The sequence below is a fragment of the Saimiri boliviensis genome, chromosome 14 (assembly GCF_048565385.1).
Source record: "Saimiri boliviensis isolate mSaiBol1 chromosome 14, mSaiBol1.pri, whole genome shotgun sequence".
Taxonomy (NCBI): domain Eukaryota; kingdom Metazoa; phylum Chordata; class Mammalia; order Primates; family Cebidae; genus Saimiri; species Saimiri boliviensis.
The window spans coordinates 34089154-34302842 of record NC_133462.1 but is presented as its reverse complement, the minus strand read 5'-3'; the positions used below and the strand labels follow the sequence as shown (position 1 = coordinate 34302842).

The 213689-nt window shown below is 53.9% G+C and overlaps 8 protein-coding genes across 26 annotated transcripts; 5 read left to right on the top strand and 3 right to left on the bottom strand.

The window, feature by feature from the left end:
* Window positions 1–3504: 3504 nt before the first annotated feature.
* On the top strand, window positions 3505–8743 carry CALR (calreticulin). Its single transcript, XM_010329462.3, has 9 exons — window positions 3505–3675; window positions 4028–4129; window positions 4314–4517; window positions 5292–5386; window positions 5481–5690; window positions 5776–5889; window positions 5986–6129; window positions 7776–7868; window positions 7952–8743. Exons 1-9 carry the CDS (start codon window positions 3585–3587, stop codon window positions 8150–8152), a joined length of 1254 nt encoding a protein of 417 aa, XP_010327764.1. The 5' UTR covers window positions 3505–3584; the 3' UTR covers window positions 8153–8743.
* A 1248-nt stretch (window positions 8744–9991) lies between these two features.
* On the top strand, window positions 9992–18105 carry RAD23A (RAD23 homolog A, nucleotide excision repair protein). Of its 2 annotated transcripts, none has more exons than XM_003941723.4 (9): window positions 9992–10211; window positions 12040–12201; window positions 12369–12550; window positions 12689–12744; window positions 12878–13005; window positions 13274–13352; window positions 13468–13601; window positions 17137–17301; window positions 17383–18105. In XM_003941723.4, the coding sequence occupies exons 1-9, from the start codon at window positions 10140–10142 to the stop codon at window positions 17494–17496; spliced, it is 1092 nt and encodes a 363-aa protein (XP_003941772.1). In that variant the 5' UTR covers window positions 9992–10139; the 3' UTR covers window positions 17497–18105. The 2 variants fall into 2 exon arrangements, with proteins under 2 accessions (XP_003941772.1, XP_010327763.1); XM_010329461.3 differs by having other exon boundaries at window positions 9994–10211; window positions 13471–13601.
* A 522-nt stretch (window positions 18106–18627) lies between these two features.
* Window positions 18628–21836, bottom strand: GADD45GIP1 (GADD45G interacting protein 1). The gene is made up of 2 exons (XM_003941728.4): window positions 21453–21836; window positions 18628–18997 (listed from the first exon to the last, which is right to left on the bottom strand). Exons 1-2 carry the CDS (start codon window positions 21794–21796, stop codon window positions 18679–18681), a joined length of 663 nt encoding a protein of 220 aa, XP_003941777.1. The 5' UTR covers window positions 21797–21836; the 3' UTR covers window positions 18628–18678.
* Window positions 21837–25005: 3169 nt separating this feature from the next.
* DAND5 (DAN domain BMP antagonist family member 5) lies at window positions 25006–40237 on the top strand. The gene is made up of 2 exons (XM_003941730.4): window positions 25006–35143; window positions 38682–40237. Exons 1-2 carry the CDS (start codon window positions 34808–34810, stop codon window positions 38925–38927), a joined length of 582 nt encoding a protein of 193 aa, XP_003941779.2. The 5' UTR covers window positions 25006–34807; the 3' UTR covers window positions 38928–40237.
* Window positions 40238–61571: 21334 nt separating this feature from the next.
* NFIX (nuclear factor I X) lies at window positions 61572–166802 on the top strand. 12 transcript variants are annotated; one of them, XM_039465840.2, is made up of 11 exons: window positions 61572–61956; window positions 91582–92113; window positions 139723–139785; window positions 140172–140246; window positions 140657–140777; window positions 141960–142096; window positions 145036–145158; window positions 149182–149357; window positions 155588–155735; window positions 157871–157962; window positions 162632–166802. In XM_039465840.2, the coding sequence occupies exons 1-11, from the start codon at window positions 61930–61932 to the stop codon at window positions 162644–162646; spliced, it is 1509 nt and encodes a 502-aa protein (XP_039321774.1). In that variant the 5' UTR covers window positions 61572–61929; the 3' UTR covers window positions 162647–166802. The 12 variants fall into 12 exon arrangements, with proteins under 12 accessions (XP_039321774.1, XP_039321777.1, XP_039321779.1 ...); XM_010329459.3 differs by lacking the exon at window positions 61572–61956 and adding an exon at window positions 89805–90586; XM_074384554.1 differs by lacking the exon at window positions 61572–61956 and adding an exon at window positions 90803–91280.
* Window positions 166803–167045: 243 nt separating this feature from the next.
* On the bottom strand, window positions 167046–171574 carry LYL1 (LYL1 basic helix-loop-helix family member). Of its 3 annotated transcripts, none has more exons than XM_010329457.2 (5): window positions 170776–170865; window positions 170521–170675; window positions 168797–169155; window positions 168616–168707; window positions 167046–167745 (listed from the first exon to the last, which is right to left on the bottom strand). In XM_010329457.2, exons 2-5 carry the CDS (start codon window positions 170521–170523, stop codon window positions 167330–167332), a joined length of 870 nt encoding a protein of 289 aa, XP_010327759.1. In that variant the 5' UTR covers window positions 170524–170675; window positions 170776–170865; the 3' UTR covers window positions 167046–167329. The 3 variants fall into 3 exon arrangements, with proteins under 3 accessions (XP_010327759.1, XP_010327760.1, XP_003941767.1); XM_010329458.2 differs by having other exon boundaries at window positions 170521–170672; window positions 170776–170862; XM_003941718.4 differs by lacking the exon at window positions 170521–170675 and having other exon boundaries at window positions 170776–171574.
* A 2214-nt stretch (window positions 171575–173788) lies between these two features.
* Window positions 173789–185733, bottom strand: TRMT1 (tRNA methyltransferase 1). 3 transcript variants are annotated; one of them, XM_010329455.2, is made up of 17 exons: window positions 185623–185733; window positions 185113–185397; window positions 184964–185019; window positions 184607–184749; window positions 184261–184448; window positions 182043–182158; window positions 181850–181962; window positions 179090–179238; window positions 178538–178624; window positions 178381–178450; window positions 178163–178297; window positions 177995–178080; window positions 177019–177127; window positions 176851–176927; window positions 174363–174482; window positions 174144–174273; window positions 173789–173957 (listed from the first exon to the last, which is right to left on the bottom strand). In XM_010329455.2, exons 2-17 carry the CDS (start codon window positions 185256–185258, stop codon window positions 173817–173819), a joined length of 1866 nt encoding a protein of 621 aa, XP_010327757.1. In that variant the 5' UTR covers window positions 185259–185397; window positions 185623–185733; the 3' UTR covers window positions 173789–173816. The 3 variants fall into 3 exon arrangements, with proteins under 3 accessions (XP_010327757.1, XP_010327758.1, XP_074240653.1); XM_010329456.2 differs by having other exon boundaries at window positions 185113–185316; window positions 185623–185730; XM_074384552.1 differs by lacking the exons at window positions 184964–185019; window positions 185113–185397; window positions 185623–185733 and having other exon boundaries at window positions 184261–184384; window positions 184607–184697.
* A 60-nt stretch (window positions 185734–185793) lies between these two features.
* On the top strand, window positions 185794–212969 carry NACC1 (nucleus accumbens associated 1). Of its 3 annotated transcripts, XM_003941714.4 has the most exons (7): window positions 185794–185905; window positions 186944–187081; window positions 207020–207973; window positions 208051–208224; window positions 209065–209170; window positions 209270–209367; window positions 209939–212969. In XM_003941714.4, the coding sequence occupies exons 3-7, from the start codon at window positions 207028–207030 to the stop codon at window positions 210196–210198; spliced, it is 1584 nt and encodes a 527-aa protein (XP_003941763.1). In that variant the 5' UTR covers window positions 185794–185905; window positions 186944–187081; window positions 207020–207027; the 3' UTR covers window positions 210199–212969. The 3 variants fall into 3 exon arrangements, with proteins under 3 accessions (XP_003941763.1, XP_039321478.1, XP_074240654.1); XM_039465544.2 differs by lacking the exons at window positions 185794–185905; window positions 186944–187081 and adding an exon at window positions 187191–187404; XM_074384553.1 differs by lacking the exons at window positions 185794–185905; window positions 186944–187081 and adding an exon at window positions 187543–187674.
* The last annotated feature ends 720 nt before the right edge of the window (window positions 212970–213689 follow it).

Sequence of the window (213689 nt, the reverse complement as noted above, 5' to 3'; positions counted from 1 at the left end):
CATCTCAGTTCAGACCAACCACATTTCAAATGGTCAGGAGTCACATGTAGGCAGTAGTGACTATGTTAGCACAGGTAGATTAAAATCCTAGATCTGCTGGCTGGGTGCAGTGGCTTGTGCCTGGGTAATTTTTTTATCTTTAGGAGTATGGGGTTTCACCATGTTGGCCAGGCTGGTCTCGAACTCCTGACCTCATCATCTACCCACCTCGGCCTCCCAAAGTACCGGGATTACAGGAATGAGCCACTGCACCAGGCCTTGCCCAGCATATATATATGTGTGTGTGTGTATGTGTGTGTGTGTGTTAGTGTGTGTTAAGAACAAGGTTTCACCACGTTACCCGGGCTGGTCTTGAACTGCTGGGCTTGAACAATCTGCCTGCCTCCGCTAGGATTACAGGTGTGAACCTAGCATCCAAGGTGCTAGGATTATAGGTGTGAACTACCATGCTCAGCTTATTTATTTATTTATTTATTTATTTTTGAGACGGAGTTTCGCTCTTGTTACCCAGGCTGGAGTGCAATGGCGCAATCTCGGCTCACCGCAACCTCCGCCTCCTGGGTTCAGGCAATTCTGCCTCAGCCTCCTGAGTCGCTGGGATTACTGGCACGCACCACCATGCCCAGCTAATTTTTTGTATTTTTAGTAGAGATGGGGTTTCACCGTGTTGACCAGGATGGTCTCGATCTCCTGACCTCGTGATCCATCCACCTCAGCCTCCCAAAGTGCTGGGCTCAGCTTATTTTTACTTTTGAGACCGTCTTGCTCTGTCACCCAGGCTAGAGTGTGTAGTGGTAGGAACACATCTCACTGCAGCCTCAACCTCCTGGGCTCAGGTGATCCTGATCCTCCTGCCTCAGACTCTAAGTAGCTGTGACCACAGGCTGGTGCCACCACGCCTGGGTCTTTACAAAATTTTTTTTGTAAAGACAGCATCCTGCTATGTTGCCCAGGCTGGTCTTGAACTCTTGGCCTCAAGCAATCCTCCCATCTTGACCTACCAAAGTGCTGGGATTACATGTGTGAGCCACTGTGCTCAGCCTGGTTTTATTTAATTTCCACAGGAGTCCTTCCTTCCTCTTTTCTGTTATGCAGCAAGCAGTTTTTAAGCCTGTTCTGTGCCAGGTGCTGCAGGTGACACTGGAGTATGCAAAGTGAACAAAACAGGCAGTGTCTAACCTCAGGTAGGAAGCGTGAAGCCCACAGGTGCCTGATGCAGGAAGAGAAGAAAGGCTCATCAGGAGGCCTGGGATGATCCCTGGCATCCTCATGAAGGGGGTCAGACTAGGCAATACTGAATGCTACCTAGAGGAAGGGGTAGAATTCCAACTTCCCCAGTTCATTCTCCCCCTGCTTTTTTTTTTTTTTTTTTTTTTTTTGAGACGGAGTTTCACTCGTTGTTACCCAGGCTGGAGTGCAATGGCGCGATCTCTGCTCACCGCAACCTCCGCCTCCTGGGTTCAGGCAATTCTCCTGCCTCAGCCACCTGAGTAGCTGGGATTACAGGCACGTGCCACCACGCCCAGCTAATGTTTTGTATTTTTAGTAGAGACGGGGTTTCACCATGTTGACCAGGATGGTCTCGATCTCTCGACCTCGTGATCCACCCGCCTTGGCCTCCCAAAGTGCTGGGATTACAAGCTTGAGCCACCGCGCCCGGCCTTTTTTCCTTCTTTTGAAACGAAGCCTCACTCTATCACTTGGACTGGTGGGCTGGAGTGGAGTGGCGCAATCTTGGCTCACTGCAACCTTTGCCTCCCAGTTTCAAGCGATTCTCCTGCCTCAGCCTCCTGAATACAGGCAGTACAGGCACTCACCACCACACCCAGCACGCCTGGCCACCATTTCTTTTTCTTTCTTTCTTTTTTTTTTTTTTTTGAGACGGAGTTTTGCTCTTGTTGTCCAGGCTGGAGTGCAATGATGCAATCCGGCTCACTGCAACCTCCGCCTCCTGGGTTCAAGTGATTTCTGCCTCAGCCTCCTGAGTAGCTGGGATTACGGGCGTGCGCCACCACGCCCAGCTAATTTTTGTATTTTTAGTAGAGATGGGGTTTTTCCATGTTGATCAGGCTGGTCTCAAACTCCTCACCTCAGGTGATCTGCCTTCCTCGGCCTCCCCAAGTGCTGGCTTTATGGGCTTTGAGCCACCGTGCCCGGCCACCATTTCTTTTTCTTTTTTTAACCAAAAACACTTGCCAGGTTATTCCCCCCACCCTCCAACTTCGTTTTCCCTTTTTAAAAATTTTTTCCTTCCTCCCTTTTCTGAGTCACTACCTTTAGCTAGGAAGCACCCTCTCCCTACTCTCTTTTCTGGATCCCCTTCATTCCTTCCTTCCACAGTCCACTCCCGGGTTCCCAGGTCCAAGGCTTATTTGCCTAGACTTTGGAAAACCCCCAGCTCTCCTTCCTCCTTTCTGCAGCGTGGGGGCAGGGTGCTGGTGCCAGTCACGTGTCTCTAGCTTCAGAAGAAGACTCTAGACTCGTCGAGGTCGAGGTCGAGGTCGAGGTGGGGGGGGGGTCCTGTCCATCTCCCTTGCACCTTATCGTCCCTACCGTCTGTCTTTTTTCCCTCCCCAAACGGAACCCCCGGCCCTCTCGCCTACAGCCGTTTAATTGCAAAAGCCAGGCCGTTTGTGGGAGACCACAAGACAGCGACCCCCTTCATTTACCGGTTGAGAAGAGAGTAAAGGGGCTGCTGCAACCTGGGTAATAACCCTGTCCCCACCCCAGGAGTCACATCCTTAAGCCTTCCTTCCCTTTTGTCCCAGGACAGCGTTAAAAACGTTAAAAGCCTTTCGGCTGGGTAGCATCTGGCCAGGGTCGTCCCCTCTGGCTGCTCAGGGGCGTCTGTTACTTCAGAGAGGTTAAGTGACTTGCCCCAGTTCACACAGCAGCAGTCCGATAGGCTGCCAGGGCACTAGGGGCAGAAGGAGGAGAGAGCTGGCATTTTTCCCATTGGCCCGCGTGGCTGCAGCACTGGGGTGCAGCGAAGCCCCAGGGTCCCAACCCCTGAGCTCTGTCCCATCTCGGGCGGGAATGGGGGAGCGGCGGTAGGGTGCTGGTTCCCAAATGCAAGATAAGAATGGCTAGAAAAGCCTTGCCCAGGAAGAGAAGCTGGGACAGGGTTCCGGTCCCGCGTGGAGACACCTGCGCTCGCGCCGGTGCTTTAAACGCCCAGATGAGGAAAGACGCACGCAGGCGAGGGCGGGGTTGGGTTTAGGTCTGGTCACATGACCTGGCCTGAGGGGCTCGCGGCCCCCACCTCAGCAGTGGGCGTCCCCCACAACGCGTGGTCGTGTCTCATTGGTCAGCTGTGAGGCCAATAGAAATCGGCCATCTGGGAACCCAGCGTTCCGAGGCGCAGCCGAACTTAGTGAACCGATAAAGGTCCAATGGGAAAAGACAACCGTGAGCACAGTCCAATGATAAAGTGTCAGGGGCGGGCCCAATGGCTGGGTCAGGCTGGTTTGAGAGGCGGATGGGTATAAAAATTCAAGGCGGGCGGCGGCGGCAGTTCGTACTGCAGAGCCGCTGCCCCGGAGTCGTTTTAAAGGGCCAGCGCGCCGCCGCCCCCTCGGCCCGCCATGCTGCTATCCGTGCCGCTACTGCTCGGCCTCCTCGGCCTGGCTGCCGCCGAGCCCGCGGTCTACTTCAAGGAGCAGTTTCTGGACGGAGGTAACGCCTGATTTCGCCTCGAGGCCGACACGGCCGGCCCCCATCCCGGATCTGCGTTGTTGCCCGTAATTATTGCTTTGGGGGCCAGCATGGTGGTCCCCGGGGCCTAGAGCCGAGGGCGATCCCTCTTGTGCGTCCCTGGGGAGCGCGGAGGGCGCAGCGGCCACCCGCAGCGGGAGTTAGGGTTCGCCTGAGGATCTCTTAAGGCACCTGAGGTGTCAAACTAGAGCTTGGGGTGGGGAGAGTCGGGGAATCTCCTTACCTGTCCCCAGCAGCTTGTGGCTCTCGGCAGATGTTTGGTGGGGGGGATCAGCACAGCCGCGCTGACCGACCCCTCTAACCTCCCACTTAGATGGGTGGACTTCCCGCTGGATCGAATCCAAACACAAGTCCGATTTTGGCAAATTCGCCCTCAGTTCCGGCAAGTTCTACGGTGACCAGGAGAAAGATAAAGGTAAGAGTGGGTGCTCAGATCCGGGAGGACTTCCTGGCAGAAGTCATTGTCTGCACACAGCCGGGACAGTCTCCTAGGAGAGCAGGTGGAGGAAAGGGGAGTCGTTTGTATTCTCTAGGACCCAGAGATCTTGGGTTCTCGGGGGTCAGGGCCCAACGGTGACCTCACTGTTATCCCGTTTCAGGTTTGCAGACAAGCCAGGATGCACGCTTTTATGCTCTGTCGGCCAGTTTTGAGCCCTTCAGCAACAAAGGGCAGACACTAGTGGTGCAGTTCACGGTGAAACATGAGCAGAACATCGACTGTGGGGGCGGCTATGTGAAGCTGTTTCCTAATAGTTTGGACCAGACGGACATGCACGGAGACTCAGAATATAACATTATGTTTGGTGAGGGGCTGCTTCTTGGTGCTGACCTCTGTCCCATTAGTTGGAGGGAGACTCAGACCCCACTGAGTTCCTTACATCTCAGAAAAGTGATTTTTGAGAGGATGGAAAGCATGTAATCATGATTTTCTTTGGGAGGGGAGCTAAAAGAATAGGTCACGGCAGCCGGGCGCGGTGGCTCAAGCCTGTAGTCCCAGAACTTTGGGAGGCTGAGGCGGGTGGATCACGAGGTCAAGAGATCGAGACCATCCTGGTCAACATGGTGAAACCCCGTCTCTAATGAAAATACAAAAACATTAGCTGGGCATGGTGGCACGTGCCTGTAATCCCAGCTACTCAGGAGGCTGAGGCAGGAGAATTGCCTGAACCCAGGAGGCGGAGGTTGCGGTGAGCGGAGATCGCGCCATTGCACTCCAGCCTGGGTAAGGAGCGAAACTCCGTCTCAAAAAAAAAAAAAAAAAAAAAAAGAATAGGTCACAGGGTCACAGCAACAATTTATTGCCTTATCACAGATCTAGGCTGTTAATTTAATTTGTATGATCGTATATAATTCCCAATCTTAACAAATGAGGGTGTTGAGTTCTAGAATGCTGATTTTCTTTTTTCTTTAAACTTAAGGCTCCAGCACAGTTCATTCAAGACAGCATCGAGGTCTGAGTCCCTCTTTTCAGCCTTGACAGACCAAGTTTAAGAACCAGGGTTTCCTTTTGTAGAGGGGAGAGGGCCTGGAAATGGTGGGTAGTCTCTGACTCTTAACTGGCTCTGCTTCCCACCTAGGTCCTGACATCTGTGGCCCTGGCACCAAGAAGGTTCATGTCATCTTCAACTACAAGGGCAAGAACGTGCTGATCAACAAGGACATCCGTTGCAAGGTGTGCCTGGGGGTGGTGGTGGCAAATGGCTGTCATGGGAGGTTCAGAGGTCGGCCTGACTAGGGGGGCCCCAATCACCTCCTTCCTTCTTCAGGATGATGAGTTTACACACCTGTACACACTGATTGTGCGACCGGACAATACCTACGAGGTGAAGATCGACAACAGCCAGGTGGAGTCGGGGTCCTTGGAGGATGATTGGGACTTCCTGCCACCCAAGAAGATAAAGGATCCTGCTGCTTCAAAACCGGACGACTGGGATGAGCGGGCCAAGATCGATGATCCCACAGACTCCAAGCCTGAGGTTGGTGTTTAGGGAGGGGGTCTGCTTTCCACACTGGAGGGTGTGTAGGACAGCTGGGCCAACTCTGGCCTCTTCTACCCTCCAGGACTGGGACAAGCCTGAGCATATTCCTGACCCTGATGCTAAGAAGCCTGAGGACTGGGATGAAGAGATGGATGGAGAGTGGGAACCCCCAGTGATTCAGAACCCTGAGTACAAGGTGAGTTTGGGGTTCTGAGCAGGGCTGGAGCTCACAGTGGGGAGTCCATCAACCTCACTCACCCTCTGGTTCTTTTCTCCCTTATGCCTTCTGCAGGGCGAGTGGAAGCCCCGACAGATCGACAACCCAGATTACAAGGGTACTTGGATCCACCCAGAAATTGACAATCCCGAGTATTCCCCTGATCCCAATATCTATGCCTATGATAACTTTGGTGTGCTGGGCCTGGACCTCTGGCAGGTGAGACTTGGAGGGAAAAGGAGGATCTTTGGGGTACCTCAAGTGCTTACCATCACCCAGGAGGAAAGGGACAGGGTAGGATCACACCCCAGGAAGGTCTGACTCAAAAATGGTACTTCTCTAAACAGTACTTCCTGGTGTGTCCTTATGGAGTCCTCACAGCAGACCCTTTGAGGTTGTACTTCTTGTGCACCAGGTACTTCCCCAAGTACTTTTATGCAAATCAACTTCTTTAAATACCCCTAGAAAGCTAGAAAGTGGTCAGGGAACACAAAGTTAGCTGGGGCTAGGCATAGTGGCTCACCCTTATAATCACAGTACTTTAGGAGGCTGAGGCAGGAGGATTGCTTCAGGCTAGGAGTTTGACAGCTCAACCTTGCTTGGCAACATAGTGAGACCTCATCTCTACACAAACTTTAAAATTAGCCAGATGTGGTGCATACCTGTAGTCCTGGCTACCTAGGAAGAAAGGATCACTTGAGCCTGGGGCATTGAGGCTCCAGTGAGCCATGACTGTGTCACTGCACTCCAGCCTGGGTGATGGAGTGAGACCTTGTTTCAAAAAAAAGCTGGCACTGAATTTTTTTGGTCACTGAAATACCTTCTATGCCCAGGACAGTACCTGGCATGTAGTAGGTACCTGAACAGGAGAGAGAGAAACAGAAACTGGTGCAGAGAAGTGAAGTCAGTGACCCAAGGTCATGAGGGCAGGAAACTGCAAAGCCGGGGTTTGAACCGGGTATTCCGGCATCCAGCACCCGAGTCTCTCCATCTTTTTTTTTTTTTTTTTAAATGTTGGGCTTATAGGCGTGAGCCACAGCACCTGGCCCTAACATTTTTTTCATACAAGATTTTCTTTATTTTTATTTATTTTTTATTTATTTATTTTTAAAATTTTTTTTTTTTGAGACGGAGTTTCGCTCTTGTTACCCAGGCTGGAGTGCAATGGCGCCATCTCGGCTCACCGCAACCTCCACCTCCTGGGTTCAGGCAATTCTCCTGCCTCAGCCTCCTGAGTAGCTGGGATTACAGGCACGTGCCACCATGCCCAGCTAATTTTTTGTATTTTTAGTAGAGACGGGGTTTCGCCATGTTGACCAGGATGGTCTCGATCTCTTGACCTCGTGATCCACCCACCTCGGCCTCCCAAAGTGCTGGGATTACAGGCTTGAGCCACCGCGCCTGGCCCATCTTTTTTTTTTGAGTCTTGCTCTGTCACTCAGGCTGGCACACAGTGGTGTGATCATGGCTCACTCTGCCTCCCAGGTTCAAGCAATTCTCATGCCTCAACCTCTTGAGTGGCTGGAATTACAGGCATGCACCACAATGCCGGGCTTATATATATATATATATTTTTTTTTTTTTAAGTAGAGACAGGGTTTAACCATGTTGCCCAGGTTGGTCTTGAATGCCTGGTATCAAGTGATTTGCCTGCTTCAGCCTTCCAAAGTGCTGGGATTACAGGCATGAGCCGCTGTGTCTGGCCGTCTCTCTCTCTTTTTAACTGCAGTGTCAGTAGTGTTCCTGGTCTTCTCTGCAGATGCAGGAAGCAGGATATAGTGGTTATAGAACCACAGGTGGAAACCCTGTCCAAAGCAAGGGTTGTCGGGTGTCACCTCTGACGATCCTTCCCATTCATCCCCCAGGTCAAGTCTGGCACCATCTTTGACAACTTCCTCATCACCAACGATGAGGCATATGCCGAGGAGTTTGGCAATGAGACGTGGGGTGTAACAAAGGTGAGGCCTGTTCCCAGTCCCGATGGTGGGGGTCAGGCAGGGCTGTCAGGGGCTAGGCCCTGAGGTATGTGCTCTGCTTGCAGGCAGCAGAGAAGCAAATGAAGGATAAACAGGACGAGGAGCAGAGGCTCAAGGAGGAGGAAGAAGACAAAAAGCGCAAAGAGGAGGAGGAGGCAGAGGACAAGGAGGACGATGACGACAAAGATGAGGATGAAGATGAGGAGGAGGACAAGGAAGAAGATGAGGAGGAAGATGTCCCCGGCCAGGCCAAGGACGAGCTGTAGAGGCTTGTCTCCAGGGCTGGACTGAGGCCTGAGCGCTCCTGCCGCAGAGCCGGCTGCGCCAAATAATGTCTCTATGAGACTCAAGAACTTTCATTTTTTTCCAGGCTGGTTCGGATTTGGGGTAGATTTTGGTTTTGTTCCCCTCTCCCACTCCTCCCCCTGTGCCTTTTTTTTTCTTTTTCTTTTCTTTTTTTTTTTTTAACTGGTGTTTTATCTTTGATTCTCCTTCAGCCCTCACCCACGGTTTTCATTTTTCTTGATCAACATCTTTTCTTGCTTCTGTCCCCTTCTCTCACAGTATCTCTTAGCTCCCCTCCAACCTGGGTGGGGGGCAGTGATGTGGAGAAGCCGCAGGCCTAAGATTCCATCTGCTCTCCTTCCTGGAGCCCAGAGGGGGGCAGAAGAAGGGGGTGGCATCTCCAGCCCCCCAGCACTGAGGAAGAATGGGGCTCTTCTCATTTTACCCCTCCCTTTTTCCCCTGCCCCCAGGACTGGGCCACTTCTAGGTGGGGCAGTGGGTCCCAGATCGGCTCACACTGAGAATGTAAGAACTACAAACAAAATTTCTATTAAATTAAGTTTTGTGTCTCCCTCCTGTGTCTCCTTCTGGGGAAAGACTTCAGGAAAGCCAGCAGTGGTCTTTTTGGAAGGGAGGGTGTTCTCCAGTATATCTCCTTTTTCAGCTGTTGCTAGGGAGGTTGCTGAGTGTTCCACAGATTCCAGGGTCCCTTATTTATCCCATAACCCTCAAAACTAACGAGGGAATGGCTCTTGCTGCTGTAAATACATATCAACTCAATGAATTCATGAACCTAACTGGTAAGTTTTAGTTCTGTTTATTCTTAAGACAGTCTTGCTCTGTTGCCCAGGCTGGAGTGCAGTGGCACAATCTGGTTCACACTGCCCCTTAAAGTGGCCTCCTTCGTGCTTCAATTCCTTTTGGGGTCCTGTGGCTCAGCCCAACTCCTCTGGGAAGCCTCCATGATTGGTACATTCAAGGGATTTATGGAAATAATTCTGTATTTAATATAGGAAGGCTTTGAAAGTTAGCATCTTTAAATACTTTTTGGGGTCAGATTAAAAGTACTGGCAGGAGACCCAGAACTAAAATTGGAGGTTCATTTCAAAAATCCAAATGCCTCAAGAATGAGGGTACAAAATGGCCCCTTGCCCCCACTTCCAACTTAAGGTTTTTTTTTTTTTCCTCTTGGTGGCCTGTCAGGTATTTCTAGTTTTCAGTAACTTACACTTTGCTCTACAGGGCTCCTGCCAGGATGGCCATACCAGAATAAAACTTTTGGTGGCCGGGCACAGTGGCTCAAGGCCTGTAATCCTAGCACTTCGAGAGGCCCAGGCAGGTAGATCAGGAGGTTGAGACCAGCCTGGCCAACATGGTGAAACCCCATCTCTACTAAAAATACAAAAGTATCTCTTCGTGGTTGGGGGTCCCTGTAATTTCACTGGGAGGCAGAGGGCAGTGAGCCAAGATCTCAATACTGCACTCCAGCTTGGGTGACAGAGACAGACTCAAACACCTTATTTTGAAGAGGCAGAAAATATTTTTATAGAAGAAATACGTATGTCTGTAACAAGTGCAAGGACATGAAAATTTGTGTTAAATATCAAGAAAACTCATTTGAGAGTCTAAGTGGGGACGCCAGTCATTTGTAGCCCCATGACGTCACTGCTAATGGGCATGCCGTCACTCATGAGACCACGTGTGCTGGCAGAGCGTGAAGCCCCCTTCCCTTGCACAACGCGGAGTTTAGTCTGCGCATGCCCCGCCCGAGGACGCACTTGTGCGCATGCCCACAAAGGCCAAGGGCGAGGGGAGGCGAGCGCAGGTCACGTACGCTGGTGGTCAGCGCACGCATTGCCTGCCCCGGAAGTGGTCGGCACGCGGCGCGGCTGGGCGCTAAGATGGCGGCGGCGTGAGTTGCATGTTGTGTGAGGATCACGGGGCCGCCGCGTTTGCTCGGGCCCCGCCATGGCCGTCACCATCACGCTCAAAACGCTGCAGCAGCAGACCTTCAAGATCCGCATGGAGCCTGACGAGACGGTGCGGGCCGGGCCGGAGCCCGAGGGCGGGAGCGACGGGTGCTGCGGGTGGGGTGGTGGCAGGGAGGCTGGGATCCCAACGGGAGGGGCTGGGAGGACGGCGCGGGCTGGGCCCTGCCCAGACCCCCAACCTGCCGGACTTTCATGGACCTCCCCACGGTGGTCTTTGGCCCAGCTCCCAGCGGATCGCGCGGCGCTCCTGGGCCGGTCTCCGGACAAGGCCCCACCCCCGGGGCGCTGGCCAGGGCCCGGCTCCAATGTCAGCGTTCTCGCGGGGCGCAGGAGCTATTGGCTCGGATTCGTGGGCAGGCCAGGCTCTCCAGTACCGGGGCTCCACGTTCCCAGCTTTGCAGGCGTCTCTTTGGGACAGTGGTGGTCGAATCTAGGAGTAATGACCAGGAGATAACCGAGTAGTAACGACAACTACGATGTTAATGATAATAAACGGGTCTCAGTCTTTATATTTTGGTGGTTCGTGTTTGTTGACCGTTTACTTTTTATAAGTCACCGATCGTTTTATTGTTATTTTACTGCTCTGCAAAACGGGCTTGTCATTGGACCTCTGACCATTTTACAGATGTAGAAACCTAGGGCTTAAGGAACTTTGCCACAGTCACACACAGGTAATGGTAGAGCTGGGATTCAAATTAGGTTCTGCCTTGTGTGAGCGTCCACGATATAAACGTTATGATGCCCTTTTAGCCGAAAGTAGAATTAGGATCTAATTAAAGCATAGTGAATGTCTGTTGGGTACTTGGCACTTTTTGCACCGTGAGGGAGGCATTGAAGTCCACTTTTTGTAGAAAAGAAAACTCACATTTTTTGATCACCTCACCTTTTTGGCTTTGGACAAGTTAACCTCTCTGTGCCTCCGTTTTCTCAAATATAAAATGAGCCGGTCGCCTGCTGGCTTCTGCCTGTAATTACAGCACTTAGGGAGGCAGAGACAAGAGGATCCCTTGAGCCTAGGAATTTGAGATCATCCTGGCAACACAGCGAGACCCTGTTGTCCACAAAAAGAAGAAACAAAAATGAATAAATAAAATGAGGTCAATGATACATATTTGATAGTTGGGAAGCTTAAAAGGTATGATGCATAAACAATTACGGTAGCACTATTGGCCAAGCACGGTGGCTCATGCCTCTGTAATCCTAATGATTGGGAGGCAGAGGCAGGAGGATTGCTCGAGGCCAGGAGTTTGAGACCAGCCAGCCTAACAGGGATACTCTATTTACAAAAAAGAAAAAAATTTAAATTAGCTTGGAGTGGTGGTGTGCACCTTTATTCCCAGCTACCCCCGAGGCTGGGTGAGAGTACCACTTGAACCCAGGAGTTTGAGGCTGCAGTCAGCTATGATTGTGCCACTGCAATTCAGTGTGGGCAGCAGTGAGATCCCGTCTCTTAAAATTAAAAAAAAAAAAAAAGGACTATTAATTAGTAGTCACTGTTATTGTTCAAGGTAGAGTGTGTGGCGGGGGGCTGTCCCCTTTATTCTGTTTTGTTCTCATACTTTATACCACCTGAAATTACATTTTTTTTCACATTACTGTTCTCTCCTTAAGAGCAGGGACTTGTGTTTTTTGTTGTTGAGCTGTGGTCTCCATGTCTAAAACAGCACTTGGCACCTAATAGTTGTTTAATATTAATAAATACTGTAATGAATGGCATGATGATTGAATGAATTCAAGTCTAGCATGCTTTAGATGCTGAGAAAGCTTTATAAATCTTGCTTGCCTCTGCCGTCAGGGCTTGCAGCCTCTCCGTCCTAAACTAGAAGGGAAGAGAGAATCTTGGGTTCTCCAGTGACTGTCTGTACCCCTCCCTCTAGGTGAAGGTACTAAAGGAGAAGATAGAAGCTGAGAAAGGTCGTGATGCTTTCCCTGTGGCTGGACAGAAACTTATTTATGCCGGCAAGATCTTGAGCGATGATGTCCCCATCAGGGACTATCGCATTGATGAGAAGAATTTTGTAGTCGTCATGGTGACCAAGGTGGGTGACGTGTGCTGGCTGGAAGGGTGGGTGGATGAGCTGGGGAGCTGGCAAAGAGCCTGTGTGCCCAGGAGAGATTAGCTATGAACAGGGTGGGGCCACAGCAGAGCGGGTTGTTAGGTCTGATAGGGTTGCTGATGCCAGCTCCCTTTTTCTTGCTGTTGCAGACCAAAGCTGTCCAGGGTACCTCAGCACCCCCAGAGGCCTCACCCACAGCTGCCCCAGAGTCCTCTACATCCTTCCCGCCCGCCCCTACCTCAGGCATGTCCCATCCCCCACCTGCTGCCGGAGAGGACAAGAGCCCGTCGGAGGAATCCGCCCCCACAACGTCCCCAGAGTCCGTGTCGGGGTAAGGCGTGGGCAGCAGCCCCAGCTTGGGCCCTGTCCTTCCAGCACATTCCAGCACCCACATATGTTGTCCCACACAACTGGAGGGAGGGCAGGCCGCCAGAAGGCAGGATCCGATTTCTCTTTCTTGAATTTGCAGCTCTGTTCCCTCTTCAGGTAGCAGCGGGCGAGAGGAAGACGCAGCCTCCACGCTAGGTGGGTGGGTGGTCCCCAGGGCAGAAGCGACTGGGTGTCCCAGCCATCAGCTGGGCCTTGTCTGGGTGCGGGAGGGCCTGGGAGCTGCCCTTTCCTCTTCCTGGTAACCCAGGCTTTGCTGCTCCCTCCACAGTGACGGGCTCTGAGTATGAGACGATGCTCACGGAGATCATGTCCATGGGCTATGAGCGGGAGCAGGTCGTGGCCGCCCTGAGAGCAAGCTACAACAACCCCCACCGAGCCGTGGAGTATCTGCTCACGGTGAGGTGGGGCAGCCGCCTCCCGGGGAGGCCTTGAGGGAGGTCCAAGGGCTTCACTGCTCTCATGGGCAGTTGGGGAGGCAAAATCTGCCCAGAAAATCCTTTGGGTAGTAATTCCAGCCACTAAAGGTATCCCACAAGAGGCTGGATGTGAGTGATGGGTGGGCTTCCAGAGGGCAGGGCCGAGGCCTCATCTGTGTCCTGCCAGGGCATGGAGGAGGGTGGCAACAGGAGGTCTGTGCATTAGAACTAAATAGGACCCCTGACAGGGAATTCCTGGGAGCCCCGAACCAGAACACGGTTCTGTCCAGGAGAGCCAGGTATCGGAGCAGCCAGCTACGGAAGCAGGTGGGTGTGCACGTGCGGCATCTGTCCTCCAGTTACCTGATTCACACCACACTCCACCCCGCAGTGCTCCTGGGAGCCCAGCTCAGTGTCTGACTGCACCCCTTCCTACTACCAGCAGGAGAGAACCCCCTGGAGTTTCTGCGGGACCAGCCCCAGTTCCAGAACATGCGGCAGGTGATTCAGCAGAACCCTGCACTGCTGCCCGCTCTGCTCCAACAGCTGGGCCAGGAGAACCCTCAGCTTTTGCAGGTGTGATCCCAGGGGCAGAGGGGGGCAGAGGGGGGCAGAGGGGGCAGAGGGAGCCAGGGCAGCCACCATTTCCCTTCCCTGCGGGCACCAGAGTCCATAACATATAGGAGTCAATCTAATCCTGGAAAGCAGGACTAAGCACATTCTTCCCCAACACTCCCATGCTTCCTGTGACCTGTCGACCCCCACGGTTTCTCAGTCTTCCCAACTACCTTGTGAGGTGTGGGTGCTGTCAACATCACCTCCTGCAGAAGAAGACACTACAAGCTTAGAGCAGCCTGTCATTCCCAGGGCCACACAGCTGGTAGAGTATGTGTCTGCTTGCTGCCTCAGGGTCCTGGGCTGGGACTCTGGCTCTGGCTCCACATACAGATGGCACTACGTAAATGTCTGTAAGGTGACATGACATCACCCAGGACAGCTGTGTCCCAGTTGGCTCTGGGACCGCTGTGCTCAGTGAGGCTCCACCTTGGCCTTTAAATGTTCACAGGAAGAGTAGAGGGGTGGGCATCTGGGTGCAAGCAGGTTCCTCTGGGTCCTCTGTGAAGTGCCCACCTGTCTTGACTTGACCCTGCTGTCTGCCCCTTCTTTCATTTCTTAGTCCCTTGCCAGCTTCTCCTACCCAGTCCTGATCTTCATCTGTACTTAGTCCTCCCTCATAGTGTCCTGGGGCCTTCAGTCTATATGGGGGCCCCCAAATCTTTTATATATATGTGTGTATATATATATATATGTATATATATATATATATATATATATATATATGTGTGTGTGTGTGTGTGTGTGTGTGTGTGTTTTATAAAGATGGGGTTTCACCATGTTGGTCAGGCTGGTCTTGAACTCCCGACCTCAGGTGATCCGCCTGCCTTGGCCTCCAAAGTGTTTGGATTACAGGTGTGAGCCACCGCGCCCAGCCCAAGGACCCCCACATCTGTGTAACCAGCCCAAGCCTCTCTGAATGCCATGTTCCATGGCTGGCTTAATCTGTCCATCAAAGTGCTTTTTAAAATTTATTTATTTTTTTGAGATGGAGTCTTGCTCTGTTGCAGTGGCATGATCTTGGCTCATGGCATCCTCTGCCACCCCATTCAAGTGATTCCCCTGCCTCAGCCTCCTGAGCAGCTGGGACTACAGGTGTGCGCTACCACACCTGGCTAATTTTTTTGTATTTTAGTAGAGACGAGGTTTCACCATGTTGGCCAGGATGGTCTTTATCTCCTGACCTCATGATCTGCCCGCCTCAGCCTCCCGAGTAGCTGGGACCACAGGCATGCGCCACCATGCCCAGCTAATTTTTTTGTATTTTTTTAGTAGAGACGGGGGTTTTACCATGTTGGCCAGGATGATCTTGATCTCTTGACCTCGTGATCCGCCCACCTCCGCCTCCCAAAGTGCTGGGATTACAGGCGTGAGCCACAGCACCCGGCCTTAGACTAGACTTCTAAGACTTTGAACATTCCCCAGCTCTCCCCCATCTCTGCAAGGACCAGCCTGGGGTTGCTTCAGCCTCAGGCCTTGGGGGCCAGCTGGGGTCCCTCTCCTGTCCTGTCTCTTCCCATCCAGCCCCTCCCTGCACTCCAGCTCCCTGGCAGCCTTCTCCAGGGCCTCTGCCACTGCACAGTACCACAGTCCATTGACTTTAAAACACTTTCTTTAATGTGAAAATGGTCAGATGTAGACAAGAGCAGAGAGAGTTGTATCAGAGCTTCCAGATACCCAGGCTGGGCACAGCAGCCCACACCTGTAATCCCAGCAGTTTGGGAGACCAAATTGAGCAGTGGGCAGATCAGTTGAGGTCAGGAGTTTGAGACCAGCCTGGCCAACATGGCGAAACCCCGTCTCTACTAAAACTACAAAAAGTAGCTGAGCATGGTGGCGGGCCACTGTAGTCCCAGCTGTTTGGGAGGCTGAGGCACGAGAATTGCTTGAACCCAGAAGACAGAAATTGCAGTGAACCGAGATTGCTCCATTGCACTCCAGCCTGGGTGAAAGAGTGAGACTGTCTTAAAAAGAACAGAAATGAAAACGAACAAATGAACTTCCACATACCCAAACCCAACACCCAGATGAGTTCACATTTTTTGGTTTGGTTTTGGTTTGATTTGGGGGAATAGAGACAGGTTTTATATTGCCCAGGCTGGTCTTGAACTCCTGGGCCCAAGCAGTCCCTCCTGCCTTTCCTCCCAAGTTGTTGGGGTTACAGGCATGAGCCACCACACCTGGCCAAGTTCACCTTTCTAAAAGATTCAGACCACGTCTTTTCCTGAATAACTGTCACGACCGTGGCTTTCCACTGCTCTAGAAAATGGGTCTGACTTGGGCCTTCCTCTCTGGTCTTATTATCTGCCTCCTCCCTCTTCCCTTCCCTGTTCACTCTGTTCTTGCTTCTGAGATTTCTTGCTTCTGAGATTTCCCAGATGCGTCCACCCTGGGTCTTTGCACTTGCTGTCTGCTTTACCTGGAGGAAACCCTCTGCATCCCCCATGCTGCAGACCTCTCCTCCAGCCCTCATCCGCAGTTCCTTTCTAGCCAGACACTTGCAGTTGTCTGGTTTCATTTATTGGCTCATTTATTTATTTGTTGATTTATTTATTTATATTTTTGAGAGTCTGTCACCCAGGCTGGAGTGTGGTGGTACAGTCTCAGTACCCTGCAACCTCCGCCTCCCGGTTCAAGGGATTCTCCTACCTTAGCCTTCTGAGTAGCTGGGATTACAGGCACTTGCCATCACACCCAGCTAATTTTTTTTTTTTTTTTTTTTTTTTTTTGTCTTTTTGTTTTTTTCCTTTTTGTGGAGAACGGGGTCTCGCTATGTTGCCCAGGCAGGTCTCGAACTCCTGGGCTCAAGCTATCCTCCCGCCTCTGCCTCCCTAAGAGCTGGGATTACAGGCGTGAGCCACAGCGCCCGGCAACACCCAGCTAATTTTTGTATTTTTAGTAGAGATGGGGATTTTGCCATGTTGGCCAGGCTGGTCTTGAACTCCTGGCCTCAAGTGATCCGCCTGCCTGGGCCTCCCAAAGTGCTTGGATTACAGGCATGAGCCATTGTGCCCAGCCTGTTTCTTTCTTTCTTTCTTTATTCAAGATGGTCTTGCTTTGTTGTCCATGCTGGAGTACAGTGGCTTACTGCAACCTCCGCCTTTTGCGTTGTCTCATGCCTGAGCCTTCTGAGTAGCTGGGATTACAGGCGCCTGCCACCACACCTGGCTGCTGCTTCTCTTTTTAGTAGAGATGGGGGTTCACCATGTTGGCCAGGCTGGTCTCGAACTCCTGATCTCAAGTGATCCACCTGCCTTTGCCTCCCAAAGTGCTAGGATTATAGGCATGAGTCACCATGCCTGGCCCATTTCTTGGCTCACTTAAAGCCCATCATCAGCTCCACCAGAGCAGGGCTTGTGTTGTCTGCTATGTTTGGCCAGAATAGGCTCCTCTGGAGATTTGCCTGACTGAATGAAAAAGCAAGGGCTGTGAAGTCCTGGGGAGAGGAGGGAACAAGGGCTGTGAATTACCCTCTCTTCCCCACCCTCTCCTGCAGCAAATTAGCCGGCACCAGGAGCAGTTCATCCAGATGCTGAACGAACCCCCTGGGGAACTGGCGGACATCTCAGATGTGGAGGCGGAGGTGGGTGCCATAGGAGAGGAGGCCCCGCAGATGAATTACATCCAGGTGACGCCACAGGAGAAAGAAGCTATAGAGAGGGTAAGAGGTCTGGATGTGGGGGAATTGCAGGTGGGCAGAACCCCTACCCTCTACTGCTCACACTTACCCATCTTCCCACAGTTGAAGGCCCTGGGGTTCCCAGAGAGCCTGGTTATCCAGGCCTATTTCGCGTGTGAAAAAAACGAGAACTTGGCTGCCAACTTCCTCTTGAGTCAGAACTTTGATGACGAGTGATGCCAGGAGGCCAGGCCACCAAAACCCCCACCCTACCCCTACTCCATGAAAGTTTTATAAAAGAAAAAATATATATATATATTCATGTTTATTTAAGAAGTGGGAAAAAGAATCAAAAACCTTAAAAAAAATGAGCAAAAAGCCCAGCTTCCTGTCCTCCTAAAGTGGCCCCTGTTCCCATCTTGCTCTGAGAAGACCCAGGCCAGACAGCTGTCCCCCTATCCTCCTCCCCAGCCCAGCCTGCTCAGAGAAGCTGGCAGGACTGGGAGGCGACAGATGGGCCCCTCTTGGCCTCTGTCCCAGCTCCCTGCAGCCAGATGGAAAGGCGGCTGCTTGCTTCTCCATCTTCCGAAGAATCCCTGAGGACCCCCCATCCCATCCTCTTCTAGGATGAGGGGAAGCTGGAGCCCCAAAATTTGATCCTCCATTGGAGCAGCCCAAATCTTTCCATCTGGGGTGAGCCCTGAAAGGTTCAAGGCCCCCTCCCCAGTCTGGCCTTGGCCTCCGGCCTAGAGAAGGGCTAACAGCTCAATGTTAAGGCTACCCCCACCCCAGAACAGAACCGTGTCTCTAATAAAGGTTTTGAAGTGAATAAAGTTTAAAAAACCAGCCCTATGGTCCGTGCCTGCTGGGGCTCCCCACGCCCACCTGTCTGAGTCTGGGGGCTGTCTGGGCACAGGCAGGCGTGGTGATGGGTGCCGGGAAGGGGGAGAGGAGTCTGTGAGTCCTTGCAGATTGGGGCTCCCAGTGTCTTCTCCCCCAGTGTGTCATTTCCAGGCAGTGGACCCCAGCCCAGCCTTACAGGGACTGCTTCTCCCTGGTCCCCACCATCATCACCACAGTCTGTTTTGGCTGTACTTCCCCCCCTCCCCCCGACCCCATAATTGGCTAATTACTGGAGATGAATGTTGGTAAACAGAAGCCTTCTCCTCTTCTGCCATCTGCTTCTCTATTATTTGCCCATTGCATCCCCCCCCACCCCTTTTCTCGTCCTGAAGCCTCAGTCAGCAGGGCCTGCAATCCCTGTCCCCCTTTTGAGTAGAGCCAAGTGGGGGATTCCCCAGCCCAGCCCTAGGTGTTTCAGGAGGAACCAGGGGACCCAGAGAGGCACACATTGAGAGGACACAGATCTCTTCAGGGGGACTGCCAGGGAGCAGGCTTTTATTGGGAAAGGACAAAGGCTCAGGAGCTGGGTGCCCCAGAGGTGGCTGGGTCCTGGGCTGCCGTCTCAGCCATTGCAGCAGCTCGCGCCTCCTTCTTCTGTCTTTGTTTTTCCTCCTTGAGACGCTTGCGCTCCTTCTTCTCTAGGTCCTGGAGCAGCTCCTGGAAGCGGGCGCTCCTTGGGTCCACTTGGTAGCCCAGGCGCTCCTGGGCCTCAGCCTGCAGTCGGGCCCTCCTCTCCTTGTCAGCCTCTGCCTTCTCCCTGCGCTCCCGCTGCTGCTGTCGCCATTTCTCAATCATCCTTGGCATCTTGGCCATGCACTCTGCAATGTGCTGCTCCCTGCAAGGGAGGGAGAGTGGGCCGTGACACTGGCACTCAGCCAGGGCAGAGCTCACCCACCCATATCCCACCCATAGACCTTTGCACACTAGCCTCCTCAACTCCCCCTATAGGTTAACTGTCAGGAGAAACCCTTGACAAGTGAAGAAACAGGAAGAGATGAAGAGAGAGTTACTTGTGCATGAATTTGATCACAAGGGTGTGTCAAGCCCCAGTAAGCCCCACGTGCCAAAGCCAAATCAACATTTCACTGAGCGCCTACTGAGCCACCAAGTGCCACTCCCATGGACAATTTCACACGTTTATTCCAGACATTGCTGAGTACCTACTGTAGGCCAGGCCCAATTCTAGGCACAGGAGTGAAAGCAAGAAAGACATTTCCCACCAATACTTGTGTTTGTAGCTACCAGTCACAGCCCCATTTTTTTTCTTTAACTTTTTGTACAGATTTATTTCATCACCCAGATATTAAACCTAGTACCCAGTAGTTATCTTTCCTGATCCTTTCCCTCCACCCTCCAAAAGGCCCCAATGTGTGGTGTTCCCCTCTGTGTGTCCATGTGTTCTCATCATTTAGCTCCCACTTAGAAGTGAGAATATGTTGTATTTGGTTTTCTGTTCCTGTGTTAGTTTGCTAAGGATGATAACCTCCAGTTCCATTCTCGTCCCTTCAAAGGACATGATCTTGTTGTTAGTCAGCCTCATTTACGGATTAGAAAAGTGAAGAATTGAGCCGCCCTATAAGAGGGTCATCAGGCTGAGGAAGGGCAGAAACAGGAGTCCCTGCTCCAACATTCCCTGCCTGGGTGATCAGACACATGACTTCACTTTGCCAAGCCTCAGTTTCCTCATCTCTAAAATTAGGGCAATCCCTTCTTCCTCTTAATGCTATTGGGAAAACCAGAAAGGTAAATACCAGGAACACACTTGACCTACCCCCTCTGCCATCCAGGATGTGGCATTATCTGTAACAGATAACCCTGGTTCAGCCACGCGCAGTGGCTCATGCCCGTAATCTCAGCACTTTGGGAGGCCGAGGCAGGTGGATCACCTGAGGTCAGGAGTTTGAGACCAGGCTGGCCAATATGGCGAAACCCTGTCTGTACTAAAAATACAAAAAATTGGCCGGGTGCGGTGGCTCAAGCCTGTAATCCCAGCACTTTGGGAGGCTGAGGCGGGTGGATCACGAGGTCAAGAGATCGAGACCATCCTGGTCAACATGGTGAAACCCCGTCTCTACTAAAAATACTAAAAATTAGCTGGGCATGGTGGCGTGTGCCTGTAATCCCAGCTACTCAAGAGGCTGAGGCAGGAGTATTGCTTGAACCTGGGAGGCAGAGGTTGTAGTGAGCCGAGATCTCACCATGGCACTCCAGCCTGGGGAACTAGAGCTTAACTCCACCTCAAAAAAAAAAAAAAAAAAAAAAATGCCTGTGGTCCTTCAGACTTGCCTCCATACCCAACCTTTGCCCTTGGTTCCAGGACCCCCATCACCTTCCTGCCCTCACTTTTCCCCAGCCACACTTGCCACTTGGTTCTTCTTTAAGGCATATCCTATCTCAGGACATTTGCCTCAGCTGTTCCTTAGGAACTCTTTACCCAAGAAATCTCCCCATGGCTAAATCTGGTTATTCAGGTCTTTGCTTAAACATCGTCATCTCAGAGAGTACTGAACCAAAGCTGCCCTCAGGCAGGCACTCTTCACTCTTTTATCTTCCTAATAGGCAGTCCACTGTGGCCATCTGATACTATCTTGCCTGTTTCCTGCTGGGACAGGATTTTGTTTTGTTTTGAGATGTAGTTTTCCTCTCTTCCCCAGGCTGGAGTGCAGTGGCCCAATCTCAGCTCACTGCAACCTCTGCCTCCAGGGTTCAAGCTATCCTGCCTTAGCCTCCCTAGTAGCTGGGATCACAGGCGTGTGCGACCACGCCCGGCTAATTTTTGTATGTAGTAGAGACAGGGTTTCGTCATGTTAGTCAAGTTGGTCTCGAACTCCTGGCCTCAGGAGCCCTTTGGGGCCTGCCTCGGCCTCCCAAGATGCTAGGATTACAGGCGTGAGCCACCGCGTCCAGCCTGGGACGGGTTCTTGCACACGGTGTGCGCTCAGTAAATTCTTGCTGATGATGGCCGGTCGCAGTGGCTCACGCCTATAATCCCAGCTACTCGGGAGGCTGTGGCAGGAGAATCGCTTCAACCCTGGAGGCGGAGGTCGCGCCACTGCACTCCAGCCTGGGCAACAGAGTAGGACTCTTTAAAAACAAAAAAACAAAAAAACGACTTGCTGATGAATGACTAAATGGACTGTTACTGAGTTTGTTTTGCGGCCAGGTGAGCGTATACATAAATCTACAACATGTAGATGCCGTGAGGTGCCCCCTATGGGGTAGGCACGGTTTGGGCCCAGTTCGCCCACGGGACACACAGGGGAGCCCCGCGTTTTCCTGCACGCACGCACCTCTCCTGACGCTTCTGCTCTTCGGCCAGCTGCTTCACCCGCAGCGACTCCTGCATGGTCGCCAAACTTGGGTACCATTCGCGCTCGTTGGCCTCCAGCTCCCGCAGCTGCTCGGTCGACGGCCATAGCGAACCCGGGTCCACCCCGGAGGCAGCGCCGTAACGCGCGAACTGCTTAGCTGCGTAGCGCGGACTCAGCTGCCATCGCGGGGTCAGGAGGTCCTCGGGGTCTGGCCACCGGGGTCCTGGCCTGCGGCGCGGGGGCGGGGGCGCCCGGTAGCCACGGGAACCCAAGGTTGCCGCCAGGCCCAGCAGGCTATGTGCCTGTCGCACGGACGCCGCCATCTTGGCCGTGCGGGGTCCTCGCACGCCGGCCGGGCTGTTCAAAGCGCTGCCTGAGCGCGAGGCCCGGTGGGGGCCGGGGCAGGGCGAGGGACGGCCCTGCTGCCTCAGTTCAGAGGCGGGGGAGTGAGGCGAAGGAGTTACTGTAGATTTTATACATTTCGAAGAATAGCTTTAAGTTTTAGTTAAACAGTTACTTATTAAAGTCATTTTTAATTTTCAGTTTTTTTCCTCTGCACGCTGACACTTCAAAAAAATGTGTTTTTAAGCGTTCAGTGTTCTTTGGGTAAAAAATTATGTATATATATATAGATATAGATATAGATATAGATATATATATATATATATATTTTTTTTTTTTGAGACGGAGTTTCGCTCTTGTTACCCAGGCTGGAGTGCAATGGCACGATCTCGGCTCACCGCAACCTCCGCCTCCTGGGTTCAGGCAATTCTCCTGCCTCAGCCTCCTGAGTAGCTGGGACTACAGGCGTGCGCCACCATGCCCAGCTAATTTTTGTATTTTTAGTAGAAAGGGGGTTTCACCATGTTGACCAGAATGGTCTCAATCTCTTGACCTCGTGATCCACCCGCCTCGGCCTCCCAAAGTGCTGGGATTACAGGCTTGAGCCACCGCGCCCGGCCCCAAAAATAATATTTTTAATTTTACTTCTATGCATTTAAACTAGCATTTATTACTTTTTAAAATTTAAATGCGGCCGGGCGCGGTGGTTCACTGCTGTAATCCCAGCACTCTGGGAGGCCGAGGCGGGCATCACCTGAGGTTAGAGTTTGAGACCAGCCTGGCCAAAATGGTGGAACCCCGTCTCTATTAAAAATACAAAAAGCCGGACGTGGTAGCGCACGCCTGTAATCCTAGCTACCGGGGAGTCTGATGCAGGAGAATCGCTTGAAACTGGGAGGTGCGGTTGCCCCACTGCTCTCCAGCCTGGGAGAAAAAAAATAAAATTCTGTCATAATGCTGTGACATGGATGAACCTTGGGGACATTAGGCTAAGTGAAATAAGGCAGTCACAAAAGGGTAAAAATTGTATTCAGTTATATGAGGGAACTAGAGTAGTCAAATTCATAGAGACAGAAAGTAGATTAGGTGTTACCAGGGGCTGAGGGTGGAGGAGTGGGAGATATTGCTGAGTATGTTTCATATTGTAAAATATACACAATAAAGAAAAAGAATTTGTGTTTTGTTTTCGTTTTGAGTCAAAGTCTCGCTCTGTCTCCCAGGCTAGAGCACAGTTGCGTGATCTCTGCTCACTGCAACCTCTGCCTCCTGGGTTCAAGGGATTTTCGAGCTTCTGCCTTCTGAGTAGCTGGGACCACAAGCTCTAGCCACCATGCCTAGCTAATTTTTGCATTTTAGTAGAGATGGGGTTTTACCATGTTGGCCAGACTGGTATCAAACGCCTGACCTTAAGTGATCCGCCCTCCTCGGCCTCCACAGTGCTGGGATTACAGGTGTGAGCCACCATCTGGCCAATTTTTTTTTTTTTTTTAGATGGGGTCACACCATGTTGGTCAGGCTGGTCTTGAACTCCCTATCTCAGGTGATCCGCCCGCCTTGGCCTCCAAAGTGCTAGAATTACAGGCATGACCCACCATGCCCGGCCTTTTGTTTTTAATCACACACATGCACACCTTCTCTGCCCCCGCAAAAAAGAATTGTATTTTTCTCAAGACATGAATGTTCATAGGAACATCATGTATATATGTCATTCCCAAGCTGGAACTAGCTCACACTCAATGTCCGTCCCAAGTAGAATGGTCACCTAAATTATGCTGTTTCAGCCAATGGGCTACTACACAGGAATGAAAGCAGATATTACATCTGCCCACAGCAAGATGGATGATTTTTATAAGCATAATGTGCAACAAAGGAAGCAGGATTTATATGGTTGCTTTTTTTTTTTTTTTTTTTTTGAGACGGAGTTTCCCTCTTGTTACCCAGGCTGGAGTGCAATGGCGCGATCTCGGCTCACCGCAACCTCTGCCTCCTGGGTTCAAGCAATTCTCCTGCCTCAGCCTCCCGGGTAGCTGGGACTACAGGCGTGCGCCACCATGCCCAGCTAATTTTTTTTTTTTTTTTTGTATTTTTAGTAGAGACGGGGTTTCACCATGTTGACCAGAATGGTCTCGATCTCTTGACCTCGTGATCCACCCGCCTCGGCCTCCCAAAGCGCTAGGATTACAGGCGTGAGCCACCGCGCCCGGCCTATATGGTTGCTTTTTAACTTAAATTTAATTTTTTCTTTGACACAGGGTCTTGCTTTGTTGACCAGGCTAGAGTGCACGGGCTTGATCATAGCTCACTGCAGTCTTGAGTTCCTGGGCTCAAGTGATCCTCCCCCCTCAGTCTTTCAAGTAGGTAGATACAGGAATGAACCACTACTTCCACCTAAATTTTAAATTTTTTTGTAGAGACAGGGTTTCTCTATGTTATCCAGGCTGATCTTGAACTGCTGGGCTCCCCCTCCCCCTCCTCTACCCCCTTCTCTTCCCCTTCCCCTTCTCCTTCCCTTTCCTACTCTCCCCTTCTCTCCCCACCCTGCTTCCCTCCCTTCCCTCTTGACAAGATCCCACTCTGTCATCCAGGCTGGAATACACTGGCATGATCAGTGCAGCCTCAACCTCCTGGCCTCAAGTGAGCCTCCCACCTCAGCCTCCTGAGTAGCTGGAACTGCAGGCACTCACCATCAAGCCTGGCTGATTTTTGTATTCTTTGTAGAGATAGAGTCTCAATATGTTGCCCAGGGTGGTCTTGAATTTCAGGGCTCAAGTTATCCTCCTGCCTTGGCCTCCCAAAGTGTTGAGATTACAGTTATGAGCCACAGTGCCTGACCTGAGAATATTTTCATCGTGGAAACCTGTAAGTCTGTACCCATGAAACACTCACTCCCCAGTTTCCCTTCCGCCTGCCCAGTCCTTAGCAGCCACTATTCTACTTTCTGTTTCTATGAATTTGGACTACTCTAGGTACCTCATATAAGTGGAATTATACATACTTGTCCTTTTGTAACTGGTTTATTTTTTATTTTGAGACAGGGTCTTGCTCTGTTCCCCAGGCTGAAGTGCAGTGGCATGATCATAACTCGCTGCAGAATCGACCTCCTGGACTCAAGTGATCCTCCCACTTCAGCCTCTCAAGTAGCTGAAACTGCAGGAACTCACCTGGCAATTTTTTTTTTTTTTTTTTTTTTTTTTTTTTTTTTTTTTTTTTTTAGACAGTCTTGCTTTATTGCCCAGGCTAGAGTACAGTGGTGGGATCTCGGCTTACTGCAACCTCCGCCTCCCAGGCTCAAGCAATTCTCCTTCCTCAGCCTCCCAAGTAGCTGGGACTACAGGCAGGAGCCACCTCTGCCTGGTCTAATTTTTATTTTTTTTTTAATTTTCAGTAGAGACAGGATCTCACTATGTTACCCAGGCTGGTCTCTAACTCCTGAGCTCAAGCAATCCTCCAGCCTCTGTCTCCTAAAGCGTTGGGATTATAGGTGTAAGCCACTGCACCTGGGACTGACTTAATTTAGTTACTATAATATCCTAAAACTTTTTCTTTTTCCTTTTTGAGACTGAGTCTCATTCTGTTGCCCAGGCTGGAGTGCAGTGGCTCGATCTTGGCTCACTGCAACCTCCTCCTCCCGGGTTCAAGCAATTCTTGTGCCTCAGCCTCCCCAGTAGCTGGGATTACAGGCACCTTCCACCACACCTGGCTAATTTTTGTATTTTTAGTAGAGACAGAGTTTCACCATGTTGGCCAGGCTGGTTTCAAACTCCTGACTTCAAGTGATCTGCCTGCCTTGGTCTCAGAAAGTGCTGGGATTATAGGTGTGAGCCACCACGTCCAGCATATCCTAAAGTTTCAACTATGTTGCAGCACGCGTCAGAATTTCTTTCCTAGCCTGGGCATCATTGTGAAACCCTGTCCCTACAACAAATATAAAATTTAGTCAGGCGTAGTGGTGCATGCCTGTAGTCCCACCTACTTTGGAGGCTGAGGCAGGAGGATCTTTTGAACCTGGGAGGTGGAGGCTCCAGTGAGCTGTGGGCATGTCACTGCACTCCAACCTTGGTGACAGAGCGAGACTATCTCAAATTTTTTTCTTTCCTTTTTAAGGCTGAATGCTATTCCATTGTATGGATGGACCACATTTTTTTTTCTTCCAACAGCAGATGTCATGCTGAAAGGATGAATAACATGGATCACATTTTGTTTATTCATTCATCGATACACATGGACATTTGGGCAGCCTCCAGTTTTTGCCTGTTGTGAGTAATGATCTTATGAACATGGATATACAGCATTTTTCTTGTATTTAGACAGTCTCACTCTGTTGCCAGGCTGGAGTGCAGTGGCTCCATCTTGGCTCACTGCAGCCTCCACCTCCCAGTTTCAAGCAGTTCTTCTGCCTAAGCCTCCCAAATAGCTGGGACTACAGGTGTGTGCAACCACACCCAGCTAATTTTTTTTTTTTTGAGATGGAGTTTCGCTCTTGTTACCTAGGCTGGAGTGCAATGGTGCCATCTCGGCTCACCACAACCTCCGCCTCCTGGGTTCAGGCAATTCTCCTGCCTCAGCCTCCTGAGTAGCTGGGATTACAGGCATGTGCCACCATACCCAGCTAATGTTTTTTTTTTTTTTTTTGAGATGGAGTTTCGCTCTTGTTACTCAGGCTGGAGTGCAATGGCGCGATCTCGGCTCACCGCAACCTCCGCCTCCCGGGTTCAGGCAATTCTCCTGCCTCAGCCTCCCGAGTAGCTGGGATTACAGGCACATGCCACCATGCCCAGCTGATTTTTTGTATTTTTAGTAGAGACGGGGTTTCACCATGTCGACCAGGATGGTCTCGATCTCTCGACCTCGTGATCCACCCGCCTCGGCCTCCCAAAGTGCTGGGATTACAGGCTTGAGCCACCGCGCCCGGCTAATGTTTTGTATTTTTAGTAGAGACGGGTTTTCACCATATTGGTCAGGATGGTCAGGATGGTCTCAATCTCTTGACCTCATGATCCACCCACCTCAGCCTCCCAAAGTGCTAGGATTGCAGGTATGAGCCCCTGCGCCCGGCCTTTTTTTTTTTTTGAGATGGAGTTTCACTCTTGTTGCCCAGGCTGAAGTGCAATGGCATGATCTCAGCTCACCGCAACCTCTGCCTCCCAGGTTGAAGTGATTCTCCTGCCTCAGCCTCCCAAGTAGCTGGGATTACAGGCATGGGCCACCATGCCTGGCTAATTTTTTGTATTTTTAGTAGAGATGGGGTTTCTCCATGTTGGTCAGGCTGATCTCCAACTCCTGACCTCAGTCGATCCACCCATCTTGGCCTCCTAAAGTACTGGGATTATAGGTATGAGCTACCTTGCCTGGCATTTTTTTTTTTTTTTTTTAGATGGAGTCTCACTCTGTTGCCCAGGCTAGAGTGCATTGGCATGATCTTGGCTCACTGCAACCTCTGCCTCCCGGGTTCAAGTGATTCTCCTGCCTCAGCCTCCACCACAGGCGTGTGCCACCATGCCAGCTAATTTTTTTGTATTTTTATTAGAGACAGGGTTTCACCATGTTAGCCAGGATGGTCTCAATCTCCTGACCTTATGATCTGCCTGTCTCAGCCTCCCCAAATGCTGATATTAACAGATGTGAGCCACCATGCCCGGCCTTATTCTTTTTTCTTTTTTTGAGACAGAATCTCACTGTGTCGCCTAGGCTGGAGTGCAGTGGCATGAGATCTTGGTTTACAGCAACCTCTGCTGGGTTCAAACGATTCTCCTGCCTCAGCTTCCCAAGTAGCTGGGATTCTGACTAGGCATGGTGGCTCATGCCTATAATCCCAGCACTTTGGGAGGCCAAGGTGGGTGGATCACCTGAGGTCAGGAGTTCGAGACCAGCCTGGCCAACATGGTGAAAACCCGTCTCTACTGAAAATACAAAATTAGCCTGGTGCTATGGTGGGTGCCTGTAATCCCAGCTACTGGGGAGGCACGAGAATCGCTTGAACCTGGGAGATGGAGGTTGCAGTGAGCTGAGATTGTGCCATTTCACTCAAGTCTGGGTGGATAGAGTGAGACTCTGTCTCAAAAAAATAAAAAGGAAAAAGGAGCTGGGATTATAGGCGCCCACCACAATGCCCAGCTAATTTTTTTCTGTTTTTAGTAGAGATAGGATTTCACCTTGTTGGCCAGGCTGATCTCAAACTCCTGGCCTCAAGTGATCTCCCTGCCTCCACCTCCCAAAGTACTGAGGTTTTAATTTTTTAATATAATTATTATTATTATTATTATTTTTTGAGACGGAATTTCGCTCTTGTTACCCAGGCTGGAGTGCAATGGCGCGATCTCGGCTCACCACAACCTCCGCCTCCTGGGTTCAGGTATTTCTCCTGTCTCAGCCTCCTGAGTAGCTGGGATTACAGGCACGTGCCACCATGCCCAGCTAATTTTTTCTATTTTTAGGAGAGGCGGGGTTTCACCATGTTGACCTGGATGGTCTCGATCTCTTGACCTCGTGATCCACTCCTCGGCCTCCCAAAGTGCTGGGATTACAGGCTTGAGCCACCGCGCCTGGCCTTTAATGTAATTTTATTTTTTGAGGTGGAGACTCACTCTGTTGCCCAGGTTGGAGTGCAGTGGCGTGATCTCAGCTCCCTGCAACCTCTGCCTCCCAGGTTCAAGCGATTCTCCTGCCTCAGACTCGATAGTAGCTGGGACTACAGGCATGCCTCACCATGCCTGGCTAATTTTTTGTGTTTTTAGTAGAGACAGGTTTTCACCGTGTTAGTCGGGATGATCTTAATCTTCTGACCTTGTGATCTGCCTGCCTCAGCCTCCCAAAGTGCTGGAATTACAGGCGTAAGTGCCCAGCCCAAGGCTTTTATTCTTAATGAAACAAAGTAGTATAGAATACAGTTACCAGATTGTATCTAGTAATGACTGTCACAGTGTAGTAAGCATAAGTATTGTTTTACAAAACTTTCATTTCCAGCACATATACATGTATGTATGTTCTGGTGTTCTAGCTACAGTTGCTATGAACCACCTTTACCCATTTTATTAAGCCCATGGATTCTGTGAATCCGGATTTTTGGTAGGGCCCAGTGGGGACAGCTATCTTCCTGCAGCCAGGAAGAATTGAAGGTTGAGGCAACATGATACCTGGCAGCCAGAAATATCAGGAAACATGATTCATTCATGTCTAAGGATTGATGCTGGCTCAGGCCTCAGCAGGACTGTCAGCTGGTGTATCTACACAGAGGTCTCTCTGCATGGGCCAGTTTAGGCTTCCTCACAAAATGGCGGCTGAGTCTCAAGAAAACAAGACTCAAGTGCAGCATAGCAATTTTTTTTTTTTTTTTAAGATGGAATCTCGTTCTGTTGCTCAGGCTGGAGTGCAGTGGCATGATCTCAGCTCACTACAACCTCCACCTTCCAGGTTCAAAAGATCCTCCTGCCTCACCCTCTCAAGTAGCTGAAATTGCACCCGGCTAATTTTTTTGTATTTTTAATAGAGACCAGTTTTCACCATGATAGCCATGCTGGTCTCCAGCTCCTGACCACCTCAGGTTATCTGCCTGCTTTGGCCTCCTGAAGTGCTGGAATTACAGGCTTAAGACACTGTGCCCGGCCTGATTAAAGGAAATTATTTTTCTTTCTTTTTTTTTTTTTTCTTTTGAGACGGAGTTTCGCTCTGTCGCCAGGCTGGAGTGCAGTGGTACAATCTCAGCTCACTGCAACCTCCACCTCCTGGTTCAAGCGATTCTCCTGCCTCAGTAGCTGGGACTATAGGCATGTGCCACCACGCCCAGCTAATTTTTGTATTTTTACTAGAGACAGGATTTCACCATGTTGGCCAGGCTTGTCTTGATCTCTTGACGTCATGATCCGCCTGCCTTGGCCTCCGAAAGTTCTGTGATTACAGGCGTGAGCCACTGTGCCCGGCCACAATTTTTAAAGTCTAGAGTGAGGCTCCCTCATACTATCTGCACATTTCCATGCCCCTCCTCAGCAGGAAAACCTGGCTGCTTTTTGCAACATGCAAATACAAGTAAACAATAGCTGTAAATTTTCTCTCTTTCCCCAAAAGGTTGGAATGATAGCCTATTCATTTTCTTTTAACTTAATTTTTGGGGGAATTTTTTTTTTTTTTTTTTGAGATGGAGTTTCGCTCTTGCCACCCAGGCTGGAGTGCAATGGTGTGATCTTGGCTTGCCACAACCTCCTTCTCCTGGGTTCAAGCGACTCTCCTGCCTCAGCCTCCTGAGTAGCTGGGATTACAGGCATGTGCCGCCACACCCAGCTACTTTTTTGTTTTTTCAGTAGAGATGGGTTTTCACCATGTTGGCCATGCTGGTCTTGAACTCCTGGCCTCAGGTGATCCGCCCACCTCAGCCTCCCAAAGTACTGGGATTACAGAAGTGAGCCACTGCACCCGGCTGGGGATATCTCTCCATGCTAAAATTTAAAGAGCTTCTGCAGTCTTGTGTAGCACCATAGTATTAGGGAATGTGCCTGGTACGTTTGGAGAAACAAAATGAGCAAGTGTGGCAGGAGGGAAAAAAGGAGGGGTTGTGGGGACACGAGAGTGGGGAGGTGATGAGGGCACATCCTGCTGGGCCTCGTGGCCTCCTCCTGAGGTTTTTTTCTGAGGCAGATGGGAGCCATGGAGGATTCTGATCAGAGGGACGAGACTTAACTCAGGTGCTCACAGGCACCCTTTGGCCGCTGTGGGAGGAATAGACTGTGGGGGATGGGTGGCCAGGGCAGGAGCTGGGAGACCTGGAAGGAAGTGACTGCACTGATCCAGATAGGGGGACAAGGAGTCGGTGAGAAGCATGCGGATTCTGGGTAGATTCTGGAGCTGACCGGAGTTTCTGTCATATAAGATTGGGAGCGGGGATTGGTGTTAGAGATCGGTCAAGGGTGCTCCAAAGTTCGTAGCCTTAGCACCTGGCAGGACAGAACTGTCGTTATCTGGGTCTAGAGGACAGCAGAAGGGCAGGTTGGGGTACAGTCAGGAGCTGGCTGTAGAGGGCTGGGTTGGGAAGCACGCCCGCTACTCCAGGCTGGGTGTCTGGGAGGCAGGTGTCCTGGGCACGACCGCCACGCAGTACCGGAAGCCGCCGCCAGAGGGCGAGCACGCCGCATCGCACTCGCAGCTCCGTGGAGGGCAGGGCGCGGGAAGGTCCGGCCTCACATCTTCCCACGGCCCCGGTGGCTTTCAAGCTCCTCACTTGGGTGCGAGATAGAAGTGCCAGGACCCAGCCAGGACCCCCCCCCCCCGCCAGGCACCTCCGGGGCCCCAAAGCCTGGGATGCGACTCTCACCCTCTTTATCTGCTTCTAACATTCCCAACCTCCATCCCCCACCACCAGGCTGTTCCCACCGCCTCCAGAGCCATCTCAGGTGTCTGTAAAAATGTCACCTACTCAGGGGGGACTTCCCTGATCACCCCGGAGACAGAAGCCCCCGCCCTGACCCTTCTAAGGAACATCCCATATTAATAGCTGCTTAATTAAGACTGAAATAATCTTTATTATTAATTATTATTATTAGTTTTGAGAGGATCTCACTCTGTCACCCAGGCTGGAGTGCAGTGGCATGATCTGGCTCACTGCAACCTCCGCCTCCCAGGTTCAAGCAATTCTCCTGCCTCAACATCCCGAGGTAGCTGGGATTACAGCGCGCCACCACACCCAGCAATTTTTCTTTTTCAGTTTTTGAGATGGAGTTTTGCTCTTGTTGCCCAGGCTGGAGTGCAGTGACGCGATCTTGGCACACTGCAACCTCCGACTCCTGGGTTCAAGCGATTCTTCTGCCTCAGCCTCCAGAGTAGCTGGGATTACAGGCATGCGCCACCATGCCCAGCTAATTTTGTATTTTTAGTAGAGATGGGGTTTCTCCATGTTGGTCAGGCTGGTCTTGAACTCCTGACCTCAGGTGATCTGCTCACCTCAGCTTCCCAAAGTGCTGGAATTACAGACATGAGTCACTGGGCCCAACCTCGCCCGCTAATTTTTGTACTTTTTTAGTAGAGACAGGGTTTCACCATGTTGTCCAGGCTGGTCTTGAACTCCTGACTTCAAGTTATCTGCCCACCTCAAACTCCCAAAGTGCTGGCATTACAGGCATGAGCCATTGAGTTATTATTATCTTTTATTGTCTGTTTTCTGCACAGTGTAAAATCCATGGTAGTGAGGACCCATTTTCTGTCTTGTTCTTCTGTATCCTCAGGGCTCAGAATTAAGTCTGGCCTATACTGAGTGTTAAAGAAAATCAAACAGCTGGGCATGGTGGTGTGTGTCTTTCATCCCAGCACTTTGGGAGGCTGAGGCAGAAGGATCACTTGAGGCCAGCAGTTTGAGACAAACCTGGTAACATAGTAAGACCCCATCTCTACAAAAAATTTAAAAATCAGCCAGGCATGGTGTCATGCACCTGTAGTGTCAGCTATTCAGTGTCGTTGAGGCAGGAGGATTCCTTGATCCTGGGAGGTCGAGGCTGCAGTGAGCTGTGATTGTGCCATTGCACTCCAGCCTGGGTGATAAAACAAGACCCCATCTCAACAATAACAACAAAAACCAAACAAATAAACAAAAAAGGCTGGGCGTGGTGGCTTATGCCTATAATCCCAGCACTTTGGGAGGCCAAGATTGGCGGATTGTCTGAACTCAGGAGTTCAAGACCACCCTGGGCAACATGGGGAAACCCCATCTCTACTAAAATACAAAAAAAAAAAAAAAAATTAGCCAGGCATGGTGGGTGGCAGAGGCCTGTAGTCCCAACTACTCGGGAGGCTGAGGCAGGAGAATCACTTGAACCCAGAAGGGGAGGTTGCAGTGAGCTGAGATCATGCACTCTAGCCTGGGTGAGAGACGGAGACTGTCTCCAAACACACATACACACAAAAGAAGAAGAAAAAGTGGGCTGGGCTCAGTGGCTTACGCCTGTAATCCCAGCACTTGGGGAGGCTGAGGCTTGTGAATCACGAGGTCAGGAGATCAAGACCATCCTGGCCAACATGGTAAGACCCCGTCTCTACTAAAATACAAAAAATTAGCCGGGCGTGATGGTGCGTGCTGTAGTTCCAGCTACTCAGGTGGCTGAGGTAGGGGAATCGCTTGAACCCAGGTGGCAGAGGTTGCGGTGAGCCAAGGTCATGCCACTGCACTCCAGCTTGGAGACAGGGCAACACTCTGTCAGAAAGGAAAGAAGGAAGGAAGAAAGGAAGGAAGGAAAAGAAAGGAAAAAAGGAAAACAAAAGTCAGACAAGATAGCCTCCAGTGCCTATAATCCCAGCATTTTGAGACCAGCCTGGGCAACATAGTGAAACTGTGTGCCAAATAAAAGAGAAAAAATATATAAAAAGAACTGGCTGGGCATGGTGGCTCACGCCTGTAATCCTAGCACTTGGTAGGCTGAAGTGGGTGGATCGCTTGAGGTCAGGAGTTTGAGACCAGCCTGGCCAATATAGTGAAACCTGTCTCTATTACAAATACAAAAATTAGCCGGGTGTGCTTGTTCACATCTGTAACCCCAGCTACTCAGGAGGCTGAGGAGGTGGAGGTTGCAGTGAGCCAAGATCACGCCACTGCACTCCAGCCTGGGTAACAGAGCAAGACTCCATCCACCCCACCCCCACCCCGCCAAAAAAAAAAAGAACAAAAAAACCTAGCAGCAATAATGTTAATCATAGCTGATTCATGGTGTTACTGTGTAGGAATCTCTGTTTTAAGCTCCTTACATAAATTACTTCCTTAGGTCCTCAGAACAAGCCAATGAGGTAGGAGCTGTTTTATCCTCATGTTACAGACAAAGGAGGTAAGGCTCAGAATGGTTAAGGGACTTGCTCAGGTTTGCATGGCCAGGAAATCGGAATGCTTGGGTTGAACCCAAGAAACCTGGCTGCAAGGTAAGCTGGTTTTTTTTGTTTTGTTTTGTTTTTGTTTTTTTAATGGAGTCTTGCTTTGTCGCCGAGGCTGGAGTGCAATAGTGTGATCTTGGCTCACCGAAACCTCCACCTCCCAAATTCAAGCGATTCTCCTGCCTCAGCCTCCCGAGTAGCTGGGATTACAGGCACATACCACCACAACCAGTTAATTTTTGCATTTTTGTAGAGATGGGGTTCCACCATGTTGGCCAGGCTGGTCTTAAACTCCTGACCTCAGATGATCTACTTGTCTCGGCCTTCCAGAGTTCTAGGATTACAGATGTGAGCCATTGCACCCAACCATAGTTTTTATTGTTATTATTTTTGAGACAGTATCTCTTGTTGCCCAGGCTGGAGTGCTGTGGCACCATCTTGGCTCACTGTAACTTCTGCCTCCCAGGTTCAAGCGATTCTCCTGCCTCAGCCTCCTGAGTAGCTGGGATTACAGGTGCCCGCCACCATATCTAATTTTTTGTATTTTTAGTAGAGATGGGGTTTCACCTTGTTGGCCAGGCTGGTCTCAAACTCCTGACCTCAGGTGATCCATCCGTCTTGGCCTCCCAAAGTGCTGGGATCACAGGTGTGAGCCACCGCACCCAGCCCAATTTTTGCATTTTTAAAGTAGACATAACCCTGCTGGTTTTGAATTCCTGACATCACGTGATCTACGAGTCTCGACCTCCCAAAGTGCTGGGATCACAGGTGTGAGTCGCCGAGCCAGGCCCAAAGTGTGCTTTTGCTAATTGGATGAACGGGATCCCAGGACTGGAAAAGCAGCTGCCCACGGGCTTCAGGCATTGTGTGTCTCAGCCCCTGGCCCCAGACCTGTCTTTCCTGGTCCCCACAGCTTGCACGCTGCAGGCCCAGCCCCCATGTCTCCCAGCAGGTTGGGAGGAGGTGTGGGAACCCAGCAGGTCTGAGTTTACTCACCTCCCCTGCTGTGGGTCTACAGAAATGCCTCCCAGGCTATCCAGGAGGGGTCAAGAGATTAAAAACGGGTCCAGAGGGCTCAGATGCCACTCACCAGACAGCAGGGTTGACTGCTAGAGACCCTGAGCCCAGTCCTGAACGAACAGACGGACAGACGCATGGACAAGCAGATGCTTCTTGGCAGGTTGTCCACTCTTCTGTGCCTGCTTAGTGGGGCCTTGTCCACAGGCTCAGCGAGGCCTGGACCCCAGGCTCCCCAGCCTCAGTCCTGGGCTGCAGCCAATCAGACTTGGGCTCTGGGCCCAGGGGCCCAACCCCCACTGGTGCCAGCCCCAGCCCTTGGGAGCTGGAAGGCCTTCTTGAGCCTGCAGAAAGCCAGGCAGCTGGATATGGGTAGGCTGCAGCGTGGGCAGGATAAGGCGGCTGCTGTGACTCTGCCGCTGAACCCTCAGGAAGTGACCCAGGGGATGTGTAAGGCCGTGCCCTTTGTTCAGGTGAGTGGGTGGGTGTGGGGAGGAGACGGCTGGGTCTCAGCATTGGCAGAAGGCACAGGCTGTGGCCCCAGACAGATTTGGGTTCAAGTCCTGTATCCACCTGAATGTCTCTGTGCCTCAGTTTCCCCCCTTGTAAAATAGGACCTTAGTGCCTCCCCCGAGACAGATGCAGTTGCCTCTATCCTAGTCTCCTTGATTCCACTATCATGGCCCTCTTCACCCCCAAGTGTATTTTTCCATTCGGCAGCCAGAGAACGCCTGTGAGCACCAGAGTCAGATCTGGTTCCTCCTCCCGCTAGAACCCTGCATGGCTCCCGCTTTACTCAGAACAGAAGCCCAAGTCCTCCCCGCAGCCCACAAGTTTCTCTACTTTCTGATCCTTTTACCTCCCTGGTTTCACCTCCTCCCTGTCTCCCCCTCACTTACTTTGCTTCTACCACACCAGCCTCCTTTTCCTCAGACACCAACTTTCTTTTCTTTTTTTTTGACACGGAGTCTCGCTCTGTAGCCCACCCTGGAGTGCAGTGGCGCATTCTCGGCTCACTACTACCTCTGCTTCTTGGTCCCAGTTCAATCAATTCTCCTGCCTCAGCCTCCGAAGTAGCTAGGATTATAGGCACGCGCCACCACACTCAGCTAATTTTTTTGTATTTTTTAGTAGAGACGGTGTTTCACCATGTTGGCTAGGCTGGTCTTGAACTCTTGGCTTCATGATCTGCTCCCCTCGGCCCCCCAAAGTGCTGGGATTACAGGCGTGAGCCACTGCACCCGGCCTGTTGTTTTTTGAGACAGAGTCTCGCTCTGTTGCCAGGCTGGAGCGCAGTGGCACCATCTCAGTTTACTGCAATCTCGCCTCCTGGGTTCAAGCAATGCTGCCTCAGCCTCCCTAGTAGTTGGGATTACAGGCATGTGCCACAACACCTGGCTAATTTTTATATATTTTTTAGTAGAGATGGGGTTTCTCCATGTTGGTCAGGCTGGTTTTGAACTCCTGACTCTAGGTGATCCACCCATATTGGCGTCCCAAAGTTCTGGGATTACAGGTGTGAGCCACTGCACCTGTCTAATTTTTGTATTTTTAGTAGAGATGGGGTTTCACTGTGTTGGCCAGGATAGTCTTGATCTCTTGATCTTGTGATCCACCTACCTTGGCCTCCCAAAGTGCTGGGATTACAGGCGTGAGCCACCGCGCCCGGCCCTTTCTTTCTGGTTTTTGTTTTTGTTTTTGTTTTTGTTTTTGTTTTTTTCAGACAGAGGAGTCTCCCCATGTTGCCCAGGCTGTCTTGAGCTTCTGGGCTCAGTCATCCCACTTCAGCCTTCTGAGTTCCTGGGATTACAGTTGTGAGCCCTCCTCCCCTGCTTCATATACCAACTTTCTTTCTTTCTTTTTTTTTGCAACAGCCTCACTCTGTCACCCAGACTGGAGTGCAGCAATGCAATCTTGGCTTACTGCAACCTCTGCCTCCCGGGCTCAAGTGATTCTCGTGCCTCAGCCTCCTGAGTAGCTGGGATTACAGATGTGCACTGCCAGGCTCAGCTAATTTTTGTATTTTTAGTAGAAACGGAGTTTTGCCATGTTGGCCAGATTGGTCTCGAGCTCCTGGCCTCATGTGACCTACCTGCCTCAGCCTCCCAAACTGCTGGGATTACAGGCATGAGCCACTGTGCCCAGCCACTAGTGTTTGTTGAATGAATGAATGAATGAATGAATGAATGCATAGTAGTGTAGTACCTGCTAGCCAGGCCAGGTGGCTCAAACGCCTGTAATCTCAGCACTTTGGGAGGACCAGGCGGGCGGATCATGAGGTCAAGAGATCGAGACCATCCTGACCAACAGAGTAAAACCCCATCTCTACTAAAAAATACAAAAATTGGCTGGGTGTGGTGGTGTGTGCCTGTAGTCCCAGCCACTTGGGAGGCTGAGGCAGGAGAATCACTTGAGCCCGGGAGGCGGAGGTTGCAGTGAGCCGAGATCACATCACTGCACTCCAGTCTGGTGACAGAGTGAGACTCCATCTCAAAAAAAAAAAAAGTAGTACCTGCCTCATAGGACTCTTGGGCAGCCTGAATGAGATGGATTGGAGGAGGACTGTCACAGCTGCATTCAGTCAGTGCTCCATAAGGGCCTTGGGAATTCACGCAGTGTGCTAGCAAAGACCCAATCTTTCAAGTCAGGAGTATCTGCATTCACATTCTCTAATTGCTGATTTCTGGGTGACCCATGGTGAGTAGCTTCCCTTCTTCGAGCCTTAATTCTCACCTCTGCAAAATCAGTTAATAATAAGGCAAAACATGGTGGCACATACCTGTAGTCCCAGCTACTCAGGAGACTGAGACCAGAGGCTGGAGGCTGCAGTGAGCTATGATCACACCACTGCATTGCAGCCTGGTTGACAGAGTGAGACCCCATCTCTTCTCTCTCTCGCTCTCTCTCTCTCTCTCTCTCTCTCTCTCTCTCTCTCTCTCTTTTTTGAGATGGAGTCTCACTCTGTCACCCAGGCTGGAGTGCAGTGGAGCAATCTTGGCTCACTGCAACCTCTGCCTCCCAGGTTCAAGCCATTCTCCTGCCTCAGCCTCCTGAGTAGCTGGGATTACAGGCACGCACCATCACACTCCAGCTAACTTTTGCATTTTTGGTAGAGATGGGGTTTCACCATGTTGGCCAGGCTGGTCGAACTCCTGACCTCAGGTGATCCACCTGCCTTGGCCTCCCAAAGTACTGAGATTACAGGCACGAGCTGGGATCATAGCTCACTGCATACTTGAACTCAGGATGAAGCAATCTTCTTGCCTCAGCCTTCTGAGTAGCTTGGTCTACTGATGCACATTAGCCTAGCTAATTTTTTAAAAAAATTTCTTTGTAGAGATGGGATCTTACTATATTGCCCAGGCTGGTCTCCAAGTCACCACGTCCAGCCCTTGGCTTTCAACCCCTCTATTTCCTGGGTAATCAGTTCCCTAAATGAATCCCCTTCATTGATAGGCCTAGAGTGATTTCGTCTTTTCCTCGTTTAATAACTTATTTGCTTTTTTTTTGAGACAGAGTCTTGCTCTGTCACCCAGGCTGGAGTGCAGTCATGATCTTGGCTCACTGCAACCTCTGCCTCCCAGGCTCAAGCAATTCTCCTGCCTCAGCCTCCCGAGTAACTGGGACTACAGGTGTGCGCTCCCATGCCTGGCTGTTTGTGTTTTCAGTAGAGACGGGGTTTCGCCATATTGGCCAGGCTGGTCTCAAACTCCTGGCCTGAAGTGATCCACCCACCTCAGCCTCCCAAAATGCTGGGATTACAGATGTCAGCCACTGTGCCTGGCCATCCTTGTTAAATTACAATGAATTTACAGGTGAGGAAACGAGAGGTCAGAGATGCTAATTTGCCCCCATGTCACAGCCAAGAAATGGCAGAGTCAGGATTTGAAGCCAGGCAGCCTGGCTGCAGCATCCATGCCTCTCAAGGTGACGTGGAAGTGGAGAGGTGATTATCCTCACCACTGGCCCCAGACTCCACCACCCTGACTGTCTCCATGCCTCTGGCCCCAGGTGCTCTCCCGGCCCGGCTGCTCAGCCACACGCCTCCAAAATCACCTCTGCTTTGGTCACTGCTCCTCTCTCTACGTCCCTGGCTCGGACCCCACTCCACTAGTCCTGTGTAACAGCTGCATGCCTGCTCGCAAGCGCTGGGCACCCGTGGTCCTGTGGTGTCACGCTGGCAGCCCAGCCTCCCGTCGATGGGTGAAGATATCCACCGAGCTGATCGAGGAGTGTCATTGCGGCCCGAAGGCTTAAACTGAGCATCGTGGACAGGTGCACGGGGACATGCACCTTGGAGAGATGAGGGGAGATGGACCAAGAAAGACGCAGACCTGGATGATGAACTCTGGTTCAAGAGACCGGGGATGCAGGGTTTGACAGACAGGTCCCCAGAGTCCTCACCCTGCTCCTGGAGACACTAGACACAGTGCCAGTCCTGGAGTTGCATCACTGATAGTGATAGCACACACTGATGGACCACTCACTGCTTACCAGGACCCGTGTTAGGCATTTGACAGGTACTAACTCATGAAATCCTTACAGCAGCTCAATGGGATAGCTGCTAACATCACCCCATTTTACAGATGAGAAAACCAAGGCCTGGAGTGGCAAAGCCACTCACCCAGAGTCACACCACAGTAAGCGGCACAGCCAGGATTCAGATCCTTTTTTTTTTTTTTTTTTGGGGACAAAGTCTCTCTCTGTTACCCAGGCTGGAGTGCAGGGGCACGATCTCAGCTCACTGCAACCTCCACTTCCCAGGGTAAAGCGAGTCTCCTGCCTGAGCCTCCTGAGTAGCTGGGACTACAGGCACCTACCACCACACCTGGCTAATTTTGTATTTTTAATAGAGATGGGGTTTCACCATGTTGGCTAGACTGGTCTTGAACTCCTGACCTCAGGTGATCTGCCCACCTCGGCCTCCCGAAGTGCTGGAATCAATCCACTGTTAATCACTAGGCCAAACTATCTCCTATAGAATGAGGTCAAAGACACTCTCAGCTGCAGGGAGGGCAGATGGCCCCACCCAGACTGAGAGATACAGCGATGACCTCGTCCTAGGGACACTGAAAAAAAAAAACAAAAACAAAAGTGGTTGAGCAGACAGCTGCTAGGGGAAATCCTGGGGTCCCTGAGACAGAGGCAGGACCCTCGTGTTCCCAGCTGCCTCTTGCCTTGATAGTGGCCGCTGTGCCCCTCCCAGACCCCCCTCCTGAGTCTCCACACAGCCTCATGGCTGGCGTGGCATTCCGCAGAAACCATAAATGTTGGCTGAGTCCGGCTGTCTATACGTGCATCTTTTTTTCCCTCCCACTGGGGTTCCCTGGGAGTGGGTGGCCCCATGACGGGGTGTGGGCATCTGAGCGCTCCCTCTCCAGCTGGGGCGCAGGGTCTTCAGCCGGTGAGGGCAGCCTGGCTTTGGGCGGCTGGAACCAGGGCCCTGGCAGATGGGCCTGTCTGGCACAGACGCAGGGACATGTGGCGTTGTGAGTGTTGCCTCCAAATGCCCCCCGGAGCGTGCGGCAGGAGCTGGCCGGGCCCTTCTCAGCCCTCTTCCTGCCTCAGGAAGGAAGGCCTCAGGTGAGGGGAGCAGGAGGGGACCTGAGGAAACAGATGGGCCAGTGGGGCGTGGGAGCCAGAGACCCCTGACCTTGCAGGCCTCACAGAGAGATGGGAACGGGCCAGGCAGGCAGCTCCCAAGGCCCCTTGTTCAAAGGGCCCTGGAGGGGAGGGTCATGAAGGGTTCTGCCCGCTCCCTGTTCCCTCCAGAGTTCTGTGCCAAACCCCAGGCAGTGTCCGAGTGGGCAGCTCAGCCCTGGCACCATAGGCAACTCGCCCTCTGGTAGGCATGAGGCGTCTGCCTTCCCTCCCTCCTCTGTACCCACCTCCTGCCAGCCAGGGGAGCCAGCTGGGAACCTTGGTGCCAGGGGGGCCCCCAGAGTCCCTGCCCCCTCCCGGGCAGTGCCAGCCGGCCCCCACCCCGCCCCCCAGGCCCAGTAATGGGTGGGTAATGAGTGCTGGGAGAGCGGGGGAGGGGTGGGGGATGCAGGTGCCACAGGCGCTGGCACGGGGGCCGCTAATCAGGTTTGCCAACGCCATCTGTCACCGCACGAGCATCTGGGGCTCAAGGTGACCCTGTCACCCTCAGTTACAATTATGAGTTTGGCATCTGTATTAAAGCCCGCCAGCCGGCCAGGCGGGGGAGGGCTGAGGTGGGCATGGGGGTGCGAGGCGAGCCCCATCCCTGGGGTCCCATTCCCAGGGGCTGCGTGACTGCCAAGGAGTGGAGCTTCTTGGGGGTGGGGGGGAGAGAGAGAGAGAGAGAGAGATTGTGTGTGTGTGTGTGTGTGTGTGTGTGCACGCGCATGGGTGCACACCCATCCCAGTCTCCACAATTCTTCACGTGTGTCTGGGTGCAGGGCTGGAAAGCATGGGTTTGTGTGTGTCTCTGTGTGGTGGTTGTGTGTCTAGGACTTTGGTGGGATGGCTGGGGGCAGAGCACTGAGATTATGTGGATGCACAGATGTACGTGTGTCTGCATGCTGGGACAAGAGCATACAGAGGGAGGTGTGTCTTTGGGTTATGGTTTGTCTTTTTATTTTTCTTTTATTATTGTTGTTGTTTTTTGGACAGAGTCTTGCTGTGTCTCCCAGGCTGGAAAGGCTGGAGTGCAGTGGTGTGATCTCGACTCACTGCCACCTCCACCTCCTGGGTTCAAGTGAGTTTCCTGCCTCAGCCTCCTGAGTAGCTGGGATTTCAGGTGCTCACCACCACGCCTAGCTAATTTTTTTTGTATTTTTAGTAGAGACGGGGTTTCAGCGTGTTGGTCAGGCTGGTCTCGAACTCCTGACCTCATGATCCACCTGCCTTGGCTTCCCGAAGTGCTGGGATTACAGGCATGAGCCACTGTGCCTGGCTTCTTTTATCATTACTATTAATTATTATTTGAGACAGGGTCTCCCTCTGTCACCCAGGCCTGACTGCAGTGGAGTAATCATGGCCCGATCCCTGCAGCCTTGAACTCCTGGGCTCAAGCGATCCTCCCTCCTCAGCCTCCTGAGTAGCTGGGGCTACAGGCTCATGCCACCACGCCCAGTTAATTTTGTTAATTTTTTTGTAAAGACAGGGTCTCACTATGTTGCCCAGGATGGTCTCGAACTCCTGGGCTCATGCCATCCTCCTGGCTTGGCCTCCCAGAGTGCTGGATTACAGGCGTGAGCCACCACACCCAGCCTGATGGTGTGTGTGTGTGTGTGTGTGTGTGTGTGTGTGTAAATGCACAGGAGTAGGCTGGGAGGGGGTTTCAGCTGGGAGAGACTGTGTGCTGTACTGCTGAGCTCCTCACCTATCCGTTTGTTTCTGTCTTCACCAAATTCTGCTACCTGGCTGTGATTTCGAGGCTCTGAGGATGGCATAGTATCTGGATTTTGGCTGGGTGAGGAGTCTCATGTCTGTAATCCCAGCACTTTGAGAGGCCAAGGCAGGTGGATTGACTGAGCTCACAAGTTCGTGACCAGCCTGACCAAAATGGCAAAGCCCTGTCTCCACAGAAATATATAAAAAATCAGGTCAGGTGCCGTGGCTCACGCCTGTAATCCCAGCATCTTGGGAGACCGAGGCGGGTAGATCTCCAGGTCAGGAGTTCGAGACCAGCCTTACCAACATAGTGAAACCCCTTCTCAATTAAAAGTACCAAAAATTAGCCGGGTATGTGGTGGGTGCCTTTAATCGCAGCTACTGGGGAGGATGGGGCAGAATTGCTTGAACCTGGGAGGTGGCAGTTGCAGTGAGCTGAGATTGCAACATTGCACTCCAGCCTGGGCAACAGTGGGAGACTGTCTCAAAAAAAAAAAAAAAAAAAAGATTAGCTGAGCATGGTGGTGTGTACCTGTAATCCCAGCTACTGGGGAGGCTGAGGTGGGAGAATGAATGGCTTGAGCCTGTGAGCCATGGTCATGCCACTGCATTCCAGCCTGGGTGATAGAGCCAGACCTTGTCTCAAAAAAGAAAAAAAAAAAAAGAAAAAAAAAGAAAGAAAAAGAAAAGAAAAAACCAAAAAAGGCTGGGTTCAGTGGCTCACACCTGTAATCCCAGCACTTTGGGAGGCCAAGGCAGACAGATCACGAGGTCAGGAGTTAGCGATCATCCTGGCTAACACAGTGAAACCCCATCTCCATTGAAAATACAAAAAGTCAGCTGGGCGTGATGGCATGCATCTGTATTCCCAGCTACTCAGGAGGCCGAGACAGGAGAATTGAATGAACCTGGGAGGCGGAGGTTGCTGTGAGCCAGGATCGCACCACTGCACTCCAGCCTGGGCAACTGAGCAAGACTCCATCTTGAAAAAAAACAACAAAAACCCACAAACCCTCGATTTCGTAAGATGGCCTTTGGATTCTAAATTCTTAAAAGCTGGATTCTGGGTGTGGGGTGGATTCTAGAGTCTGGTTTTGAATAATAAGATCTAGATTTTTATGGTTTCAGTGGCACCATCGTAGTTCACTGCAGCCTCAGAGACGTGCCACTACGCCTAGCTAACTTTTAAGTTTTTTGTAGAGACAGAGTCTTGCTATGTTGCCCAGAGTGTCCCAAACTCCAGGCCTTAAGTGATTCTCACACCTTTGCCTTCCAAAATGCTGAGATTGTAAGTGTGAGTCCCCGTGTCTGGCTGAGTTCACGGATCTGGACTGTAGATTTTAGTATGATTAGAATCTTTTTTAGTTGTTTTCTTTTTTTGAGATGGAGTTTCACTCTTGTTGCCAAGGCTGAAGTGTGGTGGTACGATCCCGGCTCACGGCAACCTCTGCCTCCCAGGTTCATTCAATTCTCCTCTCTCGGCCTCCTGAGTAGCTGGGACTACAGGTGCATGTCATCACGCCCAGATGACTTTTTGTATTTTCAGTGGAGATGGGATTTCACTGTGTTAGCCAGGATGATCTCAAACTCCTGACCTCGTGATCTGCCTGCTTCAGCCTCCCAAAGTGCTGGGATTACAGGTGTGAGCCACTGCGCCCGACCCAGAATGATTGGACTCTAGAGGCTGATCCTGGGTCCTGAGATCTGGATTACAGGCTCTGAGTTCTGCATCTGGGTTTCTGCCTCTGGACTTCAGTCCGTGGGCCTGTGTGCTCTGTGTGCTCTGTGTCCTCTCTGTCCTCTCTGTCCACAGCGTCAAAGTCAGCAACTGGCTGCCTGTCATCAGTGGATGGGCGCAGAGACCATTTATGGCCACCAGAGGGCACCCTTGATCTACAGTTGGTCCAAGCTGCCTGACTGGAGGAGGAGTCTGGGAGAACACTGGCCCAGCTGATCTAAGCCCTTTCAGGCGGACCAGAGGCTTGAATTCACTTCCCCTTCCATCCAATCTCCGCTGGGACCTCAAATCTGTCAGCCCCCACTGACTCAAACGTGGAGAACTGGACTGAGCACCCCCACAGCATTCTGAACGGGACCATGGGACAAGGTACCTCCCCAGTTAGTAGGTCAGATGCAGGGTTGAAGGCACGCGTGTCCATTGAGGGTGACAATGAGTGTCTGAAAACGTGTCCAGGTGTGAAGGGGAGGGTCACTATGCATCGGGAGTGTCCACATATGACAGCATTGGTAAGAAATGTGAACCTGGGAGGCACGCTGACTCAGGCCTATTGTCCTGGTACGTAAGAAAGTGAGGCCAGGAGTTCAAGACCAGCCTGGGTAACATAGGAAACCCTCATTTATGTAACAAAGAAAGAAAAAAAGACATGTGAAACTGTGTGATGGATGGTGTGTGGCCACAACTATATTCACGTGTCTGACAAGGTCCTCTCTCATGAGACAATGTACCTACATGGTCGTATCTATAATTGGGAGATGTCACTAGAAGTCCCCATATGAGTCCGTGTCATATCCATATGTCTGCACCTGTAATTGTGTCACTAGGCATCTATAGGTATCCATTGGTATGACTGGGACCATCTGGGGGAGGTGTCACTGGATGAGGGTGTCCTGGAGTGTCAGAAGCAGTGTCCCGGCTTGGCGTGGTGGCTCACACCTGTAATCCCAGCAATTTGGGAGGCCAAGGCAGGCAGGTCACCTGAGGTCCAGAGTTTGAGACCAGCCTGACCAACATGGAGAAACCCCGTCTCTACTAAAAATAAAAAATTAGCTGGGTGTCGTGGTGCATGCCTGTAATCCCAGCTACTCGGAGGCTGAGGCAGGAGAATTACTTGAACCTGGGAGACGAGAGGTTACGGTGAGCCGGGATCATACCACTGCACTCTAGCCTGGGCAACAAGAGCGAAACTCCATCTCAAAACAAAGCAAAACAAAATAAAACAAAAATTAGCCGTATGTTGTGGCATGTGCCTATAATCCCAGCTACTCAGGAGGCTGAGTCAGGAGACTTGCTTGAACCCGGGAGGCAGAGGTTGCAGTGAGCTGAGATTGTGCCATTGCACTCCAGCCTGGGTAACAGAGCGAGACTCTTGTCAAAAAAAGGAAAAAGAAGCAATGTTCTAGCACTTTGGGAGGCTGAGGTGGGAGGATAGTTTGAGCCTAGGAGATAGAGACCAGCTTCGGCAACATAGCAAAACCCTGTCTACAAAAAATTTTTTAAGTTAGCTGGACATAGTGGCATGCACCTGTAGTCCCAGCTACTCAGGAGGCTGAGGTGGGAGGACCACTTGAGCCCAGGAGTTCAAGGCTGCAGTGAGCTATGATTGTGCCACTGTACTCCAGGCTGGGTGCCAGAGCAAGACCTTATTCCGAAATTAAATAAATAAATAAATAAATAGGCTGGACACGGTGGCTCACGCCTGTAATCCCAACACTCTGGGAGGCTGAGGCAGGTGGATCATCTGAGGTCAGGAGTTGGAGACCAGCCTGACTAACATGGCAAAACCCAGTCTCTATCAAAAATGCAAAAATTAGCTGGATGTGGTGGCACTCATCGGCAATCCCAGCTATTCTGGAGGCTGAGGCAGGAGAATCGCTTGAACCTGAGAAGCGGAGGTTGCAGTGAGCCGAGATCGCCTCATTGCACTGCAGCCTGGGCAGCAAAAGCAAAACTCCATCTCAAAAAAAAATTTTTTTTTTTTTTGGTAGAGATAAGATCTCACCACATTGTCCAGGCTGGTCTCAAACTCCTAACCTCAAGCATTCCACATACCTTGACCTTTCAGAGTGCTGGGATTACAGGTGTGAGCCACTGCACCCGGCCACTATGTCTTTCTATGGCCAGGTGTCCTCCTGCCTCTCAGCACCTCTGACTTTGTGTGGGGGTCCCTGTCCCCTGACATTTTTTTTTTTTTTTTGAAACAGTGTCTCACTCTGTCACCTACTGGAGTGCAGTGGCACAATCTCGGCTCACTGCAACCTCTGTCTCCCAGGCTCAAGCGATTCTCCTGCCTCAGCCTCCTAAGTGGCTGGGATTACAGGCGCCCACCACCACACTCGGCTAATTTTTATATTTTTAGTAGAGAAGAGGTTTCGCCCTGTTGGCCAGGCTGGTCTTGAATTCCTAACCTCAAATGATCCACTTGCCTTGGCCTCCCAAAGTGCTGGGATCACAGGTGTGAGCCACTGCACCGGACCCCATCCCCTGACTTTTCCCATTGCCAGGCACAGCACACCAGGCAAGGAGGTGCCACGGGTATTGGCTGACTGGTCCTGTCCCATCATCTCCCGCCCCAGCGCTCTCTCTCCCATCTTGCTCCCAGACTTTGCCTCTCCGTGGCCTTCTCCCTCCACCCGTCCTTCCTTGTCGGTGTGTTTCTCTCCAGCTCTCAGGCCTCTCCTATCTGTGTTTCTCCCATGTCTTTTCCCATCTGTCTCTGTCTCTCTCTCGTCTGTCTCTTTGCCCTTTTGTGTCTCATTTCTCCCACGTCGTCTCCTCTTGTCCGTATCTTCCCAGCCCTAAATCTTGTCCTGTTCATGTCTCTTTCCATCTCTCTCCTTTTCTCCTCATTTTCTTTTTTTTCTTTCTTTTCTTTTCTTTTCTTTTTTCTTTTTCTTTTTTTTTTTTGACACAGTCTCACACTGTCACCCAGGCTGCAGTGCAGTGGTGTGATCTCAGCTCACTGCAGCCTCTGCCTCCTGGTTTCAAGCGATTCTCCTGCCCCAGCCTCCTGAGTAATTTCCCCACCACACCCAGCTAAGTTCTGTATTTTTAGTAGAGACAGGGTTTCTGCCTGTTGGCCAGGCTGGTCTCAATCTCCTGACCTCAGTCTGCCCCCCTCGGCCTCCCAAAGTGATGGGGTTACAGGCGTGAGCCCCCACGCTTGGCCTCCCTGCTCCCTCTATCTCAGTCTCTTCCTGTCTCTTATCTCTCCTTATCTGCCTCTCCCTGGCCAGTCTCCCTGTCTCTCTCTCCCTCCATCTCTTCTCTCATCCTGTCTTTCCCATCGTTTTACCCATCTCTCTGTCTCTCCAGCTCCCACTGTGTCTCTGTCTTTCCTACCTCTCCTGTCTTTTTCTCTCTCCATCTCTCCGTCTCTCCCCATCTCTGTCTCTCCCTGGCCAGTCCCCAAGTCTCTCCATCCCCCATCTCCCCATCTCCCTGTCTCTCAATCCCCGTCTCTCCATCTCCCTGTCCCCCCATCCACCTGTCTCCCCATCCCCCTGTCTCTCCATCCCCGTCTCTCCATCTCCCTGTCTCTCCATCTCCCTGTCTCCCTGTCTCTCCATCCCATCTCTCCATCTCCCTGTCTCTCCATCCCCCTGTCTCCCCATCTCCCTGACTCTCCATCTTCCTGTCTCCCCATCTCCCTGTCTCTCTATCCCCCTGTCTCTCCATCCCTGTCTCTCCATCTCCTTGTCTCTCCATCTCCCTGTCTCTCCATCTCCCTGTCTCTCCATCTCCCTGTCTCCCTGTTTCTCCATCCCCCCGTCTCTCCATCCCCCTTTCTCCCCATCCCCCTGTCTCTCCATCCCCGTCTCCCTATCCCCCTGTCTCTCTGTCCCCCTGTCTCCCCATCTCCCTGTCTCCCCATCTCCCTGTCTCTCCATTCCCCTGTCTCCCCATCTCCCTGTCTCTCCATCCCCCTGTCTCTCTATCCCCCTGTCTCCCCATCTCCCTGTCTCTCCATCCCCCTGTCTCCCCATCTCCCTGTCTCTCCATCCCCCTGTCTCCCCATCTCCCTGTCTCTCCATCCCCCATCTCTCCATTCCCCCATCTCCCCATCTCCCTGTCTCTCCATCTCCCTGTCTCTCCATCCCCCTGTCTCCCCATCCCCCTGTCTCTCCATCCCCCTGTCTCTCCATCCCCGTCTCTCCATCTCCCTGTCTCTCCATCCCCCTGTCTCTCTATCCCCCTGTCTCCCCATCTCCCTGTCTCTCCATCCCCCTGTCTCTCTATCCCCCTGTCTCCCCATCTCCCTGTCTCTCCATCCCCCTGTCTCCCCATCTCCCTGTCTCCCCATCTCCCTGTCTCTCCATCCCCCCGTCTCCCCATCTCCCCGTCTCCCCATCTCCCTGTCTCTCCATCCCCCCGTCTCCCCATCTCCCCGTCTCCCCATCTCCCTGTCTCTCCATCCCCCCGTCTCCCCATCTCCCCGTCTCCCCATCTCCCTGTCTCTCCATCCCCCTGTCTCTCTATCCCCCTGTCTCCCCATCTCCCTGTCTCCCCATCTCCCTGTCTCTCCATTCCCCTGTCTCCCCATCTCCTTGACTCTCCATCCCCCGTCTCTCCATCCCCCTGTCTCCCCATCTCCCTGTCTCTCCATCCCCCCCGTCTCCCCATCTCCCTGTCTCCCCATCTCCCTGTCTCTCCATTCCCCCGTCTCCCCATCTCCCCGTCTCCCCATCTCCCTGTCTCCCCATCTCCCTGTCTCTCCATTCCCCCGTCTCCCCATCTCCCCCGTCTCCCCATCTCCCTGTCTCCCCATCTCCCTGTCTCTCCATTCCCCTGTCTCCCCATCTCCTTGACTCTCCATCCCCCGTCTCTCCATCCCCCTGTCTCCCCATCTCCCTGTCTCTCCATCCCCCCGTCTCCCCATCTCCCTGTCTCCCCATCTCCCTGTCTCTCCATTCCCCCGTCTCCCCATCTCCCCGTCTCCCCATCTCCCTGTCTCCCCATCTCCCTGTCTCTCCATTCCCCCGTCTCCCCATCTCCCTGTCTCCCCATCTCCCTGTCTCCCCATCTCCCTGTCTCTCCATTCCCCCGTCTCCCCATCTCCCTGTCTCCCCATCTCCCTGTCTCTCCATCCCCCTGTCTCCCCATCTCCCTGTCTCTCCATTCCCCCGTCTCCCCATCTCCCCGTCTCCCCATCTCCCTGTCTCCCCATCTCCCTGTCTCTCCATTCCCCCGTCTCCCCATCTCCCTGTCTCCCCATCTCCCTGTCTCCCCATCTCCCTGTCTCTCCATTCCCCCGTCTCCCCATCTCCCTGTCTCCCCATCTCCCTGTCTCTCCATCCCCCGTCTCCCCATCTCCCTGTCTCCCCATCTCCCTGTCTCTCCATCCCCCGTCTCTCCATCCCCCTGTCTCCCCATCTCCCTGTCTCCCCATTCCTTCTCTCTCCCCATCTCTCTCATCCGTTTCTTTTCCCATCTCCCTGTCTCTCTGCCCAGCTTTCTCCTGCTCTCTCACTGTCTCTTCATCTCTTCCTATCCCTGTCTCTCCCCACCAGGTCTCCGTATCTCTTCCCATCTCTCTGGTTCTCCCATCTCTGGTCTTTCTTTCCTTCTCTTTTTTCTCTCCCCGTCTCCATCTCTCTCATTTCTGGTCTCTCCCTGTCTCCTGTCTTCTCTCCCCATTTCCCTGTCTCCCTATCCCGGTCTCCCCGTCTCTGTCGGGCCGGGTGGGTCCGGGATGGCCCGGCCCGGCCGCCGCGGCGAACAATGCCCCTTTCACGCGGGCCGCCGGCGCCATGGCAACGCGCCCGCCCCGCCCTCCCTGCGCGCGGGCCGCGCGTGCCAAGAGGATGCCATGGTTACGTCAGGCGCGTGCACGATCCGCGCGCCGCCGCCCCGCGCGCTCTTGCAAGGAGGGGCCAGGCCGGCAGGGGGCGCCCGGCAGTAGCCTTTCCAGAGTCGGTGGGCGGTCCCTCCCGCTTCAAGTGGCCTTCAGCAGCTTAGTGCCTCAGTTTCCCCATCTGTAAAACGGGGGCGATGGGCAGAGCGAGATCGCAGTGTAAGAGAGAGAGGGAGGGAGGGAGAAAGGGGAAGGAGAAGGAGGTGCTCCTTGGGGATGGTTTTGTGTCTGAGTTCCCATGAGTCAGTGGGATTATCCATATGTGTGTGCAAATTTGTGGGTCCATGTTTGTGTGCTTGTGTGTGTGTTTTATGAGAAGTTGAGAAGTGGTTGGAATTTGAGGGTGACTTGGGGGCCCATGTGTTTTGAAGTGTGTGTGTATTTGAACACCTGTGTGTGATGATGAGTAGCAACTGGTATCGTTTGTGTGTGATAGTGTGACTGTGTATTTGTGGTCCTGTTATTGTGCACCCTATGTTTGCCTGTCTGGGGTGTGTGTGTGTGTGTGTGCGTGTGCGTGTAGTGGGTGTCTGTGGTTTGGGTGTGGTTGTGAGTTCATGTAACTGAGCCCCATGTTTGCATGTATGGGGGAGGGGTAGGTGTCTGTGGTTTGGGTGTGGTTGTGAGTTCATGTGACTGTGTGTGTGCACCACGTTTGCATGTCTGGTGTGTGTCTGTGTGTGTGTGTGTGAGTGTGGTGGGTGTCTGTGGTTTGGATGTGGTGTGTGTGCCTGTGGTTGCATGCCTGGGCTGTGTGTGTATGGGTGTATGTGTGTGATAGATGGATGTGTTGTTGAGTGTGATTGTGAGTTTATGTGAATGTTTTTTGCATACCGGGGGTCTGTATTCACAAACTCTTGTGTGATTCTGTGTGGAACTGGGTGTGGGTTCTGACTTCAGGGACCTGGCCGAGTCTCCCTCCTCCACCTGGGGGCCTCCTGGCACAGAAGGGGGTGACCAGCTGCCTGGGACCTCCGACTCCCCACAGGTTCAGGAGAGCCCCAGCTGATGAATATTCATGAGATGGGGGGGCTGGCACCCACTGCCAACAGCTGCGCGTCCATTAGTTCCCCTCCCTGCTCTGCCTGTACTGACTGCAGAGGGGAGGGGGGTGTCGGCGTGTATCTGTCCCTGTTTCCAAGACTCGGGGGTGGGGGTGTCCTAGGGACAATCGTGGGGGCCCAGTCAGCATGCCTGGCTGCCTGTGTGGACGGCTAAGGGGCTGTCTCAATGTTGTGACAGGCACTGGGAGAGTGACTGTTGTGTGACAGGTTGTCCTTGTAATCGTGGTGAGGCTGTCACCCACGGTTGCATTGTAGTTCCTTGGTCCATGAACTGTGGGTGTTGTGTGGCAGTGTGAGTGAAATGTGTACCTGTCACCTGCAACAGGGAGACCGGGAGGGTGTGCTATTACAGTGACTGTCACCAGTGGTCTCTACCTACTGGCTGCCTGCTCCGTGACACTGTGACAATGAGGGTGTGTTATTGTGCCATTGAATTAACTGGATTGGTTCAAACCTTGATCAAGGGACAGCTGCGGGCTGCGCCCTGGGAATGCAATGGTCAGGACTGCTTTTCCTCCTTGTGTCTGGGTGGGGCAATGACTCTGTGTAGCCACGTGGCTAGCACAGCTGCAGTGGCATGTGGACTGAGTATGTCAGTGTGCCTCTGCTGGCCAGTGCGGTGCTGATGGAGTGTGAGGGTCAGAGTGTCGGGGTGACTGTGAGGATATGTAAGACCGTGCCACTGAAGGTGTCACCCAAATTATCAAGGGAGTGATCATATTTCTTCAAGGGACAGAGTGGCCAAGGGTGTGACGGTGTTGCTGTGCAGGTGACACTGTGACAGTGACTGTGTGGATCTTTGTGTGTTCGAAGGTGTGACAGTGGTTGTATTTGATGACCTGAACCAAAGGGATCTTTGACTGTCCTATCCCCACTTTCACGCTGCACAGGGAGCCAGGTGCTGGAGCGAGGGGCCTCCTGGAATGGGATTGGCAGCTGCCTAGCCAGGGGCTGCACGCCAGCCTGAGACAGGGACACCTGGAGATCCAACGCCAGCTGGGGCACAGAACCTGTCCCTCTGTCTTCCCCTCCATAAGCTGGGTTTGGAGGAGTGGCCTCTAGACACAGCTGGGACCAGGAGGGGGTGGGGTGGGATGTGCTTCTCTGGTCTAGGGGACTCTGGCCTCTGGCTGGGTGGCCCCGAAGGCCCCAGGTTCCCAGCATACGTGGCTTGGCCAGGAACTCAGTGTGGCCGACTCACCCCCTCTGATACCCACGCCCTGGGACAGCTGAGCGTTGCTGGCGGCCGCAGCAGCAGCACACAGAGGCTCCATTCAGGAGTCAGGGCCAGGTTTCCAGGGCGGGTGGGTCTCCGGCTGGCCGGCTGCAAATGAAACGTTTCCCCAACTCCTTCCCTTTCGTCTCCAGATGAGCCTCCAGATGAGCGACGGCCACAGGAGGCCCTGGCCAGGCTGTGCTGCCTGGGCAAGCGTGAGCGTGTCTGTGTTTTCCTCTGTGTGTGCATGATCTAGATATCTTTGTGTGACTTTTTGTTTCTTTCTTTTTTGTTTTTTCATGACAGAATCTCACTCTGTCACCAGGCTGGAGTGCAGTTGCATGATCTCGGCTCACTGTAACCTCCGCCTCCCAGGTTCAAGTGATTCTCCTGCCTCAGCCTCCCAAATAGCTGGGATTGCAGACATGCACCGCCGCGCCCTGCTAATTTTTGTATTTTTAGTACCAAAGAAATGGGGTTTTGCCTGTTGGCCAGGCTGGTCTTGAACTCCTGACCTCAGGTGATTGGCTCCTCTCAGCCTCCCAAAGTGCTGGAATTACAGGTGTGAGCCACCTCACCTGGCCTGTTTCTTTTTTTGAGATAGGATCTCACTCTGTTGCCCAGGCTGGAGTGCTCACTGCACCCTCAACCTCCCAGGCTCATGTGACCCTCCCACCTGATTAGCTGGGACCACAGATGTAGACTCCATGCCTGGCAAATGTATAAATTTTTTGTAGAGGCAGGGTCTTGCTATGTTGCCTAGGCTGGTTTTGAACCCCTGGGCTCAAGTGATCCATATGTCTTGGCCTCCCTAAGTGCTGGGATTGTAGGCCTTTAAGTGACTTTTCTTTCTTTCTTTCTTTCTTTCTTTCTTTGACAGAGTTTTGCTCTTGTTGCCCAGGCTGGAGTGCAATGGTGCCATCTCAGCTCACTGCAACCTCCATCTCCCGGGTTCAAGCGATTCTCCTGCCTCAGCCTCCTGAGTAGCTGGGATTACAGGCATGCACCACTATGCCTGGCTAATTTTGTATTTTTAGTAAAGTTGGGGTCTCTCCATGTTGGTCAGGTTGGTCTTGAACTCCCAACCTCAGGTGATCTGCCTGCCTTGGCCTCCCAAAGTGCTGGGATTACAGGCATGAGCCACCATACCTGGCCTTTGAGTGACTTTTTACGTGCTGTGTCTGTGGATGATTTTGCGAACATCTATGTGTGTGACCCATTGGGTCCTTGCAGTCCTGTGTGAGATTGTTCTGAACCTGTGTGACGTTGTGTGGCCTGTGTGTACCTGTGTAACTGGGCTCAGCATGAAATTCTGGGAGTCTATGTAACTGTTTGTATGTGTCTATGTGTGTCTTTGCAACCTGGTGTATTAGCTGGGTCTCTATGGGGGTCTATGTGATGGTGAGGGTCTTTGTACATGTGACCTGGCTATCACTCTGTAGGTAGCTCTGGGAAGGCCTGTGTGGGATTTTTGGTGTGGGTGTGTGTGTTTGTATGTCTGTGTGATATTCTAGAAGGGTATGTGATGGTATCTGGGTGACCCTGTGTCTGTGTGTCAGTCTGGATTTTATCTGTGGGAACAGAGAAGGGAAGAGGAGAGAAAAGGGGAGGAGGAGACGGGGAAGGAGAAGGGTCTGTATTTCTGTGTGTCTCAGTGTGACTGTGTAGTTTGGGTGCTGTGAGTGTGATAGTCTGGTGTCTGCATCCACGTGTGTGGTGTGGTTGTGGGTGTCCCTCAAGATGTGCCCTAAGAGCAATGACCTGTAACTCCCCAGACTGAGTCTTTAATAGGGGCTCCTAGATCACCCTGGGAGGGGGACAGTGAGCTCAAGGCTAGGACTCCAGGCCTGGGACACAGATCGTGCCTACCCCGCTAGGCACGAGGGCGTCAGGCCCTCTTGGTGGGAGTGGGGAACCAGGTCCCACTGAGGTGCCTAGGGCTGGCTCCCTGCCTATGCTACGTGCCAGATGTTTGCCCACCTCGCCCAAGAGCGCTGCTCCGTTGCCAAGCAGCCCTGGAGCCTTGAATTGCCCAGCCCTACCTTCTGTGCCCCGGAATGTGGCTGCCAGAGCCCAGATGTTTCAACCCTGCCCCCGCCCCTACCCACACTGCCCCCAGCATCCTGGCCGGGTAGTGCCATGGGCCTGGCTCCTGCTCCCCGCCCCTCCTCCTCCCCCCACACACCTGCATGGTAAGAACACACCTGCTGCCAGCCACAGCCAGGTGGGCAGCCTGGCAGGGAGGGATGTGGGGGATTCCAGCTGTGGTATGGCAGCTGTGCCCAGCCCCTGGCAGTGCCCTCCTCCCGTGAGATTTCTTGAAGGCCAGGTGTACCCTAATACTTGGGATCCAGGGACGGGGTGGGTGGAGGGGGGTGGGGGAGAGGAAGGGACAGTGCTGCCTCCCCAGCAGTTCCTCTGTCTTCCCATCTGCAGTTGTGGAGGGGAACAAAGTGAGGCTGTGTGTGTGTGTGTGTGTGTGTGTGTGTGTATGTATGTAGGAGGGTGCTGTCAGTGTAGAGGAGGGGTGCTGAGTGTGGGGAGAACTCTGTGATGTGGATGTGTGAGTGTGAGAATAAGTGTTTTGTCTGTGTGAGTGTGGATGTGGTGTGAGAGTTGTGTTTGAACAGAAAGAAGACAGAGTGTAGGGTGCACATGGGGAGGGTGTTGTGGGAGGGCTGTGTGTGTTAAGTGCTGTTTCTGTGTGTGAATGGAGGGACAAGCTGTGTGTGTGAAGGAAATAGGTGTTGTGGTGTGATATTGAGTGTGATAGTGAGAGTTTGTGACTGTGTGTGTGTGAAGGATGCTTGTGTGTGTGCACCTTTGGAAGGCTGGTGTCCTGTGTGTGTGACTGGAAGGACAAGTTTGTGTGTGTGTGAATGAAGGATGAGTATTGTGTGGGTGTGAATAAAGGGTGTGTGGTGTGTGTAAAAATGGAGAGATGTGTGTTTGGATGAAGGCTGGGTGTTTGTGTGCGTATGAGGCTGCGTGTTGTGTGTGTATGAGGCTGTGTGTTGTGTGTATGAGGCTGCATGTTGTGTGTGTGGATGAAGGCTGGGTGTTGTGTGGATGAGGCTGGGTGTTGTGTGTGGATGAGGCTGGGTGTTGTGTGTGTGTATGAGGCTGGGCGTTGTGTGTGTGTATGAGGCTGGGTGTTGTGTGTGTATGAGGCTGGGTGTTGTGTGTGTGTATGAGTCTGGGTGTTGTGTGTGTGGATGAGGCTGGGTGTTGTGTGTGTGTGTGAGGCTGGGTATTGTGTGTGTGTATGAGGCTGAGTGTTGTGTGTGTGGATGAGGCTGCATGTTGTGTGGATGAAGGCTGGGTGTTGTGTGGATGAGGCTGGGTGTTGTGTATGGATGAGGCTGGGTGTTGTGTGTGTGGAGGCTGGGTGTTGTGTGTGTGTGTGGATGAGGCTGGGTGTTGTGTGTGTGTGTGGATGAGGCTGGGTGTTGTGTGTGTGTGTGGATGAGGCTGGGTGTTGTGTGTGTGGATGAGGCTGGGTGTTGTGTGTGTGTGGATGAGGATGGGCATGGTGTGTGAAGTAGGGCTGGGTTGATGGTTTGGCCAGAGCCTACATCCGGGCCAGGAAGGCCATGAGGGAGCATCAGCCCAGGGTCCTGGGGCTGGTGGTCCTGGCTGGAGCACAGGCTGGCAGGTGGGGTAGGACAGCCGGAGTTGGGGGTTTCTGAGCCTTGTTCGCCTTCACAGCTATTTGGAGAGGGGTGGACAGGGTCCGCCTGGCTCTCAAGATCCCCCAAGCCCCCAGCTCCATGAAGGGTCTCACACCCCCTAAAACCGTCCACTAGTCTACCCCTCCCCAGACCCTTTCCCACAGCTTCCCCCTCCGTCCCCCAACAGACCCACACTGCTCTGCTGTCCCCTTCACCAAGGGCCCCCAGACCCCCCAGACATTGCCTCTGCTCCTTTCCACAGCCATCCAAGCCCCTGCCGCGCCTCCATCCCCATCACTCCTCCAAAGCCCAGGTGTCCCCAACTCCTTCTCCCAGATATCCCAGCCTTTCTAGGGCCCCTCAAAGGCTCCCAGACCCTTTTCCGTTCATCCTCCTGCCTCTTCCAGCTCCCCTCCCCTCCCTACCCCTTGACCCCCATTCTGAGAACCATCTATCTCTTCAGGGCCCCAGCCCCCTCGATCCCCAAATCCCTTTCTCGCCCTTCCCCCAGCCCCTACCGTTCCCGGCCCCCCATGTGGCCCCGCCCCTTCCCCCTCTGTGCCCACTAGCTTGCTTCCAACCCCTTCCCCATCTGTCTGCCCCTCGGAGCCCCCTCCCCTTTCTGGGGCAGTGGTGGGTGTGGAGGCAGCCATAGCAGCAGTCTGAAACTTTAAACGGTGTTAAAAGTTTCTGTTTACGAGAAACCCTTGAATTTTTAAGGACGTATCGATTCCCTCCTCAACAGCCCTCCCTCCGTGGCATGGCGGCCTCAGGCGCGGTGGCATGGTGGCCTCAGGCGAGACTCAGACCCATGGGATCCTGGGGTCCGAGGCCTCTAAGCACGGAATGACAGACACAGACCTACCCAGACACACCCTCAGGCACACAGGGATGCAATCCCTGATATACACACACACACATACACACAGCTGGTCACACACAGACTGACATGGCCCAACACAGACACACATATCAGGACACACAGAGGCCCCTCCCTGACACCAACATACACATGCAACAGTCACACACAATGACGTGGCCTGACAGACACACATATTGGACATGCAGACACACATCTAATCACACACACTGACATGGCCTGATGCACACAGACTCACATCTCTCACACAGGTTTACATAGACCCCCTCACTGATACACACACACACACACACACACACACACTCCTAGTTACACACACTGCTATGGCCTCACACAGACACATTGATACCGCCTGAGACCCACACACCCCTACACATAGTTACATGATTTGACATGGCCTGATACACAGACACACACACACACACACACACATATACACACTGACATGGTCTGATGCAGACACATAAGACACCACCCCTCCCTGACACGTGAACACACACACCTAATCACACGCACTGACATGGCCTGACACAGACTCACATCTGACACGGGTTCACAGAGACCCCTCCTTCCCTGACACACACACTTATGTGGCCTAACACACACACATACACACACCTAGTTACATACACTAACATGGCCTCACATAGACACACACACACATGACCTGACACACACACACTGTGATGATCTGATGCACACAGATGCACATATCTGGACACACAGAGACCTCCTCCCTCATCCACAGACACACACATTGACATGGCCTCCCTTTCGCTCTCTCTCACACACATACACACACACACACGGATGGCTACACATACACACACACAGGCATGGCCACACACACACATACACCTCTGGAATGGCCTGACACACACAGGCTTACATTCTTGACACATAGAGACCCCCCCGACAGCCCCAATCCCTGCCACCCCGAGCACCTGTATACACACCCTGGCACACACACATCCTCGTCACTGTCCTACACCCACATAGCAAAACACACACTTAGTGACACCCATTGGTATTTTCTGGCCTACAGACCCTGATCACAAACATGGCTGTGACCGGGACCCTTGCACACTCACCCACGTGATCACACCCACTCCAGGACACACACACACACACACACACATACAGAGACCCATATACACTGACAATACACTCTGTTGCCCAGGCTGGATTGCAGTGGCATGATCATGGCTCACTGCAACCTTCGCCCCCTGGGCACAAGCCATCCTCCCACCTCAGCCTTTGGAGTAGCTAAGAGCATAGGCATGCACCATCAGGCCTGGCTTTTTTTTTTTTTTTTTTTTGTACTTTTAGTAGAGATGGGATCTCATCATGTTGCCCAGGCTGGTCTCAAACTCCTGACCTCAAGCAATCTGCCCACCTCAGCCTCCCAAAGTGCTGGGATTACAGGCATGAGCCACTGCATCCAGCCTACACTGACACTGTCCAATAACCCTCGGGACTGACACACATGGTCACCCAGGCACCCTGTCATTGACACTTTCCATCAGACCCAGACCCTCATCACCTGACCTCTATACCCGACACCCACTGGGATGTCAGCCCCGAGGGTATGGTGTTTGTTTTCTTTTTCTTTTTTTGAGATGGAATCTCGCTCTGTCGCCCAATCTGGAGTGCAGTGGTTCAATCTCAGCTCACTGCAACCTCCACCTCCTGAGTTCAAGCAATTCTCCTGTCTCAGCCTCTCAAGTAGCCGGGATTACAGGCACCCATTACCATGCCTGGATAATTTTTGTATTTTTGGTAGAGATGGGGTTTCACACGCTGGTCTTGAACTCCCAACCTCAGGTGATTCACCTGCCTCAGCCTCCCAAAGTGCTGGGATTACAGGTGTGAGCCACTGCACCCAGCCAAACTCTTGCATGTATTCTGACCTGCATTTCTTCCATGTCCCTAGAAGACACCAGACCCATCTAGACACCACAGACACACTGCCTATCACACAGCCTAATACAGTATTGTGACCAGGAGCATATAGTTTCTGGGACATTTACATACATATACTTACATGCACATACACACTTTTGTGTCTGCTTGCAAAAGCCCAGTGGGCACAGCCAAGCCTGTGTGCGTGCGCATCCTGCCCAGGCACTGACACCACCTTTAACAGACAATGCATAGCTGAGAATTGCCACAGCTTTTTGGCCCAGGAGAGCAAGAAGGTACTGGTTGCACCTGGCAGCAGGTGGGTGTTTTGTCTCAGCAGGAGCTGCCTGGGGGCTGTCGGCACCACCTCCCCACCCACCCTGGGGGTTACCTGAGGGCTCCTCCTCTCCTTGCTCCAGGGTCCCCAGCAGTACTTCTCCCCACAAGTCCTTCATGTTCCAAAAATTAGGAGTCAGGGGCCTGAAGAGGGGCTGGAACCTCACCCAAGTGTGTGTGTACATGTATGGAGGCCCTCATGCCCAGTTCTGTCCCTGACAGTTGAGCTGTGGGTCTCCTGCTATATTCGCCTCAGTGAGTGATCAGGGCCACATTACAAGTGTGTGTGTGGGGGTATGTGAGGGATGTGGGTGTGTGTGTGAACCCTGTGTGCATGGCGGGATAATTCTAGGGGATCGTCAGCCAACTGGGCATCAGGATAGTTGGTCAGTGTGTCCAAGGCCTGTGGGTACATCTGGGCAACCCAGTGTGGTGTGTGTGTGTGTCTGTGTGTTGTGTTTTTTTGAGATGGAGTCTTGCTCTGTCACCTAGGCTGGAGTGCAGTGGCATGATCTCAGCTCACTGCAACCTCTGCCTCCTGGGTTCAAGTGATTTGCCTGCCTCGGCCTCCTGAGTAGCTGGGATTACAGATGTCCGCCACTATGACTGGCTTTTTTTTTTTTTTTTTTTTTTTTTTTTTTTTTTTTTAGAGATAGAGTCTTGCTCTGTCACCAGGCTGGAGTGCAGTGGTGCAATCTCAGCTCACTGCAACCTCTGCCTCCCGGGTTCAAGTGATTCCCCTGCCTCAGTCTCCTAAGTAGCTGGGACTACAGCATGCACCACCACGCCTGGCTAGTTTTTTGTATTTTTGTAAGAGATGTGGTTTCACCTTGTTAGCCAGGATGGTCTCGATTTCCTGACTTGTGATCCACCCTCCTTGGCCTCCCAAAGTTCTGGGATTACAGGCGTGAGCCACCGTGCCCAGCCTAATTTTTGTATTTTAGTAGAGATGAGGTTTCACTACGTTGGCCAGGCTGGTCTTTAACTCCTGACTTTCTGATCTACCTACTTTGGCCTCCCAAAGTGCTGGAATTACAGGTGTGAGCCACCACGTCTGGACTTTTAAAATTTTATTTATTTATTTATTTATTTATTTATTTATTGAGACGGAGTTTCGCTCTTGTTACCCAGGCTGGAGTGCAATGGCGCGATCTCGGCTCACCGCAACCTCCGCCTCCTGGGTTCAGGCAATTCTCCTGCCTCAGCCTCCTGAGTAGCTGAGATTACAGGCACACGCCACCATGCCCAGCTAATTTTTTGTATTTTTAGTAGAGATGGGGTTTCACTATGTTGACCGGGATGGTCTTGATCTCTTGACCTCATGATCTCTTGACCTCATGATCCACCCGCCTCGGCCTCCCAAAGTGCTGGTATTACAGGCTTGAGCCACCGCGCCAGCCTTTAAATTTTATTTTATTTATTTATTTATTTATTTGAGATGGAGTCTCACACTATCACTGGGGCTGGAGTATAATGGTGTGATCTCGGCTCACTGTAACTTCCGCCTCCCGGGTTCAAGTGGTTCTCCTGCCTCAGCCTCCTGAGTAGTTGGGATTACAGGTGCCTGCTACCACACCTGGCTAATTTTTTGTATTTTTAGTAGAGACAAGGTTTTACTATGTTGGCCAGACTGGTCTTGAACTCCTGACCTTGAGATCCACCGGCTTTGGCCTCCCAAAGTGCTGGGATTACAGACATGAGCTATGGCACCTGGCCTGTGTGTTGTGTTGTGACAGCCAATGTTGCTTTGTATCTGTGACACTTTGTATCACTTTGTATTAGGGTCCTTTGCATTCACTTCCAGGTGTTTGGTGTATATTTATGTGACATTATGTATTTTCCCTTCATTAGAGTCATTCTTACTTATATGGCTTTGTGTTTTTTTTGTTTGTTTTTTGTTTTTGTTTTTTTTTTTTGAGACAGGGTCTTGCTCTGTCACTCAGGCTGGAGTGCAGTGGCATGATCACGGCTCACTGTAGTCTCGACCTCCCCAGGCTCAAGGGATCCTCCCACTTCAGCCTCCTAAGTAGCTGGGACCACCAACATCCAGCACCACACATAGCTAATTTTCGTATTTTTGGTAGTGAGGGGGTTTCATCATGTTGCCCAGGCTGGTCTTGAACTCCTGAGCTCAAGAGATCCAACGGCCTTGGCCTCCCAATCATCAGTGTCATTCGGTAGGTACATCCGGGTGTATTGCCACAACTGCCAATGTGTTCTGGCACGGTGATGTGTGTTGTGTGTGTGTGTGTGCGTGTAGGAATTGTGTGTCTGGAAGGTGTCAGCGTGTGGCTGTGATCCTGCAAGTGTCTGTGTTCTGCAGGAACATGCGTCAGTGTGTATGCATTAGTGTGCCTGTGTCATGCACTGGTGTGTCTTCGTGTATATCAGTGACTACGTGACTCCTGTGTTGGTGTATGTCTACACGTGGTTCCTTGTTGTGTGCCTGGGTACCATGGTGGCACAGTGCATGTCAGTGCGTGGGTCGTGGGTGTTTTCCCAGACTGGGGTATGTGTTAGTGCCTGCGTGTAGGGGTTGTGTGTCCATGCCTTGTGTGCATTGGTGTCCGAGTGTGCTTTGTTGTTCGAATGCGGAACGTGTGGCCAGGCGTTCTGGACGTGACATGTGTGGCGGGGTCCGAGTCCCGCTGCGTGTCAGCGTGTGTCTGCGCTGGAACGCGGGCCAGCACGTGTCGGGGCGGCCGCGTCTGTGTGCGCCCCCGCGCGCGCGTGTGCGTGTGTTCTCGTGTGTGTGCATGTGTGTGCGTGTGTGTGTGCGCCGGCCGCCGCTCCCCCGCCCTGCCCGCCCCTCCCCGCGCCCCTCCTCCCGCCCGCGCCGCCCGCCCGCTCCCTCTCCCCGGAGTGCGCCGCTTCCAAACTTTGTCTAAACTTTCACTTTCACAGCGCGGCGGCTGCGGCGGCGGCGGCGGGCGAGGGTGACCGGCCGAGCGGCGGCGGCATGGAGTAGACGCGCGGCGGCAGCGGCGGCGGCGGACGCGAGAGGCAGCGGCGAGCGCGGCGGCGGCGGCGGCAGCGGCGGCCCCGGAGCCGGCGGGGCCGAGCCTGCGAGCGGCGAGCGCTGAGCGGCGCCGGGCCGAGCGCGGGGCCGCGGGCCGGGCGGCCGCAGCGCGGCGGAGGCCGGAGGAGCCGAGCCGGAGCCCGAGCCCGAGCGCGGCCGCCGCCTGCCGGGCCTCCCCTCGCCGCGGCCGGCCGCCGCGCTCCCGCCCGGGCGCCCAGCTATGTACTCCCCGTACTGCCTCACCCAGGTACCGGCCGCCGCCCCCGCGCGACCGGGGGAGGGGAGCGGGCGCAGGAGGCCGGCCAGCGGCGCGGGCGGGTGGAGGGGGCGCGCGGCGGCCGGGGAGGGGGGGCCGAGAGCCCGCGGGCCGCCGAGGGGTGCAGGCTGTGCCGCGGGGAGCCTGGGCACGCGTGCGGGCGTCACCGTGCGCGTGCGACCCTGGCCACCGGGCGGACTCTTCTTGGGGGCTCCGGGGGTGGCCAGCTGCGTCGTGGCGCTGCCCCTGGAGCGCAGGCGGGAGTGCGTCTGCGTGCATGTGTGTGTGTGTGCGTGTGTGTGTGTGTGTATGTGTGTGTGTGCACTCGACTGGGGTGCGAGGGGCAGCGGGACTCCGGCCGACCTGTGGGCTACTGTAGCGCTCACCCAGCAGCGTGGCTGCTGGCAGTGTTTTCGGGGGTGACAGAGTGGCAAGAAGGTGGTCCCGAGGGCGCAGAGGGGACACTGGGTCCTGCGGCGCTTCCTAGGGCTGGCGCAGCGGTTCCCGAGGGTGGCAGTGACCGGCGTGCGTGGTGGTGGCCCTTGCGTGCGGTTGGGGTGCCTGGGGCGGGCCGAGCGGCCCGGGCGTCTCCCCAAAGTCTTTGTTCAGGCCTCACATGGGAGCGGGGCTAAGAAAATGGCGGGGCTCCCAAATTTCGGAGGGGCAGGGGAGGGGAGAGAGGGGCGGGCGCGCTGCCAGCGGTGGCCGCGCCTCTCCGACCCTGGACGTTGCAGCCTCAGTACCCCCACCCCCAAAGTTTCCTCGGCTCAAACTTTTTGGCCCCAGCGACCCGGGCTGCTACGGAATGGACTCGGCAGGCCTGGGGAATCCGGTGCTGTCGCCTGGAGGCGGGAGGGGCAGGAGGCAGCCGCGGACAAGCCGACGGTGCTACGGCCACACCGTCGGGTCAGCCTCGGGCACAACAGCGCCGACCTTGGCGCGTTGGTAGAGTGCGTCCCGCCTCCAGCGAAGTTCCCCGCGCGGCATACGGCGGCGGCAAAAGCTTCGAGGATGTCTGTCGGGCCACACCACTCTCCTCGGGCTCTAAGAGGGCACAGGAGCTGCCCAGTATCCCACAGTGGTCCTGACAGCAAGGCCTGCAGGGCTAGGCCACAGCTGGTAACAGTGTCCGAAGAGGGGACATCTGGGGGCTGCTTAGCTCTGCGTGCCAGCCAGGCCTGCATGTGGGGGTTCTCTAGTTTAGGTCCTAATTGTCGCCTCTTCCCAGCCTGATCCCTTTCAGCCATGTGCCAAGTGTGTCCACAGCTTACAGTGGCAGTCCACATGGGTATGGTTGGTACTTTGTCTGGGTCTGCAGGGAACATGCATTGGTGTCAGGGGATGAGAGGTTTGTCTCGGTATGTGTCAGCTGTGGCCACACCATGCTCCTGTATGCACAGGTGCAAGTGTATGTGCGTGTGAATCAGTCTAGAGGCTGTGTGTGGCCCTGTGGGCTGGCCATGGGCAGGCCTGCGTGGCATGGCTGAGTGTATGGCCCAGGGAGCGGGTTTTCCTGTAGAAAGTGGGCCCAAGTACACATGGGTGAGGGCGCACGGGCATGCATACATATCCCAGTGTGCATGCAGGTGCCACCAAGCATGCTGAGCACTGTGGGGAACCCCCACATCTGCACCCCCAGTTCCACGGCCACGCCATGTTGGGCGCCCCTCACGACAACTGCCTACCCAGCGGTGTCTGAGCCGTGGCTGTCTTTGGTGCTATGCTTGGCTGGGCTGTGTGGCCGACGTTTGGGGCCTAGCAGGACCGAGACCCCACGCTCGAGCAGCCCCTTGCCCACCAGGCTGCCAGCCTGGCTCCCATGCCAAGCATGCCAGACATCTGAGCCTGCTCCCCTGTGGCTTGGGTGAGACACCCGCCCCTCAGATTTCACAGCACACCAGAAGAGAAAATGCCTGCGGGTACGCCGATGGCACGGCTGGGAAGGGGCCGGGGTGCCCACTAGATCCAGGGCGATGGCCGGTGCCTGGCTCTATGTGACTGTAGGCCCAGGTTACGATAGCTCCAGTGTGCCAGGATGGCTGGAGAGGGGAGTGGGCACAGTGTCACCAGGCTGCCAGCCCTGCACGGTGGGCAGGGAAACCCTTCGGCTCTGGGCGGGTGGCCGCTGCCGGCTGGTCAGCGGAGTCTGGCCTGCCCCTCCCTGACAACCGCATCTCTTGTTTTCACAAATCTTTCTGCTTCCATAGTTTGCCCTGCTGGTCTCTGTTTTTCTGAAAACCTCTTTCGTTTGCTGTCTTTTTCTCGGTCTGTTTTTCTCGGTCTCTGGCATAGTCTGCCCTTTTCCATCTCTCTTTCTCCATCTCTGTCCTTTTGTATATCTCTGACTGTCTGTCTCTGTCTCTGATTCCAGTGTTGGCCCCATCTCTGCTCCCCCCTCCACTGGCGTCTCGGACTCTCTGTCTCTCTGGCCTGCCCCTCTCTCTTTCCCTTTCCCTCTCTCTCTCCCTTTTCTTTTTTTTCAAACCAGAATTGGCTTCGATTTTAAAGTCAATAAATGATTGAGCAGGAACGAGCTTGGAGCAGCGGGGCCCTGGCGGGGAAAGGTACTGTGGGCGAGGGGGAAGGGCGGGGGGGAAAATCTCCTTCTAGAAAAAGCATAGAAATCCAGGGCGGCCGGGCGGGGCGGTCGCTGGAGCTGCTGGAGTCCATCGCAGCCACAGGCCTGAGTCTCAGGTGGAGAGAGGGGTGGGGGCGGTGAATGGATGGACCCCCATCCCAACCCCGACCCCACCAAGAAACAGAGACACAACCAGGCTGTGGACTCATGTATACCACCGTCACCGCCAAGATGGGGACGTAAGCGTCCTGTTCCCACCGATGTCCAGACACGCGACCGTCGACAAACCTACAGGCCTACAGATGCAGGAAACCAGGGACTTGTGTCCACACTGTCACACACACACACATTAGCACACATGCACCCCTTGAAACGGGACATGTGCATTGGCATAGGCTTAGAGACACAGCAGTGCCTCTTAAACACGTGTATGGGCACAGGAGACCGTGGACTTGTGTTCGCAACCACCCCCAGTGCACACATAAACACAAACCCCTCAAGACGACATGGCGACATGGGCACACGGAGACCGCAACACCTCCCAGACTCATGGAGCCCTCGGCACATGCTTGGATACAGGCAGACGCAAATGTGTGTTCATCCTCACACACGCTTGCATGGACCCAAGGACGGACAGGCGGATGGATGGATTCACATCTTCACACAGACACACAATGCAGTTGGCTCACCCAGGTGTGTACACAAATACCTTTCAAACACACACACATGGAAATAGGCACCGATGCGTGCTTCCCCGTCCTTGCCACAGGGATACACACGCAAACATGCCGACATTTGCTGACACACACAAAGACATACATGGGCGCACACAGGGATATACCCGCTGTGAGACACGCAGTGACCTCCGCCCATATTCCTAGCCACACAAGCAGTGAATGTTCCTGTATTTTTGTGTCTGGATAGCTCCCCACACTCTCTTTCCATGGGAGGGGGATGGTTGGGGCCTCCCTGATGCCCCCTTCCCCCAGCTTTTTCCTCTGGGTCACTGTGGCCACCACTTTGTCCCTGTGAAGCTATCGCTCTCTGTCCCTGCTCCAGCCTGGTGCCCTGTTTCCATGGCACTTGGCATTTTCTCTCCGGTCCTGGCCCTGCCGATTCATGCCCACTGCTGGGGTGGGAGGTGTGCCCAGGTGTGGGCCGGGATAGGGTAGTTCATGAGATGAGCGGGGGCTTCCTGTGATGTTTGGATGTTGGGCTGAGCTCGGCGTAGAGGACTCTGCATGGAACGGGGTGCTCCAGTCTCCATAGGGCCTGGAATGTCTTGTGTAGCTTCAAGAGCTTCCAGACGGAGGCTGCGGGAGCAGAGGTCAAGGGCTAGGCTTTGTGGTCAGACAGCAACCGCTTCAAGCTCCAGCTCCGCATCTTCTAATCTTGCAACGTAAAGCACAGGATTTTCCTGGCCTGTAAAATAGGCAAAACCAGTGTCTATCTCTTGGGCTGTGCTTAGGCTCAGCGTGGTGCCTGGCACATAGTATGTGCTCCAGAAATGGGAATTGTTGCCAATTGTTGGTTGTAACCTCCCAGACCCTCCCAGCTGAGAGGGATGTCTCTGAGGGATAGAAGACAGGGTCGAGCACCTTCCAACCATACATATCCAAGTGGGCTGCCTGGAGGAGGAGGAGGCACGAGGAGAGTTTTGAAGGATGGGTGCTTGCTCATGGCCCAGCTCTTTTACCTTTGGATGGGGGCCTATAGGCTAAGCAGAGGGTGGCAGGGCTTCAAGATAGGGAAGAGATGGTGGGAGAGGGTGGAGGGCAGGAGGGGAGAACTGAGGCCTGTTCTGTTCCGTGAGGACCAGATGCCCTCGTTGGGGGACCTGAGTCCTGGTATAAGAGTACGTGTGTGGGCCGGGCGCAGTCACTCACGCCTGTAATCCCAGCACTTTGGGAGGCTGAGGCAGGTAGATCACGAGGTCAGGAGTTCAAGAGCAGCTTGACCAACATGGTGAAACCCCGTCTCTACTAAAAATACAAAAATTAGCTGGGCATGGTGGTGCGAGTCTTTAATCCCAGCTGCACAGAGGCTGAGGCTAGAGAATTGCTTGAACCCTGGAGGTGGAGGTTGCCGTGAGCCAAGATAGCACCACTGCACTCCAGCCTGGGTGACAGAGCGAAACTCTGTCTCAAAAAAAAAAAAGTATGTGTTCATCCAAATGTACATGAGACAAAGAGACCCGGTGCATCTAGATGATGACCTCAGGGACGTCCCCAAAGCTCCAGAACTATTTCTGCATAGGCATCTGGGCGTTATAACCTGGACCCGCCGTGAAGACAGGACAAGTGTGTGGGACCCTATGTGGGCACTTGGCTGGATCAGGGTGCATTGTGGGTGGGAGCAATGCTGGGCGTTTGGCTGTGGCACCGTGGCTGTGGGCAAAATGCCCCCGTGGTCCACCGACCTCCTCATCTAACCCACGGGGAGCCTGGCCTTTTTCCTCTGCCCAGGTATTGTTTCCCCCACCCCTGTGAAGCTGGAATCTGGGGACTTGCTGGACCAAGAGAGAGAGGGGAGGCTGGGCACTTTCTCCAACACAGTGCTGAGGATGGGCCTTTTGTCTCCTCCCTCCCAGCTGGGGTAGGGGAAAGGAGGGAGATGTCTTCATTTTCCTGCCCCCAAATCCCCTATATGTGAGGGCGAGTGGGCCAGGGGGACAGCTGTGTGCAACTATCTGGGTTCTCCCAGATCAGCGTGCCTGCTAATCGGCAATATCAGGCCTCAGAGCCACCATTTTCCCTCGGATGTCTGTGTGTCTGCCCCGGTCCCTCATGTGTCTCCAGATCTCCAAGTGTCCATCATTGGGTGCTACCTGCATGTGACTCCATGGATCATTGCACACCCTGTCTCCTGTGTATTTGGTGGTGGGGGTCGGGGAGCGTGCCACCACGCATGTCGGCATGCCGGATGTCGTTTTTGTGTCATGGTGGCGACGTGCACGTCAACGGGTATCAGTGTGCTGGTCGCCATCTCTGTATCTGCGCTTTGTATCTGGGGTGACAGTGTCCCGGCGACATGCGTCACATCTACAGCAGTGTTTTTCTGGGTGTCTGTGCGTCACAGCAAAGAGTGTATCTGTGTGTCTCACACACGTGTTGGCCTGTCCGTGTCAACCTGTGTCCACATACGTGTCAACGCATGTGTCTCCGGTGTCACCCAGATCACTGTGCCTCCTGGGCTTGTCCCCGTGATGATCACTGTGGGTCTCACCCCACGGGCCCCTCTCCCGGCATTCCCTTGGCCTCTGAGTACCATGTGAGATGCCTGATAGGGCCGGCTGGGCGAGTGGCTGGGAGTGGGCTGGCAGCTCAGTCCCTTCCCATGAGGTCTCGCGGCCGCAGTGGCCTTGCTGGGGGCCCCACCCATGCCCCTGGCCTGGCGTGGACAGAAGCCCGTTGTGCGGTGGCGAGGTGCGGGTGTGTGTTCGGGCCGCCCACAGGCCTCCCTCTGTCTGCCCAGCGCACATTGATCTTGGCTTCTGCCTGTGTCCGTTCTAGCCTGGCCAGCTGGGTGTCCGGCTGTCTCTGTGGGCCTGAGCCCACTGTCCCCGCTGCCCCCACAGCCAGGCGGGTCATAGGTTCCACACCCCTGGGCCACCTGCCATCCCTCCGAGGCTCTGAGGGCGCGGATTTGGAAACTGAGGTCCCCCCTTCTTTCCCCCTTTCTCTCTCTCTCTTTCCTCCCTCTTTCCTCCCCTCCTCCCCTCCTCCCGCTCCCTCTCTCCCTCTCTCTCTCCTCCTGCCAAACGCGTCTTGGCTCCGTCTGAATATCTCTCCTCCTCGATTTTTGGCTCCAGCTCTGGGCGCGTTCACTAAAGGAAGAAGGGCTAGCTCCCCAACCCCCCCTTCCTCACCGCCTCCCCCCTCCTGAGGAGCCCCTCTGAGGGCGGGAGTGGCCCCGTGCAGGGGCCTGGGCCCCCTGAGTGGGCTTGGCCAGGGGGGCACAGGCCTGGCGGGTGAGGGAGCAGGGTGGACAGGGCCTGGCAGCCAGAGGGAGGCAACGGGCAGAGTGACTGAGCTGCCCGGTGGGGCGGGTGGGCAGGGAGGGGTCGGGGGCATGGAGCTGGGGTGTCTGGCTTCTGGTGGGGCTGGCAGGCCTCTGTGAGGCGCAGCTGTGCCCAGAACTCCAAGTTGCGTTTGCCACCACTACCGATGTGGCTGCGCCAGCCAGGGAGGGGAGGCGGGTAGCGGGCACTGCGGCGCTCTGCAGCCAATCGGAAGCCGGGGTTGCACTGGGGAGCTCTCCCCCCACTGGGCCCCACCCTGAGGGGAGCTGGAGGTGGTGGCCAGCAGTGGGCAGGGGGCAGTGCCCACCACCATCACCGAGGACCCTGCCCCCTCAGCTGAAGCTCGGTGCCAACCTTCCTGGCACAGATCGGGCAAAAGCGGGGATCTGTCTGTCCCCACCTGAATCTGTGTGAGCCAGGCTGGAGGAAGGGATGGCATGGAGGTACACCCGACCCCCCTGGGCCTTTTAGTCCACGGCAGGCAGGAGCTAGGGATGGGGGCCAAATTATCCAGGTGGTTCCGTCCAAATATCAGCTTCGGTCAGATCATCTTGGGGAGTGGGGGGGGTTATTCCGGGTCCATTTCAAAGTCATACACTCTCACTGGCACATGCGGGCACAAAGAATCATGCTGCCACACACTGGCATGCTGTACCTCCCTCAATCAGACAGACACAGGCGTCCCCATACAAAGAAGCTTCCCCTCACTGACAGACACCTACAGGCACCTGGCCACACCCGAGCACGTCGATGCGGCATTACACGCGCAGGGACGTGCACGTGGGTGCAGACACACGGGACACGCACAGTCATACAATCATGTGCTGTGAAGCACACAGCACAGACACAGGCTTTGCCACTGTCAAATGCTCACAAATGCTCAGACCCACAGGCACAGCTAGAAACACACAGCACATGCACCCAGTCATCACGTCAGGCACCCGAAAGACACACACGAGAACTAATACACCTGCACACACCACCGAACACACAGGCACATGCACATGCATAACACGCTCTCAGACACACAAACACCCCACACGCTTCCTAACCCAATGTCACCAGGAGTGATTTTGCGAATTGGGAAATGTCTGGAAACGCTGTTTTTTTTTTTTTAGAGACAGACTCTCTCTTGTAACCCAGGCTGGAGCACAGTGGTGCAATCTCGGTTCACTCAGCCCTTGATCTCCCAAACTTAAGTGATCTATCCATCTCAGCCTCCTGAGTAGCAGGGATGACAGGTGCGTGCCACCACGCCTGGCTAATTTTTAATTTTTTTATAGAGACAGAGTCTCATTATGTTGCCCAGGCTGGTCTTGAACTCCCAGGCTCAAGCAATTCTCCCTCTTCACTCTCCCAAGTAGCTGGGACTACAGGTGAGCACCACCATACCCAGCTAATTTTTTTATTCTTAGTAAAGATGAAGTCTGGCTATGTTTCCCAGGCTGATTTTGAACTCCTGGGCTCAGGTGATCCTCTGGCCTCGGCCTCTGAAGGTGCTGGGATTACAGCCATGAGCCACCGTGTCCGGCCTGGAATCATTTTTGGTGTCACCCTTGTGGAGGGTGTGCTGTTGGCATTTACTGAGTGGAGACCCGGGACACTGCTCAGTCCCCTACAATGTATCCCCCCGCAAACCCCACCGATCACAAAGAATGATCCGGCCGCAAATATCAGTAGTGCCAAGGTTGGAAGCCTTACCATGCATCCCAGACACACAATAACACACACAGGCACAGCTTACCCTTTACCCCCATTACACATGCACCCCCATACAGTCACACCCAAACAAGAAGCCAGCTGACACAGTGTCACACATACTCACACACTCTCCATCACCAGGACCCAGGCATTGTCACATACATACTCCTTTCCCCTGCCAAACCCCGGCACAGCTGGCATGGCATGTATACAGTCCGATGTTACCCCAGCACACAGGAGCCCCGAATCCCTGCCGTGGTTTGTAGAAGGCTGGGGCGAGACCAAGCCTGGACAGCCACATGCCCACCCCCACCCAGGATACCCGGAGTCTTCTAGACTCAGTGGCTGAGGGCCCCACCCTCACCTCCTTGCTCCTGGCAGCCACCAAGAGAAGGGATGGGGACAAAGCTAAGCTCTTTTTTTTTTTTTTTTTTTTTTTTTTTTGAGACAGAGTTTCGATCTCGTTGCCCAGGCTGGAGTGCAAGTGCAATGGTGTGATCTCGGCTCACCACAACCTCCACCTCCCAGGTTCAAGCAATTTTCCTGCCTTAGACTCCCGAGTAGCTGGCATTACAGGCATGTACCACCATACCCGGCTAATTTTGTCTTTTTAGTAGAGACGGGGTTTGTCCATGTTGGTCAGGCTGATCTTGAACTCCTGACCTCAGGAGATCTGTCTGCTTCAGCCTCTGGTGCTGAGATTACAGGCATGAGCCACCGTGCCCGGCCTTTTTTTTTTTTTTTTTTTTTTTTTTAGAGGCAGGGTCTCATTCTGTCGTCCAGGCTGGAGTGCAGTGGTGCAATCTTGGCTCACTGCAACCTCCGCCTCCTGGGTTCAAGCAATTCTTGTGCCTCAGCCTCCCGAGTAGCTAGAATTATAGACTTGCACTACCACGCCTGGCTAATTTTTGTATTTTTAGTAGAGATGGGGTTTCTCCTTGTTGGTCAGGCTGGTCTCAAACTCCTGGCCTCAAGTGATCCGCCCTCGTCGGCCTCCCAAAATGCTGGGATTACAAGCATGAGCCACTAAGCCCAGCCAACAAAGCTAAGTTCTGAGACTCCTGTTCTCCGTGGGGCTGTCTCAGTAATCCTTTGGCCTTTGACTCCCCAGTTCTAACCCCAGACAAAGACAGAAGAGACAGTGGTTGGCAGAATGATAGAAAAAAATAAGATAATAGCAAAATAAATGTTTGTCCTAAAAGTCATAGCAACAGCTAATGTGAACTGTGTGCTTGCTGCGTTGCGCCCTTGCTAAGTGCCTTCCCAGCTTGTCTTCTCAGATTCTGCATTCAGCAGGTACTGTTATTAGGAGCGTGGGGCCTGCAGAGCCAGATTCCTGGGTTTGACTCCCGGCTCTGCCAGTCACTAGCTGTGTGACTTCGGGCAAGGTGCTTAACCTCTCTGGGTCTCAATTTCTGTATCTAGGAAGCAGGGTTGTAGTAAGGATCTGAGAAATTGGTTCACAGCACATGCTTTGAAACTGCGCTTCATGTGAAATAAGTGCTCTGATTTTATGATGGAAAACCGAGACTCAGAGTAGAGATATCCAGTGCTGGGGTCAAGTGTGGGGAGCTCCTTCTCCAAGATCGTCACCACCCTAAATCCTGCTGATGGGACAGAATTACAGCTTGTTCTCTGGCCTTTCCCAAATTTCAGAATGGGCCTGCATGCCCTCATACTCCCATTTGAAGTATGCCCCAGTAGTTGGCCCTTGAACCTTCCTTACCACTCTGACCTTCAGATCTTCTTCCAGCCAGGGCTCAGAATAAAGGTGGATGGTGGTCTCACCCCCTTTGCACTCCTGCTGGCCAGGCTTGCCCTCACCCCCGAAGGGCCAAACGTCGTTTCCCACATGTTGCCGGGCACCTAGCCGGAGCCCGCATGCTGGGGGTGCAGCCTGGGGGCCTGTGCATTCCTTCCACAAATATTTACCAAGCACCTCCTGGGTGCCATGCTCTGTTTTAGGTCCCGGGGGTTCGGCAGGGAGCAAAATCTGCAAAGATGCCAGCTCCGGTGGGAGGGCAGACCGTGAACCTAATAAGCAAGGGAGTGTCCAGTCCTTAAGACAGCGCTAGGTGCTGTGGGGAGAACAGAGCCGGCCGGGCCCTCGGGAGTGCTGGGCAGTTGTGGTTTTAGCAGAGATGGGCAGGGAGGCCTATAGTGAGGTGCTGATTTTGAACGTTGCTCTCCTACAGCTCAAGTACCGCCTGCCGGGCCGTTTTCTCTCTCAAAGGGGCAGACTAGAGGTCAGGGGTGGGTGGCTCAGCATGGCATGCCCACCATTTGCCCAGACCATGTTGCCTGTCTTTTCTTCAATGTGAGGTTGTCTATTACCGATATTTGTGGAAACGCTGTTCCGTGCCCACCCAAGATCTGGGGACGAGATGGCCGAGGCCTTTCCTGTACAGAAGCTGGGGCTTGATGGGCACTGGGTATTCGCAACCCTGCTGCGCTGAGCTGGGGGATGGGGCGGGGGCAGCTGGTGGCCCAGAGTGGCACTTCCACCTGGGCCCCTCAATTTAGCTCCCCCGGGGCGGGCCGGGTTTATTTTTACCCCAGCCTGTCACCCTGGCAGTACCAGGCTGCGCCATCTTTGCAGGGTCTTGGGGATCTTCCCTCCTCTTGGGGGTATCTTGCTTTGCCTGTTGAGTCCCTCAACTCCCACCAGGGCCCCAGACTCTCTCCACCTCCAAAGCTCCGGGCTCGAGAGCTCTGGGCTGGGGCCCGGCGGGGTCGGCACTGCAGGCTGGCAACCACCGTGCCCAGCCTGGTGGCATTTGGTTTGGCGCCCTGCCTGCCTGCCACCCCCACCCCATGCCCGGGCAGAGCCGAGCGGCTGCTGCTGCCAGTCTCCATTTCGAAGCTTGAAGTGGGGGTGGGGAAGTGCTGGGCGCCTCCAGGCCCCTGCCTGTCCCGTGCCACCTGGGGATCATCCCCCATGCCTGTTCCCTGGAAGGGCTGGGCTGCCTCTTCCGCTGCCCCTTTGCAGCTAGGAGAGGATGCCCGCCTGGCTTCCATCTTCCCCGCTTGCTCCCTCCCTTCCTCCCTCTCTCGCCTGCTCGCCTGTAATGGCTCACCATTTTTGGCATCTCTTCCCCCTCCCCCTCCCATAGGCGCCAACCTCACTTCCAAATCCGCCGCCATCGCTGGCTCTTGGGCCTTCTCTGCTGCCTGGGGCTGGGACCTGGAAATGGGGATTTGGGGTTGGGGGTTGGGCATGTGGACATCAGGGGGTTTCTGAGCGCTCGTATGCGTGTCTGGGGTTGGGGGGACGCATGTTCTAAGCCAGCTCGCACCATCTACCCCTTCATTTAGCCTCAAGGTTGGCAGAGCAGGACTGCAGCAAGAGTGGGGACCCTCCCATTTCTGATTGCCCCGTACCTGGTGTTGGCATCTGGGCCACCAGGAGGCCAGGGTCGGCATCTCTTCCCAAGCCCAGGCCCTGGCATGGCAAGGGCAAGGCTTCATCTGTGGCGTGCCCCAACCTCTCTCCTTCCCCGATTTCTCCCCAGGGTTCCAAGATTCCTGTTTCCACTCCCCAGAGCTGGGTTGAGGGAACCGAGCCTCACCTTGGGCACTTGTGCCCCCAGATGGGGCAAGGGACTTCGGAGGAACCGGTTTATTGCCCTCCCCCCCACCCCACACCCGCTGCCCGCGCCTCTCTCGGCACTAAACAAAGTTTGCTAAGTAACTTCAAATGTTATTTGAGGACGGCCTGGCCTCAACCCAAGGCGGCCCTGTGGAAACTTGTTTTTCGCTGCCGAGGCTGCAAGTATCAAAGACACACTTTCGGGGGGGGTGGGGTTGGGGTGCTCCAATGCTGCTCCCCCCTCTTTGGCAGGGGCTGGCCCTGAACGGACACACAGACACACACACAGACACACTGAGCAGACACATATAGGCCTTGCCTACTGAGAGACGCACACATCATCCTGTGGTCTGTACACCAGGGACAGCTGCAGGACAGCCCTGGAGCATGACACACATAACACATGCAACAAACACACACGCTGACACGGTAAGGAGGCAGGAGGGGTGACAGGGCACTGCCCCCAGCCCACAGAGTCCTGGGATACTTCCAGCTGGTGGGGTTTGGCCACGCTGGGAAAAACGCATGGCTCCAATTTTTCGGGTCCTATATTCTCATGACTCCGGGGCTTGAGGGGGAGCTTGGATGAGGCCCCCAGCCTCAGTTTCCCCATGCAAAAAGGGATGCTGTGGGCTTGGATGGTGATGAGCATACCAGAGGCTTTTCGGCCAAGCCTGGGTGTTTTCATTCCCCTGGCAGGGTTGCATCCCTAGAGCCGAGTCCCCACAAGTGGGCTCTGAGCACAGGGCCTGGTACACAAGCAGTGCTTCGGTGTCGGGAGGCATTTCTGCCAGTCCTGGCCCCATAAACATGAGATGTTTTCACCCTGATTGGTGGCCCTGACCAGCAGTTCGGGGTTCTTCGGGGTTCTCCTGGGAGGAGCCCACGCCCATGTTACCTGCTCGCTCCGATCTTCCGTCTCTCTGATTTCCTCACTTTGTTCCTTTCTCCCCTAGCTTTTCTTGATCTTTCCCCAAAACCCTCTTCTTTCTTCTCCAGGTCTCTGCTGGCCTTGCCCAGGCCTGGAGCCCAGGGAAAACACGGGAAACAGGCACAGGGTATGCATCCCTCGCTGAAGCCAGCCAGGCCTGCGGCCCTTCACCCTCTGAACCCCCTGACAACCCTCCTGGGACCCCGCCAAGCCTCAGCAAGAAGCTGGAAGCTGGGCACTTGAGTTGACGCAGTAGGCGAAGGAGAGGCTCTGTCACAGGGTCCTCTGAGACCTGTCACCTCCAAGGTTTACAAACAGGTGGAGCCCAACTGAATGCAATGGAAAAGCCCAGTCCCAAGGGGAAACTGGAGTGAGTTCCTCCTGCCGTTCCAGAGAGCCTCCTCACCCTCACTAGCCAGGTCCTTAGCGAGATAGATTTACGGGGGTCCCCCAGTCCCAGTCCCACACACTGCCTCATCCCCACTCACAGTCAACGCCCGCAACACCCCGCCACCCGCAGTCTGTCGCGCAGTGACAGCCTGTCACAAGCACCGCCGCACACCGGCACAATCTGTCGTCCACGCACAGTCTCACACACAACCTGTCACACACACGCACACACACACAGCGGCACAGTCGCACACACAGCCAGCCTCACGCGATCACACCAAGCGTCACAGCTTGTCACAGCCATAGATTCCTCACAATAAAAATAACAGCTACCGACTCCAGAGCAATTATGCCTGGGCAGCGGGTGGGTGGGTGGGTGGGGGGAAGGCGGGCATATGTGACCTCCTGTGACCCTCCCAACACGAGGCAGGTATGAGTAACCTGTTTTACAGATGAGGAAACAGAGGCGGCAAGGTCAAGTGCCAAGGTCATGGGACTAGAAGCTGGGTGGCAGGGATTACCCAGCCAGATTCCCAGGAGTGAGCAAGACTTAAACAGGTTCACTCCAGCTTTTCAACCCCCTTCTGGCCACCTGAGGCTCCACCTTCTGGCCTTCCCAAGGAAATTCCCTTCCTATTCCCCGGTTCTAAGAAGCCCAGAACAAGAAACAGGAGGAAGAGGCCTCCTGGTTCCCTCCTTAAGGGTGTTCAAACTGTCTGTCCTTGGCTGGGAAAACTGGGCCATGCCCTCCCCATCAATGCTACTTGGCTCCAAGTGGGGTACTGGTGGGCAATGAAAAACTGCTGGGCAGTGCGGGGGCTATCAGATGGGCAACCACAAGTACAGTGGCACCAAGCTTGAGTGTGTGAGTGGCCATGTGGCGGCTGGAGGTAGTCTGCAGTGGTGGCAGCCTGCGGTCCTTTGGGGGATTTGGTGGGTAGAATGGGGCGGGAGGTCTTCAAAGGCAGAGAAGAGAAGTCTCAGGACTTCAAACCAACAGCCTGGCCCTGTCCACACAGGTGAAGTGGCCATCTTGGGCCCAGGGGCCTCCAGGAGCCCCCTGGCCCAGGCAGACCCCAGCCTTCACCGCCCGTGGGGCCCTTGGGGGTCCAGGGTGCTTCCTCCTCTGCAACCCGCTTTTCCCGTGCTTTCCTCTTCTTTGTTCCTCCCCGCCACCGCCTGCTCCTGGGGCTTCCCCCATTGGAGTTGCCTGGGCCAAAACCAACAGGGCTCCAACGACATCCCGCCTTGGCCTGCCGGGAGGCTGGCCCTGCCCCATGGCCCGTTCAGGGGCCAGATCCGGGCTCGGCTGGGTCCAGACGGCGACCCCGGCGCACGTGGCCACTCCCAAGGCGCGCCCAAGCTGTCGCACACCCCCCTGCTCTGCGGCTCGGAAGGGGACCTAGGCGCGCACACGCATGCCCCTGTCCGACACCCCAGCCCGGCATTCGGACGTGCGTACGCACATAAGCACGATCCCATACAGTCGCTCTCACCCGAGTCCGCAGCACGCCCTTGCCCGGAGCCCCCATCAAGGTATCAGGCACCGAAAGCTTATGTACGTACCCAGGCCTGACCCAACGACCCTGGCGGGCGCACGTACACCCATAAACACGTCCCTGTCGGGCACCACATGGCGGTCCTGAACACAAACATTCACTCCCCTGCTTTCCCTCAGATGGGGCTTCCGAGCACAGGTACTCGCGCCCCAGCCCCCAAGGGGGTTGCTAAGTGGGTCCGTGAGCCCGCACCAGTACCCACACACGTGGCTCCAGGCCCACGCGGGTACACACTTCCCCAGCCTGCACACGCGTGTTTCACATGAGTCACACACCTGCCAGGCCGCCCAGGGCATCTGGCTTCAAAGCAGCATTCAGGTTGTTGGGGGAGCCAGCGGAGAAGGGAGGCCTAATTCCCACCTCCCCCATCCCTCTCGGAACACCCGCCTCCCCATACGTCCCTGGGGGCACAGGTGAGACATCCCAGAACTGCTGCTGCCCAGTGGCGCCCCTGCATGTGCTATATTTATATTTGAAATTTGTACCTTTATATATACTTTTTATATGTAAGAACCGCTCCCCCCTCTTGGCGCTCCACGTTTGTACTTGGATTTTACCACCCCCACTAGGCTTCGACCCAAACCTGCAAAAACCATTTCGCCAGGCAGGGATGTGGGGGGAGGCGGGAGCAGCCCTCCCTCTCTCCACTGCGGTTGTCCCACGTTCTTAAAGACGGGGGACCCACCTCCCTCAAGGGCCGGACTGCAGTGCTGAATCCCGCAGCCCCAGAAACACAATCGCGGGGGTGGGTGCTGGCGGCGAGACGTTGCTTTTTGGTGTGTGTTTGCTGTTACCGCTTAAATTAATCCTGAGTGACGGCCTGCAGTTCGCCACAAAGAGGCCATTTAATGCTCCCCCCCAACCCCACCTCGGGAGAAATTTCCACTTGCCCCCCTGAGTTCAGCACTGCCCGCACGCTACACGCGCTGCAGGCCTTCGCTCCAGGTCCGCACCCGCGGTGGAAACGAGTTCCCTGCGCGCGCCATGGACTTCAGGAGTGAGCTGGGCATTCAGGGAGAGCCGCTGGTGGGCATGGAGGACTGTCCCGGTTTTGGAGGGGTGGGAGTGGAGGTAGGGGGTTGTGCTGGGACGCTCCAGACCCTCCGCTGCCCAGTCATAGCTCTTCGATGCCCCAGCCCGGCTGGAGACAGATGGTCCTCCAGCGTCTCCTCCGGGTCCCCAGAAGAGAGAAGCTGGGCTGCACCCCATGTTGACACGAACACCCCCTCCCCATTGCCTCTGTGCATTAGGTCACGTGTGTGTACTACCCTAAGCGAGACAGCCCCCCCCCCCGCCAAGTGTGCCCCTCGACAGGTGCCCGCTGCCCACGGGCTTTCATTGTAGCCTCCCAGGAGGTCCTCAAGGCATGTGGCATTTCCTGGACCCGCTGCAGCTGACTCAAGACTGGGGTTGGGGGATCATGGAGGTAGAGGTGGTGGGGAGGCCTCCCCAGGTCCCAGGCAGGAGAAGGGAAGATCGCGTGCCTTCCACGTCGCGGGGAAAATGGGTGCTGACGGTCACCGTCCGTTGCACCGCCCACCGCGGGGTGGAAGAGGACAGCACACGCCTAGACCGCGCAGAAGGCCCAGTCCCGGGGCGCGAAGGGGCCGCGGGCCACGAGCGGGTCGTGCGCAGAGTCCGGCGTGCGCGTGCGCGTGCGCCACGACGAAAAGGCGGGAAGCGGCGCTTCGAGGCCCCGGATGAGAGACGCGCCCTGTGGCGCGTACAAGGGTGGCTCCGACGATGGAGCCGCCTTGGGTGCTGAGTGGAGGGTGCGAACCCCGGACCCCGCGTGCAGGTGAGGGGAAACTGGGAGTGTAGGTCAGGCTTTCAACTGTGTGCACCGCCAGACCCCTCAGTGATCTCCCCCGGCCACCGTAGGCCCTCTAGTGGGTCCCAGTGGCGTCCTCCAGGCCCCTGACTGCGCAGGCGCGGCTCCCAGTTGCCGGGCGCCGCCTGCCCCTCACAGTGACCCCCTACCTAACCCCCAAAAAGTGACCCCGCGCTGGTGGGCATGGAGGACTGTCCGGGTTCACCATTCGCTGCGTCAAAAGGCCGTCGCCAAAAGGAGCTCAGATGTCGGCATTTTTGCCTTAAGGCTGGTTTTGTCCCCCAGGCACGCGGGGGTTGGGGGCTCAGGGCCGCCCGTGCCTCAGTTTCTCTCCTCCTGCGCCCATCCTGACATCCGAGGGAGGATAATGCGCATTCGAGGGCTTTGACTGTGAATGGGATGTTGATGATTGTCGTGATTCTTTGGCGGCTTGGGAGAGTTTGGGGTTTAACTGCCCCCAAATCCGAGGGCAGCCTGGGGCCCTCCATTCGGAGAGGGTCGCTCCTCCGCGTCGCCACCTCTAGAGCCCTGGTCTCCAAGGAGCCTCCCCTTCAATCCCTGAGCCTTCTCTTTTTGGGGAGTCAAGGCGGGGAAATTTACCAGGGGAGATTTGTGTGTGTTTCCAGGGTTGGCTGGGTTTGGGGGCGTTTGGCCTCCAGCGAGCGCGGGGAAGAAATGTGACTAAGTGGCAGAAAACGCGCTTTCTCTTTCCATGTGTTCTCCCTTCAGGCCGCGGGAGTTGCGCAGCCTCTGAAAAAAAAAAAAAAAAAAAAAAAAACAAAACCTTAAAAACCCCAGACCTGCCCTCCAGGTCCCTTTCGATCTGACACCTTCCCTCTCGGGGCTGAGTTCTTGAATTTGGGGCGTTAAGGCCTCCCCACCCATTGCTACCAGCCCTTTTGCAGCACTTCCCTGGCAGGCCAGGGGAGAGGATTAGAAAAGTGGAAAAAGAACGTGTGCACCCAGAGGACCCGACCTAACCTGTTGGAGGAGGAAGCTGGTGTCGGACTGAAGTCCCCCGAGCTACCCCCGGGGCCAGAGCAGCCCCTGGGCATTCGGAGAAAGCCGTCTGTCCCCAGTCCCCTCGGAAGCCGGTCATAAACCCGACTTCTCATCACCCGAATTACTTAAATGCGTTTTGATGGTGTTGGGTCCTTTTCCACGTGCGGATGACTCAGCCCGCTGCAGCTGCGCCGGGGGAGGTGACCCTGGGGCAGCGGCTGACCCTGCTGCGCTCTGCCCCCGGGACCCAGACGCGGGCCATCCCAGCAGCATCCCCCGCCCCAAGCTGCCAGACCACACTTAGCTTTTTTTCCCCCCTCACTCTTCAAGTCTTTTCCCTCTTCTCTAAAAACATTTTTTTTTTTTTAAATTTAAAGGAGTTTTATTACTTTTTTTTTTTTTTTTTTTAAGCATGTGAGACAGAGGCTGAATGGTAGAAACAAGCTGTTAAAAAAAGAAAAATACATGCCGGTGACGCTTCGCGGAGCTGGCGAGCCTCGCCTGCCCCGCAACTGAGCTTGCGGTCGCCCCGATTCTCTGGTAGATCCGGGCGTGGGGCACCTGGGATGTCCGCCACTGAAAAGACGCTATAGAAATGCAAGGAATTATTATGATTTTAATAAAATTGTCTCATTTAGGAGCGAGCTTCTGCGCTGCCTCTGTCGTCGGAGCCCGGGTTTGCCACGGCAAAGTCTGTAATCAGAGAAAAATACAGCTTTGTTGAGGGTTAGAATATATCATTGGCTAATGTGTGTGGTTTTCTTTTTAAATAATGCTAAGGATGGAATAATTAAAGAGTGAGAAATAACTCATCTCTCCTCTCTCCTCTCCATTCGGCATTGTCTTATTTCAGGGCGGAAAGCGCGCTTTTCGGCAGAGCTGGTTAGTTTTTAATGCGGGCTTTTTTTCTCACCCGCCGTTCCCTCCGCTCCGGTCTGATTCGCAAATCCCCGAACTGGCACAAACCGGGAAACTTGCGGCCGGCCGTTCTCCCCGAGTTGGAAACAGCCCTCTCCTCTTCCCTCCCCCGCCTCTGGGCCCTGACCCACTGCCTGGTTTGCGCTAGAGCCGTTTAAAAAAGAAAGAAAGGAAGAAAGGAGCCGGGCTCTGGTACCCCGATGCCAGCCGAGGGCGCGTTTCCCAGGCGGCGGGCTAGTGGAAGAGTCAAACCCGGGTGTGGGGAAGCAGCCTCACTGCCTACTCTGCATCCTCTCCCCTAAAAATGATCAAATATTTCTACAGATCGCCTGCCCAGAGGGCTCAGATCCCTTGTCATATTTTAAATTAAACTGAACAGTTCTTTCTTTCCAGCCCCATATGCAATAGGAAAAGAAAATTCGGTCCTGGAGAGCCCGTCTTGGCAACCCTGTACCCTTGATAGAGGAGAGGGCTGCCCACTTGGGCTGGGCCTGGCATCCAGCCCCAGAGGAGTGCTCTTGCCACTGGCCACAGGGCCTGGATTTGGGAAGGAAGAACAGGGTCCAGGGCCAGTGGCTGGGCATGGCCGGGAGAGATGTGGGAGTTGGGGAAAGGACTTTTTATCAGGGCTGCAGAAGTTCGCTCTGGGCTGGTGGTAGGGGGCTGGTGGTAGGCGAGGTGGCTGCGGTAGCCCTTCCCCCAGGTATGGGGTAGACCACTTAGAAAGGAAAGGGGATCCTGAAGTGCCCGGGGAAGAAACAGCTTCCTGTGAGAAAGGAATGGGAAAAATGGGCAAGAAATGGACATAGGGGCTTGTGCCCACAGACACCAGTGGCTGTGAAGTACCTTTGAGTTGCAAAGGAAGCTTTTTATTTATTTGCTTCAGGTATTTTTCATTAAATGTGTTTCCCTTTTATTTTCCTTGTTATTTGGTCCTTAGACTTTTCAGCGATCCCTTGTATTCATTCGTCTTTTTACATAAGCAGAAACTTTTTTTTCCTCCTTAGAGAGATACTGTGGGAGGTATTTTGCCTTCAGTGCTTTCTCTTTCCTGCTTTTTTTAAAATTTGATTTTAAAATTATAAAGTAAATTTAGTGCTAGTGAAAGTGAGGGGGGAACCAGCTGGGGCTGAAGCCAGGGAAGGGGTAGGCAGAGGCAGGGTTCTGCGTCCCTTCCCAAGGCAGCCCCGCCCCAGGACCCCAGGCCCAGCCTAGTGCCGATTGCTCATTTCCTCTGCTCCCTTCTCTTGATGCCATTCTGCTCCCCTCACTTCCCGGCAGGGCTCTCATGGACAGAGATGGGGACAGTGTGTCCCAGTGGGTGCCCATTCTCCCTTTGGGAACCCCTGGCTCTGCAGAGTCACTTTCCCTCATGACCTACATACTGAGGCCCCCCATTCCCCGCCTGCCAGGCAAGCAGGGTGAGAGGAGGGGCCCTTGCTCCCCTCAGACACTAAGGCTGTTTGGCTTTCAGCTTGGTGGGTCCTGTTTGTCCCCCCATACATGCCCTGCTAGTCTGCTACACCCACTGCACAGTTGGTTGCCCTGTTGATGGGATCAGAGTTGGGCAGGCATAGAGAGAAGACACACACACACACACACACACACACACACACACACACATACACAAGCACTCTGCAGCAGTGAGGATGAGAGGGGCTTCTGTTTGCCACGTATTTTTGTGGTCACATGAATAGCACGCTTTGCTCTATAACACATGTATGCACATAGGTGTTTGACGCTACTGGTGTAACCAGGAGGTATTTCTAAGCCATATAAACTATGAGAAGTGTATAGCTTAAAAATTTAAGGCCTATTCAGTGGTGCTGAAAATGTTTATTTCTTAATCTGGGTGGGGTTACATGGGTGTGTTCACTTTGTGAAAGTGTATCAAGTGGCATAACTTACAATGTGTGCACTTTTTATACATGCCTTGCTTCAGTTAAAAAGTTTACTAAAAAAAAAAAGAAGTCCCAGTCTCAAAGCTAAAGAAAAGCCTGTGCATTACAAAATAATAATAAAAATTTAAATAAAAATTTCCTCCCGCTTGCATTGCTCAGTCCTGCCTGGTAGGAATGGTGGAAGGGCTTGTGAAAAACAGCAGGCTGATATAAAAGCTAGCAGGCGTGTGGTCCACGAGGCGTCCTGACCCATCCACACGTGTGGACTACCTGAAAAAAACCACCTACAGACAGGTAGAGAGGTAGGACTTTAACATCTCAGGACTAAAGGATAAGAAATGGTAAGGAGTAAGTTATTTGCCAATGACATTTTTGTTTTTTTTTTTGAGACAGAGTTTCACTCTTGTTACCCAGGCTGGAGTGCAATGGCACGGTCTCGGCTCACCGCAACCTCCGCCTCCCGGGTTCAGGCAATTCTCCTGCCTCAGCCTCCTGAGTAGCTGGGATTACAGGCACGCACCACCATGCCCAGCTAATTTTTTGTATTTTTAGTAGAGATGGGGTTTCACCATGTTGACCAGGATGGTCTCGATCTCTTGACCTCGTGATCCACCCGCCTCGGCCTCCCAAAGTGCTGGGATTACAGGCGCGAGCCACCGAGCCCGGCCGCCAATTACATTTTGCTGTCAACATCTGGAAAGCAAAATTGCAGCTGTTCTCTCTGCCCCACCCCCCCATTGCCACCTCTTCTTTTTTTTCTGCACACTTGAATTTTTTGTACTCTTGCTATCCATACTTCGGTTTTCTGCACTGTTAAAACATTTCCATGTCTCTGTTCAATTTGAGTTCTTGGGTTTGAGCTTTTTTTTTTTTTTTAAATGTATCTTATAGTCTGACAGTATAATTTTTGGAGGGATTTATTTGAACAGGCCCAGGAGCCATTGATAATCCCCTCCCTTTTCTTTCACCCTCTCTTTCTTTCCAGAACTGTTCAGGCCAGCAGTGAGGGGGAGGACGCTCGCTCGGCAGCCTTTGCCCGGCTCCTTCCTTTCGCCTCTGCTTCTCCGGGCAGGTACTGACAGCTTCGCCCTCCATGGACCTTCTGCGGTGTTTTTGTTTTCTCTTCGCCCCCCAAAAATATTTGAACCAAAAAGCCTCTTTTTTTTTTCCTCCACCCACAGCAAACTGAAAGGGCTAGTGAACCGTGATTCAACAGAGCGAGGGCGCCTCTTTTCTTCCTTAGCATTAATTAACTCAAGTTCGTTAGGACGTTGGGTCTGTCGCCCACAGTTTTCTCTTGTGTGTGCTGAATCGGGTCATAGAGGGAGACTTCCCGTGCAAACAGTTTGTGTTGGAGCTGGAGGACGCAGAGGGGGAGAGAGGGTGAGAAAGAAAGGGAGCCGGGGAGGGACGGAGTGTGGCCGAGGGGTGGGCATGGTCCGAGCTCCTCCAGGCACCCCCGTGCCAGGCTCTGTAGGGACTAGACACCAGGGAAGTGAGGATTCTTGGGTTTCTTGGGCAATGATCCTGATAATAAAATAATTGGGGGAACAATACAATTTGAGGAATTGAAAAATGACCTCTTTCCAGCTCCTAAAATTTTACATTTTGGGCTTCTGGCTGCTACCTGTGGCTGAAGCAACCGCCAGAAAGAGGTTCCCTCAGGGGTGAGGGTGCCAGGCTGATCTGAGGGCAGGGAGTGAGGAGAAATGCTTCCTTGCTCCTTGTCTCTCCTGTGGCAGGGGAAAAAGAACTGATAAAATGGGGAGGGGGATATCTGAAGTGATCCTGATGGAGCTCTTGCAGAGGGGCTGGGAAGGCCACTGCCTTTTGGGTTTTGTCACCTTGCCCTGAGCCCCCCAACCCAGAAGGGGATTTGCTGCGGTGCCTGGGGTGAGTTTTCAGCATTTTGCCGTTTGCTCTGGCCTTCTGGCTAGCCTTCCAGATATTTTCACAGTGTGCTGGGCACAGACCTCACCTTCACGTGCTGGTCTTTCTTTGCTTTGTCTTTTGTCACTTTTTCAGTTCTTCTTCAGAAAAAGTTGTGAAGCTGGCCTGTGTGGTTCTTCCCAGGCCCTTGGCCACCATGAAGTGACACTTCCCAAGCTGGTTAGGTGTGTGAGGCTCTGCACTTCCCTTGCCCCCAGAAGCAACTTTGCTCTGTCCCTCCTGCACGCACTTTGGAGGGTTTCATCCCTGTGCAGCCCACTGGCTGGAGAAGATGGCTTTGACCTTCCTGGCTTTTACTTCTATTTGGTGACACAAGGAAGTTTCAAGCTAAATAATGAATTAAAGACTGGAGTTTTGTTTCCCATTCCTCGTAGAGGATGAGATGAAAGTAAACAATTTCCAGTTGCCCTAGAGAGAATAGATTCTCTTCCCCAATATCCTAATTCCTACCCTATTTTATTCGGTGCCAAGAGGGTAAGGGAGATGTGCCTGGAGCAGAGGAGCATTTGGAGCCAGAACGAGGCTGCATGTTGGCCGGATCCCAGGCCACCGCTCCCGGTTTGTAGTCTGGAGGAGAAAAGGAAAGGGGGGGCGGTTTACAGGAGAGAAGTGTGCAGCCTGGCTGTGAGGCAGACCCTGTCCTAGACCCAGCACCGGGGTGTGGGGTGAATCCATTCAGCCAGCATGAGGACACTAGAAAGAAACTACGCAAAGTCACCTTTCCTGAGTGGAGGAAAACAGGCCCAAGTCAGCCAAAAACCCGCTTTGTCCAAATTATCCGAGCTCCCTCACAAAGTGCATTTTCCGGTTTCCATTCCTGGAGTTTCCAGACTCTTGGTGATTCTGCTCTGACTGCAGAGCCCCTTCCCGCCGTCCCCCAGCCGAGGGGAGGCCCCACCCTCCTCTAGGATAAGCAGCAGGGCCCCTTCCCGGGCTGCCGGGTGCTGCTGCCGAGTCCTGTCTACAGTTCCCTTCCCATCTCTGGCCGCTTGGCCACTGTCTTCTCTTCTTGTGGCCTTCCGTAAAGCAGCGATAATCTTGGGACATGATAGGAGATTTCAGGGTTATGAAGTCGGCTTCTTTCGGTTCAGACCAAGGCTGACTTATAAAATTCCAACAACTGGGCAAACTAATTGGGGCTCCGTTTGTGGCCTTTTAAATTTCCCATATCCTTTCTCATCCAGGCTGCAGATATGCTGTGGTAAAATGGATACTGGAATATCTGGTCATTTCTGTGAAGTTTTGTCAGTTATTTGCTCTAATTGCTTGTAGTTACCCAGATCAACATGGGCCCAAGTGTCCTGGATCTGAAAGAATAAATCTGGGCCTTAAAGCCAGCAGGATGTGGACAAATAGGATTTTTTTTTTTTAAGATAAAGAAGCCTCCTAAAAGTGGCTCTGTCTTAAAATATATGCTTCTAGATGTTTATACGTCTAGATGTTGCACTATAGGTAGGTGCGGGCAGGTTGCAAAACCTGTCTCAGTCTGGGAAGATTGTTTTGTTTCCTCGAAGAATTTTTAACACTGTATATGTGACTGAGATGCTGTACATGTTTTCCTAGTTTTCCTCAAATAATCCATAAGGCCTCAGTGGACAGGACTGTTGTGTGGAGTTTTTATAAGCATGCGTTTCTTCTCATAGAGAAGTGGTCATTTTTCTTAACTGGGTTTTCTTTTTTTGCCGCGGCGCAGAGCCCTTTTCTGTCTTTTTATTTTTCCTTCTCTGCTGTTCTGTTTCTCTCCATCTTTGTCCTTCTTTCTTTGCAGTTGTGTACTCAGCTTGGCACTCTTTCTCCAGGTTTGGCTTTTTTTCTCTTTTTCGTTCTCCTGTCTATTTCTCTTTCTCTGTGGCCTTTTCAGTTTTTTTCTGTTGGGGGTACATTTCTTCTAGTGATGGCTGAAACTGGAATGGGTATGTATTTTAGAAATGTTTCGGTGAAAACTGTTGCTTTTTTTTTTTTTTTAAACCAAATACTATGTACTCAACAATAAAAGAGAGAGGCTTTTCTTCCACAAAGGCAGCAAAATCCCTTTCTACAAACCAAAAGCCTACGTGAATTTTTAAAAGTCTTATGGCTTCTCAATGACTTTTCTCTCCAATGGGAGAAACACCTTTCCCCACAATGTTTCCTCCTTTTCCTTTTCTCCCCGTCCTTTTTTTTTTTTTTTTTTTAAACCCTCCCTCTTACCATCATCACTGGCTTCCCTTCTTCATTTCCCAAGTCCTTCTACTCTGTCGCCTACATGTCCCCTCACTCTTTCCATCACTTGAACTCTTAATACTTGCCAGTGATTCAGACCTGGAGAAGCCTTGAATCCTCTGAGGGATTTTTTGTCTTGATTCTGGTCTTTGGTGTGGGATGTAAAGCGGTCTGATCTCATGCCTGGGGCAGGAGGGGAGAAGGGAAGGAGACTGGGCCAGGGACAGGTAATCTTCCAACGGGAGCCTCCACTCTCTTAACAAAAGGGGGACAGTTTCCTTTTGTCTGGGGCTCACGAGGGGCGTGTCTGGGCTGATGGCCGCCACCAGTGGCATGCAAGAAGAGGGGGCCCACAGTGGAGGATGCTTGAAATGTTTCTAATGGAACCTGAGCAATTCCTCTGTGTGCGCCCACGGTAGGAGGGGAAGGAGGGAGGGAGGGAGAGAGAAATGGAGAGAGACCTTCTCATCTCCCTAAGCATCAGAATATCCTGGCCACTCCTCCAGAAAGGCCTTCCCCACTGGGAGCCAGCAGTCCATAGAGAGAATGGGGTGAGGGGAAAGTATTTGCTTGAGAATCTTCTGCCCACCTGCAAGGTTATAGCCACTGGCAAGAGAAGGACAATTGACAATTGTTCTCCCTCCTACTTTCTGCCCTGGGAAAGGCCTGTTGCTCCTTCTGTTACGAGAGCCTTGAGGGGGTGCTTGGGGCTCTTTGTGGGTGCCGGAGGCTCTATTGAGACACTCTTCTGCCACTTTTCCTCAGAAGCGAATCATGCATCTTGTCCTGTTTTCCTAACTTCTACGTGGATTTTTCCATCTGTCATCTCCCAGCTGTGGCACTGTTACTGCCCCTACCTCTATCCCTGACCCAGTTGTACCACCAAATTCAGATTCAGCCCATGTCAAGCGCGTCTCTTCTACTGTGGCACTGTGGTCTGTGAAGCAGAACATGCCAGGATTATCCAGGAGGCTCCTGTTGGCCATTTTCTGTTTGGTATCTAATACTTGGTATAAATCAGGATACAAGAAAAATGCCCCCATGCCAGATATAAATTCATTTGTAGTTTTTAATGGCCTCATCTTGACTTTAGAGAGTAAAATTGTTTCTGCAAGGAGGAGAGGCAGGATTTGGTACCTTATGTCATGTCGCTAAGCTAACATCTTTTGAAGCTGGTTATTAACATGATGTGCAATTATCAGACACCACCCTAAGAGGCCTGTTTCTAATAACACCTGCCTTCTTTACTCTCACCTCTAACTGTTTCTCTCAGGGGTCAGCCGTGAGCTCAGTTCACTTGAAATGGATCGTTCAGGGCACAGACCGGGGTCCCAGGTGTTGGGCAGCCCCTTTCCCATTGTCAGGGTTCAGTGCCAGCCCAGGGCTGGATGTTTTGTTTTGGCACGCCCCAGGTGCTCTTCTGGGAACCTTTCTGCCAACATAAAGGCCACAAAGCACAGGGTTTCAGTTGGGGAAGAAAGGGGCATGAGTGAGCAGTGACCTTTTTTCCATTGCCAGCTGAGGACTGAGCCTCGCTGGGGGAGAGGGCGGCTGTAGGGATCAGGTTCTGAATAGATTTGGATCCCTTTCTCCTGTCTGCATCCACATCCTTTCTCCTCTGCTTTTCCTTTCATATCACATCTATTTCCTTCTTACTGCTTTTCAAAGGCCTCAAGGGTGACTGTGACATAGCTCTTACTGGAAGGATCCCCTTAGAGGTGGGACTCCTCTCCCCAGTGCTCACCCTTTCTTCCTGCTGTGAGGAAGGTCCCAAGTGGAGGACCAGAACAGGGGCTCTCCTGTGGGTCTCTTCTCTGTGACTTGATTTCCCCCAGGTGGCCTGTTTTTCATAGAGCCCTTTGCTTTGTTTTTTGTTGTGTCTTTTCTTAGCTCTCTTCTTTTCATTTGGGTTTCTCATCTTATATTTTGTACTTTGCACTGCTAGTGTTTGGGCCCTTTAGTCTGAATTGATTTGACAGACAGGTAAGAAAATTAATCTCAGGTCAACTGGAGAGGGCAAATCTGGAGGAAGGCAAAGAATTAATGTCTGGGCAGTGGTGGGGGAGTTGGTCAGATTCACTGCCTCTGCTCAGAGGTAGTGTCCATCTTTTTGCCTTTGTCACTTCTCCCCGGGTCTGGCTGTTGTTTGTGGCTGCGTGTAGAGCTTGTCAGGCGGAGTGCTGTGACAGGAGGCTATTTTAATAAACTGTTGCAGTTTCTCGAGCCGAGCTGTGTTGCGTTGGCATCCCTCGTCACCGCTAATGGAGCGTGCGTGGCTGGGTGTGGGCCGAAGGAGGAGGCTGAGCTTGCTGGGGGCTGGGGGAAAAGATGGGAATGTGTGGGGTGTTGGCCTCCCCCTTGTCTGAGAGTGCTTTTTCAGCAGCCAGACCTGGGGGTATCATGGGGTGGCAGTACCCAGGCGCCAGGTCCTTGCCCGGGAAGTACTGTTGGCATGGACACTTTCGGAGCTCTCTTTCTTCTTATTTCTATTCATAGCACCACAGGCTCCTGTGATTGTGGCCGGGGAGGAAAACTTCCACTCGCCCCTGTGTGCTCCATAGAGGTGGGGGGGGGAAGAAAGAAAAGAAATAGAATCAGAAAAAGAGAGAGTGTGCAGGCCCGAGAGAAAGACTGAAACCAAAACACAGAGAAAAGGCGCAGCTGCTTCCCCAAGGCCTTCTGGGGCTCCGGCCCACCAGCCCGCCCGGAGTCAGGCCTTTATTTATTTATTTTTCAGGCTTAAAAAAAAATTTCGAGTCTTCCACAATCTCAGTTCCCCCCCCCACTGCCCCCCCCCCAGATTTGCTGGGTGGCTGCTGCCAAATGGACCCGAGTGGGAGCCTGGAATGAAAAATTCATAACTGCTGGACTTTGCTTGTTCATTAGACGTGAACTTGTCGATTGGGCAAATTGTTTTTGGTCTCCAACTGCCGGGGGCTCTCCCCACCCTCCCGGCTCGCCCGGTTCCCTCCTCCCCTTGGGCGCAGCCATTGGCTGCTCGCGGATGTCTCTTTGCCAAATAGGTGGATCCTTCTCTCTCTCTCTCTCCTCTCTCTCTCTCTCTCTCTCCTCTCTCTCTCTCTCTCTCTCTCTGTCTCTCTGTCTCTTCCTCCCCCTCCCCCCCTTTTTTACTGGCTTGGCACAAGCAAATGGATGGGGATTGAGCCTGAAAGGAGAGAAAGAGGGAGTTTGAGAGAGAGAAAAGGAGCAAAAAAACACCCCAAAATCCAACCAGCGCGCGCGCACACACACGCGCACACTCACACACACGCCCCATCCCATCCACGTCCTCCCTCGATCCTCGATCTTTCCCTCCCCCCTTCTTCCTTTCCTCCCTCCCTCGCTCCCTCTCTCTCTTTGCACGCGTCTGCCAGCAACGGTCTGCAGCCGGTCAGAACTCGTCCTCTTCCCCGGGAATCTGCGAGCTCCCCCTTTTCCTCCGATCAGGCGGAGGGAGGCAGCTCGAAGTTTACACCCCTGTGCCGCTGCCAAAGCCGAAAGCCTTTTTCTTCAGCTGCCGCTTTTTCCCTCCTGGGTTTTGTTTTTGTTTTTGTTTTGCACGGGGTGGGGTGGGGTGCGTTGTTGGTTGCGGGGAGATGGTGTGAGGCTGGTTTTGATTTTTAAATTTTGCATTTCTTTCTTTCTTTCTTTTTTTTAAACTAGAAGAGGATGCACAAGGGAAGAAATTGAAAAAAAATTTTTTTGTTGTCTTTTGTTTACCTGGCGTGTGTGGCAACCGGCTCGCTCCCTCTCTCTGCTTCCTATCCCTGACCTTTCTTTCTTTTTGCTCCTTTTCAAAAAAAAATATTAATTTCCCCCTTCTGTGCAATGGAGCATGGGGGGGGGGAGGAGGGGGAAGGGTTTGAGAATCCACCCAAGCCCGGCCCCTATTCCCCAGAACACCAATAATAACCCCCTTTAAAACATTTACCTTCCTCCCCTGCTCCTCCTCCTCCCCCCTCCCCCCACCCGCCCCCAACTCACAACTCTGTTGAGTCCAGAATCTCAGAATCGGGCGTTGGGCTTTGCCGGGTGCTTCAGATCAATGGTAATTATTTAATTTTTTCCAGTTTTATTTTTGTAAACAGAAATCAATTATTATTTAAACTTCAAACAAGCAAACAACCAAAAAAAAAAAAAAAAAAAAAAAAAAACAAACAAAACCGAGAGAGCCCATCCCTCTGTCACCTGACTGAGTGGGAAAGAGGGTGAAGGGGTTGTGGGAGGCTGGGGAAGGGGTCGCAAGAAGACCCATGTAGCTTTTAACCCTAATGTGGCCGAGACAAGCACCTTATTTGTGCTAACAAGAAGTGTTTTGTTCATTATTACTGTGATTAACATTAGTGTTCGTGTCGATAACAAAGCTGAAATCACATATTTAGGATTTAGGTCTGATTAAAAAATGCTGAGGTGGATGTTCCAACTGGATCAGGAGAAAAGAAAATGAAAACAGCCTGGGGAGAGGGAAGCCTGATATGTTTCCTCACTCGCTTGCTCGTGGATGTCATTTTCTCTCTTCTTGGGGGTGGCCAAAAACCGACCGGTGTCGGGGACCAGAGGCGGCCCCGCACGCCCCCGCATGTGCGTCCACGGGCGTCTGTGCAGACGGACATCGCACCGGGGCGAGCTGACAGGAGTTCACGGCTGCGATAGAACATGGAGATGTCATGGGCGCGACAGAGCCTGGCGGGGATACCAGCAGCGTGTGTGTGTGGACGGCAACGTTGTCTGTGCGCGTGTGTGTGAGTGAGTGAGGGAGAGAGAGAGAGAATAGGTGTGTGTACAGGCTCCCGGTGCCTCTGTCTGGCTGCTGAGGCTGAGATGGGAGCAAGTGGCTGGCGAAGCTGGTGGTGGCTTCAAACCACACTTTTGTAGAACAATCGCAAGAGAAAATTGTTGGGGGGAGGGAGGAGGAGGAGAAGGCAGTTTTCCTTGTGCCCCCCCTTCTAACGCTGCTTTTCTCCTTCTCTCTTTCCCCCTCATCCCGTCTTCCCCTCCTCCCGTCCTCCCTCGCCCCGCATGCTCCCGGCTTGCCGCCTGCAGGATGAGTTCCACCCGTTCATCGAGGCACTGCTGCCTCACGTCCGCGCTTTCTCCTACACCTGGTTCAACCTGCAGGCGCGGAAGCGCAAGTACTTCAAGAAGCACGAGAAGCGGATGTCGAAGGACGAGGAGCGGGCGGTGAAGGATGAGCTGCTGGGCGAGAAGCCCGAGATCAAGCAGAAGTGGGCATCCCGGCTGCTGGCCAAGCTGCGCAAAGATATCCGGCCCGAGTTCCGCGAGGACTTTGTGCTGACCATCACCGGCAAGAAGCCCCCCTGCTGTGTGCTCTCGAACCCCGACCAGAAGGGCAAGATCCGGCGGATTGACTGCCTGCGCCAGGCTGACAAGGTGTGGCGGCTGGACCTGGTCATGGTGATTTTGTTTAAGGGGATCCCCCTGGAAAGTACTGATGGGGAGCGGCTCTACAAGTCGCCTCAGTGCTCGAACCCCGGCCTGTGCGTCCAGCCACATCACATTGGAGTCACAATCAAAGAACTGGATCTTTATCTGGCTTACTTTGTCCACACTCCGGGTAGGTCGTTCTCAACCTTTTTTCCCCCTCATTTTGTTTTACTTGCTGGCATTTGCTCTGTTTATTGTTCCTCTTATTTCCAAGCGATAACTCACCACGGGCCTAACTGGTATATGCCCATCCTGCTGGGCCTGCAACACGTTCTATGTGCCCTTTTCCTTTTTTCCGTCTTCTGTCTCCCCCGACCTGCGCTATTCTTCTTCCTCTGGCCCTGGCCATGTTACTGACTTTGTGCATCTCCATCTTTGGAGGACTTATCTGATCAGAAAGATGCTGCAGGTCTTAGGATCGGGGACATGATGCCCCCAGAATTATCCATGATGGTGAGAGTTTGAGAAGAAGAACGGCAACAGCAAACAATCATTGCTGTTATTAAAATAAGTCAGAAGAAGTATTGAGGGGCAGGTGTTAGTTTTCCTGCAGCTTCATCTCAAGTCCCAGGAAAAACTAGGTTTGGTATAAGCGGGATGGGCAGCAGTCTGGTGGAGAGAAGGGGCATGTGAAACCCTGGGATATGAGACTGAATGAATAGAAAAGAGGAGAGAAGATGGTAGTGGGCAGATTCTGCGGCCTAGATGCTCAGGCAGGAGCTGTTTTAGCTGGGATTTGACTGTCAGAGAGTATGAAAGTAATTTGATTTCATACAGAGTGAAAACAAGCACGAGATTCCTTGAGCTCCTTCCCTTCTCCTTATTACAGCTAAAGTAGCAAGGCCTCAGGATGGATGCCTACAGCCCTGACACTCTGCTGGGGGGCAGAGCGGCTTTCTCAGGGCACAGGCATGGCAGGGGGCAGCGTTGCTGTGGAAGAGGTCTTAAACAAGCAAGCAAACAAACAAAAAACTCTGTAAAATCTCTTTTTCCTTTTTTGTTCCAAGTAGTTCTGCTTCTCCTCGTTGCTTTTCCAGTTTTACCCTGCATTTTGGGTCAGGGTGGTTTAGTTCTCCTCCTCTGTTCCTTTTTTTGCCTTTACCCTTTCCCTTTTTATAATTTCTTTCCGCTTTTGTTTTCTTACAAATTGAAACAGAGATGGCTGGTTAATTTTTAGCCTCCACTCAGCTACGCCCAATTTACTGCCGCCTTTGAAACCTAAACGGGCGGCACTCTGTGATTAAGCAAGGCAGAAGTGTGTTTACATTATGCCCAACCAACTTGTAATGAGAGGGCTACCAAACCTTTCTCTCTGTGTGTGTGTGTGTGTGTGTGTGTGTGTGTGTGTGTGTGTGTTTCCTTTCCACCATTCCAGTATTTTTTCCCCTTCATTTCCCTTCTTACTCTCTTTATGCGAATGTGAGAGAACGTGGCTTAACTTCAGCTCTCAAAGGTTGTTTCCCGCGAGTGTGTGTCTCTGTGTCTTCCTTCCTGTTCATTCACAAAAAAGAAAAGCAACTCACAATGGCTTTGGTCACCCCCTTGCCTGTTTGGGAAGTTGGGAGGAATAACATAACTGGATCCAGAAATAAAATTTGGGTTTGGGGGTGTTTTCAGCACTGCATCAGGAATGTAATCTAGACTAGAGTACGCCCTGAGTTTATATGTTGGAGAACTGTGAAGAGGAGAAGGTGCTATTGGAATTCTTGTCCTGAGAGGTTGTTCTAGTAACTGGTTAGAAGCAGGGGACACCACTCTTACCTCCCCCACGCAATCCCTACCTACTTCTGTGGATCTTTCTAGGCCTGCACCTGGCCCTGTGTGGCCATCTTGACCCCTCACGCAGAAGGGCCAGGTGCCAGTCATTCTCCCTTCCTTCAGCTTAAATTTTTTCTTTCATCTTTTTTCTTTTTGGAAAAGAGACTGAGAGGGGGGAAAATAGTTATCCCCTCATTCTCTGTCTATACAGGAAGCCAGAATGGGGAGAGTGTGTGCCTGGTGGTGTTGGAGGTGGCTGGTGGCTTGCAGAAGACTTGAAGCCTTGAGCTTACCATTGTGGCCATCAGATAGCTCTTGTGCAAGGGGATTCTGCACCGTCCAATTTTAGAACCAGGGGCTTAAAGGTAGGATGAAAAGTATATAAGAAGGAGACCGTTTCCTGGCCAGATGAAAGGCCCCCCCATGTCTCCCCGCCAGCTTATAAGATCATTTGCCCAGGAACATTAGTGAATTCATACCCCATCCCCTGCAGCCAAGGCCACTTCTGTGGGCTGGGGCTGAGGCCGAGTTTTTGTAGAGTCTCTTTTACAAAAGCAGAGTAGGGAACTAAGGGTGTATTTTCTATTACTCAGGACCGAGACTCCAGATAATTTCAGTGAAGTTGGGTTTTTCTCACTGGAATTGCTTTAGTTTGAGCGTGCCTTCCTGAAGTGAGTTGGGGTGAGTTGTTGCAGCTTGGGCTACAACTGGGCCACACTGCTTGTTCCTCTTTGGAGTTGCGTTGGGTGGTCTTGAGATGGCACAGAGCAGGCACGGCTTCCTCCTTGAGCTGCCCCACTTTGCTAGAAAATGTCTTCTGCGGCCGAGCCACCAAACAGCATTGATCCGTGGGCACCACCTTACACATGCCCATGTCTACCAGACACACTCAGCAGAGCTGTCACTTGCTCCTTCCTCCCAGGGTGATAAACTGAGAACAGGGCTGGAACGGCACAGGCTTAGACAAGACTTGCTTTGGACTCTGAAAGAATTGTTTTTCTTCCCTTAAGATGTGGCTGAAGAGCCAGATCTTGGCTGGGCTGTTGGTTCTGGGTTTGATGACAGTAACGTTGATGTGGTGGTAAATGTGGGGGTGTGGCTTTGCTTCCAGGTGCCATCATCACCCATGGCCTTCCTGGATCTTTGTTATGTCACAGGTGAAGCTTTAAGAGATGACACGTTTGAGAGGGAAGAAAGGATGTGTTTTTGGAGTCGAAGCTCCACTCCCAGAATGCTGGGTCCAAATACAGAATACTGGGTCCAAAAGGTCGCCATTAGGCTGGCTTTCTGGTTGGGAAGGAGTCTCTCCGTGTATCTTTCCGTGTTTAGGAAGGGAGGTTTAGGCAGGGCAGGGTCAGAGAGCACTGCCATGGGGAGCAGGCTGTCCATTTCCTGGTGATATCCTTCCATCCAAAGGGGGTGTCCCAGAACAGGTGGCTGGGGACGGGGTGACTGGGGAGGGCCAGGAGAGAGACCTCTGCTTGTGTGAGGAAGGACAGCTGAGCTGGCCTAGAAGCACCGCTAGACTATCTCCAAAGTTTCTGCAGCGCCCTGAAGGTGAACTAGTGCTTTCAGACCTTCCCTGACACCTAAGCCTTGGTCCTAGGAAAGAGAAAAATTAATCCAAAACTAATAAAATACTTGAGCGAATTTTGTCAGCGTCTCTCTGTCAGATCCCTCCAGTGGGCCTGCAGTGGAATCCTCACAAAGTCCCGGTATTTGCGTGGTGGCTCTTTTCTTTATCTAAACTCTTTCCTGATGGAGAGCTTCCCACATAGAAGGAACCCCTGTGCACCCACCACTAGTGCCAGCAATCACCAGATCATGGCCAGTCTCAATTCAACCATCCTCCCAACTGCCCACCCACGCTGAGTTATTTAGAAGATCCAGGCATTATAGCTTTTCATCTATAAATGTTTCTGTGCACATCTCTAAAGATAAGGACTCTTGAAAAACCCAACCACAATACCACTATCATACACATTAAAAAATCCGCAATTTTTTTTAGTATTATCAGCTACCTGGTTAATGTTAATTTTTTGTTTATAGTTTGTTTGAATCAGGATTCATGTAGGGTCAGCCCTGCATTACAATGGGTTGAACAGTCTCTAAAGACTCATCACAATCTCTAGGTGGTTCTCTTCCTCTTCCTTAGTCTTGATTTCTTTTCTGGGAGTTGTTGTTGAAGGAACCAGGTTGTTTGTCCTCTGGTGTTTCCTCAGCTGGACTTTGCAGGCTGCGCCGCGCCGCGTGTGCTGCTCTGAGAGCAGATATTTGGCCTCCCTCCCTGCCTTCAGGTCCTGGGACAACCAAGCTTGGTAGCACCCAAGGATTTATCTAAGTGAACTTTTTTACCTGTGGAGTTGCCTTCTCAGGTATGAGAGAGGTTTTGGCACTCTAGTTTAGGGCTTGGGGCTTTGTAGCAAGCACTAGTTTTCAGGTCTGAGGAGGGCTGCCCATCCATGTCCTTCCTTGGCTGTGGAGGGCATTGTTCAGCTGTGTCCATACTGCAAAGATGGGGCTGGTGCCAGTGAAGTTCCCTAAGCCTTCGCTGGATGCCCAACCCACTGTTGGCTCTGGGACGAGTACGTGGGAGGGTCCACAAGAGTACCCATCACTTTCTCCGGGTCCACCCCCACCATGTACCCTATGCGGCCTCATCCATCGCCTCCTCTTTCAAGGCCTAGAAATGCCACCAGTCTGCATCTTTGAGGCAGCGCCATCTGGTGCCAGGGCTAACAAATACCGCAGGGCCTTGGGACTCATGTCTAAAATTAGCAGGATCTACAGATTATCTTTTAACCCAATGTAGGGTCCCCTTTAGAAGATTCCGGAAGAGGTGTCACTGTTGTTCAAAGGTCAGCTTTGGTTGTTGTAAAATTCTTCCATTCTTCTATGTCTAGCTCATAGGATGGTTCCAGGGATTAAACCGGCTAATATGTAAAGATACTGGCACATAGCAGGACGGCAGCTGCTGTGATTAGGAACAATTCTTATGATTTAGGGAGCTCATGGCTGACCCTCTGTCCCTTTACTTGTTGGTCTTGTTTTTCTCCTGGGATGACCCAGGTGAAAGCTGATTTTTCTGTAACAGGACAGCATTTGAAATAGCAAAGGCAGCTCTTATGTCTCCCTTCCATCCTTCTCCCCAGGAAGCTGTCTCCTCTTCAGCCTGAATATCACCAGTCCCTAATGCCTCCCACATTTCACATGGCTCCTAGTGCCCTTGCCATTTTATTGCCACCTCCTGCAGGCCCTCTGGTTTGTTTTAGTCCCTCTGATTTGTAAAATTTCTGAAACTGGAGTATTCAGAATTGAACACAGAAACTCCAAGCATGATCAGATCCTAGCCAACCATGGTGGCTACATAATCTTCAGTGCCTTCCAGCTACATACTGTGCAGGGCTCAGTGCAAAATGAAAATGTGGGGCTCCTTGTTCGGAATTTTTAGGAATGACAGCACGACATCAGATCATTTAACCAAACATGGGTGGCATGCAGGTTGCACACCTGTGAAGCTGGCCCAGGCTGCCTTTGCTTTGGACATTCTGTGACTGTTAATACAACTTGGGGTGCTGGGTCTGGGTGGTATGAAACAATGATGGGGCTCAGGCTGTCCTCAGAGGGGGGCATGACCCCAAAGAGGAGAATAGAAATGCCCAAACAGAGTCCTTGCCCTTGGGCTTGGTCTTATTCTCAGACTCCCTTGACCACCCAACCAGCCGAGAGCCCCCATTGCCTACAATATGTAGGGGGTGCCTCGGTAGAGCACTTGCTCTGCTGGCTGAATTGGAGGCTGTGGCATGAGGGGAAAAAGAGTCACCCTTATCGGAGCTTGAGCCGGCAAAGCACCGACTGTGAATGAGCCAGAGGGGACCTAGAGGCCTGATCCCATAATTATGGGCATGGTGACCAGCTGTGCCCCATTGCTGACCCAGAGGAAACAAGGCTACTCTGCAGCAGGAGCGCTGGGGTCCAGAGGCAAAGAAGGACTTCCTGAGAACTTGGTTTACTTTTTGGTGCTTCCAAAGCATGGTAGAATTTCCTTTATCCGTGAAATACACCCTCAGTGAACTTGCCGTGAGCAAGGCCCTGGCCTAGGGTTTCCTAGATCTCGAAGAATAAGAGTCTTGCATGTGCCTGGCAGGCTTTGGGTAAATGTCTTCTAGAAGATGTCTTGAAGGCTCCCTCCCATAGGCATAGGTGTGAACCTGGAGTGACCCATGCTAGAGGGGAGGGAAGGCCCAAAGGGCCTTTTTTGGGGGATAGCTCACAGTGGGCTGTGACGGGGGAAGCAAGGACCTTCTTGGCCACCTTCTAGTGTTACAGAGACCTGGGATGCCAGAGAAAGAGTGGGTTAGAAAGGGTAATGAGGCCAGTGCCATGTTCTCTCTCTGTTCTGGCGTCCTGTAGCAGCTGGGCAGAGGGGACAGCTGAGTGTCCCCCTTTCTGCCTAGGGAAGAAGGTGGCTCCCTTCCCACCCCTTTTTCTCTTTGCCCTGTCGGTCCCGCCCCCCTCCCCACACACACACACCGCCCCTCTGTCTCAGGAGCTGCCACGCTTCAGTTATTTTATCCTTCAGTGTCCGATTCAGAAGTCTTTTCAAAGGCCCCAGCCGTGTCAGCGCGGTGCTTGCACAAAAGGCCTCTTTGATTTCTTGTTTGTTTTCATTTGCCAGTGGAGGGGGAGGGGGCAGGAGAGAAAGAGCTTCTGGGTTTTAAAATTTTTATTTGGGTTGCTTCATTCTCAGAGGAGTTGGCTCCCTGGAACTCTTTTCTGAGTTGGGGGCTTGGAGTTGAGCGGCGGCCTTCTGAAGACAGGGCTAGTGTAGGAGTGGGGGGGCTGGGTGGGGCTCCCAGGATGATAGGAGGAGGTGGAGGGGTTTATGATTATTGATTCACCCTACGAACACTTTGGGCAGCTCTTACATGCTAACCCTGAGGGAGGGTAGTAAGGGTCAGATTGGAGCCCTGCCTCTTGGGTAGAGGAAAGGTCTGAGGTGTCTGGCACATGCCATTCCCCTGTATGTTGCATCCTTCGAGGAGGACTCCTTACAGCTGTGGATTTGCACAATTGTGAACTTTGACTTTGTTATTTTTTCTTTTTTTGTCCCAGATTCCGCTTTTGAAGGGGATTCTACTAGCATACATACTTCTTGGAGACTCAGTATCTCAGAATACAGGTTGGGGTGTCCCACTTAACATCAGAGAATGAGGGAGAGGGACTGAGAGTTTTATAGAGCAGCAATGTGGTCTTCCCGGGAATGGTGTGCAGAGGACCTGAGCCCACAGCTTGTTTTGAACTTTGAGGGCAGGTCAGTGCTGCTGAGACCCTGGTGAGTAGGCAGTTGAGGCTGAAAAGAGATGAAGGCCACGCTTGTCCAAGGTTTGAAACAAGAGACACCCAAACCAGTGCCTGTTGGGGTACGTACCTTAACATGTGGGCACGCCCCTATATCCCAGTAAGAAGAGGTGCAGCCTGCTGGTTTACAAGCCCGTGTGGAGGCCTAATTGTCAGGCTTGGGAAGAGAGCGCCACAAGAGGCTTGGGCAGGTGGTCACGGGCATCAGCAAGAGGGAAGTGTGCCCACTGGGTGAGGGGGGGCTCTGAGGGCCTGGTTGGCAGACGGGAGGAGGAGGCTGGGGGGCTGAGAGATAGATAAATATAGCTGATGGCATTTCTGATGATAGGTTTTTCTTGGCACTGAGGGCACCGTGGAAAACAGCACGACAAACGCCCGGCCCTGCAGGCCGCCGTCGCCATTTTAAGCATGTTTGAGTTTAAGGGTTGTTGGCATTGGAATAGGGTCCCAGGAGGCTCAGGGCCCGGGAAGGGGAAGTTTGGCTGGACTGGACCTTACCCTCCTAGGTGCCTGGGTTCCTTAATTTGTCTGTATGGATATCTCATACCGTATTTCATGGCCCTTTGGGTATTTAGAAAATATTCTGAGGCTGCCCTTTATGATTCTGTCCCCCAAGTGACTTGTTCCACCACCAGCTGCTGTGGTCTATCAGTAGGGGGCATCTTGGCTCTTCTCTCACTTCTCTTCTCTTACTTACTGATGACTTTCAGTAAGGCATGCCACCACCACCCCAGTACAGGGCAATTATTTACTATTATTTGGGGACACCCAATAACTTAAGGGGCACCTGTTTGTCCAGGCTCCCAGCAACTTCTTGTTCTCTGTGGACTGAGGAAGGGGCATGCCCTTGGTTTCTATTTTAATTCCATTTTGCCTTGAAGGCCCGCTATGGCTTTAGCACCGGGCTGAGTTATCTCTATGTATTAATTCCCCGAATTCTCACCCCGATTCTAGTTTTAAAACTGTGCTCCTGGCTGGGTGTGTGTGCACTCAGGTGACGTGCATAAGGGTCTCTCTGTGTAGTAAGGAATCAGCAAACCAGACCTGGGGACCAGGGAGGTTTCCTAGAAGACGACCTGCTTGACCTGCACTTTGAAAGACAGTGAGGAATTAGCTCGTTTTTGTCAGCTGACTGGGTCTTTTCAGTGTGCCTGGAGCTGATTTCCTCCTCACAATGGTTGAGTGATATAGACAGGGCAGGTATTATTATATCCACTCTACAGAGGAGGGACCTGAAGTACAGAGATGTCAGGGGACTCTGATCACGTGATGAGTTTCTGGCAGAAAGGACCTGGACTCCAGGTTTATGGTCACTGAGTACCTCGGGCTCATTCTGCAGGCATTGCTGCTCCTTGAACTTCATCAGGATTACTGGCTTTGGTAGAGTCTCAGAGGAGAAAACCTCATGGGGCACTCTGGAGCCAGTTTCATCACTGTGGTCTCTGTCACTCTCTAGCAGAGAGACCAGCTTGTGGCTCAGCTCAAGGGCTCCCCCAGTGGCTGAGCACGTGGGGTGGAAACAGAGAGAGGGCACCTGGCCCTGTCCTGACACTGGCCTCCCTCTCTCCTGACATGCCATGGCTCCCTGGCTTCCTGCTGCGGACTTCGAGAGGCAGCATGCTAGCATAAATGGGCTGAGCCTAGCATAGACAGGGGCCAGACTGGCTGGACACTCTCACCCTGCTGCTGCCAGCTCTGCTTCTTTTCATACTTCCCTGGAGCAGCTGGGAGGGGTCCAACCTGACCTTCTCAGGTAGAGGGGGCAGGAAGCCTAGGTGTGAAGCCAGGCAGGTTCTGCTAGACCTTGGGATTCCTGATCCTTGCTCAGTCACACCCTTTTCCTGGGAGTGTGCTTGGAATCACAGTTTGAAATAAAAATAAATTTAATTATCCTAATTAACCAGGTGATCGATAGAAGTTTTGCAGTAATCTTCTATTCATTGCCTTTTTTGCTCCTTCACATCGACTGTCACCTTTACCCCTTTCTTAAAGTTAAAAAACTCTCTGGCTGTGTATATAAAAACTCTCCCAGCATGACTAGGGCTGGGTTCAGGGAGAGGCTGGCTCACCACTCTAGATTTTCGTCCGTGTCCATTGCTAATTAGAGGCTTATCTCTCACCGTTGATATCAGCTCCCCTCTAGCAGGGTTCCCTAACTGCGGCACTGTTGACGTTTGTGTGAGATCATTCGGTGTCGTGGGGAACTGTCTTAGACATTGTAGGGTTTTATCAGAATCTCTGGCCTTGACCCACTAGAAATCAGTTGTACCTCCTTCCCCCAGGTGTGACAACCAAAAATATCTTCAGACATTTCTGGGAACAGAATCATGCATGGCTGAGAACCTCTGGCCTGGAAGAAACAGGGATTCAGACAGAATCAGAATACCACCTGCACTCACCTCTTGCCTTACCGCCAGTTTAGGTCCTCATTTACCTTGTGTTGAATGTCGACTGAACTTCTGAGCACCATCTGTTCCCGTGTATCCTGCATTGTTTTCACTTTTCCAGATAGCAGAGTCTAGGCTGAAGCAATTTGGGGGCTTTCTCACTTCACCTCCCCCTGGTTGGAGCTGTAAGCCTGCCTTCAAGTCCCCTACTGAGTTATGCGTCTCTAATTTTTTGCATCGTGGTTTCTGTATGCTGGGACTGCTGATCTGGGGAACAGGACAGGGGATCTGCCACTGGGCTGGCCCAGGCCTGTGCATCAACCAGTGGTCCTGCCAGGTGTATATCAGACCCCATAGAACACAAACGTTTGTTTCTGCAGAGTGAGATACGGAGACCAGAACTGCTGTCTGGGTCTTAATACTACTCTTTTTAAATGATGTATTTGATTTTTTTTTGAATTATAGTAGTAAAACACACTCTTTGTAAAAATTTAAACAATAGAGAATGTGAGAGACAGACAAGCTCCCCAAACTACCCTTCTGTGCCTGAGACCACTTCACAGATCCATGTCAGTTCTTCAATTTTTTTCATCAATTCCTATATCAAGTAACTTTTAAATATAGAGGTATCTATTTTAAGAGCAGATGGTATGTTTGGGCTAATTGAATTGGCTCCGTCAAGTGCCATTGTGGTCTTAACTCTTCCTACCCACTGTCTTTTATACCCTCGCCCGCATCATCCGAAGTGTAGGGCCAAAGTCCCTGTCTTCCTTTCCCTGAGGTGACAATTTCAGCATGTCCTTGCTGGGAGGAGTGACCAGTAGGGCATGGACTGGTATCTGAGCAGTTAGAATCCCACTCTGGGGGATTCCTGCTGGTGCTGTAGCCCCGACCACGGAAGTCAGGGCCTGAACCTCAGCCTGCCCTGAGACCCCCGCCGAAGGGGCTGCAGCTGGAGGGAGGGGCCCCTGGGAAGTGTTCTGCTTGGCCATGCTTGGCTTGGCCTCTGGAGCCGGCTTCCCAAGTCTTCCAAGAGGGCAAGGACACTCCTTCGTGTGGAGCAGACCCTTCGCCAACTGGCCTGGTGTCCAGGAGGCTTCCTTTCTTAAAATGGGGGGATGAAGCACCAGTCATGCCATCCAGGATTTATTTCATCATAATTGTTTGTTTTGGGCTTAACGATACAGCAGAGAAGAGTGGCAGAGGAAGAAGTTCGTCCTCTCCAGGCCAGGGGTGGGGCTGTGGAAATGAGAAACCAGACAAGATGGAGAAGGAATCCAGAGAGGGCTTTGCGGCTGGGTCTGCCAGTATGGAGAAGGCTGCTCTCCAGCCAGCCGGGAGTAGGGTGACACCTGGTGACTCTTCTGGACTGGGCGGTGCTGTGTGGAATGATCAGGAGATCCCTGGAGGCGACCTGCAGGAGGCCAGCTGAGTGCAGCCCTTGGGGAGTGTGTCCTTATTATGCCTGCAGATTATATCCCCATTAGCGCATAATTATTATATAATGGGTGTTATTGCGTAATGGCAGTTATATAACAGGTGGCCCAGAATACAGACAGGGGGTGTAATAAGTGTATATCCTTTGGCTATAAATAGCCACCAGCCCCACACCAAATATGTGGTCACACCAGAGCCACCTTATAAATACCCATGCTGGGCTATAAATTTCTGAGCAGTGACGTCAGCAGGCATGGTACCTAGTTAGGGGGTGGTAGGAGGGACCTGCGGCCCCCACCCGGACACATGACATCATTGTTTCCTTAGTAACAGGAATGCTCCCGAGGGACCAAGTGAAGAAAGGCCTTTGAAGGGAGGAGGCAAATAGATAGGAAGCTTGAGTTGGGGGGTGGGTGCTAAGCCTGGGGCTGAACAGGGTGGGGTCTCCTTAATCAGTGAGACAGGCCATCTGCCTTTGAGTATTTGACCCAACTGGAAGCAAGGCAGTAGACTTCGTTTCCTTTCATCTTTAGGGGGTTTCAGGTCCCCTTTCCTGTGTGTAGCAGATCCTGCCAGCCTTGGCTGTGTCAGAGAGAAGAGGGGAGCTACAGGGTCTTCCCTGTCCTCCTTTTTCCCAGATGACCTCTACAGGGCTCTCGGGCCACTTGCTGAAGGGAGCTTTGACTTCTGTACCTGGTCATATCCTCCACAGGGTATGGCTGCTTCCCCTACCAGATGTATTAGGCCAGTTTCAGCCTTAGTAATGTAAGAAATATGAGCAATTTGATGCGAGTCTCAGAGAGCTTCGTGGAAGTAATGGCGCTGAGAGATGGCACCTGGGGAAGAAAGATGACACAAGGATAGTATTCTGGCTCCAGAAGAAACTATGAAGTGGGATATAATCTTTTTAGGCGTATGGGAGATTACTTCATATAGGGTGGAAAAGAGCTAGTCTTCATAGTCCTGAGATTAGAGGAGGAAATTTGCCTTTGGCAGATGGGATTGGAAGAAAGCTGGATGACCAACTCGTCCTAGTTTGCTCGGAGTTTCCCAGTCCCTCACCTCGGGAAACCCCTCGGTCTCTGGCACACTGGGATTGTTGGTCACCCTTGAACAGTGGTTTTCAACTAAGGGCAATTTTGTCCCACAGGGAACATTTGGCAATGTCTGTGAACACTTTAGGTTGTCACAGTTGTGGGGGGAGGCTGCTACTGGAATCTAGTGGGAAGAGTCTAGTGCATATGACAGTCCCCCAGGAACAAAGAATCATCTCACCCCCAAACATCACAAGTGTGGAGGTGGAGAAACCCAGTCTTAGAGGGAGAATAAGCAGACCCTGCTGTGCATGGCCTCTCCTTAGGTCGCCTCTTGCTTCTGCTAGCAGAGTGGGCTGCCGGGCTGCCTTCCTGAATTTCTTGCAGCTCTTGTTTTCTGTGCTTTGATTGGTTGTATTTAGGGTTCTGTAGCCTGGAAACCTTTTCTAGGAAATCGTGTGGCTTCTGAGAGGGTCTTTCCCATCTCAAAGTTCAGAGACCCTTTGCAGGTGAGACAGTGCTAAGAGCAAGCCCTGTTAGGCAGTATGGTATTGATGTAGATCCTTCATCTGTTATTTTAAAAAGAATGGAAAAAATCATCAAATACCCATTCCTTATTGCCTATCAAAGAGTTGCCAAAAAGCAAAACCTGCCTGTTTTCCCTGCCTTTCAGGCCAACTCTTCCCATATAGACCGCAACATGCTACTGTGGCTCCTGGGGCCTCCTGAGTGTATCAGTCCCAGGGCGAGAACTCACTGCCATAAAAGCCAGTTTCCCAGACCCAGTGACCAGGGCTGGACTCTGCCACCCAAAGAGGCTTCCCACATGAAACAAATGAGGCAGGAGCAGAAGAGAGCCAAATCCTATTCTGGCACAGGGAGTTTACAGAAATCTAGGTTCTAAGTGTTCTCATGTCATTTATAGAAGTTTCCATTTAGCCTGGCATATGTGAAATGTAATCATGAAAGCATAGCAGACACTGTTTTTCACCTGCCTTTAGTGTCTGTTTAGTTTACTACCTGGCTGCAGTTGACTTGGTGCCCTCTGGCCTTGACCACATGCATAGCGTGGCCAACTGGGTCATCGTTTCTGTTGGCCTCGGACGGGGTCCACAGATGAAGGCCAGGATGGTGGTGGTGGCGCAGTGGTCTGGTCTGCACCAGAGATTTGGCCAGAGAGAGGGGATCAGCTGGGCTGTGGGCTACCCCTTATGTGTCTCAGGCCCAGCTTTTGATTTCGGACTTGAGATTGAGGCAGCTAGTAAGCGTGGATGGGGAGGAAGGGCCCAAGGGTCTGCATGCAAGGCCCCGCCTGCTGTGCCAAAGGGGACTCTGTGGGGAACAGCGCTGGCTCCAAATACAAAGGCCGTTGCTCCATGGAGCAATAATCCTCAGGATATTGCCAGCCCAAAAGATATAGCCAAGAGAGAGGCCCCTGCCCTGAGGACAATGGCCAGATTTCTCTCACTTATTTATGGTATCATGGTTTACAAAGTGGGCCCAGCACACAGATCTCTGGGCATAGTTTCAAATACATGCATTTCTTTTAAATTAAACACCACACAGATACACATACAGACACACACATAGACACACTCAGGTGTGCGTGCACACGTGTGCAAGTGTCTGTTCAAGCCGTGCTGCTGCCCAAGAGTATTCCCAGCCATGTGGGACAGTAACTCAGGATGATGGTACCGAAGCCACTGTCTAATATTAGATTTTGTCATTCAGAGATTCATTAATATAATTACTCAGATGCCAGCCTGGCTTGGCAAGGCCTCTTGAATTGTGTTCCTCTTCGACAAAGCACTCCGGCTGCAGAGATGCCCCTAGTGAGCCTGAGCTCTGCTACCTTGGCCGTGAATGGGGCAGAAGGCATGTGTTGGCCTTCTCAGTGCACCCTGGAAGAGGCAGTGCATCCCCATGGTGGCAAGTCTTGCCTTTATGTGTCTTGTCATGAAAACAGGGACCTTGGAGAGTCTGCTGCAGAAGGGAACAATCTGCTAGGCAAGGCCCCGTTTTTAATGCACCTTGGCCCTGGGCTCAGCTGGAGGCCAGTTTATTTTGCTCCCCTGTGATACTTAGCATGCAGTTTTGTAGTTTCTCTTTTTTTTTCCTACCAGTTTTGTAGTTTTTCTTAGCAGACTGGAATCTCGGAGCTGGGACTGTGTTTTATCTGCTGTTGCATCTGCCTCTCGCCCAGCATATAGTTTTATAGGCTCCATAATCCATTTTGAATATTGAATTACCTTCAGATGGGAAGCAGCCCATGGACCATCCTTGAGATGATGTAAAAGCTCATGATGGTACAAAAATCAGAAAGGGGGCCGATGAGGGAAAAGAGCCAAGATGGAGAGAGTGGCAGGTGTGCTCTCTGAGTGGGCATTATGAGGGGGGAATCCTGACAGAGGAGGGGTAGTGGAAGCTTCCAGAACACTGGGAAGGAGTGTGGCAGGCAATTGAGAAGCTGTGGGTTAATGGGTTCAAAAGGACTTGGTTTCTCAAAATACTTATTTTTCTTTACGCACATGAGCTGTCAGGAAAATGAGGAAGGAGCAGCTCTCTTATCAGCCCCTTCCTTCACCCTTGCCCCCTACTGGGTACCTTGTTACAGGGGCTACTACTTAGTGGGCCCAGTTCAGCCCACCCCACCCACTCAAAGGCCTTTCCCCCATCTCCTTGGTTGTCCCTGCTAGATAGTCATCTTTGGGGGCATCCTCCCTTTTGGCCACAAAGCACATAGTCCCCAGAGGCCATGTTCACTCCAGACTCAGTCTGCGGAGTAGCTAAACTCACTCGTGACAGGGTCTCTTCCCGTGCCAGATCTTTCCTGCCACACTAGCCGGGCGGATGCCCTGCAGCAGGGGGTTGGCAGGGATCTGTCCTGGGCCCACTGGGACTGCTTGCCTTTTGCTCTAAGGCTCCTGCTCACCTCCCTCCCTCCTCAGGAGCCCTGGCCTCCAGCCTCCTTGTGTGGACAGACTCATGGCTGCTCTTTCTGCCCCTCCTCTCCTGGGGACCCCTCTGGTCTGGGCCTCTCGGGTCAGAGATGACTGCTATTCCCCAGCTGGTACATGTGATCGCGGCTCTGGTGGCTGGATTTGGTTATTAACAATGAATTATTAAAGGAATGTGAACAGGGAGGGAGGTTTGTCTCTCACACACACACATACACACAGCCACTTCTCGAAGCAGATCCTAAAGTTGACCTGCCGCCGCCACTGTACCTTTGCTCGCCTCAGCTCTTAGAACTGTTTCCAGTAGTTTTTGAGTGAATTCTCAGTTCTCCGCTTTCTACCTAAGACTCTCCAGATAACTGCTTCCTCCTCTCTCACCTGGTCCGAAACCTCTTTCCTCTGGCCCCATGTGCCAGTTCTTGACTTTCTCTGAGACCAGTTTTCCCCTCTGAAGTCCTTCTCGTTCAGTGGAGGGGCAGCTAGAGGCCCACCAGGCACCCAGTCTTGGTAGTGTCGCATGCCGAAGCGTGACCTTGACATGAGAACATCTCTCTCCTTGGCACCACTCTTTGGGCTGGAGTCCACTTCAGCATCAAAGTTCAGGAGGCCAAGCCTGCCTCTCACAAACTCTGGACACACAGGGGCTTAGTTTCACGATCACCTTATTATGTTGTTCTATGATACGGAGAGTGTGTGTCATACGTACAGTTCCTCATCTGTCCGCTGTTTTAAAAAGGTTTTTTTCTGATTATAAGACTACTGCACGTTCATAATAAAAATACAAAATTAGCATGAAGTCGGGGTGGAAATAAAAATTATTACAATTCTGCCACTTAAATAACTACGATTAACTTCTTTTGCATTTTCCCATACTTATTCATGCACATATTTTATTTTATTTTATTTATTTTTTGAGATAGAGTCTTGCTCTGTTGCCCAGGCTGGAGTGCAGTAGCATGATCTTGGCTCACCACAACCTCCATCTCCCAGGTTCAAGTGATTTTCCTGCCTCAGCCTCCCGAGTAGCTGGGAGTACAAGTGCGTGCCACATGCCCTCCTAATTTTTGTATTTTTAGTAGAGATGGGGTTTCACTATTTTGGCCAAGCTGGTCTCGAAGTCCTGACCTCATGATCTGACTACCTCGGCCTCACAAAGTACTGGGATTACAGGTGTGAGCCACCACGCCTGGCCTCATATTTTATTTTTTATTGGACTTATGGTATAGACAGTTTGGGATGCTGCTTTTAAAATTTAATACGATTGTGTATTCTACTATGTCACTGGTTTTCAAAGTCTAATTTTTAGTGGTTTAGCATCTTATTAGCCGCATTACCCCTAAATTGTCAACATTTCTAATGACTTCTGTTCCCTATTCCTTTTGAAAATGAGAAATTATTTGGTTCAATTCATTCACTATAGGAAAAAAAAAAGAGAAAAGAGAAATTACCTCTTATTATAAATGTAATAGGTGCTTACTGAAAAATAAAAATATGCTTTTTTTTTTTTTTTTTTTTTTTTTGGCGATAGAGTCGCTCTGTCGTGCTGTGGTGCGATCTCAGCTCATTACAACCTTCACCTCCAGGATTCAAGCAGTTCTCATGCCTCAGCTTCTGGAGAAGCTGAGTTTACAGGTGTGCACCACCATTCCTGGATAATTTATTTGTATTTTTAGTAGAGATGGGTTTCACCATGTTGGCCAGGCCGGTCTCGAAATCCTCACCTCAAGTTATCTGCCCACCTCAGCCTCCCAAAGTGATATTACAGGTGTGAACCACCATGCCCGGCCTGAAAAAGAAAAAACATGCTTTTAAACGGCTTCATGAGATTTTATCATGCCAGAGTTGATGTAAACCCCACCCCCACCCCCACTGAGGCCTTTGAGTTGTGTTGAGTTCATCCCCATTATAAATTCTGCTGGGATGGACATCCTATTGCACCAAGCTTTGTAGCTCTAATTATTACTTTCAGAGAATGCTTCCTAGCAGTTGAATTACTGGGCAAAAGGTATGGACTCTCTTGAAGGCTCTTTGTCTGTCTTGTTAAATTGCCGTCCAGAAACCTGACACTCTCAGGCAGCACACAAGTATCCATCTCACTCCGTCCCTGTACCCTGTTCCTGTTCCCCAGAGCCTCAGAAACATGTTGCCGTCATTATACATATCATATACATTTCACGTACATGTCATGTCAGGATACATTTTTATGAGTCAAGTCTGCCATTCTTGTCATGGGTGTATGTCCCATTCCCATATTTATTCTCTGCATCAGCTCACACATTCCCTGATGGACACATGCTGTTGCCCACTGTAAAAGCTAATCATGGACATCAGCCCACACTCTCACACCCTCCAATCCATGTTTTTATGAGTCTGAAGTGCCCCCTTCCAGGCCTCTGCAGCCACTTCCTGTTAGCACTACTAGAAGGGGAGGGGCCTTTGTGGGTCCCCATGGCATGGCAGTTCTCTGCCAGCTCCTGGCCCTGGGACTTCAGAAGTGCCTCTTGAGGCTGTATGGTGGTGAGCAGGTGCTGGCCATGGTGTCTTAATGGCAGCAGCCCCCAGGCCCACTTCTGAGGTGCAATCCCATGCTGGCTGCCAGCACGTGCCAGAGAGCTCCTCAGGAAGCAGCTGCCTGCCGACACCTGAGGCCAGCTGCGCAGTCTGCCACCAGGCCCCTGGGGCTGCCAGTGTGGCACATGTCCTCCCAGGACTTGAAGGGGGACTAGGGGAGGGCAAGCTGTTGCTCTGGACTGTGGACTCTAATATCACTCATAGGAACCCCTACTCCCACCCTTGCATCCCAGACAGTGTCCCCCAGGACCATGCAGGCAGGGACACCCTTGTGCCCTGCCCCAAGTCCCTGTGTGTAAGTGAGCATGCTCTTATCAGGCTTGGTCCCCACTGCTATGGTGCTCTTATCTCTGTGCCCAAACATACATGTTTATTCACCCCCAAAACTGGGCCTTAGGGCCAGGTGTGGTGGCTTATACCTATAATTCTAGCAGTTTGGGTGGCTGAGGTGGGAGGATCATTTGAGCCCAAGAGTTCAAGCCTGGGCCACGTCGCAAGACCTCCATCTCTATAAAATAAAATTAAAAGAAAAAGGAGAAAGAAAATCGGGTCTTATATCATTTTCTACATCCTTTTCGGCCCATGGAAGCTTAAGCGTCTTCAGCCTCTGTTGACCCTTGTCCCCCACCCTTTCTCTGTGATGCTCCATCTTACCCAGAACCTGACTGTTCGCAGGCCCCGGGTGGTGGGAGCTGCCTCGAGATCCCTGAGGCCCCACAAGAAGCTACTGAATTTCAGCAGTGGAGGGGGTTAGTTGTGTAGGACAGAGGAAGTCGACAGCATTGTCTCTCCCATTTCTTCCTTTGGCAGTGACTGTGTCATGGCAGTGTGGGCCATCTAGTGCCTAGAGGGCTTGTGGCCATGCAGTCGTGGGCAGGATGCATATGTTCATGAGGTTTGCTCTGTTCTTTCCTCTGTAGGATGTTCAGGCTGTACTAACCTGCGGGTGTCTGCGTGGGTGTCTGAGTGTCAGGAGGTGGGTGTCTGTGTACCAGTATGGGTTCGGGTGTGTGTGTATAAATGTCAGCTTAATTCAAACCCGAGGAACGTAAGAGGAAACTTTTCAGTTATGAGGTTCAAGTTCTTGTTGCTCCTATGAGGACCTGTAGTAGGAGTGCAGTGAGTAGGCAGGTATGTATGCCCTGCACCCAACTCCGACCTGGTCCCTGTGGCCCGTAGCTTCTGAGTCAGAGGGCTGTGTGGTTGCCGAGAAGTGTCAGGCCTTTCCCATTCACTCAGCAGCTGAGCAGTTTCTTTCTGGGTTCTTTGTGAATCTGCCTCGCTATTAATCTACCTGTTAGTAAAAGAGATTACAATTGCTGTAATTACAGGGCGCTGTATCTCCACCGTCAGGACTGAGCTGAATGAGAGGCAAGGGGTGGGGGGAACCCAGCCCCACAGGAAGCTGTTATTAAAAGCCCTGTATTTGGATATGGCACAGGGACAACAGTCCTTCTTGGGGGCTAAGGAGACCTGGGACAAGAGGTGGATTAGGTCCCAGGGTTGAGGAGTGGACTAAGGTTCTACTATAGGCTGTGGGATGACACGGGATGACTGCAGGACTTAGGATGATGAGAACAGTGGTGGTCCCCGGGCAGCTCAGATACCTGGGAGCAGCACAGGGCTCACCCTGACCACATGGGCTCCACGCTGAAGGCTGCTCTACTTCTGGACAGGCCTTCGCCTGCATGGAATGGAAGAGAACTGGTGGCACTTGTCAGGGTGAGACAGTGGCTTTCTTCTAAGGTAGCTCCATAGCCATCCCTGATTTAGGTGGACAAACAGAGGTATCCTGGTCTGTGCTTAGCACGGGCCCCAGAGCTGTGTGTGATACATGTGCTCCTGATAGCACAGGGGTTTTCAATGAGGGTGGTTCTGCCTCCAGGGTACATTTGGTAGTGACTGAAAAGTTTTGGTTGTCACTACTTGGGCTGGGGTTGCTACTGGCATTTTGTGGGTGGAGGCTGGGATGTTGCTAGCTATCCTACACTGCACGGGAGGACCTCCCACAGAAGATAGTATCTAGCCCCAGCATGAGGGGTTTTGAGGTTGAGAAACCCTGACTGTAGCCAAGGAAAGGAATGGCAGCAGGGCAAGCCAGGCCCAAGGAGGGCTCTAAGAACTCCCTGGCCCATGGCGCTCAGCAGTCTGTTGCCAGGGAAGTAGGAGAGGGGGCAGCAGGATGCTGGGGTTGACACCCACTGTGTTGACCCCATGGTGGGCATCAGGGGACCACAGGCTGTGGTTGCGCCTGTTCTCCCTTTCTCACAGGCTTCTTCCTCTTCCAGTGGCAAGAGCTGGACCCAGGATTGGAGAACTTGCTCTTGCCCACCTATCTATGTCCTTGTTGCCGACTGAGGCACCTAGGAGTAAGAGGCTTGGACCTTTTTCCCTAGCCTGAGCCCCATGGACTCCTCCGGGTGAGAGGAGTCTGGAGGAGGGTATGCAGGATTGGGAAGGGCTAGCACTCTCCAGCTTCCATCCTGCAGGGACACAGTCCCCATGCTGGCTTCTCCCTAACACACAGCTGGCCTGATTTCTGCTCTGAGAAATGGAGCTGGGTGGGGCAGAGGCCTGGCCAGTAAACCCAAGTTTGCTGTTTTCTGGATAGAGCGCAGGAAGCCTCCTTACACCATTCATCCCTGTTGACCAAAGGGGCACCCTTGCAGGCACTCCTGCCCACTTTTGTACTTTTGTTTTCAACTTTGATTCCCACTACCAAGGAGTTCTTGGGAAAGAGGGTAGGCCTGTGGGTTAGGAGGGCACCATGGAGGGTAATCTGTGGGGCTGGGTGAGATGGGTGTGGGAATGCAGCCTTGTGTTTAAGGGTATGTGTGCTGCCTGCTTGCTGTGGATAGGGTGGCTTCTGATGCCCTCCCAGCTCTCAGGCCACTGTGTCTTGTTTTTTCTGCAGACAAAGCATAGAGATTTTCAGCTGTTGTGAATTCTGTGTTTTACACCGAGTCCCTAATAGTGGAGTCATGTTGCCTCCTCTCCCCCTTTTTTTCCCTTGACAGCTCCAACCTTATAATTTTACCTCTTTTTCCTTGCATATGCTCTTTTTCTTCCCTTTCCTGTTCCTGGGCCTTTTCTGCTCATCGCTGGGGACCCCCTTTAGGAGGAATTGCTCTTGACAAGAGGGGAGGGGCTTCCTGTCAAACATTGGGAGTTGATGTTTTGTTTGGTAAAATTTCTGTAAATAGGCTGAGAGGCAGTGATTCTACATGGATCCCTGTGTATGCCAGCATCTTTTTGTGTCTGAGCATATCCCCAAGAATGTGAATGTCAGGAGCAGAGAGAGAAGGAACGGAAGAAGAAGGGAGGAGAGAGAAGAGGGATGGTGTTTGGGGCATAGGGATGGCTCTCTTCCTTCCTTCCTTCTTGGCCTAAATCACAGAGCCTGATCAGGAGAAGGTCAGAATTTCAGACTCTTGAAGAGTCAAGAACATCAGAAGTGAGGCACCATCCAAGGTAGCTTTGGGTTGGCTATTCACAGAGGGCTGGAATACGGTGATGGGGCTGTCCTCCCCACTAGGGCTGCCAGATATGGAACTTGACCTTGAAGTCTAGTTTTTCGGGACTCTTAAGGCCCTGAGGGTAGGCCCTAATGGAGACTGTTTCTCCTGCCCAGCATCAACGATGAGCCTTGGATTCTTGGGATCAATATCAGTCTTCGACCATGAATGGGAAACCCATTTCTCCCTGGAGACAGGTTCCTCTGCAGGACCACTCCCTGATGCTTTCTTTGTCTTTTCTCTTTTCTTTTCTTTTCTTCTTTTCTTTCTGTCTTTCTCTCTGTCTTTTTCTTTCAAGTGAGACACTTTGTTGCTTTAGATGGGCTCCTTTGTTAAGCTTCAGGTAGCTTACCTATCTTAGGATTTGATTTACAGCAAACTCACTAAAAACATTGGTCTATTTGATTTGAAAAACTTGGCCACATCCATTTTCCCACCATCAGCTTTCCAGGCCATAGAATGCTCTGCTTTTGAGCTGCTACTCAGCTGACACCCTCCCTGAATCCATTTTGAGTTGTTCTTCTCTGGCCCCATTAGAAAATGTCGGCGCTGACTACACCATGCTTGTGAACAAAGGTGCAGAACGATTTTGGCTGCTTCATCCAGGAAATAAATTCCTCTTTGGTGCCAGAAACCATTGAGTGGTGCCATGTGTTGAGCTCCAGGCCCCAGAACCGTGGGCAGGGTTATTGCTCAGGGTGAGGAGTGTGGAAGCATGGGATAAGGAGGCTGTGGGGAGGAGGCTCTTCCTTCCTGGACGTCTCCACGTATCTTGGGTCAAAGAACCTCAGGACTTGCTGTGTCCCCTGCTCTCTCCCTCCTGGCTTTCCATCTGCAGTTGCCTATGGTATGGCCGATCTGTGGACTTGGGGAAGACAGGCTTGTCTCTTTGTTCAATGGTGGCAGCATCCCGGCCCTGTTAATTGCATGAACCCTTCCCAGGTCCTCTCGTTCCGTCTGCTCAGCGAAGGTAAAGGCTCGTTTCCCTAGGGTCTGCCCATGCTCTGCTTCTCGACCTGTGTTTTCACCTGTAATCAGCAGTGCCACTTGTCAGTGTCACTGAACCCTATCTCATTTAAGCTCATAACAGTCCAGTGAACTCAGCACTTTTATAATTCTTGTGTTATGCCTGGAAGTTGGCAGATGGAAGAACCTTGCTCAAGGCCACCCGCTAGCGAGCAGCAGCCCTGGGGCCTGTCCCACCCTGCACATCTGCCCCTCACTGCTGATCACCCTGGCTTATCTCAGGGTTTGATTTCTCCTTGTGAGCTCTAAACCCTTCTTTCCAGCTACCAGGCAGATGCCTTGTTGACAGCTTGCCCCCATAACAACAAGGGACTTCCCTGTACTCCCAGCTGCCCTCTGCTCCCTGCTCCATTCCTTGTCTTGGCTGTGGGCATCACCACCTAGCCAGGCCCTTGAGCCCTCACAACCAAACTAGTCACAGGCCCATGAGAGGCCTGAAGCCTCCCTGCCTTTCCACCACCACTGTGTTTTCTGAACTCAGCATCTCCTCTCTTTTGTATTTTTAAAAAATTCCCCGTCTCCCCAGGTTGGATTTGTATTTTATTAAGATGTAATTCACATAATAAAATTCACTATTTTAGAAGTGTACAGGGCCAGGCATGGTGGCTTATGCCTGTAATCCCAGCATTTTTGGAAGCCGAAGGAGGAGGATTGCTTGAGACTAGGAGTACAAGACCATTCTGGGTAGCACAGGGAGGCCTCATCTCTGCAAAAAATAAAAAATAAAAAAAATTAACAGGCAGGAGCAATGGCTCACACCTGTAATCCCAGCACTTTGGGAGGCCAAGGCAGGCGGATCACTTGAGGTCAGGAGTTCGAGACCAGCCTGACCAACATGGTGAAACCCCGTCTCAACTAAAAATACAAAATAAATTAGCTGGTGTGCTAGTGCAGCCTATAATCCCAGCTACTTGGGAGGCTGAGGCAGGAGAATTGCTTGAGCTCAGGAGGCAGAGGTTGCAGTGAGATGAGATTATGTCACTGCCCTCCAGCCTGGGCGACAGAGCAAGACTCTATCTAAAAAACAAAACAAAACAAAAATTAGCCGTGCAGGGTGGTGGTGTGCATTTGCAGTCCTAGCTACTTGGGAGGCTGAGGCAGGAGGGTTGCTTGAGCCCAAGAGTTTGAGGTTGCAGCAAGCTATGATCATGCTTCTGCACTCCAGTCTCTGCAACAGAGTAAGACTGCCTCTAAAGAATAAAAATAAAAAAAATAAAAACAAACAAAAATTAAGCATAGAATTCAGTGCCATTTAGTATCTTCACGATGCTGTATAACTATCACCACTGTCTAATTCCAAAACAATTCCATTGACCCCGAAAGAAACCCCATACCTATTAGTAGTTAGTCCCAACTCCCCATTCCTCCTAGCCCCTGGCAACCACTGATCTGCTTTGTTTCTGTGGATTTGCCTGGTTTTGGATGTTTTGTATAAATAAGATCATACACTAGGTGGTCTTTGTGTCTGGCTGCCTTCATGGAGCATAATGTTTTCAAGGTTCATATATGTTGTAGCATGTGTCAGTGCTTCCTTCTTTTTTAAGGCCAAATAATATTTCATTGTATGGCTGTACCACATTTTGTTTATCCATTCATACATTGATGGACATTTGGGCTCTTTTCACTTTGTGGTGATTGTGAATAATGTTGCAGTGAACATGCATGTACAAGCATTTATGTGGATGTACATTTTGGGTTCTCTAGGGTATATACTTAGAGAGGAATTGCCCTGTCCTAGAGTTTTATAACTGCCTTCCTTGTCCGTCTTGTCTGCCCAGCGGTGCTGTCTCCTCAGTGGGCACCCAGGGTCTCTCTGGGTCGGGCCCCTGCTCAGCCTTCCATCACTGCATTCCTTCATTTCCACTGTACTGCGTATTCTAGCTTTCAGAGCTCTCGGTAGCCCGAGTGTGCTGTGCTGTTCCTGCCTCTGGGCTTCTGCTCACATGTCTCTATCTGGCCTAGCCCCTTCCCCTTTTGTCTGAAGGCCTCTATCTTTTTACCCCCAGCCTGGCTGTCATCTCCTTGGTGCAGCCTTCTCCCACATCAGTTCTAATCCTCTGAGGCCAATCCCTTCCTCTGAGGAGGCCTCCATTTTGTCCGTTACATATCCAGCTTTCAGCTGCAGGGGGATGTCACCCAGGCAGCTTCTCTGGCTCTGTATCTGTGTTCCTGGCATCTAGCAGGTGATTGGTGCTTAACAAACACATATGGAATTAACTTTAAGGCACTGTATGTGCTTTTCCTAGTGTGCATGTCGCAGGTCTGTGTGTGACCCACACAGATTTGTATGTCCGCCCCTGCAGACACACAAATGAATATAGAATCAAGGTGTACTTCCCATCACTCTCTGGACCCCTGGGTTTTTGTGGCCTCACATTTGCTTCTCTGTGACCCAGATAGGACTTGGGGAGTTCCAGAGTGATTCTGAGGAAACCCAGTCCGCATTAACCCAAACAGGTGACCTACTGTTCCAGACAGCTGGGGAAGCTCTGGTCACAGGGGACACACGATCTGTCTTCTGGCTTTTCTCCTTGACTCTCTAAGTGGGTGGCTGAGTAGCCTACAGGCAGAGAGCCTGTCCTTTTCATCCATCTAGATCAGCCTCCTTGGAGATGGCCCTGGGCAGGGAGAAGGCAGGCCCCAAAGCAGCCTCCATGTCCTGGGAGAAAAGCATGATTAGGCCGGGTACAATGGCTTATATGTGTAATCCCAGCACTTTGGGAGGTTGAGGTGGGAGGATCATGAGGTCAAGAGATCGAGACCATCTTGGCCAACATGGTGAAACCCCATCTCTACTAAAAATACAAACCTTAGCCAGTTGTGGTGGCGAGTGCCTGTGAGTAGCTGAGGTAGGAGAATCCTTGAACCTGGGAGGCGGAGGTTGCAGTGAGCCAAGATCACGCTACTGCACTCTAGCAACAGAGTGAGACTCCATCTGACCAAAAAAAAAAAAAAAAAAAGAAAGAAAGAAAAGAAAGAAAGAAAAGCATGGTTGCTACCCTGGTGTTGTTGGTAATAACTTGGCAGTGGAGGGAGGAGGGTGCATACCTCCAGGAGGATAGGAGCAGAGGAGCCACAGAGCAGCTGCCCCATGGCTTGGGTACTGTGCTGCAGATCTCATGGCTGAAGGTGTGGCTAAGGCTGTCCTACCAAGTGTTTGGGATTCTGCCTATAGGATTCCCTATACCAGCCCCACTCAGAGCCAGAGGACTCTAAATAAGTCACTCAGCTCTGGCGTTGCCAGGTGGCCCAGGATAGGCGGCACCTCAGGTGGGCACATCATGGTGCTGCCAGACTTAGGGAGGAACAGGGGTGTGTCTGGGCACTACCCAGGGCTCACTCAGGTTACTAGGGATGGAGGGGAAGAGGAGGGGAATGCTGTCTGCACCTGACAGCAGTGCACAAGTCAGCCGTTCTGCAAGGCGGCTCTTTGCTCTGGTCCTCCCCTGTCCTTCTCTAGCTGGGATTCCAGCTCTAGTCCGCCAGTGACATCTCCCCCGCCCCCCGGCCAGTGAGCCGAATTTTTTTTCCAAGCCTCAAGTCAGGCAGGTTCGGGAAGGAGACAGCTGCTCAGGCAAGTGAGCTCCAGAGGCCCTTCCTCAGAGCAGCCCTCCTCCTCCTCCCTCCTCAGCCTTCTCCTTTCCCTGGGCCTCTTCCCCACGTGGCTCATTACAACTCCAGTTGTTCAGGTCTTGACCTCAAGAGCCTTCCCTATTGACCCCTGACCAGCGATACTAATCTGTGTCAACAGGCCCCAGGGGTTAAAGAAACACAACCCGCTGCTGCCGCCTTAGCAGGTGCCTGGAGGGGGCGGAGTGGCTCTCGGGAGCAGCCGGGCGGCGGCGGGAAGGCACTTCTTAGGCGCCGCCTCCTCCTTACTGCACCCGCCTTCTCCGCTCCTGCTTCGTGCTCTCCTGGTTTCTCCTCTTCTTTGCAGACCTCCGTCCTGCCGGTTACCCACTCCTCTGTGCCACCACTTCCCTTCTTTCTTTCCTTTGCTCTCCACTCTCCTTACAGGATTTGGGACCAAAAGCCCCCAGGCATCCAGGTGGTGCCTGGGTTGATACACAGCTGCCTGCCCTTGCACTTCTGGGGGCTTGTTAAAACACAGATCCTGGGGCTTGTCCAAGTGGGTAGGTCTGGGCAGGGCTGGTGAATCTGCATTTCCACCTAGTACCCAGGTGCTGATGGTCCTCCCGGCTGCCCACCTGTGAGGTGTGCTCCTTTGTCTCCAGGGATGGAGCCATCCTTAGGAGGCAGGGGCACCCTGCTGGCCATCTAGGCTGGGGGTAGAGCCCAGATGGGAGCCCACCTGGATGGCACGAACCACCTGAGTTATCCCCCTGTTCTCAGAACACAAATGGATCACCTGAGGATGTCCTGGTGATGATGCAGGAGCTGTCAGGCAGGGTCACCATGAGTCACTGGGGGTCAAGCCAGTGAGCTTCCTGCACTGCTGGCCCTGGCTCTGCTGTGGGCCATGTCAGGGTGATGGGGGCATGCTCCTGGCTCAGATAAGATGATCCACATTCATGTCAGACATGTGCCCTTTCTTGGGATGAACCTAGAGTTATTTGTAGCATGGCCTTAACCCTGCCCATTTTAGACACTGCTCATCTCAACCCAGCTGAGGCTGCACTTCTGTGCTTCTTGGGACTGCTCTAGGGCCATGAGGTTGCCACCCCCTGCACCCATCCACACACACAAACCAGAGGAGTGAGAATGATGGAGACAGGGACATTAATCACAGTTTCTGTCCTGCCGGGGCTCTGCAGCCCCAGTCCCCAGGAATCTGTGTATTCCCATGTTCCTGTCGTCCTGCTCACAGGGAGGTGGAAATCCAGAGACCTGCCTTCTTCTCCATCCCCACTTGAAGCTGCTGGTAATGCCTCTGACCATCCAGCCTTAAGACGTCCCTTCCTTCCATGGGGCCCCATAGCCACAGACTGCCCCTGCAGAGGGCACACATGTCTGGCAGGTGATGGCCCAGAGAAGGTGCTAAGCAGAATTGGGAGTGGGGCTCCAGCAAGGCCTGGTGTGCTGAGTAGGTCTGAGAGTGTTTGTGGGGGTCTTTCCTGTAGGTCCAGGAAATCTAGATGGGGGTCAGGCTGGCTGAGAGAGCACCCTTGGGTGCTGCCCTCTTTCTGAGTGCTTTGCTTCTCTTTGACTGTCCCCTACTCACCCCAACCCACCCCTTTTTCTTCTTCCTCTTGGCTGTAGCTCTCTCACAGGGCTGGGGAGCAATAGGCAAACTCTCCAAAAAATTTTTTTTAAGTTTCCCAAACTTTTCCAGATGCCAAGAAGGGGCCAGGGAAACTGCAACTGCAGAGGGGGGAAGGGGAGGAGAAATGTTCTAAGGCCTTCCCTCCCTTGAGCTTGGAGGCAAGGATAACTAGGGGAGCAGGGTGGCTGGTGCTCTCAGACAGTCCACCTGGAAGTCAGAGAGACCCACTAACCATTCCACCCCTGTTAACCCCCAGACCGTCCTCTATCCTCATTCCCAAAGCCTGGAGCCAGCATGTAGAGACAGAGGCAGAGAAGGGTGTCAGTGGAGCACCTAGGAACTCTTGGGTTCTGGAGGGTGGATTTGGGACATATTCCCCCACCAGCCGAGGGAGGTCAGGAGCTGAGGAGAGGGAGAACCTGTCCCCAAGGGTGCCCTCCCCTGGATTCCAGGGCCTGATAGAAGAACCTGCCACTACTGGGGTTGAGGTGTCAGGGGACAAACAGGAGGGGGAGGTGTGTGAGGACAGTATAGGGATCGCTGCCCTCCCCCAGTCCCACCCTCAAGGGGTGCTGCCCCAACCTCTACCGTTCTGTCCATCCACTCCCTGGACACCTCCTAAAACAAAGGCCTCTTTGTGGTCCTGGCCCACTGGCCTGCTGCCAACTGCATTCTTTGCGTGTTTCCTGAGCACGGATCCCAGCTTCATGGTCAGCTCCTCCCCCCACCCAGCCAGCTTCCCAGCCTGACTCCTGGTGGCTCAGAGCAGTCCCCTTTCCTGCCCTGCCCAGAGTCCTCCCCCAGTTTCCATCCCTATTGTGGACAGACCTGGACAGAGAAGGGAGACTCCCAGGAACTTGGCCGTTGGGCCTTCAGTGGGGGTTGGGGGACAAGTGAAGGTTCAGCTCCATCCCAGCTCCAGCTGACATTCATGGGTTTCGCTGAGCCTCTGTGTTCTGTAAAGATGGGGAAAATAACTACCCCTTGAGGCTGTCAGGCAGATTAAATGTCTCCAAAACACAGAGCTCCTGCTTGCTGCAGAGTGGAAGAGGCAGTGTGTAACCTGAGCTCCCCATTTATTCACTGCTCCCTGGGTTCCTAGGGGGCTGGAGGTGAGCTTGGTGGGCAGCAGCTGAGGAGCTCAGAAGAGTCTCCAAAGTCTTGGGTGGGGTGTTTCCCTGCACACCTGTGGGGGACCCCAAACCTATGGCCCACTCCTGGGAGTGCTGAGGCCAGTACCGCAGGGAGTCCTACTCCACCAAGAGTTGGAGCTGAGTCCTTAACAAGTGGCCTGTCCTAGGGTCCTGCTCTGTGTACCCCCAGCCCCTCCTGGCACCCATGTCACTCTGTAACAGCAGTGGATCCTCCCTGGGTTAGGCAAAGCAGGGTGGTGCCTAGAGCCCTGAAAATAGCAGACCTGAGGAGGGTTGGGGTAGGGAGTCCAAGGAGGGATGGCCCAGCTTTTGGGGAACACTTTCATATGTCAGCAGATGCACACCCCTCAGTCACAGCCACAGTGACAGACACGGTCCTAATAAAGTCCTAGATCACTGCTCTGGGGGGGCTTCCCCCTCTTCTTAAAAAATGTTCATAATTTGGAAAGAAAAGGAGTTTTTTACAAGCTGGCGGCTCTAGGGAACTTTCCGTCGGTTCTTTCTGGCCTCGTGATGGGTGGGGCCCACTTTTCCCTTCTCTCTCTGCCCCCACCTTCTAATAATCCCCCCTTTCCAGCCTCACCAAACACACACACCGTTTAGGAGACCTCCAGCCGGCTGTCACCCCAAGAAGGCTGGAGGAGAGCCCAGGACCTGTCTGTGCCCTCCTGGGCCCCATCCAAGCCCCAGGCACAACCCTCCCCTCCCCCACTTCTCCCTCCCACTGAGAGGTTGGCCCCATCACAGGCCTAGAGTCTTCAGATAGCTGAGCTTCCCAGAATCTGTGCCTGGACTCAGGCCTGGCAGCCTGCCTGCCCTTCCCCGAGGGCCTGCCCCACTCTCCTGTGGGGTGAGGGTCCCCCGAGTCCTTCTTGCATCCGGGGGCCCCGCCAGGGAGGGCAGTGCTGAGCTCACCGCCTCGGCATCTGCCCTCCCCCGCCTCTGGTGCGAGGGCCGGCCACACTCCCGCCAGTGCCTTGGTCCCTAATAGCTTTTTAAGTCCAACCACATGTGTCTGCGGAGTGAGGAGCCGCCCCTCACGGGGCCTCGGCTCTCCTCCTCCCTCAGCCAAGACCACCCTCCACTTGGAGCTGCCTCAGGGCTGGGGGAGGGGGTCTGTCTCCTGAGAGCCCATCTGCTTGCCCCAGGCCCAGCTGAGGAAGAAGGGGACGGGCTGAGTGCTTGGGGGTCTCTTTTGGGAGTGTCACGTAGGCCAGCCCTCAGGCTCGGCTGGCTCCAGGTTCCCCAGCCTCTCCTCTGGGTCCTGGAGTCTAGGATACTCTCTCTGTGTAGGGCAGCCCAGGAGGGGTCAGCTTCTGGGTGTGGGAGCATGGGTGAGGAGTCCTCATCTCACCTTGAGCCTCCATGGCTGGGGTCTTCGTTGTGCCAGCACCTTTCTCCTTGCACCCAGCCCCCCGGGGGCGACCCCACGGTCGCCTCTCAGTACACGTGTGGTTCCCTATGCGTGTGAGTGGTCTGTGGGGAGGCTTGTGGGGTGCGGTTTCGCAGAAGGGGAGCAGGAGCGAGGGCTGAAAAGCAACGAGCAAGCAGGCTTGGGGTCCTAATGAGAAAATTGCTTCCAGCCAGGGAGCCCTGCTCTGTGGCTGAAATTGCATCCAGCCCCAGCCAACTTTGCCGCCACAGTACCCGCCCTTCGGAAGGAGTTGGGGAAGCAGGCGGGCAGTGGGAGGAGCTGGCTTCACACATGACTCAGGCTCCCTGATCTCCCCCCAACCACCTCAAAAGTACACACCTGGGAGAGTCTCTTCGGCCTTAAGGGGAGGAGGGCACCGGGCAGCATGAGGGCTTGACTTTGCTCCGGACCCCAACGTTTGATCCTTGGGAGGCAGAGGAGGGAGAGGGGAGGGATTCCCTTTCTCTCTTTTGCTTACAAAAGTTTGGCGGCACTTATAAGGTGCTCACTGTCTGCAGAGGGCTTGGAGAGGTGGGCTTGCATAGGGTGGGCCTAACTACCCAGTGACATTTACTCTTACTGTTAAAGGGTGTTAGAAGCACGTTGTTTTTACAAAGATCCTGGGTGGAGTCCCGCCTTTCAAGATACTTCATTTGAAATTCAGCCTCCCTGGGGTGGGGTGGGCCCCTTTTGCCTGCCCTTCCACCACTCAGGGAGCCCAGTGCCTACACCCGAGGCCAGGGGATCCAGGGGTGAAAAGCTGTCTTAGTTTAACATCCTTCTTTCTGTTCCTTACTTACCTGGGTCTCTGAGCAGAACCAGCTGGTCACCAGAATTTGTGGGGCCCAGTGCAAAATGCAAACTCAGGGCTCCTTGTTCAAAAATTAAGAATTTCAAGACAGCAACAGTGAAAGCCAAGGTTATGAAGCCAGCCCTGCTTCCAAGGAAAGCTGGTACTGCCCCAGCAGCCCACTGGTTCAGGGGCTGTGGCCTTTGCCTTGACCTGAAACAGGAGGTTCCACCTGCTGTTTTCTGGATCCTGGGGAATCCCTTCCCAACCTGGGACTGTGGTCTCCCTGCTGCCGCATCTCTCAGAGACTGTTACTTTCTGGATTTTAGAGATGTTGGTTAGGGAGGAGGGATATGAGGGGAGGGAGCAAAAAAAAAAAACGAGACTGGATCACACCTTCAGTGCTTAGAGAGTCTCTGGACAAGGCTGCACATATCACCTTCAGGTGAACCTGACAGTTCACCTGAGGGATCCCTGGAACCTAACAGCCTGCTGAGCCCAGCCCGAGCAGGTCAGTGGGACCTTCCCCTCCTCCAGGGTGGAGCCTCCCCCCACCAAAGACAAGTCCTGAGGGCTGTGCCTGTGCAGAACCGGGAGCAAGCAGGAGTGCTTGGAGGGAGGGAAGAAGGCAGGAGGAAGGAAACAACCCCATTGTCATCCCCCAAATTACTGGCTGGGATGGCAGGGGAGGAGGCGGAAAGCCGACATTGTTTACTTAATTAAAAGTAAACAACAATTTGCCGCTGCCAGCCTCCCATTAGCTGTGTGCTGGGAGCCCTATGAGCTGTGGAGCCCGCTTTCACTCCCACCAAGCCAGCTCCTGATGGCACAGCCCCAGCCTTGGCTCCCCAGGTTCTCTGCTCCTGTCCTCCTCAGGATGAGAGGGAAACAAGCTATTAAAAATAAATAAATACGTAAAAAGAAAACCCAGTAGTTTCTCAGAGTCCTGTGGGTCAGGATAAGAATGTCAAGAAACTGTCATTTGGCAGGCCAGCATGGGGCCTAGAGACCCCTGAGTATGCACACTGAGGTCTGCTTATGGTGGGCTGGGCAGGGCAGGGGGCACTTCTTTGTCCAGTCAGCCAGATGTTGGACTCCTCGGGAAATACAGCCTCCCTCCCTCCCTCCCCACCAGGGCCCCAGTCTATGCTACCTGGAAGCCTGGGCCTCTCTGCCCCACCTCCCACTTTTTCCTTTTCCCTTTTAGCAGCTTATAAACATCCTTCTCCCATCTTTTTGGCTCTGCTCCCAGAAGGGGGCTGTTCAGGGATCCTGGAGGGCCAGGGAGAGAGGCAAGCTCCTTGGGGCCTAAGGGGAGAAAGGCAGCTGGAACCAGCCCCACTCCCAGGACAGCACAGCTAAAAGTGACCCTTGGAACAGGTGAAGGGGTTGCCCTGAGTTGGGGTGAGATGGGGACCCTCCCAGCTCCTGCTTCAAGCAGGAGGGGTGGTTGGATGGCAAGAGGGGTTTTGCAGGGGCATCTGCCAGGCTCCAGGGGCAGAGCAGGACACCTTTCCAGGGACCTGTCCCCAGGCAAGTCCTCACCTCTTCTGTAGGTCCTGCCTGCAATGATGTAGAGCACAGGCTTCCATCTGGACCTCAGTAGGCATGACCTGAGGCTCATGACTTTCAAAGCTCAGGACCTGCACTGGGCACAGGAGCTCACACCTGCAATCAATGCCAGCACTTTAGGAGGCCGAGGGAGGCCGGAGGGTTGTTTGAGACCAAGAGTTCGAGACCAGCCTGGGCAACATAGGAGGCACTTGCCTCTACTAAAAGTAAAAAAAAAAAAAAATTAGCCAGGGTAGCAGCATGCACCTGTGGTCCTTGCTACTCAGCCTCCCAAGTAGCTGGGACCACAGGTGCATGCCACCAGCCCCCTGCTAATTTTTTAGGAGAACTGGGAGGATCCTTGAGCTCAGGAGTTTGAGGCTGCATGAACTATGATGGCACCACTGCTTTCCAGCCTGGGTGACGGAGCAAGACCCTGTCTCAAAAAAAAAAAAAAAGACTGGGCGTGGTGGCTCAAGCCTGTAATCCCAGCACTTTGGGAGGCCGAGGCGGGTGGATCACGAGGTCAAGAGATCGAGACCATCCTGGTCAACATGGTGAAACCCTGTCTCTACTAAAAATGCAAAAAAAAAAAAAAAAAAAAAATTAGCTGGGCATGGTGGTGCGTGCCTGTAATCCCAGTTACTCAGGAGGCTGAGGCAGGAGAATTGCCTGAACCCAGGAGGCGGAGGTTGCGGTGAGCCGAGATCGCGCCATTGTACTCCAGCCTGGGTAACGAGCGAAATCCCGTCTGAAAAAAAAAAAAAAATGTAAAGAAAAGAAAAAAAGAAAAGCTCAGGGCCCAGATATTTGCAGGGAGAGAAGTGCAAAGCACGTGAAATGTACCCAGCTTTATGAAACCACTGCTGAGCCTCCTTCTGGGGGCCATGCAGGCAAGGTGGGAAGGGGTAGGTCTGAGAAAAAAGTTAGACCCGAAGAAAATGAAACAGCCCAATGTCCAGGGTGTAGGGGTTGAGAACCCTGGTCTGGAGTTTGTCCCTCCGGGAAGATTTAGGTCCTCACTCTTCCCCTGAGCCACCATCTCACCTTTCTTCTGTCTCCATCCCCCATCCCCATTTGCTTTCTCTCATCTTACTCCTCCACCATTAGGATTCACACATTCATATGCACATGCACACAAGAGCACAGATCCCGGGATTCGAGCACATCAGGATTTTCACATGCACTCACACATAGACAAATCTGGGAAGTCTGTCCCGTACTTAATTGAATTAAAGGACTGGGGTTTGGCAGGACATTGTGTATCTGAGCTTGCAGCCGTTTCAAGGGCTGATGGTTCAGGCTCCCTGTAATTCCAGCTGCTGCTGCTCCCTGTGGGCAGGTGGCTGGGTCTGCGCCTGTCCCCTCTCCCCTGCCTCTTCCCTCTTCTTTCACTTACCAGGCCAGAGCCTCTGTTACAGCCTAGGGAGGCTGGAGATACCCAAAGTATTCCTCCTCCCTTCTCTCACTTGCATTCTGGAAGCTAGTGGGAGGCTAGCTCCTGAGGAGGAGGTACCTGCCTAGTGTGAGGCCAGGGGATTCTCGGAACTGAACAGTCCAGGCAAATCCCTCCTTCTAGGTTTTCTGCTGCCCATGCTTGGGGTGGGAGTCGGAGGTTGCCTGCCACTGGTTGGAAAGTGGACATACTTCTTGGCCAGGTGTAAGCCACTCTGCTTTGACTACAAGATGGAAATAGTCTGGTCCGAGGGCTTTGGGGAACCCTACTGAAGTGGCCAGGAGCCCTAATGGTTGGGGGAATGGTACCAGTGGATGGGGATGCTGCAGGGCAAGGGGATGCTTTTTTGGGGGGGCTGGGGGTTGGGACAGAATCTTACTCTGTCGCCCAGGCTGGAGTACAGTGGCACGATCTTGGCTCCTAAAACCTCTGCCTCCTGGGTTCAAGCGATTCTCCTGCCTCAGCCTCCCAAGTGTCTGGGAATATGGTGAAACCCTGTCTCTACTAAAAATACAAAAATTAGCCACTACACCTAGCTAATTTTGTATTTTCAGTAGAAACGGGGTTTCACCATGTTGGCCAAGGTGGTCTCGAACTCCCGACCTCAGATGATCCACCCACCTGGGCCTCCCAAAGTGCTGGGATTACACGTGTGAGCCACCACACCCTGCCAAGAGGGATGCTTTTAACCTCTGTTTCCTCCCTCCACTTCAGCCTCTGCTTTGGCAGGCTCTGGGGGTAGGGATGGGCCTGTTCTCAGCTCCCCTTTACTGGGGACAGGTGATTCCTCTCTGGCTGACTCCCTGGAGAACAGAGAGGGTGAGCTCAGGCCCCACCTCTCCAAGGGACCCACTGCAGAGCCCAGCCCCCACTCTGAGGAAGTCCTAGACGGGCCATTCCTGGCTCAGAGCCTGAGGCCATTGGAAAGGGCTTGTATCCGGAACGGGTGAAGGAGAGAGCCCTGGAGCCTCTCTGTGGGTGGGAGGGGTGTGGCCAGCCAGCCTTGCCTCCTGGGGCATCAGCTCCCAGCCTGTGCTGCACTCTTTGACAATGACTTTGTGGGGCACCTGCTGTGTGCAGAATCTGTCCTGAAACCCATAGCTTAGGAGAAGCCTGGACAAGCTGCTAATGGTATAGGTGTCCAAGAACCTGTTGGAGGAGCCCAGTCCAGCCCTACATGTGTGACCCTTGGTGCTTGGCAAGGCATGGGGGTAGGGAGCAGTCCTCCCACAGCCATCTAGACTGTTTTGCTCTGGGGCCTGAGGAGTGGGGGGCCCGGGAAGCAACCAGGACTAGCCCAGGGCCCTGTGAAGCAATCTGTACTGCCCAGGGTCAGTGGGGTGGGGGGGTAGGCCTCACCTCGGCTAACCTCCCGGTGGAACAAAGGGGCCTTTCTCCACGCCCGCCCGGGAGGGTGTGCCTGCCCGGCTGCTGCCGCCACTGCAGAGAGCGCTGTTTTGTTTTTTTTTTCTTGCTAACTTTTCTCCATTTCTCTCTGGTTCCTGATCTCTGACTTTTAGTCTTCATTTTTTTACTTTTTATGGGGGTGGGGTAGAGATCTTCCTTCTCAAGTGTTTACCAAGTGCATAGACAAGTCTGCACTGCCCAAAGATGAGGGCATCCTGGGTGCATTAAGAATACTCCTGGGGCCACCGGGTGCAGTGGCTCATGCCTGTACTCCCAGCACTTTGGGAGGCCAAAGTGGGTGGATCACGAGGTCAAGAGATTGAGATAATCCTTGCCAACATGGTGAAACCCCATCTCTACTAAAAATACAAAAATTAGCTGGCCGTAGTCGTGTGTGCCTGTAGTCCCAGCTACTCGGGAGGCTGAGGCAGGAGAATTGCTTGAACCTGGGAGGCAAAGGTTGCAGTGAGCCAAGATAGCACCACTACACTCCAGCCTGGATATAGAGTGAAACTCTGCCAAAAAAAAAAAAAAAAAAAAAGGATACTTCTGGGGTCGCATGGCCTCAGATTCCCCCAAATAGAGGGCAGCTTGGTCCTGAAGGAAGCAGGCAGGACTCAGAGCGGCAGCCACACAGGGTGGGACTGGGCTCACTGGATACCCCTCAACCAAGCTATGCACCTGGCAGGTCCCCCACCTCCTGTTTGCCCACCCATTTCGCGATCCCCTTTCCCTCCGGCCCCCGCACCGCAAGCTGTTCCTAATCAATGCGAACGGGAAACTCGGTCCTCACATCACATCATGGGATGTGCTTGGCAGTGACAGCAACAGGAGCCGCTGCCACGGGTAGCACCTTCCTTGGTGCATAGCCCAGGGTTCGAGTGGCCTGGGCCTAAGTGTGTTCTTCTGCTTCCTCTTGGGCCCCCCTGAATATGCAGAGGGAACCACATCCTCTAGAGCTCTGGGCCGGTCGCAGGCCGCGCCCGCCACAGCCCTCCGAGGGCAGCTAGTGTTAACTTGCTGCGCCACCTAGCTACGGCGTCCGGGTATGCAGCGCTTCACTCCCTGAGCCACGCTGCTCCCTGATCCCTCCAGCCCGGCAGCCTGGAGAAAGCCCGTTTTTGGTCCTTCAGGGAGTTATGAATGAGGAATTTGGCACCTGCCAGCTGGAGGATCAATGTCACTTTGTCCCTTCAACAGCCTTTGCTGTCCTCATGCAAGCTTGGTACTTTATGGTATATAAAACGAAAAGTGAAAATCTGTTAAAAGAAAAAAGAATTCTGTAAAAATCCCCATTCACATCTCATGGTGCTGAGCAGGTCATGGTTGTGTTGCACCAAGAAGCAAGAGAGACATGCTGGAGTTCTAATAAGAAGCCTAGGATTTGGAGCCTAGGCTTCTGATTCCAAGCCAAGTGTTCCATGCAGCACTCAGTGCCTTCCATTCAGCCCAGCCCTGCCCAGGCTATCAGGGCTCCAAGTTAGAAATTTGTAGTCAAATGTCTAGATTCTTCATGCTTCCTTTGGACAGCTCTGGACAGTGGCTGCCTTAGGGTCTCCAGGGCAAGGAGAGGAGCAGGCCCGCGAGAGAGTGCTCCACTGCCTTCCCCTGCTGTGCTGTTCTCAGTGAGGCTCCAGTTACTTCCTCTGGTCATTCCAGCCCTTGAGTGTGGCACAAGTGTTTCCAGTCCTGTGTCTGGAACCAGCTCAGCTTTGCAGGAGGATTAGTGGTATCAGGGTTTCCACATTAATTTGCTGGACATGAGTGTCAGTGGTTGGGCTGCAAGAAAGCTTTTCTTTCTTCAGGAGGCAGAAGGTGCCTCTGTTCCACTGGTCAGTGTAGCCATGGTTGGAAGAAGAATCTAGAAGGGTCTCTTCAGAGCCTTATCCACTGCAGCTGTGCTTTGAGATGTGGGGAAGGTAGCAGCCGACAAAACCAACAGAGAGGCTTTGTCCTTAAGGGGCTGATGGTCTAGTGGGGTGCTCCTGATCAGGACCTCCTGGCCTTGGTGGCCTGGTGGCCAGGTTTCTGGGGCTCTCATGCTCTCCAGAGCTACAGTCTCCCACTTCCCCAGCGGTGGACCAGCCAGAGGTTCCCTGTGAAGGTGAGATTTGGAGGAAGGCTGTTGAGGCTATTTAGCTTCCAGCCTCCAGGTGGGAGAAGGGCTCCACTTAAATATCTGATTATGGTGGGCATTTGTGTTTGTTGCTTGTCTATGAGTCAGGGTCAGTCTCCACTGCACCAAAGCAAGTCCCTAGGTGGAGGAGGCTCCTTTGGAGTCACCAGCCTGGGTATTGAGTGCTTTCCCTTGGGGGTTGAGGAAGTTATCACCTGAGGAGGGGAGGCAGGTGGCTAGGGCTTAACTCCCACTTCCCCACAGGGTGAACTGAAGTAGGTGGGTTCTTTTTTTTTTTTTTTTTTTGGACGGAGTCTCACTCTCTCTGTCGCCAGACTGGAGTGCAGTGCAGTGACGCGGTCTCGGCTCACTGCAACCTCCGCCTCCCAGGTTCAAGCGATTCTCCTGCGTCAGCTTCCTGAGTAGCTGGGACTACGGGTGCCCACCACACCTGGCTAATTTTTGTATTTTCAGTAGAGACGGGGTTTCACCATGTTGGCCAAGATGGTCTCGATCTCTTGACCTCATGATCAACACCCGCCTCAGCCTCCCAAAGTGCTGGGATTACAGGCGTGAGCCACAGAGCCCAGCCGAAGTAGGTGGGTTCTAATACCATACCCTGAGGTTTCCTGGATGAATTCTTCCAAGGAAAGGAAACAGTGGAGAGAGGCAAGAGCAAGGCCAGAAAGAGAGCAGGGGGCAGAGAGAGGTGGTGGGGGAGGCTAAAGCTCCCCCTATCCCTGCCGATCCTCTGTCCCTTCTGATCTCCACAGGCAAATGGGCAAAGAGCTTAGGGACCTTCCCCTGCCCTGGGCTAAAGTGAATTTCCTGTTCTGTAGGGATTCAGCCTTCTTCCACCTTCCTTTTCTTGGCCAGTTGTTTCTTCTCTGAGCCTCCTCCTCTCCCTCTTCCTTCCCTCCTTTGCTCAGAAGCATTCATAGAAGGGTGAGTAGTGGCTCCTTGTCCTAGGGTCTCCCCAGCTCGTCACTCTGCTGAGTACCCACCAGACAGATGCTGGGAGCTGCATGCAGCCCAGCAGTTGTGCATGCAAAGCCACTCGTGAGGATTTCTAGGAAAGTTTTTCTCTTTCTGTTTTTTTTTTTTTTTCTCCTAAAGGAGTCAGTTCCTCTCTGCTCTCTCTTTTTGCCTTTGCCCTCTTTCCCTGCCTCTCTCAGAACCTTGTACTATACTTCTCTGATTCTGTTTGCCACAGTCTTCTTTCTTCACTTTGGCCCTGATTCTCTATATGTGGCTCCTCCTTTTTTCCCTCTCTCTCTTTTAGTTTTAGTTTTGTCTTTTGGTTGCTCTCTGGCTCTGGGGCTTCCTGCCTTCTCTCATTCCTTCTCCAGACTCCTGCTTGTCCCAGGCACATCCCTCGAGTGGCCTACAGAGCCTCTGCCTCCTGCTTCTCATACCAGGTTGGCATTAGAGTCTGGAGGACTCTGTTCCTTTGTGAATAATTAGACCAAGGGCAAGTGTATTAGGGGGTAGCGGGAGGGTGATGGCCAGCCCTGGGAGGTGGGGACACTATTAATAGCCCTAAGAGCAGCTGGGGGTGGGGTTGATTGTCTGGCCAGCCTGTCCTGTCCTGGGCAGCTCAAAGGGCCAGAAAGGGCAATACTGGAAATAGCGAAAGCAGGTGGAGGTGGAAGAGCGGCTCTGCAGGCCCCTCCCTGGGATGGGACACCCCCTCCCAGGGCCCCTGTCTTTTCTTGGCATACCGGGTATTGAGAGCATTTTCTACTGTCAGTTTTTCTTCATCAGGTTGGGGAGGGGACAAAGCTTCAGGGGCTGGGGGACGCTTGCCTGGACCCCACCATCACATGACTCGGCCCCAGGCCCTCTCAGAAATGCTGGCTCCAGCTGCCGGCTGAGTCGTGGCACTAGCCAGCACTGCCAGGAGAGGCGCCTGGCCTGGCTGCTCATGGGCCTGCGCCCATGCTCCTGGTTTTCTCAGCTCTCTGTATTCCAAGGCTGGGCTGGGCTTGATGGGCCTTGGGCCTAGCACTCCCAGAGTCTGGGGGGATAAGCTCTGTCCTCCCTGTTCCCTGTTAGCCCTCTCTTTCCCACCTCCATTTCTAGTATGGTGACCATCTTGAGACCACTGGATGGCCACTGCACAACGATGTGGCGAGGGATATGCCTGTACAGATGTCTGCCCAGGTTCTGCCATTATATTTGCAGAGAAACCTCACTGTGGCTCTTTGTAGATGGTTTGGGCCAGGCCCTGAGGGAGCCCCTTTGCTCACTGGCAGTGGTCTCTGGGGCAAGACGCCGAAAACTGCAATCTAGGACATACTCACCATGTCATCAAGAGCATGAGCTCCTGGGGAGGGATGCTGAAGGTCAGCCACAGCTTCCCCACCATGGTGGGAGGTGGCGTTTGAACAGAGCTGAGAAGGAAGAATAAGCTTTCAGCAAATGGAGATGAAGGGAAATAGTAATCCAGGCGGAAGGACAGCCAACGTTTATGTAGCCCCAACTATAAGCCAGGCCCTGAGCTAAGCACCTTATTATACCTATTTTCTCATTTATTCCTCATGAAGGAATACTAATGGTAGGTGTTATCACCCTTTTACAGATGAGGAAACAGTTCATAACTTGGCCAAAGTAACGGGCTAGTAGGTTCTGGAGCACGGATGTGAATTCAGGGGGAGCACTTGTACGCCATTGCTGGTCACCTGCCTCCTTCTTCCTTCTACCCTCCACTTCAGTGTGCCTTCTTCGGCCCCTCTGTGCTGGGGCAAGGCCAGCTCATCCAGGATTGGATATCCACAGTGGTAGAATACCACGTTGTGCCCCCTCAGTGCACACAGGCTCCAGACCAAGTGCACTTCCCTGGGTAGGCCAAGGGCAAGCTCAGTGGACAGGTGAAGTAGACCCACGCCAATGGCTCCCTCCATCTCCCCAAGATGCTTTTCTTTGCCTTCTTCTTTGCCTTATCTTTGCCTGTTGTCTTTAACTTCTTCTGCTTTAATGGAATTCCTACCCCAGGTATCTCTGAAACATCTCAGACAGTGTTGCCTGCATGCCCTGGGTCCACTTGTTCCCTCTACAGACAGGTGTCTGAGGCACTGAGTTTGGTGCTGGGTCACCTTACCATGGGCAGATACAGGAGGAGCATGCAGGCCCACTCGAATGTCCCATTGCTGCTGTGGCTGCCGGGTGGAGGGGGGGGGGTCTTATTTATTAACTGCTGGGCTGGGCCTGGAGTGGCCATTGGCAGGTGGGCCTTTGTCTACCTGCTAGGTGCTCAGCTCTGCACCAGGGGCATATCCCCTCTCTCCTTTGCTGGCCACTACCTGTCATCCCTTGGGAAAGAGCAACTGAGCATTAGTTCCCCAGTGCCTCCTGGCTTCTCCCACCGCTCCATGCCTGGGCCCATCTCCAGGTGTTCTCCCTGGGCTGGGGATGGCTGCTAATGAACCAGAGACAGGCAGAGAATGCTGAGCAGCTCACACAAAGAGGACTCCCTGGAGGGCTCTGGGGCCACTTCCTGGGGATGGAAGGGAGGTGGGAGTTCTATTTGTTTTCTTGGAGGAGAACTGTAAGTTTAGGAATACCTTTCTCATTAAGTGAGGGAGGCAGTGATGGGCTGTGTGGCTGAAAGGCTTCTGGCTAGGAGTCCCTCTCCACCTGGGGAGTGGAGGCAGCCAAGGACTGTAGGAGACAGGCCTTCTTCATCTCCATACCGTGTGGGACCTAAGGCTTTCAAACGAATGTGAGCCTGCTCTGCTGGTCTCCTGGGTACGAGATGAGCTGATAGACTTGCTTTCTCCTTGCTTCCCAAGGCCTCACTGCTGAGCTGTGAGCCCTGCAGTAGCCAGACCTGGCCGTTGCTCCAGGGGCACCCACAGAGGCCAGGATGCGTTGAAATGGAAAAAGTAGTTCTTCCTGGGGTCAGGGGATGGAGAGGGGAATGTCCCATCCAGATGCTGGCCCTTATCTGCCAGGTTCTTGTGGTCTAATCTCTTGCCTTCCCTGCCCCCCACAATGGCTTACCTTGAGCCTAGGCCCTAGGGGCAGCCAGGGCAGGCCTAGTTCACATGTGGGTGTGACTCAGTTTCTTCCTCTTCCCTGTCACTTATCCCTTCTGCCATGTCCTCTCCCCCATCCCCAGAAAGTCACTCAGGTCAAAGGCGGAAGCCCCTTTGGACCTATGAGCAGGGAGGGAATGGGGAAAGGGGAGAGGACGATAACGGGCAACATGTTTCCCTGTCTTTATCCCTGTCCTCACCCACAGCTTGAAGGCTATGCTTCTTGTTCAAGCTCTTGCTTTAAATCATGTGAGACTCTAGGGATGACAGGAGGGAAAAACGCGCCAACTCAGGATGACTCCAGGATATTTGTGTGCGTGTGTGTGTGCATATGCATGCTGACTGGTGGGGCAGGGTGAGGAATGGAGAGAAGGAGAGGAAGATCCTAGAAGCCCCATGAGCCCAGGCCCTGGCCAAGCCTCACCCCCCATCTGCCCTCTGGCTGCCCTGCATTCTCAAGGACTTCCTTGGTCTCCTGAGTCTCCTGTTTGCTCAGACAGGGAGAACTCCTCTGTGACCCGTTACTCTAGCCCCCCATCTATCCACTGTTCCCCTCCTCAGGGTGTCTCAGATTCTCAGACTTGGGTTTCAGGAGGCACAATAGTTACATTCTCCAGCTCTGATTGCTCCAGGTGGGGCCTCTGGCTCCCCTTGAGATTGGGTTTCCCGTGCCCTGGACGCTCCGGAATCTCAGAGGAAGGGGGAGAGAAGTAGGAGGCCGGTGCAGTGCTGGGAGGGCCAGTGATTGGCCCCAGAATCACATCAGCCCTTCAGAGGATGGGGTGTTGCAGCAGCCCAGGGGCACCCCCAGAACAGAATATAACCCCACCTGCTGCTGGGATGTCAGGCCTGGGAGGGCCAGGGGATGAGCAGGCACACCCCAAGGGCTGTTCTCCCCAGTTTCCAAAGGCCAGTGGTTCCTGCAAAGTTGAAGGGAGTTCCTCTCTGATGGCTCCAGATGTACCATCTCACTCTACCTATTCTTGACAGTGAGAAGTAGCTGGTGGCACCTCCACGTGTGTGTGTGTGTGTGTGTGTGTGTGTGTGTGTGTGTGTATCTCAGCATATGAGTATATGCACCCAAGTGTATGCACGTGCCTGGGTATGCATATGTGGATTCGGCTAAGGCTGAATCTGTGCACTCCATCAGCCTCCATAAAATTTGTTAGACAAAGTCCATGGGGCAACTGGCCAGCAAATTATACATGGCCCCTTTCACAGCACAAGTTTGTTTCGAGTGGGAGCTGAGGCCAGTGTTGGCTATAGCAAGCAGGAATTCCTCCCTCACCCTAGTGGGAACCATAACTATCTCCCCATCTGTAGCTGGAAATATATATATATTAAAAACATGCGCCGGGCGCGGTGGCTCAAGCCTGTAATCCCAGCACTTTGGGAGGCCGAGGCGGGTGGATCACAAGGTCGAGAGATTGAGACCAACCTGGTCAACATGGTGAAACCCCGTCTCTACTAAAAATACAAAAAATTAGGTGGGCATGGTGGCGCGTGCCTATAATCCCAGCTACTCAGGAGGCTGAGGCAGGAGAATTGCCTGAACCCAGGAGGCGGAGGTTGCGGTGAGCCGAGATAGCGCCATTGCACTCCAGCCTGGGTAACAAGAGCGAAACTCCGTCTCAAAACAAACAAACAAACAAACAAACAAACAAACAAACAAACAAAAACATGCTATCAATCAGAGTTTATGTGCAACCCTGGGCTCCCCCTGGCTGCTGGAGCTTCCCCTCCAGAGCTCTACTGAAGAGGCAGAGTTCACTTGGAAACATGCACATGCACATATGCCTGCAAACAGCAGAAGAAGCAAGAGTGAGGGGCGCTGAAGAGGTGAGGGATGGCAAAGGAAGGACAGAGAGAGGGGAGCCAAGGAAGACAGGGAAGTAAAACCAGAAATGGGGATCCAAGGGGAAAGGCAAAGAGCTGAATAAAAGAAGTAAGGTGGGGGCTTGTTCCACGGGCTGAGAAGGGGAGCTGGTGCTGGTGTGAGAAGGGCAATTTTGCAGGGGAACTTTGTGGTTGTTCCAGGGGATATTGAGGGGCCCCCAAGGAAGAGAGGGGCCCAGAATGGTCACTTGGCTGAGCCTGGCTCTGGTCTGGGCACTGCCAGAGGCCTCCAGCCCGCAAGCCATTGATGCTGGGGAGTAACCCATGGTGTGCAAATAAATAGAGAGTGGCCCCAGAACCTGGAGCCAAATCCCGTTTCGGAGGCTTGTTCAGCAGAGCCTACTTGGGCCCATATGGAGAGAGAGTCTAGTCTTAGTGCCTATTCCTTCATAGCCCTCCCTTCTGGAAGCCTGCAAAGTGACTAGAACCAAGGGCAGAGGAAGTCTCTCCCTCAGAGACATGGATCTCATGAGTAACCCAGGTCCCCAGAGGAGGATGGCCATCAGAGCTGGGTGTTTGTGTGACACAAGCCAGCCTGATGGCCCCAAACAGCATCGAGAATGAGCTGTGGGCTCTGATAAATACTCACCTTCCCCTAGCCTGGCCCAGAAACCAGGGACCTTGAATGTCAGCCTGACCAGGGCACCTGTCAGACATAGTGGCTGGGCCCAGGTTTTAGGCAGCTACATTTGATGGGCCTAGTGAGAAGTAGCTGAGAACACAGAAAGAACTCTCCGGCTCCCTGCATCAGCGTAGAGGGAAACTCTGAGTTGGTGTGGGGTGAGGGGAGGCAACAACACCCACTCTATCCCATCTCCGACCAGTCTCTCCAGGAAATGCTGAGAGCCACAGTCCCTGAAGAGACTGGGAGGGTGGTTAGGTGGCCCTGAACTTGGGGGTATGCAGTTAATGTCCCCCCTGGCTGGCAGGGGAGGCTGGAGAGAAGCCTGAGGCCGGAAAAGCTGCAGGGGACATGGCCCCAGAAGACTGGAGAATCAGAGACAGTCCTCGGGGGCGTGGGCCAGCAACAGAGGATAAAAGATAAAAGATGGAGCCCAGCACCTGCCCGAGTTGTGCCAGCCAACACTGTCCCTGCCCCGCCACTGGCCCACAGGCCACCAGCTGGCCCATTGTCCCCAGTGAGAGAGCAGACACTGGAGGGGGCTCCCGTGTGGGCAGGGGCTCACTCATGCACGCCTGCCTGGCAGGGACTGCCAGGGGAGAACCACCCCAGATTCGGGGGCGAGGAGGGAAGAAGGGGGGTGGCGGAGAGACAGAGCGTAGAGACTGAGTGGGAGGCCCGGCCAGAGTCTGGGAGGCCGTCTTCCACCTTCAGAGCGGAGAACAGAGCCCTGCCGCGCTGCAGTCAGGTCCCCTCCTGTGCTGTTGGCAGTGGGCAGTGTGCGGGGCCTGCGAACAGGAGATAAAGAGTTCAGGCAGAGTGTTTTTCTCACTAACCGTGGATTTGTGTATTTGTTCAGCTGGTGGCTCTGATAAGCCCCATTCTGCCAGATAAAAGCAGAGCAGCCATGAGGCAGGGCCTGTGGAGGGGGCATCCTAATTGGGCCTTCCTCCTCTCTGTCCAGAATCCCAGGGTTACCCCCTCCCCTGGGGAGCCCAGACGGGGAAGGCAGTCATGACATGGGGATGCTCTGTAGCTCCTGTCGCCCAGGGGCTATCCAGAGCAGGCCCAGACCTCAAGGCAAGGCTCCCCAAAGAGCCCATCGCATAAGAAAGCTGGGCCATATCGCATAGTGCTGTGGGACATCTAGTGTGGTATGGGATGTCTCCTTGCCTCCCCAGCAGGCTTTCCACCATGGACCCAGTGGCCTGTCTGGGCTGTGCAGCCACTGGCTGGTTCCTGCCAGCCTCCTTCCTTCATCTATCCAAGGTGCATCCCTGAGCTGACAGGGTACTCAGAGCCTTTCCCTTGTCACATCCGTGGTGTCCTGAGGTGCCGGCTGCCCTATCAGGGAAGAGTTCTACTCTTGCTGAACTAGTTAAGGCCCTGGGCCTAGAGATGGCCTGTGAGGGCTCCAGCCTCCTTTGAGTAGAGCTGCGGTGTCCCCCACCCCTGGCCTTGGCCTTCCTTGTTCCTTTCACTATGCTGGTCAGAGGGGAGAAGAGGAACACCACTTGAGCAGATCAGTGGGGCCCTGGCTGCAGCTGCCCCCTGCTGCAGGGCTGGCTCCTGTGTCTCTGAGCCTGGGTCCAGATTTCCCATGTCTCTGCCTTTTGTCCTGAAGCTGAGCTGAACATGTTAAGGGCCGGCGGTGGCAGCATTGTGGGCCTCCGGCTGAGGCCGCCAGCCGTAAGATGGCTGCCAAGGTCTAAAATGGCTGCCAGCAGCGCCCGGAGCAGCGCCCGGAGGCGCGTGGCAGGGGCCTCGCTTGCACCGGATCCTCGCTGTCACTTGCTCCTTTACACAGAGCTAATAGTAATAACAGCAATAACGTTTTAGGGATGTGTCCTTGTTTAGAAGGATTTCCTGTCTGTCGTGCTCTCCTGGAGCCCCATTTGTCTCTGCCTCAGTCGCTGGCCCACCTCCATCTCTTTGTCGGGTTCCCTCTCGGCTGTCCCTGGGCTGGGTATGCGCGTGCGCATCCACACATGCGTGTGCATGGGCACATGGCTTGCCATCCCTACTTGGCCTTTCGCAGTGGGTTGGGGCTGCTCCCATGGGGTGGACACTGAGGCTTTCTCCTTATTCCCTCGACTCCACTGATCCAGTTCTGGAGGGCTTGGTGGGGACCAGGTTGGCCCTAGGATGGGTGGGGCTCATAGCAGAGACCCCTGGTTAGCAGAGTGGTGGGTCCTGAGGCTGTGCCCTTCCCAAGCCATAATTTAGAACAGCCACAAGACCAGGGTCTGAGGAGGTCGTGGGGTGGGCTGTCTGCTTCACAGGCCCTTTGGCTGCCACTGCTGGACTGGCTGGGGCTCAAATCAGACCCAGAAAGCCAGCCATGGGCCAAGGTGAGAGAGTGAGATAGTGTCAAGAAAGTTCACTTTCACACCATGCTATGGCACAGAGAGGTTGCCCTTCCAGGGAACATGGGTGGGCTTCCTCCAGAGTAGAGGGTGCCACTAACAAAGAGATGGCCCAGAGTGGGAACCTCTTTGCCAAACACACTACCAGGGGTGAGCAAAAGGGGAGGTCTGGACAGCTACACCTCAGACCAGAGGTGGTGAAGTGTATCCTTCCATATTAAAAGCACTTTTTAGCACGATTGAAAAGCATTCCTTTTTCTTGAGTCACTACAATAGGATTTATTTTTTGGAATTAAAAAAAAATCAAAGTTAAGTGGGGATAGGGTGGAGGGGAAGTGGGGCCCGAAACAGTCACCCTTTTTTACCCATTACACGAAGGCAGCAGCCTGGAGTGTGGCCAGTGCTTTCAGCCCAAGACGTGGTGAGGCCCTCACACTGGAAGCAGGGGTACCACCTGGGTGGGCTGTACCCTATCTTGCAGCCCCAGCACCCAGCTCTGTTCTGGGATCCCTCATCCCAATCCTTGGGCTGATGTCACCTTTTGGGAATCTCCTTTATGGTGGGGACCAGCAAGTTGAATCAGGGTGGTAGCAAGACTCAGGAGGCAGGAATGATCTGTAAAGTCAGGCAAGGCCCTGGCCAATACCAGGGCACGTTTTTCAGATGCCACCCCCATGTGGTCCCCCTGTGAGCAGCTGATTCTTCACCAAATGCCTGCCTTCTTCCTGCCCCACAACCTGCCTGGCCCCCCTCCACCACCCTCTCGCCAGCTGTCGTGCCCAGGCAGGCATTCTGGAGGTCCCCGTTGTGCCCCTGGCACACAAAGCTTTGAGGACCAGGGGGACGGGGGTGGGGGGCTTTCCCAAGCTCAGCAAAATATTCACACACACACTCCACCCTGCCCCCAGCCCTCTGTGAGCTCCCACTGTACAATGAGCCCTTGTCTCGGGGCTCCCTCTGAGCAGCTGTGGCACCGGGGCATGAGACAGCCCAGACAGGCTGGCACAGAGCGGGCGACAGCGTCAGGGCAAACCTCCCCCCTCTGGGTTGCCAGGCACTGCCTGTGAGCATAAAGGTGAGGTGGGGGAGGCACAGCCAGACAGGAATGGCTTCAATTAACCAAGTAAGGGAAGGGGATGCTCCTTTGGGAGCTGGGGCTGGTGGGGGATGGGGGACCCTTGGATTCATCCCCACTGTCGAGAGAGATGGTCTCTGGCTTCTCTCCTGGGACCCCTCCTTGCTCTTGACTCTTGGCCAGTGCTTCTTGCCCGAGGGTGACTTTACCCCTCAGGGCAGTGGACAATGTCTTAAGACAGTTTGGGTTGTCACAGCTGGGATGCTGCTGTCATCTAGTGGGTGGAGGCCAGGGATGCTGCCTAGATACCCTACAGTGCACAGGATGGTCCCCACTACAGAGAGCAATCCGGCCCAAATGTCAGCAAAGGCTGAGAAACCTGACTGGGCATGAGCCTGTCTTTCATTCCCCGCTTTGGGTCTCCCTGAGCCTCCTGGGGCTGGTTTGGGGAGAGGGTGGAATGAAGGTTTCTGTGGATGGGGTGGGCCTTCCCTGCTCTTGCACCAGGCTGGAGGGGTCGCTGCTTGGCTGGTGCTTATGGGGAACTTTGCTCTTGACACATCCACCCCTTTGTGTCTCCTGCAGAATCCGGACAATCAGACAGTTCAAACCAGCAAGGAGATGCGGACATCAAACCACTGCCCAACGGTCAGTGCCCACCACCTGCCCAACCACCCTTGTCCTCCACGCCTCTCTACTTCCTTCCCCCACCCTGGCTGCCCTGGCTACTATACCATCATTTCTTCCTCACAGGTGGCTATAGGCAGCTGTGCCACTGAGGCTGAGGTGCTTCAGAATGTCACCTCTCATTGAGGGCACTGGCTCAGCTGTCCCTTGACTGAGCTTAGCTTGCTGTCCTGAGGGGACAGGGGCGTACCCAGAGCATGCCCCCTCTTCGGTGTAGACTTGAGGGCCAGCCTGGATCTGGAAATGGGACTTGGGAGGGAGAGTCAGCAGTGGGGAAGGCCTTTGCAAACAGGCAGGCAGCCCCCCTCTGGCCTTGTCTTGACTCACTCATCCTTTCCCCTCTTTAGGGCACTTAAGTTTCCAGGACTGTTTTGTGACTTCCGGGGTCTGGAATGTGACGGAGCTGGTGAGAGTATCACAGAGTAAGTGAGTCCTTCCTTCCAGGCCAGGGATAGGGATTGAAAGTGAGGAGGTGGGACCTCATGGGATGTCCTCCTAATGGGGTCTTAGGGGAGGTGGATGGGGACAGACGGTTTCTGGGACACTATTGGCCCTGTTGGTGCTGGGCTGGGTACAGTAGAGTCTTCCAGAGAGCCCTGTCTCCAGAGTCCATTGCTTTGGAGGAAAAAAAAAAGTCACAACCAAAGTCTCTTCTCCTGTGACCCCTAGCTGGGAGGAGGTTCCTCAGCAGCCCAGACGGCCCACTGTCTCCCGTCTCCTGGCCCCATAGTAAACTCACCCTGGGCTTCTGGGAAACCATTCATGACCATAAAACAGACCCCATCAGGCCTCCCCCAACCTCCAAACCTCATCACCCTCTCATTTTTCCTAGCTCCTGTTGCGACAGCATCAGGGCCCAACTTCTCGCTGGCGGACCTGGAGAGTCCCAGCTACTACAACATCAACCAGGTGACCCTGGGACGGCGGTCCATCACCTCCCCTCCTTCCACCAGGTGAGCCCAGTCGCCCCGCCTTCCCACCTTCTCTCCACTCCCCCCAGGGCCAGGGCTGTCCCAGGTGGCTATAGGCAGCAGTGTCACTGAGGCTGGGGTGCTTCAGAATATCACCTCTCATTGAGGGCACTGGCTCTAACACTTTAGAGTCCACCAGTAGCAGTCACCCACTGAGCTCCTGCTTTGTGCTGTCATGTAGCACCTAGCCCTGGGGATACAAATTCGCATAAGGCATGGCTCTGCCTGGAAGTGGGAGTCTGAGAAAGTCTCTGTCTTGGGGAGGTGACATTTGAGCCCAGACACACAGGGGGCAGGCGGGGGTATGGGGAAAATGTTTCAGGAGAAGAGGGTAGCCTCTGTCCCAGTTCAGGCTGCATAGGCTGGTGGGACCACCCTGCAGAGGGCTTTGGAGGCCAGAAGAAGGCATTCAGACTTTATCCTTGGGTAGTGGGGACCCCTGAGGGGTTTTAAGCAGGGAATGCTGAGGGTGTATGTTCCAGAAAGCTCTCTCCAGCAGCAGTGTGTGTGGGCACGACTGATCGCCAGTTAGGAAGCCATTGGAAGGCTGGAGTGGGGGATGGCCTAGCTGGATAGAGGTGGCATGGAGAGGGAGAGAGATGCTTGGGAGGTGGAGATGTGGGTTCTGGCCAGGGCAAGTCATGATGGGCAGGGTCCACCCTGTCTTTTTTTTTTTTAAACATGGGTGTTTATATTAATTGTGAGATTTTCGGCATTCATTTTGATATTTTTTAAATACTGGACTATATTCTTTATATTGATGACTGAGTTTTGTGTCGTTTTTGTCCCCCTGACATTTTTGTCCCTTCAAGTACCTCATTCACCTCACCCTAGCCCTGGGGGCTGCTGGGAAATCATGGGGGGGTATACAGGAGGCAGCTGAGGGTTTTGCTCACTTCTCTGATGTGAGCAGCTTGGAGGACTGTGGCATCATAGATTGGGAAGGGGCTTAAGGAAGAGGAGCGGGCTTGGAGCTGGTGGCTTGAGGGTCCAGGGCTGATCCTGGGGTTGAGCATGCAGTGAGTGCCCAGAAGTGCTGCTGTTGGCTGGCATCACTCCCCACCCAGAGGGCCATCTGTGCACAGTTGTTTGACCTGGACACTTGATCACTCCCTGGAGCCTTGGCCCATCCTTGGCCCATCTGACCCTTTCTTCCTTCCCCAGCACCACCAAGCGCCCCAAGTCCATCGATGACAGTGAGATGGAGAGCCCCGTCGATGATGTGTTCTATCCTGGGACAGGCCGTTCCCCAGCAGCTGGTAGCAGCCAGTCCAGCGGGTGGCCCAACGATGTGGATGCAGGTATGGGTGCAGGGGTCCTGACCCAGAGCAAGAGCAACCCAGAGCCTTTTTGTCCCCCTCTCAGTTTACCTGGTGAGCCTCCCACCAGTTCCCCCTATGTCGGGAGACATTACCCACCTATTTTCTTGCCTCCTGATCTTCCAGGGAGGGCAGAGCAGGCTGAAAGAAGGGAGTGGAGGCGAGGAAGGGTGCTGTCTAAGTCAGCAGCAGAGCCCATGGTGTGGCAGTGGGAAGCAGAGGGGCTGCCAAGTCTCTGGTGCCCCATGGTAGAGTGGCCGCAGCCCCTCCTGGTATTTCTCTAGAGAGGTTGCCCCACCCTGTGGGCCTCATGTTTTAAAGCAGTTTCTCACCCTAGGCACTAATGACATTTGGGGGCTCATCATTCTGTGTGGTGGGGATTATTCTATGCACGGCAGGAGGTTTAGCAGCATCCCTGGCCTCCACACATGAGATGCCAGCAGCAAAACACCCACCCACAATTTTGATGACCCAAAATACCTCCAGACATTGTCAAATGTCCCCTAGTGAGACAGCATCCTCCCAGATGACAACTACTCAGTGCCCAGCTTTACAGACAGAGACCCGGAGTCTAGTGAAGAATGAGCAGAGTCCTTTTGAGACCAGACAGTGAAGCTAGCAAAAGGGAGAGAATACGGAGGATGCCAGCTCGACTCTTCCCAGTCCCTTCTAGGGATCCTCTTCCTGTTGAGCCCAACCCTCTTCACCTCCATTCTTGACTAAAAGTGCAGATAGATCTGGAGAGGGCTCTGGAAGAGTGTAACACATGCGTGTGTGTGTGTGCATGTGCATGAGCACATGCGTGTGAGGAGGCTGGCTTCAGGAGCCCCCCACTGATGTGCCAGTGGTACAGTCTGTGTGTATCCTCACTGTAGGTGTGGCAGGGCCTGGGAGTGCAGACCCATGAGTGTGGACTGTGCACAGGGCACATCTGCTCTGGACAGGTCTGGGCCCTGGGCTTCATTCTCCTCCTCTAGAAGATGAGGGTCTGACCTGATGGCACTGAGTCTGATGTTTTCCAGATATGCCCCCACTGAGAAGGGCCAAATGGGCAGGCAGAGGCTGGGATGGAGCAAGGTGGGGCTGGGAGGCGCTCCTGCTTTTCTGCTGCCCCAGAATGAATGCAAACTCCGGCAGCTTTTCCTCCTCCTGGGAGGAAAGGAGGGCTTGTATCCAGGCCTTGGGCTGAGGGAGTGGGCCGGAGACCCTCTAGACCACCAGCGGAGGCTGGCCTCTGTGAGACAGCTTCCTTGTGTGATTCTCGCGTCTCTCCCAGGGTATCCTCGTGGCAGGCAGGGACTTGGGCCAGCATGTGCCACATGCTTCCCTGGAGAGCCTTGAGAAGCAGAGAGAGGAGTTGAGAAGGCCCGGGAGATTCTTGGGCTACATCGTGGGTCCCTGGCTAGGGCCTCAGTAGGTGACCCCTTCTGCAAGGACTGCCCATGTTGTGCATAGAGGGCTGTGTCTTTAGCTGGCTCCTGAGGCAAGGGCTCCTGGGCTCCTCTGCCCAGACCTAGTTCCTGAGGAGCCCCCCTCTTCCTGGCTCCTGCTCTCTCCTTTCTTGGCTGTCTGCATTTGTGCCTGCCATTTCTGCATTCTGCTTCTTCCGGCAGTCCTGCCATGCACGGCCCCCCAACATCCTCCTGCAGCACCCCCTGGCTTCCTTTTCCCCTCACCCCCCTGTGTGTTGTTTCCCTAGGCTGCGACAAATCGCCAATTAAGCATCCCAGCTGCAGGACAGGGAACAGCTGGGGAGGCACTGTGCGGCCGTAGGGACAGCTGTGCACAGCTGGTAGGATGCTCCCCCGCCCCACCATGCCAGCTATCAGGTGGCACACAGCTGCCGCCAGATAACACCTCTGCTGGCAGCTGGGAGTTCGCCCTTCCCCCACCCCTTCCCTCTGCAGTTAAGATAGCTCTTATTTCTCTGTTCTGCAGCCCCTCCACCCCTCATCCAAGTTGATGTGATTTGTCCTGGGAGGATGGCAGCTCTAGAGATCTGCCCTGACTCTATCTTATCCCTCCCAGCCTGGGCACAACCTTAAAGCTCAGCCCAAGATGGGAGATGATCTTTCCAGAAGAACCTGGTCCACCAGGGCCCTGCTTTGTCATTTGGATGCCATGGCCACTGGACAGAGATGACTTTCTACAGACAGACCTCAAACAAGGTGTTCTCTGTGCCCTTGTTTCATGCTGAATGCCACCTATACCTCTGGCACCAGGAGCAGGACAGATCCCTGAAATTATCCATCCTATGGTAGTTGAGGTTCTGGGTCCCCTGGCTGGGGGAGTCCTCTACCCTCTGGCTCTGTCTCCAGGGCCCGGCTAAGCCTGAGCAGCCTGAGGACTCTCCAGGTCCTCTGGTCCCTGTCTGTGCTCTCTCATTGGGCATCGTGTCCCTCCTGAGGGTCCATGGCTGTGTGTTCCCTTCCCTAAATGGAGCCCTGGCTTCTTCCCACCAGAACCTCCGGTGGCCTAGGGCACCATGGCATAGACACCAGCCTGTCCTTCCCAAACTCACCCCTTCCCGGCTCTCAAGCTGGTGCCCTAGGGTTCCTGCTGCACTCCTTTCCAGATATGGGTTCTGCATCCCACCTTTCTTTCCATTACCTGCTTGCCAGGGCACAGGTTGGGCCCCTTGCTCACCCCCTGCCTGGTGCACACCACCCATATTACCCAGGGGCCTCGTTTTCCTCTCTGGTCAGAAGTACCCCCTGGCTGGCCTACACACAGGGCCTCGGAACCAGGCCTAGAACGAGGCCTAGGACTGGGCAAGGAGCAGCAGGAGGGAGCACGGAGGTGGAATAAGGGGCGGTGGGGAGGGGCTGAGGAGAGAAGGAGCGAGCTGCTGGCTTCCCGCCTTCCCCGCGCCCACCCCAGCCCAGCTAAACCTGCCCTGTGTTGCTGCTTCCTCCCCCCAGGCCCGGCTTCTCTAAAGAAGTCAGGAAAGCTGGACTTCTGCAGTGCCCTCTCCTCTCAGGGCAGCTCCCCGCGCATGGCTTTCACCCACCACCCGCTGCCTGTGCTTGCTGGAGTCAGACCAGGTGAGAAATGGGGGGCCCTGGAGGGGGGCAGTGGGGGAGGTGGCTGACCATCTAGGGACAGCTGGCCAGGTGAAGGGGCCAGGGCTGACCCTGAGTGACAGCCCCAAGCTCTCTGAGTGGGCCGTGGTGCAGCAGCGGGTAGGCATGGAAGCCAGTCCCTGCTTCACGCAGCACCTCATGGAGGACCAGACTGGGCCTCTGGGCTGCCCACCTAGCTCCTGAATACCCTCCCACTTCTTCTCACTCCTTGTGTGTGTGGGTGCTGGGTACAACGCAGGCCAGTCCCGAGGCCTCCCCACCTCTGGCCCAGTTCTCCTTTTGTCCTGCCAGCTGTGGGCGGGAAGGCACAGTCTTCTCCCCTGCCCTCCTGTTGGCTCCTCTCTCCCAGCTCCTGCCTGAGCCTAGGCTCTGGTTGTTTCCCGGCATGCTCCCAGGTTGGTGTGGGGCCTGGATGGAGAAGAGCACTCCTAAGGAGCCCAGGCTCCTACATTGTGTCCTGGGGGAAGTAGCTCCCTTGTCTGGGCCTCCCTGCCCCTTTCTGGAAAGGAAGGTCTGGGCCTAGGGGACAGGTGGTGCCCGGACTCCTCTCCAGGAAAAGGAACTGGCCCACCACTGTGGGGGCTGCTGTCTGATTTCAGTGTCTCCAGCTGAGAAGGTGCTTGGGATAAGAACACCTAGATCAGGCGTCCCCAAACTTTTTACACAGGGGGCCAGTTCACTGTCCCTCAGACCATTGGAGGGCCGCCACATACTGTGCTCCTCTCACTGACCACCCATGAAAGAGGTGCCCCTTCCTGAAGTGCGGCGGGGGGCCGATAAATGGCCTCAGGGGGCCGCATGTGGCCCGCGGGCCGTAGTTAGGGGACGCCTGACCTAGATCGTCCTGAGGAGATGGGATCAGGCAGGAGGTTGTGGGAGCTGAGACCTCAGCCCTGTCACTCCTTTACTTTCTTCTTCCCTCTCTGGGCACCCACCGGGCAGCAAGAGGCCTGGACTTTTTCTGGACATGGCCCTATGTCCGCCCGCCATCTCCTGGGCTCATATGTAGGACACAGAAAACGAGGAGGTTTACCTCCTGGCTTCCTCCTTGGGGCCTCCTGGCTGAGAGCCCAGAGGCAGCCAGTGCTGGGGCAGGGTGTGGTGGCTGCAAGGTGGGGGTGGGGAGCCCAGGCCCTCTGCACAGGCAGCAGGAGGGCGCAGGCCTGGCTCCTCCAGCTCCAACTCAGCTTTTATGAACTCCAGAGAGAAGCCAAGTTTCCTCAGCCCCCTAATGAAACCGAGAGCAAGAGTGAGCTGATTGGAAACAGACAGGAGGGGGAAGAGCTGGGGCCTACTCTGGGTTTGGAATTGCGTGTGTGAGGACACGTGTGTGAGAGTGATGGAGGCGAGCACATAAGAACACCGCCTAGGTGGCAGTGGCTGGGTGCACACCAGCTCTCGCTCTGGAGATGTTTGTGCATATGTCAGATGGCCATCCTGAGCAGATGCTGGCTGTGTCTTCATCAAGAACCCCAGGGAACCCTCTGCCTCCTCTTGTCTCCCAGTCTCCTATCAGGGCCTGGATTAGGGCAGGGCTAGTGAGGCACGCAATTCAGATGCAGAATGTCAGCAAGTATCAAAAACTCAGTCATCAAGATAAATAATATTTTTATGGAATATGTTTTTTAAATCCAAACTTTTGCAAAAAAAAAAAAAAAAGGGTATGATGAGTAAATATCATTTTTTTTTTTTTTTTTTTTTTGAGACAGAGTCTCACTCTGTCACCCAGGCTGGGTGCAATTTTTGTTCACTGCAACCTTCGCCTCCCGAGTTCAAGTGATTCTGCTGCCTCAGCCTCCCGAGTAGCTGGGACTATAGGCACACACCACCACACCCGGCTAATTTTTGTGTTTTTAGTAGAGACAAGGTTTTACCATGTTGGCCAGAATGGTCTTAATCTCTTGACCTTGTGATCCGCCCACCTAAGCCTCCCAAAGTGCTGGGATTACAGGCATGAGCCACCGCACCCAGCCCCTTTTTTTTTTTTTGGAGACTGAGTCTTGCTCTTTTGCCAGGTGCCAGGCTGGAGTACAGTGGCGAGATCTTGGCTCACTGCAGCCTCCATCTCCCGGGTTTAAGCAATTCTCCTGCCTCAGCCTCCTGAGTAGCTGGACTACAGGTGTGTGACACCAGCCCAGCTAATTTTTTTATTTAGTAGAGACGCGATTTCACTATGTTGCCCAGGAGGATGGTCTCAATCTCTTGACCTCCTGATCTGCCCGCCTTGGCCTCCCAAAGTGCTGGGATTACAGGCGTGAGCTACCGCGCCTGGTCTTTTTTTTCTTTTCTTTTCTTTTTTTTGAGATGGAGTTTTGCTCTTGTTACCCAGGCTGGCGTGCAATGGCGCGATCTCAGCTCACTGCAACCTCCACCTCCTGGGTTCAGGCAATTCTCCTGCCTCAGCCTCCTGAGTAGCTGGGATTACAGGCATGCGCCACCATGCCCAGCTAATTTTTTGTATTTTTAGTAGAGACAGGGTTTCACCGTGTTGACCAGGATGGTCTCAATCTCTTGACCTTGTGATCCACCCGCCTTGGCCGCCCAAAGTGCTGGGATTACAGGCGTGAGCCACCGTGCCCGGCCCTTTTTTTTTCTTTAGAGAGTTTCCTGCTCTATCATTTAGGCTGAATGCAGTGGTATGATCATAGCTCACTGTAGCCTAGAACTCCCAGGCTCAAGTGATCCCTCCTGTGTGTTATCCTGGCTAATTATTTTAAATGTTTGTTGTAAAGACGGGGTCTTGCTATGTTTCCCAGGCTGGCCTCCAACTCTTGGATCAAGTGATCCTCCCACCTTAGCCTCCCAAAGCACTGGGATTACGGGCACAAGCCACAGTACCCGGTTATGTCTTTGTTTAAAATTGTTTCAAATGCTGAGGCTGGGCACAGTGGCTCATGCTTGTAATCCCTGTGCTTCAGGAGGTCAAGACAGGAAGACTGATTGAGGCCAGGAGTTCAAGGCAGCAGTGAGCAGTGATCATGCCATTGCACTCCAGCCTGGGTGACAGGGCAAGATCTCGTCTTTTTAAAAGAAATTTTTAGGCTGGGGGCAGTGGCTCACGCCTCTCATTCCAGCACTTTGGGAGGCCACGGCAGGCGGATCACTTGAGCCCAGGAGTTTGAGATCAGCCCAGGCAATATGGCAAAATCTCATCTCTAGAAAAAAAATACAAAACTCAGCCAGGCATGGTGGCATGCACCTGTAGTGCCAGCTACTTGGGGAGCTGAGGCAGGAGGATCATGTGAGACCAGGAGGATCACTTGCAGTGATTCGTGTTTGTGCCGTTGTATTCCAGCCTGGATAACAGAGTGAGACCCTGTCTCAAATAATAATAAATAAAATTTTTTAAATTCTAATAAAATGAAGACAAGATCCTACCCTGCCTCATCTGCCTCATTCTTTTTTTTTTTTTTTTTTTTTTTGAGACGGAGTTTCGCTCTTGTTACCCAGGCTGGAGTGCAATGGCGCGATCTCGGCTCACCGCAACCTCCGCCTCCTGGGTTCAGGCAATTCTCCTGCCTCAGCCTCCTGAGTAGCTGGGATTACAGGCACGCGCCACCATGCCCAGCTAATTTTTTGTATTTTTAGTAGAGACGGGGTTTCACCATGTTGACCAGGTTGGTCTCGATCTCTCGACCTTGTGATCCACCCGCCTCGGCCTCCCAAAGTGCTGGGATTACAGGCTTGAGCCACCGCGCCCGGCCTCAGCCTCATTCTTATCTCCCAGTGTGATCAGACTTTATTTACAAAAACAAATGGCTGGCCTTTGGACCCGTTTGCCAATTTGATTATTATTTTTTATACTGCATTAAAACATCATGGATCCTGATGACTGACTTTTTTTTTTTGTTGCCTTAACTTTTGGCTGCCTCGCCTGCTCAGGACCCTCAGCCCTCTCACTGGCAGCTCCCCTCCTCTCTTGTCCCTCCCACTGGCTGCCTCGTTGGCCCTGACGTCCTTTTTTCCCTGCCCACATGCATGCAGGGAGTCCCCGGGCCACAGCGTCAGCCCTGCACTTCCCCTCCACGTCTATCATCCAGCAGTCGAGCCCGTATTTCACGCACCCAACCATCCGCTACCACCACCATCACGGGCAGGACTCACTGAAGGAGTTTGTGCAGTTTGTGTGCTCGGATGGCTCGGGCCAGGCCACCGGACAGGTGAGTCCAGAGGGCCCCAGGAGCCCATCTACAGCCTCATCTCCACGTCTGTCTGTCTGTCTCAGGGCTCACAGCGAGAAGGCTGGAAAGCCAGAAGCCCAGCTAGGGCTGGAGCAGCAGGGAGCCACTAGTACCAAACACCTTGATTTTCTGGGTCTGGGGGCGGGGGTCTGTGTATTATGCCAGGGCCTGTCTATCATGGTCCAGAGAGGTGGGGGCAGCATCTGGGCCCCCTTGCTCGGGCTCCTTGCCCTTCTCATGGTCCTTGTTCCCCCAGCAGGAGTGAACTCATCATGAGCCAACCTGGGCCTGGGCCCAAGCTTCCCAGCGCTCCTCTTAAACCTCGGGGCTGCAAGGATTTGCTAGATCGTAGACCAGGGTTTCCCAATCTCAGCACTGTTGAAATTTGGGGCTGTTTATTCACTATTGTGTGAGACCATCCTGTGCACTGTAGGGTGTTGAGCAATATCTCTGGCTTCCACCTGCTAGATACCAGGAGCACCTCCTTCTCCCCAGTCTTGATAGTAAAGAATGTCTTCAGATTTCAGTGTGCCCAGGAGGGCAAGACCATCCCTGGTGAGGAGCACTATGTTAAGGGAAAGCTCTGATCCACAGAGCTGCCACGGAGACTCCTATTGGCAGGACTTTTTAACAAAGGAGTCTCAGGACGGTCCGGTTCTAGAGTGAAACCCTGCTGCTCCTTAGCCCTTGGAAACACACTGCTTCCCTGCTGGAGCTCTTCTCTATCACAGAGGAGCAGAAACTCGGGGTTGCTCAACAAAAGAATTTTCCCAGGAGGTATTGGGCCAGAGATGACTCTTCAGTGGAACAGTGGTCCCTGGCTGGAACGTGGAGGTTTCTAGACCTCTGGGAAAAGTCTGAAGCCTCAGCAGCATGCTGTGCTAGGAGAAGCCTCAGCTCCTCTGCAGCTGGCCCTCCCAGCCTGAAAGCCTGCTGTGAGAGGTCAGGCAGGGAGGATGCTGAAAGGGCTGTGGTGGGAAAAGGCATCCTGGAAGCCCACACCAGAGGCTGCCTGCTGCCACCAGCCCCGTGCTGCCTTGGTGTGCTCTGGCAGAGTGAGCATTTGCTAAGTGCTGGTGTATTGATTTGTGGTGGGGTCGTGGCTCTGCCTCCTCGCTCTGTCCATAAAGGAAGCCAGTTTCTTCCTTCCCTCCTGCTCCCCTCCTGTTGCTTTCCTCTGTCTCCTTTCTCCCTTTGCCCTGCAAAGGTTTCTGTTGGCTGACTCTTAGTATTCTCGTAGCTTTACCCACCTCTCTGGACAAGCTCTGTCCACTTTTAGGGTCATGGAGGGGAGAGCAGATCTCTGACAGCTGCTGTGTTTCCTTCAGAGATGACAGCAGAGTTCATGGGGAGCTACCAGTCTATGCCCATCCCCCAAGGGGCCTGGGGTCTGGGATATGGGGCAGAGAGGTCTGGAACATTACCTTGGCTGCTTTCTCAACTACTAAGGCAGCTGGGATTTTGAGTCAAATTGAGGCTGGCCTAGAGACCAGGTTACCCCAAGGAGACAAACCTAACCACAGAACCCTTGAGAAAGTGGGTCGTTTAGTCCCCTGGCCATTCTGAGCCTCTGATCCTGCGGGCTGGGTCCTGAACCTCTCCCTTGATATTTAACTGTTGAAGATTGAGGACTCTGACATAGAGCCATAGTTTTTTTGTTTTGTTTTGTTTTTTTTTTCAAAGAGGACTCATTTTGCCTAGAAGCTTCTCTTCTTGAGGCAGGCAGTTACTCCAAGCAGACCATGGACAAAACAGTGGAGACAGGAACTGCAAACAGGGACTTTGATTAAGCAGGGAGCGTGGCCCAGCTAGGGAGCAACCTCTCTCAGTTTCCTTGTGTGGCTGGTCATACTGAAGAGAGGGAGAGGGGGCCAATGGGGAGCCTGCTTGATGGGGACCCACCCCCAGCTTCTGGAAGGAGCCTAGAGACAGTGCTGTGCTACGCAAGAGGCTGATGCACAGCTGCAGAGAGTCAGGGGGCCGGGCTCTGCCACTGATCAGGTAGGCAGGGAGTGGCAGTGCCCAGCTGTGCTTGTACTACAACCACCATTAAGCAGTGCTTCTCAGACTTGGCATGCGCGAGAGTCACCTAGAGCTCTGGCTAATGCACAGATGGCTATGCCTCACCCCCAGATCATCTGATTCAGCAGGTCTGGGGTGTGGCCTGAGAACTAGGATTTTTCCCAACTTCCTAGGTGATGCTGATGCTGTTTTTAACCTCCTTGAAAATCTGAAGTCACAGATCAGTTTTGCAGGAAAATATCTACGTAGAATAATTTTAGGCCGGGCAGAAGTGGCTCACGCCTATAATCTAGCACTTCGGGAGGCCAAGGCAGGTGGGTTGCCTGAGCTCAGGAGTTTGAGACCAGCCTGGGCAACACGGTGAAACCCCATCTCTACTAAAATACAAAAAATTGGCCGGGCGCGGTGGCTCAAGCCTGTAATCCCAGCACTTTGGGAGGCCGAGGCGGGTGGATCACAAGGTCAAGAGATCGAGACCAACCTTGGTCAACAAGGTGAAACCCCGTCTCTACTAAAAATACAAAAAATTAGCTGGGCATGGTGGTGCATGCCTGTAATCCCAGCTACTCAGGAGGCTGAGACAGGAGAATTGCCTGAACCCAGGAGGCGGAGGTTGCGGTGAGCCGAGATCGTGCCGTTGCACTCCAGGCTGGGTAACAAGAGCGAAACTCCGTCTAAAAAAAAAAAAAAAAAAAAAAAATTAGCTGGATATGGCTGTACGCACCTGTAGTCCCAGCTACTTGGGAGGCTGAGGCAGAAGACTCGCTTGAACCCGGGAGGCGGAGGTTGCATTGAGCCAGTATCGTACCACTTGTACTCCAGTCTGGGCAATGGAGTGAGACTCCGTCTCCAAAAAAAAAGAATTTTTATGGCACATCTATAGCCCGGCCTTGGACCCTAGAGTAGTAACAGCCAAGGCCAAATGGAGATACTATGTGGAGGAGATGCAGAGGATGCCTGGTTAGCTGTGTTTTAGGGAGAAGGAAGAGACTGCCAAGTGAATGCGATGAAGTCACAGGGCCCATTGGGAGAGCGTGAGTCTGGGAGGCAGGATGCCTGGTCCTGGCTCAACCTTGACTACCAATGTCAGAACAGCCGGGCGTGTGTCTTCATCTCTAGATGAAAGTGAGGAACTATACCAGTTTCTAGGCTTCTAGCTCCTAACTCGAGATTTTAAGGCACTACACAGTCACAAGACCTTGAGGTTTTTAAAACTTCAACTGTACCCCAATCAGAGCTGAGATATGCCAGCCTGGTTGGAAGCTACTCCTAGAAACTGAATGTTGTAAATCAGCAGGTTTCAATGTCTGGCCATATCGGGCAGGGATTAGCATTATTGGGTGGTATTAGCGATTTAGATAATCCTGGGGGAGATGGGCTCTGAAACTGGAGGAAGGCAGAGGCTGCCCTATGGTTGCTTGGAAGGCCTCCATGTCCTAGCCCCCTGGGAGCCTGAGCTCAGGACCCCTGGAGAGGAGGAGTGAGGCTGTGATCGTAGACGATCCCACTTCCTCCTTCTAGGCAGGCATAGAGATGTGGGGAGGCATTGCATCATCTTTGTCTGCAGAGTTGCAAACCCCTGTGCTCTGACCTGCACTTTTACCTGGAACTAAGGGTCCTTTTCCAAAACAACACTCACACAAAAGTTTTCAGCCCAGGACACAGCCACTGCTTGCTTTTGTCCGGGACCACTGAGAGTTGTCACCCTCAGAGTGGGCAGGAATGGGTCAAAGGAACCATTTAGAGCAGGCGTCCCCAAACTTTTTACACAGGGGGCCAGTTCACTGTTGCTCAGACCATTGGAGGGCCGCCACATACTGTGCTCCTCTCATTGACCACCAGTGAAAGAGGTGCCCCTTCCTGAAGTGCGGCGGGAGGGGGGGCGGATAAATGGCCTCAGGGGGCCACATGCGGCCTCCGGGCTGTAGTTTGGGGATACCTGATTTAGAGGGACAATGTGTCAGACCTAGATACTGGTCATAGCAGTAAAGAACGGTGGGCAGAGAAGCCAGAGTTCAGAAGGGTGCAGCTGCACAGGCCAGCCTGGGCTTCTGTGACTTTAAAATGCAGCAGAAGGGACAAGTCAATCCCATGTGCTCAGTGGTACTTGAGTGCTCCATGCTTCTGCCATCTCGTTGGGGGAGCCAGCAGGGATGGGGGGTGGCCTGTTTTGAAGGCTCCAGTGAGACCAAGAATGTTCTGGAGGAACAGGGCAGAGAAAGATAGGTTGTGATTCAGAGAGGAACGCACAGAGGGAACGGCATTTTTTGAGCAGGCCTTGAAGGGTGTGGGACATAGTCTTTCAGACAGAGAGCTCTGCAGTGAGCCAGCATGCAGTCCTGCCTACTCAGCCTGTATTCTGGAAACCCCAGTCAGTTTGGAATGGGAAGCGCAGAAGGGGTGGTAGGGGAGGACCAGTAGAGGCATCCCCGCATGGGGGCCTTGAATGGCCAACGGAGGAGATTGGACTTCATGTTGGGTGTAGTTGGGGAAGGTTTCGGAGACTGGAGAAACCTGAGCTGATGTGGATTTGGGGGAGAGGACTGATGAGCCTGCTGGAAAGAATCCTAGCATCCCTGGAGTCAGACAGACATGAGACATGGCTGTGAATTCCAGGCCTGACCAGTTGCAGCTGGGTGACTTAGGATAACCCATTTAATGGCCCAAAGCCTCAGTTTCCTCAGTTGTGAAACAGAATAGAGCTTCCTTTGTGGCAAGGCTTCCCAGGGCAGCCCTGTTAATGCTTGGACTGATGGTCCTTTGTTGAGGGGCCTGTCTTGTGCACCGCAGGATGTTGAGCAGCATCGTGGCCTCCACCCAGCCCTTCTAGCCCCTCTGTTGTGACAACCAAAAATGTCTCCAGACATTGCCAGTGTCTCCTCGAGGGGGGCAGAATCACCCCTAGGTGAGAACTGATGCCTTCTGGGGTGGGTCGGTGGTTACACAAAAGAACTAAAGCACCTGATCCAGGGCTGGAAATGGAGGGTCCTGAGCTGATGAGCACAGTCTCAGCACAGGGGAGCCCCCCCCCCACCAGCTCATTGTTGTCCAGCTGAAATCAATGAGGACAGAATGAGGCACTGGCTGGGGACATCAAGGGGATGGGCTCCTTGGGGCTTGCTCACCAACAGGAGGAGGAGCACACAGGATCCTCTCTGGGTATTGCATCTGGATGCCCGGAAGGGCAGAACTCTGTTCCATAGGAAAGGTGCCAGTTTAGGATGAAGAACGCAAGCCAGGCCTTCCTGAGCTTATGCTGCAGTGGTCGCCAGGGTCCTGTTGGGAGCAGCAGGAGGTGTGTGACCACACCTCCAGGGAGGTCCCTCCAAGGAACTACCTGGGAGAGGCGGGGGCGCCTCTGTCTGTCCTTTGGCACCTACATGCCCTGAAGTCAAAAGGCCATGCATGGTCCTAGAGGAGAAAGTCCAAGTTAGAAGCAAATGAGGGCATAAAGAACAAGGAATGCCTCCTGGTGGCTGAGAATCCATGGTGGCTGAGGGTCTGTCATACAGGGAAGTCCTCCTGAAGAACCTTACAGCCACTGGACCTGGCAATGACGGATTTTCTTCCCTGGCCGTTCTTGAGAGAACAACAGATCAGCACCCTACTGCCCACAGGCAGTGAGCACCCAGGCTTCTGAGGCTGAGGGCAAGCTCCCCAACTTCTGGTGCCCTCCTGAGGACGTGTTGCGGGTGGGTTCTGGCAGGCCTGCTGTCCTTGGTTGAGGGAACCAGCTCAGCCCAATGGCCCTCAGAGGGAGGCAGGTGTGTGCTTTGTGGGGGCCAGGGGAGCAGCACAATCGCGCTCATCTTTCCTGCGGTAGGAGACAGTCTACAGGAGCACGAGAGTTCTAGGTGTAGCTGCACGTAGTTGCCAAGTGGCACATTTTGGTACCTAAAACGTTTTCCCTGAGAAGTAACAAACCACCCGTCGAATACCCCTCCCTCCCTCCCACAACTTCAAAAGATGACCAAAAAAAAAAAAAAAAAAAAAAAAAGAGAAACACCTGAGAGACCAAATAGAGGCCTTACACCCTCACCCATCCCGTGCCCTGGAGGAGAGGACCCAATCCTGCATCTTCCACTGGGAGCGCCCGCTCTCAGGAGCGAGCTGGCGCGGCCGCGCAGGGGAGCATGTGTCTGTGTGTGATGTGCCTTCATGCGTCACTCTATTTATGTTGTTCGCAGCCCAACGGTAGCGGCCAGGGCAAAGTCCCGGGGTCATTTTTGCTACCGCCGCCGCCTCCAGTGGCCAGACCTGTGCCCCTTCCTATGCCTGATTCCAAATCCACCAGCACTGCCCCAGACGGCGCCGCCTTGACTCCTCCATCACCTTGTAAGTGGACGATGAAACCGAAACCACAACGCCCAGCGTCCCCGGCCCGTCCAAACAGTCTCCACTGCAAAAAGAAAAGCCCTCCCCTTCCCACCACCAAAGCCCCCCAACCCAGAGCACCACGGACAAGAGCAGATCCGAGCCCCCCAACCACAGCCTCCCTCCCGGGCCTCAGTCGCACCAGCCAGCACCCCACGAGCCCCCCGCCCGCTGCTCCCAGCCGGGGCCCCTGGCCCAGGCCCCTCTGGGGGGCGGGAGGGAGAGCACAGCGGGGCCACGCAGGCTAGAGGTGCTGGCGGGGGTGGGAGGGGGCGGGGAGGCACAGCCATGCCATCTTCATGCCTGATTGCTGTTTTTTTCTTTTTTTGTTTTTTGTTTTTGTTTTTTAATTTTTTTTGTTGTTTCGTTGTTCCCCCCACACCAAGAAAATCAAATGTAACCACAAGGCGACGCCACCACCATCCCCTTTTTGCCTTGCCCCTCACCTCCATCCCCGGGCCCTTGGGCCTCAAAGATGCAGCAGGCCAGCCCTTGACCCCTTTCCCCTCAGTCTCACATTTGGTTTCTCGTTGTTCCTCTTTTTTTTTCCCCCCTCCCATCCCTCTCCCCTCCCTTCTCCTCAATTCCTTTCCCAGGTTAGATGTTCCAAGGACGAGGGAGGGCTGTGGGCTTTGGCTTACTTCATCTCTCTCTGTCTCTTTTCTTTTCTTTTCTTTTCTTTTTTCCTTTTAAACCAATGACAAATTTTGTCAAAGGGAAAAGAAGAAAAATCAGTCGAGAGGTCCCAGGTAGACCCGGCGTGAAGGACAGGAGGAGGGGCGGGTGCTGTCTGTGGGCTGGGGTGGGCAGCTTGCGGGGCGGGCAGGCCACAGGCCAGGGCAGTTTGGTGGCGCCGGGAAGGGTGGCCCATCTCACACTACTCTCCGCTCGCTCTGTCTCTTCTTTCTTGTGGTTTGAGTTCTTTTCCCCTCTCCATCCTCTTCATGCCATCTTCCCATCTGCATCCGCCATAAGACATGAAGTCACAGCCATTGGAGGTGGGCAGGGTGGGGGATGGGAGCTGGGCTACAGGGTTTGGGGGCACTTCTGAAGAGAGGTGGGCAGAATCTGGTGAGCACGGAGTCCCTGGGTGTGTCTGGTGCAGGGCAGTGGTGGGCCTCCCAGGTAACCTGTGATACTCCTTGCCTCCTCTGGGGGCATCTTCCCTCCTGGGGGTACAGGGCCTGTTCCCTCCAGCAGGGATCTAGCTGGACAACCTGAGAGGAACTCAGGGCTGTTGGGATCATTTGTCTTCAGGCCCCAGGATGGCTGCCCCCAGGCATCTGAGCTCTGGGGCTCTGCCAGGCCCTCCAGCCTCCTCCCCCTCTGTTGCCTTGGTCCTGGAACCACAGGCCTGTTGGACCTGGTGCATCAGTCAGAGGAGGGAATGCCATGGGCCTGGGCCTTGCCACCCTTAAGCCCAAGCCAGGCAGCCAGCTCCTAGGCCCCTCTCTGACCCTGCCCTAGCCAGCTCCACCCTCTGTTGGACACCCTTTGGGTTCCCCAAGCCCTCCTGCCCAGGGTGGTAAGAGGTGTAGCATCTAACTAGGCTACCCAGGTTGGAAAGGTAGTCTGGCTGGGAAGGCCTTCCCGAAGCATGGTGGGGCCTGCTTCCAAAGCTTCCACCCTCCCGTGGCCCTGTCTCTTCAGTACCTGAGAGAAACCAGAGGGAAAGCAGGGGTACCCACTGAGGATGCTTGGGAACCAGGGCTATCCACAGCCCTGCCCAGTGCCTCACTAGGGGGCGGAACCGGGTCCAAGAGACTTTTGTCTTAGCCTCCAGTGCCCCTCCCTCACCCCAGCCATGAAAAAGGATGCCTGGCTGAGACTGTGGCTTCGGAGTGGGGGTGTGTCGGGGGTGTAGCTTGTGTTCCTGGTCATTGAGAGGATGAGGGTGTCCCTCTGTAGTGGGGGGCAGGCTCAGAGCCTGGCCTCCAGCTCGGATGCCCCTCTGGCCCATCCTTCCCACTGCCAGCCTAAATCCGGGCAGCATGGTCTAACTCAGTCTCTCCCTCTCTCAGCAGCCCCGAGGGGCAGTGCCTAGGTTGGCCCCAAGGCCTGACAGGGTCTCTCCCTCTCTCCCCTGCTCCCCACAGCATTCGCAACGACAGGCGCCTCCTCTGCCAACCGGTTTGTCAGCATCGGACCCCGGGACGGCAACTTTCTGAACATCCCACAGCAGTCTCAGGTAGGAAACCCTGCCCACCACCTGGAGGCAGGGACCAAGGGAGCAGGTAGGGTTGGGGGCATCTTGGTGTTAGGGAAGAGCCTGGATTCTTTGGGGCTAACAGGGAGAGAGGTCTAAGGCGGGGCTGGAGGGCCCAGGCTTTTGCACGCCCAGCTGAGCCTGCCTCCCCAGGCAGCCCCCAGGCTCCCTGGCTAATCAGCTAATTGGATAATTAGCTCTGACAGCCCTGGCCCTGAGGAAGGCAGCCAAGGACCCAAGGCTAGAGGCCCTCTGGGCCAGGCTTGGTGGAAGCAAAGATGGAAGCCTGAGGCCCATTAGGAGGAGAATAGTCTGCCTCATTGCTTTCACCCGCCCAGGCTGGAAGCCCTGGCCCCCAGCCCTCCCCTTTCCCCTGGCTTTGGGTGGGCTGGGTGATGGGTGGAGGAGGGACAGAGGGCCTGGTGGGCTGTGTGCCCAGAGACTGGCACACTGAGGGCAGGGCAGGCCACCGCCCTAGAGGCTCCTCCCCCAGGTCTCCAGGAGTCCTGTCAGGGAGAAGGCCAGCATGCTGGAAAACCCATGCCTGCTCCCATCCCCTGCTGAAACCACCCTCAGTTTTCACAAGGAGACAAGTCCCTGTCACGAGCAGGAGATAAGACAACTCTTAGCCCTCCAGATGAAGATCCCAGAGCCCAGTGCCTACAGAGCCCAGTGCCCTTGGGGGGCCAGGGAAGACCCATCTCAGGAGGAGGGCAGAGGTAGCTTTAGGGGGGTTTGCGCATTTTACAAAAACACCTCCTTGGAGGTGTCCTCAGCCCTGGGAAATCCACCTCTGTCAAGAGCCCCTGGGGCCACCTCTCATCTCCTGCTCGGCCTCTGCTCTGGGGCCTGAGTCCAGAGAAAGTTGGTGGATGGAAGTTTTGTGTGTAATTTGAGGTTTGTTTTTTTTTTTTTTCTTTTCCTTTCCTTCCCTCAAAAAAAAAAAAAAAAAAAAAAGCCAAAAAACTTTGTCAAACTTCAGAGCTCCCTAGTGGCAAGGAAGGGAGGGGAAGAGAACTTCAACCCCCTCCAGCTTCCCACCCCCTTTCCCCAGAGTCACGTCTGACCCGTCTGGTTTCCAGGAGCAACCAGACATGATGTAACACCCAGATGAACTTGAACTTGGGGGTGTTGAGAAGAAAAACAATGGCTCCGAGCAGGGGCTGGAGCCAGCCCCCTCTGCTCTGTGCCAGGGAGGCCGAGAGAGCCCTGCTGGCAGAGGCGGGAGGGGGTGCCAGAGGAAGAGACAGCAGGCGGGCCTCCCCTCCCAGCTCTGGGCTGGCACCAGGCAGCAGGACTCCATTGCTCCCTCCCTCTTGCTGCCTGCTTGGGCTGCTCGAAGCTCTGCAGTCCTGCGCTCCGGGGACCACTGCCACAGCCCTCTCTACTCACCCTGTTTCTGCTGCCTCCTTTACTTTCTTTGCTCACTTTGCTGGGACGTTTGAGGGCCAAGTCAGAGTTTGAGGCAAGTTTGGGAAAGTTCTTCTCCCCTCAAGTTCCCTGTCTTGGGCTTCAGGAGGTAGGAGGAAGGCGTCCCAGTGGGGGTTCAGGGTTCAGGGCCTCTGAGCAGGCAGGTGTGTCTGGGAGTGGTGGGGGGGAGCTGGAGCTGGACAAGCGGAGCTGGAGCCCTTGGGCCTGGGGGCAGGCAGGAGGCTGCTGTGGGCGCAGGGGGTACAGCCGGGGGTGGTTTCCACAGTAACCAGTGACTTTAGCTGATCTCTGGAGCACCAGATGGAGAGAGAACAATAGAATGAGGGAAGAAAAGAGAATTTTAGCAATTTTGTCATTCCCTGGGCAGCGCTTTTTACTTAGTTTTAATCAATTTTGGACCTGGCTCAGGAAGTAGGGAGGGGGGAGCAGAGAAAGCCGCTCTGTGCTTGGCAGCAGTTCCCTCATTCCTGGGACCTGTGGGGAGGCTCCGGGGAGCCCCCTTGGGGCAGCCTTTGTCTCTAACTCCAGGCCTGGAACCAGAGTCTTCCTCCCCTGAGGCGGACCCCCCGAGTCTAAGCATTGGCAGTTGTGGGGCTCTGGCATGGTCTGCCAGGGGCAGATAGGGCAGGTGGGGCCCTCCCTGCCCCAGTTGTCCACGGGCCTCATTTGCCTGGTGGGGAGAGGGGTGGGATCACCACCAGAGTCAGCTTCCCTTCAACCTCGGGGCAATGGCACAGGGTTCCTGTATAGTCTCCCCTCGGGAAGGGGGTCCCAGGGAGCAGGCCTGAGCCTGCAGCGGGTAGGGTGTCATCCAACCCAGGCAGTTCCCGCCCCCAGGTCTGGGCCAGAAGCCCGGGGGCTAGCTGCCGACCACTTCTCCCGCACTTACTCTGGGGATACCGCAGGGCTGGGTTTCCGCCTCAGCCTCGCCAGGCCCCAGTGAGCCTCTGTTTGGCCTGTAGTCAACTGACAACGGGTTGGATTTGGGGCAGATGCTTGAGGAGCCCCACTGCGGGAGGGCAGGTCTCTGTGTGTGTACTGACCAGCACATGCAGGAAGTTCAGCATCTCTGCCTGCCCAGCAGTGCCTGATTATTGTGGCAATCCCAAACCTCCACATTTCCAGATGCTCTTGATCTGCACCGTCCATTGTGGTAGCCATGGGCCACGTTTGGCTGTTTATATTTAAATTAACTTATTAACTAAAGAAAAAATTAGTTCCTCAGTTACAGTAGCTACATTTCAAGTGCTTAGAAACCACTTGTGGCTAGTGGCTACTGCCCTGGGCAGGGTAGACAGAGAACATTTCCATTGTCACAGAAAGTGCTAGATGATCTCTAAGGCCCTTTCTAAAACTCGGTGTCCCCATCCTCAGTCCCAAACCAGAGCCTGAGAGCAGGTGTGGCCTGCAGGCAGAATGTTTGACCAAAGCAATGTTTTAAATATTGGAAAGTTTCACATGAAATTCTGTCTGAACTTCTGGCTGCTTTTGTAAAACTGGCAGATTAGCTGCCCTGGGCTCTCACCCTGACCCTAGGGAGGGCACAGGCATTCTAGCACCACACACCCTGCTTCCACATGCTCATAGCACAGGCAGCAGTTAGGAGCACTGCCTGCACTGCCCCTTTTTTTTTTTTTTTAAACATATAATTTTTTTTTTTTTTTTTTTTTTTTTGAGACGGAGTTTCACTCTTGTTACCCAGGCTGGAGTGCAATGGCACGATCTCGGCTCACCGCATCCTCCGCCTCCTGGGTTCAGGCAATTCTCCTGCCTCAGCCTCCTGAGTAGCTGGGATTACAGGCACACGCCACCATGCCCAGCTAATTTTTTGTATTTTTTAGTAGAGACGGGGTTTCACCATGTTGACCAGGATGGTCTCGATCTCTTGACCTCATGATCCACCCGCCTCAGCCTCCCAAAGTGCTAGGATTACAGGCTTGAGCCACTGTGCCCGGCTAAATTTTTTTTTTTAGAGACGGGGTTTCACCATGAAGTCCAGGTTGGTCTCAAACTCCTGACCTCAGGTGATCCACCTGTCTCGGCCTCTCAAAGTGCTGGGATTACAGGTGTGAGCCATCGCGCCCGGCCGCACTGCCCCTTACATTTGAACCCTGACTTTGTTGTCCAAGGGCTGTGTGGCCTCAGGCAGGTCACCCACCCTTTCTGTGCCTGGTTTCCCTGTGGGGTCAGGTCAGGGTGGAGTAAACCAGGACCTGGTATTCGCTCTGTAGTTGGCTCTGCCTGGTCCCTGCAGACCAGTGTCTGTGACAGCCTGGGAGAGGCCCCAAGATGCATTTTCAGGGGCCCCAAGATGCATTTTTATGGACCCCAAGATGCATTTTCAGGGACCCTCATTTTGCCCCAAGGTTACTACCAGGTGCACCCAGGCCCAGTAGACCACAGTAGACCCTGATCCACCACTTTGCTAGGAGGTGGGGCTGTAGCCTTTGATGGAAGGCATAGCCAAGCAGCCCAGTCCCTTGGGATCCACCCTGGTGTGCTCTGAGCTGAGCCACCAGACACAGGCAGAGAAGACCCTGTCTGTGGGAAGGCAGCGCCCCCTGCTGGCACTGTGAAGGAAGTGATGCTCACCCCAGGGAGCCTCAGGTCCTTCCTCAGTGTCTAGTGCTCTGAGGGTAGAGGATCTGAGCTACACGGCCCCTCCCCTAGGCCTGGCGCTACTAGGGACTACAGCCATGTGGTTCCCCCGCCCCCAGCCTTTCAGCCTGTGGGACCTTGGCTGGGGTGTATAGATGGGAATTTCTGCTTTTAATCCAAAGAGACAGAAAGAAAACTCAGCAAGAAGCTGGGCCACCCCCACCCCATTCCCAAAACCCCTCTGGGTACAAAAGCCCCAGCCTGGCATCTTCCCCACCCTCCAGGACCCACACAAAAACCTAAACAATTGGAAACATGGCCAGATCTCAGGCTTGTGCCAGCGCCAGCCATGGGGGTCCCACCCGCTGGGCACAGTGCCCACGGGAAGGCCAGCTGGACTCTAGCACTAGGGACAGAGTCTGAGGGGGTGGGGTTCTCATAGGCGGGAGGGAGAGAATGGGGATGCCCTTTCTCCCCCACAGGAACGAGGTGGGTGGTGGCTGTCTGCGCCCTGACCCTTTGGGAGCTGTCCCTTGAGGGGCCAGTTCACCCAGCCAGGTAGGAGTGAGATGGGGCCTGCCCCAGCTGTTCTCAGTATTGCCTCTTTTTCATCCCATTTCAGTCCTGGTTCCTCTGATAAGATCGACAAAAGAAACAACAAAATGAAAAGAAGAGGTTCCTTGAAAGGGGGGAGAAGAAATTTTGAGACATGGAAAAATCCCCCAGCCCAGCCCAGCCCCACTGAAAAGCAAAAATTTGACGTCGTCAGCCACTCAGCCCTTCTCTCCTCCAGCCCGGGGACCCCTGCGGGCCCCAGAAGCAGCCCAGTTCTCGGGGAGCCCTTGGAAGGGGTCTCAGTGGAGCTGTGCACCAGCAGCCAAGCAGAAAGAAACAAACGACACGGACTCTGTCAAGTAGAGGACAGAAAGCAAGAAAGGATGCAGAACTGCCTTCCTCCCTCCACCCTGCCCCGGCCTTCTGGGGAAGGAACAAAGTCCCCAAACGAAGCAACCAGCACAGTTCTGAAGGGGCCTGGCCTCCACCCTCACCCCTTCCTAGGGGAACCCCACCCTCCACATGGCAGGAGCTGCCCTAGGGAGCCCGGAGGACCAGCTTGTAAAGATGATGGGGTGTAGATCCCACGGGCTCTCTCCTCCAGACTCCTCCCCTCCCTCCCTCCGTCTCTGCCAAGGCTTCAGCTTCTTCCCCCAGCTTCTCCGGACTGGGAGAGGGAGAGCAGCCTCCACTTACCCCAGCCCACCCTCGGGCTAAAAGCCTCCAGGCGGGCAGGGGGGTGGCCCCTGGAGCTAGTTGCGTGTCCCAGAATGGAGGGTGTTCTGCCACCCCACCCTGAGCCACAAGAGCAGTTCCTGGGGCCCTGGACCCCTCTGTACAGTCCGTAGGAAAAATCGGAATGCTCTCCATGGCCTCGTCCCAGACTGGGACAAGCCCCCTCTCCCCTCTCTCTGCAGGTCAGGAGGGCCTCCTTCCAGCCACAAGGGAGGGGAGTCAGGCCCCAAGTCACCCCCACCCCCAGCCCTGCATGCAGGTGCCCTCGCTCCGCCCCATCAGTCCCTGCCCCTGCCTCTCACGCAGACTGCCCTGCTGGGGCCGGGCCGGAGGGTGGAGCAGAAAGGGGACCCCGGAGCCGAGCAAGGAGGACCAGGCAGTCGCCGCTGCCGCTGCTAAGCCACCACCTGCGCTTAGGTAGGCGTCCTGCTCGCCGACTTTGAGTTCCTTGGGAGGGTGTTGGGTGTTGTCCTTTTCAAAAGTGTTTTGGAGCTTTCTGTGCCCCCCACTTTCCCCCTGCCCTCCCGCGGCCACTTCTCTCTGGATTTTAGCTGTTAATGTCTTTACTCTTTATTTAGGGGTGGGGCATTTGTTGTTTGGGTCTTTTGCTGTTGGAATTGGGAACTCCTCCATTTGAGCAACTTGGGAACAATTTGGTAACACACCACAGGAAGTAGCTCTCCCCCCCATCCCCCTCCTCCCTCTAGGGAGGGTTGGGGGGCCTGTCCAGAGGGTCTTCAGAAGCCCCCCTGGGAGGGAGGGGAGGATGAGCACGCCCAGCTCCCCTCCAGGGTGTGACTTGGCCCCTCTGGCTTGTCTTTCTGTGCCTTACTCCTCCTGCGTCTCCCATCCCTGGCCCCTTCTCGAGTCCTTGTGCCTCTCTCTTTCTCTCTCTTTCTTAATTGTATGAAAACACAAAGCACAGGTCAGGATCCTCTGAAAGAAAATCAATCCAACATTGCACCACGTAGGGGTGGGTTATGGGCTGTATTTATTGTGAATCTAGTTTGTGAAGCTGTGGCCCCGAGCAGGCGGAGGGAGGGAAGAGCGGAGGGAGTGTCTGGGGAGGAGAGGAGGCCAGCCACCTGGGGCCGAAGGGGCAGGCGGGTGGTGCCTGCTACCCAGCTGGAAGCCACAAGGTGGCTGGCCCCTGGAGTGGCTTTTGTGGGAAGTTAAATGAAGTCCTCCCCCTATTCTCAACGTGCAGCCCTAGAGAACCCGAGGGCTGAGGGGCAGTGGATCCTGCGGGAGTCTCCCGGGGCATGGGAATAAGGCCCTGGGGGTGGGGGGCCGGGTGGGCCGGGCATGACGCGCGGTCAAAGTGCAATGATTTTTCAGTTCGGTTGGCTACAGGGTCAGAGCTGAGAAGCGGAAGGGGCTCCTTGTCCAGCCGCACATGCCCTTTCCCTCGATGACAGTCGGGGCCTTGGGCGCTGTGGGCCTGCGGGAGCCAGGGTCTGCGGGGTGCCTGCCCGGGCAAGGTCGGAAGCTGCAGGCCAGCTGGGCCCGGGCCGGAGCGTGCCCGGCGGGGCTGCCCGGCGGGCAGGGGGTGGGGGCTGCTCCTTTCCCAAGTGGTGTTGTGAGGGGCAATGAGGCGACAGGAGATGTGGGGACGTGTTAGGAGAGGGAAAAAAAAAACACAAAAATATATATGGGGGAAATTAACTTTTTTTTTTCATTGAATCAAGTGCAATGCATCAGAGAGTTTTCCTATCTTTGTATGTTAAGAGATTGTTAAGAAAAAAAAATTCTATTTTTGTTGTAATGTCCTCGCGGCTCTGGGGACGCTAAAAGAACCGGGCCTGCCCCGCCCTGTGTGGGGATAACGAAAGCTGAGTGTTTTTCCCTTTTTTTTTTTTTTTTTTGTTCGTTTTTAGTTTTTTTTTTTTTTTTTTTTTTTTTTTAAGTCATTTTCCTGCGTTGACGAGGATGATCTGGGGTTTTTATTTGTTTCGTCGTTCGTTCTCAGTTTCGGTGGGAGGGCTGAAGGCAACGTTCACATTTTAGAGTTTTAAAAAAAACACCTCGACATTTGAAAAATCAACCAACACAAGATCAAAAAGGAAAAGGACGAGAGAAAAATTATTTTTAAGATAATTAAACATAAAAACCCTGGTGCTTCTTACATTATAAAATACGTTTTAAAGAACCCACAAACTATTATACCTAAGTTTATGAATCAATTAAATATCCTGCACTTGTTAGGAATACGCATATCCCTTCTTTGTTGAGTTTAACGGAACGGGACAGCGGCGTGCGCCCAGCGGCTGGACTGCTCTGGCCGCGGGTCTCCCCGGGCGCCCCTCCCTGGGGCCCAGCACCCCCTCCTCGCCCCATCCCTGTCCGGGCACAGGGGCGCGGCAGGGGTCCCCGGCCCCTCCCCCGCAGAGGTTAATGCCAACGAACAAATGTCCCCTCCCTCCCTCCCTCTCCGCCCTGAGCGCCCTTCTTTGAGCCAGACGCCAACTTGACCCTCACCAGCATTATCAGGAGCGCGCTCAGCAAGTTGGTAGTTTCCTCCCCACTTTCCCGGAGCCCCCCACCCATTCAACATCTCTCCTCCTCTCCCCGACCCCGTCCGGGGAACACCGGGAAGGCTAGACGCTCCAGGACAGGACCAGCCACGCTGACAGGTCGATTTGCCCAGGCCCGCGCCCGCACGCACGCACGCACACGGCCCCGCACACAGCCCCGCCCCACCCCGCAACCAGCCCTGTCGACTGCCTTACACACCCGCCCCCGCGCTGGCCGGCCGACCTAGTGCCTTGTTCTCACCCCCGTGCTGGCGGAGCGGACGCCGCGCTCTGGGTCCCAGAGGGGCCGGGTGGCTCAGACGACCCACCACTTCCCCACCCCGACCGTGCTGAACAGACCCCCCCACACGAGAGAAAATAAAGGAGCAATAAAGTCACGAGAACTTTCGTCCCCCAATCGAGAGCCCGAGGGGCACCCCAGCCCCGCCTCTGCTCCCCCCATCCCACCCACCCTGGGGCGCCCCCCCTCCCCCGCAAGCCAGCCTGGGCCAGCCCCGCTTCGGCCCTTCCCGGGAGATCCGTGCGCCCGACCAGCACCAGCATCGCGGACCGCAAAGGCCGCCCGTCCCGTCAAACAAGTTTCTTCTTAGGCTAAGAAACGCAGTATATACGAGTATCTCTATATATAGTACTAATGGATTTGGTGTGCTTCCCCCTTAGCGTCCCCCTCCCTCTGCTCCTCCTCCTTCAGCCTGGTCTCCCCTCTTCTCTGCCCTCCACCCCCGTCTCTGCACTGAGATACATAAGAAACAAGGGTAGTTTACTGTCTGTTTTGTTTTCTGGGTTTTCAGTGTCCTAGCGGAATGCAAGTAGGCAGCCAGCCCGTCTGTTCCCTCTCCGCCCCGCCCCGCCCCGCCCCGCCCCCGTCACTGCGCTTCTGTTATACCATCTTTGCCTGACTCTCTCCGGCTTCTCCATTGAATGGCTAATGTGTATGTGAAATAAAGAAATAAAGAAAAACAAACGTAAGAGCGCCTGACCCTTCGCTAATGCGACCGTGCGGGGACCGGGTCGGGGTCGGTAGGGTGCGTCCCCGACGTGGATTCTGTGCCTCCCTACTAGCGCCGGGAGCTCAGCAGACACCGTCGACGAGCGTCTGTCCCTGGGTCTCCAGGAGGGGCCGACAGTGAGAAAAGCGAAGGCTCCCCAGCCCCTCCTGGCTTCCCCCGCTCCCGCGACCCCACCCCGGAAGAAAATGAGGCACCACTTGGATCCTATGACTGCTCTGCCATGTTTGTTTGCCGACCTCGCCCCTGGGTAGGGGACCCGGGCAAGGCCACTTCCAGAGGGTGGTGGGTAATTTTTTACGGGTCTGCGGATCCCCTGGGGGGCATGATCACCCTTCCGGACCCCCAGACCTTGCCCCTGACGTCTTCACTGGTCCTTCTCCGGGGGAGTTCGCTCCCGAGCACGCGCAGCACATCCTCTGCCCTTCCCTCGACGGCCCTGGGCCGAGTCCCTGGTGCCCTCCGGCTCAGAGGCGCAGCCGCGTGGGGTCACCGCACCTCTGGGCTCAACGCGGCTTGCTCCATCTTGATGGGCCGTGCTGCCCCACCGGGGCTGCCGTCGGGGCCGGCTGGGGGCGGGGGCTGTGAGCGTGCTGCCGCCTCGGCCCTGCGTCCAGATCCCCGGCGGGCGCCGTCGTCCGGGAGCCGGTGCACTGGCCGTTTGCGGGGCCCGGGCGGGGTGGGGCCTGCGGCCAGAGCTGCTGCTTGGTCGCGCAGCAGCCGCACCAGGAAGCCGATGTACTTCATGGCGAGGCGGAGCACCTCGTTCTTGCTCAGCTTCCGGTCGGGCGGGTGCGTCGGCAGCAGCTTCCTCAGCTCGGCGAAGGCGCCGTTAACGTTCTGCTGCCGCCAGCGCTCCCGGCTGTTGGTGAACACGCGCCGGGCCACCTTCTGGGGCTGGTGCCCTGTGGACAAGGAGGGCCGGGTTGGCGCCAAGGCCCAAAGGGCGGCCCCTCCTGCCCTCCCGCCAGGCACTTAGCACCCTCGTGGGAACTTAAACCCGGGCCACGGGCTGGGGCTTTCTCCACCCAAGGAGTCCATGGGTAGCTCTCCCCAACCCTCCCAAGAGCGACCCACACAGTGATCATCACAGACCCAGGCTACGGACAACAGGGGCCTGCTCCATCTGTGACTCTGGGCAACTTTCTGTCAATGGCTGAGATTCCCTAAGGAAAGATTTCTTTGTGGCTGTTTGGTCTGGGAAGCTGTCCCTGCGGCCCTCATTCTGAATGTGGCCATGTGTGGCTGGCTGGGTGTACTCATGGGTCTGAGAGGTTCTCTCATTGTGACTATCTCTGTCCTGTGTCTCATGTGGCTTGTGTGCAGCTCTTGTTATGGCTGTGGTTATGTGTGATGTTGCCAGGTGGCTGTTTCATGAGTGGCTGTGGTTGTGTGGCTGACTCTCGTGTGGCCATGATCCTAAGTGGTTGTGGTCCTGAGGCTGGGTCTTGCATGGCTGTGGTCTTGTGGCTGTCTTTTGCGTGGCTGTGCATTCCAGTGGAGCTGTCATTTTGTGGCTCCCATGCCCTGGTGTGGCATGCTGTTTTGCCGTGACTGCAGCTACGAGGCTTGGCCTGTTGGGTGGCGGCGGTTGTGTGGGGCTGGCTATTGAACTGCGGTTTTGCACATGGGTAGAACCCGTGTGGGCTGTTCTCTGTGTGTGCTGAAAGCATCTCTCCCTGAGGTAGAGTAGAGGACAGACATGAGACCCACAGAGAGACGGCCAGCGTTCCATGCACACACAAGTGCACACATACACACAAACCCACACTCACCCTCAGCCAGGTCCAGCTCACAGTGGCTTGGTCTTCGCTTCAGCCGGCTGCTAGGGAAGATGCTAAAAGGTCCTGCTGGCCCAATGTAGACACTGTAAGGGGTCGTGGGTCACTAATGCCTCGTGGGCAAGGACCCTCGCCCCCAGTTCTCACCCCACCCCCACCCCAGCTCCCCACTGACCTGTTGAGGAAGGGGTGAGGGTGGTAGTGCAGGGCCAAAGTGGGTGGGGCAGGTCCCAGGGTGGAGAGTTGCAGCAGTGGGGGCCGCAGGGTGCCCAGCTCTGTGGTGGGCATGGCTGCCCCCGGGGGCCTGCTGTGGCCCAGGCTGATCACCGGCACACCAGGTGGCAGCCTGGGTGGGGAGGAGCCTCCTCCGTGGCCCACCTCCTCTGCCTTCGGGGACCCAGGCGAGGCAGGCTTAGGGGGTGGGGCGGGCGCTGGGCTGGGGGCACACACCATCTCTGCCTTCTCAGTCATGGTGGGGCCCACCTCTGCCTGTGCCTGAGGCGGGCACATGGACCCCGACGTGGGGGTACTGACCTGTGGGAAAGAAGGCAGCCAGTGGGGAGGAGGACCAGGTGCCCTGCTCCCACCTGCTTAGCCCAAGAAAGCCCTCAAATGGGAAGGAGGGAGGGGGAGGGGAATAGGAGGAGGAGAGGGGTTTCAGTAGCAAAGGCAGATGGTGGTGGAAGTGGGGGGTGGAGGGCAGGCCCAGAAACTTCCAGGACATGGGAAGGAGTCCTATGTTAGAGTAGGAGGCACCCACTGAGGTAACAGGCAGGGCACTGTCTCTGGGCTCTTTGTGACCCAGGAGGGGTGCTGTTGCCCAGCCTCTGAGCAAATATTCCTTCTTCCACAGTTCCCTCCCTACAAGACAGGGAGCCTCTAACTGATCCTGGGATCCCCAAAAACCCCAAGATTAACCCTGTTGCCCTCAGATCGAAAGATCCAATCCAGAGACTCCTCATTGACACATTGATGCCATGTGACCTTGGAATCCCTCCAAGATGGGCTCTGACCCTTCACGGATACCCCCTTCGCCCCCACCCAGGCTGACTTCTGCACCTCAGGAATGACCATGCGGTTCTTCCCATTGCTGTCCCTAAAAGTACTCAATAATTGCTCTAGTGAGCTGCCACGTCTACCACAAATGTCCCCCATAGCAGCCCTGTGACCCCACTACTGACACTACGACCTCAAATGCTGAGCCTAGACCCCCAAACACTGACTCCACTGCCCAATCCAGTTCAGTCATGCCCCAACCCTCCCTCTGGCTTGGAAGCCCCCACCCCCATCAGCTTCCACACTTTTTTTGTTTTTTTGAGATGGAGTTTCACTCTTGTTTCCCAGGCTGGAGTGCAATGGCGCGATCTTGGCTCACCGCAACCTCCACCTCCCAGGTTCAAGCGATTCTCCTGCCTCAGCCTCCCGTGTAGCTGGGACTACAGATATGTGCCACCAGACCCGGCTAATTTTGTATTTTTAGTACAGACGGGGTTTCTCCATGTTCGCCAAGCTGGTCTCGAACTCCCAACCTCAGGTGATCTGTCTGCTTCAGCCTCCCAAAGTGCTGGAATTACAGGCATGAGGCTCTGCACCCAGCCTTTTGTTTATTTTTTAGAGACAGGTTCTCCCTCTGTTGCCCAGGCTGGAGTTCAGTGGTACAATCATAGTTCACTGCAGCCTCAAATTCCTGGGCTCAAGCTATCCTCCTGTTTCAGCCTCCTGAGTAGCTGAGAGTACAGGCATGTGCCACCATGCCCAGCTAATTTAAAAAAAAAAAAATTGTTATTTTTTTGTAGAGACAGGTTGTCCAGGGTGGTCTGGAACTCTTGGACTCAAGTGATCCTCCCACCTCAGCCTCTGAAAGTGCTGAGATTACAGGCATGCACCACCATGTCCTACCATTCACTTTTGCACGCTGTTTTGACATCCCTGTTGGCTCTTGGTTCCAGAGTCCAGGATGTCCCAGCAATGTGTGAGACTCTTGGCCCCTCTGCCCTGTCTTCCTCAGCTAGGCCCTGCGGAAGCAGGCCTGGCCCCTCACAAGTGGGTCCCTGCTGATGAATGAATGAATGAATGAATGAATGAATGAACAAAGTAATGCAGGCTGGGTCGCAGGCCCAGGTTCCTCCACCTTCAGGCCCACTCCCCTCTTACCCCAGCACTGTTTCCGTAGCCTGGTGAGCACCCTGGCTCTGTCTCGTCAGGGCTGGCAGTCTGGGCCAGGATGTGGTTTCCAGCGTCAGGCCAGGCTCTGCTGTCCCGCTTGGGTCCGGCCTCAACGCTCCAGGCCCGGGCGTTGGGCCGCGCCTCCTCGTGGGCCTCGGAGGGCCAGGATGGTTGAGGTCTCCGCGTAGGTCCCCCCCAGGGAAAGTGAGCAGCTCCTGGCCGGACCGCCCTCTCCCCGCCCCCGGCGGCCCGGTTTCCTCCCTCTCACCCCTGGCAGCGCAGCGGCCGGAGGATGCTGGCCCAGCGCAGATAAGGGCCTGGCTGCCTGGCCGCGCCTGATAAGGAGCCGGGCTGACCCCGGAGGAAACCAGCGGGCGGGGACCTCGCAGCTCGGCCCTCCCGGCCCCGCCCCCAGCTGGCGCTGTCAGGACTCGGCCCGCCACCCCTCAAGACCCCTTGTCTTCCGCTCCCCCAGGCACTGGAGGGACCCTGAGCCTCTGGGGACCCCAGCCCAAGGGCAGCCTGGGAGGAAGGTGCCTGGATGCACGTAGGGTGGTAAACCGAGGCAGGTAAGCAGCCTCCTCTTACGTTGTCTGAGTCTACTCTCTGGCTTGGAACACCCCCTGCCTGGGTGTCTGTGCTGATGGGGGTGAGGGAGAGCCCTTTCCGCCCGTTGGGGCCGCGTGACCCTGGGGCCCCACCTTCTCCTCTCCTCACCCAGCCTGGTTCCTCTTTTTACAGAGGCCCTTCCTGCCTCTCCACCACCCCTACCCAGGATTGAGGCACCCAAAGGGAGACAGTTCTAACAGTCTGGCCTTGGGTGTCCAGCCCGGGCAGGTGTTCTCAGCCCTCAGCACAGTATCCACACGTTTCCAGCCCAGGAGGGTGAGAGGAAGTGCCACACTGTCAGGGCTGGGATGGGGAAGTCGGATTTCCACACACACCAGGGCTAGTGTGACCCAGTAGATACCCGACAGGTCCCCACCATTCTAGGCCTCTTGGCCACAGGATCATGTAACTCCAACTTGGTCATCCCTGGCCCTCACCCCACGGCACCCGGCCACTTCATAGGGGGCGGGTATCCTGGCTTGGTGTCAACCTCAAGGTCCCGCTGGAGCCTTCGAAAGGGAGAGGCCCTGGGCACAGCCAGGCTGCAGCAGCCACGGGACTGCTGCCACACACTTGTCGCTCATGCTTTGGCCCGTGTGTGTATCTGGGTGACTGGAGAAGCCCCCAGACAGGCACCCAGCACCAGGGCTACCACCACCCTCCCAGGAATGGGGAGGAGCCCAGGACCCCACAATCGACACCTCCATTGCCTCCTTCCAAAGAAGCAGGAACTGGCTGGGCGAAGTGGCTCATGCCTGTAATCCCAGCACTTTGGGAGGTTGAGGTGGGCAGATTACCTGAGGTCAGGAGCTCAAGACCAGCCTGGCCAACATGGTGAAACCCTGTCTCTACTAAAAATAGAAAAATTGCCGGGCGCGGTGGCTCAAGCCTGTAATCCCAGCACTTTGGGAGGCCGAGGCGGGTGGATCACGAGGTCGAGAGATCGAGACCATCCTGGTCAACATGGTGAAACCCCGTCTCTACTAAAAGTGCAAAAAATTAGCTGGGCATGGTGGCACGTGCCTGTAATCCCAGCTACTCAGGAGGCTGAGGCAGGAGAATTGCCTGAGCCCAGGAGGCGGAGGTTGCGGTGAGCCGAGATCGCGCCATTGCACTCCAGCCTGGGTAACAAGGGCGAAACTCCGTCTCAAAAAAAAAAAAAAAAAAAGAAAGAAAAATTGGCTGGGCGTGGTGGCAGGTGCCTGTAATCACAGCTACTCAGGAGGCTAATGCAGGAGAATCACTTGAACCTGGGAGGTGGAGGTTGCGGTGAGCCAAGATTGCGCCATTGCACTCCAGCATTGCAGACAAGAGCAAGACTGAGTCTTAAAAAAAAAAAAAAAAAAAAAAAAGCAAAAACTAAAGTTTTATGCAGTAAAGGCTGGGTGTGATGGCTCATACCTGTCATCCCAGCACTTTGGGAGTCTGAGGTTGGCAGATCAACTCGGGCTCATGAGTTTGAGACCAGCCTGGGCAACATGGTGAAACCCCATCTCTACAAAAAATACAGTAAGTAGTTGGTTGTGGTGGTGCATGCCTGTAGTCCCGGCTACTCTGGAGGCTGAGGTGGGAGGATGGCCTGAGCCTGGGAGGTGGCGATTGCAGTGAGCCAAGATCGTGCCACTCACTGCACACCAGCCTGGGCCATACACCTAGATCTTGTCTCAAAAAAAAAAAAAAAAAAGTTTAAACTCTGAAACTAACTCCAATATTCCTACAAGGAGGGTCCTAAGATTAGCCTCATTACAGATGGGGATGAAGGGAGCAGGAGCCAGAGAGGATCCTGGGCAGGATCCCTGCCCCAAGCCTCTTCGTTAACGTTACTAAACCCCGCTCTGGGGGACAGGGAGGGATGCAGCTCCCCCTCACTGGGTGTCTGGGCAGCAGCAGGCGAGGTCCTTCACTGTGTGCACGCCCCCCTGGGGCCTCAGGGCAGGAAGCACCTGGTCTGGAGCGGATGCACAGGGCGCCTGGTTCCGGTCCAGCTTCCGCCACTGCGGCCCCTGGAGAGCTGGGCCGAAGAAACCAGGCGGCGAGGAGGCAGCAGCGCGAGGGTAAGTGGGGGCTCCCGGGCAGGAGCGCTGGCCTGCGTGCGTGCCCGCGGCCGCCGAGAGCGCACTGAAGGTGGGAGGGGGAAGAGGGGCAGCACCCCCGCGGGAGCGAGCAAACGGCTGCCGCCTCGTGGCCGCCTTGGGAACCGCAGGCGCCGGCTCTGGGGTGGCTCAGTGACCTCTGATGGAGAGGGGCTGGGCCGACCACTGTGCAGATGGTCAGCTCCTACCTCCCATACAGACTCAACGCTCCAGTCAGGCAGGGGCGAACGACCCCAGAGGAACGGCCCCTAGTCACGCAGCTGTATGGACCGATACACAAACCACAGGGAATCCAGAGGTGACGTGACATCTCTTTATTGGTTCAGTCTATGCCTGGCTCAGCGGCAGCCCGAGGCCCAGGGGGCTCTGGTTAGAAGTCTCTGGACAGTCAGGGACAGCATCAGCTGAGATCCCTGGTGCCCGGGGGCTATGGGAGTAGCAGCACTGGTCTCCACGTTGACAGGTACCCTGGTGGGAAGATGGTAGGTGTGAACCCTGACCCGGAGCTCAGTGATCCCTGATGGGTTCCTTTCCTGGAATGGAAAAACCACTCCCAAGCACCTGCCTGGTCCCAGTTCCCCCAGTTCTCTCCCAGTTGCCCAAAGAGGAGAGACTCATGTGTCCTGCAGCGGGAAAGGGGAGGAGGGATCTCACCTCCTTAAACCTCTTGCAAGGAACTGTCTTGAGCCAGGCAGCCCGCTGGGCTGCATTTTCGGGTGGCTCCTTCCGCTTGTTGCGAAGCACCATGTGTCTCTCCTCCACAGCTTCGTCGGCTGCCTTGCCCCTGTGTAAGCGGTGAGTAGATGGGACCCCATCTGTCCTTTGCCCTTCCTTTCCCTGGCTAAGATCCACCCCCACCCTACCACCACTCACCCTGGCCGGGCACGACGCCGGGGACCCCAGTTGGCCTCTGGGTTGACCTGGAAGCGCTTGAGCCTTCGCTGGCGGGAACTGGGGTTGGCATCTTCCCGGATGGTGAAGTTGGCCTGCAGCCTGGGGAAGCAGGGGTAGGGGGTCGGGGCTGGAGGCAGCTGCCACACGAGTGTGTACCGAATGCCCACGGGGCCTGTCTGCCTGCACCACACAGCACCGGGTGTCTGCTCACATCAGGACTCTCATTCATCTACTAAACATTTTGGTCTTTTTAAAGACATCGGGTCTTGACCGGGCTCAGTGGTTCATGCCTATAATCCCAGCACTCTGGGAGGTCGAGACAGGCAGATCACCTGAGGTCAGGAGTTCAAGACCAGCCTGGCCAACATGGTGAAACACCATCTCCAATAAAAATACAAAAATTCGGCCGGGCGCGGTGGCTCAAGCCTGTAATCCCAGCACTTTGGGAGGCCGAGGTGGGTGGATCACGAGGTTCAGAGATCGAGACCAACCTGGTCAACATGGTGAAACCCCGTCTCTACTAAAAATACAAAAAATTAGCTGGGCATGGTGGCGCGTGCCTGTAATCCCAGCTACTCAGGAGGCTGAGGCAGGAGAATTGTCTGAACCCAGGAGGCGGAGGTTGCGGTGAGCCGAGATCGCGCCATTGCACTCCAGCCTGGGTAACAAAAGCGAAACTCCATCTCAAAAAAAAAAAAAAAAATTCGCTTGGCATGGTGGCGGGAGCCTGTAGTCCCAGCTACTCTGGAGGCTGAGGGACGAGACTTGCTTGAACCCAGGAGACAGAGGTGGCAGTGAGCGGAAAATATACCCCTACACTCTAGCCTGGGCAACAGAGTGAGCCTCCATCTTTTTAAAAAATATTTTATTTTATTTATTTATTTTTTAAGATGGGGTTTCACCATGATGGCCAAGCTGGTCTTGAACTCCTGACCTCAGGTGATCCACCCACCTCAGCCTCTCAAAGTGCTAGGATTACAGGCGTGAGCCACCGTGCCTGGCCCTTTTTTTAAAATATATATATTTTATTTTATTTTATTATTATTTTTTTTTGAGACGGAGTTTCGCTCTCGTTACCCAGGCTGGAGTGCAATGGCGCGATCTCGGCTCACCGCAACCTCCGCCTCCTGGGTTCAGGCAATTCTCCTGTCTCAGCCTCCTGAGTAGCTGGGATTACAGGCACGCACCACCATGCCCAGCTAACTTTCTGTATTTTTAGTAGAGACGGGGTTTCACCTTGCTGACCAGGATGGTCTCGATCTCTTGACCTCGTGATCCACCCGCCTCGGCCTCCCAAAGTGCTGGGATTACAGGCTTGAGCCACCGCGCCCGGCCAAATATATATATTTTAAAATAATTTTTTTCAGAGACAGGGTCTTGCTATGTTACATTTGGCTACTCACAGGCATGATCCCACTACTGATCAGCACGGAGTTTTGACCTGCTCTGTTTCTGACCTGGGCTGGTTCACCCCTCCTTAGGCAACCTGGTGGTCCCCTGCTCCCGGGAGGTACCACATTGATGCCGAACTTAGTGCAGACACCCGATCGGCATAGCACACTACAGCCCAGAACTCCTGGACTCAAGTGATCCTCCCACCTCAGCCTCCCGAGTATCTGGGACTACAGGCACACACCACCGCGCCTGGTGTTAGCTTCCATCTAAAATAATAATAACAAAGATATAAGGTCTCACTCTGTTGCCCAGGTTGGAGTGCAATGGTGCGATCTTGCCTCACTGCAAATTCCGCCTGCCAGTTCAAGCGATTCACCTGCCTCAGCCTACCAAGTAGCTGGAACTACAGGCACGTGCCACCTTGCCTAGGTAATTGTGTGTGTGTGTGTGTGTGTGTGTGTGTGTGTGTGTGTGTGTGTATTTTTAGTAGAGATAGGGTTTCACCATGTTGGCCAGGTTGGTCTTGAACTCCTGACCGCAGGTGATCTGCCTGCCTCGGCCTCCCAAAGGGCTGGTATTACAGGTGTAAGCCACTGCACCCAACCAAGTCAGCAGATTTTGTTATTTTTATTTTTATTTATTTTTTATTATTTCTGAGAGGGAGTCTCACTTTGTTGCCCAGGCTGGAGTGCAGAGAAATGACCTCAACTCCCTGCAACCTCCATCTCCAGGGTTCAAGGGATTCTCCTGTTTCAGCCTCCTGAGTAGCTGGGATTACAGGCATGTGCCACCACACCTGGCTAATTTTTGTATTTCTAATAGAGATGGGCTTCACCATGTTGGCCAGGCTGATCTCGAACTCCTGACCTCAGGTGATCCACCCACCTCGGCCTCCCAAAGTGCTGTGATTACAGGTGTGAGCCACTGCACCCAGCCTCAGTCAGCAGATTTTGAATCTCACTTGCAGAATGGGCACGAGTCTGTGTGGGGCAGCGTCTGTGCTGTCTGCAAGCATGTGTGCTTCCTGTGCCTGTGGGCAGCCCCACCCCCTCATGCATGTGCTTGTCCCTACCTGGGCTCCACACTGAGAATACGGAACGCTGGGCTGGTCTCTGATAGTCGCTCCCGTTTCACTGGATATTTCTTTTCCTTGGGGCACAGGCCAGAGGTTAGGGCCCGAGGGACCTCCAGGTGACCACCACCTACCCTCCCACGTGCATGCGGTCAGCCCTGCCCTTACCCAGCAGCGCATGATGTCCCAGAGGGCAGAAGCAGGGGCATCTGTCTTCACAGCGTTCTTACAGGTGTGGGAGAGCGAGACCCGGAAGTCAGCGTGGAGGAGGGCCGACCTGGGGAATGGCAGGGATCGTGAGGGAGAAGCTGGAACCCTGAACCCCAAAGCCTGAGATGCCCAGAGTAAGTCAGGCTACCTTTAGCAAGGGCTCGTGGCTACAGAGTTCATTTCTTTACTTGTTTTCTTTTTGAGATGGAGCCTCACTCTGTTACCCAGGCTGGAGTGCAGTGGCGCAGTCTCAGCTTACTGCAACCTCTGCCTCCTGGGTTCAAGAGATTCTTCTGTCTCAGCCTCCCGAGTAGCTGGGACCACAGGTGCATGCCACCACGCCCAGCTAATTTTTGTATTTTTAGTAGAGACGGGGTTTCACCATGTTGGCCAGGATGGTCTCCATCTCTTGACCTTGTGATCTACCCACCTTGGCCTCCCAAAGTGCTGGGATTACAGGCGTGAGCCACCATGCTCGGCCTTTTTTTTTTTTTAAAGAGACAGGTTCTCATGCTCTCACCCAGCAAGCTGGAATGGCAAGATCATAGCTCACTTTAGCATCAAACTCCTGGCCCAAATGATCCTCCCACCTCAGCCTCCTGAGTAGCTAGGACTATAGGCATGTACCACCATGCCAGGCGTGTGTGTGTGTGTGTGTGTGTGTGAGTGTGTGTGTGAGTGTGTGTGTGTGTGTGTGACTATATATTTATTTTATTTTTTAGAGATAGGGCCTTACTATGATGCCCAGGTTGGTCTTGAACACCTGGCCTCAAGGTGTTCTGCCTCAGCCTCCCAAACTGCTGGGATTACAGGCATGAGCCACCATGGGGTGCCCCCCACCCTGCCACAAATTCTATGCATGTGAATCCTTGGACTTGCTCCAGGCCGCCCTGTGGTCACGGACAGGCTTCTCCCGGGCCCCGGGGGCCCGTACCGAAACTTCAGGAGGCTAGGCGTGTTGCAGTGGATGGTGCTGCTCAGCTGGTCCAGGGTGTAGTACAGAGGCACGTCTGGGAGCTCCTGTGATGGGGGACAGGATGGCCAGGAGTGGAGATGGGCGGGCAGAGGCAGACCCCCTCCCCCATCACAGCCCGGCCCTCACCTCAGTGATGACGCTCAGAACCCCTCGGATCCGCTCGGAGGTGTGGAAGCGGCTGGGGTTAGTGCTCACAGCCTCCAGGACTCGGCCCACGAAATCCAGGTCATGGATGGGCTCTGCCCACATGGGGCCACCAAGCTGGGGAGCACCAGGGACAGGTGAGCAGGGACCACGACTTCTGAAATCCTCTCACTCCTTGGCCGCCCCTGGCCTAGCCCTACCTGGTGTTGCTGCCCACAGTGTTCACACTCGGGAGTCACGGGGGGACCACAGGCTGCAGAGAATTTAACCCTGAACAGAGAGGGGCGGCTGGTGGGGAGGGGAGAAAACCCTGGGACTCCCCTTTTCCTCCTTCCTCCCCAGCAACGCCCTGCTCACCGGTCGCCGGGAACTCCTGACACTTTGGCAAGGCGCTGAAGGTGGAAGGCCCCACAGCCCACACACTGGAATACCAGCGCCTGCTTGCTGTGGGGGGTACCAGTGGCCATGAGTTCCCAGTATGGCCACTGCACCCCAACGCCTCCCTCAGACTGGCTCTGTCCCCTTTAGAAGCCCCAGATCCCCCAGGCCAAGGTCCCAACTCCTCTTTTTTTTTTTTTTTTTGAGACAGAGTCTAGGTCTGTTGCCAGGCTGGAGTGCAGTGGCATGATCTTGGCAACCTCCACTTTCCAGGTTCAAATGATTCTCCTGCCTCAGCCTCCCGAGTAGCTGGGACTACAGGCGCACACCACCATGCCCAGCTAATTTTTGGTATTTTTCTTTTTTTTAAGTACGGACGGGGTTTCACCATGTTGGCCAGGATGGTCTTGATCTCTTGATCTCATGATCTGCCCACCTCGGCCTCCCAAAGTGCTGGGATTACAGGAGTGAGCCAGCGCGCCTGGCCTATCTCCTCTCTCAATCCACCACCCCTCCTCACCCCCAGCTGACCTGGCTGAGGCCTTGACCTTGGATGGGCTGCTGAAGACACGGACAAAAACACGCACATAGAAGTCAGCACTGATGCTGAGCAGCGGCACCACGAAGCGCTGGTAGCAGTTGGCATGGAGATCCAGGCTGTGCAGGACGATTCTCAGGGCCTGGGGGCAGAGGGTGGGTGTCAGCCTCCCCTTACTGTTCACCCACCCCACCAGGAGCCCTGTGTGGTACTCACAAGTACAGGGTCAAGGTCAGCTCCCTGGGCTCCAAGCCTACCCCTGAAATTCCTGGCTGTGGGACTCTCAACAAGTAAGTACCACCCCCCTGTGCCTCAGTTTCCTCTGCAAAATCACAACAGTCACTGTCTCTCTGTGGCACTGCTGGGGGCACTGAGGAAAGCACAGAGCCAACCTGTTCTGATCGGCATCATCAGTGTGCCCTGTGGCGTGTACTGTGGGCTGAGGACCCACGTTCCTGTCCCCAAGGGCTCTGTGGGCAGGAAGTGGGGATACTGGGTGCTGTAGAACTGCTGGGGCCTGAGCTGGCGTGGTGGCTCACGCCTGTAATCCCAGCACTTTGGGAGGCTGCGGTGGATGGATGACCTGAGGTCAGGAGTTCACAACCAGCCTGACCAACATGGAGAAACCTGTCTCTACTAAAAATACAAAGATCACGCCATTGTGCTACAGCCTGGGCAACAAGAGCAAAACTCTGTCTTAAAAAAAAAAAAAAAAAAAAAAAAATCCCACCAGGGCCTTCCTGCCAGTGCAAGACTCTGATATGGGAAAGGAGACAGCATTTCTCAGGCTGACCTGATGACAGGACCCTTTAGGAACAAGGACAAGAGCCCTCTGTGGCCCAGGCTAGAGTAGAGTGGCACTATCAAAGCTCACGATAACCTTGAACTCCTAGGCTCAAGTGATGCTCCTGCCTCAGCCTCCAGAGTAGCTGGGTCCATAGGCATGCACCACCACACCTAGCTAATTTTTAGGGTCTTTTTCTGTAGAGATGAGATCCTCACTGCGTTGCCCAGGCTTCTAACCTCCAGTGAGCCTCCCACCTTGGCCTCCTAAAGTGCTAGGATTACAGGCATGAGCCACTGCACCTGGCCTCTAGCCTTCTTGAATCCCGATCAGACCACTCAACAGGGTCAGACCATTATTAATTTTTTGAGACAGGGTTTCCCTCTGTTGCTCAGGCTGGAGTACAGTGGTGTGATCTTGGCTTATTGCAACCTACACCTCCTGGGTCCAAGCGATTCTCCTGCCTCAGCCTCCTGAGTAGCCAGAATTACAGGTGCCTACTACCATGCCCAGCTAATTTTTATATTTTTAGTACAGACAGGGTTTCGCCATGTTGGCCAGGCTGGTCTCAAACTCCTGACCTCAGGTATCTGCCTGCCTTAGCCTCCCAAAGTGCTGGGATTACAGGCATGAGCCACCACGCCCACCTTCAGACCATCATTGTGCCCATTTTACAGATGCAAAAAAACGAGGACCGGAAAGGTGACTTTCCGGACTTGCCCAGAGCCACCAGCAAAGCTAACATTTGAATCCAGTCCTGGAAAAACCACCTTTAAAATTTTTTTTAACTTTTTTTTGGCCAGAGGTGGTAGCTCACACCTGTAATCCCAGCACTTTGGGAGGCTGAGGCAGACAGATCACCTGAGGTTGGGAGTTGAGACCAGCCTGACCAACACGGAGAAATCCCGTCTCTACTAAAAATATAAGATTAGCTGGGCATGGTGGCGCATGCCTGTAATTCCAGCTACTTGGGAGGCTGAGGCAGGAGAATCACTTGAACCCAGGAGGCAGAGGTTGTGGTGAGCCGAGATTGTGCCATTGCACTCCAGCCTGGGCAACAAGAGTGAATCTGTCTCAAAAATAAAAATAAAGAAATAATTTGGAAACAGAGTCTCGCTCTATATCCCAGGCTGGAGTGCAGTGGTGCGATCTTGCACACCGCTGCCTCCGCCTCCCGGTTCAAGTGATTCTCCTGCCTCAGCCTTCGAGTCGCTGGAATTACAGGCGTGTGCCACCACACTCAGCTAATTTTTGTACTTTTTGTAGAGACAGAGTTTCACCATGTTGGTTCAGGCTGGTCTCAAACTCCCAACCTTGTGATCCACCCACCTCGGCCTTCCAAAGTGCTGGGATTATAGGTGTGAACCACCTTGCCTAGCCAAAAAGTTGTTTTAATACAGAAAACTGGCCAGGCGCGGTGGCTCAAGCCTGTAATCCCAGCACTTTGGGAGGCCAAGGCGAGTGGATCACGAGGTCAAGAGATCGAGACCATCCTGGTCAACATGGTGAAACCCCGTCTCTACTAAAAATACTAAAAATTAGCGGGGCATGGTGGCGCGTCCCTGTAATCCCAGCTACTCAGGAGGCTGAGGCAGGAGAATTGCCTGAACCCAGGAGGCAGAGGTTGCGGTGAGCCGAGATCGTGCCATTGCACTTCAGCCTGGGTAACAAGAGCGAAACTCTGTCTCAAACAAACAAACAAAAAAAAAAACCAGAAAACTAAAATAATGTAACCACGCACTCCTCTCCTGGCCAAAGCCACTGTCCCCAATGACTCTGGTATCAGCCCAAGCTCTTAGGAATTACATGCGTTGCAGACATGCCTGTCATTATCGGCCTGGGATTCATCTGGCCCTGGCTGCCTTGAGGATGCTGAGCAGGTCTGAGGAGGGGGAAAGTGTACTGGGAAGGGACTCAGACAACCACCTGTCCCCAGATCTCCCTGATTGGCTGGCAGAGAGCCCCTCACCATCTCATGGCAGGCCCGGGTCTTGAGGGCCATGGCCCCGTACTTGCTATAGCACGTCTCCTTGCTCTTCCCCGTCAGCACCGCCATGTCCGTGCAGGTCACGCACAGCAACCCTGTGGAGAGGGGCTGGGCAGTGAGAACCCTCCAAACACCCCAAGCCCTTCTCCAGACCCCAGCACCATCCGGGCCTCACCTCCTTCACTCACGGCCTGCACAGCTGCATCCAGGAAGCGGGCAGGGCTGCCATAGGGGTCCAGATCGATGACATCGAACCTCTCCGACACCTTCTGGTGTTGGTACATCAGCATCCTGGGCGCAAGAGAGCCAGGTCGTCAGCCTCCTGCACCAGGTAACTTCTCTGTCCCCTGCACATATTAACCCCTACAGTGCAGTGGTTTGGGGCTGAACCCCGGGGCCAGATTCTCAAGTTCAAGTCCTGGCTTGGTTGTTTATTTATTTATTTTATTTTTGAGTTGGAGTCCTGCTCTGTCACCCAGGCTGGAGTGCAGTGGTGTGATCTTGGCTCCCTGCAACCTCCGCCTCCCCAGTTCTAGTAATTCTCATGCCTCAGCCTCCCAAGTAGCTGGACTACAGGCGTGAGCCACCACGCCAGGCTAATTTTTGTATTTTTAGTAGAGACGGGGATTCACCATGTTGGCCAGAGTGGTCTCAAACTCCTGACCTCAAGTGACCCATCCGCCTCGGCCTTCCAAAGTGCTGGGATGACAGCCGTGAGCCACTGCGCCCAGCCTTGGTCATTTATTAAACTGCACAATTTTCCTCCTTAGGAAAAGCACCTCGTGGACTCCAGTCTACACATTTCTAAAACAATACAAGACATGTCTGCCTGACACCATTTCAAGCAGTTTATAGACTCATTAACACATTTTTTTTTTTTGGAGATAGAGTATTGCTGTCACCTGGGCTGGAGTGCAATGGCACAATCTCGGCTCACTGCAACTTCTACCTCCTGGGTTCAGGCAATTCTCCTACTTCAGCCTCCCAAGTAGCTAGGATTACAGGCGCGTGCCACCACTCCCAGCTAATGTTTCTATTTTTAGTACAGACAGGGTTTCACCATGTTGGCCAGGCTGGTCTCAAACTTCTGACTGTAGGCAATCCACTGGCCTCGGCCTCCCAAAGTGCTGGGATTACAGGCGTGAGCCACTGCATCTGGCCTCATTTTAAAATTTTTCTAGAAACAGGGGTTTCAAAAAAATTAAAAAGAAAAACAACAACAACAACAACAAAAGAAACAGGGTTTCACTATGTTGCCTAGGTTGGTCTTGAACTCCTCTCAAGCAATCCTCCTGTCTTGGCCTTTCAAAATGCTCAGATTACAAGCATGAGTCATCATGTCCAACTAATTACTTTTCATTGTCTATGATTACTATTTGGATTCTAGTAGTGTCAGAAAAGTAAAAACTTTTTTCTCACTGGGCACGGTGGCTCACGCCTGTAATCCCAGCACTTTGGGAGGCGGAGATGGGTAGATCACGAAGTCAGGAGTTCAAGACCAGCCTGGTCAAGATGGCGAAACCCCATCTCTATAAAAAAAAATAAATAAATAATAGTATTATTTAAAGTAATAAAAGAAAACAAAAAACTTTTTTCTCTGTAAAAGATTAGATGGTATTTCAGGCTTTGTGAGTCATGGTCCCTACTGCATATTCTTCTTTTTTAACCTTTAAAAATGTGAAAAAAAAAAAAAAAAAAAAAGCCAGGTGCAGTGGCCCACACCTATAATCCCAGCACTTTGGAAGGCTGAGGTGGGCGGATCACAGGGCCAACATGGTGAAACCCCATCACTTAAAAAAAAAAAAAAAACCTTAAAAAAATTCTTGGCTTGTGGGCCATTAAAAAACCAGGCTAGGCTGGGCACAACAGCTCACACCTGTAATCCCAGCACTTTGGGAGGCCAAGGCAGGTGGATCACCTAAGGTCAGGAGTTCGAGACCAGCTTGACCAACATGGTGAAACCTTGTATCTACTAAAGATACATAAAATTGGCTGAGCATGGTGGTACACACCTGTAATCCCAGCTACTTGGAAGGCTGAGGCAGAACAGCTTGAACTCTGGAGGCAGAGGTTGCAGTGAGCTGTGATCATGCCACTGCACTCCAGCCTGGGCAACAGAGCAAGACTCCATCTCAAAAAAATAAAATAAAATAAAATAAGAAGTTAAAACAGAGACCAGAATGCTACCTATTTCTGTCACAGAGTATGGATCATACAATAATTATCTATTACTTACTCATCACAGTAACCCCTGTAAAACTAGTTTTCGCAGTTGCCAGACAAGTAAACTGGAGCTCAAAGAGGCTAAGTCACTCACTCAAGGTCATAGAGTGAGAACAAGACAGAGCCAGAATTTAACCCCATGCAGGCTTGTTCCAGAGCCCAGAACCTACCGGGCATCTGCTTGGCTGGGCTGTACCAGGTGGGCCACGCCATTGAGCTGCACATTCTGGCGTATGAGATCCACAGCTGGGGCAGAGGCATCGTTTGCAACCACAGATCTGAGCCCAGGCACCTCTAGGGCAAATCGAATGGAACGTAGGCCGGAAGCCGCCAGGCCTTCCAGCACACGAAAGCCTTCCTGTTGGGAGTAAGCAGGGAACCTCCCTCACATCTCCATCTCCATCCTCTTCTAACCCAAGGAGCCCCTACCACCCACCTTCTATAGCTCTCCCGGTCCAGCAGCTCTCTGTCTGCCACTAAATTCCGGGGCTGCTAGATCCTATGCTCAGGCCCTACCTCACAGATCTCCCCCACAGCGGCTGTGCGATGTTGGTCTCCCGAGGCCAGGTTTTCACTCTCTTTCAGTTCAACCTTCTCCTCCTCTTGGTCTGACAAGTCCACGATTACCTTTTGTGTGTCCTTCTCTCCTGGCACCTTGACTGCAGCCACCCAGAGGCACAAGTCAGAGGGTAAAAAAGTCCCCTCTGAGAAACCTCCCCAAAATATCTTCCCTGAAGTCCCTGGGGAAAGACTGAAGGAGTAGAACCCTGGGCCTGCTATGAAGCCTCTCTGGATTTGGGGGACGGAAGGGCCCAGGCAGGGAGAGAGCCTTCTGTGACCCCCACCCATCAAGAGCCTGGACCTCCAACTCACTCTGGATTCCTTTGGCCCCAAGCTGAATGCGAGCAAACTCGGTGATCACAGCACATCTGGTGGGAGACAGAGGACCAACTCATACCCCGCCCCTGCCATCCACATTGACCCACTCGCCGCTGCCAGGCTGACCTCTGACCCCTGCTCACGTCAGGTCCCGATTGAATTCCTGCACCGGGTTATAAAAGACCTCGTTGGCGCTGGGAAAGACGATTTTGGCAGCCCCTTCCGTGACTGTCGTCTCCTGGACTTCACGTGGGCGCTCTTCTCCGCAGGGTCCCGTGGCGTTCTCCATTGCTGTTGGATTCGGCAACCCTGGGGACTGCCCCTTGATAAGCCGGGCTCTGCAGACACTGCGGGCGGAGCGCAGTGTGAGGCTTAGCCACAGAACGATCCTCGCATGAGGCTTCCGCTGGCGCCTCTGCCCGCTAAGCCTGGTTCGGGGGGCGGGGAAGGGCATAGAGAGGGTCAGAGAGCTGCATTCTTGGCCCGGGGGTGTCCCACATGTACAAAAAAAGGTAGGAACGAGGAAGACCATGCGGCCTTGGTAAGCTGATATCCTCTCGTTTTGGGGATGACTGATCCCTGCGGAGCCGATGCCCTTGTGCAGGCCCGCCCCGAGTTCGGATCCCTCCCCGTGCTACCCAGCCCCTCTTCACCTTCTGTTGTAGCCACAGAAAATCGAATTAGTCAAGGTGCACGTTTCCCCAATTAGGACCTGGGCGCCGCCATGTTGGCACAGTGGGTGGGCGAATCACATGATAATAGTTAGCCAATCAATTATGCCACATACGGTGGACGGCCGGGATCAAAATGTAAGACATAAAGGAAGCGCGCTGATCGTGCTTTTCCGGGGGTTTTAATCACAGCGGATCCCCTGGGAAGGGACACGTCACTAGTCCCATTTCACAGATGAGGAAGTTGTGGCTCAGAAAAGGGGCGGTAAGCGGAGAAACGCAACACCTAGTGGTCCTAGTCTGTTTTCTGGGTGCTATATACACATTATTTCAGAGCACCCTGCAGGGATAACCCAGGCTCTGGAGTTGGATTTACTGGGTTTGAATCTCAGTTCCACCACATGCTCTAGGCAGGTTACTCTCGGGGCTCCACTTTTCTTACCTATTACATAAGATTCGTAGTTTCTAAGATAGAACAAAGATTAAATGATACCTGGAAAGTATGCAAAGAGCTACTCTAACATTGTTTAAGCCTTAGGGCTCGGTAACGTCCTAACCAGTGTATAAAGGCAAGACAGCGAAATGTTCTCACTGCCTGTGTTCCAGTCTCAGCTCGCCCTGCGACTTGTTCTTAATTCTGAATTTCAGTTACCGCTTTTGCAAAATGGGCAGAAGTTTTTAACGTTTTTTACTGGGTTGTAGTGAGAAGTAAACGAGTTAGTGCAGGTAAAATGCTAACAGAACCTAGCATCAGGTATGCATCATAAAAGTCTTAGCTCTTATTGTCGCTTTTGAGCTTGGGTTTAAATCCTGGCACCCGCCATCACTTCTTTACTGTGTGATAATGTTGACCAGCTCTCGTCATTTCTCTGTTGCTTTTTTTTTTTTTGAGACGGAGTCTTGCCCAGGCTGGAGTGCAGTGGCACAGTCTCGGCTCACTGCAACCTCCGCCTCCCGGGTGCGAGCGATTCTCTTGCTTCACGCTCCTGAGTAGCTGGGATTATAGGCGTCCGCCACCACGCCAGGCTGATTTTTGTATTTTTAGTAGAGACGGGGTTTCACCATGTTGGCCAGGCTGGTTTCGAACTACTGACCTCAGGCGATCCACCCACCTCGGTCTCCCAAAGTGCTGGGATTACAGGCGTGAGCCACCGCGCCCGGCCGCCTTTATTTTCCATAGTGTGTCTGTGACAGTTCCCACTAAAAATGTTACGTGAAGTTTAAACGAGCTAATTCCCCTAAAACGAGCCTAACACAGTGGCTGCCACAATAAACAGCTGTCATTATTATTTTTGTTTTACAGGAAACTAAAGTTCGGAAAGGTAGAGCGACTTGCCCTAGGTCGCGAAAACAGAAGGTGGCGGGGTCGGGAATCGAATCACTGAGCTGAGCCGACGTGCTGGCGAGGATACCCCAGGGGCATAGAGAGGAGACGAGGCCGGTTAGAAGGGGCGCGCTCGGAGCTCGGCTGGCCTTGCCTGGGGGGCGGGGCCTGAGGGCGGTGCGCGGGCGGGGCCGTGGCCGCTCCTCCTTGGCCCGGCTGCGGCGGCGGTGCGGCTTGCGCTCGCTCGGCGCTCGGCTGGGGCGGCCTGGCCCACAATGAATGGCCGCCGCGGCTGCCGCTGCTGCTGAGACGGAGGCCGCGGAGGCCGCGGAGGCGGAGGCCGAGGCCCCGGCGCAGGGGGGCGCGCCCCGGGCCCAGGCCCGGCCCCAGCCGCCGCTGCGGAGCCCGCCGGGAGCCCCCGGAGCGCGGCCACGGCGCAGGTGAGGCGGCCCGCCCCAGGCCTGGTTCCGGCCTCCTCCCGCCGGGGCGGCCGGAGGGCCGAGCGGGGAGGGCCTGGGTGCTTTCTCTGACCGAAGAGGATCCGGGCCCGCAGCCTGCACTGTGCCGGGGCGAGCGGGTCTGTGGAGGCCCGGTTACCGCGGGCGGCCTGAGCGTCCAGCCCGGGCCTCGGGGCTTGGGGGCGGCAGGATCGTACGCGGACCGCTCCCCCAGCTCCCAGCGAGGGAGGGGGCCAGGTCGGACCGGGACAGGTACCGGGGGTCCGGGGAAGTTGGAGGGTCCGAGGCGGAAAAGTGGGGAAGCTCCCGGGGTTGCCGGAGGGGGAGGGGGAGGAGGAGTCGGGCTCTGGGCCGGCCGAGTGGGGGAGGAGAGGAGAGCGGTGCGGCCGGAGGGGGGCGGGGAGGGGCCGGGCCTGCAGGTACCGCCTGGGCGCTGGAGGAGGTGGGTGGGTCAAGTTACAGGCCTGGGGGCGGCTGAGGAGAAGCCCAGGAAGTGGGGCACGGTGGGTGTGGGCGGAGTTAGTTCGGGTGGGGGCGGATAGGAGATCCCAGAGATGTTTGCCGGGGGTCACTTGAGGTCGGGACTGGAAGAGTAGTGGGGACGGGGAGGCTAGAGCAGGGGGCGATCAGGTAAGGTGCGGGACTGCTGTCTGAGCTTTGGGAGTGCGGAGAGCGGAGCCTTTGGGCTAGGCTAGAGGGGATGTGGGGGCAGGTCAGGAAGAACTAGTGTGACCAGAAAGTATACATGGAGATGCGTCCCCCACCGCCCCTAACTCCAGTGTTAGTTCAGGGTCACATCTAAGGGGTTCCCTCTTTCCCACACCTCATCCCTGAAGCCTCTAGAGTCCCGACCCTACCCTTGGGCAAGCCTCTGCCAACTGTTTAAAGACACTGGCCAGTGGGTGTTTGTGTGGGCTGCTGGAGACAGTCTGGAACACCTAGCTTAGGCATCTTGTTTATCACAAGGTGGCCCGCGCCCACCCCCACCTTATATTTCTACAGAGAGGCAGCCCAGCAGACATTACCTGAATATTTTAGGATCCTGCATTCTTTCTCTACTTTTTGTGGCCAGAGGCTGGCCGTTCAAGCCTAGTGGATGGGAACTCAGCCACCATCGTATATATTAGTACCATGGTCTCCCAGGCACCAGCTCCTTGCGGCTGAGTTCTGTGTGCAGACTCCCTGGGGGTGAAGAATTAGAGGGAGTGAGCATGTAAGACTCTGTTGATGGTGATGGGTGAAAGCAGGGCACAGAGAAAAGGTGAAGGGGATCAAATCCGGCACTCACACCCTGGCCCAGGGATCGACCTCTGGGACGCTGGTCCTGGGCCAGGCCCTGTGCCGAGCTTGCTGGTCCGATGAGCTCATTGATGGCTCACCACCACCGGGTCAGCTTAGGCCTTCTCTGTGGTCCAGACGAGGAAGCTGAGGCTCGGGGTGGTGTGGCTTGTCTCTAGTCATATGAGCAGACAGTGGCTGAACTGGGATTGTCTGACCCTCAGCCCAAACCCATAGTTACTCAAGTGGCCTTCCAGGAGGGTGACTGGAGGAGCTCCTTGTTCTGGATTCCCTGGGGGGCATTCTCCTTGGCCCAGGCCTTTCCCCCTGCCCACCCTGAGGGATGATGGGCCAATCCCCTTTGGGACAGACTGAGTTTCCATGGTGTCCCTGGAGACTGGAACAGTGGAGGTGTCTTTCTCGGAGTCCTGGTCACCCCTTCTTCCCTATTCCCCTCCTGGGAGCCAAGAGGTCAGGGATCATGGAGCTGTGGGCTGGCTGTGGGAAGTTGAGGAGGCCTGGCACCACCGCGGCTGGACTTTGCTTGCCTGGACTGTTTTTGCCCCACTTGGCCCCCAGTTGGATGGCAGCAGCTTTTGTTCCTTTCTGGGCTGATTGCAAGGCTGTTACCAGGTGGCCTCAGGACTTTCATTTGGGATCCTCTGCACCCGAAGCAGGAGCCATAAACTGCTGGGTCAAGTGGTGTCAGCCAGTTCTTCCGGGTTTAATAATAGGTTGTCACCCTAATTCTCCCCAGTCTCCCTATAGTTCCCAGGACACCCTCCAAACGGGCCTTGCCCTTCTTCCCTGTCTGGCTAGCCACTTGGTTCTGGGATGAGCAGGAATTGGGCCAGCTGCTGCGCATAAAGAGCGCGAACGATCCTCCCAGCATGATTGGGCCAGGATCGGCTGCAGGGTCTGCTTCAGCACAGACTGGGTCTTCGGGACCTAAGCAGGGTCAGATACCAGGGATGGGGGGTTGGGGGTACCGTCCAGTCACTCAGCTGAAATGGGAGTTGGCCCTGGTGAGTGGGGGACCGGCGGCGCCTCAAGCAGCTCAGGTTTGTGCCTGGAGCTGGAGGAGAAGGCACCAGTAATAACTGCTTTTCAGTGAGAACTCAACATGCACAGACTCTGTGGGGGCAAGTGCAACAAGTAGGCAGCCATTGAGACAGTTTAATTTCACTGCTGGGTGCTGACTCCCCGCTGGGGGCTGGGGAGGTATCCCGGAGTAACAGATCCGGGAGCAGCTAGCTCTCAAGCGTCTTACATTCCAGTGAAAGTGACCAAACTTCCACAAGCAAAGCATCAAGATAATTTTATATACCTCTGTGTTTACAAAGATGGTGTAGCAAACTGAAGTTGTCGTGATTGCGCGCTGGGGGGATGGAGAGGTTTCCATGGGTGGCCAGAAGTCCTCCCATAAAGCTAGGATCTGAATAATAATAGCTAGTGGGTGGGTGGCTCTGGGGTGAGGGAGGGGTCGGTGTTCCGGTCTCAGGAGACAGCACATTTGCAGCTTTTTATTGAGTCTGTTCAGTCTCCTTCGAAGTGCTCTAAACATTTTGTCTTCATGAGGGAAGGAGTGGGGGGATGATCCTGCCGTGGAGACAGAGACTCTTAGTGCCACTCACAAGAAAGAGAAGCCCTGTCTCTGGGTCTCCTGGATCTGCCCGTCACCCCCAGACGGAAGTTCAGAACCCTTTGGCCTGCATCCAGGGTATTAAAAAATCTGGCCTTCTGGCCAGGCGGCAGGGAGCCCCAGCAGGTTCTTGAGCTGGGCTTTGAGATGGGAGTTTCGGTCAGCCTTACAGGTTCTACTGAAGGAGTCTTCCTGGAGGATGGGGGGTTTGGAGAGAGTTAGTGGTTGGCCCGACATTGTCTGACCCTAGATTTCATCAGTGTCGTTGCCAGAGCCTGTGTGGAGAGGGATCCCACCATGCTTAGTGGGGCACGTTGCAAAACACAAGGCAGTGTTCATGCCAGTCTGCGTCCTCTCTCAGGTCCTCCCTCCCTCTCATTTATCCTGGGTTGCTCTCAGCACTTGTATGCACTTGAACTCATTTAAGCCCATTACTAGTGGGTCCTGCCTTTGTCATCATTTGACACACAAGGAAACTGAGGCACCTGAGTCTTTCCTTCAAACAAGCTCCGATATGGTCTGGCTACCACCCCTGTGCCACCTTCCATCCACTTTCATGTCCCTCAGCTCCCTTCATTTGCTCCTCAGTCCCCTCGGCCGCTAATGCCTTCCCCTAGGGAGCTCTCTGGGCCACAGAGGCTGGGAGGTGGCACTGGGCCTGCCTGCACATTAGGTAGGGATAAGGACCAGGCGACCCAGCAGAGCTGGTGTGTCTGAGGTTGCGATCCTGGTGTAGTCGTGGTATTGTCCTTCCAGCCTCTCACTACTGCCTCCTTGGCGAAGGTCTCACTCTGTAGAGACCTGTGTGCCTTCTCTGAGGGCTTTAACTGTGTCCAGGTTGTGTTTTCTAAATCGAGCAAAGGGAGAGGGTAGGTAAGGGTGACAGATACAGTATAGTGGAGAGTGAAATTTCACACTTAGCACTACCCCTGTCTCAGCCATTGAGACTCTGGGCACAGGTCTTGACCTCTGAGCTTCAGTCTCCTCCTCTGATAAGTAGTGACAAGCAGGCACCTATACTGCTGTGTTTAGCAACTGGGGGCAAGCCTGCCTCCTCTGGGGACACTTGGGGAATGTCTGGGGACATTTCTGGCTATCTCTGCTGAGGGTGGGGTTGCAGCTGGCATCTAGCCGGGCTACAGGCCAGGGATGTGGCTCGACGTCAAAGAATGGGGCAGCCCCCACCACAAAGAATGACTGATGCAAATGCAGTGGCCAGGTGGAGAATCTCAACTGTCTGGTTATCGTGAGGTTTATGGGAGAGGTTGGCATCTAGGGTGTGATTGGACAATGCTGTGACGGCTCTGGGGAAACCCCCGGCGGGTACTGCCTGGTAGTCCCATGAAATGTGCAGGGTTCTGGGAGATGGTGAGACGCATAAAATGTCTCCTCCTCTCAGGGAGTTTGTGGCCCAGCAAGGGCCGGGGATACAGCTAACCGCAGCTGGCATTCATGGGCACCAGCTACGGGGTGAGCGCCAACTGACCTGTGTTCTTTGGTTGTTTAATCCTTGAAACAACCTTGTGAGATGGCTGCCGCTGTCAGCCCATTTTCTAGATGGGAGACTGATACTGGGGGCGAGCACTGTTGAGGGTAATGCTGAATGACAGGCTTTATAAGGGGTTTGAGCCTAGGACTATAGTAGGATTTGCAATCTCACGCCCTGCGTGGTTCTCTACCCAAGCCCAGCAGGCCCCACTCCCAGGATGATCCCCACCCCTCCAGCCCCGCCAGCCTCCTTTGTGTTAGCGGCACTGGTGTCACCTCAGGGCCTTTGCACTTCCTGTTGTTCCCCTGACCCTTGGTTGCCGCTGCTGCTCTGTCTTTTGGGTGTGATCTGATTGCACACAGGGACTGGGATGTAACTCCAAAGGGTGGGCTTATGGTTGGAGTTGGCGGGGGGAGGGAGCAGGCAGCCTGCGAACTCCATGAGGATGGAGGGAGAGCTTCTGCCAGGCTCTCCAAGGAGCTGGAGCTGCTGCCTGCAAAGGGAGGCCAGATTGCTGAGGGCTGCTAGGAGGAGCGAGTGGGAGGAGGGAGAAGGGAGAGGCAGCACGTGGAGACTGCTCATTCCGGGAGATGGTGGTTGCAGGGAGGAAGGGCTGGAGAATAGCTGTAGATGGGAGGATTGGGAAAGGAAGAATGAAGAAGGCCTTCCTTGGGGATTAGAGAGAGGGTGCCCCAGACCCTGAGGTGGGGGTTCTTAGACAGGCAGAAGACCCTGTTTCTGGAGGGGACACATCCAGTAGCGAAGGTAAAGATCCCCAGCTCTGGGCTCAGCCTGTCCTCTGGTCTGGTCTCTGCCTTGTTTCCCTGAACGACAGTTTTCCCATCTGTTAAATGGGTTTAGTCACAGCCACCTCACATCTTTGCCTGATTAGGGAGCCAGATGGCCTGTGCCTACCTGCTACATGGCCCCGGCCTCTGGCTTCACCTCTCTGGGCCTCGTTTCTATCCATGAAATGGCAGGAAGGCTCATTTCTTCCTCAGAAACTGTAAAGAGGAGTAAGTGAAATGAGCCTCGACTGAGCCCTGGCCAACTCTGGGCATACAGTCAATGAGACTTAAGTAGGGGACACTGTGGTTAATCCTATTGCCACTATGGGTTTAATGACAGTCTTTGGGGGAAAAAAAAATGAATCACATCTATGTGTGTATAAGAAAAAAATACAGGCCGGGTGCAGTGGCTCATAGAGGCTGAGGCGGGCGGATCACTTGAGGCCAGGAGTTCGAGACCAGCTTGGCCAACATGGTGAAACCCCATCTCTACTAAAAATACAAAAATTAGTCAAGCTTGGTGGTGAGCGCCCGTAATCCCAGCTACCCAGGAGGCAGAGACATGAGAATTGCTGGAACCCAGGAGGCTGAGTTTACAGTGAGCCAAGATGGTACCATTGCATTCCAGCCTGGGTGACAAGAGGAAGACTGTCTCAAAAAAGAAAAAGAAAAAGCCGGGCGCGGTGGCTCAAGCCTGTAATCCCAGCACTTTGGGAGGCCGAGGCGGGTGGATCACGAGGTCGAGAGATCGAGACCAACCTGGTCAACATGGTGAAACCCCATCTCTACTAAAAATACAAAAAATTAGCTGGGCATGGTGGCGCGTGCCTATAATCCCAGCTACTCAGGAGGCTGAGGCAGGAGAATTGCCTGAACCCAGGAGGCGGAGGTTGCGGTGAGCCGAGATCGCGCCATTGCACTCCAGCCTGGGTAACGAGAGCGAAACTCCGTCTCAAAAAAAAAAAAAAAAAAAGAAAGAAAAAGAAAAAAAATACTGATGCCAATAGTAGGATCCATACAATCAGATAGCATTTATATACATATATATTTTTTTAAGATGGGATCTTGTTGCCCAGGCTGGTCTCAAACTCCTGGCTTCAAGTGTCTTCCTGCCTCAGCCACCCAAAGTTCTGGGATTACAGGTGTGAGTCGCTGCCCCCAGCTGAACGCTTTGTCCTTCACTAACTGTTTTCCTGGACTGCCTTCACATTCGGCCCCTACAGAGGTGTGTGTGTATGGTTCTGGGTCAGGCAGGTGACCTGGATAGCTGCCAGGATTCGGCCATATCCTGCTGAGCTGCATGAAGGAGTGTAGGGCTCGCTAGGGCCTTTATTCCTTGTTACACTTGCAGTTGCTGGTCTCCTTTAACTGGCTTGTAGGTTCTTAGCCCATCTGGGCTGCTGTAATAAAATACCTTAGACTGGAAGCCAGGCACATAGCTCATGCGTCTAACCTCAGCATTTAGGAAGCTGAGATTGTAGGATTGCTTGAGCCCAGGAGTTCAAGACCAGCCTGGGCAAAATAGTGAGACCTCATCTTTCAAAAAATTATTATTATTATTATTATTTTTTTTTTTTAATTTTTTTTTTTTTGAGACGGAGTTTCGCTCTTGTTACCCAGGCTGGAGTGCAATGGCGCGATCTCGGCTCACCGCAACCTCCGCCTCCTGGGTTCAGGCAATTCTCCTGCCTCAGCCTCCTGAGTAGCTGGGATTACAGGCACAGGCCACCATGCCCAGCTAATTTTTTGTATTTTTAGTAGAGACGGGGTTTCACCATGTTGACCAGGATGGTCTCGATCCCTTGACCTTGTGATCCACCCGCCTCGGCCTCCCAAAGTGCTGGGATTACAGGCTTGAGCCACTGCGCCCGGCTATTATTTTTTTTTTTTTGAGACGGAGTTTCGCTCTTGTTACCCAGGCTGGAGTGCAATGGCACGATCTCAGCTCACCGCAACCTCCGCCTCCTGGGTTCAGGCAATTCTCCTGCCTCAGCCTCCTGAGTAGCTGGGATTACAGGCACGCGCCACCATGCCCAGCTAATTTTTTGTATTTTTAGTTGAGACGGGGTTTCACCATGTTGACCAGGATGGTCTCGATCTCTGGACCTCGTGATCCACCCGCCTCGGCCTCCCAAAGTGCTGGGATTACAGGCTTGAGCCACCGCGCCCGGCCCAAAAAATTATTTTTAATTTTAATTCTTTTTATTTTTTTTCTCCTCCCCTCTCCTAATTTTAATTTATTTTTCACCCGTGACACAGCCCTCAGGAGAGCCAATTAGCTGGGCATGGTGGCATGACTCTCTAGTCCCAGTTACTCAGGAGGCTGAGGCGAGAGGCTAACTTGAGCCCAGGAGGTGGAGGCTATAGTGAGCCGAGATTGCACCACTGCACTTCAGCCTGGGTGACAGAGCAAGACCCCGTCTCAAAAAAAAAAAAAAAAAAAAAAAAAACCAGACTGGGCCATTGATAAACAGCAGAGATGAGTCGCTCATAGTTGTGGAGGGTGGGAAGTCCCAGATCGCGGGGCCAGCAGATTCCGTATCTGGTGAGGGCCTGTTCCTCATTGGTAGCACCTTTTAGGTGTCTGCACAGGGTGGCAAGGACAAATAAGCTCTCCTCTTTTACATGGGCACAGTTCCTATTCATGAGGATAGAGCCCTCCTGACCCATCACCTCCCAAAGGCTCCACTTTTTTTAAGTTTTTGATCAACAACTTTTTTTTTTTTTTTTTTTTTTTGAGATGGAGTCGTGCTCTGTTGGCCCAGGCTAGAGTGCAGTGACGCGATCTCAGCTCACTGCAACTTCCACCTCTTAGGTTCAAGCAGTTCTCCTGCCTCAGCCTCCCGAATAGCTGGGATTACAGGTGTGTACCACTACTCCCAGCTAAGAGACAGGTTTCACCATATTGGCCAGGCTGGTCTCAAAACTCCTCACCTCAGGTGATCCGCCCACCTCGGCCTCCCAAAGTGCTGGTATTACAGGCGTGAGCCACTGCGCCCAGCTGAAGGCCCCACTTAATGCCACTGCTTTGGAGATAGGCCTCAGCTTGTGAATTCTGGGGAGATGTAAACATTCAGACCATAGTGTCTGTCAGTGGCCATGTCACCGCTTCCCTGAAAGTCATCAGGAAAGGACTGTGCTTTTGACGGTCTCTCCCAGGCCCCTGCTGGCTGGGGAGTTCTGCGTCTCTCTGTCCCCAAGAGCTGGCAGTTACTACTCCCAGGAATCATGCCGCCAGCCCCCTTCCCGCAGATGGCAGGATCTACCAGCAGTGTGAGCAGTTCCTCAGGTAACATTGAGCTCTCAGCAGGCCTCTGACTGCTAACCACCCACCTTGGTGACTGTCAGAGGAGGTCCTCTGTCTGCCCAGCCACAGAGAGTGCCTCTGAGCCCTATTCCTGTTTTAGCTGCATTAATGTGGAGCAAAAAAGGGAGTTAGATTGGGAGGAATGGAAATAATTTTTTGTTCATTGTTTCCACAAAGAACTCTGAGCACCCACTGGGAACCTAGCCTGGTCCTAGGGGTCATGGACACAACAGAGGACTACACAGGCAAACTCCCTGCCCCAACTGACATGAAGCCAAAACAATGCCCAGTTTGCAGGGGGCAGTGGCTCGCACCTATAATCCTAGCACTTTGGGAGGCCGAGGCAGGAGGATCGCTTGAGCCTAGGAGTTTGAGGCTGTGGTGAGCAACGATGGTCCCCCTGTACTCCAGCCTGGGTAACAGCAAGACCCTGTCTCAAAAAAAAAAAAGGTAGAGAAAGGGCTTTGTATGACCAGGGAGAGAATGAAGAGCCGTGGTTGTCCTGGGGACAACATTCCCATTCTAGGAGGTCTGAGAGCAAGCAGGGCCAGCCTGCCAGGGAGCCCAAGCTGTGTCACTTGGGGCCAAGGTGATGCCAAGTGGTTTTGAAGGAGTTGAAGATGAGTCCGAGGATCTGAGCGAGGAGGGCCAGAGCTGGCGAAGCTACGGTATTCACAGGTTTGGGAAAGGACTGGAGCTGGGTCCTGGAAGTGCTGAGTGGAGGTGTTTGGGATGTGTGTGAGTCTGGCATTCACAGGGAGGTCCGGGCCAAAGACTCCGGAGGGGGAGGCATCAGTGAGTAGATGGTGCTTTGGGCCTGTCTTAGCTCAAGCTGCCACACAACAAAGTATCACAGACTGGGTGGCTTAAACAACAGACACTTACATTTCAGAGTGCTGGCGGCTGGCAGTCTGAGATGAGCATGCCAGCATGGTCAGGTTCTGGAGAGGGCTCTCTTTGTGGCTTGCAGACAGCCTCCTTGTTGATATCACTCTTACGACCTCAGTCAACCTTAATTAGATCCCAGAGGCCTTGCCTACAGATACAGGCACACTGGGGGCTTCTGATTTCAACCTATGAATTTGGAGGGACATAGTCAGTCCATAGCAGAGCCCTGAGACTGAGCCCAGTCCCCTGGAGGTGAAAACACTTTCTGGAAGGGCTACACTCCCAGTCGACTACTGCCCTTTCTAGATCTCGGCTCCGGTGTCACCCTTTCCGGGCAAGATCAGGCACCCCAGTGTGCAGCATGATGGATCCATGTGACTAAGGATGAATGGCTCTGTCCCCTGCTGGACCGTGAGCTCCAGAGGCAGGGCTACTTTGTCACCATTGTGGCCTACCCAGGCAGGGACCTGGCAAATATTTGTTGAGTCGTTGTTGGGAAGTCATGGAAACCGCGTGCTGTGCCCTTGGATCTCAGCAGAAGATCTGCTCACGCCTGGGGCCAGGACTAGGCCCTGTCCTGGCTGGGAAGGTCCCAGCTGCCCCACGGCTTCTTGTCCTTGTCCCCCACACCCTCAGGGGTGCTGCTATGCTGAGTTTTAACAAGAGATGATTCTGATACGGTTTTCTGCCCTTGGGGAGTTTATAGTCAAATGGGACTTAGTTTCCTCAGAGATAAGCTTCAGGGCGCTGTGGCTCGGTGGGGCAGTTAGAGGGGCATCTTCCCTAGCCTGGAGGAGTGGGAAGCTGAGGGTGGAGGAAGAGAGTATTCTGGGCATGGTACGCAGCTTGGGCAGAGGCCTCACCGAAGTAGAGGGGACCGGGCAGTGTGTTTGAGCCTGAGGCAGGTGGGGGTTTGGTGGGGACCAGAACTATTAGGTGGTTTAGAGGCCTCAACCCCCGACTCGATCCCATCCCTGCTCAGCCAGCAGGTGACCCTGCCAGGGACCTGCTAGTGAGAGACCTGTTTCCTCTGAGAGTCCAGTCATGGCTGCTCCCTTCCTGGGGCTAGTGTGGATGAGGGACTTGTTTCAGGGGCCCAGGTAGTTTTCCTTCTGAGTCCATTGGGCAGGATTGGGCCAATCACAGAGGGATGGAGGGGTTCCCAGGGATGGGTCTGCTCTGGCACTGCAGCTCACCCTGTCCACTCTGTGCAGGGGCCACTGGGGAACTGGACAGAACAGCATTGAGGTCACTGCGGCTCACAGCCCGCAGCCCCACTCCCCTAGTCCCCAGCAGCATTGAGGGAGGGTTCCCGTGTGCTAATTGGCTGAGTGTTTGGACCAATTGCTAATCAAAGGCTTCAAAACCCTGGGTGCTGGGGTGCTGGGCTCTGAAGCTGGGGTTCACAAGGTATGGGGGACCCCAGCCTGAGTGTCAGGTCGGCTCGGCTCTCATTTTCAGGCGGGAACCTGGGCCTCCCCCAGCCCCCACATCTGTGTTGCCTCTTGTTATCCCTGAAACCATGCAGTCTCCATTGCTGAATGGGGGAGTTCAAGACCAGCCTGGACAACATAGTGAGACCCTGTCTTTAAAAAAAAATTAGATGTGGCCGGTGCCTGGTGATTGGTTAGGTCACTTTGAGGCAGTCCTGTGCCCAGTCTGCACTACTTCTTTAAATTTTGTTTGGTTTTGGTGGGGTGGTGGGAGGGGTGTGTGGTTTTTTTTTTTGTTGTTGTTTTTGTTTTTCTATTTTATTTTTATTTTATTTCTTTTGAGATGGAGTCTCTCTCTTTCGTCCAGGCTGGAGTGCAATGGGATCTTGGCTCGCTGCAACCTTGCCTCCCGAGTTCAAGTGATTGTCTTGCCTTAGCTTCCTGAGTAGCTGAGATTACAGGCACGTGCCACCATGCCCAGCTAGTTTTTGTATTTTTAGTAGAGATGGGGTTTCACCATGTTGGTCAGGCTGGTCTTGACCTCCCGACGTTGTGATTTGCCTGCCTTGGCCTCCCAAAATGGTGGGATTATAGATGTGAGCCACTGCGCCCAGCCCTGCTTTTTTTGTTTTTTTTTTGTTTTTTAGAGACAGGGTTTTACTCTGTGACCCAGGCTGAAATATAGTGGTGCAATCATCACTCACTGCAGCCTCTCTTTGACTCAAGTGATCCTCCCAAGTAGCTGGGACTACAGGTGCAAGCCACCAAGCCCCACTAATTTTTAACTTTTTTGTAGGGATAGGGGTCTCACTATGTTGCCCAGGCTGTTCTTGAACCCCTGGCTTCAAGGGATCCTCCCACCTCTGCCTCCCAGAGTGTTGGGATTACAGGTGTGAGCCACCGTGCCCAGCCTCTCTGCATTGCTCTTTAACACATTTACAAATATTTACTGAGCATCTACTTCATTCTGAAGAAGTAATCTTGAATAACACTAGCCAAGGATGCCAGCCTTCACTGAGCTGACAGTCCCCTTGGAGGGTTTAACTGTGCATACAACTCCTTTTTTTTTTCTTTTTTGAGATGGAGTGCAGTGGTGCGATCTTGGCTTATGGCAGCCGCAACCTCTGTCTCCTGGGTTCAAGTGATTCTCCTGTTTCAGAGTAGCTGGGATTACAGGCATGCGCCACCATACCCAGCTAATTTTGCATTTTTAGTAGAGATGGGGTTTTTCCATGTTGGTCAGGTTGGTCTTGAAATCCCGACCTCAGGTGATCTGCCCACCTCAGCCTCCTAAAGTGCTGGGATTACAGGTGTGAGCCACTGCACCCGGCTTTTTTTTTTTTTTAAGATGGAGTCTCGCTCCATCAACCCATTTGTTGCCCAGAGCTGGAGTGCAGTGGCTCCATCTTGGCTCACTACAACCTCCACCTCCCAGGTTCAGGCGATTCTTGTGCCTCAGCCTCCTGAATAGCTGGAACTACAGATGTGCGCCACCACACCCGGCTAATACTTATATTTTTAGTAGAGACGGGGTTTCACCATGTTGGCCAGGCTGGTCTTGAACTCCTAACCTCAGGTGATCCGCCTGCCTCAGCCTTCCAAATTGTTGTTTTTACAGGCGTGAGCCACCACTCCTGTACATATAACTTTTTCTTCTTATTACTATTTTTTGAGATGGAGTCACTCTGTCACCTAGGCTGGAGTGCAGTGGTGCTATCTTGGCTCACTGCAACCTCCACCTTTTGGTTTCAAGAGATTCTTCTTCCTCAGCCTGCTGAGTATGTGGGACTACAGGTGTGTGCCACCACCTGGCTAATTTTTGTATTTTTTTAGTGGAATTGGGGTTTCACTATATTGGCTAGGCTGGTCTCGAACTCCTTACCTCATGATCCACCCATCTCGGCCTCCCAAAGTGCTGAGATTACAGGCGTGAGCCACTGCGACCAGCCTGTACATATAACTCTTAAAATGCTCACCTGACCCTGGGACTCACTTTCAAAGATGTTCACGTTCCCTAGGCCAGGACCCCACCTGTCCCACACTCTTCCTGGCAGCCCTGTTCCTACTGCATCGTCCTCCAGCCACACCAGCTTTCTTTGGGTCCCTGGACCACACTCGATACCTTCCTACACATGAGTGTAATCACCGTCCTGGCTCGCTCAACCTTTGATGATCCCTACCACCAAGGCCATGTGCTCGGTTGACAAACCCAGCCCAACTGTAATGAAATCATCCCCCCATGACTCCTCAGTATACAGTATGCAGCTCCGGATGGATACAGCACAGCTAGTCCTTTTAGGGCTGTGTCCCCGACACCTCCCACAAAGGAAGATGCAATTGATCAAGATGGGTTGGATGAACAACCCGTTCTATAGATGAACAAACTGAGGTGAGGGGCTTTGGCTGCACTGCATACCTGTCCTGTCCTCCTCCTCCCTGGAGAGTGAGCCTGGAACACCCTGCTAGGAACTGGAGGGCCAGCCTCTTCCCTTGACCATCTTGGTCCTTGTCATTTGGGCCCCAGTACCAGTAGTGGCTTTAATTTGGCTGCCCAGGGAGGTGGTTCAGGGCTGCCAGGACCCCTGAAGTGGGCTCTTTGGGCTACCTAACCTGGTGTCTGCTTCTCCTGCGTCTTCATGCAGAGGAGCCAGCTTCTGGCCCATTCAACTCTGAGTTTGAGCTCGTGGGTGGATATTTTTGCTGCCGTATGACTGGGATTCCTAGATGCAGGCTCTACCTTCTGATTGCCCTAAGGGTGTTTTGGGGTTTTGTTTTGTTTGTGTTTTTATTAGGATGGTGGCAGCGATGTTGAGGAGGGGAAGAGGGAGGAGGATATGGGCAAGTGTCACAGGCTGTGGTGCCCAGGCAGACCTTGTCTGAAGCTCAGCCTTGCCGCTTTCTGGCATGTAAGTGATAGGGGCAGCAGATGACCTCAGAACATATCTTTTGTCTTTTTGTTTGTTTGTTTTTGTTTTGAGACATAATCTCGCCCTGTTGCCCAGGCCGGAGTGATCTTGGCTCGCTGCAGCCTCAGCCTCCGGAGTAGCTGGGATTACAGGCACCCACCACCACACGCAGCTAATTTTTGTATTTTTAATAGAGGTGGGGTTTCACGGTGTTTGCCAGGCTGGTCTCTCAACCTCAGGTGATCTGCCTAATGCGGCCTTCCAAAGTGCTGGGATTGGCCGGGCGAGGAGGCTCATGCCTGTAATCCTAGCACTTGGGGAGGCTGAGGCAGGCGGACCACTTGAGGTCAGGAGTTCAAAACCATCCTGGCCTATATGGTGAAACCCTATCTCTACTAAAAATTTAAAAATTAGCTGGTCGTGGTGGCACACACCTGTAATCCCAGCTACTCAGGAGCCTGAGAATCACTTGAACCGGGGAGGTGTAGGTTACTATGAGCTGAGATCACGCCACTGCATTCCAGCCTGGGCAACAGAGCAAGACTCTGTCACCAAAAAGTGCTGAGATTACAGGCGTGAACCACCACACCTTCAGGACATATCTTTTGAATTTTAAACCTGGTGAATGACTTTAAATGACATCAGGAGAGTCCTTAATTTTCACATGACCTGTTTTCCCAGCTGTGCAAGGGGAGTATGAAACCACCCCTGAAGTCTTGCTAAGAGGATTTGGGGAGCTCACCAAAGTTGTGTATCAGTTCCTCCATTCGCCTGGGTGTTGCAAGGGGCAGGGCCCGCATCTTGCTTGTGGCCTGCCAGGGTAGCAGCTCAGTAAGTAAGATGGTATCTCACTGTGGTTAGAATTCACATTTCCCTGGTGACAGTGATGTTTTTGTGTAATTTCCCTGATGACTAGTGATGTTTCCATGTAATTTCTCGAATGGTCATTCAGTAACAAGAAGTGTAGGTTGAGTTTGCAGAATCTGGTTGGCCTCATCAGCCTTGACTTCCAAATGGAGAAAGCAGAGATTTGGAGCTCCTGGTTGGAGGAGCCAGTGCTGGAGCCGGGATTCAACTTGGGTTGCACCTCCAAGCCTTCTATTCTTCACAGCAGCCCTTTCAGACTGAACTGGTGTTAGCAGATGGGAGCAGAGTAACCACTGTTTCCTCAATTCCCAGCCCAGGGAGGCATATCTGAGCTAACGGATGAGGGAGCATGAAAGGCGCATGGGAGCTAACGGGGGTGAGGGAAGATGTGCATTCCTGCATCAGGGCCTTTGTGCGTACTTGGTACTTTCTCCTGTTGGCCAGCTGGAGTCTCTGTGGAGGGCCTGTCTTCCTTAGGGAAGGCTTCTCACCGCACCATGCCCAGTTAGCACCCGTTGCCCTCTAGAGACCCTGTAGAATTACAGAGGAGGCCGGACGTGATGGCTCATGCCTGGAATCCCAGCACTTTCGCCTGGACAACAGAGTGAGACTCCATCGCAGTTGAGGGGAAAAAAAAAAAAAAGCCTGTAATCCCAGCACTTTGGGAGGCCAAGGCAGGAGGATCACATGGTCGAGAGATCGAGACCATCCTGGCCAACATGGTGAAACCCTGTCACTACTGAAAATACAAAAAAAAAAAAATTAGGTGGCTGTGGTGGCACACACCTGTAGTCCCAGCTACTCAGGAGGCTAAGGCAGGAGGATCGCTTGAACCCAGGAGGCGGAGTTTACAGTGAGCTGAGATCGTGCCATGGCACTCCAGCTTGGCAACAGAGCGAGACTCCATCTCAAAAAAAAAAAAAAAAAATTCTCACTTTTACCAGTAGGGTCAGGTAGAAAGGCACCACCTTCCTTTGAAGCCTTTTTTTTTTTTTTTTTTTTTTTTTTTTTGAGACGGAGTTTCGCCCTTGTTACCCAGGCTGGAGTGCAATGGCGCGATCTCGGCTCACCGCAACCTCCGCCTCCTGGGTTCAGGCAATTCTCCTGCCTCAGCCTCCTGAGCCTTTGAAGCCTTTTGATGACTGCCCCAGAGTGTGGGATACAGCCTTCTCATCTCCCCACACAGCCAGTTCTTCCTGGAAGAGGCAGTCCAGGGTCTGATGCAGAAGTTCACACATTGAGACCCCCACTTCCACCACCTCCCCAAGCTGTTCCTCTCAGGTCAGTGCCCGAGGTGGGCTACCTGACCAGCATCAATTCCCATTTCTGGAGGCTGAAGTGGGAGGATCACTTGAGGCCAGGAGTTCATGCACCAGCCTGGGCAACATAGCAAGACCCCGTCTCTTCAAAAAGTTTAAAAATTAGCTGGGCATGGTGGTGCAAACCTGTAGTCTGAGCTACTCAGGAGGCTGAGGCAAGAGGATCCCGTGAGCCCAAGACTTCAAGACCCATAGTGAGCTATGATCTTTTTATTTTTATTTTTATTTTTTTGAGACAGAGTCTTGTTCTGTCACCTTGCCTAGAGTGTAGTGACACCATCTCTGCTTACTGCAACTTCTGCCTCCTGTGTTCAAGCAGTTCTCCTGCCTCAGCCTCCCAAGTAGCTGGGATTACAGGCATGCACTACCACACCTAGCTAATTTTTTTTTTTTTTTTTTGTATTTTTAGTAGAAATAGGGTTTCACCATGTTGATCAGGCTGGTCTTGAACTCCTGACCTCAAATGATCCACCCGCCTTGGCCTCCCAAAGTGCTGGGATTAGAGGCAAGAGCCACCTGCCCTGTCGTAGTGAGCTATGATCTTGCCGCAACATTCCAGCCTGGATGGCAGAATGCGACCCTATCTCTGTAAAAAAAAAAAAAAAAAAAAAAAAAAAAAAAATTCCCATTTCTTTCTCCCCTCTGTGCCCTCAAGCACTTTTGAGTTAATTTGCTTAAATTAAATATGTATGGCATGATTTCACAGATTTTACTTGTTTTAAAACATTACTGACTTTTGCAAATAGGCATTTAATTCACCAAGTTTAAAATCCAAAAGACCTGGAAGTATACTTTGCAAGTCTCCTCCTCACTCCTGCCCAGAGGAAATCAGTCTCACTGTTTCCTCCTTTCTAGTTTTTTTGTGTGTGTGTCTGTGTCTGTGTGTCTGTGTGTGTGTGAGAGATAGTCTAGCTCTGTTGCCAGGCTGGAATGCAGTGGTGTGATCTCAGCTGACTGCAACCTCTCTCTCCTCTCCTGGGTTCAAGCGATTCCCCTGCCTCAGCCTCCTCAGTAGCTGGGACTACAGGCGCATGCCACCATGCCCAGCTAATTTTTCTTACTTTAGTAGAGATGGGGTTTCCATGACCAGGATGGTCTTGATCTCCTGACCTCATGATCTGCCTGCCTCGGCCTCTTTCTTTTTTTTTTTTTTTGAGGCGGAGTTTCGCTCTTGTTACCCAGGCTGGAGTGCAATGGCGCGATCTCGGCTCACCGCAACCTCCGCCTCCTGGGTTCAGGCAATTCTCCTGCCTCAGCCTCCTGAGTAGCTGGGATTACAGGCACAGGCCACCATGCCCAGCTAATTTTTTGTATTTTTAGTAGAGACGGGGTTTCGCCATGTTGACCAGGATGGTCTCGATCTCTTGACCTCGTGATCCACCCGCCTCGGCCTCCCAAAGTGCTGGGATTACAGGCTTGAGCCACCGCGCCCGGCCAACCTCGGCCTCTTTCTTTTTTAAACAACTTTATTGAGATGCACACACCATGCAATTCCCCCATTCAAAGTATACAGTTAATCTTTAGTATATTCACAGAGTTATGCAACCATCACCACAGTCAGTTTTAGATTTTTCATTACATCAAGAAGAAACCCCCGCTGGGCGTAATGGCTCACTCCTGTAATCCCACCACTCTGGGTGGCTGAGGCAGATGGATCACCTAAGGTCAGGAGTTCGAGACCATCCTGGCTAACATGGTGAAACCCCGTCTCTACCAAAAATACAAAAAAAAAAATTAGCTTGGCATGGTGGTGTATACCTGTAAGCCCAGCTACTTGGGGAAGCTCAGAGGAGAATCCTGGAAGGTGGAGGTTGCAGTGAGCTGAGATCACGCCATTGCACTCCAGTCTGGGCAACAGAGCGAAACTCTGTCTCACACACACAAAGAATAAACCCCACACACCTTTGCTTTCCCTCACCACACCCGCATTCTCCCTGCCTCCCAGCCCCTGGCAACCACTAATCTGCCTCCTGTCTGCGTGGATTTGCCTATTCTGGACATTTCCTATAAATGGGATCATACAATCTGTGGTTCTTTTGTTTGGCTTCTTTCACTTGGAATAATGTTTTCTAGGGACATCCATGTTGTAGCGTGTGTCAGAATTTCCTTCCTTTTTCTAGCTGAATAATATCCCATTGTATGGGTTGACTGTGTTTTGTTGGCCCGTCCATCGGCAGATGGACGTTTGGATCGTTTCCACCTTTGGGCTATTATGAACAGTGCTGCTGTGAACATTTGTGTACAGGTTTTCAGTGCAGGCAAACGTTTTCGTTTTTCCTGGGCATGAATTCCAGGAGTGGAATCGCTGGGTCATATGGTAACTCTTTAACTGTTTGAGGAACTGTCAGACTGTTTTCTGTGGTGGCTGTGCCATTTTGCATTCCCACAGCAGTGGAAGAGGGTTCCGGATTTCTCCTCCTCGCCAACTTTTTTTTCTAGCCAGCCTAGTGGGTGGGAGATGGTGTCTCATCGTGGTTGGGATTTGCATTTCCCTGGTGACTACTGATGTTTTCTTGTAATTTCCCTGATGACTAGAGATGTTTTCATGTAACTTTTTTTTTTGAGACAGGGTCTCTGTTGCCCAGGCTGGAGTCTAGCAGCGCAATCATAGCTCAGCGCAGCCTTGACCTTCTGGGCTCAACAGATCTGCCCCTCACAGCCTCCCTAGTAGCTGGGACCACAGGTGTGCTCCACCACGCCGGGCTAATTTTTGTGTTTTTCGTAAGAGGCCATGTTGCTCAGGCTGGTCTCTATTTCCTAGGCTCAAGTGATCCACCTGCCTCACCCTCCCAAAGTGCTGGGATTACAGGCGTGAGCCACTGCACCCAGCCTCATGTAATTTCTTTTTCCCTGTTTTTTGTTTTGTTTTGTTTTGTTTTTGAGACAGTCTTACTCTGTCTCCCAGGCTAGAGTTCAGCGCCATGATCTCGGCTGCTGCAGCCTCTGCCTCCTGGGTTCAAGCAGTTCTCCACCCTAGCTTCCCCAGTAGCTGGGACTACAGACTCATACTACCTTACCTGGCTAAGTTTTATATTTTTGGTAGAGACAGGGTTTTGCCGTGTTGGCCAGGCTGGTCCTGCACTCCTGGCCTCAAGTGATCCGCCTGCCTCAGCCTCCCAACGTGCTGGGATTACCCAAGTGACCCACCAGTCCTGACCTCATGTAACTTCTCGAGTGGTCATTTAGTCATTCATCAAACAGTGATTGAGGGGCCTGTGCCCAGCACTGCAGAATCTGGTGCACAGTCAGATAACCCTGCCTTTTTGGCATTTCCATGCCAGTGCCCTGCAAAGATACCACATAGGTACCTGGTGCTAGCAGTAGCTGGCACTCAGAGGTGGCGTACTGTGTCCTAGCCACTCTTCCGAGCACTTAAGCAAATTCAGTTACTCTTCCAAGTACATACTCTTCAAGTATGCCTGTGCCCCCTCCTCTTTGCAAGGGACAGCATGTGCCACCCTGGTCTGCGGCTGGCTTAGCAGATTTAACCACGTATTCTAAAAATGAGTCTGTACTGGGGCAGATAGGGGGGTTCTGTGCGACTCAGCTCCATATCACATTCCATCGAGTGGATGTTCCTCCAGCAGCGGAGCTCTTCGGGGCCAGGCCAGCACCCACATATGCCGCCTGACCCCATCCCCCCGTCTCTTTCCCTCCATTCCTCCCTGTCCCCCATGCAGCCGCCGCCATGGCCCAGACACTGCAGATGGAGATCCCGAACTTCGGCAACAGCATCCTGGAGTGCCTCAACGAGCAGCGGCTGCAGGGCCTGTACTGTGACGTGTCGGTGGTGGTCAAGGGCCATGCCTTCAAGGCCCACCGGGCCGTGCTGGCTGCCAGTAGCTCCTACTTCCGGGACCTGTTCAACAACAGCCGCAGCGCCGTGGTGGAGCTGCCGGCGGCCGTGCAGCCCCAGTCTTTCCAGCAGATCCTCAGCTTCTGCTACACAGGCCGGCTGAGCATGAACGTGGGTGACCAGTTCCTGCTCATGTACACGGCCGGCTTCCTGCAGATCCAGGAGATCATGGAGAAGGGCACGGAGTTCTTCCTCAAGGTGAGCTCCCCGAGCTGCGACTCCCAGGGCCTGCACGCGGAGGAGGCCCCATCGTCGGAGCCCCAGAGCCCCGTGGCGCAGACATCGGGCTGGCCGGCCTGTGGCACCCCGCTGCCCCTCGTGTCTCGGGTCAAGACGGAGCAGCAGGAGTCGGACTCCGTGCAGTGCATGCCCGTGGCCAAGCGGCTGTGGGACAGTGGCCAGAAGGAGGCCGGGGGCGGTGGCAACGGCAGCCGCAAGATGGCCAAGTTCTCCACGCCAGACCTGGCTGCCAACCGGCCTCATCAGCCCCCGCCACCCCAGCAGGCCCCGGTGGTGGCAGCAGCCCAGCCTGCTGTGGCCGCGGGAGCAGGGCAGCCGGCCGGTGGGGTGGCGGCAGCGGGGGGCGTGGTGAGTGGGCCCAGCACGTCAGAGCGGACCAGCCCCGGCACCTCCAGCGCCTACACCAGCGACAGCCCTGGCTCCTACCACAATGAGGAGGATGAGGAGGAGGACGGCGGTGAGGAGGGCATGGATGAGCAGTACCGGCAGATCTGTAACATGTACACCATGTATAGCATGATGAATGTCGGCCAGACAGGTGAGGCGCCGCCTGGCCCCTGCCCCAAGGGCTACCCCGGCCTCACCTGCCACTCACGTGCTACTCTCTCCCTGCAGCCGAGAAGGTGGAGGCCCTCCCCGAGCAGGTGGCCCCCGAGTCCCGGAATCGCATCCGGGTTCGGCAAGACCTGGCGTCTCTCCCGGCTGAGCTCATCAACCAGATTGGGAACCGCTGCCACCCCAAGCTCTACGATGAGGGCGACCCCTCTGAGAAGCTGGAGCTGGTGACAGGTGGGCCGGTCTCGCCCCAGATCTCTCCTCTCCACAGCCTCAGAACCAGCTGGGCTGGGCTGGGCAGCTGGTTAGGTGCCCCCAGACCTCAGTTTCCCTATCTGCTGCCGTGTTGGTAACAGCCACCCTCAGGGCAGGGGTGTTGGTGAGATTCGAGTTGCTGATAGAGCAAGGCCTGGCCTGTAGATTTCTGGCTTAAGGGGTTGGTATGAGCATTGGCTGTTACTGTTGGGCCACATGGGTAGATTAGCTACTTCCTGGGTTCGTGTGAGGGCCAGCTACCACCTAGGTTAAGAATTTGGGCGGGCATGGGGGCAAATGCCTATAGTCCCAGCTACTCAGGAGGCCAAGGTGGGAGGATCCCTTGAGCCCACGAGGTCAAGGCTGCAGTGAACTGTGGTGGCCACTGCACTCCAGCCTGGACGACAGAATAAGACTTCATCTCTAAAATAACAAGAAGAATGCCTTTGGCCCTCGGGTCAGAGTGCCCGGGTGTGAGCCTCCTCTTCCTGTTGGTCCTGCTGAGCCTGGGCCCATCTGTAGCTGGTGACAGCCAGTGTGCTCACCTCACAGGCTTGCGGCATGACCATACAGCAGGCATCCTGGGAATTGTGAAGCCACTCTTTCTGTCCTCTCCTGAGCACTGATGAGGCAGGGAGTCCCAAGGAGCCTCCCCTGACTGCCCTTAGGGTAGAGGTGGGGGGAGAAGGTTCCTGGGTGAGTTCTCAGGAGCTAGAGCCCAGCAGGGAGGGCCTGGGGTGTTCTGAGATGAGACTTAGCATCAGGTGGGCTGTGCAGTATGGGGGTGCCCCAGGCTATCCTCTGGCTTCCCCTCACCAGGCACCAACGTGTACATCACGAGGGCGCAGCTGATGAACTGCCATGTCAGTGCGGGCACGCGGCACAAGGTCCTGCTGCGGCGGCTCCTGGCCTCCTTCTTTGACCGGTGAGGCCCTCGCCAGAGCCCAGGGAGGGGGAGCTGGGCTGCCCAGGCCTCCTCACCACCACTCTGAGCACTGACTCCCTCCATGTTCCCTGCCCCCAGGAACACACTGGCCAACAGCTGCGGCACTGGCATCCGCTCTTCTACCAACGATCCCCGCCGGAAGCCCCTGGACAGCCGCGTGCTCCACGCCGTCAAGTGTGAGTGTCCGCCTGGCTGGATGGGGCATGAGCCTGGGGCACGGAGGTTGATGTTTCCTCCGCAGTCTTGGTGCTGACAGCGGGCTAGCGTTCAGTGTTGAGAAGCATTCTGGGGCTCAGTCTAGCCTTGCTGGGAAGCCGCTGTGATTGCTTCGAGATTTCTTCGTGACTGGGGGACATGGGTGCTGAAGGGAAGCCAGGGAGCCTGTCAGGCAGGAGGCTTTTGAACTCAGGGCAGTCTGGGAGGGATAAGGCAGCCAGATGGTGCTAGCCACTTGTCATGTGGGGGCGTCTAGATTTTAAGGTGGCCTCTCCCAGTTACTAAATTCTGGCAAACGATCTGAATTTTTCAAGAACACGAGGCCATTCCATCAAAACCCACACATTTCCACACATGGGTGAACTCAGTCTGGTGTAGGGGCGGATGCACGTGGTGTGGCGTCCTGGCTTGTGGCCTCACTCATCTCCCCTTTGAGGGAGAGTCAGTCACAGATGCTGTTGGGGGACGGGTGAGTAGGCTTGTGGGAGTCACCTGGCCCCCGTGCTAAGGCCGCACCCCGCTGCTCCACAGACTACTGCCAGAACTTCGCCCCCAACTTCAAGGAGAGCGAGATGAATGCCATTGCGGCCGATATGTGCACCAATGCCCGCCGCGTCGTGCGCAAGAGCTGGATGCCCAAGGTCAAGGTGCTCAAGGCTGAGGATGATGCCTACACCACCTTCATCAGTGAAACGGGCAAGATCGAGCCGGACATGATGGGCGTGGAGCATGGCTTCGAGACCGCCAGCCATGAGGGCGAGGCGGGCCCCTCGGCTGAGGCCCTGCAGTGACCCGCCCGCCTGGGAGGCTCCCCATGGGGCCGCACACTCCCCCTCCCGACACACACCCCTCCGACATCTTGGTCACGAGCTACTGTCTGTCCCTCCCCAGGACCCGCGGTGGGTGCTGCATGTTCCTGGCCCTCTGCCCCTCCTGTCCCACCCCCTTCCCCCACCGAGAACCGGGCCGGGAGAGGACCACAGGGTAGGTGGCACGAGGTCTGTGTTGCCTTCTTTAACACACACTTGTGCGTCGGGGGAGTTCTGGCTCCCCATCCTAACCCCTAGCCGTCATCTCCCCACTCACCAGGCCCGCCAGGGGAGGGGGCTGGCCTGGGGGGCTTGGGAAGGCCCCCTCCTCAAGTCCTGGGCCACCTCGCGGAAGCGTTCCTCAGCCTCCGCCTCTCACTGCAGCCCCTTGGGACTCGAGGGGGGCCCCAGGGGTTCTCAGGACCCCTCCCACCACCTCCCAGTGCTTCCACGTCTCCAAAAGCGCCTTCCTGTCACCCTCGTCTGTCCCTGCACCTGGGGGCTGGGGTAGGCGAGGCTGTGGGGACTGCCCATTTTACAGCTGGGGAAACTGAGGCTCCGAGAAATTGCACAACCGACCTAAGGTGGCCGGTGGTGGCGTGCCCGGTGCCCTTTCTCCTCTTTTCCGCCTCTGCTGCCCCCATTGGTCCTCTAGGGCCTGAGAGAGGCAGGTCCTAAAGGAATGGGGGCTCTTGGGGGCAGACTGAGGGTCTCGGAGGATAGAATGAGAGGTTTCCAGGGCTGGCAGAGTGTGTGCGTGTGCGTGTGCAGAAGTTTTGCTTTCAAACAAATGAAGATACAAGAAGCAGTAGGACCTGGGTTGGAACCCAGGGCAACAGGCTGTGGGGGCTGCTGCCCCTCCCTCCATCTCCCCACCCCCACCCCGCCCCAAGGCAGGGCTCCTGGCCCCCACCCCCTGTACATAATTTTTAAAACATTTTTTTAGCGAATGAAATATTGAAGTATAAGATTCCTTTTATTTTTCAAACCAATGGGGCTGTGTCTGTTGTCCCCCTTGGTCCCCAGGGGTGGGGGGGCCATGGAAGCTAGGATGGTGGTGGAGGGGGCTGGGGGGCAGGCTGAGAGTGTGTGTGTGTGTGTGTGTGTGTGTGGAGCGTGGGTGTGTTTCCATGGTAGGGCTCCAGTCCCAGCTGCTGCCTGGGCTCCTGTGGGTCCTCCTGGGTTCCCCCTCCCCTGTCTACCTTCCCCAACAGGGCTACAGTTGAAGAGTGTCCCAGGCCTTGGCTGGTTGGCTGGGCCCAGCTTCTGGGGGCTGGGCAGTGCAGCACAGCGTAGGGCTGGGCCGGGCCCACTTCCATTGTTAGCAGTTGTTTGCAGAATTTTCTCTTTTACCATTCCTCGTTTTGTTCTCACCCAGAGCGGGTGGGTTTTTTTGTGTGTGTGTTTCAGATTTTCATGTGAACGCAGAGTTGTTTTTTTTTTTTTTTTAAACTCCCCATCCCCCTCTGTGGGTGTCCTTTCACCATCCACATCCTTGTTTGCTTCTGGCCCTCGTCCTCCCTGCCTCTCCTCTGCCTCCCCAACCCCTGCCTACCCACTGCTCCCTGGGGTCTCTCCAGGGGCAGGGGGATTTCAGGAAATGAGGTGGGGGCTAGCTCCGACTGGACCCTTGGAATCTGATTTGGAGACCATCCCTCTGATGGGACCAGCAGCCCTGCTGGCCTGCTGGGGGTCCCTCTTAACATCTGCTTGTTGCGGGGGTCAGTCATGAGTGCCAGGGTCTGGCTGGGGTCTTGGCACTGCCTTCCTGGCCGGGGCCTGGCACCGTAGTCCCCAGCCAGCCTGAGTGGGGGATGTTGACACCCCCAACTAAAGCACAAGCACCTTAGTCGCCCCTCCTCTGCCCCTGCCTCCTAGCCTGCCGCCCCACCCCAGCATTGACCCCAAAGCACAATGCCCTGGTCACTTGGCAAGCGGCTGGGCCCAGTGGAGGCTGAGGGGCGGGCTGGGGCTCCAGCCAGAGCCCGAAAGGAAGCAGTGCTCCCCAACTTCCAGGCCTTAGTTGGGGTGGGGGGGCCAGCTCCTGGGCCTGGGGTCTTCCCACCCCCACCCCCTTATCCTGGGTAGACCCCTGCCTGCCCCTCTGCCTTTTCCTCGGGTGTCCCTCCTTGAGCCCCTGTGGCACTGGCGTGGGTGGCAGAACCCAGTTGTTTCAGGGACCCCAGGAGGAGCCCCCTGGCTCCCAGGACTGTATGTGTGGGTCTGGGGGGTTGGGAGGGGAAGAAGGGCCGGGCAGGGGGTGCAGGGGAGGAAACTCCTCACCAGGAGAGCCAAAGACAGGGTTGTGCCTTACCCCAGGAGCCACCCCTGTGCCCCCCTTGCCCTGCCGTTCATCCCACCCCTCCCCCTGGGCGGCCTGCTGCTTTTTCCTTCTCTTCCTCCCTTGCCCTGCCCTGAGCTGCATGGTTCCCCCACCCTGGGCAGCCAGGAAGGAATCTGAATGGAGAATCACTGACCACCAGAGAAAAAAAGACTGTGGGGCCTTTCCTTGCCAACTCCCCTTCCCTGGCCGCCCACTCACCCACTCCTCTTTCACGCAGGATAGGCTGCCCACCCTATCCACGTGAAGTGCCAACGCCTTCCCCACCCTGGGCCGAGCCCCCACCCCTCCCTGGGCCCCCAAGTGAGATTGCACATTTAACTACTGTAAGGAGAGGAGCGGCGTTGGCAAATGTGAACCATGAGAATATCAGTGATACTGATGAGAATAAACTAAACGCCTTTGTAACAGCCTTGCCGCTTGCCTGTTACCTGGGGGGGCCCGGGGAGGAACACACACCCGAGTTGTGCCCAGCCAACCCAGGTCACTGACTGCAAATTGACAGCCTCCAATGGCAACATGCATGCAAGTTACCACAACAGATAGAGATAATGGAACACATGAGCTGGTCTTAGCAGACGTGAGCCCCCAGTCCTGCTTCAGTGAGCTCCTTGGAGAGGCTGGGTTTGGTGGCTCATGCTTGTAATCCCAGCACTTTAGGAGGCTGAGGTAGGCGGATCACGAGGTTGGGAGTTCAAGACCAGCCTGGCCAACACAGTGAAGCCCTGTCTATACTAAAAATTTTTAAAAAAATGGGCGTGGTGGCTCATGCCTGTAATCCAAGCACTTTGGAGGCCAAGGCGGGCGGATCACCTTAGGTCGGGAGTTCAAGACCAGCCTTACCAACATGGTGAAACCCCATCTTTTTTTTTTTTTTTTTTTTTTTTTTTGAGACGGAGTTTCGCTCTTGTTACCCAGGCTGGAGTGCAATGGCGCGATCTCAGCTCACCGCAACCTCCGCCTCCTGGGCTCAGGCAATTCTCCTGCCTCAGCCTCCTGAGTAGCTGGGATTACAGGCACGCACCACCATGCCCAGCTAACTTTTTGTATTTTTAGTAGAGACGGGGTTTCACCTTGTTGAACAGGATGGTCTCGATCTCTCGACCTCGTGATCCACCCGCCTCGGCCTCCC

What these genes read in the sequence shown, in the direction of transcription:
- CALR (XM_010329462.3), top strand. Translation starts at nt 3,585, where the DNA reads ATGCTGCTATCCGTGCCGCTACTGCTCGGCCTCCTCGGCCTGGCTGCC. An exon ending in ACAAGGACATCCGTTGCAAG is followed by an intron (nt 5,387 to 5,480) that starts GTGTGCCTGGGG and finishes TTCCTTCTTCAG; the next exon opens with GATGATGAGTTTACACACCT. An exon ending in TTCAGAACCCTGAGTACAAG is followed by an intron (nt 5,890 to 5,985) that starts GTGAGTTTGGGG and finishes TGCCTTCTGCAG; the next exon opens with GGCGAGTGGAAGCCCCGACA.
- RAD23A (XM_003941723.4), top strand. Translation starts at nt 10,140, where the DNA reads ATGGCCGTCACCATCACGCTCAAAACGCTGCAGCAGCAGACCTTCAAG. An exon ending in GCATGGAGCCTGACGAGACG is followed by an intron (nt 10,212 to 12,039) that starts GTGCGGGCCGGG and finishes CCCTCCCTCTAG; the next exon opens with GTGAAGGTACTAAAGGAGAA. An exon ending in AGACGCAGCCTCCACGCTAG is followed by an intron (nt 12,745 to 12,877) that starts GTGGGTGGGTGG and finishes CTCCCTCCACAG; the next exon opens with TGACGGGCTCTGAGTATGAG.
- GADD45GIP1 (XM_003941728.4), bottom strand. Translation starts at nt 21,796, where the DNA reads ATGGCGGCGTCCGTGCGACAGGCACATAGCCTGCTGGGCCTGGCGGCA. An exon ending in GAGCAGAAGCGTCAGGAGAG is followed by an intron (nt 18,998 to 21,452) that starts GTGCGTGCGTGC and finishes CCTCCCTTGCAG; the next exon opens with GGAGCAGCACATTGCAGAGT.
- DAND5 (XM_003941730.4), top strand. Translation starts at nt 34,808, where the DNA reads ATGGACAAGCAGATGCTTCTTGGCAGGTTGTCCACTCTTCTGTGCCTG. An exon ending in AGGCCGTGCCCTTTGTTCAG is followed by an intron (nt 35,144 to 38,681) that starts GTGAGTGGGTGG and finishes CTCTGGCCCCAG; the next exon opens with GTGCTCTCCCGGCCCGGCTG.
- NFIX (XM_039465839.2), top strand. Translation starts at nt 91,040, where the DNA reads ATGTCATTTTCTCTCTTCTTGGGGGTGGCCAAAAACCGACCGGTGTCG. An exon ending in GCCCAACGATGTGGATGCAG is followed by an intron (nt 142,097 to 149,181) that starts GTATGGGTGCAG and finishes ACATGCATGCAG; the next exon opens with GGAGTCCCCGGGCCACAGCG. An exon ending in CGGGCCAGGCCACCGGACAG is followed by an intron (nt 149,358 to 155,587) that starts GTGAGTCCAGAG and finishes TGTTGTTCGCAG; the next exon opens with CCCAACGGTAGCGGCCAGGG.
- LYL1 (XM_010329457.2), bottom strand. An exon ending in CCTCACCCCTTCCTCAACAG is followed by an intron (nt 168,708 to 168,796) that starts GTCAGTGGGGAG and finishes GACCCCTTACAG; the next exon opens with TGTCTACATTGGGCCAGCAG. An exon ending in TGAGCTGGACCTGGCTGAGG is followed by an intron (nt 167,746 to 168,615) that starts GTGAGTGTGGGT and finishes CCTTGTCCACAG; the next exon opens with GGCACCAGCCCCAGAAGGTG.
- TRMT1 (XM_010329455.2), bottom strand. Translation starts at nt 185,258, where the DNA reads ATGGAGAACGCCACGGGACCCTGCGGAGAAGAGCGCCCACGTGAAGTC. An exon ending in ACTGTGGGCAGCAACACCAG is followed by an intron (nt 178,298 to 178,380) that starts GTAGGGCTAGGC and finishes GGTGCTCCCCAG; the next exon opens with CTTGGTGGCCCCATGTGGGC. An exon ending in ATTCTCAGTGTGGAGCCCAG is followed by an intron (nt 174,483 to 176,850) that starts GTAGGGACAAGC and finishes CTGCTTCCCCAG; the next exon opens with GCTGCAGGCCAACTTCACCA.
- NACC1 (XM_003941714.4), top strand. Translation starts at nt 207,028, where the DNA reads ATGGCCCAGACACTGCAGATGGAGATCCCGAACTTCGGCAACAGCATC. An exon ending in GAAGCTGGAGCTGGTGACAG is followed by an intron (nt 208,225 to 209,064) that starts GTGGGCCGGTCT and finishes TCCCCTCACCAG; the next exon opens with GCACCAACGTGTACATCACG. An exon ending in CTGGCCTCCTTCTTTGACCG is followed by an intron (nt 209,171 to 209,269) that starts GTGAGGCCCTCG and finishes CCCTGCCCCCAG; the next exon opens with GAACACACTGGCCAACAGCT.